Source organism: Notamacropus eugenii, chromosome 3 (assembly GCF_028372415.1).
Source record: "Notamacropus eugenii isolate mMacEug1 chromosome 3, mMacEug1.pri_v2, whole genome shotgun sequence".
Classification (NCBI taxonomy): domain Eukaryota; kingdom Metazoa; phylum Chordata; class Mammalia; order Diprotodontia; family Macropodidae; genus Notamacropus; species Notamacropus eugenii.
Window position 1 is genome coordinate 221,593,849 of NC_092874.1, and position 276,718 is coordinate 221,870,566.

The 276,718-nt window shown below is 42.2% G+C and overlaps 6 protein-coding genes across 30 annotated transcripts; 2 read left to right on the forward strand and 4 right to left on the reverse strand.

The window, feature by feature from the left end:
- Nucleotides 1–9,933: 9,933 nt before the first annotated feature.
- Nucleotides 9,934–30,957, reverse strand: FAM186B (family with sequence similarity 186 member B). 5 transcript variants are annotated; one of them, XM_072654604.1, is made up of 8 exons: nucleotides 29,891–30,320; nucleotides 29,410–29,595; nucleotides 27,151–28,855; nucleotides 26,223–26,415; nucleotides 19,189–19,373; nucleotides 18,271–18,456; nucleotides 16,785–16,842; nucleotides 16,522–16,545 (listed from the first exon to the last, which is right to left on the reverse strand). In XM_072654604.1, exons 1-7 carry the CDS (start codon nucleotides 30,318–30,320, stop codon nucleotides 16,803–16,805), a joined length of 2,925 nt encoding a protein of 974 aa, XP_072510705.1. In that variant the 3' UTR covers nucleotides 16,522–16,545; nucleotides 16,785–16,802. The 5 variants fall into 5 exon arrangements, with proteins under 5 accessions (XP_072510706.1, XP_072510707.1, XP_072510705.1 ...); XM_072654607.1 differs by lacking the exon at nucleotides 16,522–16,545 and adding an exon at nucleotides 30,841–30,957 and having other exon boundaries at nucleotides 16,786–16,842; nucleotides 29,891–30,116; XM_072654605.1 differs by lacking the exons at nucleotides 16,522–16,545; nucleotides 16,785–16,842 and adding an exon at nucleotides 9,934–10,540.
- Nucleotides 30,958–40,138: 9,181 nt separating this feature from the next.
- Nucleotides 40,139–56,964, forward strand: PRPF40B (pre-mRNA processing factor 40 homolog B). 17 transcript variants are annotated; one of them, XM_072654618.1, is made up of 27 exons: nucleotides 40,139–40,260; nucleotides 44,389–44,451; nucleotides 45,703–45,783; nucleotides 46,666–46,809; nucleotides 47,320–47,385; nucleotides 48,076–48,103; nucleotides 48,341–48,366; nucleotides 48,471–48,581; nucleotides 48,944–49,064; nucleotides 49,177–49,201; nucleotides 49,431–49,586; nucleotides 49,815–49,929; nucleotides 50,025–50,089; nucleotides 50,571–50,735; nucleotides 50,859–50,967; nucleotides 51,355–51,505; nucleotides 52,331–52,482; nucleotides 52,982–53,096; nucleotides 53,247–53,338; nucleotides 53,618–53,734; nucleotides 54,169–54,306; nucleotides 54,505–54,591; nucleotides 54,802–54,888; nucleotides 55,040–55,214; nucleotides 55,747–55,808; nucleotides 55,978–56,157; nucleotides 56,294–56,964. In XM_072654618.1, exons 1-27 carry the CDS (start codon nucleotides 40,258–40,260, stop codon nucleotides 56,384–56,386), a joined length of 2,727 nt encoding a protein of 908 aa, XP_072510719.1. In that variant the 5' UTR covers nucleotides 40,139–40,257; the 3' UTR covers nucleotides 56,387–56,964. The 17 variants fall into 17 exon arrangements, with proteins under 17 accessions (XP_072510719.1, XP_072510729.1, XP_072510725.1 ...); XM_072654628.1 differs by having other exon boundaries at nucleotides 40,143–40,260; nucleotides 48,944–49,016; nucleotides 52,349–52,482; nucleotides 56,011–56,157; XM_072654632.1 differs by lacking the exon at nucleotides 40,139–40,260 and adding an exon at nucleotides 40,590–41,112.
- Nucleotides 56,965–57,294: 330 nt separating this feature from the next.
- Nucleotides 57,295–137,970, reverse strand: FMNL3 (formin like 3). Of its 2 annotated transcripts, XM_072654614.1 has the most exons (27): nucleotides 137,479–137,970; nucleotides 86,525–86,608; nucleotides 84,779–84,859; nucleotides 84,439–84,515; nucleotides 77,187–77,270; nucleotides 74,992–75,147; nucleotides 73,072–73,180; nucleotides 72,653–72,729; nucleotides 72,291–72,384; nucleotides 71,694–71,768; nucleotides 70,590–70,700; nucleotides 68,243–68,392; nucleotides 67,594–67,695; nucleotides 66,623–66,899; nucleotides 66,092–66,160; nucleotides 65,590–65,714; nucleotides 65,165–65,367; nucleotides 64,527–64,761; nucleotides 64,311–64,379; nucleotides 64,116–64,196; nucleotides 63,888–64,017; nucleotides 61,361–61,521; nucleotides 60,610–60,711; nucleotides 60,204–60,296; nucleotides 59,612–59,735; nucleotides 59,311–59,428; nucleotides 57,295–58,606 (listed from the first exon to the last, which is right to left on the reverse strand). In XM_072654614.1, exons 1-26 carry the CDS (start codon nucleotides 137,602–137,604, stop codon nucleotides 59,337–59,339), a joined length of 3,087 nt encoding a protein of 1,028 aa, XP_072510715.1. In that variant the 5' UTR covers nucleotides 137,605–137,970; the 3' UTR covers nucleotides 57,295–58,606; nucleotides 59,311–59,336. The 2 variants fall into 2 exon arrangements, with proteins under 2 accessions (XP_072510715.1, XP_072510716.1); XM_072654615.1 differs by lacking the exon at nucleotides 74,992–75,147.
- A 23,046-nt stretch (nucleotides 137,971–161,016) lies between these two features.
- TMBIM6 (transmembrane BAX inhibitor motif containing 6) lies at nucleotides 161,017–177,601 on the forward strand. 4 transcript variants are annotated; one of them, XM_072654635.1, is made up of 10 exons: nucleotides 161,017–161,186; nucleotides 170,109–170,196; nucleotides 170,670–170,778; nucleotides 171,898–172,018; nucleotides 172,744–172,792; nucleotides 172,880–172,977; nucleotides 173,213–173,292; nucleotides 173,954–174,054; nucleotides 174,468–174,543; nucleotides 175,539–177,601. In XM_072654635.1, the coding sequence occupies exons 2-10, from the start codon at nucleotides 170,141–170,143 to the stop codon at nucleotides 175,560–175,562; spliced, it is 714 nt and encodes a 237-aa protein (XP_072510736.1). In that variant the 5' UTR covers nucleotides 161,017–161,186; nucleotides 170,109–170,140; the 3' UTR covers nucleotides 175,563–177,601. The 4 variants fall into 4 exon arrangements, with proteins under 4 accessions (XP_072510736.1, XP_072510739.1, XP_072510738.1 ...); XM_072654638.1 differs by lacking the exon at nucleotides 161,017–161,186 and adding an exon at nucleotides 161,379–161,582; XM_072654637.1 differs by lacking the exon at nucleotides 161,017–161,186 and adding an exon at nucleotides 161,819–162,014.
- A 16,434-nt stretch (nucleotides 177,602–194,035) lies between these two features.
- Nucleotides 194,036–251,776, reverse strand: NCKAP5L (NCK associated protein 5 like). Its single transcript, XM_072654639.1, has 13 exons — nucleotides 251,654–251,776; nucleotides 238,093–238,168; nucleotides 231,994–232,116; nucleotides 230,614–230,682; nucleotides 218,160–218,198; nucleotides 216,968–217,087; nucleotides 202,882–202,995; nucleotides 199,321–201,998; nucleotides 196,942–197,098; nucleotides 196,520–196,601; nucleotides 195,453–195,758; nucleotides 195,007–195,149; nucleotides 194,036–194,893 (listed from the first exon to the last, which is right to left on the reverse strand). The coding sequence occupies exons 3-13, from the start codon at nucleotides 232,108–232,110 to the stop codon at nucleotides 194,681–194,683; spliced, it is 4,038 nt and encodes a 1,345-aa protein (XP_072510740.1). The 5' UTR covers nucleotides 232,111–232,116; nucleotides 238,093–238,168; nucleotides 251,654–251,776; the 3' UTR covers nucleotides 194,036–194,680.
- A 12,000-nt stretch (nucleotides 251,777–263,776) lies between these two features.
- Nucleotides 263,777–269,491, reverse strand: BCDIN3D (BCDIN3 domain containing RNA methyltransferase). The gene is made up of 2 exons (XM_072654640.1): nucleotides 269,167–269,491; nucleotides 263,777–265,072 (listed from the first exon to the last, which is right to left on the reverse strand). Exons 1-2 carry the CDS (start codon nucleotides 269,404–269,406, stop codon nucleotides 264,482–264,484), a joined length of 831 nt encoding a protein of 276 aa, XP_072510741.1. The 5' UTR covers nucleotides 269,407–269,491; the 3' UTR covers nucleotides 263,777–264,481.
- Between the last annotated feature and the right edge of the window lie 7,227 nt (nucleotides 269,492–276,718).

Consider the following 276,718-nt stretch of genomic DNA (forward strand, 5'->3'; position numbering starts at 1 on the left):
TTGCCAAAATAGTCTTCTTAAGGCAAAGTCTGAACATGTAACTTTTCTGCTCAAAATCCTTCCATGGCTCCCTTTTGCCAAGAGGATAAAATACAGTCTCTTTGACCTAGCACTTAATGCCCTCCACAAGCAGTCTGCTTTGGCTAGAATGTAGATTGTGTACGAGTAAGTTATAAAGGGCTGGAGCCACAACGTGAAGGGATTTAAGCACCCCAAAGGGGGTTTGTATGTTATCCTAGAGACAATAGGGAGTCACTGAAGCTTTCCGAGGGAGGGAGTGACATGGTCAGAGCTATGTTTTTAGAACATTTGGCAGATGTACAGAGGATGGATTAGAGCGGGGAGAGAATGGAAATCAAGGAGACAATAAGGAAGCTATTGTAATAGTCCAGGTAAGAAATTTTGAGGGTCTGAACAGAGAGATATTGTGAAGGTAGAATTGACAAGATTTGGGAGCTAACTCTGGTGGATAAAGAATGAAGAGTTGAGGAGGGACTCTGGGCTTGCTAAACTGGGTACCTAGAAAGGTGATTGGTCTTTGAAATCAAACTCCTAGAAAGTCATCTACTTTGCCTCAGCTTCCTCATCTACTACTCACTTCTTAAATCCTTTTCAATCTTTTCCCCATCACTCAGTTGAAATTGTTCTCTCCCAGATTAGCAAGGATCTCTTCAGTGCTCAATGTTCTCAGTCATTATCCTAGGCAGATTCTCTGCACCCTTGAGGAACACCTGTGTTTATGGGGCAGGAGATGGATAATGAACTAGAAAAAGAGACTGAAAAAGAGTGATCAAACAGGAGATGAACCAGGAGAGAACAGAATAATGGTATGGAACCCAAGGGGAGAAAATATCCTGGAAGGTGGGAGCGATCAACAGTACTAAAAGCTCCAGAGAACTCAAGCAAGCATACAGCATTGATTTACTTAAACATAGCTTTTCTGCCTCTGTGTTGGGCAAGCCTGAGACAAGCCTGAGGGAAAAGAACCCTTGCCTCCTCTTAGGCTTGCCAGGAAGCTACCTTACTAGTCCCCTGAGCCAATTAAATCTGGAAGACAGTTTTAATAATGTTTAAGGAAAAGCTAGCTGTAATGTTCATTATGTTAAGGAGAGTTAAAGATCTTCCCCACCCATTAATGGGCCTGGCCATTAAGGGAAGCTTCATTAGGGGAGATTTGTTTTGTAGGAAGGCCCACACTTTTTGTTAATTTCTAATTTCTGGTTCTCAAGGGTTGTAATGCCCTCTGGCTCTGAAAAGTATATATATACTCTGAAGTGAGGTTTTGTTTTGAGGCTTACTCATTGCAATGTTTGTTTGGCCAGATGAGATTCTGAGTAGCCACTAAGGAGCCCCCCCCAGTTTTGAAAACCTAGATGTTAGTGCTTATCTCTCTGGTAACTATGTATTTATGTTAATGCTCAGACCGTGGGATCTGTCTGTTGATCTGTGATATATGTATTGCTTATGGTCAGACAGTTGGAAGCCCTGTCTGTTGGTCTTTATTTCTCTGTTTGTATTTTCTCTGAAGTTCAGGGTGCTCACTTTTCCCCCAGAACTAAATGAATGATATATGTGCTTGATTAAAGTGACTGTTGACCCCTCAAAAGTTACTTTCCTTTTATTTTTTATTTTTTTTTTTTATTTAGCTTTTAACATTCATTTTCACAAAATTTTGGGTTACAAATTTTCTCCCCTTTTCTCCCCTCCCCCCCCAAACGCCAAGCATTCTAATTGCCCCTATGACCAATCTGCTCTCTCTTCTATCATCCCTCTCTGCCCTTGTCTCTGTCTTCTCTTTTGTCCTGTAGGGCCAGATAGCTTTCTATACCCCTTTACCTGTATTTCTTATTTCCTAGTGGTAAGAACATTACAGTTGATCCTAACACTTTGAGTTCCAACTTCTTTAGCTCCCTCCCTCTCCACCCCTTCCCTTTGGAAGGCAAGCAATTCAACATAGGCCAAATCTGTGTAGTTTTGCAAATGACTTCCATAATAGTTGTGTTGTATGGGACTAACTATATTTCCCTCCATCCTATCCTGTCCCCCATTACTTCTATTCTCTTTTGATCCTATCCCTCCCCATGAGTGTTGACCTTAAATTGCACTCTCCTCCCCATGCCCTCCCTTCTATCATCCTCCCCCACTCTGCTTATCCCCTTATCCTCCACTTTCCTGTATTGTAAGATAGGTTTTCATACCAAAATGAGTAGGCATTTTATTCTTTCCTTTAGTGGAATGTGATGAGAGTAGACTTCATGTTTTTCTCTCACCTCCCCTCTTTATCCCTCCACTAATGAGTCTTTTGCTTGCCTCTTTTATGAGAGATAATTTGCCCCATTCAATTCTCCCTTTCTCCTCCCAATATCTTTCTCTCTCACTGCTTGATTTCATTTTTTTTTAAGATATGATCCCATCCTCTTCAATTCACTCTGTGCACTCTGTCTCTATGTGTGTGTGCGTGTGTGCATGTGTGTGTGTGAAATCCCACCCAGTACCCAGATACTGAAATGTTTCAAGAGTTACAAATATTGTCTTTCCATGTAGGAATGTAAACAGTTCAACTTTAGTAAGTCCCTTATGACTTCTCTTTGCTGTTCACCTTTTCATGGTTCTCTTCATTCTTGTGTTTGGAAGTCAAATTTTCTTTTCAGCTCTGGTCTTTTCATCAAGAATGCTTGAAAATCCTCTATTTCATTGAAAGACCAATTTTTCCCCTGAAGTATTATACTCAGTTTTGCTGGGTAGGTGATTCTTGGTTTTAGTCCTAGTTCCTTTGACTTCTGGAATATCCTATTCCATGCCCTTCGATCCCTTAATGTAGAAGCTGCTAGATCTTGTGTTATCCTGATTGTATTTCCACAATACTTGAATTGTTTCTTTCTAGCTGCTTGCAATATTTTCTCTTTCACCTGGGAGTTCTGGAATTTGGCCACAATGTTCCTAGGAGTTTCTCTTTTTGGATCTCTTTCAGGCAGTGTTCTGTGGATTCCTTGAATATTTATTTTGCCCTCTGGTTCTAGAATCTCAGGGCAGTTTTCATTGATAATTTCATGAAAGATGATGTCTAGGCTCTTCTTTTGATCATGGCTTTCAGGTAGTCCCATAATTTTTAAATTGTCTCTCCTGGATCTATTTTCAAGGTCAGTTGTTTTTCCAATGAGATATTTCACATTATCTTCCATTTTTCCATTCCTCTGGCTTTGTTCTGTGATTTCTTGCTTTCTCATAAAGTCCTTAGCCTCCATCTGTGCCATTCTAATTTTGAAAGAACTATTTTCTTCAGTGAGCTTTTGAATCTCCTTTTCCATTTGGCTAATTCTGCTTTTGAAAGCATTCTTCTCCTCATTGGCTTTTTGAACCTCTTTTGCCAATTGAGTTAGGCTAGTTTTCAAGGTCTTATTTTCTTCAACATTTTTTTGGGTCTCCTTTAGCAGGGAGCTGATTTGCTGTTCATGCTTTGACTTCATGTCTCTCATTTCTCTTCCCAGCTTTTCCTCCACCTCTCTAACTTGATTTTCAAAATTCTTTTTGAGCTCTTCCATGGCCTGAGCCCATTGAGTGGGCTGGGACACAGAAGCCTTGATTTCTGTGTCTTTGCCTGATGGTAAGCATTGTTCTTCCTCATCAGAAAGGAAGGGAGGAAATGCCTGTTCACCAAGAAAGTAACCTTTTATAGTCTTATTTCTTTTCCTCACCTCCTGATCCTCCCAGCCAGTGTTTGGGGTCTGAGATTCAAATGCTGCTTCCAGCCTCAGGGCTTTGGGCGGGGGCAGGGCTGCTATTCAGTGTGAGATTAAATTCAGATGCTCAGGTGAGGGCAGGGCTGCCTCTCAGGCTCAGTTCCCTCAGGGAGTTTATGCACAGACCTTCAACAATGGATCCAGGCTCCTGCCTGCTTGGAGAGCCCTGGTCTGCCGCTGCCCCTCAGCTTCTGTCTCCCGAGGGGGCCCAAGCCATGGGGGCACCCCACTCCCCCCTCGACCCGCCAAAGGGACTCTCTCACCGACCCCCGTCACCTGTGGGTGGAGGTACTTGTGCGGCCGCTGGAGATCCCGTCCCTGAAGCCCGCTCGGATCTGTTCCTCTCGGTGCCGCGGCCACGGCAGGGCTGTACTCAGCTCCCAGTCCCGGCGCCCAGTCTGCAGCACGAAGGACCTTTTACGAGAGGTTTGCAGGTCTCTCTGGAACAGAAATCTCCCTCGCTCCAATGTTCTGTGGCCTCTGGGTGCAGAATTCGCCGTGAGTTACTTCTTTGTAGTTGTTCTATGGGTTGTCTACTTTCCTTTTAGAAAAGCAGATTTAAGAACTTATACAGAAGGCCCTCCTGTGTATGCCTGGGTCCTTGCCGTTACACTCCCCTCATCCACATGGCAGATACTGCCCCTACCTAACTCTGAATCATGGTGCCTCCCCAAAAGCTGAATTCATTGCTGCTCCTGTACCTGGGTTTATGGGATGGTTTTCTTCAGCAACGAAGGATGAATGCACCTGGGTTTATGCTATCTATCCTATTAGGAATACCCACTCCTTTTCTATCTAAATCCTCTCCAGTCTTCCAGATCTAATCTTCCATAAATGAGAAGCTTTCTTACATTATAGCTAGAAGTGATAGCTACTTCCTATTGATTCACACTTCATGGTTATAGGCCTACTTGCAAATACTATATAACTTTAGCTAAACAGCAAACTCTCTGCAGCAGGAACACCTTCTTATATTTCCCATAATGCTGAATACATTAGGGTGGGGAACCAGTGATTTCTTCAGTATGGAGAACTCCCAATGTAGAAATTCATTCTACCATGCAGATCAACAACACACCTAGTAATTTATGGTCTTAGGCAAATTGACTGTGATCAAGCTATCATATTTCAGAGATGGGTGTCATCTCTAACCTTTAGTAGTAGGTATTTAGTAAACCTTGGGCAAGTCCCTTCACCTCAGTGAGTTTGATTTAAAGTCCTAAAAAACAAAGTCCTTGGTGCTATCAAATTGTTCAACACCTGAAACTGATATGTTCTTATCAGTGGAAATCATATTAAAGAAGAGGCATGAACATCTGCTTTACAGCTGTACCCTAAGGACCATGGGACTTTTCCATCTGATTTGCTACTGAAACCTTCCCTATTATGTCTATTAGGCTGTGAGTTCCCTGAGAACAATGACTGTCTTACTTTTCTGTGTGTATCCCAAGCCCTTAGCACAGTGCTTTGCACAAATGCTTACTAAATGCTTTAGTCATTTATTCATTTCCCCATCCATGGAAAGAGTGGATTAGTCAAGACTCCTTCTAAAGACCTTTCCAATTCTTGATCTGTCATCCTATAACTTGTCTTCCATTGATTCTGTGCATTTTCATTGTTTAAAGTCCTCTCCTAGATACTTTCTGTCTCCTTAGCTTCCTTGATATTGCTTTCTCCTGCGTTTCCTTTTGTGCCATTTTTTATGTACTCCTTAAGTATGGGTTTCCAAAGTTCTGTCCTGTTCTCTCCCTAAACTCTGTTCCTTTGTGATCTCATGGTTTCAGTTATCACTTTATACAGATGACTCCTAAATCCAACACAACATCTCTCCTGAGTTCCAATACTGCATTTCCAACTGCCTGCTATGTATGCCATGTATTCCTGCATAGATATCCCAGCCAGGATCTCAAATGTAACATGGTCAAAGTTAAATTCGTCATTGTTCATTTGAAATCTTCCCTATCTATCAAACTTCTTTATTTTGTTGAGGGCCCACCATCCTCCTAGTCACCTAATTTTGAAATCAGAGTCATCTTTAAGTCTTTCTTCCTTTCATTCAACTCCCATATTTAATTATTTGCCTAATTCTGTCAATTTATACCTCTCTAATATGTCTCATATCCTTTTCCTTCCTTCTCATCACAAGGACACCACCATAATTCAAGCCTTTCACTTAGACTGTTGCAGTAGTCTACTGGTGTCCTTGGTTTCAGTTTCTCTCCTTGCCAATCCGTCCTTCACACAGCTGCCAAAATAATCTTCTTAGTACACAAATCTGATCATATATCACTGACCACCCTCCTCAAAAACCTTTAGGATAAAAATAAAGAATTTTCATTCTGGCATTTAAGACCTTTGTTTTCCCTCCCTCCAATCAGGCTCCAGTTGACCTTTCAAGTTACATTATCCCCCACTTCACATAGTCTGATTCTAGCCAAATTGGACCATTGATCTGGCCCTGCAGTCTTCTACTTCCTTCTATTTACTCAAGCTGGTCCCCTCTGCCTAGAATGTAGTTTCTCCTCAATTCCACAAATAGAAGGATTTAAGATCTACCTCAATTGTCACCTTCACCATGAAAACTTCCCTGATTTCCTTGGTTGAAAATGATCTCTTCATCCTGTTGAATTTTTCCTAGAGTATTTCATTTGGCTTCTTACACTGGAGTAGTGGAAAGAACATTGGACATCTGAGTAGGGAGAAGTCCAAGTTTCAATCCCACATTAGTTGTGTGAACACAAGCCAATCATTCAAGTTCCCTGGGCTTCTGTTTCCTCATCGACAAAATATAAACAATGATAGTAATTCCTGTAGTACTTACCTCACAGGGTTGTTATGAGGATCAAATGAGATAATGTATGTAAAACCCTTACAAAATGAAAGCACTGTGTAATAACGTCAGTTCTGTCAGTGCCTTGTATTATGTGTTTCTGTTTTCTTCTTTGTAACTTTGACTGTAACACAGAAACCTCCTACAAGCTTCCTTATTAGTTCTTAATTGACCCTTAATAAATATTCTTTGAATTGAATTGAGTTGGATACCTAGAGATCACTTAATCCAACATCCCCAACAAACGGTCATTAGACAACTTGTTCTGATTTGGGACAGCTGGTCTTCTGTAATGAACTGAAATCGCCAGCCCTGTAACTCAGAATTAGTCCCTTATTCTTTCAGGGACCAAGCAGAATAAATCAAATCCCTTTTCCACATAAGATCCCTTCATACACTTAATGATGACTGTTATGCTTTCTCTCCTCCTAAGCCTTTTCCTTAAATGTTCCCAAAACACACCACCTCTGGAAGGTAAAGTGCTATTACCAGTTTTGCAAATAAGGAAACTGGGATCCCATTCGAGCGACTTACCTACAGCCACACAATCACCCAATCAGTAGCATCTGAGGCAAGATTTGAATCCAGATCTTCTGAATTCTCAGGTCCTGAGTTATGTATGCCATGCTGCTTCTAGCAGGGGCTCTTAACCCGAGGTCTGCAAATTTATTTTTGTCATTATTTTGAAACATGCATTTCCCAGTAGAACTCATTTTCTTTGTAATACTTTGTATTTTACCTTGTGCATTTAAAAACGTGATTTGGAGTAGGTGTCTGTAGACTTTACCAGACTATCAGTGGTGACTGTGACACCAAAAAAAGTCAAGAATTCCCCAGTGCTGTAACGTGAGGTAGCTGTGGTCCAGGAGAAAAAACAGTGGAGACAACAGACCAGGGTTAGGAAACTCAGTTCTGATACTTTCTAGCTTTGTGCCTTTGGAAAATCCACCTAACCTTTTTATGCCCTGAAAACGATATTATTACCTGCCTCACAGAGTTGTGCAGCTTCAATAAGATACTGGGGGCAGAGTAGCATCTCAATGTCTGATATCTCTTAGCTGGAAGTGATCCTTCCCTCATTTTGGCTCATGTTACTTTGTACTAGGCTTATCATATCCTGATGTTCGTATAGTTATTTGTGTCCAACAGAAACTGATTATGATTTTATCCGTGGAAATGACTTTTGAAAAGCAACATTTACATTTGCTTTGTCACTGCACCCTACGGACTGTACGACTTTTCCCTCTAACTTGAAACTGAGACCTTTCCAATATGTTATCTCCCCCTTAGAATGTGAGCTCCTTGAGAACAGGAACTATCTGACTTTTCTATTTGTTATCCCCAGTGCTCAGTTCAGCGCTTTGTACATTCTTCCTGGGGGGTCAAATCCTTGAGAGCAGGGTGTATACCACCATGTCACCCCCAGAGCCTAGTATTTGAGCTGGTAGTCAACATTTGTTGAATGAATGTTGAATAGAACAGGTAAGAGAAATCTTTGACCAAGGTCTGCAGGGTCCAAATTCCTACAAGATGACCTGACACATCTCTCTCCCTTCAGGGAACCATTAAGTGACTAAGCATTTATTATATTTATTATTTATATTATAGTTATATTATATCTCGTATAATATATAAATACATATTACATTACGTTATGTTACGTTATATTACATTACACTATGCTATATTATATTACATACCAGGCACTATGCTCAGTTCTAGGGATGCAAAGAAAGACAAAAATGGGGCTCACATGCTAATGGAAAAAGACATTCAAACAACTGTGTGTGTGTGTGTGTGTGTGTATAATGACATTTGTGTATAAATGTAAGATAATCTCCAAAAGAAGATGCTGGGGGGAGAGCTTGGAAAGGGAGGGGCTTGGGAAAGGCTTCCTATAGAAGGCTGTGTTTGAGCTGAGTCTTAAAGGAATCGAGGAAGACCAAGAGGCAGAGGTGAGGGGGCAGAACATTCCAGACATTCAGGACAGCCATCATAAAGATAGAGTGTCCCACGTGAGGGTGATGTTACTGGATTAAAGAGTGTGAGGAGAGGACGACATGCACTGTAGGGAGATCACTTTGGTATCCAAATGGAGCATGATGGAATCTGGAGAGACTGGAGGTAGGAGGGCCAATTAGAAGGTTGTTTAGTGCAATAATCTAGGTGAAAGATGAAGAGAGTCTATACTGGGGGGATGGGTAGCTGTGTGAATGGAAAGAGGGGGGAAGTACACAAGGATGTGCAGGTAGAAATTATAAGATCTCACGAAAGACTGGATGAGTGCAAGTGAGAAGTCAAGAATGCCAGGGTTTTGAGCCTGAATGACTGACGATGACAGTTGGTGCCCAGGATAGTAATAGAAAAGTTGAGAAGAGAAGAAAGATAATGAGTTCTATTCTGGACATGTTCAATTTGAGATGCCCATGGAATGTCTTGTTTGAGATGCCTCAAAGGCAGTTGGTAATGAAGAGGAGAGATTAAGTATGGAAGTCATGGAAGAGACTAAGAATCGAATACATGGGAGCTGATGAAATTACCAAGTGATGTAATCTAGAGGAAGAAGAGGACAGGGTCTGGGGGGATGATGGTTAGGAGATTCAAATCAGAGAATGCAGAAAGTTTTTTTTTAAAAAAAAAAAAAAAGGAAGAGGATTGAAAAAAGGCCACTATATCTTCCCAGGCTAACCCCCACCACCCTAAATTATGGTCATCTTTCCAGTAATCGAAGCTTTGAAGATACTGATAAACTTAGTTCATGCCTAATTCTCTGAGTCTCTACCTCTGACCAGTTTTTCTTTAGCTTAATGTGACACTTGAACAAGCACTTTGCTGCCCCTGTGTGGCTCTTTGTGGAAAAGGCAGACCTTCTCTCCTGCTCACAAGGCTAGGTCTAAGAATAAATCCCTATAGGTCAGAGTTGTGGGGATTATTGTATTTAGGCTAGGAAGGGTCCTTAGATATCATCTACTCCATGTCCACCATTTTACGGATGAGTAAACTGAGGTGAAGCCACTTGGCTGAGATGTCACACATAATAGTGGAGCGGGGTCCTTTGGTTGTTTAATCAAGTGTTCTTTCCACTCAACCATGCAATAACTTAGAGGTGATCGAGGGTTCACCTAGGGCAAGGGATTTTCTATGGACACTTTAGTTCATTTGTGGTGGTGGTTGCATTGTCTTAGCCTAGTCAAAGAGGACAAGCCGGAAACCTGAGGCATATTGAGCAAGTCTATTCTTTGGGAAGGGGCTGCTGTTACAGAACTAGGGTTCAAAACACTCAGAAAGAAATATAAATGCTAATGGTATTTTGTTGATAAAAAGTTATTTATTTAATTTAATTTATTATTTATTTAATTGCTCACATTAAGGAGAACTCATTGTAGGTTTTACAAAGGTTTTCGACACAGTAACCCCATGAGGTGCGTAGTGAGAATATCATTATCCCCAAGAGTAAGCTGAGATTCAAAGAAGTTAGGTCACTCAGCTAGTATGTGTCTAGAACTAGAAATTAATCCTAGGATACTGGATCATAAGAATTAGGAGGTAGGAGGAACTTTAACAAATAACCTGGTCAGATCTCCTTATTTTATAGACCAGGAAGCTGAGACCTAGAGATGGAGTAGGTTACATAGGTGAAAGAGCTGGGATTTCCAACAGATTCTCTTGGCTTCAAATCTAGTGCTCCTTCCAGATTTTCTAAGTACACAACTCTCAAATATATCATACTGCATCTCCAGGAAAAAATTGCACTAAAGATATATATATATATTTACTTCAGCATGGGGATCCATAGCCTCCTTCTTTGCCACCATCACCCCTCCTCCCCACGAGGGACAGTTGCTTTGTCTTGTGGCTATGACCTTGGTGATGTGTCCCCACCCACTTCCCCACAACCATATCTTCATGTAGCAGTCTTCATGTGACATGAAGCATCCTCTCAGACTAGTTTTGTGGAATACAGCAAAACCTGTAGATGATGAGAATATGTGAGAATACGCACTCTATGTAGATAAGTCCAACCTAGGAGACAAAGTCTGTCTCAGGCCAGCTGGTTGCCAGTCCAGGTTCTTCCTTCCATCACCTCCCTTCTCTTTCTTCTTTATAGAATCCTCGATTTAGAGCTAGAAGGGACCTTCAAGATCACCAGGTCCTACCTTATTTTACAGATGAAGACACGGAAGTCTAGAGGAGTTAAATTAATTACCCCAAGGTCACACACATATTAAAACAGCAGAGCAGATCCAGGTCTTCTATTGCTATGTTCCTGTCTCAATTTTAAAAGCACGTCCATACCTCTGCCAATCACAGCAGCCCTTGTTCCTCATGTTGCCAACAGTTCATTTGCCTGTAGGATATATTACAATTTCTCTATTTTGTATCTTATGTTTCTGCTTTTCCTGATCCAGGTTGAGTTCCTTTTCCTACTTACCTGAGCAGTACATCTTTGTGATATGTCAAAAAGAGGACCTGGGGACTGGGGTCTGGGGTCTGGTACCGACTAACTGTGTGACAGGCGACAAGTCATTTGATCTCGCTGAGGCTCAGGTTTCTGCCTTGGGAGGGAGTGCATCCAGGGATGAGAAAGTGGAATTTTCTAAGGTTCCTTCTAACCATAATTTATAATTCTATACTTTCTGTCTATAATTTCTATCCTTTACTTACTCCATCTCTAAGATGAATTATGGTCTTCAGGTACCTCTAGCTACCAGTGAAGCAACCCTTTCCTAGTACCCAAACTCAAATATTTTCTCTTTACCATCTGTTCTTTCCTTATCTTTTCTTCTCTCTACCAGCAGAGTTTCCCTTTGATCTGTGGTTTGCTGGGACCCAGGGCCATTCTTTCTCTCCTGGAGGAGCCAGATAAGTATCTCATCCACCACTAACAATCAAAACTTACTAATAATTATCTAGAGTAATTTAGCATGTATATAATAATGATAGCTCATTTATTTAAGAATGGTAATATTCTGTGGGTCCTATAAACAGTGAAGTTCCTGGGAATAGGGCAGCTAGGTGGTTCAGTGGATAGAGCACCAGTGCAGGAGTCAGGAGGACCTGAGTTCAAATCTCACCTCAGACACTTGGCACTCACTAGCTGTGTGACCTTGGGCAAGTCACTTAACCCCAGTTGCCTCATCCTGGGTCATCTCCAGTCATCCTGATGAATATCTGGTCACTGGATTCAGATGGCTCTGGAGAAGTGAGGCTGGTGACCTGCACAGCCCTCCCTCACTCAAAACATAGTCAGGTGCAAGTCATGTCATCATTTCTCTGATGGCCCGGTCTTCTTCGACAACGAAGGACAAACACACACACATCAGAAGATCCTGGGAGTATGGACAGCTATCAATCAACCGGCACATTGTCCCCACTATTATTTTATCACTGGGCCCTCATCTAGGAATAGTATATATCAGCTCATCTCTGGCTCACCTACCACCTCTTGGGAGCCCTTCCCCTTCCTTTTTTCTTCATGTTCCTTCATTCACTAACCTTCACTAAAGGTCATAATATAAATATACAGTTTATAATTACATTAACAAATGTATAATAAAAACAAAAGCATTAATTATTATAGGAAACAAACAACACAGTCCGCTGGATCCCTGGGTCTAGTCCCTCCTAAGGCAGAAACCCCTTTCAAGCTGAAATCTTTTCAGTCTCCAAAGCGTGGAAGCAGGAGATCAACTTAAAAGTTTAGTGTCTTATGATAGACTTCTCTCCTCCCTGTGCATGTAACAGGAGCTATCCACAGTTCATGACTGACTTAGAATACTTTGGAAACTGGTGATTCTTGTGGTCACAGCTGCATGGGTCAACAGGAATGAGAGGATCAGTCTTTCACGGTTCTGGGAACTCTGCTGCAGCATCTGGTTTAGGCCCTTTCTCTGGTCCTGTAATCCAGCACTGAGAAAAGGCACTACTCAAGTGCCCCAGGGCTGCCCATCACAAAACAGCATCAACAGGCAGGGGAACAGGCATGCCTCTCTGTCAGGTCCATTTGCCATTCTCTATTTTACCTTCAACATTTCTGTGTACACTACTTTCCATTCACATGACATCTACACGATCATGGTTGCCTCTAAGCCCGTGCTGAGGCAGCTGCCTAGCTCTGCCTATGAATCTCCAGCTAAGAAGTATATCCAAACCTTTCCCATATTTATATAGTGCTTCAGAATCACTTTCTTTACAATAACCCACTTGGACAGGTATTATCACTGTCTTACAGACTTAGAAATTGGGGTAATGAGAGGTTAAATTATTTACCTATGATCACATATGTCAAGATACTAGGAGACACCCTGTTTTCCCAGCAAGCAAGCTGTGCCCAGAGCTTGGCATAACAACAATTCTTTGGGTTCCACTAGCAACAAAATGACATAATTATCATACTGCTTTGACCAGCACCAGGTGTTCTCTGAGCCGGGACAAGTACAGGACAAGCTTAGACAAGTTCTGGTCATGAAACCCTGCTATGAATCAAACTCATCACATTGATGCTATTATCCCTCATCGTCAGGCCTACAGCTCACTGCGCAACCATTGGTATAAGTACTGAGATCCCCCCACACGTGTCTAATCTGCCTCCTTACTTGCAAGCTGTTTCCTTCACTTTAAAATTAAACTTCTCTTTGATTCCCGACTCTCTGTTCAGCTCCAGCCATCCACAGGTTAGAGGTCGGTTTGGTCCAATTGACACATAGCTGATAAAGGAGAAACCAGGACTTGAGCACTAACCAAGTTTGGAGCTCTTTCCACCCTCACTTCTCTTGTAACCAAATAAGATGTCAGCATGATTGCACACCACTGATCCCATACATTGGCACTGGCCATGGTAGGCTATATGGTTACACTAGGAACACTGGAGTCTAAAGTGCAGATGGGTTTGTAGGGACCATGGTAAGCCAGGTGACAAATATTGGGTGACAAAGATTCCTTGCGATAATACTGGAAAGGTAAGTGTGAATGATGATAGAGCAGGAATGAGGAAAGGTGAGAAGAGTGAAAGAAGGGTTGCTCTAAGGTAGAAATAGAGAGAGGAGGAGAAAAAGATGGGTATGGAATGAAAAAGGGAAGGAAAGAGGTCAGCTAGTCAATACATAAGTATTTAATTTGATTCAACAAGCATTTTTTTAAAAATAAGTTTTATTGATATCTTTTATTTTTACAGAACAATCCATTCTGAAAATATCCCCCCTTCCTCATGCCCACTAGATTGAGTCCTCCCTTTTAACAAAGAAAAACATGCAAAAAATATCCATCCCAATGACCATGTTTGGCAATAGCTACAACCTATACAAAACAATTCACAATTGCCCCAACACCCCATCCCCCAATACTTTGCCTTCCTCATTTCCCCAGTTCACAATTTTGGCATCATCCTCAACTCGTCACTCTCAGTCCTCTTCATATCAGTGGCCAAATCCTGTCAAGTCCTACCCCTACAGTTTGTCTCATGTCCAAACCCTTCTTTCCATCCATACTGCTACCACCCTCACTCAGATCCTCCGGCCTAAAACTTCAGTAGCTTCTTGATTGGTCTTTCTACTTTTAGGAAGACCAGCACTCCCCTATACAAGCCATCTTCCACAGAGCTTCCCTGCACAGGGAGCTCTGATGGCTACTGTAAGAAGCGTCTTTTCTCTACCACTATCTGGTATAAATGCATTTTTTTCCAGGCTGATTACACACTGTTCTCCTTCCTGCATTCTGTGCTCCAGCCAAGTCGGTCTGTTTGCTATCCCTTCACCCCCACCCTCTTGCATCTTTCATCTCTGCACAGGCTGTCTCCACATGCCTCTCTGCCAAACAAAATGCCTTGCTCTTTTCAAAACTCAAACTTTGTTGTTGTTGTTCAGTCACGTCCTACTCTTGGGGTTTTCTTGGCAAAGAGACTACAGTGATTTGCCATTTCCTTCTCCAGTTCATTTTACAGATGAGGAAACTGAGACAAACAGGCCTAAGTGACTTGCCCAGGGTCATACAACTAGTAAGTGTCTGAGGCTGGATTTGAACTCAGGTCTTCCTGAGTACAGGCCTGCTATCTTATCTACTGCACCACTTAGCTGCCCCAAGTACCTACAGAAATCCTATCCTGAGCTCCCCATTTCCTAGCACTCCCTCACATGTACTTATTTTGTATTTACTTTTTCACACTGATGTTGTTTCTCCTGAATAGAATATAAGTTCGTTGAGATCCAGGACTGGTTCCTTTTTTTTTTCTTTTAATTCCCAGCACTTTGCATAGTTCTCAATAAACACATTAACAGGTGCCTTAATAAATGCTTGTTGAATGAATGAATGAGTAAACATTCTGCCCTAGTACTTACCTGCCTCCCTGCCAAGAGGACCATTATTGATTTTTCCCTTACTCAGGATTCAGCCTTTTTTTAGTGATCTTTTTTCGTTTATATTTTGATCAGCATTTATTAAGCACCTGTCCCATGAAATGCCCTGCAATGTGTTGGGGAGACTCAAAGATAAAGGGGTTCCTAGAAGAGCTTACTAATAGGGTAGGACATGTACGTATTTGTTTACAGAGCACTATAAGTAGGCACTGACATTTTCAGGAAAGAAGTAGGCAGAAGGAACCCTGAAAAGTGGTACAATGTGTTTATTGTGAAGAGTCCTAGATTTGGAATGAGAAGAGCTGGGTTTTGAATCCCTTTTCTGGATCTACTTCTCTCACTTTCCTTCCAGCTCTAAATTTTATGAGCTTATGAGTCCATGGGCACATTTTAAATCAAATATATGATAAAATATACAAAGCTACACACTAAAACAAGGCTGGGGGCGCGAGAAGGGAAGTACCCATCAGAATTAGTAGGGCCGGGCTTACTCATGGAAGACATGGTGGAGGAATTTGAGCTAGATATTGCAGAGGGTAGGGGCAGAAAGATAAGGATATCCAGAACCAGAGAAAAGAAGTCACCTCTAGGAAACCTTGTCTGATCAGATTACTGTTGCTGATACCCTCTCCCTGACCCAATATTATTTGGACCTGGAAGCCACAACCTCTTGCATATCTCATGCTCTCTATCCTAATGATGGACTTACCCTTAAACCTCCACCTCATTATACTTCATCTGATATGGAATTGCTATTGATATTTCACTATGTATTGGTGGGCTGCTACCTTTAAATGTTTGATTCATTCACTCATCGATTTTTTAAAACAAATATTTATTAAAGCACATTAGGCAGTAATACACCATGAAAGGTACTACGCTTATATCCTCTCCTTATATAATTGCCCATGCCTTAGAACATATCAGTCATAATAGTTTGAATTCTCAGAAGATGGAATTATCACTTGGGTACTTCTTAGATAATTCCTAGCCCAGTATCACTTGTAGACATTTACTTAAAGGCTTTGTATTGGTCTCGAGGCAGTTCTAATAGCCACAACTTTTGTTTTTTAAATTTATATCAGTGAAGAGATGAAGAAAATAACAGAAGTCTATTTTATTCATTAAGCATATACAAGGTGAGGTTTGAGTAGGCTAGAGGATCAGAGTGATGGGGTGGAGGTGGAGAAGGAAAAAGCGCCTCTCAGATATCGTCCAATATCTCTATCCATATTCCTTTCTTAGCTCAGAGTTCAGCCACTGATTCAGGTGACTCCCCATGAATGAGTTCATTGTCTCTGTCAGTGGTGGATTTTCTTTTGAAAATGCTTGGTGATCTGAAAGAGTTAAATACAACTTCCACAAAGACTTGGAGAGGTCTGTGCAGAGAGAGCGTGGTGTGTTTAAAAAAAAAAAAAGAAGCTCTCTGTTGCCCACCTGACTGAGCAACCTCCCTGGGAGACAAGTTCACAGCTTTGGTCCCATTTGGCCAAGACATGAAACTTAACCTGCCTTCCTGCCAAATGTCATGAGTGCAGCTTCTCTGTCTTGTTGTTGATAACAGCCTCCTGTGGGTTACTCTGCTGACAAGTGACTCCCCAAGAATCAAAAGTAGGTGGGGAACCTGAAGAAAAGGAGTGCAGCAAAGTTGGATAAATGAGAGAAAGGAGTGCATGGGTAGGGGTGAACAAGGCAACAGACCCTCTCCTATTCAGCTTTACCTTCTTACTCTTGCTTATTTATTCAACCAATCTCTTTCCCACACTTCCCATCCGGTTTCCTACCTACCAGAATTTTTTAATCTATAAATTTGTTTGTTGGTGACTATTTGTGCACAAGTTCATGTGTAAAACTGTAACTCACCCTCTGATTTATCAGTCTTCAGACATGGTACACCACTTGCCCCTGTCGATGGCTCTGTCTATACGGGTGTGGCAGCACAGCAAGAAATAAAGCATAACCTGTCATATGTGGAATGATCTGAGGAGCACCAAAAGGTTTCCCTACCCTAAAAGACCTCCATTGCTTTGCCCCTGCCAGGCATTCTTTCATCAGTAGGCATCACACTCCTTTGACCAGTAGCATTCCTTCCCTGTTAAATTATAACTGGTGTGTAGGAGCAACATTAACTCAGTAGCAGCCATTGACTTGGATTAGTTTATCAGATCAACTAAGTGAGAACCCAGTACAGGGTTAGGTCTAGAGGAAATGAGACACAGCAGGTTTTGATAGGAAAGTTGGGATAGCTTATTACCCTTTCCCTCCAATGGTTAACCAAGGTGGGATACAAGCCAAGTGCTTTACTGGGGCTAAGGAGGTAGTGAGGAAAGGTTGTTGAGCAATTAGGGATGTAGCTCTGAGGGTGGAGAAAGAGAGTCAACAGGAGAGGAGGGAAACATTACCTACCTATTGTACAATTTTTTTTAATGGCCTAATGATTATATGAGTATATGTATATCTAAGATCACTGATTTATGACACATATGATTGAGGTATGTGATGCTAGACTGGGACTCAATAAATGGAGATGTGATGACATGTTTAAACAGCTTGGAGTTCTCAAAAAAAAAAAGTGACACAGACAGTTGGGATTGACAGAAGACCAATTTTTCCATTGGGAAAACCAAATGACTTTGCAGAACCCAGGCTAGGAAGAGAGATGCCATTGACCAACCTATTTCCCAGCAGTACCTGCAAGAAGCAGCAAGGAGACCAAAGCACTAGAGATAGCAGATCCCACTCCTCATATGTATGTCTGGGAAAGCAATCTGACAGAGTGGATAGAGGGTCAGCCTGGGAGTCAGATATAGCTGGGCCCACGTTCTGTCTCTGACACATACTAGCTGTGTGATCCTGGGCATCCCTTAACTTCTCACTGCCCAAGACAACTCTATAAGACAATAAGTGACATATGAGTTGCCAATGAGCTCTGGTGGAGGCAATTTCTACATCGTGATGAAATCACAGATCCAGAATAGCTCTAGGCCTGTATCATCCTCCTTTGCCCAATACACCCCTTCTCTCTACCCAAGCTCTCTCTATCAGGTATAATTAAACATAAGAATAAAAAATTATATTGTGACTTGTATAAATGCTGAAGCCAGAAGTTACATTTATGCCATTCGAAAGGCCTAAAATATGCACAGAGAAGATCTATTTCACTTTCAAATGAATAACTGGCTGGCAAATGCGAACCAGTGTCAACTCTGTTCACTAAAATTGAATGAGTTATTAAAGTTTTAAAGAAAGAAAGAAAACTATTTTGGATTTTTTAATGGAATTTCTTCATTCTGGTTCTTGTCCTTGGTCAAGCTGATCACTCTTAGCCCTCAAAACCTTTGAGTCTCACCTTGTTTTTAGGGATTTCAGGCATTTGTGGCAGGAGGAATGGACATCAAATTCCATCATCCGAGGAAAATCTGGGTGCCCACCAATCTGGGACCAGATGACACCTGCAGGGGTCTTCTTCTTTACAGGATAACTGGAGGTAGACAGATCAGTCTTCCAGATAGCTTCTATCTCACTCCCTCTTTCTCTAAGATAATAAGAAAGATGAAGTTAGATGCAACACTCTCTTCTATCCTGGATCTTATTTTTCCTTCCAACCAAAGAGAATCAGCCCTATGTGCCCTATGTGCTCTATTCTTCCCTAGCTTTACGTCTATGATCAGAGGGGAAGAGATGCGTTCAATTTTCCCCAGGATGGGTCTTGCTTAGTTCTCTGGGAAGGTTCAAGAAACAAGGACAGAATAGGAAGTAGGATGTGAACCTAGATATTATGTTCCTGACCATATGGGAGCTGACAGATCCTGAGATGGTCACACAATGGCCCAACACTGTGTGACAGTCTGGGGACCAATTTTCTATACTTAAGGGCTTACTTATAAAAGCCTCTTTTGGCACGTCTGCTTCCTAAGTGGGGAGAATTGGATCATTTACATAAATGAATGAAAGGTAGATGCTAGGTGTTTGGACAGAAATATTTGCAAATTTGTCAACTGCTGATTATAAAATGGAGTGGAATCTGACATCCAAAGCACACTCATACATACTCCCTTTTCAGCCCTGATAGAAACTTGGAGCCATTCTCAGCAGTGGAGGTGAGGATAAGGCACTCACACCTCTCAATGAGGGTTAACTTTTAGCCTCTGTCTCCTGCGTGGCTACTTGTAGGAACAGAGAAAATCTTTGTTGGTCCCCAAAGCTTATGTCATCCCAATGTCTCCATCCTCCAGCCTCACTGTCCTCGCAACAGTGGTTTACCTACCGAGCAAGCTTCAGGACTTCAGGACACTCTCGATGCTTAGAAACAGGGGACTGTTTGGGTTGCATTCCAGCCCTGGTGAAATGGGGGTAGCTCTTCAACCCTTCCACTGTTGCTGCTTGTCTCTGCTTGTCTGGGTTGGCTATGAGAACTGGAATGCTCAGGTTCAGGTCCCATTCCCTCTGGAGCTGAAGGAACAAGGCAGAGACAGACTTTCAGGAGAGGGGAAGGGCAGGAAATGTAGCAGGTTTCTCCTCAAAGGCATTGACATTAGTTGATGTCTAGACATAAAAAGAATGGATATTAGGGAAATAAGATATAAGTGCAGTCATAGACATGGAAGCATAAGAATCAATAAATAATTGACAAGTATTGAGGACTTTCTCTATGTCCAGCAATGAGCTAGATTTTTGGATAAAAGGTATGATGGGGGACCCTTAAGAGAACCATTCATGAGTCCCTCTCCTCTAAACCAAGTCCCTGGTTAATAACGTTGATGTCAGAGTATTAAGGCTTGTACTTAGAGGTATGTTTCCATACCATGACATAATGTGATGTCACCACTTTTAAAGCAGAAAGTAAATTACTTAGAATTCAATTTAACAATTTAACCTTTCTGAGTTCCGATAATGTGTGATCAGTCCTGAGTTAGGTGCTGTGAGAGATATAGTATTATGCAATAGAATAAGCAAAGAGTTAAAAAAATCTTGGGTTTGAGTCCTACTTCTATCACTAGCTGGGTAACTTTGAACAAATTTCTCTTTTGAAGGCTCATTTTCATCAATTATAAACTAGAGATGATAGAATTTGTCCTTCCTACCTCATAAGATAGTTGTGAGAATCAAGTAAATTAATTGATATAAAGGGCTTTGTTTCCATAAAGCAGTATGCAAATACAAGCTATTATAATAGCAGGATTATACTACCTATATATCTATCTACAGTCATATGAAAAATGCTCTAAATCATCACTGACTAGAGAAATGCAAATTAAGACAACTTTGTGGTACCACCTCACACCTATCAGATTGGCTAATATGACAGAAAAGGAAAATGATAAATGTTGGAAGGAATGTGGGAAAAGTGGAACACTAATGTACTGTTGGTGGAGTTTTGGAGAGCAATTTGGAATTATACCCAAAGGGCAATCAAACTGTGAATACCCTTTGATCCAGAAATACCACTACTAGGTCTGTATCCCAAAGAGATTTGTTTTTAAAAAAGGAAAAAGGACCTATATGTACAAAAATATTTATAGCGGCTCTTTTTCTGGTGGCAAAGAATTGGAAATTGAAGGGATACCCATCAACTGGGGAATGGCTGAAACACGTTATGGTATATGAATGTAATGAAATATTATTGTTCTATAAGAAATGACAAGCAGGTAGATTTCAGAAAAACCCAGAGACTTACATGAACTGATGCAAAATGGAGTGAGCAGAACTTTAACGGTAATGTTGTACGATGATCACCTATGAATGACTAAGCTATTCTCAGCACACAATGATCCACTACAATTGCAGAGAATTCATGATGAAAAATGTTATCCACCTCTAGAGAAAGAACTGATGGAGTCTGAATGCATATCAAACCAGACTATCTTTGCCTTTTTTAGTGGGTTTTTTTTGGCCTGTTTCTTCTTCAACAATATGACTGATACAGACATACGTTATACGTGAGTTCACATATATAACACGTATCAAATTGCTTACTATCTTAGAGAGGAGGGAGGTGAGGGCAAAAAGGAGAAAATTTGGAACTCAAACATTTTTTTAAATGAATGCTAAAATTTGTCTCAATCTACCTATAATCTTGGCACAAGCCCAGTAACTGCCAATGAAGCAGGAATGATCTTTCAATAAGGCATCACTGGGCATGTCCACCCTCTGTATGGGGAGCTAGTGATCAGATACCCCAAAAGATTATCCCCATGGGAAGTTTATCCAGTTGATTTATTGAAGGTCTCCCCTGATCACCATCCATACATAAATAATTATAATGCAATCAAGCAGTTCAATAAGTACCCCAATGGGAATGCAGAATTCCCCTGGTCCCATTCTAGCCTTATACTCACTGGCCTCCAGGTTCCCCTTATCTGACAAAGGCATGATAATAACTTAATCAGGAGCACAATGACTAAATGAATTTATGTCTGGACTTTCTGGGGTTCTAATCCCATATGATATGTGTGTGTGTGTGTGTGTATACACATATATATATACACACACACATATATACATATATGTATGAATGTATAGCTAGATATCTCTACACACACACACACACACACACACACACACACACACACACACACACACATATGTTTAGTAAATCAAGCAGCACTGGCTCTATCCACTCAACCTAAGAGTTTTTACAGACTAGGAATAGCTTCCCTATAAATTTAGAAGAAGCTGCCCCTAAAAAAAGAACCTCAGGACCATACTCTCCTCATGCACCACCTCAGTCTCTGAAGGAGTAGGCTTACAATTTAGCTCAGTTCCTATATAGCATTGGTCCTGTCAAACATGTCCAGATGTGGCACACCTGCTGAATGAGCCCACATTTCAGCTATCACTGTTTGAATCATTTGAAGGGACCATAGAATGCAGGAATTCAAGTAATGTATAATAAGACTGGAAAAGTAGGATGGAGTCTGGTTGTAAAGGTCATTAAATTCCAACAGAAGTCTTCTTATTTTATCTGAGGAGTAATAGGGAGCCACTGTGTTTATTGAGGTGGAAGGGGGGTGACATGAGAACTCTGAAGCACCTGGGAAATTCAGATCCAAATATCTATCACTAGAACAAGCAGGCTAACTTGAAAAAGAAAGCAAATTCTGAAAGGCTCCAAAGAGATGCAGGGTTTCCACACATGGGGTCAAATACTCCTGGCTTTTAAGACATCAGAAAAACTTTATCCTGTGGCTCTGTAGTCCATAGACCATCTCAGATAAGCTTTCAGACATAAGACACTCATACATAAGATACATCATACTGAAGGCAGTTTAGGTCTGCTTTAATTTTTTTTAGTTTACCTGGATGAGCTCCCATAATACGCTCTAGGTAAATTGCCAGTCACTAGTGTTCTAGTATAAAAATCCATTCTTGTCATATTAACTTCCATACTCATGAGTACAGAAATACAACAGATATTATTAAGTTAAACATTCAACCATGTAAGTTATTTCAGAGGAACTAGTCTGACCTATAAAGGAGAAAATGCCAGAAAATTATTCAATTACAATCTAAATAAAAGATGAAAATGCTAGTTTTCCTCTTCAGAGAATCTTGGATAACTAGTATCTCCAGTGGATTCCTATGGGGACATGGGAGACCCAAATACATCCCAGAAGATGCCACCACAGTGTGTCACCCTCTCTGAGTGACTCTTCCAAGTTACATTCCCAACTTAACATTCACAGTTTGATTCTCCAGAGAGTGGCTGCTACCTCAGGTTGTAGGGATAACTCTTTGGTTCTATCCTCCTAATACTATAGCTTATGAGCCCCTATCAATGTGATTCCTCTTAATAGCCAGTCAGTAGACACAATTAGCTATAAGCAACTCATTTACTAAGACAGCAGAGTAAGGAAAGTCGGTACAAAATATTTCCCTCCCCATAAAGTGGAGTGCATTCACAAATATGCATAGCATCCACATCCATGGGAATCATAGGTTCAAACTGCAGTGATAGTTAAGAAGTTATACAGTTAAGATGGTTAAGAATTTATATAGGAAGCATATGTGGCAAAAGCAACTCACAACTCCTGGTACTGCAGAGCCTAGAAACCCTTTCTCTCTTCCTGAAGTCTTTATTAAATGTTCCCAGGGTTTGCTCTTCTCTATAGTCCAACTTTGAATTGCCAGGGGTCAGACTACTTGAAATTGCTTCCTTTTTGAGTGACTCTCTTTATCTGTGTTTCTCTGGGATATGTGTCTCTGCTCGCTGCTGGAGGCAGAGTTCCCTACTGATCCCATGGCTTCCCTTCAAAGCTATATGATTAACTGGGGAGGGAGGGGATATCTCGCTCCACAACTACTGTTAAGTTCTGATGCCTAGACTGACTTGAGCTCCTCAAGACCTATTTAAAGCCCTAAGAGACATGGCTAATTTGCTTTCTCAGACAATTGTGTTCTTCCTCTCAACTCAGTCAGAGAAGTGGCTTGGACCCACATGGACTTCTGGAAGCTTGAATGTTTGCTCATCCCCGGAGTCAGGAAATATCCCATGGTTTTAGTACTGGGGTAAAACTTTGGAAGACCAGAAAAAGAAAAAAGAAAAGAGGCCAAGAAAGAGAGTAGAAGGGAGGGGTATGTCCCAGCCCGGGAGCGATTTTGATAGGAGCAGCACTAAGGCCTGAGCTGGTAAGAAGTCCTTTTGCTTCGGAGGATGCCTACAGAGAGAGGCATGAAGTCTACTCCATATCATTGCACTGTATAGTGCAGGAAGTTCTAGTCAGGGCAGATGCATTGCAGGGAGTGTCAAAGAACTGCAATATCTCCATCCAACTCCCTTCCCCTTCCACTTATGTATTCATTAGCAAGCATTTGTTTGCAGTTGGTACGTGCTAAGCTGTCCCTGTTACTGACTTTTGTTCTTTCTTTAAATAAAAGCATGATCACTCAGATGTGTGTATTTCCTTATCCAGCTCTGGTGGTTTTAGTCACATAGAACTGAGAAAATCAGACTGATTCTATTCTGTAATTGATTTCATTTTGTAAAACTACCTAAGTCACATTTCATTTGTTTCTCAGTTCATTTAGAAGTTCAGTTTTCCTACCAATCACTGTTCTTTTCTTGTTTCAAGGAAAGCTGTTATCCTCGAAGGATGCCAGAGAGTCCGGGTCTGTTATCTCTGCAACACTGACTGTCCTTCAAAAACAATCTGATGTTACTGCTGGGCCACTAGCTAGCTGTGCAGGTAGACACTACCAATGAGCTCTCCATCGTGACAAGATGGAGGAAAGGGTTGTCGTAGTGCCACATTCTAACCTTCCAACCGATCATATTGTCCCCTGCGTCTATGATTCTGCCTTCTAGGCTTTGGACACTCCTCTTTTTGTTCATAAAAAATCATTTATAAGCCCTCATTTGGGGTCTTTTGGCTTGCTGAGGAGCTAAAGATCCCTTTTATTGATAACCGCTAGCCTTACTTATAAATTATATGTGCTTAGAATGTGCTTTGTTGCCTCAGTAATTTAATTTCAGTACCAACAGAATTTTTGGTACTGGGAGATTTGTAACTGGAAGGTTTCTTCCTGGCTCTGGTCTGGAAACTCAGATCCACTGTTAAGGAATCTCAAATTCAGGGCATAGATTATGGTTCTTTTGGTTATAGTAATGCCCAGAGTATAATTATGTGCTAGACCCTCTGTAGCTGCATCAGCTGAGGTAAGGGGAGAGGATTCACATCTCCCTTCCCTTATAATAGGCTATCAGAGTAGTCCAAGTCCCTGAACTAAGAATGTAAGCAGAGAGAAGGGGCTGGATATGAGAAATGTTGTGGAGATAGAAATAGCAAGATTTGGCAGCTGACTGCATGTGTGAGGTGAGGAAACAAGGATAATGGCAACATTGAAAACCCATGAAGCTAGAAGAATGGTAGGGCCTTTGATAGAAATAGGGAAGTTTGGAAGAGAGGTGGGGAATGATGAGTTGCGTACTGGACACATGAAACATCACTCTCTTTGTGAGCTGGGACTGTTCTTTGCCCTTCTTTGTATCCCCAGCTATTAGAATGGTGCATGGCACAAAGAAGTGTTTGAGAAATGCTAGTTTACCAACTGACATGTTGAGCCTGAGATGCCCATCAGTTTGAAACATTCAATAGACAATTGGTAATGAAGGACCAGAGCTCATCAGAGAGACTAGGACTGGAAATAGAGATATGAGAGTCATCTGTATAATTAATCTAGGAGTCATTTGCATAATTTAACCCATGGGAGATGATAAGGTTACCACGTGAGAGAATATAGAAACAGAAGAGGGCTCAGGACAAAAGTCTGGTGGAACATCTTCATTTATTGGGCCTGACGTGAATGATGAATCAGTAAAGGAAGTTGAGACAGAGTGATCGTACAAGGAGAGAGGATAACAGTCATGAAAACCCCCCCAAAAAACAGAATATCCATGAAGGGAAGGTGTTCAGCTATGTTAAACCCTTGAGAGAGGTCAAGAAGGATAAACAACAAGAAAAGGTTGGTCCGATTCGACAATTAAGAGATTAATGCTAACTTGGGGAAAAAAATTCTGGTTTTAGTAATGAGATCAGAAGACGGATTGCAAAGGGTTGAAAGTGAGAGTATGACAGAGTTTTTCAAATGTCCTTCTGAAGTCTGGGTAAACTACATCTACAGCTTTCCCCTCAACTTTCATTTTAATAATCCTCTCAAAAAAGGAAATGGAGTTAGTCTGACATGATCTGTTATCGATGAAACTATGCCAGCTTCTAAAATCATTCTTTTTCTAAATGTTTTCTAGCCATCTCCTTAGTGAGACATTGTGGAATTTTGTTTAGAATTGTTAAACTCTCTAAAATTTGTGGACTTCATTTCCTTCTCTTTTTTTGAAAATTCAGATGATAACATTTGTTCTTTAATGGTTTTTCCCTGCCCTCATTCTCCTTTCAAAGATCATGGTGGCTCACCATTAATCTTCCAGTTCTTTATGGAATGTAATTTGGATGGGCCTGGCGACCTGAACTCATCAGTGACAGTGAGGTGTTATCTTTTATTTCCTTACTTAGCTTGGACTTCAATTCTCTATTAGTCATTGGTTTTTTTTGTCCTATACAATTCTATTCAGAGAGATGGTCTTTGGTCCTCTCAACATTCTGGTCACCCTCTTCTGAATGTGACCCAATTTGTCAGCATCCTCCTTCCCCTATAACTTCCTTCAAGAACAGGTGGCTCTAACATCCCTCCTTATCCGCCAGTTCTAGACTTTCCTCATTTTCCCAGCTCAGTGTTTTCCTGGACTCGGCATTGTCATTTCTTGCTCCTGAAGCTCAGGGAAGGTAACAGGAAATCAGAACCCACCTGGGAGAATAAGGACATCATTTGTTCCAGACAATCTCCTCGGTCCTGCTCCAGAACTTTCTGCTTTTCTGTCCAGGTCTGCAGCCTGCGGTTCTGGTACTTATCTATTTTTCCTAGAAGGACGTAAAAGTTTTGGGCCTCATCGATATTCCCAGTTTTTCTGCTGGCTTCTATATGGTTGATTACATCCTGCCTGGAAGAGAAAACAGGGAGTTCGATGGATAGAAGGGCTTCTCCAGGTTTCTTATAAGACTCAGCTCAAATTCCACCTTCTGCAACCAGGGGCCTTTCCCACTGTTTTTTTGGGGTGTGCGGGTACAGAATGGAATGACAGAAAGAGTAGGAAAGGCTGGGACAGTTTCCTAGGATTTCCTTGTAATTATTTTTAAAGTACTGTTTGTTTTTTCAAAGAAAAGAATTATAGAAAAGAAAGACACTCCAGAAAGATGAACCCCACTCCCACCCCTAGATCTAACGCAAAGTTTCCCTGGCAAAGTTCTGAGGAGGAACTTATGATTCCCCTAGGAAGGGGCAGGAACCCAGAGTAAAAGGGGTCTCCTCTAAAGTCTACTTGGATGTTTTGCATGACCTCAAAAGTACAACTGCTATTATATTGCTTGCCTTCTCAATGGGTAGGCGAGGAGTCAGAGGGAGGAGAGAATTTGAAACCTAAAATTTCCAAAGAATGAATGAATGAATGAATGCATTCTACTTGGGAACCTTTCTCCAAGTCACACTCACTGTCTTCTTTCAAGGAAGGCTTTTTACTGATGGCATGGTCTTCTTCAGCAAGGAAGGACGAACACACACTTTTACAAAGCCCTAGAATTTTCTCTTATCTAACTGGCTCCTTTGCCTGACTTCTCTCTCCCTTTCTCTGCAGAATCCTCTCCCAGCTCAGCTCAGGGAGCTGAATGAGTCCACCTACCTTATGCACTGGAACGTCCTATAGGTGCTGTATTTCTGGACCAGGTACCCAAGCCCCATGACATCTGTGTGGAGCATTTCGATGATCAGGTTCCTGGCCAGGCTGTGCAGGTGAGCAGGAAGGCCCAAGGTCTCAGCAGCCTCATTCAACAGCAACAAGTTCATTCTCTGGCCCTGCACATCCACCCTGTACTTCTTCTCCTTCAGTAGAGAGATCAGTCCTCCAGGAGTGCCAGATTTATTGTGGAAGGGACAGGGAAAGGGTTTAGTTGACATTCCAATGCAGGGAAAGTGTTCCAGTTTCATGGATCCTTGATGGACGCCCTGGGATCCGAAGGCACTGATGGAGAGCAGTTGGGGTTCACAGGTCACAGGTGTTGGGAACCTCCCCCATGCTGATTGGCTCTGATAGACCCTGTTCACAAGGTTTGCTGTTTCCTCCGGCTCCTTCCTTGCAGATGGTGACAAGGACATATAAGTCTCTTTGCTCTGCTCCAACGGCTGTTCATCCAGCTCCCTCCTCTGCCTCATTAGGCACTTGTGCTTCATATATTCTTGCCTTTTCTTGTATAGCTCCTCCTCCTCCACTTTCCATTGTCGCTGTCTCTGCTTGTGTTCCCTTTCCAGTTGTTCCCACTTTTTCTGCTGCTCTTGCCACCGTTTTTCCTCCGCCTGCCATTGCTTCCTTCTTTCCTGCCAACGCTTCTCTTCCTCTGCTGGCTCTTCTTGTGTGAGGTCTGTGTTCTCTTCAAGAGGCATTTCAGCTGGCAAATTTCCCTGGGTTTCTCTGGGTAAGTCTGAATCTTGCTCTTCATCCATCCAGACAGCACTTTTAGCTACCACTTCTCTTTCTTCAGGAACTACATAATCTTTGTAGACCGCAGGTTTCAAGGCAGGGATTTTGTACTTGGAGTCTATGGCATTTTCAGCATGGACGCCCATGTCCTTAGAGTCTTTGGGGTAGGAGCTTGTGTTTGGAAATGGCTGCTTCAAGAAGGGTGTGCAGTCACCCTCCATATTGACATCCATGCCTTCTGTCTTGGTGCTTGGAAAGAGCTGAACTGCTTCCTCCTCTTCCTCTTTCTCCTCCCCCTCCTTGAGCAATGAATGCTCTTTCATTTCCTCAGACTTTTGCTCCATTTCTGCCTCTAATAGTTTTTCAGTCATGGGGAGGCTGATCTTTTTAGACGCCTGAGATTTCAGAGGTCTAGAAACATACTTGGTGAAGTCTCTTCTGCCCCTGTCCCCTCCACCCATCTGCAACTGGTGTTTCATGGGTTCTTCTTCTAGAAGTTGTTGGTATTTCTGCTCTGATGCTCGGACCTGTATCTCTAGGGCATTCTTCTTGTCCTTAAGGACTTGCACCTCCTTCTGGAAGAGGAGTTTTTGGTTGTTTATCTCTTCTGACATCTCTCCTTCTAGGGCTTGATACTGGGTTTCCAGCTTGTGGTTTTCTTGAAACTGAAGGATCAAGGCCTGATTAAGGTTCTCTACCATGGTAGCTATGTACTTAATAGCTTTGATTTCTCCCTTGTTGAATATGGTAGAGTCCAAGAGTTCCCAAAGCATGGCCTGAATCTCACCTACCTTTGCATTTGTGGCATTTTTATCTTTAAGCATCTGCTCTGGGCTCAGAGCCTGAAGTGGGGAGGAAGACTTATGTAGAATCTTCTCCCTCCAGGCTTTCCAAAAATTGCCCTTAGGCCCTAAGAAGAACAGAAAAATAAAAGAAAATTAGTTCTTGCTATGTCCTAGAGTTGGCATAATTCCCTGGTATTTGTTCAAGCCCAATCCCCTTCTAACTCTGTTGGGACTTTAGTCTCAATGGGAGTTGGGGCAAAATGAGGACTGCTGTAGACTGTCAGGAAGAAAACTCTGGTAAGCCTGGAGGCTTACAACTAGGAAGAGCTTCCATTGGCACTGATGTACATTCACTTCCTCTTACCTCCCCCTCCTCCACTCAACATTATCAATCCATCTTCTCTTTCCCTTCTTTTTCTTCTCCCTGCTCCCTTATCTCCAGGGATAGCAATTGCATCTCCCAGGAATGCCCCACCCTGAAACCTTGGACTCTTTTCTAACTTTGATAGCCCTCTATACTGCAGAAAGAACACCAGTTGGCCATTCATGGTCTTGTGGCCTGTCATTCACCACCAATTCAAACCAAAGCAGGGAGTCTTTAGCCTCCATCAGGATCAATGCCCCCTACCTGTCCCCTCTCTACCCCATTCCATCCAGTCCCAGTGCATGTGGGACTCACTTAGCGTTCTTTTCTTTTGCTCTTCAATCAGATTAGAACAAAGGGAAATCAAAGACTCGATGCCACCCTCCGTGGCAATGAGAGAAAGTGGCAGCACCCTCTCCATGACTTCTACCCATTCATCTTGTTCATCACATGCCTTTTCATCATTTTCCTTAGTTTTGGTCTCATAGGACAAACTGTCACCTGAAAAAGAGGCAAAGGGTGAGGGACATCCAGGCTCAGAATGGTCTGTCCTGTTAACAGAGTCAAGAGATGGACAGTGGCAGCAATAGTCCTATCTACTGGTGGTGGTGAGACTGTGGGATTTAGGGAGCCCAGAATTCCATAGGACCCCCAATAAGTGGGTCCCACTTATTGATTTGTTTCTGTAAAACTTGGACTCAGTCAAAAGGTCACATCCAAGGACCTAGAAGGCCACATGTGGCCTTGAGGTCACAGGTTCCCCACCCTTGCAGACCCACCTATACCAGCACCTTACCCCATTCACTCATCCAGTTGAGAATTTCATAGAGGTTCCTCTCCTTTGTCTCAGCAGCCTTTGAGAAGGAGGCTATTTTCTCTAGCAAGATGAACCTCTTGTTGCCCTTGTCTTGTTCCACTTGACTGTTTTTCCTTTCTTTCAGATCTGATCCTGAATCTTCTTGGAAGCGACTGATGACACCATTGACATTGCCCAAGATGTCAGAGAGCTGGATAGAAATGTCCTGTAGGCCAGGGCAGGAAGGAAGAAGATTCACACTGGGACTCACAACAACCACTTCGTCAGCACTTGGGGTTGGTGTGGGCCTCTGGATGCCTCTCCTCCCAGGATCTCTGAGGGAATGAATAATTAGAAACTCATTTCCCTTTGGGGAAAATGAGGCCCTAGGAGCACCCACACACACACCCACACACACACCCACACACATATTCTGATCAATCCTGTCAGAAAAGATTTATGTTTTGCTCTGATCTGAATCAGCTTAGGGAACCCTGTGCAGAAAGCTGAAATAGACATAATACATCATCAGGATTCTATGTCCTTCCTGCCCTCCATGAAAATCATGCATTAAAATCATTTTGTAGTCCTGGATCTTTTCCTCAGTTTCTCAACCCCTTGCTCAGTATTTATTCCCCTTTCTCAGTCCTCTTCCTAAGAATATCTCAAACCTTGTCCCACACCTACATGACACCTCCTGACCCAGGAGGCCAATTTAGTTCCACCTTATCCTCTGCAAGATAAATCTGGGAAAGGTATCTACTCCGGCTGGACCTTCTTACGTCATACCTAGGTGTTTAGGTCATACCCAAGACTTCTCTGAAGTTTTCAGATCTAAAATCTCTGGATCCACCCCAGCAAACAGCCGTCAGCCCACATGTCAGACTCTGGGGTATGTCATATGATGGAATCAGTAGCTTCTTTCCATTTTTCTACTTCATTCCCCTTACCTCTTGGGCTCGCTTCAGCTGGGCTGCTTCGATATTTGAGATGACTGCCTTCACAGTGGAAGGGGTCACTAGCTGAGGACATCTAGTCTGGTCTCTTCCAAAGGGACTTTCTGTCATGGTAAAGCTTTAGATCTCAGGGAGGAAGAATTGGGAAGACTTGTTTATGTAAATGAGTAAAACAAACAAACCAAAAAAAATACTACCATTGGCAGGTTCTGTAGGAACATTCATAAAAATGCTCCCTACTCTACTGCAGTTTCTCCTGTAACTGCCGGATAGAGGGTTCCAGTTATCTCAGGATTCTCAGAACTGACCCTCAGACCCAGGGTAATGTCAGTTTTGCAGCATGCTGACTCCAGCTAGTTAGCTGTTTCTCTCTGACCCTCATGGGCTTCACTTTGAGAAACATAGGATGAGTGCTTTACTTATTAACTGAACTAGGGAAAGGGCTGAGAAGCTCACCAAGTCACAGCCTAGTTTGTTCTGTCTCTAATATTCCTTCCCTTAATCAGTCAGTCAATTTTATTAAAATTTATTAAGCACCTAGTATGTGCAGGCACTGTGCTTACTGCTGAGGATACAAATATGATAAAAGATAGTTCATACCTTTAAGTATCTTACAATTTAATGGGGGAAGACAAAATATCAGAGTTGAAAGGAGGGATGGGGGGGAAGATACCCTCAAAGGGACATGATGGAGTCTAAAGAGTGCAGTCAGGTAGGAAATTAAGAGATAGCTAGCCTGGGAACACTCTTTAAATGGGGGCTTTGGAAAGGATTCCTGTAGAAGTTGAGATTTGAAGGAAGCCAAGAAACAGAGATAAGGCAGAGGAGAAAATTCAAGGCATGGAAGACAGCCAGTGAAAATGTGCAGTCAGGACATGGAGTGTCTTGTGCAAAGAACAGCAGGGAGGCTGGTGTCACTGAGTCATGGAGTAGGTGGGAGGAAATAAAGTATAACAAACCTAGAAAGACAGAAAGGGACCAGGTTATGAAGGGCTTTAAAAGACAAACAGAATTTTATATCTATTCCTGCAAGTGGTAAGGAGTTGCTGAAGTTTATTAAATAAGGGGACAATATGGTCAGACCTGCCATTTAGGAGGATAAATTTGACAAATGAATGGGAGATAGATTGGAATGGGGAAATGTGGCAGCTGAAGATGAAATGACTGAAGAAATAAAGGTTCGAACTTTCAAGCATATTGATTTATTAAGCAGTGCATGCCAATTGCCTAACAAATTAGAACCAGTTGCCTTCCTCAAAAGGCAAAATACAGGGGGAGACAGACTTCTATGCATTAAAAAACAATCAAATAAGACCAATTAATTAAAAGAAAACAATTAATGAGCATACAAAAGTAGGTAATCTGATTTCTTGGAAAGATACAAAGACTTTTACACAATTCTACATCTCAAACAGCTCATATATCTTGTCTGAAAACTGACCCAATAGGTCAATCAGTTATTGTTTTCATGTTCCTTTGATTATTTACAGACACTTGTGGGGATGGGACACCTCTTTTTCTGATTTCAGGGAATTGTACTTCTTCACTCTTCTTCTGCTTAATTTTGTATCCTGGTTAATTATTTTCTTTTAATTAATTGGTTTTATTTGATTAATTATTAATTATTCATTTTAATTTTAATTTATATATTACATATAAGTAATAAATATAAATATACGTATTACATATAAATTAATAATTAATTTAATTATTGATTTTAATTGTTTTTCATGTACAAAAGTCTGACTCCTCCTATATTAGAAATCCAGTGCTAAAGTTGAGGAAGGGCAATTTATAGGACAGTTGGCATGCATTGCTTAATAAATAGATATGCTCAGAAGCTCAAACCTTTGTTTCCTCAGTCATTTTATCTTTCATCTGCCACAGTGAGACTTGAATCAGGGAGAGTGACCAACAAGCTTTTACAATAGTCCAGATATGAGGTAATGAAGACCCACACTAGAGTGGCAGCAGTTTCGGAGACGAGGAGGGGGCATATAGGAGAGATGTTATAAGGTAAAGTCAATAAGAAAAAGCAACTGATTGAGTGACAGAGAATGAGGAATCATAGATGACAGGTGTCAATGACAATAGAGACTGAGAGGGTAACTGGGAAGATGTCAGCGCCCTCAAGAGTAAATAAGACATGATCTTGACTGTGGTAGTTTGATTTTTAGACTTGGTTTCTGACAGCTGGCAGTGTTGTAATCATCTTAATTTGACCTGGAAGCTCTGGATTTTGACTATGATATTTCTGGGAGTTTTTCCCTTTTTTTTTCTCAAGAGGTAACTAATGGACTCCTACTTTCACTTTGCTCTCTGATTCTAGTAAATTTGAACAATTTGCATTTGTGATTTTTTGAAGTCTGGCATCCAGGCTTTTTATTTCTTTGTTTCTTTCTTTCTTTCTTCCTCTCTCTCTCTCTTTCTTTCTTTGTCCTATTTTTCAACTAGAGGAGACATGTCCAGACAGCATTTCATCCAATAAAACAATCTGGAACTTTTACAGATCTGCAAACTAAATATGAATCAATAGCATGACATAGCCACCAAAAAAAAAATTGACTGTGATCTTAGGCCACATTAAGATAATAGCTAGCATTTATATAGCACTTATGATGTGCAAGCCACTGTGTTAAGTACAATGATAACAATATTAATTGTTAATTATAACATTTTAAATAATAATAACTTTTATATAGTACTTTCTATGTACCAGACACTGTGCTAATTGCTTTATTTTTTTTAATCTCTTTTTATCTTTTTTATCTCTTTTTTTCCCCCACAAGAGAAGTTTTATTTTCCTCACTTCATTGAAGAGGTAGAAGACTATGGGCATTTAACATTGCATATGCAGTCTAACATGGTTCCTCCATCCGTTGGCTTTGCTGAACTGATTTTGTTGTTTCATCTGTGTTACAAGAAAAAGGCCATGATGTAACAAAACTCATTAAAAACATCATAAAAGTAGTTAAGAATATTCACTGTCATGCATTTCCCTGTTAGAGGCAATGTTCTATTTCAGTCAAAAAGTCCCTTCTCCTACTTTGGAGGAATTCTTGTGGTCTATCATGCAGATGACACCAAATAAGTTTAACTGCTTTGTTGTTGTTGTTCCAGATCTATACTGAATCCTTGAACTGTATACGTTGTATTCATTGTGGGCCAGGGCTATAATCCATCTATAACCAGTAGCAGCCAGCTTAGAACTCATTAGAATATAGGGCAATGGATTATTTCTATGCATATCTAGAACTATGCTCTGCACATCATTTCAGTCCTTTTTTAGGTGACAACATTTTGACTCCAATCTGTGAAGAGTGAAGTCTCACTCTTAAAGAATTCTTAACTGATAAATGATTATCTCCTTCAATCCTCACAATAACCCTGAGAGGTAGGTGCTATTATCTTCTTCATTTTATAGATGGGGAAAACTGAGGTTTAGGTGCTTTGCTTATGATCAAATAGTATCTGAAGCTGGATTTGAATGCAAGTCTTCAGAACTCCAGGCCCAGAACTCTAGCCATTGCACCATCTAGCTGCTTACTATCAAGAGAAGTGTCCACAACTAGGGAGTCTTTGATAGTCCTGTTGTCTGTTATACTTTGCCCTGTTCAGACCTCATCTGGAACATGTTTAGTTTTAGGTGCTTCATCTTACTTTGGGAGTATTCAGTAAACTAAAGGGCACCCATAACATTGATCTTCAGATCATGCTGTCTGAGAATCCATTGAAAGAATTGAGAATTTTAGCCTGAATGAAATGAATCTTTAGGGATAGCTGTTACCAATTAATTGAAGGGTTGACATATGGAAAGTAGTCCTTAGTATTGTTCTAGACCCAGAGGGCAGAACCATACAAATCTATGCCAAATACGGATTCAAGGCAGGTTTAAGCTGGATAGAAGGATTTTTTTTTCTAATAATTAAAAGTAAAGTAAAGTAGGCTCCACTGGGAGGATTATTCCTCAATGGAGGTAATTAAGCCCAGGCTGGATAGCCACTTATTCAGTCCCCCTCTCACCTTCCTTTGGGGTTTACTGGCTAGATGTCCGTCCGTCCGTCCGTCCGTCCGTCCGTCCGTCCTTCCTTCCTCCCTTCCTTCCCTCCCTCCCTTCCTCTGTTCTCATTCCCAAAACCTTAAATCCAGTGCACTCTGAAGCCCATAGGTTGGACAACAATAGTACCCTGCCTAAGCTCCACTTAATGACTGCCTTAGAGTGGTTATCAATAGTAACAGTTTCTCCTTCCCTCCCAGTGTGATTTAGCTATTTTTTCTCTTTTGCTCATTAAAAGGGCCATTCCCTGACTACTTCTTAAAGAGGTCTATTCTCTCAATGGGTGTTACCTCTCTCTGAGTACCTGAAAAGGCCAAGGTCTCCCATTGCATCCTGGGCCATCCCCAGTCATCCTGATGAATATCTGGTCACTGGATCCAGATGGCTCAGAAGGAGAAAGTGAGGCTGGTGACCTTGCACGGCCCTTCCTCACTCAAATCAAAGTCAAGTGCAAGTCATATCATCATTTCTCTGATGTCATGGTCTTCTTAGAAAACGAAGGATGTACACACAACAACGTTATGGAGAAGATTCCTTTAAAAAATTATAATGGGATAATTTGTTGGAATTGAGTTAGAGAAAACAAATCAGAACAGTACATGTACAAAATGCAGCATATAATAAAAATGAAAGAAATTTAAAACTTGTTTAAAGCAAAATATTTGAGGGGAAAAATTAAAATGAAGAGGCATAAAATGGCAAAAAAAAAAAAAACCCTTCACTATTTCATGATTATAGCTTGTACTTTGTACCTAAATAAAACAAGTTACTGAACTTCTAATGAAATATAGATTCATGTTAATAGATTCCTATAAAGTAAATTTAGGGGACTGGATATATCTTCTAAAAATCTTGCACTGGAAATTGAGTGATTAATCCCTGAAAGCAGACTAAGAAAAGGAAGTGGGGATGAAAAATTAACTATGAAAGTTTTTTATATGTAAAAAAGATTCTCAGTACAATTTGCTTTCCAGTTGCATTCAGCTCTGGAAATCTGGGATTCTGAGAGTGAGAAAAAGAGGTCCAACATGTAGAGGAGTTTGCTAAGCATCGAAATAGTGGTGTAGGGGTGGGAGGTGGGGTTCCAGAGGAAACAGTACAGTAGGAAGACAAAAAAAGATAGAGTCTGGGGAGAACCAAGGATGAGGTCCATGGGACTAGGCCTTTCCCTTTCTTCTCACCTCACTTTATTTACCTCTAATTTTATTTTGTACTATTACAAAGTACCTATCAGGTATTATTTTGTAATTATTTGTTTACATAACAAAGCCCCTTCTGGATTATCATTTCCATAAGAGTAGGGACCATGTCTGATTACAAACTCTGTATCTCCCTCAGAGTTTATCACAGGTGCTGCACACAGTAGGAACTTAGTAAATGATTGTTGAATTGAGCTCCTAGCATAGCTATTTTTAGTTTCTCACGTTCTTGTTACCTGGGGCTAATTTGCCCAGGTACTACCACTGACTACTAAACATAGTAGTTAGTTTTCTCCTTTCTTTTATTATAGGGAAAAACTTCTGATTCTCTTGACCATACTACCCCTTGGCCTCCATAAGCCAAAGACTAAGTTTGTGAGTGTTTTATCTAACACTTTGCAGGGGAAAGGGAGTCCTAATCCTGAGCAATGTTACTCAAAAATACTTTTAAAGTGGTGAAGTTTTGTGAAGCTGCAGAGATTGATGGAAATAGTCCTTAAAGGTCCTTTTGCTTGGATCCTCTGTTCACCACAGAACGTTGTGATTTCATAAGTCTTGAATAGGCAGTCATCCTGGCCAGAAGACTGAGACTGACATTCTTGGACTGGTTTTACCTCTGTAAGTCTCTGCCATGGAGTTCTTCTCCGTGGGAGGGTGAGGTATCCTGTCAGCAGGCTACTGAAAGTGGGAATTAACTGGAGGGAGCTCAAGACAGGAATAAAGCATCAAGAGAAGTTGAGAAATGGCTGAGATTTTGCAGGTACAAATGCCTGTGCCCAAACCAGTTTCTTTCCCATTGAATTGTTTATTGGCTTCCCCTTGGGAACATTTACCAGGCTGAAGTTCTTCCTATTTGAACTTATGCTATCTTATGTTATCCCTTGTAGAGAAGCAGATATTGAGAGAATTTGGTGGGGCTATTTACGGTGTTGTGAAACTGCACAATGAAGGTTAAGTTAAGGCAGACACCAGAGAACTGAGGTGGTTGGGGGGGGGTGGCAGTGGGGGTGGGGGGTAAGAAACAAAGCCAACACTTTACGGTGACAAGACAGATCAGTCACCAGAAACAGAAGTGGCGCAAGGCTGGGCTGGCAGCTGTGGTGAAACCCTAGCTTCTGGTGAAACTGGACTAGGAGACTGATCCTACCCCACAGTAATTCCCCTCCCATTCTGCACCCTGCCCCAATCTTTCTCTGTTTGTTGAGCTGTTCCTAGGGGATTCCAAACAATTTCTTCTCCAGTCCTTTGTTTCCAGAATAGGGGTGATCAGGAGGACCTGGAGTGGAAGTGGGAGGGAAGCAATGGGAACACTTCTAACTCATAGGCAGGATGAATAACTGGATAGAGAACTGCCCTACCAGTGAGAAAAATCTCTGACATCTATTGGTTATAGACCCCTAAGCAAGTAATTTAATCTCTCAATGCCACCTCCCCCACACACACACACAAGGAAACTAAGGCTACAAATTACACAGTAGATGGAGAGAAGTTTTTCATTAGAAGCTACCTATGCCAATGAAATCACAGGTCTGGTTTAAAAAAAAAGTTCATTTTCATTTCACAGTAAACTTTGTGTAGCCACAATGTAGTTTGCCTATATGTGTGAGTATAATGCAGCTAAATGGTGCAGAGGGTAGACTGCCAGGTCTGGATTCAGGAAGACACCTTCCAGAGTTCAGATCTGACCTTTGATACTTACTGTATAACCCTGTGCAAGTCATTTAACCTTGTTTGCCTCAGTTCCTCATCTGTAAAATGAGCTGGAGAAGGAAATGGCAAACCACTCTGGCATCTTTGCCAAGAAAACCCTAAATGGTTTCACAGAGAGCTGGACACGATTGAACAGTAACAAAAAAATGGGCACCTCCTTCCCAGGGTTGTTGGTTTTTCTTTTTTTGTAAATTTTTTAAATTTTACACTTAAATACAAAATGAGGAAAGAAAAAAAAATTGCCACATACACAGCAGACCATAAAAGGGGATTCAATATAAAACCATAAATTTCCATTTCAAGAAAATCTATGTAATAAATACTACACACTGTTTTCACACCTAGCTTTTCTTTGCTTCCTTGTTGGTTTTCTTTTCTTCTCTGCTGTGTACCTTTTTTTTTTCTCCTCTCCCCTCTCCCTCCTCCCCTCTCTCCTCCTCCAATTAAATGTGGAGATATATATAGATACATATAGATATCTACAAACATAGACATATGTACACAAATAGACTCATACACATATATGTATGACTGTAGTATGCTTATTTTCCTCCTACCATCTGCTTCTCTGAAGGTAGATAGCATCTCCCTTCCTAAGTCCAAGTCTTTCCATGTTTTTCTACATCAGCCAGCTGATCATTTCCTACACTGCTGCAACATTCCTTTCTGGATTCAAACAGCATCTTCCTTCCCAGGACTTTTGAGGTTAGTTTGGGTATTTTAAACCAAGTCAGAAACTTGGTTGTTCTTGAAACAATCCTGCTGTTACTGTATGCAGTGTTCTCTCAGCTTTGCATCATTGTATGGAGGTCTTTCGATGCTTTTCTAAAATCACTGAGCTCATCTTTTCTTATAGCAGAGTAATATTCCATCATGAACATATATATATATACCACAGTTTGTTTAGCCATTCCCCAATTGCCAGGCATCCCTGCAATTTCCAGTTCTTTGCCACTACAAAGAGAGCTGTTATAAATATTTTACAATATGTAGGCTGTTTTCCATTTTCCCTAATCTCTCGGGAAACAAATCTGATGGGGTATGACTGAGTCAAAGGGTATACAGGCAGTTTAATAACTCTTAGGGCATAATTCCAAATCTCTCTCCAAAATGGTGGGATCAGCTCACAGATCCACCAACAACGAATGAAGGTCCTCATTTTTCCACACCCAGGGTTGCTGGGAGGATAAAATAACTGCTTTGCAAACCTGAAAGCAATGTGGAAATGTTAGCTGCTACTAGTACAGTCATGAGCCATCACTAACCTATCCATTCTAAACACCCACTTACATAGAGCCCTGTTCTGGACCTTTGGGAAAAGTCGGAGGATAAGCCTAGATGTCAAGTGTGGTTTGGGGGAATTCAATTCGACGTACATCCATGTGCCCACCACGCGCACGACACCGGGGACAGGAACATCAGAACAACCGCTGTGCCCCGAGACTCTCTACTCCCCTGGTTTAACACAAAAGCATTAGCCCGGGGAGTCTGGACTGCGGGGGGTCCGATCCCCCACTAACTTACTGCGTGAATGGGGGCCCGTCGTCAGATAAGGTCAGAGGGACCTCCGGACCGTCTCCCCTCCGGCCCCAGGGTGCAGACTGGGGGTGGCCAGGGCGAGGGGCCGGCCCCCACGTGGCCCAGGTAACCACACCGAGGCGTCAGGTGCGGTCAGAGCGCACAGCTGCGGCGCCCCCTGCCGTCGGGCGCCGCTGAGGCCTCCCAGCACCCGGCGCTTCTCACACCGGGAGGCGGGGCCGCAATTCAAACCCGGCTCCTCGGGGAGCAAATCGCACGTGTCTCCCGTGGCTGGAGGGGCAGGAGCCGGCGCGCCCAGCCTCCGGCCCAGCTCTGCTCCCGAGGGGCCCATCCCGGAAGGGCTTCCAGCTGAGCCTGGAGGCAGTAAGCCGAGCAGGGACTTCGCTCCCGGGGGCGCTGCGGGGGCGGGATCCAGGGTGCTCCGGGCCAGGCAGGGTGCCAACTTTAAACTGCCCAAAGTGGAACGGATAGTCTGGAGAGGCGCCGAGCACCCCGTCACGGACGGGCTTCCAGCGGAGGCTGGAGGCTGGAAAAGGAATAGACGACTTACGTCCCCGGACCGGCGGAGGGAGGGAGGAGCCCCGCGCCGGGCCCGGCCCGGAGGGCCGCCCAGGCGGCTGCGCGGCCGGAGGCGGTGGGCGTGGCCCCGGCCCGGCGGCCAGTCCGTCCTTCCGGAGCTCGGTTCGCGCGCTTCCCGCACGAGCCGGAGTCCTGGGCGGGGGCGGGGGCGGGGCTGAGAGGGAGAGGGGGGAGGAGTGGAGGCGTGACTCGGTGAAGCGGCCTCTGCTCCGGCACTGAAAGGGTGCTCCCCCCGCCGGTCCCACCCTCCTGCCCACGGCCCGGCCAATCAGAGAGGCTTTTACTGGCGAGTGGGCCGGGCCGGCCCAGCTGCTCGGAGGCTCTGGCATGGTAACGTCCCCGTGCGGGGGTGGGGGCTGGGGGGGGTTGGGCCGGTCCCACAGCGCCCCCTGCGGCCCGGGTCGGCGGTGGGGGCTGGGGGAGAACGACCGGGGGGCGGCGAGGTCCCGGCGGCCTACCCGAGGGGAGAGGCCGGGCCGGGGACTAGGAGACGTCGGGGTGGGACGGGGGAGGGGCGGCAGCGGGGCTCCGGGGAAAGGGAGGAGAGGAGAGAGAGTAGGGGTGGGGGCAGCCTGGGGGGAGGGGAGGGGAAGAGGGGTCATCCAGAGTGGGAGAGAGGCCGAGAAAGTGGGGGTGGGGGTGCGTGAGGCAAAAGCGGAGGAAATACAGGGAGGCGCAGGTTATTTCCCCCTCCCCTCCCCCATTCTTTCCCCCTCTCTCCTCTATTCTTCTCCCGTTTCTCCCTCCACTCCTCCCCTCTCCCCCCTTTCCTTCTCCCCTCCCCCCTTCCCAGCCCCTCAGGGGCGAGGGGTCCCCTTAGGATCCCCCCCACCCTTCCCCAGTCTTTGCCCGCTTTTCTGATGTACCTTCCCTGGGGGAGGGGTGAAAGGTCAAGAGAATGGGAGAGAGCAGGGGCAGGGAAGTCCAGGAGAAAGGGACCCAACCCAGGGAAGAGGGATGAGGGTGCAAAGCCTTGAGGAGTCACTGGAGGCCCAAGAGGGAGAGAGGATGCTTAGAGGTGGGGGGCGTCAGTCAGGAAGTCTCCTCTGTGTTAGGTACTGTGCTGGACTGGGGGATACACAGAGGCCTCGGGGAACCCCCAGTCTAACGGGACGAACTACTAGGTGCAGACTAGATACATAGAAGTCGATCAGATCAATTGAAGATAATCTCAGGGGGAAGGTACTGTTATTAAGAGAGACCTGAAAAAACTGCTTATTTTATCTGGGACTTGGAGGAAGCCAGGAGGCAGAGATGAGGAGGGAGAGAACTCCAGGCTTGAGGCTCAGCTTGTAAAATGCAGTGTCTTAGGCACAGAACATCAAGGAGGCCGGGGTAGCTGGATCACAGATATACGGAGGGGGAAAAGTGTAAAATAGTGGGCAGGTAGGAAGGCCAGGTTATGAAAGGCTTTAAAAGTCAAACAAGACTTTATTTGATCCTGGAGGTGATCAGGATCCACTGGAGTTTATTAAGTTGGGGGAAGGGGGTAATGGGATCAGACTTGGTCTTTAGGAAGATCACCTTGATAGCTGTGTGAGATAACAGCCTAGAATGGAAAGAGACTTGGAAATAGGTCAAAGTGGAGAGCCTCAGTGCAGTTGACTTTGGAGTCCTACAGCCTTCATTCTGCCTCCTTTTGAAGCAGCTATTTATTTGGGAAACTTTGAATCCCTCAAATCTCCATCTTCTACTGTCAGCCCCAAAAGATGGCAGAGTAGGACCACAAGGACCTGGAAACCTTCTAGTTTGGCCCTCATTACCTCTCTACCTACCTACTTGAATAAGACTCTTGAGTTCTTCTTAGATCCATTGGGATTTCAAGATTGGCTTTTCCCAGGGGTTATGGAAGTAAGATGTAGAGGATGGGCAGGTATGGGGGGATTTAGTCTTGTTGTAAGAAGTACCATCTGTGGCACAACTCTATTGGAGTTCCCTCCATCAATTTACTTTCTCTCCTGTTCTTCTCTTTTTGGAATCCCCAGCCTTAGCAAAGGGTTTTTAATGAGTTTGTTGTTTTGAGAGCTTTCCTGACAGCTTCTCCTATAAACACATTATTGGAGATGGGTATTGCTCAATTGTCCTTTCTCCTCACCCTTACCCAAGATATATTTCGTGGAAACCCTAACATCTTTTATTCTAGCTCAATAACTGTCTCACCTGGTATGATTCAACATAACTTCCTATCAGGTTGCCATTCATAAGTGTAACTTCTACATTACTTAGAAATTAGAAAGTAGAAGGGACATGTAGGATATATGGTTTGGGAGAATGTGAGATGGAAAATTTTGCTGGAATTTGCTGTATTTGGGGAGGTGTCCAAAACAAGCCTTAGGCAACTGTCAACCCCTGGCTCTTAGTAGGCACTTCACAAATGCTTGTTGAATGCCCTGTGCAAAAGTTTTTATCTTGATTGCTCAAGACTATATGCCATATTTGATCTCAAAATAACTTTTCCCAACCAACGATATTTATTTTACTGTCTCTTACTACCCTGCCCAGTCAGTGTGCTCAGATAATTTGAACAAATATAAATATGTCTGTGCATGTTTTTATGAAGTGTGTCTAAGAAAACAACTTTTGAAAGTTTAATTTTATGAAACAGCTGAATTAGGGTTTTTTCTTCACCTTACAAAAGAATTCACTTAGATAATGGCTTTTCCTGGTGCATTTAAAGGTATGCCTTGATTTTTTTTTTAAATTGTTTTAGGAAAAACTTAAGGACACATCCTTTGTATAAAGTGTGTGTATATATATATACAGATAGATATACACACACATGTATATATATATTTGCCATCCTTTGTATAAAATGATAACTGTTGATGGTGGTTAGTGTTTGTGAGCACATCATTAAACAGATTAATTTGACATACACCCCACACACACCCAGACCACACCCCTTCCCTCTCTAATCCCATTAATGAATGGTTATGTTTCAACACCTCTTCTGAATTACCCATCCCCCGGGTGGCACTGCTGCAACCACATACCCTTGGCCATGAAAGATAATTAGGAAAGCAAAGTTGCCACATTAGACATATGTGTATGTGTGTTATTTTATTGTTTGTGTACATATATAGTTCACACTGTATTCCTTAATCAAATGGAAATACTTAAGAATTATTCCTTTTGTTAACATGTGCCTCTGCTGTCTTCCATTAGTCCAGAGAATTGAATGTTGACCATGGATACAACAGTGCTAATAAGGCTTATCTGTGTTTATTTCCCAGGGAGTCCTCATTTTGGCAGCCTGGAATGAGGTCTCTGGATAATGGAAATCTATAAGTAATCCATCTTTCTCACCAAATATATTGCTTTCCCCTCTTTCTCCAGTCCTGCCTCTCCTTAGAGCTATTTGCAAGAAGCCATGTGGACAGGAGTAACTGCCCCTTTTCTCCTAGCCCTCTTCTCAATGATGAGGGAAGAATGGAAAATGGATGGAAATAAATGGAGCTGAAAATTTTCCGTATTGGTGCTCCAGCCCCATGGATAGTGGAGAGTGGGGCCATATCATTCTAGGTCCTCCATCAAAGACGGAATTGTTCAGACCCTGAAGGAACTTGCTATCCAACAGAGAAGGGGCAGAACTTAAGTATTTGTTGAGCACCTATCTATAGAGTGTTGTAATAGGCCCTATTTGTGGGATTTAAAAGAATCTAAGAGTTTGTGTCTTCTAGAAGTTCTAGAAATTTTTCTGTTGGAAGAGACATACGTGCAAAATTACTAGTGATCAATTACAAAGCAACATATAAAGTACAGTATAGTGTGTACTAAGTAAATATGTGCTGAATGGCACATTATAAAGAAATTATAGGAATGGGGATGAAGTGGAATTAATGAAAAAAGAAGGCTTGGAAAAGGTAAGTTTTAATTGGGGTTTCAAAGGAAGTGATGGAGCTGTAAGGAGCAATAATACAAAGGGAGGATTTGAAGAGTTATAGGAGATCCATGGATGTATGTTGCCATCCGATATAAAAAGGAAATACATATATTTATACACGTATTTATGATTTCCTTGGTGTAGGGAGATCTTGGTGAGAAAGTGCCTCTACTAATTCAAATCAACACTTTCTCTTCAATTTACAGTCTAAAGAGTTACCTGGGACACAGAGAATTTAAGTGACTAGCCCAAGTTCACACAGCCAATGAGTATCAGAGGCATTACTTGAACCAAGGTCTTCCTCACTCCGAGGACCACACTCCTGTGTGTCTCTTGTGGAAGGCATTAGGCTAGTCACTACAATTTTAAGCTGGGAAGTTATTGGGTTCTTTCTAACAATTGGAACTGTCCAAAAGTCATCGATTTCCTGTCACTGAATACCTTCATGTGGACGTTGAATGACCCATTATTAGAAAAGATTCTTGTTGGAATTGGTAGAATTTTCTACCACTTCTTTTGGTAGAAAAGATTCCTGTTCTATTATGGATGACTTTTGTGATTCTGTTTTATCACAGACGGATAGCCCTTCCATCTGCAGCCCCCAACTCTGTGTTCCCCTGGCCATTGCTGCCCCGTGGGTATGGTCTTCCTATGACACCATCCTGCCCCTTATGGATAGGAAGGGGGATACCAGTGTATTTATAGCAAGTGGGGTAGGGTGGAGCTGGTAACTAGCACTATATCTAAAGTTTATGATTTTCCTCTTACCATTGTTGCTTTGGGAGGAAGAAAGGTGATGAGGAAATCTAGTTATTTAATAAGGGGACAAAGTTAGGACATGGGGATAAGCTGGGTCAAGGACACAGGATAAAGGTAGCTAAGCTTTCCTTTTCTAGTCTTATCTCCCACTTTAGATTTCAGGGGTAAGGCTGGCATAACATCTGAATTAGTTGGGGATAGGGGAGCAGATGGCATGCTAGAGTGAAAAATAGAGCACTATTTCCCATTGGCTGGGTACTTGGGGGAGGAGTATTGAAGACTTACCTCAAAGAGGACATCTGAATGTCTTGTTGAGTTAATTAGAAGTGCCCTAACACCCTCCTAAATTATGAGAGGACTGCTAAGATCCAGCGTTCGAAAGGAAGAATTGGCAGGTGCTAGGGTTAAGGAGAAGGACCTGGGTATATTCAGAAGAGATTACATAGCAGTATAACAGGAAAGGCTAAAGTGGAGAATTTTCAGGTCTCTCCACAATTTGGTAGGTCCTTGCCAGAGCCCCAACGTGATGAGGAATCTTGAAAAATGGAAGTCAGGCTTTAGACAAAGGTAGACTAAAGGATGAGACTGAAGTGAAGGTATTTTTAGTCTGGGCACTGTAGCTCCCCTAGGAAATGGGTCAGAGGAAAGCAGTAAATTTAGTGGGAGGGTCTGCATTTTGATATCAGGAAACATTTTCTGATACCAAGTGATCAGATTATGAAAATGGGAACTTGAGTATCAGGTGCTTCGTGGGCTGTCTGGAACTAAGTCAGCCCCTGACCTCAACTTCTTTCCCCCTCCTCCCATAAATAGGTCCTTAGGTAGGGGTGCAAGGCCTTGAAGCTATGTTCCCTTAGTTTATTAACCCCCTGTGACTTTTGATGTGGTGGAAACTTGGTTTGAAAGTGGTATTAGAATAGCACTTTCAATATGGCTCTGTGAGAAATGAGGCTAGTTTGAGAGGAAAGTATCACTGGAGATCAGCTTGGGGTAGGGAAGGATGTTTGATTTGGAGTCCATCCTCCCCAAATTGTTATGCTCCTCCATCTTCACCCCCTCTTTGCCTAATTGCTAAACTCCCTCTCTGTACCTATCCTAGGTCCTATGACCATTTTTTTCTCCCTCAACAGTCGGTTCCCGATTCTGGCCCCAGGCCCTTGGCAACACCTGCCCCTTTCCCACCGGGGCCTCCCATGATGCCACCACCCTTCGTAAGTTTAATGTCTTTCCCTGTGGATGGCCCTTCCAATCTTCAGCCCCCTTCTGTGTTCCCCTGGCCATTGCTGCCTCCTGAGCATGGTCTTTCTGTAGCATCATTTTGCCCCTTGGCCCAGGGACAAGAAGGGGAGGGTCCTGGTGTGTTTCTGGGAGATGGGACTGGTGACAAGTTCTGTATCTAAAATATGTGTGAGCTTTTCCCTTTTAAGTGAGGCACTGTAGCTTGGGGAGAAGGGAAAGGTGAAGAGGTCCTCATTCTAAATAGTACTCGATATGGGGACGTGGTTGGGGTGTAAAGGTGAACAGGGCCAAGGGCGTTCAGGAGAAAGAAGGGAGCTGAACTTTCCTGTCTGTTCTTTTCTCTTGTTTATATTTTGGCATAACATCTGAATTGTCATGAATCAGACAAGGGAGATGGGAGGTAGGCAGATGATTAGGTACCAGTTCTTACTTTTCTCCATTTCTCAGGGGGACTGTTTGGGGAAGAGAATCTTAGAAAGTAGACCACCCCTGTGACTTAGTTTTCTCCATTCAGATTCATTTTACTTCCCCCTGCTTCCTAAGAGGTTTCAGTGTTTATTAGGTAAGGGTTTTGGAATCCTAGGCTTAGTCCCAGAGCATGATTTAGAGCCTTTTACTCCAGCAAGATCTCATGTTAATCTCATAGTTCCCCCTTATAGGTCACAGTCATTGCTGGTGACCTTTCAGGCCAAGAAAAGGGAGGGTACTACCTACTATGTGTCATCCACAAGTATTCTGAGTTTGGGGTTGGCATCCAGGCTCCTACCTGCCTCACCTGACTCTAGAGGTGGGAGCAGGTGGTCATGTCCAGGGCAATACCTCCTCAGCTCAGTGCCCCTTCCCCTCATTTCCAGATGCCCCCTCCAGGGATCCCTCCACCCTTCCCCCCAATGGGGCTGCCTCCCATGAACCAGAGACCACCTGCCATCCCTCCCATCCCCCCTGGCATGATGCCCCCGATGCTCCCACCAATGGGGGGGCCACCACCAATTACACAGGTAATACTCATCTCCATTCATCCTAAGGAGCTACAGAAACATGTTCTTAGGTCCACAGTTTACTTGAGGGTGGGGATGAGAATGGGGGGAAAGGCAGAATGAACCTTAGTTGAAATTATGTAGGCTTGGCCTAAATCTAATGGAAATTAGACATTGAGTCTAATGGAAATTGAACATTACCAGTCTCTCAGAACTTTCTCTGTGGGGTTTTTTGGGGGCTCTTTCTGGGAATAACTCTTAGAATACAGAAAGCAGACACTGGTATTCTCTAGGGAACATGGGAAGACAAAAGCATCTTAGGAATTGGGAAGGGGTGGGATACAACTGTGCAGTTTGGACTGTTGGATGATTGATTAGAACTGCCAGCTTGGACTGAGAGTCCAAAGACCAAGACTTCCTGTGCCAAATGTTCTAAGTGATGGTCTGTCTCCCTGCCCCCCTCCCTCATTTGGGACCCAGTCCATGTTCACCCTGACATCTGTGGCTAGTTCTTACCTTGTTTGTGCTCAGATACCAGGGATGGTGCCACCCATGATGCCAGGGATGCTGATGCCCGCGGTGCCTGTCACTGCAGCGGTAAGCGTTGGGGGGCCCCCTAGGCATCTGAGCTTTGTCCTGCAGCCTTGTGGGTCTGACTCAAAGCAGGGGGTAATTCCCCTCACCCTCTCACTTCACTTTGCCTCTCTTACCTTCTATATTCACATCCTAATCCATCAACTTTCCCTTTCAATCACCTCATATATACCTCTGAGCTGCAAATTTAGTTCCATAAATTCCTCATCACACTGAAGTCACATACATTTTCTTCTGCTCTTCTGTTTCGCTAAGATGTGCATACATACTTAATACACATTGTTTTTCACATTCACAAACACCCAGTTGGATACACGTTAATGCCATTGAAGGAGGCGGCATTGTCAAACTGCATTCTACTCATTCTTTTGGTGCCTGTCAGTGCTTATGGGAAGTCAAGCTGCCAGGGCAGGAAGTAGGTTTTGTGTCTGCCAGTGAGGGAAATGAGACATGGGATTTGATTGTTCAAAGCATTTCCACCCAAGGAAAGAGAAGAAAGAAGCATCTGTGGGATTTGCCCCTGGTATCCCAAGGTTCCAGCTATTGAGGGTGGAGGGAACCGGTTAAGAAGCACAAACACTTAAAAGCCAAGACACCTGGGTCCTGGCCCGGCCTGCTTCCCCTTCCCCCAGGACCTAGGGTCCTGGGGACCACTGGGCTTGGCGCCGACCCTTCCCCCTCTTTCTTCGGCAGACGGCCCCAGGTGTGGACACCGCCAGCTGTGAGTCTTCTGGGGGCTTGGCCCCCCCAGGCTCGGAGGTTGGGGGCTTAGGGGGAGGGGGACGGTGGTCTGGAACCTGCCGTGGATCATGCCTGTTGGGGTGCCAGGGAATTTGGGGTGTTGACTGGGCCAGGGTGGGCATTGGTAGGGTTGGGATGATGGGGGACCAGGTATCTGGGGGGTATTGGGCCAGGGTCGGAACTTGGCCTTAGGTATTTTTTTCAATTTCTTTTCCAGCTGTTGTGACTGGAGCAGACCCTACGGTGAGTGTACCAGAAAGGATTGAAGGACAGAAGCCTGAAAGCAAAGGACTGGGGAGAGGTGGGCATTGGGAGTAGAGCCTGAAAAAAATTTCTCTGCTTCCTAGAGAGTTTTGTGGAGTGAACATGTGGCTCCTGATGGGCGAATCTACTACTACAATGCAGATGACAAGCAGTCTGTATGGGAGAAGCCCAGCATCCTCAAGTCCAAAGCTGAGGTGAAGGATCCTTGAATCCTTGGCTGCCACCACAGCCCTGACCTCTCTGCATCTCTGATCTCCATGCTTGTCCCAACTTCTGTGTTTTAATCGCCTTGACCCATTCCAATGTGTGACATGCCTTTATGACTCCTTATCCTTAGCTTTCTGAACACATATTCCTGCTTTTCTTTGAGCATGCATATTATGGACCCAAGCTTTCAGGGTGGTCACTGATTGGGTAGGAAGTCTTCTCTCTGAACCCGGCCTCCTTTTTGATCATCACTTCATGATTCCACTCTGCTGGTTCCCTTAATGTCCTTTAAAGAGTAACGCCCCGGTTTCCTGATGCACACTTTGCCCCTTGTACCATACTCTTACAGTTGCTGTTGTCTCAGTGCCCCTGGAAAGAGTACAAGTCAGACACTGGCAAACCCTACTACTACAACAACCAGAGTAAGGAGTCCCGGTGGACCCGGCCTAAGGACCTGGATGAACTGGAGGGTGAGGGGTCTGAGGGGCAGGGTGGGAGCTGGGTTGGGGGCTCCGGTGTGGGGGGCACCAGGAGCCCCTGCCCTCTCTGTGCTCTGACCCACACTCTCTTCCCTAATTGCAGCTTTGGTCAAACAGGAGGCTGCAGGGTGAGTGAGGCCACCTATCCTCAGGGCCAGTGGGCTTGGTGGGAGCCTTGGGTAGGAAGTATTGAACGAGCCCCCCACCTCTTGTTACATATGTGGAGAGAGCTCCCTGTATCACTTCAGGATAGTCTGTTTTCAGCCCTTGGTCTTGCCCATGGCAGAAGGACCACCCCATCCCTTACCTCATGCCTATCTTGTACCCCTGCTCTACTCTCTGCTGGGGTCATTGCAGGAAACAGCAGCCACAGCCACAGCCTGAGCCACCTCCTGCTACTCCTGGACCAGCCCCAGACCCCATGGGCCTCATCGAACCTGAGCCAGGTGGGCATGAAGACTGTGAACTGTCAGAACCTACCCAGCCTCTGGATCAGGAGGAAAGCACTAGCAGGTAAAGGCTGAAGCACTCCAGTATCTAAGTCAGCTATATCTAGTCCCTTGAGGCCATCCTCTGCCTTTTTCTGTGTGTCCAGCATCCTCATCCCTGGTGCTTCTGCTGGGGATCTAGAACAAAACCTGCATCCCAGGGTATGCCCTGGAAGAGGGGAGCAGGACACCCAGAGGCTGGAGGGTAGGGGTATGATGAGGGCACTTTGGCTGAATCCTATCTGGCTCCCAGTGCTGCTAGGCGGCAGGAGGAGGAAGAGCCAAAGCTCGAGCCAGAGAGGTCAAGCTTCAGCTGGAGCAACCGAGAAAAGGCAAAGCAGGCATTCAAGGAATTGCTAAGGGACAAGGTACTACAGTTATGGATGAGATGATTTCTCAGCTAAGGGCTAGGGGGAATTTGTGGAAGCTTGCAACCCTTAATCACCCATCTGCTCAATTTCAGGCTGTCCCTTCCAATGCTTCATGGGAACAAGCCATGAAGATGGTGGTCACTGACCCCCGCTACAGGTAGGGCTGGGGAGGGGGAGCCAAGATGTCCCCTAAACCCTATCTGTGGGAACAATAGGGCTGGGGAAACTTGCAGTGATCATAGTTTCCCTCAGGGATCAGGATGGGCAAAAGCCAGGAAGGTATTAGCCTGGGATGAGTGGGAACGGGGATAAAAGTAAAAGACTGAGACACCCAGAAGATGACAGTGATAAAAAGGAAATATTCAAAGATGGGAAGTAGGATTATGGGGACTGAGGGGGAACTGGACCTGGCAAAGGCTTATCAGTGATTTAGACACCACTGAATGAATGGGCATCCCTATCCTCAGTACCTCAGCTCTTTCCTTGTCCCCGTCCCCTTATGGCCACTGCTGTGCTCATACCTACTGCTGGTTGATTTCATACCTACTATTGGGCTGATTGCCAGTGCTTTCTGAATTGCAAGTTGTAATGCAGGTGGCTTGGGCTGATTTACCCTGACCCTGTCTTCTCTATCCCAGTGCTCTGCCAAAACTAAGTGAGAAAAAGCAGGCATTCAATGCCTACAAAGCACAGCGGGAGAAAGAAGAAAAGGAAGAGGCTCGTTTGAGGGCCAAAGAGGCCAAGCAGACCCTTCAGCACTTTCTGGAACAGCATGACCGTATGACCTCTACCACCCGATACCGGTGAGGGTCTAGGGGTGGAATGCTGGGATACTCCCAGGGAATGAACTATATCTACAACGTACTGTTTCAGGGGGACAGTGCCTTCTATCCATCTTACTTCATAGTCTACCTGTATAACTTTAGGCGAGCTGAGCAGACGTTTGGGGAACTAGAAGTTTGGGCTGTGGTACCTGAGCGGGACCGTAAGGAAATATATGATGATGTCCTCTTCTTCCTTGCCAAGAAGGAGAAGGTAACATGTACCAGCTGAGATCCTTCCAACACCTTTTCATTCTAGTTTTTGTGGTCCTATTCCAATCCTCTTGTTACTCATTCAGTTCCCTAGGTCTTGACCCAGAAGTAGTGGCTGCTCATTTGTGTTATATTTTGCATAGTCCACAAGTGTGCTTTGGACAGTCTTCAGCCCATGTTTTTCTCATGGTATCCATCAAATCCTTTTTAGTTTCCATCCTTTCCAGTCCCAAGCACGGCCTGCTATCCATCTTGGGAAAATAAATTGTTGGTCTGGATCCCTGTCTCCTGGCCCCCAACCCAGACCTTCATCTCTCCATCTAGGGTTCCCCATTTCTTGTCTCCTAGACACATTCTCTAACTGTTCCCTCCTCTTTCACCATCTCAGGAACAGGCTAAACAACTGCGTCGCCGCAATATCCAGGCTCTAAAGAGCATCCTGGATGGAATGAGCAGTGTCAGCTTCCAAACTACTTGGTCCCAAGCTCAGCAGCACCTCATGGACAACCCCAGCTTTGCCCAGGACCACCAGCTGCAGAGTGAGCCCAGGGCCTGGACACCCCTACATACCCCATCCCCTTCCCCAAGGACCTCCTGGGACCCCTGGAACCCACCTGGCCCTCTTTCCCTTGAGCCTCTTATATTTATCTTGGACTTCTCAGGAGCCCCTAATGTCCTGAACTTCCTGGGACTCCCAGCACCCTCCATGTCCCTAGTGCCCACAGACCCTCTGAGATTCCCCTGTATTTGCCTGGACTCTAGGGCTCCCAAATTCTTTCCAAGACACCTTGGGACATCCCTCTCCCTTCCACTGAGATTCACTATGGCCCTGAAGCCAGTGTGGCCTCGTAGGAAGAGCTTTAGGCTGGGACATTCAAGAAGAATTGAATGATGATGATGATGATGATGATTTTTGTAGCTCAGATGAATATAATTTTAACTTGGCTTAACAATATGGACCCTATTGGCCACACATAATACAAACTGCTCTTGGCACATCTCCTGATGATATGAGAAGTACCACATTCTGGAGTGGCAAAGCCTTATTAAAACCAGTTCCATAAAAATGTCCTACTAATTTATGTGAAGCCCCTTCAGTCACTGCTCTTACTGTTTTGCTCTAGCCCCTCTTATAGGGTCAAATACCTGGACTTTATTTTTCATGTATTAACAGTTCCTCCCCAAATCCTCCATCCCAATGGCCTTTCCCACCAGACCCTTCCCTGTTGCCACTACCACCTCTTGGGGTCTCACTTTTCCCTACCCTGGGTGCCCTTGGGAGACAGTGGGGAAAGCATCCTTGTAGTGCTGGGGGTGCTGGGTTCTAAGAGGGTGCCCTCTACCTCCCTGCAATGTCTGCTGAGCCTGCTCCCTGCGGGCAGACATGGACAAGGAGGATGCGCTGATCTGCTTTGAGGAGCATATCCGAGCACTGGAGCGAGAGGAAGAGGAAGAGCGTGAACGAGCACGACTTCGGGAGAGGCGCCAGCACCGCAAGAATCGAGAAGCCTTCCAGGTAGCTCTGGGCCTCATGATGGGCATAGGCCCTAGATCGAACCCTGGGAACCTTCAAGCTACGGCTCTGCTTCCTGCTGTGCTCCCTTTCCTGCTCTTTGGCTCCCACTGTACCCCCAACTTTGTTCTTGCTGTTTTAGCTTCTCTAGAAGTAGAGAGCACCACATAAGCACCAAAGACCATGGGCTTGGAACAAGGGGAGCATTTTATAGGCAGCAGGAGTCTTTGATGGACTGTTTCTAATCTCTGGGGTGGCAAGGTGGGGGATGTGCTTACAGGGAGCTGGTGGGGGGGGGGTGAGGTTCAGACAGGATTCTATATCTGTTCCCTTGTTTGTTTCAGATTTCCTTCCCTCTCTTTCTCCCCCTGCATTTTACCATCTAGGTATCCTCTCTCTGTTTTCCCATCTTTCTCTCCTTATCTCTGTCTCTATCTCTCTCAATCTCCTCATCTCTCTCTCTCTCTGTCCCTGTCCCCATAACTGGCCTTTCCCCGCTCAGACCTTCCTGGACGAGCTGCACGAGACAGGGCAGCTGCACTCCATGTCTACCTGGATGGAGCTGTACCCAGCGGTCAGCACCGATGCCCGCTTTGCCAACATGCTGGGCCAGCCGGGTAAGGCAGCCGGGCTTTCCCTCCCCGGCTCCCGGCCCCTGACCGGTTCTCTGCATCACCTCTCCCTTTCCCTGCCCTTAACTTCATTCCCTAGACCTCAGGAAGGTGCCACCAGCTGGGCCCCCTCCCCCCTCCCTGCCTCCTCTGCAGGCTCCACCCCTCTGGATCTCTTCAAGTTTTATGTAGAGGATCTGAAGGCCAGATTCCATGATGAGAAGAAAATCATTAAGGACATCCTTAAGGTAAGAGGGACCTGGGAGTGTGTTAGAGCTGACCCAATTCTAACTTCTCAAATAAACTGTAAACTAATAGTGCTTTAAGGGTTCCTTCTTGGGGGTATTTTTTAAAGGGGTACAAAGCCTTTAGACAAAGGAATAAAGCTCTTAATTGTGGAATTTTAGGAACTGGGCAGAGGAGGTATTTTGAAGGGGTGAGGGCCCTTCTCAGTGGCCTTTCGCTGACCTTGGACTAGCATATTAGCCTAGTTTTTAATATCATAGCCTCTTCTGCTTAATCCATAGGACCGGGGTTTCAGTGTGGAAGTGAACACAGCCTTTGAGGACTTTGCACATGTCATCAGCTTTGACAAGAGGGCTGCTGCACTGGACGCTGGCAATATCAAGCTGACCTTCAACAGCGTGAGGGGGCAGGGTTGGGGTAGGGGCAGAATGGGGGCCCAGGAGAGGACAGTTGAAGTGAATTAGGATGTGAAAGATGAAATGAGGAAGAGTCGTTTTCTCAGGGGAAGACTGGGGCAAAATTAAATACCTTTTAGGCCTCTTCCTATTGCCCATTCTCATATACTCATCTTTGAGGCAGCTGCATTTCAGGGCTTGTAGTACCCAGTACCTTGAGCGAGTGGGAGGAGCCCAGATTCCCAGAGTTGAGCCCAGGCCCCTCAGTTTGCCCCTCTTGAGTTGTGATATATAGGAAAGGAGACCTTGCCTTAAACTCATTACACCTTTTCCCACTCCCTACCTTGTTACCCCTCATGAGGCTTCTGCCTGCCTCTTCAGACTTCCCCTGGCTGGGAATCTGAAGTGACCCTACTGGGTATCTTTTATCCTTTCAGCTACTAGAGAAAGCAGAGGCACGAGAGCGGGAGAGGGAAAAGGAGGAAGCACGGAGACTTCGACGTAGGGAAGCTGCCTTTCGGAGTATGCTGAGGCAAGCTGCCCCTGCCCTAGAGCCTGGCACTGGCTGGGAGGAGGTGAGGAAACTAACTGGACACCACATTTTCCAGGAATTTACATTACATGACTTCTAACACTCCTTCTTGCTCCAAAGCTATTGTTTGATTTGGTCCTCAGACCCCTTATTGCTGGTTTCTGCCTCCACCAAGCTTTGCTAGATCTTGAATTTCTGCGTTATCATCTACATTCCTGGCTTTGTTGTTTCCCCCAACAAGGTCCGAGAGCGCTTTGTGTGCGACTCTGCCTTTGAACAGATCACCCTGGAGTCTGAGCGGATACGCCTCTTCCGAGAGTTCTTACAGGTGAGGGAAATGAAAAGCATTGCCTCTGTGTTACCTTTCGCTGATTTTCTGGTTCTGCCCCTACTTCTGACCTTACCTAGCCTGACCTGAGTAAAGGAGCTAGACAGGAAGATGGGTGGGTAGGTGCTGTAAGTGAATGAGGGAACATATCCTAAGGCTGAAAGGTCATTGTGAGGCAGAGCTTCTCTGTTCTTCCTCCTTCTCCATCAGAGTGAATGCCAGCACTTTCACATCAAAGGCAGAAAACACGGCAAAAAGGGCAAGAAACATCATCGAAAGCGATCCCATTCACCCTCGGTAAGTTATTAGAAAATGTGTGTGAGATAAGGTAAAGACCCTGCGGGTGGGAGAGGGATGGTTGAGAAAGTTGGACCAATACTCTTTTTCTCCACCTTCTCTCCTGCTTCAGGCTTTCTGAGGGCTTTTTCCTTCCTGTATCTCTCTCCAGGGCTCTGAATCTGAGGAGGATGAGCAACCACCCCTTCTTCGGCCCTCCAAACGAAGAAAATGGAATCCATCTGAGTCAGGCTCTGAGCCCTCATCTTCACTCGATTCAGCTGAGAGTGGGGGTGGCCCTCTTGGGGGCCGGGGCTCTCCCTCCAGCCGCCCCCCTCTTGGAGCAGGCAAAGTCACTTAATAGAGCCTACTGTGGGGGAGTAGAGAACCCTAGGAATAGCTGTGTGAAATAAAAGGGGGAATAAAAAAAGATGTTTGTCAGTGGAAGAGAAAGTTGAAGGAGGGAATCGATGACAGGCTTCCATGCTGTGGAATTCATTCAGGGGAGAAGGCTCACTGTTTTTTTAGTTCCCTCAAGGGTAGACCATTTTGTAAACCTTAAAACACTATACAAATGTGAGTTTGTTATTATTGAGGGTTGGAAAGGGAGGATGGGCCAAAAACTGCATAGGATAATCTGAAGTTAGAAGGCATATGGGTGAAACAAATGGAGAAATGGGACCGAGAGGCTGAAGGTTCTAGACATCACTAAAGACATCTTAGAATTCCAAGGACCATCTCTGGAAGAGCTGTAGGAACATTCTTCTTGGAGGCAGGGAGAAGGACGAGATGGCCTGGGGCTAGATTAATTAAGTGTCTAGACTTCCTCTCTTCTCTAAGAGAGGTTGGGGATACTGAGCCACCCTCTTCTAAATCTAGATCATGGCTTCCGGAAGTCTAAGAAGCCCAAGAAGAAAGGCAAGAAGAAGAGGCACAAGTCGGTAAATGGGGAAGGGGTATGGCAGGCTCAGGGGCAGTGGTCTCAGTTCATTTACGAGGGAGCAATAGTAATTCTTCTATGCCTCTGGCTCCTCCCCTTCCTGCCCTAGACTCAGTTTCTGTATCTTCTCTTTGAGCCTCTGGCTTCCCTTCATTCCTGCCCTTCACTAGGAACTGAGCAGTTCATGTGGTGTGGTCTTACAGAACAGCCCTGAGAGTGAAATAGAGCGAGAGAAAGAGAAAGGAAGCAAGGAAATGGAAGAGAAAGAACGAGAGCGGGACAAAGAGAGGGAAGCCCGGAGGCCAGAGCCCCGGAATCGGTCCCCTGGCCTTGGACTTAAGAAAGAGAAGGTGAGGGGGGCAGGGATCCCCCAGCAGGGCTCTCTGCATTTTTGCCATCGTACCATGCAGTGCTTTCTCTGCTTGTGGTCAACTTGTACCCTAACAGCCTAGGATCACCAGTCAGTCAGTGCCTTTGCCCTTACAGACAGGCTGGGACACATCAGAGAGTGAGCTGAGTGAAGGGGAACTGGAACGGCGCCGCCGGACACTTCTGCAGCAGCTGGATGATCAGCAGTGACCCTGACACTCACTCTCCCCTTGTGGGACTGTGTGAAAAGTCTGTGTTCCTAGTACCACCCTTGTTAGCCAAGCTCCCCAGCCCAGGACTCCTTCCTCAGTCTGGTCAATGCCCATTGCCCCTAAAGCACCCTGTCCCTGTTTGGCAAAACCCCTCCAAAGGCCAACATCAGCACTATAAGGTTGCTCCAGCTGCTCTTCAGAGGCCCCCCTCCCTTATCATCTTGGACATCCAGTATAGTCCCTGACATCACCCCTACTCCCTTATCCAGGCCTGATGGGGTTAGGCAGCGCCAATGTGAGAGTGAGGAGGTATGGCAGGGGGGAGTTGTGCCACTACTATTTGTCATTACCTCTTTCCCTAGGAAGGGTCATTGTATGAGAGAATTGCAGTCTGCCAATGGGCACTGAGCCAGTTGGGAAGGGGGCAGGGAAGAGGGAGACATTCTAGGCCATTCAAAGTAGCTCTCTACCCTTTACCCCTCCTACCCTGGCCCAATGGCGCTACCTCTTCCTCTCTCCAACCTGGGAACTCAGTGTTTTTTTTTAATGATTAATAATGATAATATTTATAACATGGCTACAGACTCCTGTCTTTAAATGGTTAAGGCGGGGTGGCAGGGGAGAGGAAGAGAGGGTTTGGTCAGTAAATCTAGAATGAGACCTATAGACTCAATGGATGCTATGCCCTCGAAAGCCAGCAGGGGGGAGAATTGCATCATGGACCAACCTAATATGTGCTACTTGGCATCTCAAATCCTATGGCCAGTCCAAGGCACCATTTGGAGTCTACCATCCATAGCGAGCAGAAAGATGTTTGTGCTCCAAGAAATCTAGGGGTATGGCCCCTAACACCACATCTCTGGGCCAACCCACCACCCTGAGGGTAAAGAACTCTGACACACACAATGATGCTCTAAGCTTTTGTTGGCATTTGGGGAGCATATAGAGATATATACAGACACATGACGAGTAGGGATGGGATGCTTTCCATATACAAACAGGATGGATAACCTACATTCCCTTTCAGGGAATAGAAGAAGGGAGGGAGCTAGAAGGACAAGTAGGTGATATTTGGCTCAAATAGAAAGCCCTAACCTGGCAAAGCAGTGCATAGGCTTTTCTGTTGTTTTCTTCCCTTAATACTTAGCTTTACAGAGATAGTGAGGCAAGTCCTTTGTCTGACTGTTCTTTACTGGTTGTGTGACTGTGTTAAGTCATTTACCTTCCCAAGGCCTCCGGCTGCTCAAGACTTTTAAGTTGCAAAACAGGTGCTGATTTTAATTAGCAATTTCCTCACTAGAAAATCACAGGTCTGGTCCATTCCAATGCTTAGCCTGCTGTTGTGGAGGCCCCCCTCTTTACCTTCAATAGGTCAGGCAATCCCAATTATTTCCTTTATCCCCAGCGTCCTTGGTCTCCACTAGGAGGCTAGCCAATGACCAGATTTGGACAAGTAGAAAAGCTCCACCATCAATACAGATGAGCCCAGAAGTTGGCCTAATAACCTACCCTACTTATTTAGCAGGGTAGGGCCCCAGGCACTGGAGGAATATTATTCTCAGCCCCCAGTGTTCTGGCAGCCATCTGAACCCAAGGTGTAGAAGAAAATAATTCTAGGACTTTCTCCCCACCAGCTCATACTCTGGGCTTTGTCTCTGCCCTTCCTCCAGTCAGGAACTAGCTACTACCACTTGTTCCTTCTCTCTTTCATGCCCTTGGGTTGAGGGTTAGGGCTCTGGGCCTAAACTCTCAGGAAGTGCTAAAGCTGACATCTCCACCCTGATCCTGCTAGGGGCTGTGCCCACTCCTAACAAGGGGCTGAGCTGCCTTGAAGGGATTAAGATTGCCCTAGCAGGGAAGGTGGTTAGAGGCCTTAAGAGCAAAGTGCAGTAAAAGACAATGCATAGTTCCTGGGTCCTGGGCAGAGACTTAGCCTGGGGAATCTGATTCCCACAGGGAAGATGACTGCTGTCTCCCTTTCTGGACCAGAAGCCAATGGGAAGCCAGTCTCAAGGCCTGGGATGGGAACAGGAAGTGAGGGGATAAATGTGGCAGTCCCAGCTTGGGAGCCACTGCCAGTTCCAAGGCTCCGGATCAAACCCCTTCAACTTGCAGAGACGAGCTTGAGGGCCTGAAGTGCTTCCTTCTCCGTGACTGATGCCTCAGTGGGGACCTGGGGCTCGGGCCGGGGCATAGCTCCAGGCCCAGTGGTGCAGGCCTGTGGATGGAGAGAAGCATCTTACCAAGGAGGCCATGGCCAAGGTGTGCCATCATCAGAAGCATACACTTGGTCCCCACTCCCCTGCCAACAAGTCTCACTAGAAGTAGACCAACAGGCCAGGATGAACCAGTGTTAGATGGAGAAAGTAGTATAAAGACTGAGGAATTTTTATGGTTAAAAGAGTGGAACTAGGGAGAATCGTTCTTGCCACTGGACAGAAACACGACAGCAATTAAGAGACAGAATCAGCAAAGAAATCCCAGGCACAGAATAGGTTGCCAGGGACCATGACAGCAAGAAGGCATCTGTTCTTCCAGCTGGAAGCTATTGTATTATGTTAAACCATGGGTCACTAATGCCCTCACTCACCCAATACAGCGCTTGCCTTTGGCCATTAGGCCCCTCTGCCTCACCAGTCACAAGAAACTTCCTGGTGCTGTTCCCTGTGCCCTTGAGTTGAAGACCCTTTTTCCTCAGAATTTCAAAGAAGCCACCACAGCACTGGTAGAAGAGGTGCTGTTCTCCCCATGGGGCTCAATCATAAGGAAGCATGCAGGGGAAAGTAGTGCCCATAGCAGAGGGACATGCAGGGACAGAGAGGGGCTTAACAGCTGGCTACGAACGGGAAATGGAGGTGAGTCATGCAGCAGACATCTCCAGGGGATGGTCATGCAGAGTCGGGCAGCTTACATGCCCAGTACCTGTCAGGGGCTCCCAGCCTTGGGGGCTAACAGTTTGATTCATCATGATGGGCTGCATCGCAGAAGAAGCGTGAGCCCCGCTTCGCAGTGCGGGCGGTGAAGGGGACACTCTTCAGCACTGCACCCAGCAGGAGAGAAAGACACTCATCAGACTCCATGTGAATGGGGATGGAGATGGGTGAAGGAAGGGCTGACCTCTGGGCAACTCAGCACAGCACAGCAAAGTTTAGTGCTGGCTCAGGGAGTGCTGGGCTCTCTGTAGAGCCCTGGGCACATGATCTACAAAGGAAAGGAGTCTCACCTGTGATGATATCCTCGATGGTGCCATCCTTGCCTTCATAGACAGGCCGGTGCTCCTTGGCCTGGCGCCGCCGAAGCTCTGCAATCAATTCTTGCTGCTGCCATTTGTTCCGCTGGGATGGGGTCTGGGAGAAGAAATTAAAGGAGATGTATCATAACCATCATCTGACCTGGCCTGAGGCCTCTGTCCAAAACTCGGTCTGAGAAGTTACCAGGGCTCTTTTTTTCCACAGCAAGGGTCAGGAATCTCTTTAGCCCCTTCCCTTTTACCTAGCTCCTGCATGACCCGAGGCACGTTACTTAAACCCTCTTTGGGCCTCATTTTTTCACCTGAAGAATATGAGAAGGTTGGATGAGATGACCTGCAGGTTGGCTGATGTAGCTCTAAGCTCTATGCTCCCTTTCCCTCACTAGACTTTCATCCCCTGGACAATGGGGCCCCACTATACCAGCCCGGTCTTAGCCATTCACCTTTCCTTCCCCCTGGCTTTCAGTCCCACACTGTTTCTGATGTTATTCCTCCCTTCTTCCCTTAAATGAACACACCCCCCCCCCCCCCCCCACACACACACACACTTCTCTGCCTCGCCCACCTTGGCATCCAGTTTCTTAGCCTCCTGAGCCAGCAATTTCTCCCGCATTACTTCTTCCTGCTTTTTCCGTGCCTCATTTTCCTGCTCTGCTTCCTGGGAACCAATGGGATTGAGGTATGGGCGTGAGGGGAGCCGAAGTGGGGAGGGATGGGGTGGAGGCTGCTGGTGATGCTGGCTGGACCACGTTAACCCCAGGTGGCCACCCACTAAGGGGCATTTCCTGCCCCAAACAATTACAGGAAGGGCTTGGGTCCCCACCCTGCCCACCACTCCCTAGCCAAGGGGCCTTTCAACAGTATGAAATTCCCACCTCCAACCCCACTGATGAAGGAGGAGCTAGAGCTGAAGCATCCCTGCCCCTCAAACTGGGGCTTCCCTCTCATTCATGAGCCCTCTTCCTCCATACCTTGTAAGAGTGGATAAACCGAACAAATACTGGGAAGAACACAGAAGGAGGAGTTGTCTTGGGGCTTTCACCAAAGTAACGCACAACTGCACTGTAAGCCTCCTGGAGAACGGAAGAAAACAAAAGGGGTCAGCACAGAGTGGGCAGCAAGGACAACTCAAGTACAGGAGAACCAAAATCTAAGGACGTGGAGAGCAATACGTTGTGAGCCACCAAGAGTCAAAACAGAATAGAGGAATCCTATGAGGGCAGTGAGGTGGCCAAGTGGAGAGAGGGCTAGACTGGAGTCAGGAAGCCTAAGTGCAAATCTAGCCTCAGACACTCACTAGCTCAGTGACTCTGGCCAAGTCACTTGGCCTGTTTGATTCAGTTTCCTCATCTGTAAAATGGGGATAATAATAGCAGCCACCTCTTGTGAGCATCCAATAAGAGAAGCGCTCAGCACAGGGCCCAGCACATACTAAGTGCTACATAAATGTTAGCTATTATATTATTATCGTCCTTACTTTGTATTTTTGTGTCTGCTCTGCACAAATGGGCCCTGTATCCGGACAGCACATTTGTAGAGTTCTTACCCCTCCACCCCCAGTTCTAGCCCCGCTCCCAACAAAACGAAAGAAAAAAACTGCACACAAGTATTTGATAAATGCTTTTCGATGCTGCTGCTGCTGCTAAAAACTCATCAGGAACCAAGTTGAGAAATAAGTGCTTCTCTCCTCCGCCATCTTGTTTTCCCTGCCCAAGGCCCCACCTCTGCCGTCCTGGCATCTTGCTGGAGCTTGTCCAATTTGCCCTCATTGGCGTTGAGGAAGTTGCGGAGGACACTGTTGTCATGAAGGCTACATTCCTGCCGGATCAGCTTCATTCCTTGGCCCAGCTCCTTTACATCCAGCAACACGTTCTCTAAGGACACTGTGGACACCAGAGCCCCAGGCTGAGCACTTACCTAAGTGCTAACCAGCATGCCCATCTCCCAGCCCAGACCATTTCACCTTGAGGGGAAAAGCTATCTTTAAACAAAGTTTGCTGCCTTCCCTTTCGTCACCTAAGTCCTCTGGACCTGAAACTGCTCTTTCCAAAGCTACCTTAACTGCCACACTGAATGGCCTTTTCTCAGTCCTCAGCCTTCCTGACTTCTCTGCAGCCTTGTACACGGCTCACCCACCACCCTGTCTTCCTCAGCACTCTCTCTTTTCTGAGTTTTCATGACACTGCTCCTTCTGGGTTCTCCTTATACCTGTCTAACCCCCCTCTCAAGTGTGAATATGACCCCAGACTCTGTCCCAGGCCCTCTTCCCTTCTCTCTCTATGTCTCTCACTCAGTGACTTCATTAGTTCCTGTGGGTTTAATCATCATCTACATGCAAATGGGAATATCAGATGGCTCAGGAGAAGAAAGTGAGGTTGGTGACCTTGCCCAGCCCTCCCTCACTCAAGTCAAAGCCAACTGCAAGTCATGTCATCATCTTGATGTCACAGTCCTTTTTGAGAATGAAGGACAAATACAACATGCAAATGACCCCACAGTCTCCCTCCTGATTTCTAGCATCTAGTCCTTTCATCTAAACTATCACAATAGTCTCCTACTCAGTGCCCCTTCCTCGAAGACAGAGGAAGAGACACTTTGGTAGATTTAGAACTGATTCCATTAGTAGGTCCCTCTTCTGTAACATTTTCAATAATGCTTTGGATAAAGACAAGGATGACATGCTTACATGCAGATGACACTGAGCTAGAAAGGACAAGTAACATATGAGAAAGTCAGGACCCAAAAAGATCCCAGTGACCTAGAACACTGGACCAAAACAAACAAGGTAAAATATAATAGCCATAAATTAGGGCAAAATCTTACAGTTGGGTTTTAAAAAATCAAATTCTAAAAAACAAGGAGGGAAAAGGTTTTTAAATGGATTGACTATAAAACTCAAAATGAATCAACAGATATAAAACAGTCCCCAAAAAAAGTCCCCATGCTCAGGCTACATTAAAAGAAGGGTGTCCAGAACAAGGAAAGAGAGCAGCCTACTGTACTCTAACTACATCTGGAGTGTCTGGGCACTATATTTTATTTAAAAAGGATGCCAGAAAATTAGAGAGCATCCCAAAGTGTCAAATGAGCTTGATGATGGGTCATGAGATAATGCCCTGTAAAGATCTACTGATCTAAAGATCAATAACTACAGGACTGTTTTCTGACTGCACACACACACACACACGTGCACACCCACACATGCATACGCACACATACACAAACCCCTTTTATTTTGCACATATTTAGATATACGTACACAATGTCTCCTCAATAGAATGTAAGCTCTTTGAGGACAAGGAATGTTTTATTTGTCTTTGTCCACCCAACTTCCAGTAGAGGGCCTGTCACACAGCAGGTATTAATAAAAGCTTTGTTTGACTAACTGAAGGATCTGGTCAGAGGAAGCAGTGAGGCATGAATCCTGGGCTTTCTAGGCTTCCATTCATTCTGGACATTGGCCTCCGCAGCCAAATCTGGGAACCACCATTCACCGATCACCCAGAGAGTCAAGCCCCCAGGCTCTACCTGGGCACAAAGCCAACCTAATAAGCAAGAAATCATATGGGGCAGTGACCTCATGCCCTGGTCTCTCCTGAGGAGGGAACAGGATCATATCCCCAGACATTTAGGTCTACTTTCCAAAAAGGGAAGTGAGGCCAAGAGGTAAAATGACTTGTTCAGGGTCATGGAGATGAGAAGTGGAAAAGGTAGGATGTGGACCACACCCTCAGACTCCAAACCTAGAGCCCCTTCCAGGAGGTTCTGAGAAAATTGCCTCTAAGTGCAGCCCTGCCTATTCTTCTGTCGAAGTCCATCTGAACAGCCGGCAAGGAAAGACAGTTTTTAAAAATACCTTCCATTTGGAACAGCACCTGAAACCTTTCTAAAGCACTTTCACACACGTCATTAGATAAACAAACCCTGAATCTGCCAAGTCTAAAGGAGCCAAGAGTAAAAGGGCAGTTCTCTTCTCTGCCCCCACTCCACAAAGCTAGGAAGGGCTGGGCCAGGGCCTTGTTCCTGGAGGAAGGGCTCCCCTCGGGCAGCCCCAGCCACAGCCCCCTACAAAAACTTTGAAGTACTCCAAAGGAAAAGAAAAAAGAAAGAGAACAAAGGAGCTCCAAGTGCCCTCTGCTCCCCCTCCTCTTCACTTCCTGGGATTGTCCTGAGGCTGAGACAGAGGGGGAGGCGTCCCAGAGCTCTCCACGGCTCAGGAGCCCTGGGCTCAGGGAAGCCTGCTTCTCACCTGCCGCAGCCTTCTCCACGTAGTGCAGCTCATGCCAGAAGCTGGCCAATTCCGGGTACTTCTCTTTCACAGTCAATGCAATGAAGTGTAACAAGGTCAGCTTCCGGTCAGTAGATTTGGTGTCCAATAGCTACAGGTAGAGAGGAGGCAGTGCTGACTCCCCGGGAGCACAGCCCTGGCCTCCTCCCATCATGCACTGCCCTGAGCCTGCTCCAGCCCTGTCCTTACCAGGTCCAGGCTCTGCAGCTTGAAGCCGTACACTGCACCCCTCTTGCTGCTGTTCATGTAGTTCCCCAGAGCAAGGATTATCTGCCAAGAAGCCACAGAGGAGACAGGAAGCCCGGCTCAGGTAGGGCTGCTTCACCCACAGCTGCCCCGCTGCCCCACTGCCCCCTGGCTGTCAGCCTCTGGGCCTCCACTTACCTCAAGCATCTGCTTCAGCCTCTGAGAAGACTTGACAGAGGCAGACGCCGCGATGATGGCATTGAGTTGCTAGAAGGAAGGACAGAGCAGCTGAGTTAATGGCAGGGTTAGAGGAAGGGGGCTGGGTGGAATGACTGAGTGGACAGGCAACACAGGGTACTCTGGGATGGCAACTGTAATGGGGGAGGACAGCAGAAGCTGGGAAGTAGGCGGTACCGGGGTAAGCATCTGCAGGTTGTCCTGGAAGTTGCCCAGGAAGGCCATGATGGCCATGCGCTGTGTCAGCCGCTCCACCTTGCTAAAGAGCAGCATGAAACGGTCTTCAGCAGCCAGCTCTTCCAGGGGCTGCCGTTCCCGCTCATACTGCCGCAAGAGCTTCACCTCAGCCTCCGTTGGCAGGAAGCGCATGAGACACTCCACGAAGTCCACCGGCAGCGTCTGCAGGTCAAACCTGATGCCAAAGAAGAGGCAGTGGTCTCAGGCCCCTTGGATCCATCCACCATTTTTGCTGCTTCTCAGGAGAAACTTCCATCTGTCTCACCCCTTGCTCCCATCACACTTTACTCTGCCCCACCCTGCCCTGTTCCCCCAGCCCATGGGGAGAGATCAGAGAACCCTAACCTGGGGAGGACTAGGTCCGGATCAGTCCCACTGGGACCCGGGCAAGGCAGAGTTGTAGGATCATTAAGAGGATCAGGGGGAGGGTCTTCTGGCATCCTAGGCTTGCTCTAACCTGCTCCACCTCACTTAGCTCGGATGGAATGTGGAGGAGAATCCCTCACAAGTCCCAAGGGACTTAAGAAGTAGAGTGGGGAGAGGGAAAGGAGAAGAGACAAGGCAAGGTGGCGGCCTACGTGTGGATGGCTCTGCAGATTTCCTCGGCTGAGCGGCCCGCCTTTCGCAGAGTTATTGCCAGATTCTTGGCTCGATTGGCCTCCAGCAAGGTGACCTTGCTGGCTGCCTTCTGTGAGGTTTTGCTCTTGGAGCAGACAAGATCAAGGGCAGGACCCTGTGCCTTTGTCTTGAACAGTTCCTCAAACTTGTCAAGGTCCAGATCCTGGGGGAAACAAGGGACATGCTATTTCCCCAAGATATCTGGCTGTTCTGGATCCACCGCTGCCCTCCCAGGTTCAACACAGCTTTGGACTATCAGGCACCCCTCCAAAGTGATGATCATCTCCCAGCCCAGTGGACTGGATGGATGGATGGGATTAGCTGAGGCAAGGTTAGTATTTTGGGGCCCTAAAAGCCTTCTCTCTGAACCCAAGCACCGTCTCACTTCTAAGATCTTCTCATCATCAAGTTCACTGAAGACAGTGCCGCTGATCTGGTTGGGCTTCAGTGCTGTCCAATTAAATACAGGCAGACGAAACTTGGTCTTGATGGGTTTCTTGATACGGATAGCTGGGATGGATGAGAAGCAGGGCAAGTCATTGAAGATATCTGAAGTCATTTTTAGGGGCAACTAGATGGTTCAATGGTTGGTGTGCTGCATCTGGTGTCAGGACAACCTGAGTCCAAATCTAGCCTCAGACACTTAGCAGCTGTGTGACCTTGGACAAGTCACTTAACCTCTGTTTGCCTTTATCCATTGGAGAAGGAAATGGCAGACCACTCTAGTATCTTTGCCAAGAAACCCCATGGGCAGTATGGTTCCTGGGGTCAGAAAGAATTGGGCATGAATGAACAACAAAGCCATTTTTCCTGGTGCCCCCAATTCTAGCCAATGAAGAATCTATCTCCTTTCCTCTCCCACCACCAGGAGTCTTGATGGTTCATACCTGACAGGCCCACAGTCAAGACCACAGAAGGAGCAGCTCCAGGGAGAGGTGGGGCAGGAGGACATTTTCCTAAGGGAAAAATAGGAAGAATAGAAAAATGTGGAAAATGTCTTCCAGTCTCTCCCTCCTCCATAGCTCCTAACTCAGTCATACCAAGGAGGGCCTTTTACTATTCTCTGAGATTTCTAGATAAACAGACTCGATAGCAACCCTCAGTTAACCCACATTCTATTGATTCCCTCTAGGATAATGCAGAAGGTTTACCCTTGTCTCTAGGCTAAATTCTCCTTTCCCCCTTTTTCTGTCCATGGAGACAAGGTAACAAGCCAATCTCTTTGATGACCTCAACGACAATTCTAGTTCTTCCCCCTTTCCTCAGAGCTCTGTTATCTAACCTATTTACCATTTTTGCCATGTCTACTTTGTTTATTTTAAAAAGTTATGAATAATAGATCCTCCTTACTGACTTGGCTCTTGCCTTAGGTACCTTCCTAAACAATAGAACTCACCGCATCTCAAGGACATGGATACCTGGCAGTGGGGGTGCTGGAGGTGGAAGTGGTGGAGCTGGTGGTGGGGGCAGGGGCAGTGTCTCTTCCGGGGGTGGAGGTGGGGCCACGAGGTCGAGGTCTGATGGGAACACACTCTCACTGAGTTCAGTAGGGCCCACTCTGGTGAGATCACTGCCCACTGATTCCAAGGCCTGAGTATGTGGATCTAGGTGGCACCTATGCTGAAAGGCTTCCTCCTTCTCTTTGATAAGCCTCCTAAGAGTGTGTACCTGATGATTCGTATTTTCGTAGGTCTCCTGCATAGCAGACAGAGTTAATGAGGTGAAGAGAGATAGAGCAGAGGGAGTAGAAGTTGCCCCTAGGACCTACATTAGGGCAAGGGATGGCCCAGTTCAAGGATTTTCTACTGAGAGGTTCTTAACAACCTCCATCAGGGTGCTCAGAGGAGCAAAGCTACTTAAAAGGGAATAGGAAAGACCTAGTGCAAAGTTGAGGGAGCTATAGAGAACAACCATTACACTCTAAAAGAATCGACTTGACTTCATAGCTCTATGAAAATTAATACAAACTGAATCAGCATAAACACAGGTGGAAAAACAGAAGAGGCACACTTTGAAATGGAATGACAAGGCTGTCTCCATCTGTGACACCTGGGCTCAGTGGCATCTATCAGCCCAGCTCATCAAACAGCTCGAGGTGGTGCTCAGAGAAAATGAGGCAACAGTGTGGCCTCCTGGAAAGATTCCTAGGCTGGGAAAGAGACAACTTGATAACTGAGTTTCACCCTGCTTCCATGCCTGACTCATCATGTGAAAGAGTCACACAGTGTCCCACTCTGGGCCTTGACTTTCAACTGGAGGGTGGTTTTATTTTGCATGGGGAAAAAAGAGAAATACAAGGATTCAAAAGCTCCTTGGAAGTAAAAGAGATACCAACATGCCAAAGGATTCCTGGGTCCTTCTGACTACTCCCTACACTAACTCCCTATACCTTGATATTCTCGAGCTCCTTCTCCCGCTGCAGCAGCTGCTTCTCTAGCTCTGCCACACGCATCATATTTTCATTTTCGAGATCCAGCAACTTTTCAGATAACTAAAAAAGAAAAAAACAGGAGACTCAACTGACTCCTGTAGAACTGTGGATTCAAAAGAACTTGAATTGAAAAACACTACCCATATCTTCTGTCATCCCCAAGATAAAATTGAGCTCCAATCCTGAATCTGTCACTCGGTGCCAAGTGCTGTTCACTCCCCCAAAACACATGTGAGAAAAGTCTCCACAGGACTGAAGTCCTTGAGCTTCCCTGAAGATCTCCCTCCATGGCCAACAACCCTGACACAACTGTATGGGTGATCTTGGCATGACTGGTTATCTACTTGCTGGAATTGAGTACCCTAACAACCCTCATTTCCATCACTGAGGCCATCTGTTGTGGTCCAAGATAGCTACAGAAGGTTAATTCTGGTCTCAGTTTTTTCAAGTGTAGAGGATGTTTGAGAGTAACCAGACTATTCCTGGAGCTACCCCCAGGACTCTGTTTACAATCTAAGATGGCTGTGAGACATAGTTTACTTCAAAACTACTGAAATCCAAACCTTCCTCCACTTTGTCTCAGGCAGCCAGAGGAGATGGCACTTACTTGGGAAATGTGCTCCTCTAGCTCCTCCACCTTCTCCAGGGCCACATTCTTGGTTTCAGCATCCTCCAGCAGTCCACCAACATCAAATACATTATCTAGGTATGCCTGAATCTGCACTTGCAACTTCTCGCTCTCTGTATGCCTTGACTTCTGGGGAAGAAACAGGAAATGTGGGAGGCAGAGTTAGGCACAGAGTTGAAGAACGACAAGAAAAGTCTGGAAGCTGTCCTAAATAGAATAATAGATATTTGGAATATAGAGATGAGTGGGGAAGGACTACGAGTCCTGGCTGAATGTCAGGGAATCCTGATCAAGAGGGATCAGGATTTAGAAAAGGCCATAAGATTTGGCAACTGAGTGATAACACCTGGTAACTTTAGAGAGTTTCAGTTGAGGGATGAAATTGGAAGTCAAATTTCAGAGGATCTGGAAGAAAATGAGAGGAAAGGAAATGGAAGCAATGAGTACAGATACCCTTTTCAAGGAGTCTGGCTGAGAAAAAAAGGAGATGCAGGACAACAACTTGTAGAGATGATAGGGTCTAGTAATGTTTTTTTAAGGATGGGGGAGCGAAACTAGTCGATACAGAGAAAATGAAGATTATAGCGAGGGGGCGCTAATTGTGGAAGCTATCTGCTGGAAAAGATGGGAGAGGATGGAGGGCACACATAGAAGGATTTATCTTGTTGAAGAGAAGTCCCACCTATTAATCAGAAACTGGAGTAAAGAAAATAGTTCAGGATGATGTCAAGGAGTTGTGAGGTGTGTTCATGGCAAATCGCTTCAATTTTTTCTATAAAGTATGAGGCAAGATCTTTACTTGACAAGAGTTGGAGAAGGGGAGGTGTGGGAAGTTTGTGCCTTCAATCCAATACTCCATCTCCTTTCTCCATACCTGGAAGGCTCTGCCCCATACACTCCACTTCTAACTGCCCTTGACTTCCTTCCAGACCCAGCTCCAAGGCTACTTCTGCAGACCTTTACTGGTCTACCCAGTTATAGTGTCTTCCTCTCTCTCTGATTTCCTCCTATCTACTCTGAATACCTCTAGTCTATACCTAGTTATTTACAAATTGTCTCCCTTGTTGGTACCTGAGCTCCTTGAGGGCAGAGACTGTCCGTTTTTGCCCCTTACGTGCTAAGCACTGTGGACTGCTTTTTGACTGACTGAGAGAGGACAAAGTTTACAACAGTAAGTGATACAAGGAATCCATGAAGGAGAAATAAGAGAAGTGGAAACGGCACAGTTGAGATTAGAAGACAAATTATAAGTGGGCTCAGTCAGCATCACTGAATGACTTTTAGTAGCACATGAGAAGAAACACAGGGAGGTGTGCTAAAGCATAAGCATCAACAGGGGAAAGGAACAACAAATCTGAGAGTACAGAGTGGAGCAGAAATGAACTGGCTCAAGGGTCAAGGATGGGGGCAAGAGTTTGTCTAAGAGCACAGAAGATGGCCTGGTAAAGTCCTGAGGGGTGGAGGGAGCAGAGGCAGAAGAGGAATGATGTGGCTATGACTGAATAGGGGTATTTCAGATCATGCAACTGGAACATTTGTAGATGATGGCAAGAGGCCAAGGGAGAGATCATGGGAGTTGAGTAGACTGAGGTACTCAAGGAAACATTAACATTTATGTTGAAGTCCCTTAGGAGAGAGAGTAGAGGAAGACTATAAGCCAGACACTGAACTGAGAAAGAAATGGAAAGGTTTTAGGGGGGTGGTAAATAACTACTGGGATCTGTGATGGGTGATTAATTTGGATAGAGTGAACTTCAAAGGAGGAGAGGTTGGTGAGGGATGGCAACAGAAAAGCAATCATCAAGTATTATAACTCCTCCTCTGGGGCCTTCGAGTCAGGGACCATGAGAGAAGATGTGACCAATACTGAAAAAAAAGAGTCAGGTAGGCTGTATCACAGAGGGTAACCAAGTCTCTGTGAGTGCTGGAAGATGGAAGGAATATGAGAGGAAGTGAGGGAAGAATGCATTCATGATGAAAGGCCTCATAAAATCTGCTTGTGAAGAACTCACTCCCAGGGTCGTGGCAAAGACCAAAAGAGAGAATATTCATAAAGCACTTTGCCCAGTGCCTGGCACAGAGCACTCACTTAAGAAATGCTTCTTTCTTTCCTTCCCCACCCCTAAAAACTTAGGTCAGACTGAAGAACTATTTGAGTGGAGAACCTTCTGTAGCAAATTGCTGCAAAGTCTCAAGCTATGTACAACAGCGTCAGTCAAAGAACTGGAGTAGATGGACCCCTCAAGACTGAGTATCTTGTGAGAGAAGCAATGAGAAGAAGGCTGGGGGAGCAGGGTGGGTTCAGAGGAGGCTCCACAAGGCTCACCTGCAGGAACTCCTCCAGCCCAAGCTTGGTGAACTCATATTGCAGGTGGACTCGGAAATTCATATCTTCCACTGAATGTACCACAATGTTGATGAACTGCATGCAGGCCACCTGGAGAAGGGGGAAAAGAGACCAAATGAAGGAAAAAAACAGAGAAATAAAGCAAAGAGGAGAGAATCCAAGAGGGAGAGGAGAAGGTACACAACCATTTTATGGTTCATATTAATTTAATTTTAATATGTTCATGTTTTAACAGAGTCCATTTTTCCTCATCTGTAGAACAGGAATGGCACCCTTCTCCCAGGGTGTCTAACAAGATAATGTTTGTAAAGCACTTTACAAAAGCTCAGAGAACTGAAAACATGCCAGCTGTCATCATCACCATCAGAGGGGAAAGAAATTCCCTGGATATGTGACAGATGTTCACTAAGGGCAGATGCACTGTTTTTTTCGAGGAAGATCTCAGTATGGCTGAGAATCCAGTCTCTCCTTATTCCTCTTTCATCAAGAAAAATTTTCAGAAGACAGAGGCAGAAAGAGAGGGTCAGAGGATGGGGAGGGGTCATAGAGAAGAAGAGATTCATTTGATTTAAATAAACTGATGAGGGAGGTCTAGAGATATGAAGACAAAAATACTGATGGGATTAGGTCTAAAAAATTAAAGAAAGGATGTGCTGAGGATAGATGGTCAAAGCAGTGGGAAAGAAGGAAAAATACCAAAGACATTTAAAGCTGGTCAGAAAGTGATATGTAAAATGGGGTCCAAATGTCCTCAACTCTGTATTTCACTATGTATTATGGGAATTTTGGTCAGTGAATATAAATGAGTGAGAAGGAATGAAGTGAAAATTATTCCAATGAGACCAGCACCACCAAAGACAAGGCTGCAGAAACAGAGGAAGAGACAGAGCTGGGAGAGTTCAGCCATGTTCTCCTTAGGTTTCTGAAAGCACCCATTGAGGTCACAACGTGTTGAATGCTACACTAAGTGCTACAAGAGGAATTTATAAAATTATAAGACAGCCTCAACCCTTCCAAATGTTTATGGACCTATAGGAATAGGCTATGTGCACAGATTGGACTTCCCCAGGCTCAGGTCCTCACCATAAAGTCAATATTGCTGTCCTCATTCCGGAAGTACTCCATCAGCTTCTCAAAACGATAGAGCTCTTTGCACACCTGCGTGGAACCAACACAGCCTCATTGCAAGGATCCAACCACTGTGACACTCAAACATTAGTTACCAGGCTCAAGGGAAGCTGGCCCCAGAAACAGACTGAAAGGGATTCTCTCTGAAAAGGGAGATTCTGAGGGGAAACAGTTTAGGTGACATAAAAGAAAACTCTAGATCAGGAAACCTGAGGTCAAAATGGTTGCTCTTACTTAATCTTCCCTGGACATACATGCTTTGATCTAGCTTTCCCAGGGCAGCTCACAACATCTAGTCATCAGCTTCTCTGGCAAGGCCTGTGAAAGGCTGGTTTACAAAATCCTTGGTACAAAAGAGGCAAGACCCAAGATTACTCCTCTGCCCTACTCAAGGGAAAGGCCCATTTTCTAGGTGGCAGCTGATGCCTATACAAGAACTCCAACAGCCAAATGACCCCCATCCTATAAAGAGTGATGCCCACCAACTGTTCTCTGTCCCTTTCACCATCCCAGTTACCATCCTTCACCCACAGGCAGAAGCAGTAAACTGACCTCTTTGAAGTTGTCAAAGGCAGCAAGAATGATTTCATGACCCCCCCTCACTAAGCACACAGCAGCTAGCAGCTCCAGAACAAGGGCTTTGGTCCTGGGGGCAAGAAACAGACACTCACAAGTCCTAACTCCCCATCAAAGGCTCATTTTAACCACTGGCAATTCAGAGCAGGGAACCCAGAGGTAGTGAGTTGTTGGAAAGCAGTAGGCCAGGAAGGCCATCTTTCTCACACTAAGCTACTGAGAGCAAGGGAGAATGGGGATCCCATTTTTCCCAAGCTCATTGGTTTTTGATAAGAGTTCCTCGTTAGGGATAGGCAGGCACACTGGGCTCACAGCTCTGGAAGGGTTAGGACTCTCACCTGGGGTTCTTGTTGTTCAGGCTCAGGGCAATCTCATTGACAGCGTGGGGGTGGGACATGACCAGGTTGAATCCATACTGCAGGGAAAAGAACAGATGGATGAGGAGACCAAGAAGGGAATGCTGAGTCAGGAGCAAGGTGGAATATGATCTCTGCTACTTTCCCTCCATTCTACAGGAGGAAGGATATAAAACTATAGCCAAATGTAGAGTTTTATCAGGTAGGAACAGGCTGGTTCACTGAGGGTGTTCACAGAGCAGGTCATACCTCTTGGTACCTATCCAGACCTTTCCAAATGACTAAGGAAAGAAGGAGATTCAAAGGAGAATTTTGGTTTGATAAATACCACCCATTAAGGTAAAGCAGGCTCTGGCCCCTTGCCTCAAGAGGTAACCCAACGCCAAGCAGCTTCTTTGTACCTGGTAGTTCATAATAGCCCTGAGGCAGAGGATACAGACATGGACATCATCCTTCTGGCTCACGAGGCGGGAGTTCTTCAGGGCCCTTCTCCCAGGAAGTGTGCTGTACCTGGGGAGGAGAGGAGGCTTTACAAAATAACAAAACTGGAAAATTGGAAGGGACCTCAGCTGTCATCCAGCAGTTCAACTCATACACAAAAGGAAACCCTGCTATAATAGACCTGATCAATAAGTGGTTGTCCAGTCTCTTCCAGAGGACCACTAAGGACATACAGGAATTCCCTTCCCTCCCCCAATATCAGCCCATTCCACGTTTTGATAGCTTTAATTGTTAGGAAATGCTTCCTGTCATCAAACCTATCTCTGCTTCTTTGCAACTTATACCCAGTGACCCTGACAGTACCTTCTGGAGCCAAACAGAGTAAGCCAAGTCTTTAAACCTTTAGTGTTGAAGCTGACATCGGTGGCAGGTGATGCTCCAGGAACCTCAAACTACATCAGTGACAGCAGGCTAATCCTCCAGGCCATTTGTGAATAAGAACCTGAGGCAACTAACCCTTCTTCACCTTCTTCAGCTCCCTAGCAGCTGAATATCCCAATTTCCCAACCTAGAGTCTAGGCCCAGCTACCAGTACATAGGACATCTCAATTCCTAAAGCCTTCTTAGCCAGCAGTCTCTGAAGGATTAAGAGTGCTGGAGTCTTGAGACAGCTTCCGGGGTTGTAAGGTGTTCTTCAATCTACAGAATAATACTGTTTTTCAGTTTACTACCTTCTCACTCCCAGTGACTAATATGCTTAACCTAGCAAGATTAGTTTCCCAGAACTTAATCTATAGGGAAACCCACTATTTCCACACAATCTACACAGCCTTTAGGGTTTGAATGTCCTGCCTACCACCCCAGTTCTGACATCCCAGGAAAGACAGAACCGAGCACTAACTCGAGGTACCAGTGGTTACACATCTGGACCTTTATTTTCTAGGTATTCATATCCTTAGCAAGTCCTCAGCCTCGGGGCCAGAAACCCAATATCTTAAAAGGTATTCTATTTTAAAAAAAACTGACAGCATATATAGCATCTTTCAGGGAAAGACTCAGGAAGTCTGGATGCATAGTTGGAATTAATTGAACATGGAAAGCAATCTCCCAAAAACATAGGACAGCTGTATGGCACAAGATAGGTGGAGCCTATGGAAAGAAGAAACAAGAAACCAAGGCAAAGAATCACGGAGCTAAAAGGGACTTTGAGTTGTTATTTATGCCATTCTGTCTCTAGATGTGATAGCCCTTCAAAATATTCCAGACATATGAGTATATATTGTACTTTGGGGAGAAAAGTCCCCCAAAGAGGAAAGAGAAATCAGTGAGAAGGGGAGAAGTTACAGGAAGGTTGGTTGGTCTTATAGAAGCTTGTGGAGTATAAAAATACCCAGAGAAGCCAACAGAGAACAGAAGGAAGGACATATTCCAGCCAGCAGAAGAAAAATGCCAAAAAGAAAAGGGGCCCTGAACTCACAAGTATATTTGAAAAAGAACAAGGATGGAAGATGGATTCCTTCCCAGGTAAGATGGCTATGAAAAGATTTTTAAAAAAAGAGTTTGAGGAAAGAAACAGCTTCCGAGGGATGAAGTAAGAGGGGAGAAGAACTTCAGAAAAGGGTGGGCACAGCCATAGGAACAAGTACTTACCCAAGACAAAACTGCTAGGCAGAGCCAGGGGGACAGAGAGAGCACAAACCAGAGGACAGACTGTCAGGCAGAGGGAAAGAGAGTCGAGCCCTGGAAGCAGAGAGATGGAGAGAGAAAAGGGAAGGCCATGAGTGCTCACTGCCACCACCTAGGCTCTGGGCTCACAGGGGAGAGGAGGAGGAGGACGAAGAGGAAAGCAGGCTGGAACACACAGCGAGACCTATACATACCGTAGCACAGATTGGCGTACAGAGCGAGCGAGGCTGTTGGCAAAAGGAGCTGACAGGGCACTGGGCGGCTGCTGCAGATCCTCAATAGACCTGCTCCAGGATCGCAGCTTCTCAAAAGCACCTTCGTCACTGCTTTCCAGACCCTCAAAATCAAACCTGGAGCATGGAAAGACACACAACAGATACACACAGGCACGCACACAGAAAAGAGACTCAGACAAGGCTCCTGGAGACAGTCTCAACGATTCACATCTCCCTAGCAACAAGGAGCAAAGGCCAGGAGAGCAGAGAGCAACATACAGGCTGAGGGGAGCAAAGATGAGTAAGATGGGAAGAGAGCATCAAGGTATACAAACAGTGGAGGCCAAACCTTGGCTCTGCTCCTCATTACCTGTGGAAACTTAGCAAGTCACCCTCCCTTTCAGAACCTCAGTTTCCTCATCTGTAAAATGAGAGGGATGGACTAGACAGCCTCTGATATCCAATTCTGTTCTAATCAAAAGCTATGACCTTATGGTGAAATTAACCACCTTGGGCGGAGAGTGGGAACAACAGGTATGGCCATGGGAGTAGACCACGGGCCCACAGTTCTGGGGGGGATCGAGAATCTACCTCTTCTAGCTGTTTCTGACCTATGGGCATGGCAGGTTGATGTATCCAGAGGGCCACAGCTCATGGTTGCTGTTCATACTTCTAGAGGCTAGAAATCCTCAGGGCCATCATGACTGATATGGTTGAACCTCTATGTGAGAGAGAGGACTTTACCTGGTAATACAGTGACAATAGGGCAGCTAGGTGGTGCAGTGGATAGAGGGCCAACCTGGAATTAGGAAGATCTGAGGTCAAATCTGGCCTCAGACACTATCTGTGTAACCCTGGGTAAGTCTCTTAACCCTGTTTGCCTCAGTTTCTCATCTGTAAAATGAGCTGGAAAGGAAATGGCAAACCAGTCCAGTATCTCTGCCAAGAAAACCCCAAATGGGGTCATGAAGAATCAGACATGACTGAAAAATAACTGAATAACAACAAATAGTCACAATATGGTCAGCTATAAGGGAATTCTTTCCTTTCCCTCAAGGAACTTAAAATCTAGTCGGGCAAATGCCAATGTCAAAACAAAAGTTAGATACTTCAGGGACTGGGAATGCATAAGACGTAGCAGTCTGGGTCTCTCAGAATAGTAGCCTAGAACTGCTGACAAGGGTTTTGTTAAACAGATTAGGTTTTTGGTTTGGTTTGGTTTGGTTTTTTTAGACTGAGTAGGAAAAGGATAGATTGAAGGGATGACACAGGAGAAACATTGGAATATACACCCCTAACAATGATCAGACTTTTGGGGGTGGGTTGCATACAAAGGAAAGGACTATGCCAAAAGGTAAAGGCCTAGGATTAAGGTGGCAAATGAAGAACTTTAGAAGTCCCAAACTCTCTTGGTCTCAGGTTCCTCATTGGTAAAATAGGGGTATTAATAGTATGTATCTCACAGGGTTATTGCGGGATCAAATGAGATAACATATATAGCACTGTGCAAACTTTAAAGTACTATTAAAAATCCAGTTATCATCATTTTTATTAGTGTTCTCTCAGTTACCAGGTAGGTTTTCATTTCTTAGGTAGGATTGTCAATGTATATTCAACACTGTCTTCCAATCAGACTATCAGATTAAGGCCTTTCTCTACCTCCGAGAGGACTACAGAGAGGAGGGAAACAAGCCGCTTTCCTCCCATGGTCACAATGTACCTCCAGCCAGCTTTAAAGGAAGGATTCCTAATGTCAGCTGTAATTAATTACAAACTTCCTTCTCATTTCAATCAGAGGTACTTTTAACCCCCTCTAAAGATTGTTCCAATGATATCTGAAGTCCAAGTAACAAGTTGTACACTCAATCGCTTCAAGAGAAACAAAGGTCACTTACCTGTAGATAGGTTTAGTTCTCCAAATGTGTATTCTATATTCTAATTTCCAAAAGGATTTTTAGGATCTGAATGGCTAGGAGAGAGTTTCTCCAGTAACACCATTCCTTCTCCCACTAAAAAAACCCCGAAACTTAACCACAAAAGCATTTCTCCATTCAGTCTATCTCTAGGCCCAAAGTTCACCTCCTGTTTAAGTCCAAGAGGGAAAACTGAGAGGCCAGGTTGTGATCACTTACTCCCTCTACTTTTCTCAACCCTAACTTCAATACTGTACTCACATGACAGAACATTGTGCAAAAGACAGGTAATCGACCAGCACATCCAGCCCTTTGTTCTCATCACTCAGAAACTCTCGGACCCACCTGCAGACAGGAAATGTAGACACTCAGCATTGTTCTTCTTCATAAAGCTGGTACACTGTGAGGGTGGAGTAGGGAATATCAGTGACAACAGTCAAGACCCTCTCAAAGGTATCCCTGGAGTCATGACACTGGTCTGAAGAAACCAGTGAAGGAAATAGCCCACTTCCCAGAAGCCTTCTAGATGGTGATGTCAAACTCCAAAAGAAATAGGGGCTACTGAAAGGATGCCTGCTGCCTACATACCCAGTTAGAAAACCACATATCTACATTATCAATGTTCTATTGTATTTTAATTTATTTTGTTAAATATTTCCCAATGATACTTTAATTTGGTTCAGGTCATACTTGGACACCTATGCTCTACACTGCTTCTTTCTCTTGGCCAGGGATGGACAAAAACACAGAAACCAAATTAAGGACACTTGCTGGTCACAATAACCCAGAGCGATCAGCCATGGGGAAAGGGTGGTTTGTGATATGATGGTTTCTAATAGTCAAGGCCTTAAGAGGTTGCCCTTTCCTACCAGCCTTTAGACCTGCTTAATGTCTGGGAAATGGGAGAATCTATTCTCCCTATCTCTGGGCTTAGGACATAATACCTTAAATGCCTCATCATGGCCACAAAGTAACAACTCTATAATAATTTGATGATATCAATGTCAGGGCCACCTTGGCCAACCCACTTTTTTCAATCCTAAAATATGCCACTAAGGGGCATTACCTTAAAAGCTAGGAGCCTTGGATACACCTAAGTTGTGTGACAGAATCACTCCTACACAGTGGACATGTTAAGCTTCCTAATCTCTGGGGTTTTCTGTTCATTCAGGATGTGTGTAACTTTCTGTCGAATCTGGCAGGACAATCCCTATCAAACTTCCTCTCTGGTGGGAAGGCTGGGGTGGGGGAGACAGGTTAGACACCAGGCACCATGACGGTAGGCCACACCCTTCGAGCTACAAAAAGCAGGCTCTGGTCCAGAAAGCCAGGCCTGGTGGAGATTTGGCAGCAGTCTCAGGCTGAAGCTGACACCGGAGCTGCCTCAAGTTAGCTTCCTCTCCCGGGGGCTGACAGGCCTCCCATTTCCTGTCTGTCTGCTCTCCAGCTCCCCACCCCCATCTCATTTCCTGTCTGAATCTACAGTGCTATTTTCAGACCCTTGACACGTTGAGAAGAGGTTAAAGGGCACCCAAGCAAGGCAGAGAAACTAACGCACACAGTAAGGAAGAAACAAAGTAAGAGCAGCTCAGAAATGCCATTTTCTGTCCCTTGTGGTCCTCTCCACAAGGCATGAAGTGCTCTCTCGTAGTCCAGCTCATATGCTCCTCCTGTCATGCCTTTGATTCACTAGGTACTGACAACCAGGTTTCTCCTCTAACCATCTCTGAGTTTTGTTCTCTTGTCCTCGGTACCACCTCACACTTTCCTAGCCCAAGACACATGGAGGATGAGATGAAGACACAGGTCAGACTCCTGAAATGCTAGTCAGGGAGCCAAAAGCTTGTCCTTGGATTACCACTTCTCTGGGCACAAACCATCCCAGGTCCTGTCCTTCTGCATATAACTGGGTTTTCAAATCGGTTCTTTCAGCAGCTTTAATTTTAATCCTAAAATGTTCTAATGCTTGAATTTCATTTTGCAAGTTTTTCTTAACTTCTAAGAACATTTCTTGGATTTCATCTTGAGAATGGTTAATGAAAAGATCAACAATTTGACATGGTATCATTAAAGAATCATTCTGGGGACTTCAACACAATATACTGACTCTCAAACACTTAGCTCTTCAACCTATTCACTTTGCAGGAGCTACTCCTCCTTTCCACCTCCGCTACACACAAAGATGGTCATATCCTTGATCTTGTCATCACCCATAAATCTACTACCTCCACATTCAAGAATTCTGAAATACCCTTATCCAGCAATAACCTTTCCCTCTGTCTCCCCTCATAAAACCCTATACTTTTTTTCTGAACTTCAGTCCCTTGACCCCTCAATTCTCTCCTGGGTCATCTCCCCTGCACTAGTTGCTTTCTCCTCTGTTCCCCATCTTGACCTCTTGGAGAACCAATTCTACTCTATGCCCCCTTAACATTTCACTGATTATACCCAGCCAAGCCTCAGCCCTGGATTACTCTCACTATTTGTTACCTTTGCTCCTAAACATGTTACTGAATGATGGTGAAGAAAATCATATAACCATTCTGACTGGGCCCACTACAAATTTATTTTACATATCCTCAAGTGGGCCCTCACTGCTGCTAGACAATCCTACTAGACCTCCCTTACCAGATCACTATCCCACTCTCCACAGTGGCTCTTCCAAACCTTTTCATCCTTCTTTAAACCTCTCATGGCTCACCCTCCCCTCACTCTCAGCTAAGAACCTTAATTCATATTTTATAGAAAAAAATCAAGACCATTTGCTGTGTATGCCCTCTTCTTCCCCTTTCTCAACCTCTGTCTCTCAGATGTCTTCTGCCACTCTTTCCTCCTTCACCCTTGTCTGATGAGATGTCCTTACTCCTTACCAAAACTAACCCTATCTCCTTCAACAGACTGCCCCCTCTATCACCCACACTATGTCTATCACTTATTTTCAATCTCTTCCCCTCTACTGGCTCATTTCCTACTGCCTACAAACATGCCCATGTCTCCCTCATCTTCAAAAAGCCCTCACTTGATCCTTCTTCCCTCCCTTCCCCTGACCATAACTATCATCCTCTATCTTTTCTGCCCTTTGAGGCTAAATTCCTGGAGAAGGTATGCAATAGGTAGCTCCACTTTCTTTCCAACCTCCTTAGTCTACCAAAATCTCTCTCCAAAGATATCAATGGTTCCTTAGTTGCCAAATCCAATGGCCTTTTCTCAATTCTCATTCTCCTTGACCTCTCTGCCACCTTTACATTTTTGATAACCCTCTCCTCCTTGATCTTCTCTTCTCTCTTAGATTTTCAGGACATTTTCTTCTGGTTCTCCTTTTACTTATCTGACAGCCTCTTCTCCATCTCCTCTTCCTGGATCCTCATCCAAGTCACACCTTCTAACTGAAGTTGTCCTGAAGGACTCTCCTGTTCGGATCCTCTTGTCTTCTCCCTCTATACTACTTCACTTGGAGATCTTGTCAGCTCAATCGATTTAATTACCAACTCTATGCTGATGATTCTCCTATCTCCCTATCCTTCCCCCATTTCTCCAGTGATCCCCTATCTCATATCTCCAAGAGGCAATTTGAACTAAATGTTTAGTAGCCTTCTTAAACTCAGTATGTCAAAAACAGAACTCATTAAGTTTCCCCCTAAGCCCTCCCCACCTCACGCCCCTTTCTCTATTACTGTGGAGGGCAACACCATCCTCCCAGTTCCCCAGACCAAAACCTGGGAGTCAACCTGGATTCCTCTCTATTTCTCACCTGCCATATCCAATCTGTTGCTAATGTCTGTCAACTTCACCTCTGCAACATCTCTTAAATAAGCCTCCTCTTCCTCTAACACTGTCATCACTCCAGTGCAGGCCCACATCACCTCACTCATGAACTATTATGATAGCCAGCTGTGGGTCGGACTGCCTCAAGTCTCTCCTTACCCCAGTCCAACCTCCATTCAGCCACTAAAGTGATTTTCCTAAAGCGCATGTTACCCTAACCCACCTACACAATAAACTCTAGTGGCTACCTATCATCTCTAGGATCAAATACAAAATCCTCTTCTTAGCATTCAAACACTTCATAACTTTGCCCCCTTCTACCTTTCCAGTCTTTTTATACCTCACTCTCCACCAAATACTCTTCCACTCAGTGACCCTGACCTCCTAGCTGTTCCATGAACAAGGCACTCATCTCTTGGCATTTTCTCTGGCTGTCTCCCATGCCTGGAAAGCTCTCTTTCCTCCACTCTGACTACTGACTTCCCTGGCTTCCTTTAAATCCCAACTAAAATCCCATCTTTTATAAAAAGCCTTCCCCAACTCCTCTTAATTCTAATGCCTTCCCTCAGTTAATTATTTCCTATTTATCCTATATATAACTTGCTTTGTATATATTTGTTTGTATGTTGTCTCCCTGCATCAGACTGTAAACTCCTTAAGACAGGGATTATCTTTTACAGCTTTCTGGATCCCCAGCCCTTTGCACAGTGTCTGGCACACAGTAGGAACTCAACAAATGTTTACTAATTGACTGATTAATCTATAATCACAAGCATTGTCCACATTTTGAGGCTGTTTCTTTTTAACTTCAATTTTTTCCTTCAGTTCTATGAATCATCCCTGGCAGAGGGAGGACCAGCATATCAAGTGTCTCTATGCTCAGCCTCTTTCTGAGAGGCCTTGTCTTGCCAGAAAATGTCTCCCTCTCCTATCTTTCTTCCTCTTTCCCCTTCTCTTAACCCCTCCCCCTCCCAAGGCTGTAAATACAGATAATCATCAGCATAGAGGTGATAATTAAACCCATGTGAGTGAATGAGGTCATCAAGAGAAAGAGGAGAAAAGGGGCCAAGACAGAGCATTGGGGGACTTACAGTCAGGGGGCTTGTTGTGGATGATCATCCAGTAAAAGAGACTGAGAAAGAATAGTCAGAACAGGTAGGAAGAAAATCAGGAGAGAACAATATCCTGGAAAGGAGAAATATTTACTGTGTGCTGGGCTAAATACTGAGAATACAAAAAGAAACAAAATAATCCTGGACCTCAAGTTGCTTATTTATATTCTAAAAGAGGAAGATAATACATAAAGGAGAGCTGGGTTAGAAAGGAGGGAAGGGAGTTTAAGAGTACACACACAACTGCAGTTTGTGAATGTCTAAAAAATGGGGTGACAGTCTGGTTCTGAGCTAAATCAGATGAAAAGTTAGCCTACAGAAGCCCAGAATCCTAAAAGCAGTCTATATTCCAGTGGTAGGAGAAGAAACAGGGCCACGGTTTGGAAAAAGGTAAGGAGAAGGCTCAAATATCAGTGCCCCAGAGGCTATAATCCTATAGATTGTATGGTCCCTTCCACCAATTCCCAGCAAGTCCTGAGTCCAGAAGAAAAGCAGAGGATTCACAAGGAAAGCCATATACTGCTACAGCCATAGCTCCTTTCTAGCCAGGAAGGTTATTCATCGGGGGAGGAGAAAAGGGAGAAGGCCACTTATTACTCTATGCCCTTTACTTCTTGGGCATTTGACAATAATAGGAATTTAAAAGAACTACCAGTGAAGCCCTGGACAGGGAAGAGCTCTTTGAAATAATGCAGGCAGTGACAAACTACTTCATTCTCTGAGGATCTGAAAGGAGGAGCATGGGACGATCTGTGAAAGTCGTCTGCATCTCTTCCAGTAATTAGGCCCCATCAGAAAAATCAACATCAAACCCCTTTTCATTTCATTGCCTGGGTCCTTCCTCCTACCTAACATTAAAAAAACTCATCAAATTAAGATCCCCAATTTCCCAAAAGCTGTTTTCAATATTTGGTTTGATAGTGTAAGTGGGAAATCACATAGGTAGGACAGCAGCTACCAAGGACAGGAATGTCTCTGGTGGTCAGCTGCAGCTGACTCTCTCCAGGTGTCCTGCCTGCTTCCCATCCTCTCTTGTCAAGAACTGTGGCAAAGTTAGCCACCCAGACATATATGTAGTGTGGATAAATGAGAGTGGCTACCTGCCAACATTTAGCTTGCACAAGAGGCAAAAAGGCATCTGACATCACTGGGTTTTCTCTGCTCTTTCCATTGCTACTCACAGGAAGTCAGAGAATTCAGAACTGGCAATAGTCCTACTCTAGTCTCCCCTTAGGCCCCTAGTATGCCCCTTTTCCCCACATGTTTGAAAAAAAGCCTAGAATGATCTGAGGCTTGTTACAAATGCTAAGGATAATGGAAATGATTTTTAGCTTTGTTGGAGGGCAAAGAAAATGAGCATTCAAAGAAGGAGTGGGATGGATGATAATGTATAAAACTGACAAGCAGGGAAATGTCCAAAGGAGGTGACCAGGACGATGGAGGTTCTCATATGTGAGGATCTGGTGAAAGAACTGGGCAAGATTAGTCCAGGGAAGACAAGGTTTGGGAAATGTGGAACATTTTACCTGTCTTCAGCATTTTAAGAGCTATCCTACAGAATAAGGCTTAGACTTGTTGGACTTGTCCCCAGAGGGAAGAACTGGGAGTTAAAACAGGCAGAAGTTGCAGAGAGGCAAATTTCAGCTTCATAAAACAGAAAACTTCCTAATGATGAAGAGTTGCCCAAAAAATGGAGCCATGGGAAATAATGAGCTCCCCCTCTACTGAAGGTCATCAAGCAGGAGGCCCAACGATCTCTTATTAAGGATGTTACAGAGGGATTCTATTCAGGTCGATGGCCTTAGATCAAATGGCCTTTCTAGTCTAAGGCTATTAGCTAAGTGAGACTAAGAGTTTGCTCTTGGTCTCTATTTAATCTCCTTATCTTCAGCTCTACCCCAGGAGTAATTGCTATACATCCTTCCCAGTCCAGCCTCTCACTAGTTCTGACTCAGTATAGCTGTGCACTTTTCCATCTCACCCTTACCTAAAACAATCACTCTATGCATTCTCATTATTTCCAGGCTCCCTTGCCTACTTCTTGTGGGCTTGAGAAACCCAAACTTGGCTCAGTGCCCATGTACCACTTCAATGAGTCTGGAAGCCAGACCCTCTCCCTGCTCTGTAGGAAGAGTCTTCCTGGGCCTGAAACATAACCTCTCTTTAGGAGGGTTAGCTCTGTCAAATAGGGGGTCTTCTTTCTCAGAATCCTCCTGGAGCATATGCAGCAAAGAGCCAGGCCACAGTTTCTAGCCCAAGTGAAATGAACTTTCCCTGAGGCTTTTCTGGATTTCCCTTGACTCAAGCTTTGCCTCCACCCCACAGGAAAAACTTCAGCCTCTGTTGCTGTGGGAATATTTTAAACACAAAGCTACAGGATGAAGACCCCAAGAAAGGCCTCAGCTTGCCAGTATTATCTAGTCATCAGCTGGCAGAGCTGATGGGGAATGAAGCCAGAAAATGAACAGCGTGTAACCATAAGGAGTCCAGAGCAAAAAGCCATGACAGGAACAGGCCAATTCCTCCATGCAGAGGTTGGAAGAGAGATCAATGAGCCAGTTCTAAGTGAACAATAACATTCATCCACCTGTAACAGCCAGCCCCATTTGCAGACACTAAGGACCAATCCAACTTACCCAATGTAATTAGTCCGAAGAGAGATCTCTAGCTCCCTCAGCACTTTGGTCGACTCTTGGACTCTCCTCCTGAACTTCTACAAACATCAAATTCTCAGTCATTCCCAGAGGACCTCACCCCAATTTTGTAGAACAAAAGCCATGCAGGAAGCACAGCATTCCAGGACCACACTCAAGGTGATTCTTAAAGTATAATAGCATTTCAATTCCTCTCCCTGAGAGGCAGATCAATCCCCCCCAAATTCACCCTTATTTCCAAATGAAAATGTTCTTTTAACTGCACAAGATCACTAGGGGCACAAAAACTAAAACGCAAAATTCCACATAAAAGGTACATCACCTTCCGAGTCACACTGGGATCCAAGAAGCTCTGTAGTTCGTGGATATAAGTGTGGGGAGGATTCTTCACCTGAAATCGCTCCTGCAGGGGCAGTGCACAACACAGCAGTCACAGCACTCATTCTAAGATTCACTCCTCCCAACAGCACACATATTCTCCATTTTCTAGTCTTCTTCCCCTCCCCTTCTCCTACCATATTTGCCCAAAAATGCTATTTCCCCTTCCCCGTCTATATGTTCCTTTATGCAAACTGTTCATGCTATTCTAGGAGAAAAACCTTTGAAAGTCTTACTCTCTAACACAGAGGTGCCAAACCAAAAACATTAAGACACTCGTCTTATTGCTTCAAGTGTCTAGTACAATTCTGTACACACATGGGAGTTCAATCAATACTGCTGCAGAGTTTGTATGAATTCCTAACACTTTCAAGGCCAGCCTATAACTGAAGGATAGATTAAAAGGAGACTTAGTTTACCAAGATCTCATCTCCTAAACCAGCCTTCCAGGCTCTGAAACTTGAGGGAGGTGCCTGGTCTTCTTATTTTGAGGATCTAAAGAGGATTATACCTGCCAGTACATCTCCTCTTTGCTGAGATTCATATGATCGATTGATCAGTCTATCTATCTCACTTTATGTAGTACTTCAAGGTTTAGAAAGTGCTTTCCATATCACATTCCTGTTCAGTAGGTTATGGAGTATTCTTATCCCCTTTCTACAAGTCACTTATAAAGTCATCTGTTCCAAGTCACCCACAGGTAGTAAATATCAGAATCAGAATTTGGACCCAGGTCTCCTGATTCTAAGTGTTCTGCTTAGAATACAGTGCTTCCTCATGTACATGTCAAAGTAATCCCAGATGATCATGGAGAAATAAAACCTCCTAGAAGGCAATTGCAAAGATCATCTCACACTATTCAGTACTAGTCAAATCCTTAACAATCTTGGATAAGTTTGGGTTCCTTCACTACAAAACGTGAAGAATTGGGAAAGAACAATAAAGATCATTAGCATTAGACAAAAAGGACTTATAACTATGAGAAATGTTGGACATAATAGCATTGAGGGATAGCCATCTTTAGTAATGGAGGGAATCATGACCAGGTCATCTCCATATTTTCTCAGAGCAGAGGAGAAGAAATGGATTTTTAACCAAAGCAGAGTGTTGGATGTAATAAAGAATTTCTGGACCTGGAAGGTGCTAAGACACAGGGGTAGGAAACTGACAGGGCATAAAGACTATATCCCATATGGAAGAGGTTGACAATCAGACCTAGCACAAGTCATAGATAATACTGCCTGGAGGCAGAAGGGAAGGCCCTGTCCATTCCAAGGAGTCAGTATGAGCCTAAACCCCTGTTCCTCTACCTTGGGAAAGACTCAGGAACTGGCTCTGACCCAGGAATTCCCTGCGTTACAGACCCGAGAGCCGTGTTATTTTAGCTGAAAAAAATCCAATCTATCTAGGGCTGAACGTACTCCCTGCCTCCGAGAAATTGCTTCCTAGGTCACTGCTTTTCTAGAGGAAAAGAGAAGTCACCATGGAAACTAAAAAGCAAATTTTCCACTTGGCTAGAATCCTATGCTAAGTGTCCTACTGGAAGATGAATGATAAGCCTCAGAAGCTAGGTCAAGTGATGTTTGATGTCTCAGGAGTGGATCCTTCCAAGGACTAGAGCAGCAAACCTGCCTGGCTGGCCTATGTGATGCCCCTTTCCTCTCTCTGATGTTTTAGCAGACCCCAGTACCTGATCACAGATGAGGTCCCACTTCTTCTCATTGTCATACTGTCTCAAGAGACGGGCCTTGTCTGGAGGCAGATTCATGGAGCTCTGAAAAAAAAAGGAGTCCATGATTGTTAGGAAATGGCGACTGGACGGAAAACAGACCATGGGCCCCTTGACTTTGCCTCAGTGTACTCTGGGGATCTGAGGGGAGCAAGTGGAAGAAGAAGGTCTGTGAATCTCTCATTTTTCACTGATACAGACAACTAATGGTAAGGAAACCCTCTCTACCAATGTAGCCTGACAGCTATTCTCCAAGTCTTGGAAAGCTGCCTGAGAGGGTTAGTGACTTGTCCCAGGTCACACAACCAGAATGTAGCAGATAAGAGATTTATGACTCTAAGGCAGCCTTCTCTTCCACACCATGCTGTCCACAAAGACATTTCACTAACAAAAAAAGAGAGGCTCAAATCATCTAAGCTTCAAAGGCTGGAAAGGTGTGATGCATTGCCATCTACTCTCCCCCTCTTTGTGTCAGGTCTTCTGGGTATGCTTGAGGGGAGAACAGGGGAAGGAGGCACATGGAGTAAGGCAATTTGGCCAGTTATGTCCTGGGCTTCCAGAAATCACACTTAGACCTAAGGATTTCTGTAAACTAACCTTCTCTATCCCGGAATTAACTCCAATCCCCTACTTCACTTTTCTCTATATTCCCCTGCTGTAGCCCATTTTGGGCCATTTCTGTTTCACATCAGACCCCCTCTGCTGGGAAGTCTTCCATGGCACTAGATATGCCTCAAGGAGCCCTAACAGTTCAATTATCCTTCAGTTACCAGGAACTCCTGAATGCTGTTTTGCTCAAATAGGGGTTTCCTGTATCAATGAAATCATGGGTTCAGTCCCTACCCCATACAAACAGAAAGTATAATTTTATTAACTTGGCATCCACATTTCCCCTTGTATTTGGCCCCAGCTTTGTCTTTATCTATGTTATGCTCGTCATTATTCTTTCAGTTCTCCTTTATTCATCCCCTTTACTTCTTACAAGTCTTTCCATGTTTCTCTGATTTCTTTATACTCATTCATCCTTACAGACTATTACAATCATTTGTACAATCTGTTCAGCCTTTCCCTAATGGTTGGACGTACATTGTTACCACAAATAATGTTTGCTGCTCTTGTGCATTTGGTGTTTTTTCCTGTCATTGACCTCCCTGGAATCATATCTTTCTTTTCCCTATATATTCATATTTAGGAAGTTCCCAATTTTACAACCATTCCCACTACTTCCAACCGAGCCTCTAAATTAGTTCGTGCCTCGCTAATCAATTATACCCTGTTGCTGGATTAACCTTCGTAAAATAAAACTCCAATTATGTCACACTCATACTCAAAAAACTTCAACAGCTCCCCATTGCCTATCCAAGCCAGAGTCAAAGCCCTCTTAAAATATACCTCTAACCTATTTTTACCTTCCCTCCCAGTTTGATTTACTTATTTTTTTTCTTTTGCTCATTAAAGGGGTCATTCCCTGATTACTTCTTAGAGAGGCTGATTCACTGAATGGCCTTACTTCACTCTAAGGGAGCACCTGAATAGGGCAAGGTCTCCCAGTCATCCTGATAAATATCTGGTCACTGGATCCAGATGACTCAGAAGGGGAAGTGAGGCTGGTTTCCTTGCACAGCCCTCCCTCACTCAGAACAAGGTCAGGTGCAAGTCACGTCATCATTTCTCCAATTTCGTGGTCTTCTTTGGCAATGAAGGACGAACACATTCATTCACCATTCTCCCACTACATCCCTGTGAATGGCTGATCTAACAGTCAAACAATGCTCTTTGCTATTCCCAAGCAAGCCTAATGCTTTCTCTCTACAGTTCTATCACACTTTTCCTTCTCCCTCATCCTTCCAGGTTCATCTTCAATGATTTCTCCTTCTTCATGAATGTGGCCATCCTCCAAACAAAATGTAGCTTTTTCCTCTGAGCTCCTGTAACACATCTGTACTTCTCATGACACTTATCACCGATGTCTTACATTGTATTTACGGTATGTACCTGATAATACCAAGAGACTGTGAACTAATCAAGGGCAAACCTCCTTATCTTAGTATAACACAGTACCTGGTAGAAGACCCTTAACATAGCAGGCACTCAAGTGCCCACACACACAATATACTCACATTCACTAAACTGAAAAGTTTATCTATATGTCAGTTGTTCGGAACTTAGAAAACACAAGAACAGTATTCTATGTGATGATTAGGATATCAGAACAACACATAAAATTCTTTTTATTATAACCTACAGTATAACTATGTAGAAGCATATTTTGAGAACCTTTTTAATTCAATGGATAATATTAGGAAAAAATTTTTCTCCAGCTTAACCTTTCCTAGACTTTTCCTTTCTAGAAAAAGAATAGAAGGTCAAAAATCAAAGGTCAAATCAAAACAAAACTAATGCTTCAGGAAAATGGATTAAAGGTGATAAAATGTAAAACAAAAAGTACTTTTTGTCTAATTAAGGTCACTGCATTCGCCATCTCATGAAATCAGTGGGGACAGGATATTGGTCATAGGGGAAGACCTTTGAATCCTTAAGAACAGTAGTCTGGCAGAGAACTGAGTAGTCTATCAGATGCAGTAGAATGTTACCAGCAAAACTGTATTCTAACCTATGCTTGACTTTTTCTTTATTCAAGATTTCTATAAATGTTACTTCAAATTGTCTTGTCATAGAAAGATGTCTAAAAGCATGGGGGACTGTGTCAGTTTGAACCTTTCTCTCTCTACGTTAGAGATGCTTCAATTTACAGTAATGTTAAATTAGTAAAACTGATTCTAGCAGACTAAACCCATAACACTGAAAACAGTATTAATATTTTTTCTCCAACACCTGAAATACATATTGTACTAATAGTTCTCTATAATACCTATAGTTTAGAAAAGGAAAAATTTTTATATCTGGAGAATAGCATCCTTCCCTCTTACCAGTCTGCCTCCCCCCTTGCTAAGTGAAAAGGATTAACAGTTCTCTCCCCATTTTATGACTTATGGAGCCTGAATAGTTAAATAACATTTCCAACTGAGTGAAACTGGGGAGTAGCTGGAAAATGGAAACAGAATGGGCAACTACCTACAAACTAATAATTCTTCAAATTAAGAACCAATGATCGAAAGATATGGTTGGATAATAGAACTGATAGGATAGAGAAAGAAGCCTGAAATAATATGGGACCTTATCATACGAAACCCCCAAGCCCCCAAATTAAAGCACAGTCCTTCAAGAATTGTTTCCATTCCAACATAGGTAGCAACTGATTTGATGCCAATAGAACCAAACAAATCAACACTAAAAACAGAAGTTCTGACCCAGGCTTCTGCATGATGCCAGAGTCATAGTTTCTAGAACTGAAAAGACCTACATGGAGATGGGTGAGGCATTTCTTCTCCCCAACACATTACCAAAGCAATAGAAGGGAGCAGCTGACTGAGGCATGATAAAGTCTGGAATGGGGATTACATGGGCAGAATGAGTAAAAAATAAAAGCATTTTATTGAATTTATTTATTTTTTGCTATATTTTATTTAAGTGAAATACTAGGTATACAAATACAAAAGTACAGATAGTCTCTGCCCTCTAGGAGCTTATATTTGATCACATCCCATAGGGAAATACCAGACAGGGAGGGGCATTTTGATCAGGAAAGTTGCAAAGATGATGACTGGGGACACAGACAGGAAACGAAATGACACGCCTCATCCAGGAAAAAATTGGCAGGGTTGATTTGATAATGGTTCATTGCTCTAGACTTAGAGCAACCTGGGAAGGGAAGAATAAAAGCTGGAGAAGAGGGAGTGAAGCATGATCAGCCAATCAAGTATTTAAGTGCTTAATATGTACTAAGAGCTCAGAGATGTAAAGGAAAGAAAAACTTGGTCCCTGACCTCAAGAACCTCACATTCTTATAAGAGAGGCAACAAACAAGCAACCAGGTGCACACAAGACAGAGCAGATAGAAGGAGTAATGCACTAGCAGTAGGGAAGGCTGAGAAAGCTTTGTAGAAGGTACAACATTAACTGAATTGTGAAGAAAGTCAGGGAAACTAAGAGGCTGAGATAAAAAGGGAGAACATTTCAGGCAAAAGGAACAACCAATGTGGCTGTGTCGTGGGCATGTGTGTGCATGTGTGTGTGTGTGTGAGTGCGCACGTGTGTGTGTGTGTGTGTGTGTGTGTGTGTGTGTGTAAGGGATAAAGAAGAAGAAAGCTGGAAAGATAGGAAGGGAACAGGTTATGAAGGGCTTTAAATGCTAAACAGAGCATTTTCTATTTTATCCTGAAGGGTAATAAGGAGCTATTGGAGTTTACTGAATGAGGGCAGAAAAGAGGAGTGAATTGTGGAGTGACATGGTCAGACCCGAGCTTCAGGAAAATCATTTTGGCAACTAAGTGGAGGATGGACAGCAGTGGAGAGATTTGAGGTGGGGGGACCAACCAGAAGGCTATTATAACAGTGCAAAGAAAAGGTGACAAGGACTTGAACTAGGGTGGTAGCTGCTATGAGCAAAGAGAAGGGAATATGGGAGATACTATGAAATTAGTAATGATAAGATTTAGCAAAAGACTAAAATTGTGAGATGAGTCAGTGAGGAGTCAAAGATGACACTGAGTTGGCAACGATGGACAACTGGCTGGGAAAATGATGGTCCCCTTGCAGTAATAGGGAAATTTTGGAGAGGGAAATGTTTGGGTGAAAGGTAATGAATTCTGATTTTGGTTGTATTGAGTATGAGATGTTAACGCCTCTGGAAAAGAGCAAGCTGATTTCTTAGGTTTAGGAAATTATATTGGCCACATCTTAGTGGTGAGGTGGGGTGTGTCACTCTGGAGGAAGAGTATTCTTAAGCCAAAGGGAGGGAATGTTAGAACTATAATTAGAGAAGTTCCATGGAAACATAGGGACCAAGTACAATATATTATGAACAACTACTCCTGGCCTGGCAACTGTATTAGCTGGGATACTTGAGAAGGATGGGTAGAAGGGTGGGCGGCTACTGCTGTCAGACTAGCTTAGAATTTTTAGATGGATCTGACAGAGAACTGTGGCATAATGTTTTAGTTTACTTTCTGCCCTGGTTAAAATTGATTTGCATGCTAAACCAGAAAATATCTTTAAAATATCTAATTCTTATAAAGAAAAAGTGTTAAAAAAGAAAAGGCGACCTTAGCTGAAAGGCATTCTGCTTAGGTTTTGTAAGCTGAGTGTAATGGCTATGACTAAACAGCTTTCAACCCTGATCAGAAAGAAGTTATCCACTACCAGACGACTAGACCAAAGAGAGCCACATGGTCCTGAAGCTGGCAGAAGGAACAGCCCCCAAAGAGATGATGTGCATGCAATACCGATACACACACACAACATATATTTTATATATTTACATCATTGATATGAATAATATGGCACCTATAACATAATATTAAACTATGGATACAAATCTCAACACAGTACAATATATGATATAAAAGTCACATTTGTGATGAAGTACACGTATGTAGAAATACATGCACTTATACATATATATGTGTATTGTTGTTGTTCAGTTATTTTCACTTATGTCTGACTCTTCATGACCCCATCTGGAATTTTCTTGGCAAAGATACTGGAGTGGTTTGCCATTTCCCTTTCCAGCTCATTTTAGATATGAGCAAACTGAGGCAAACATGATTAAGTGACGTGCCCAAACTCACACAGTTAGTAAGTGTCAGAGGCCAGATTTGAAATCAAGAAGATGAGTCTTCCTGACTCTACTGACTGTGCCACTCAGCTGCCCATGTATGTATGTGTGTATCTTACATATAAAAACATACAGCATGCACCAGAGCAATAATACATGCAAATGTTGTATATTAGCATAGGAAGCAAAGAGTTTAACAGCAATAAAAGTATGCTGCATAACAAACATAATCTGTACACAGCTAAGTAGGAGCAGAGCTGAGACCAGGCTCCATGTTTCCTGACTCTCCATCTAGTAGTGCTCCTCCAACCAACCTATGAACCTCAGCAGGTCTTGAGTTTATCACAGCTTCTAGCTATTACCCCTAAGGCTAAACTATGAAAATAGGTTTCTACTGACTTCACCAGGGAGAATGAGGTTGGTAAGAGGAGGAGGAGTGTATCTGCACCCTCCCGGTGGTCATCACTTCCTGGCTACACCAGGAAGACATCTTCCCTCAGACCACCACGACACCAGCTGGGTCACCTCATACCTTCTGGAACATCAGGCCACTTTACAACTCAGGTGAGAAGGTAAGGACGTGTGTTCTACCTCAACTTGTTTTATTCATGTAGCAAAGCCAGTCTCTATGGAAGCCCTAGGTCTAAGTGTATGGAAGAAGCGAAGCCTGTGATTCCATCAAGCTTTGGTTCCTCGGGAATTAAGATAACACAGAATGGGGGAAATGTGTGATGCAAGTCAGCCAGGGCCATACGTTGTCCTGTTCTCAGTCTTTCCTCTGGGTTCTTGCCAAACTAAAGATTTACATTTAGAAAGGTGTGGAAGCAGATACCTGCCCTATCTGCTGTTTCTTCAGAGCTGATATATGATAGGGAAGGAAGCAAAACCTCCCTCCCCCATACACACACACACGGGGTAGCAAAAAGGACATCAAATTTGGGATCACAGGACTTGAGTGGAAATTCTAACTCTCTGTGATTTCTGGGAAGTTACAAACTTTGAGTATCAATTTCCTCATCTGTTACATGGAGATAATATACTTACACCACACCAATCTCACAGTATGGCTGTGTAGTAAGCACTTCATAAATCACAAAGCACTAAATAAATGTGAGGCGGTGCTCTTAATCTCGAAGGAACTGAGTCAGTGACTGGGGCATCTACCTAAAGGAATCAGCCTCTAAGGTACAACCTCTACAACAATCACGTCTCAACCTTTGATCAAGAATTAGGCCGCCTGATGTTCTGCTAGTCATTTTTGTGTGGTCACGTGTATTGAGTGTGACCCTAGGCAAGCCACTTAACTTCTGTCTGCCTCAGTTTCATCACCTGTGAAATGGGGGTAGCAGTAGCACCTTTCTCCCAGGGTTGTTGTGAAGATTCAATGAGATAACATCTACAAAACACTTAGCCAAACTTAAAGCACTATTTTGTTGCTAGTTGCTAGTTATTAATATATTTTTAATTATTTTGTTTTCAGTGTCCTACAATCACTTCCATATATCTTAGATTTTTTTCCCCTCCCTTTCTCCCTTCCCTCCCCTCCTCTCTCCCCCTCCCCGAGTCAGCATACAATTTTATATAGGTTCTACACATACATTTCCTACTAAATGCATTTTCACCTTAGTTATGTTGCATAGAAGAATTAAAATGAATGGGAGAAATCATAAAACAAAACAAAACACAATACAAAAGAAAATGCTTCATTCCATGATCCAATTCCATGGTTCTTTCTCTGGATGTGGAAGGCATTTTGCCTTAAGAGACCATTGGGAATTTTTTTTAAGTCCTTGCATTGCAGTGAAGTACTAAGTCGACCAGAAAAATTCCTCTCACACTGGGGTTGTTGCTGTGTACAAAGTTCTCCTGGTTCTGCTCCTTTCACTCAGCATCAGTTCATATATGTCTTTCTGAGCCTCTCTGAAGTTCTCCTGTTTATCATTTCTTATAGCACAACAGTATTCCATTACATTCATATACAACAATTTACTCAGTCATTCCCCAACTGATGGGCATTCCCTTGATTTCCAGTTTTTGGCCACCACAAAGAGAGCTGCTATTAATATTGTTGTACATGTGGGACCCTTTTCCATTTTTATGATCTCTTGGGAATACAGTTCTAGAAGCGCTATTGCTGGGTCAAAGGATATGCACATTTCTGTAGCCCTTTGGGCATAGTTCCAAATTGCTCTCCAGAATGGTTGGATCAGCTCACAGCTCCACCAACAATGAATTAGTGTTCCAACTCTCCCACATCTCCTCTAACATTTATCATCTTCCTGTTTTGTCATGTTAGCCAATCTGATAGGTGTGATGTGGTACCTCAGAGTGGTTTTGAAGTGCATCTCTCTAATCAATAGTGATTTAGAGCATTTTTTTCATACGATTATAGATTAATTTCTTCCTCTGAAAACTGCCTGTTCATATCCTTTGACCATTTATCAATTGGGGAATGACTTGTATTCTTGAACATTTGATTCAGTGCTCTGTATATTTTAGAAATGAGGCCTTTATCAGACACTAGTTGCAAAAATTCTTTCCCAGTTTTCTGCTTCCCTCCTAATGTTGGTTGCATTGGGTTTGGTTGTGAAAAAACTTTTCAATTTAATGTAATCAAAATTATTCATTTTACACTTCATGATGTTTACTATCTCTTGTTTAGTCAAAAATTTTTCCATTCTCCATAAATCTGATAAATACACTATTCCTTGCTCCACTAATTTGTTTATAGTATCAATCTTTGTACCTAGATCATGTACCCATTTAGACTTTATTCTTGCGTACGGTGTCAGGCATTGGTCTATGCCCAGTTGTGCCACACTGTTATCTAGTTTTCCCAGCAATTTTTATCAAACAGTGAGTTCTTATCCCAGAAGCTGGGGTCCTTGGGTTTATCAAACAGTAGAATGCTATATTCATTAACTACTGTGTCTTGAGTACCTAACCTACCCCACTGGTCTACCCCTCTGTTTCTTAGCCAGTACCAAGTAGTTTTGATAATTGCTGCTTTATAATACAATTTGAGATCTGGTAGGGCTAGGCCACCTTCCCTAGCATTTTTTTGTATTAGTTCCCTTGATATTCTGGACCTTTTGCTTTTCCAGATGAATTCTGATATTATTTTTTCTAGCTCTAGAAAATAATTATCTGATAGTTTGATTGGTATGGCACTAAATAAGTAAATTCATTTAGGCAGAATTGTCATTTTTATTATATTGGCTAGGCCTACCCACAAACAACTGATGTTTTTCCACTTACTTAGATCTGACTTTACTTGTGTGAAAAGTATTTTGTAATTGTGTTCGTATAGTCCCTGGGTTTGTTTTGGCAGGTAGACTCCCAAATATTTTATAGTATCTACCCTAGCTTTAAATGAGATTTCTCTTTCTATCTCTTGCTGTTGGGCTTTGTTAGTAATATACAGAAATGCAGAAAATTTGTGTGGGTTTATTTTTTAACCTGCAACTTGGCCAAAGTTGTTTATTATTTCAACTAGTTTTTCACTTGATTCTCTGGGATTCTCTAAGTATATCATCACATCATCTGCAAAGAGTGATAACTTAGTTTCTTCTTTGCCTATTCTAATTCCTTCAATTTATTTTTCTTCTCTTATTGCAACAGCTAACATTTCTAGTACCATATTGAATAATAGTGGTGATAATGGACATCCTTCTTTCACCCCTGATCTTACTGGAAATCCATTTAGCTTATCCCCATTGCATATAATGCTTGCTGAAGGTTTTAGGTAGATATTGCTTATTATTTTATGGAAAGTTCCATTTATTCCTATGCTTTCCAGTGTTTTCAATAGGAATGGGTCTGTATTTTGTCAAAAGCTTTTTCTGCATCTACTAAGATAATCATGTGGTTTCTGTTAGTTTTGTTGTTGATATGATCAATAATGCCAATAGTTTTTCTAATATTAAACCAGTCCTGCATTCCTGGTATAAATCCTGCCTGATCATAATGTATTATTCTCATGATAAGTTGCTGTATTCTTTTTTGCTAAAATCTTATTTAAAATTTTTGTATCTATATTCATTAGAGAAATTGGTCTATAATTTTTTTTCTCTGTTTTGGCTCTTTCTGCTTTAGATATCAAAATCATATTTGCATCATAAAAAGAATTTGGGAGGAATCCTTCTTCCCCAATTTTCCCAAATAGTCTATATAGTACTGGAATTAACTGTTCTTTAAATGTTTGATAGAATTCACTTGTAAATCCATCCAGCCCTGGAGATTTTTTCCTAGGGAGTTCACTGATGGCTTGTTCAATTTCTTTTTCTGAGATGGGGTTATTTAAGTATTCAGCTTCCTCTTCTGTTAATCTGTACAATTTATATTTTTTAAAATAATTATACATCTCATTTAGATTGTCGACTTTATGGGCATACAGTTGAGCAAAGTAATTTCTTATTATTGTTTTAATTTCCTCCTCACTGGAGGTGAGTTTACCCTTTTGATTTTTGATATTGGTAATTTGGTTTTCTTCTTTCTTTTTTTTAATCAACTTGACCAAAGGTTTATCAATTTTATTGGTTTTTTCATAAAACCAACTCAGTTTTATTTATTAGTTCAATAGTTTTCTTAATTTCAATTTTATTAATCTCTCCTTTGGCTTTTAGTACTTCTAATTTGGTATTTACTTGAGGATTTTAAATTTGTTTTTTTTCTAGCTTTTTCAGCTGCATGCCCAATTCATTGAACTCCTCTTTCTCTATTTTATTCATGAAGGCATTCAAAGATATAAACTTCCCCTAAGAACTGCTTTTGCAGTATCCCATAAGATTTGGTAGGTGGTCTCATTATTGTCATTCTCTTGAAAGAAGTTGTTGATTGTTTCTATGAATTGTTGTTTAACCCACTCATTCTTTAGGATTAGATTATTTAGTTTCCAATTAAGTTTTGGTCTATGTTTCCATGGCCTTTTATTACATATAAGTTTTATTGCATTGTGATCTGAGAAGGATGTATTCACTATCTCTGCCTTTCTGCAGTGGATTGTGAGGTTTTTATGCCCTGGTACATGGTCAGTTTTTGTATATTTGCCATGTACCGTTGAGAAAAAGGTATATTCCTTTCTATCCCCATTCCATTTTCTCCCTAGATTTATTCATATCTACTTTATCACTAACTTTTCTTGTTTATTTTGAGGTTAGATTTATCGAGTTCAGAGAGGGGGAGGTTGAGGTCTCCCACTAGTATAGTTTTGCTGTCTATTTCTTCTCCTCTAAGAATCTGGATGCTATACCACCTGGAGGATATATGTTTAGTAATGATATTGCTTCGTTGTCTACGGTGCCTTTTAGCAGAATATAGTTTCCTTCTTTATCTCTTTTGATTAGATCTATTTATGCTTTTGCTTTGTCTGAGATTAGGATTGCTACCCCTGCATTTTTTACATCAGATGAAGCACAATATATTCTGCTCCAACCTTTTACCTTTACCCTGTGTGTATCCCCTTATTTCAAATTGTTATTATTAATATTAAGCCCTGCAGAGCTACCCATACCAACTGTTTGCTCGCTGTCTTCCTAGGCTTTGATCAAAACATTTAGTTAAACTGAGTGCCATGGTGTTGAAGAAGATGAAACTCTAGTGAGATAGTACAGGAGAAAAGTAATAGACAAAATGGTCAGAACAGAAAAATGGGAAGGGAAAGAAAAGCAAATTGGAAACAGAATGGATAAAAAAATTGGGGGGGAAATGTCTAATGCTACTTCTACACATACACAGTCTATAATAAGGAAGAAGCAGAAATGGCACTGATGATTGTCGATTAAGGTCTAAAATTTGCTATACCACCTCAGTCACAGATCAGTCCAGAACAAATACTAGCTTAATTTAAGGAAAGCCCCTTAAGCCCTGGGCTTAGAGTCAGAGTTTTGGGGTTTGAGTCCCTAGTTTTGCACCATTTGAAATCAGAGGTCCCCATTTCAGATCCCAACTCTGCTTCTTTTCTGTCTGTGTGACTTTGGACAAGACACCTCACCTCTCATTTATAAAATGGACAGTTATCCTATAAAGCTCTAAAGCTCCCCCCAAACTCTTTATCTGTGATCTTATATGATTTGTGGTCAGAAGATCCTAGCCTCATTGCCATCACAAAATAAGGGCTTGAGATTTCTCCAAGGATTTAGTGTCTGCTTTTGACTTTATCTACTCCCTTGAGTTAGGACAAGAAAAATCCAAACAGAAAATAGAAACAAGAATTTGTTTTTTTAAAGGGCTTCTGGTTTAGGTTTGCACCAATCACAGCAATCCCAGAAATGGAGGCAAAAATGGCAAAGCTTAAAAGGAAAGAAGAAAAATGTTCAAAAACTTTCCCAGTCAGACAGTTTGGGAGGCTTCGAAAAAGGCCCAGGAAGTGGGCTTATTTTGAGCAAATCATTAGATCATACATTTAGCAGAAGTCATCTAACGCAACCTCTTTATTTTAGAGATGGCAGAACTAAGGCCCAGAGAAAGGAACTGATTTACCAAAGTTACATATGTAGTAAGTGGCAGAGCCAGGATTGAAATCCAGGTGCTCTGATCCCAAATCCAGCACTTTGAGGCCAATCTTAAGATAAAGGCCTGAGTATAAAATGCTGTTTTGCTGTAGGTAACCACTTCTTTAGCTCCCTCCTCACCCATTCAAATATTCCTGTCTCTGAAATTTCCCACCAGTATTGCTGTAGTCCCCCTGTAGCCTGGTTTAGCCTTCCATTCAAGGGAACTAAGCCTAGAACTCCCCAGGAGATGAAATAGACATTTTTCTGAGCACCACATGCTTTTATTAATGCTATTGAGCCATTGACAAAATGCTACTACAATATAAATCAATCATATCTTCTGTGACCATACAGAACTGGCCATGTCCCTGGAAGAACCAGGCAAACCCTATAACCCAGGCCAGTGGCTGCCTGGTGCCACCAAATGGGTAATGCCACACACCAGGGCCCACTCCCAAATTCCAGTGGAAGAGGTGGGAGAGTCTCAACTATCCTTAATGGATCTTTACTTATAGTAAGGCTGGGCCCATCTAGCCATTGTTCTCAATGACTTAAGTCCCTCCCTGAACCAACTTAGGGATGGCAGGATGCTCAATTCATGTTGCCTTGCTTCCCCTCTGAGCCACAGCCAGTCCTGATGCAGTAGCAGCTCCCAGACAATGAGAGTTATTTTCAGCCAGTGACTTTAACACAAGCCAGCTGGCTTGTATGCTGGACGGGAGTCCTCCTCCACCCAGCCCTCCCAGAGGGCTCACAGCCCACACTACTGCCTTCACTGTTTGTTTATCTTGTTTCTGCTTAGCTCCTCCTCACTCCTAAATAAAATGTAATTCTGTGAGATAAAGAAGTCTGATCAAAGGTAAAGAGCCAAAATTTTACATCCAAACATTAAAGCACGTTTCCTCCCAAAACACCCACATTTTTCTCCAGCCTACAGGCAGTAACTGCCGATAGTGGGAGTGTGGGGAGGACTGAGCTTACTGACTGGGTGATCTCCAGGCAGTCTGGCTCTGTGGTGAACTATGACGAGAAAGCACACCAAAGCTGCTTTTTCTGCCTTCCTCCCTACTACCCAACCCCCACCTCTGGAGTTTGAATTTAGAGAAGAGAATTGTAGACAGACAGTCCTGGAATGAGACTGAGTCAATTACTAAAAGCCTTTGGGAGAACTATATCCTGTGGCAGAAAGGAAATAGCAGGAACAGCTAATGACACTTGGCCAGAGGTAGATCCAGCCCCTGGCTTACTGCGGAGAGGATGGAAGCAGGGCACTGTGACTCTCATCAACCAGCCTTTCCCAGACCAAAAGGCTTTAGAAAATGAAGAAATAGCAAGCAGCAGTTTCAAAAAGGGTTTGACACTCAGGACAGACACTCTTTGTGGCTTTCTCAAGCTGCCACCAACTCCATAGGTACACATATGCCCAACACATTCACAAAACCTAAGGAAGGAGCCACACTGGGGCCCCTTTGTGGAAGGGAGAGGCCACAGTTTCTCTGTCAGCCAGACTCCCAAACTTATAGGAAAATACCTAATGCATCCTCTCATCAAAGTTATTTTAAAAATAGATGACTCTTTAACTTGAACACTGATAGTTAATCAACACAACCCTAGATCATGGCTTTCTAGAGTGGGACCTCAGCATCTGGGTCCTAAATGTTAACCAACAACTGCCTCCAGTGGGATCAAAGCCCATATCAATGTGGTCACTATTGGATTTGTGACCCAAATATTTCTCTTGTTGAGCAGTTATTGTACAAGTCACCAAGAGATCTGAGAGAGAAAAAAATGGATGTATTTGTGTGACTGCTCCATTATCAGGATCTTCCATTAGTATCTAAAAAAGACAAGGGAAACGCAGATGCAGCTGACAGGAAAAAGTACTAGACCAGAAGGCCAAAGACTTCCCCAGAAAACTGGTTTTTTCTTAGGACTGTAGGCAAATGAAAACCATCTTGAGCCTTAGACTATTTATTCTTGCCTCCTTGTTTTATCAATGCTCTCTCAGCTCTAACATTCGATTGGTCTGTGATTTCTCTATGGCAAGCTAGGAGCAAAGCAATGTGGTTCTGCTCCTTTCTATGATCTCATACTCTGTTCTGATAGAGCTTAGCTTCCTCTGTCCCTCTCAGGAGGACTAAGCAGGAAGAAAAAAAAGGGACACTTCTGGGCTACACAAAGAAACACAGCATGGGGAAATGGCGTTGGCCAGTGCTACAAAGTAAATATAATATCCAAGCAAAAACAAGACAGAATACTTTAGATCCTTGCACTTTCAGCTATTTTTTCATTAAGTCCAACCTCAGGTGAGTGATGCCTGACTGATCATCCGTATGGGATTCTGATTTTCCCCAATAACACACTATCAGAACAGCCAGCAGAATCAGCCCTGCTTGTGACTGTCAACAACCAACAATGTCAGTTATGGAAAAAGCTTGTTAATTCTTCCAAACTCACAGGGCTCAGCAGACCAGCCACTGCAGGAACGTAGTCTGCTTGCTGGTTTCTCAATCCCAGTGATGCCTCAGACTGGTGGTTAACCAGACCAAGACACACTTCTAGTTACTCACAATGGAAACAAATCATCTGAGGAGAACTAAACTCTCAAAGCCTTTGTGGCAAGAACCTTAGATTTCCACTTTCTAAAATATATTGATCCGTGGAAATATGTTTAACACGATTGCGCATGTATAACCTATATCAGAGTGCTTGCCGTCTTGAGGAGCAAAAGGGGAGCGAGAGAACAACTCAAAATCTTATAAAAAATGAATGTTGAAAACTATCTTTACATGTAATTGAAAAAAATAAAATACTATTTACCAAAAAAAGTACTGATCCAAGAACAGTCAAATGAAACCCCTATAGTTACCCAAAAACAATTAAGTAAATTACCTAATGTGATTGTGTTGGGAGTAAAAATTATATCATTTCCCAATTTTGTAGTTTACTAATTGTTATGAAAAAGAAAGGCTGTATGCTTTAAATTAGAAAGAATGGTACTGACGTTACCTGCTGCTGCCTCTTAGTGTTAAACGTTATTTACGTTGCTGTTCTGTAGGCTCTGTGCTCAAGACTCCATGTTATCTCATAAAAGTTTTCCCATCTATCTCTGAATTCTTCATATTTGCCATTCCCCGGTGTAGGAATTTTCCATCGCATTTCTATACTAGTTTATATGGCCGTTCCCTGTGAACCTCACATTCCCCTCACTGGCCAGCCAGTTTTCTCACCTTTCCAGAGGAGTTGCAGCTTGTCCTATGTGGGAGACCCTAACAAGGAGAAAGGCCACTTAGAGGATGCACTGGCTCTGGTGTTGCATTATTAAAGTGTTTGGTCATTGGCAACAGCTGATTGGACATTTAGTTACTTTTGATTCCTTCCTTTTATTCATTCACTTATTCAATTTTTCATTCATTTAATACATTAATGATCTGTGATTTTATCCTTATGAGGCCTTTCTCCAAAAACATGAAGAATAACTCCTCTACACCTTATTAGATGGTCTTTGGGAGATTCTGTGGCTGAAAAACATTTATCACTCCATTGCCAATCTAGTGACGAGGCCTAGTTATTCTAAAATGCTACTACTGCCAGGATCAATTCCTTTTCTTAAAACCTCCCCAATAAATGCATACTCCTCTTTCTGGACTTCAAATGTAATATTTGGTTCATCCCATAAATCCTAGTCTTTTTTGTTTCCTATTAAGTCTCTTGCCTACTTCCTTCACTTGCTTTTTTTTTTTAAATAAGTTTTCTTTATGTCTTTTGATTTTACACCTGTCATGTCTGGATACAGGCCCCATTCGCCCTAGCGTAACAGAACTGAACCCTCCCTAATAATGACAATAGAAAAACCCCAGCAAGCACAGCTGATAACGTATGCACCGCTCTGCCCACCATGGTCCCCCACTTCTCTATCAAGAGGAGGGAACCATTGTTCTTCATCGTTTCTCTGAGGTAGTTACTGGTTTTTTAATATAAGAGTTTCGTTTCCTTTTAGCAAGCTCTTCATCTGCTCTGTTGTCATCACATATATATATATACATATACATACATATATATATATATTTCTTTTGGTATTGCTTATTTCATTCTGTATCAGGTCATACAAATCTGTCATGTTTCTCTGAATTCCTCAAATTTCTCATTTCTTACCATACAAACAGCGCTCCATTACATGGACATAGTATGATGTGTTCAAACATTCTCTAATCAGGGCTTCTTAAATTTTTCCCACTCATGACCTCTTTTCACATTTTGGCTGTGATGGCACGTGTGGTGCAAAGGATGCATGCCGTGTGCTCAGAACCAAGGCTACAGTGAAGCCGTGCAATGCAACGCAGGCAAGCACTGCCAGGAACACCTTGGATTCATTACGCATTTGATTTTTCATTAATTTTTGGTCATTGCATATTCAGAAACCTCTTACTGTTGCCATCTTCCATTTGGACCCTGCATAGAACAATCTTCCACAACAGTTTATGCCTCACTTGACATTAGTAATCAAAGAGTAACTGAAGATCAGAATTATTTCTATGGTTTCATTTACCAAGGAATCTTATGCTACCTCAGTACCAACACTACTGACTCTTTCGATGGGCAGAAGTATTGAAGCTGGTTGCATTTTGCCTCAACAAACAAGGGCCAGAAAGAATTCTTGTGATCTCTGAACCTTCCAGTCAGGTGAATCACTAAGGAGGTGACCTGCCTTTTCCAATAAGAACTGCTGGAAAAACTGACAAGTAGTTTTGGGAAAAAATTTGTTTTAGATTAATATCTTATACCACATACCCTAATAAATTCAAGATGGCTATATACCCTGAATACAAAAAGTTATAAGAAAAATTAGAAGAGAGATGAATCAGGTTTTTTTCAAAACTATGAGTCATAGGAAATTTTTTTGAACCAAGCTATAGATAGGAAATGACAAAAGATAAAGGAGATAATTTTAATTCAATGACTCTGAAAAGCTTCTGATGGAACACATTCATGGAAGCAAAGATAAGAAAAAAATTCTTAACTGGGTAAAAATCGTTGCATCAAATATCTCTAATATTGATCTTATCCAACATATGTAGGGAATTAATGCAAATATGAGACTAAAAACAAACAATTCTCAAAAGAAGAATGACAAACTATCAACAATCATACAAATCACTAAAAATTGCTCCAAATCACAAGTCAAAGCAGTCCTGAGGTTTAACTTCAAATCCAGAAAACTGGGGAAAATGACCAAAGAAAGAAAAGTCAATCCCATACTATTCGAACCAGAGACTCCAATATTAGGCCCCAAGAAAGCCACTGATAAAAAGAAAGTCCCCATATACTCTAAAATATTTAAAGCAGCACTTTTTGTGACAGTTAAGAATAGGAAACAAAGTAGATGCCCACCAACTGGGGTGTTTCCTAACAAATTATGGTACATGAATGTAATGGAATATTCTGTTACTATAAGAAATGATGAATATAGAGAAGCATGGAAAGACCTATATGAACTGATACAGAATGAAGTAAGCAGAGTCAAGAACACAATATACAGAGTATGACAACAATGTAAAACAAAAGAACTATACACACCTAAAAAAATCAAGTAAATGTAAAAAAATTTATAAAGATCAACCAGGACTCAAATAAAGAAATATGACAAGAAAACCCCAATCTATCCCTTTGTGAATATGATAGATTTGCAGGTATTAAATACTGCATATGTTTTTGGACTTCTGCAACATATCAATCTATGTGTTGATATATTTTCCTTTATAAAAAATACTATTTGTCATACAGGTTAGCCCTCTGGGAGCAGAAAGGCTACTTGAGATAACTATGGTGAGGTAACAAAGACAAAATATCAATAAAAACTTATTTTTTTAAAAGTCATTGTAGAAACAGCTGCAAAAAGACAGGTAGGTAAACATTAATACACTGTTGGCAGAGCTGTGAAATAGTCTATCTGTTCTGTAAAACAATTTATAATGACACTAAGAAAATGACTAAAATGTAAATAGATCCAGAGAGCCTACTGTAAGTCATACTGTTGAGTTTGCCCTTTGTTCACAGAGAGGACCATGACATCAAGATGATGACATGACTTGCAGTTGACTTTGATTGGAGTGAGGGAGGGCTGTGCAAGTTTACCAGCCTCTCTTTCTTCTTCTGAGCCACCTGGATCCAGTGCTCTGATATTCATCAGGACAACTGGAGATAACCCAAGATGCAATGAGTGACCCTGGCCCTTTTAGGTACATTCTCACTTTGACTGCTAACACAGAGTGAATGTAAATACTGAACATTAACTTTTACCCCGGAACCCCGAGGGTCTTCCCCTCCCAGACTGATTTTTTTTTTAATTAAAGAGGCCTCCCTTGAGTAACTACTTAAGTCTATTCATTGAATGGGTATATCTCACTCAAAGTAAGGCATATAACTCAAAGACCAAATACAGAAGAAAAAAAAATGGTCCTAAGAACACTAAATTATTCACGGTAATATCTATTAAGGAAGCAAAAAACTAGAAACAAAGAGAATGACTAACTCAATCAGGGCATATGAATGCAACAGAATATTACAGCACTATAAGAAATAATACGAAGAACTTGGAGAAATATGGAAAGACTTCTATGAACTACTACAGAGGGCAAAGCAAGCAGGTGGAAACAACATACATTCAGTTGTGGCCAACTCTGTGATCCCATTTGGGGTTTTCTTGAGAAGGAGACTGGTTTGCCATTTACTTCTCCAGCTCAATTTACAGATGAGGAAACTGAGGCAAACAGGTTAAGGGACTTGCCCAGAATCACCCAGCTAGTGAGTGTCTAAGGCCAGGTTTGAACTCTGGAAGAGGAAGCTTCCTGACTCTGGGCCTGGTGCTCTATCCACTGCACCACCTACCTGCCCAATATCCATGGAACCTATGATAAACAATAATGAAAAATAAACTGAAACTCCCTCCCTTTATTGCAAGGTGCAAGACCATGGATACATGACATTGCATATGCTGTTAGAGTCATAGTTGATATGTTGGTTAGATACTTTTTCTCTCTCTTTTTGGATTTCTGTTATAAGAGAGGAGAAGTCAGGGATATATTCATAAATGAAAGTCATGTAAAAACATATATATCAAAAATAAGATGTTGTTTAAAAACCTGCCTATTTCATATTTACTACTTTGTGGAAGCATATTAAAAACCACAGTTGAAAATATTAAGAAGCAATTATTTCTCCGGTATTTTTTCCAGACCTTTTTCTCTTCTCTTAAACTCAAACCAATTCTCTTGGGAAAGTATAAATGGTCAAGAACAAAAAAGCTAAAGCCAGGAAAAATGGATTAAAGTATGGGAACTAAACTCAGGACAAGAAATACCCCAAAATCACAGCCTTTCTCATCCCCTAAAGCAGTGATGCCGTACTCAAATAGGAGCAGGGCATACATTAAGGATCCTTGGTGGGCTACATACTGACTTAGAAAATCACATATTAATATTATGTTCTATTATGTATTTATTTATTTTGTTCGATATTTACCAATTACATTTTAACTGGGTACAGGCCATACTGAGTAGTGTGTTATGAGACCTCTACACTAAAGGAATCAGAGTTATGACACAAGTAAGGACAGTACCCTTTTTTCCCCCATTCTGAAGAGTTTAGAATGATGATTATGGAGAAGAAGTACTCTAGAACCCTTAAGAAGAAAGGTCAAAGAAAGAAATGAGTGTTTTGGATGAGATTAAACATCTAACATTCTAGTCCAATAGACAGAATAGAATGTTAACACAAAATTATATTTTAACATATTGTTTAAGATTTCTTTTTCCTCCAACTGTCTTGTGGTAGAGAAATGTCAGAGGGCATCAGGGGACTCTGTCAGTCTCAGTATTTCTCTCTTTTTGTTAGACATGCCCAGATTTAGGATATTAAATTTTAAAAATGCTTCTGATAGACTTGCGTCTAAATACCAGACTACAGTATTAATATTTTTCAACATTTTCATGAAGAATACCTCTGAGATCTATGTAGATTACTCTCATAAAGATTATGTAAATATAAGAAATTAGGCATGTGGGCCTAGTTATTAATGTGTTCTAGATTGGCTTTCTTAGGTTCTGCTGTCATCTGGAATTTTTCCATTCTTTAAAGCATCTTCCCTTCCCTGAGGGAATACCAACATTTCTTTAAAAAAAAAAAAAAAGTCATAGCTCCCAATCACAATTCCAGAGGAACTGAAGGTGAAAGATTCAATTTGCAGAATGAGATATAACATTTTCATATATTTCCAGTATAAGAATGCTTTGCTCAATTATGCATATTATTACAAAGATTTTGTTTTTCTTTTTTCTCAAAGGGAGGGGAGAGAAAAGAATAGGGCCTTCCAAGAAATGGGTGAGGGGAGAAAGACTATTAAAACATGTTTTTGAAATGCACAAAAGAAAAGGCTAAAGGAATCACAAGCAAGTCAGCTTGAATTTATTATATTCTTAAAAAGAAAAGCAATTTCATGTACAACCCTCTCTTTGTTCTATTATTTATATGAAAGTACTCATTTTAATTGACGCTTTTAAATTCAGAATTTTTAAATGGCAAAAAAATGTGTTACAGATTCATCTCTCAATGCTTTCAAGATATAGCCAGCTCCAGCATGGATTTCTTTAGTGTTTTCTTGGTCTAGTCTGGCTACTCTTCTCACTTGGATTTAAGTGTCCTTTCAACTTCCTTGTCAGGGACTGAGATTTTAGGATCAAATTAAGTCTATTAAATAAGCATTTATTAAGCACCCTACTATAACCAAGGCACTGCGCTAAGCCCTGGGAATACTAACATAAGCAGAAAGAAAAGCAATCCCTACACCCAAGGGGTTTAATTCTAGTAGAAGGGGAAACAGAGGAAGAAGGTCCCTATACAAGAAGAATGAAGAGAAAGTCAGTCAACAAGCATTTATTAAGCACCTATTATTTGCTAAGCACCAGGATACAAAGGCAAAAAAATAGTCCCTGCTCTCAAGAAGCTCTGTCTAATAGGGAAGAAAACATGCAAACAGCTATGTACCAACAGTACATATACAAGGTAAATCAGAGATAACCTCAGAGGAAAGGCACAAGGATTAAGGAGGGCTTGTAGAAAGAAGCCATTAGCTGAGATTTGAGGAAGCCATGGGCCTAAGGAATGAGGACAGATGGCAATGAAAGAGCTGAGTCAAAAGATGAAGTGCCTTGTACCAGGAGCAGCAAGGAAGGAGGCCTGGGCCATCGAATCCAGATTATGTGAAGAAGTGTAAAAAGAATAAAAAGTTTAGAAAGAGTCACGTTTAAAACCTGTTAAAAGCCAGCCAAAAGAGGATTTAATATCTGATCCAGGAGGCAATAAGGAGGTGACATGGTCAAACCTGTGCTTTAAGAAGATCAGTTTACAGATCACATCACCCAGTCTCTGTTTCTTCCTCCAACAGTGTTTGGACAAAACCGTTCCAAAGCCCCTGGAAAGCTGTTACCTGGGAGAGGAGATGCTGCTGCTGAAGCATCTGGGTGACCACTTGATTATCTTGTGCAACCTGCAACTAGGCCCTTAGGCTAGGCTGGGTTAGTACCTGTTCTGAGAAGCTAAGCCTGAAAAATGACTAGAAGAAGCTGGGCCTTCCTGCCTGCCTGACCTGTGCTCATTCTGATCCAATGGTCCACCCCAACCCTCAAACTGAGTGTCAACAAAAAAAATTTCTTGCAATACAATTACAAAAAATTAGTTTGACAGCTAAGTAGAGGATGAACAGAAATGTTACCAAGACAGAAGTAACAGGACTTAGCAACTGATTAGATATGAGAGGGGGTGAGAAAGTGGGGATGATACCTAGGTTGTAAGCCTGGGAGGATGGTGGTACTCTTGACAGTAATGAGGAGCAGAGGAAGAAAAAGGACTTGTTGTGTAGCAGTTGTTCAGCCGTTTCAGTCCTGTCTGACTTTTTGTGACCCCTTTTGGGTTTTTCTTGGCAGAGATACTGGAATGGTTTGCCATTTCCTTCTCCAGCTCATTTTACAGATGAGAAAACTGAGGCAAAGGGAGTTATGTGACTTGCCCAGGGTCATACAGCTAGGAACTATCTGAGGGCAGACTTGAACTCTGGAAGAGGAATCTTCCTGATTCAAGGCCCATAACTCTATCTGCTGTACCACTTAGCTTCCCCAAAGGGTTTGTGGAGAAAGTTGAGTTCAGTTTTGGACATACTGAATTTAAGATGTCTATAAGACATGCAGTTCAAGATATCCAACAACATGGAGATGCAAGTTTGGAGGTTTATTGGAGAGAAGTTACAGGTAGACAAATAGATCTGAATCATCAAGATGACAATTGAATACACAGGAGCTAATGAAATCACCAAAAGAAACAGTATAAAGGAAGAAGAAAAGGGCCTGGGCCAGAACCGTGGAGAAACTCATGTAGCAGGTATGACCTATATTTATGAAGATGTAGCAAAGGAGACTGAGGGGTGGTCAGAGAGGCAGGAGGAAAACCAGGAGAAACAGGATCATGAAAACATGGCACTATGGCTCATCTGAAAGCACTGATTTAGCTTGTATTTTAAGTTAGTTTGCTTTTGAACTTTTACTGTAGTTTACAAAGTCACTCTCAGTGATGGAGCCAAGACGGTGGAATAAAAGCAGGGACTTCCCTGAGCTCTCCCCCAGATTCCTCCAAAAACTGTAAAAAATGACTCTAAACAAATTCTAGAGCTACAGAACCCACAAAATGACAGAGTGAAACAAATCTCCAGCCCAAGACAATCTGGAAGGTCTTCAGAAAGGTATATTTCACTGGGCTAGGCGTGGAACACAGTCCAGTGTGGACTGCACCAGCACAAACAGGGCTAGAGCAGGCCTCAGGGGACTGAATCACTGGCAGCTGTGGTAGTTTCCAGACTTTTCAACCCAGCAATGCCAAAGATAGCATAGAAAGTCAGTGGGAAAACTCTGTAGTACCTGGGTGAAAGAGCAGCTCAGTCCAGCTGGAATCCAGCCCCAGCCCTAGGGCAGGAGAGGTGGTGGCAGCACTAGCGGCAGCAGCAGTAACTGTTCCAGAGCTCTGGGCATACAGACAGTGGGGGATCAAGCAGCTGATACAAAACCCCTGAAGTCTGGGACAATAAACTCATCCCACTACCATCCACACTGGAAGCAGAGTCCTACCTTGACAAAGAGTTAAAAAGTCAAGTATTTGTCTGGGAAGATGAGCACAACAGCATAAAAAAACTCAGACTATAGAATCTTACTTTGGTGACAAAGAAAATCAAAGCATGCAACCAGAAGACAACAAAGTCAAAGCTCCTACATCAAAAGCCTCCAAAAAAACTATGAACTGGTCACAAGTCATGGAAGAGCTCAAAAAGGATTTTGAAAATCAAGTAAGACAGGTAGAGGAAAAACTAGGAAGAGAAATAAGAGTGATGCAAGAAAATCATGAAAAATTAATCAATAGCTTGCTAAGGAGATCCCCAAAAACATTTAAGAAAATAGCAACTTTAAAATTAGACTAACCCAAATGGCAAAAGAGGTCCAAAAAGTCAATGAAGAGAAGAATGCCTTAAAAAGCAGAATTGGCCAAATGGAAAACGAGGTCCAAAAGCTCACTGAAGAAAATAATTCCTTCAAAATTAGAATGGAGCAAATGGAAGCTAATGAATTTGTGAGAAATCAAGAAATTATAGACTGAACTAAAAGAATGAAAAATAGAAGACAATGTGAAATATCTCACTGGAATAACCACTGACCTGAAAAATAGATCCAGGAGAGATAATATAAAAATTATTGGACTCTCTGAAACATCAAAAAAAAGAAAAAAAAGCCTAGACATCATCGTTCAAAACATTATCAAGGAAAACTGCCCTGATAATTCTAGAACCAGAAGGTAAAATAGAAACTGAAAGAATCCACTGATCACCTCTTGAAAGTGATCCCAAAAGGAAAACTTCTTGGAATATTATAGCCAAATTCCAGAGTTCCCAGTTCAAGGAGAAAATATTACAAGTAGCCAGAAAGAAACAATTCTAGTATTGTGGAAATACAATCAGGATAACACAAGACCTAGCAGCTTCAACATTAAAGGACCGAAGTACTTGATATTCAGAGGTCAGAGGATCGAGGATTAAAACCAAGAATCATCTACCCAGCAAAAATGAATATAATACTTCAGGGGAAAAAAGGACATTCAATGAGAACTTTCAAGCATTCTTGATGAAAAGACCAGAGCTAAATAGACAATCTGACTTTCAAATACAAGAATCAAGAGGAGCATGAAAAGGTAAACAGGAAAGAGAAATCATAAGGGCCTTATTAAAGCTGAACTATTTACATTCCTACATGGAAAGATGATATTTGTAATTTATGAGACATTTCTCAGTATTAGGGTAGTTGGAGGAAAGATAGACAGACAGATAGATAGATAGATGGAGGCATAGGGTGAGTTGAATACAAAGGGATGATATCTAAAAAATATAATTAAAGGGTGAGAGAGGAATACGTTAGGAACAGAAAGGGAGAGATAGAATGGGGTAAATTATCTCACATAAAAGAGGAAAGAAAAAGGTTTCACAATGGAGGGGAAGAGGGGAGAGGTAAGAGGGAATGAGTGAACTTTACTCTCATCGAATTTGGCTTAAGAAAAAAATAGCATACACAACTCAACTGGGTATCTTACCATACAGGAAAGTAAGGGAGAAGGGGATGGGGGGAAGATTATAGAAGAGAAGACAGACTGGGGGAGGGGTAGTCAGAAGCAAACATTTTTGAAAAGGGACAAGGTCAAAGGAGAAAATAGAATAATGGGGGGGGCAAGATAGGATGGAGGAAAATATAGTCTTTCACAACATGCCTATTATGGAAGTGTTTTGCATAATCACACATGTATAACCTATGTTGAATTGCTTGCCTTCTCAATGAGGGTGGGTGGGGAAGGAAGAAGGGAGAGAATTTGGAACTCAGTTTTAAAAACAAATGTTAAAAAACTGTTTTTACATGTAACTGGGAAATAAGATATACAGGCAATAGGATACAGAAATCTATCTTGCCCTACAAGAAAGTAAAGGGAATGGGAATGGGGGGGGGGGCAGTGATAGAACAGTGGGCAGACTGGGGGAAGGGGTAATCAGAATGCATGCCATCTAGGGATGGGGGGAGGGGAGAGATGGGAAGAAAATTTGAAACTCAAAATCTTGTGGAAATGAATGTTGAAAATTAAAAGTAAATTAATAAAAAAGAAAAGAAAATGGAACAAAAAGGTCACTCTCAGCCTATGTACACTGTAGCCTGGGAATGGCATACATATAGAGCTGCTAATATATACTCCAGTTCCCAGAGTCCTTTATATGTCATGTGGTCTAACAACTGTTCAGGCCACAGAAACCATGCTTGGTGCTGATCAAGTTTGTATTAAGTCCTTCAGGAGCTCCCCCATCCCCATTCCACCTGACTAAGGTTCTATTATTCCCTTGCCCCTAAATTTCCTGCTGCCCAGTGTGCCTAAAAACTGCCATCTTTGTTCAGGGCACAGGGGCAGAGAGTCTGTCCATCTATCACCTAATAAAGTCTTCTATTTTTTTTTTTAACAAAAATTTTTGAGGACAGTATAGTTTGGATGAAACCAGGTGAAATTTCACAGTCAAGTAATAGAGCAGCGCCTAGAGTAGTGCCTGGCACGTGGTAAACACATAATAGATGTTTGTTGGATTTAACTGAATATGTTAAAGGCTTGAAATAGCTTAGGTTTCCACCTTAAAATAAGAAGCCACAACCCTGTGCAGACCAAACAAGAAACTCATTCCTTTCCAATAATAATTAATACTTTATATTTGTATAGCACTTTAAACCCTTGAAAGTGCTTTCACATCAACTATTTTATTTGAAAAGTTAAGTACCCTGGCTAAGGTGATACACAACATCTATCTTTGAATCTGCAATCAAAATAACCGGGTTCCAGACCTAACTGCTCCCTGATTAGCTATATAAAATGAAAGGATTCAACTAGAGCGGCTTTAAAATTCCAGCTCTAAAACTTTTAGTCTCCTGACTCTTTAATCCAGGCTCTTTCTACTAGGCCAAGACCCTTTGTTTCTGGAAAGTAAAGCCTAATGATTAATCTTGGAGGCTGAAAACCTAGTCTTTGAGTTCTACAAGTGATATGTGACAATGTTCCAGATCAGGTACCACTTTCCTTTGGAGAGGGTCTCTACTACCTCCTAGTAAAGGACCAGAAAAGCAAGGATCTCTTGTCACAACTACAGAGAGATCCTAATGGTCTGGCCTCAAATCTCACTATTCATTCTGCCACAGAGATCAGGTACTGGTTTTGCATTTCTGGTGACCTTCTTCAAATATCATGTTTCTTTTCTTGCCCAGACAAGACCACACTTCCCAAAAATGAGACCTTAAAATTTGGGGGAGGGAAGGAGGAGAATCTCAGAACCTTCACAAAGTGTTGAGATGAATTTGCACTCCTTTTTCCCTGGAAATAAGTGTCAGATCTCCTTCACTATCTTTTCCTCCCTTGACTTCATAATAAGCACAAGCAGCTTATATTGCTTTAATAATTTTATGGTACTTGATGTTTCTCAAACATCTGTAGCCAGCCTGTACTGAATGGTTTTCTTTTTGATCCTTAAGGGAAATCCACTGAGAAAAACATGCTATCAAATATTTCTTTGTTGTATGACTCTCAATTCCTTGAGATTGAGTTGACAATTCTTAAAAGATTCTGGGGAAATGGTAATGAAATGCTTTGGGATACCACCAGGACCTATTATTCTGTGATTCACAAGCAAGGGCTAATTCCAGTCACCTAATTCTTTAAACACAACGATGACAGGAATTATCTAAGCACAGAGGAAGCATTTAATAGCTGGCAAAGACAATCACTGGGCCACATTTTGATGCCAGATGTATCAGAAAATCAATCTACAAACCTGAGCACTTCAAAAGGAAACCGGATTTCACCCAATGCTCAGTCTTACAAGGAGGTAAGCATAATTAGGATGCTAATTTTGCTAAACAATGATTAAAACTCCTCAAATCCCAGAAGAACATAAAAGGAAGGGCCCAGACATACTCTGGCCACAGTAGGTACAAAGACACTTTTTAGGTTCCTTTTCTTCATTACTTTTCATCAATCTCTTCCAAACTGAAAGGAGACTTTGTCAAATGATAATAGCGCCACACTGAGATAAAATTACATAGGCCCACAATATTCTTCTCTGCTTCTATCCTCAAGTCTCAGAATCCCCAGGTCAATCTAAAAGGCCAAGGTTATCAACCTGGATTAGGATACCCCTTCTGTTCTCTAGTTCAGAAGACTACCAGAAGTCATGGGATTTCAATGACTATAACAAAGGTTCTCCATGGTATGGAAAAATCAGTTGTACCCAGGATTAAACCAGGCCCAAATACCTATGCCAGTGTAGACATAAATCTTTCAGATACACAAGAAATGGGATCAACTTCAAGGGAGAGGACAACAAGTCAGACACCATCTGGGCATCCATTCCAGTGTTTTTACTACCATATTGGCTTGCAGAAAAGTTCATATTTTCTGAACTGTATTCTGCCCTTGTTGAGCTAACAGCCTTGGAATTTCTGGTTTATCCAATATTCTCTAACCTCACTGCTGTTGATCTACTCCTGGACTCCCAACTCCTTTGGATTCCTCCCCTGGCAGAAAATAAGCAGAGTGACTTCAGGAAATCTTGAGATAATGAGCAGAGGGACTTCCAGTTAAGATGACAACATGAAAGGTGATAGGAACCCAGCACTGCACAAAAACACCCAAAAGCCTATAAATGCTAACTGAGGGGTCCCAAAAGGGAAACCAATGAGAATGCAGGTAAACAGGCCAAAACCTGCAATTGTTCCAACAGAGGATGTTTCAAGAGGCCCTGAAACCTGCAGCATTATGCCTGGGAATACTCTGGAGGACTAGAAGTCCACAGCACTTCAAACAATAATTCCCTAGGAGACCAAAAGTTCACAGTTCTAACTAGAGACAATCTAAAGGGAGTCTGAAGCCTGCCAGGGCTCTGATCCCAGACATGCCAGGGGCAGTGGAAGCCAGAAGAAGGAACACTGGAAATCACAGACAGGGTTTGAAAGGGCTTGAGTGTAGACCCAGCATAGTCTCAAGCCAGGAACTGAGAGGTTAGAGATGTAAGTAAATAGAAGAAAAGTCCCAACATAATGAAGAAATATTCTAGGGGAGGAGACACTCAAGAGAAAAACTCAGAAAAGAATAACTCCAGAATAATCACAAATAAGCCTTCTGAGAAAAAAAAAACAGCTTGGTCACAAGGATGACAAGAGTACCTAAAAGAAAAGATGCAAAGGGAAAAAAAGAAAAGAAAAGAAATATTAGAAGGAAAATAAATAGCTTAGAACTAAAGGTAGACAATCTTGCCCAAGTAAGGGTACTTTCTATAAAATATAATGCAGCAAACAAAATAGTGATAGAATGTCAGTTCAAATCCAGCCTCAGCCACTTCCTCACTGTGTGGCTCTGGGCAAGTCATTTAATCCTGTTTGCCTCAGTTTCCTTATCTGTAAAAGGAATTAAAGAAGGCAATGGCAAACCACTCCCAGTTTCTTTGCAAGAAACCCCTGGAATGGGATCACAAAGAGTCAGGCATGACTGGGGCAACTGAACAATAACAAAAAAAAATAGTGACTGTGAGACAAGAAGAAATATTAGAACAAAATGAAAAAAGTTGAAAAATAAAATAGAAAGAATCCACCAGTCAACTCCAGGAAGAAATCCCAAACTGAAAATGTCCAGTAATGTCATAGTCAAAATCCAGAGCTTCTAAGTCAAGGAAATACCCCTATGAGAAGTCAGAAAATTCAAATATCAAGAAACCACAGTCAAGATCAGAAAAATTCTTGGGATCCAAAAGGCAAAAAACAAAGACTTAATATCAAGAGTAACTTGTCCCACAAGTCCTGCGTATAATCCTACAGAGGGAAAATGAACCTTCAAATAGAATAGATTGAGACTTCCAAATTTTTCTAATGAAAACATTGGAGCTGAGCAGAAATATTGAAATGTAAATTGAGGAGACCAGAGAAACCTAGAAAGGTAAATACAGTTGAGGAATCAGAAAGAATTAAATATGATGAACTGCTTACACTCTAATGGAGGAGAAGAGACAAGCATCCCTTAAGAAGCTCCCCCTCTTCAAGGGTTACATGGCGAGTTAATAGGCAACAAGGTAGAGTAGGGGATAAACGCAGGACTTGGAGTCAAGAAAATAAGGTCAAATCTTGCCTCCGATGCTGATTAGCTGTGTGACCCCAGGAAAGTCACTTAACTTGTCTGAGACTCAGTTTCTTTATGTGTAAAACTGTAACAATAATAATAGCACCTACCTCCCTGGGATGCTTTAAGGATCAGTTAAGGGAATATGTAAAGTGCTTTACAAACTTGAATTCAATATGTAAATGCTATTCTTATTCTTATTCTAAGTATTAAGAAAAACAAGCACAGGGCCTGGGAATGGTTTTGTTCTATTTTTATGGTTGTAGGGAAATAAAAAGAAAAGGTAGAGGGAAAAGAATACACTAAGAAGGGGGAGCAACTTGCTATTTCTTATAACTGTGACACACAAGAAACATACAAACATGGAGAGTGGCACAGAGACAGTGGGCACCTCGTGAAGCCCACTTTTATCTGAACCATAAAGAGGAGTAAGCACACATACACATGCACACACGTTTGGTGTAGAAAGACGCTAAGCTCAACAGTAAGATAGATGTGGTAAAGGGGAGAGAGAGAGAGGTTTAGATATAGAGTCAAAGATAGATTCAAGGGGGAAACAGACACAAGGACAGCAAACTTTAACTCTGAAGAGTAGGTTATAATGGGGGACTAAAAAGAAAGAAAATTATGGACCAATATGCTTGATGAATATCAATATTAAAATACTAAATGGAATACAGCAAAGGAACAACATATTAAAAGAATTATTCACAATGACTAGGATGGATTTAGCATCAGGAATGTGGAGCTGGCTCAATATTATCATAATGGATGACGTTAATAAAAAAAAGCAAAACTCACAAGGTTATGTCAATCTATGAGGAAAAATTTTTTGAGAAAATGCAACACCCACTAAGTAAAAATATTAAAAAGTAGAGCAATAAATGAGTTTATTCTTAATATGCTACACAGTATCTATCTAAAACAAAGAGCTAACATTATCAATAATGGAGAAATACCAGGAACTTTTCCAATAAGATCAAGGATAAAGCACCAAGTTCCACTATTTCCACTATTATTTTATATAGTTCCAGAAAACCTAGCTACAGTAATTAGAAAAAGAAATTGAGAGAAAAAATATAGACAAAGAAGAAACCAAATTATTGCTTTTTGCAGATAAAGATGGTTGACTTAGAGAACAATATCATTCAATTAAAAATTAATTGAAACAATAAGCAAAAGAATAGGATAGAAAATAAACCAACAAAAATATTCAGTCTTTTTATACTAACAAAACCCATCAAAAAGCAATGGACAAAAGGAATTTCATTCAAAATAACTAAAGAATATGTAAAACATCTGGAAGTCCACCTATTAAGACACACAAAGTGTGTCTTTTTTACCGAAATAAAATAAAATAAGACATGTTTCTGGAGAGTTTGTGGTTGCGTAGTGGCAATATGATAAAAATGATCATCGTATTTAAACTAATTTACAAATTCAGAAACACACCAATTACCAAAGGGTTACTTTATAGCATTAGAAAAAAATAACAAAATTCATCTGGAGGAATAAAAGTTCAAGAATCTCATGGGAATTAACAATAGGAGGAAGACAAGGGGTCTAGCAGTACCAGATCTAAAACCACACTGTGTAAATCAGAAATCATCAAAGCTATTTGTTACTGGTTAAAAAGCAGAAAAGTTGACCAGTGGAACAGATTAGGTACACAAGATCCAGAAATAAAAGAACATAGAGACATAATGTTGGATAAGCCCAACTGCCAAGTTAGAAACTTACTTTTTCAAATGAGATCATCAAATGAGATAATCCAGGCAAAGTGCTTAGCATAGCGCTTGGCACTGCCCTTTATTCAACAAAACTGCCGGGAAAATCAGAAAACAGTCTGGCAGAAATTACATTTAAATTAGATAAACATCTCATCTCATATACCACAAAAAGTTCCAAATGGAAGTATGACCTGGGCATATGAAAAGGTCATATCATAAACAAATCAGAGGTGCAGAAGAGATACTTTTCCCAACTATTGATAGGAGAAGAGTTCTTGACCAAAGAATGGGATGGAGAGAATTACAAGAATAAAAATTATACCTCAAAAAGGCATTATGCATATCCTTTGACCCAGCAATATCACTAACACGCATATACCCCAAAGAGATCTTTTTTTTAAAGGGTAAAAGGATCCACATGTATAAAAATGTTTACAGCAGCATTTTTTATTATAGTAATGAACTGGAAATAAAATGGGTGTTCTATATATCATAAATACTGATAACATATATTTACCTATATATTATCAAAGTATCAATTGGGTAAAGACTGAACAAATTATGGTATATATATATATATATATATATATATATATATACATATATATATATATATATATATATATATATGTATGTGCAAATATAGTGGAAAGTAATGGAAATTTCCATGCTATAAGAAATGACAAAAGGATTTAAAGAAATTCGGGTACATTTTTATGAACTGAGGCAGAATAACTGAACAGAAACAAGAGAAGGATCTAAACAAAGACTGTAACACTAAAAAAAAAAAAATACCACTCTGAAATACTTAAGAATTCTGATTAATATTTAAAGTACATTATCTCTTTAAGGCCTTTTTCATTTGTGTGAGGCAGAAAATATAAGGAGGCAGAAAAATATCTTATTTTTTTTAGAAACTAGAGAAATGCGAATGTGAAGAAAGAAACAGTTTCAAGAGACAAACAGCATTGTGGAGACTTGAGAGGAGACATAAAGGGTAGGGACCTCATCTGATTTGCATGCAACTAACCGTTCTTTGATTAATGGAGTATAAAAGTTAAAAATGTGAGAAATCATATAAACATTTGGAGACAGGTATAATTGAAAAGATTGTCAATTAGCTAGAAGAAATTTAAGGAGTTGTGACTCTAAAAAGTAAACTGCTGAGAGGCAGAAGGGTCTTAATGAAGTCACTGAACTATAATTACCACAGCAAGACAGAGTCAGAAGAGCAAGAGGGGAACAGCCTGAGGGGAACCTAGTGAGAAGTGAAGGCAGCAGGGGGGCTCAAGAACTACCCTGGTAAACAGGGGAAGTATTTACCCTTCAAAAGGGTAACCACTAGAAGCCTAAACGTAACCATGTGGTGATAGTCTCTCTGAGAGCTTAGAGCAATTGGAGGACTGAGCCCAAATCCAGAGATTTGGGGTGTTTCACACACCTGAGATGAGGCCCCACATCTAGCACAGTGTGATGTTGACCATAGCTCACTGTAGCATCCCATTGGAAGAGAACACAGACTTCCCCATAACTGTCATTACCTTACAAATGATATGACCAACTATGACAACTAGATAAGCATGCTTCCCCATCTCCTGACAGAGCAGCGATGGTCCACTCTTGTGCCATACATTTTTAGACATGGTCAATGTATGGCATTTGTCTTCCTTGATTATGCTTATCTCTAACAAGGTAGCATTCAGGGTTTTTTTATAGGGGGAAGTAAAAGTATTAGTGATAATGATACTTAAAAGAATATCAAAGGGTATAATATTTTTTTAAATTCAGGGAAAAGAAGGAAGTTTAGAGGGGAGTGAAGAGAAGTAAGAGCCTTAAAACTAATGTGCTGAATTTGTTAGAATCTTTTAAAAAAATAACGTACTACATGCATAGTTTCATATATAATCACCTTTTCTGGTTTTTTTTTAATATGGAAAAGTTTTGTGTATTGAATCTTTTTAAAAAAGAAATAATTAGTCTTAACAAACCTTTGAAAAACTGGTACCTGTTTGCAGCTAATCAACATCCTACAAACATTATTGGCAACTGAAAATCATCAGCCTGGGAACTGACAACAAAGGGCCCAGATGACATACGGAAACAAGGCCTAAGCCCAAGCAAGGTGCTTTTGCTAATGCGACCCACCACACAGTTCTGAAGGACTGCCATGTTAAGCTCCTTCAAATAGTATTGCCCATGTGGTATTTAGGATCCACAAACCATGCAACCCTCTCTAGTACTTCTTCTTTCTCTTTTTCTCATCTTGATCATCAAAGCTCCCATGAAAATCTCCAGCATGGGCTCCTCAATCTGGAGACCAAATGGTATTTAAGCTGAGGGCATCAAGTTCTTTCTGTGACACCCAGTCTGACCTATCTATGCAGGTCTGGTAATTTCCCAAAATCTCTTTCCTGACTCCCTCAATCCTCCTCCTGACAAACCAACTGGTGTTGGCTCTCCCCAGGGCCCTAACCAGGTATGAGAAAGAAAATAGAAGCAGTCACTTTGCCTAGAGAGAAGACACGTTTTCCATCCAGTTAAATACAGCCCTAAACTTCTGCAAATTAAAAGCTCCCTCTCAGCTGAACCCACTCTACTTTAGTTACAGGTTGCACTTTTTATTTTTGTAACCAGCCAAACCACAAAATTATAGGGTAAGGCTGGGGAGCCGGAATGGCAAATCCTGGAGCCAGGCTAGTTTCTGCTCTGCCCTTTGAGTAGCAGAAGCAGAAGCAGAAGCATGAGCAGCTCAGCACAAAGCTGAACCTCCTGAGGCCCAGGAAGCAGTTACCCAAAACTGGGTCCAGTGAGAACCAGTGTAGAATCTCCACAGCACCACGCATGGGAAGACAATCATTCTGAGACCACTGGCAAAACCTTCATCCCAATTGCAACATCACTCAAATTTTTCCATGAAAGGCAATACAATATGATGGAAAAAGCAATGGACTTGGCAAGACTTCAAGCCCCAGCTCTGACAAGAACAGTATTACCTTTAGTAATTTAACTCTGGGCCTCAGTTTTCTCATTTATAAAATGGGAATAATAATGTTTGTCCTACCCACCTCATAGTGTTGTTGTAAGGCAGTACTTTCTAAAGCACAGGGCATTCTCTTAGTCATAGGACCTAATCATAACACTACTTCAAATTTCAGCACTTTTTGCCAACTAAATCTTGTGCCCTTGGAAAATTTGGACAGGGATTAGTTTAAGTACTTGCTGTAGCTACCTGCTGCCACCATTTAGGTCAAGTAAAACCTTAGTAAAACACTGTAATTTTCATATCTGACCAACCTCATCTCACTGAAGATGCTTATGCTCCAACCAAGCTAGCACTCTGTCTTCTTCATGCACCTTGTTTATTCCCACCACTGCTCTGCTCATGCAGCATCTCAAGCTAAAAGGACTGGTCATCCCTCTTCTCTCTGACAATCCATGTCCTTTGTCCTTCAGAAGGCCTCCCTGACACATTCCTTCTTTTATTTTGTCTTTCCTCTGCACATGACAGGACCATACATTGTACAATGTACAATATCACACAGTGGTTTTGGTTCTCCAGTCATATACAATGTATACATTTTTGTCTAACTAGATTTAAAGTTCCTTCAGTCCAGGGATCATATCTCCTACTTCTCTGCTTCAGTAGTACACAAGAAGTGTTTAACATGTATTGAAGGAATGGAGTCAAACTGACATGGTAAGATTTGGAAACTATCTTTCTCCAAGTTCTCTATGGATGTATCCCTTTCTGCTTTGGGACAAAGAGAAATTTGTAACCTGTTCCTTCTATTCCAAACATTTGGTTCCAAGTCAAAAAGCAAAGTCAGTAGAAAGGAACAAATAGGTAATTGGACATTGTTCCACTCCTTGACCTACACAAGAGAAAGAATACTGAGATATGATGCTCTACCATAACATTACATTTTAATTATTTAAATTTGGGTATGACTGTCTGCAAAACTAAGACTAATTTTTAGGTACATTTTGTTTCTAGACCAGGAAGCACTCCAGACAAACAATCTTGGCAGAACTATAATATGTAAAAGTTAACAAAAGCAAGATAAATTTGATCTGTGTCTCAATTTTCTCCATCAAGTATGTCAAGACGGACTAGACCCTTTCTGGTGACGTCAGAATCCTCTGGATTGTTGTCTCCCAATGAGTACTGAAAAACATATTATTTCCTTTTTGGTTTTCTGCATTTTTATCCCTGGTTTTGAGGGACGGTTAGAAGTGATTCTTGGACACAGGCGAGTTGCTCAATGGCTACTTCTCTCCCCTTAAAAGGGAAAGTCACCATATGAACTAGTTCAGAATGTAATGAGCAGAACCAGTATTAAAATACCTCAAAAATCTGATCAACTTAATGACCAATCACTCTTCTAGAATACAAATGATGAAGCATGCTACTCGCCTTCCAACATGGAAATGAGGTACTGTAAATATAGACTAAGAGAGAAAATGCATTTTTAGACATGGCCAATGTGCTTGACTTCGCTTATTTGTCACAAGATTTCATTTTTCTCCCTCCTTCCCCTACCCCCCTGACAAACAGGAAGGAGAGAAAACAAATACTTATTAATTTTTTTAAGTTCTTAAAAATTGGAGGGTGGAGGGTCTGTCAAGGGTCTCAACTATTTGGAGCAGTGACATTCTTTCCCAAAAGAGATGAAATCTGTGAATTTCACTCAGTATGAAGTGAAATTGTTCTAAAGCGTATAAACATGAGATTCAGACAAGTAAGGCTCAAAGAGAAACCACCCCACAGTCATTTTCATGATGAGTGAAGCAGGAATGGATTTTTTAAAACAGAAGAAGAAAAGACCAAAAGACCAAAATGGATTCAAAGGCTAAAAAGACTGCTTCTTTGTAGTTTCCATGAGAATCAAGCTAGGTTTTTCTTAAGGGTTCTATATCTCCTATAGGGAATACCTACTGTAGCATGTCGGAAACTGGGTCAGGTCACTACAGAAACACAGCTCAAATTAACAAGCAACTCTTCAGGTAGATGCCCCAGGACACAGGTGTGGCTATGGTAAGCAATCACCTAACAGGGAGAGGCATCCCTCAAGGACTACCCTACCTACTCTATCTGCAGTGACAGTGAGGAACATGGGACCCTCTTGAATAAGTGTGGTCTCTCCTGTTTTTGTGGTCCTTTAGTGTCTTTGTAGAGAAGAAAACCCTGGGGAGCTATACTCTATAGATATCTTCCTGTAACTACAACCATATCTACTGCAGATAAAGATGATTTCCCAGAATAAAATTCCGTCTCACAGCAGATTGTTATCCCTGAGAAGGTCCTGGTACAATGGCCTCATGGTTCTAGAGGGGCAGCAACAGGAAGAAACACCTTCAAGTGCTGAGATGGTCTGCCATGGGTCTCTGCTATCCAGGTACCCAAAAATTATGGACCATAAGAGATAAATCCCATGAGTGAGACTAAGAAGCATGGCTCATCAAGTCTACAAACAAAACCTGGAAGGAAAAGTCCTAGGAAGAGATACAGCACCACCAACTCCAGAGGAGTTGGAGGCAAAAGGTTAGCCACACTTACCGACAGACCTATCCACTACATCACTTACCCGCCTCTGATGGGGGAGACAACAAGCAAGCAAATATGTACAAACAAGCTGAATAAATAAGTAAATAAGAGAGGGAAAGCACTAGAATTAAGAAGGGTTAGGAAAAGCTTCCTGCAGAAAATGCGATTTTAGTTGGAACTTAAAGGAAGCAGGAAGCAGTAATGAGGTGGGAGAGCATTGCAAGAGACAGGAGGTAGTCAGAGAAAATGTCAAAAGATGGAATGTCTTTATCATGGGACAGCATGAGGGCCACTATCACTGGACGAAAGAGTATAAGGCAGGGAATAAAGTGTAAGATGCCTGGAAGGGTATGAGAGAGCTAGGTTGTAAAGGACTTTGAAGAAGCCTTCCCAGTCAATAGTACCAAGTAATTGATTGAGTTGGAAAGGCACCAAGCCAGGGAGGGAGGGAGAGTGATGGCAGAGTACCCCGCCACCAGAGAATGGGACCAACTGCAAAGTGAATTACAACACAATCCAGTAAAGAGATTTCTCTACTGATCCCAACAACATTAGTACAAGTCATGTTAAACTGGAGAATTTAAATACACGAGCATGCTAATATTCTGTGGTGCCTCTTCAAATTGAGCACACCAAATTAATACAGCCTCAACAGATGATCCAGTCAATAAACAGTTATCAAGTAGTTACTCTGTGTCAGGCACTATGCTAAGAACTCAGGATACAAAGACAGTCTCTGCCTGGAGGAGCTCACAATCTAATGGGAGAGACAACATGCAAACAATTATATACAAAGCAAGCTATCTACCGGATAAATAGGAAATCAATATAAGAGGAATTAAGAGGGGTTAGGGAAGGCTTCCTGTAAAAGGTGGGATTTTAGTGGGGACTTAAAGGAAGCCAAGGTGGTCAACAGTCTGAGCAGAGAAAGGAAAGCATTCCAGGTATGGGGAAAAGACAGAGAAAATGTCAAAAGATGAGATGACGTGTATTTCATGGAACAGCAAAGACAACATACAAACAACTAGGTACAAACAAGCTATATGTACATCCTGACCTTGTTCCAATACTCAGAGGTATCACTAGTAATTCAATGGCTCAAAAAGGGAGATTTTTCTCCCTGAAATTAGATTAGTTCCATTAAAAAAAACAGCTTTCCTTTAGAAATTAGAATAGTGGGGCTAGATTTATGAAAATTCCCAGATATGACTGTAAATCCCAACCTTCACCATGGGGTTGAAAAGATCCAGGGCCTCCTGGCAAGAGTTATGCTACCTAAGGCCTCATTTGTTTCTAAAGGACACCCCTGGGGTTCAGGACATGGTGGAATACTGAACAGCATATCATGATGGTGAAGGCAACCTGGCCAAAGAAACCCCAGAACAAATTTCTAGTAATGCAATAAAAGAAAAAGAGATGTTGTCCCAAGGGGAGTTCTGGGCAATAAAAACACCATGTCCATGCAATAAAAACACCATGTCCATGCAATAAAAACACCATGCCCATGATGCCTCCGTGTCGAGAGCTAAAAAGCTACAAAGAAAGCTAGAGCAGGAGCTGGTACTCGAGTTCAATCAGGTCTAGGCCTTAGCATGTTAGAGAACAGGAAGTCTTACCCTAGGGGAACCTGTGGGTTAGGAGACAAGAGGAAGGGCAAATGGCCCCTGATTACTGGCTCTGAGACTAACAATTATAATTATCTGGGAGAGCCCCATATAAGTAGAAGGGAAGGATTGTATAATCACTCACAAAACCAGCTCACAGGTCATCCCCATGAGGGCCCTCTGAAATGCCTCAAAAAGAGTCCCTGGGATGAGGTGGTGGAGAAGAGATCGTTAGCACACATTTTACCTCATGGACTAACCTATTTTTCATCTCCAGGCCAGCCAGCATTAGCTGAACCTAACTTGAGAATTGTCCTTCCTGAAAGCCAAACTAAAGACCTCCTGAACAGAACCTTAGGTTTCAATTCTCTTCCCACTCGTACTGCAACACCCAACTTTGGTTTGAGCAGATCCAGACTCACTTCAGTCTAGCCCTGCAAAGGGTCGACAAAATCGTTGACTTTCGCAGGGAAAGAAGAGTACTGTTACCCTACTTGGCAAGAAAGACTACATGAAGGAAGAAGAGGAAAGGATGGCCCAGTTACTTGTCTTCCTTACCCTCTAATCTGTGTGACTGGACAAGAGGCAAAAGAAGTCTGGGTCAAAGGATCCTGAGAGACAGCCTATGAGTCTAGAGAACACTAAGTCGGTAGCCTTGAGAGTGCATCCTAAATGCCAATCAGTTCTCTAGAACTGGCCACAAACAACAGGCATTTTATATAAGGATGTCAAGCCATATCAAGCCTGTGACTGACATTTCCAGTGGCCATTTCTATCTCAGTCAATGACTTCATAGTCTATTGGACTTATATTTTGACATATTTTGGCATTCACTCATGCATATATAGGATTTAATAATACTTGACAATTCTTGAAACCCCATCAATATCTGCCAGAATTACTGATCCTACCCACCTAGATGCTGAGATCCAAAGGTAAGGAGGTAAAGACTGTGGTAGAATGCAAATTGGGTCAGGCTACACTCAGACAGATATGCAGCTTAATAGAGAAGCTCACCTCAGGAAAATAACCCAGGCCAGCAAGCACCCATAGGATGAGGCCTTTGCAGAGCAATATATAACAATACCTTACGCACATACCTTTGGAAGGAGGAAGAATTTAGAAAGCTGTGCTATATATCCTCTAAGTTTGTGAAATTTGTGGCTGAGCATCTCACTGTACCAGAGAAAATCAACTGAAATTCCTACCTGTAACACCTACCCATGAGAGAAAAATGTGTCCCACCCCAAAAAGGGAGTCACACCAAATTCTACCTACTTATCAATACTACCTCAGCTCCTTTCTCTAACTAAGTGATGCCTTTGGACCACTTAGGATAAAGATAGCACCTAAGATGTCTAGTTAGTCAATGTTAAGTCATAAGGTTCAAAAGATATGAATTCATACCCATCACATTGGCAAAGATAACAAAAAAAGAAAATGACAATTATTGGAAGGCTGTGTGAACATGGGCACCCTAGTGCACTACAAGTAGAACTTAAAGTGGTTGAAACATTCTGGCAAGCAATCTGAAACTATAGCCCAAAAGTCAGCCCTTAAAAGATCAAACGAAGAATAAAAGGATACATGTATACAAAAATGTTTATAGAATTTCTTGTTATTGTTGCAGCAAAGAATTGAAAACAAGGGAATTGGAAACTTCGCAATCAACTGGTAATGGCTGAACAAATACGATCATAATGGAGTATTACTGCATTGTGAAAAAAATGACAAAAGGGATGGATTCAGAGAAACATAGGAAGCTGTATATGAACTGATTCAAAATGAAGGAAGAAGAATAATTTCTATAATGGCTGCAAAAATGTAAAAAAAAAACTGTGAAAGAATTAAGAATTCTGATTAATCACGATTCCAGAAGATTGATAAAGCGTGCTTGACGAAGATATGATAGACTAGAGATGCAGAATGAGACATACATTTTCAGCTACAGCCAATGTATGGATTTGTTTTCTCTGATTATGCTTTTTTTGTTATGAAGAAGGACTTTTATTTGGAGAGAAAAGAGATAGTAATAGTGATGCAGGAAAAAAAGAAGGAAAGAATGTCAATGAAACATTTTAAAAATAGAAAAGAGCAGAAGTTCAGAAAGGGACTCAGATAAACAAAGCAATATGGGTACTACTGTGTGTGTGTATACTTTTTAAAAACAAGTTATATGTAATAAAGATTCAGTTTTTTCTTTTTCTTTTCTTCTTTGTGCTATGTACACTGAGAAGTTCACATTTGTTTGTACCATCAGCATTTTATGTACTATAAAGATCCTACAATCATATTAGAGTTTAAGCTATCCCTTTCACCTAGCCTCCCTCACACGGCTCTGATTCTCAGTTCCTTCAGTCCAGTGAGGTAAAATTCAAATAGAAACAGATTCCCTGCAGGCCACATATTGACTTAGAAAACCACAAACTAACATCATCTATGTTATACTATATTTTTATTTATTTTGTTAAACATTTCCCAATTTACATTTTAACCTGGTTTGGGCCACACTCCAGACACAGGCTGTAATTTTGACACCTCTAATCTATAGGATTAGTCTGGAATCCATAAGTTTAATTTTTACAAATAAATTCTGATAACTGTATTTCATTGTAATTGATTTTCTTTGTCACCCTATGTATTTTATTATGCATTTAAAAACATAATTCTGAGAAGGAATCCATAGGCTTTCCCCTGACAGACACTGACAAAGGGATCCAGGATGCAAGGAGACCAAGAACCTTGACCTAGTCTATCTAAAGTCACTGGATTTCTCCAACAATTTCCTCCAGAAAAACAGAATAACCTTTTTTTTCTTTATTACAAATAAGAAACAACTCCTACCAAGTATGTAGTATTTTTGCTGGAAGCATTGTGGCATTGTGGAAAGAGGAGCAGAGTAAGACTAAAGAGATTTTATGTTCTAGTGCAAGGCTTCTTAAACGTTTTTCACTCATTACCCCTTCAGCACTTCTTAAACTATGGGGTTGCAACACACAGTTTAAGAAGTGCTGTAGTGCACGCTATTAATCCATTGTGTGATCTTGGACAAGTCACTCAGTTTCTGAGTGTCTGTTGCCTCATCTGTAACATTAGGAGAGTTGGAAAAGATGATTTCTAAGATTCCCTTATGACTCTAAAATTATCACTGTCAATGGCAAACCAAGTCAACACAAGTGTGTGTGTTCATCCGTTGCCAAAGAAGACCATGCCATCAGAGAAATAATGACATGACTTGCACTTGACTTTGTTTTGAGTGAGGGTGGGCTGTGCAGGTCACCAGCCTCACTTCTCCTCCAGAGCCATCTGAATCCAGTGACCAGATATTCATCAGGATGACTGGAGATGACCCAGGATGAGACAATTGGGGTTAAATGACTTGCCCAAGGTCACACAGCTAGGGAATGTCAAGTGTCTGAGATGAGATTTGAACTCAGGTCCTCCTGACCCACTGCACCACCTTCTTCTAGCTGCTCCCAACACAAGTAATAGGGATAGGAAGAGGGGAGGAAAGAGAATAAGAGAATAATACAGTGCCTACTGTGCTCTAAGCACTATACAATTATCATCTCATATGATCCTCACAACAACCCTTCGAGGTAGATTTTGTTATTAGCCCCATTTTACAGTTGAGGAAACTGAGACAAACAGAGGTTAAGTGACTTGCCCAAAGTCACACAGGCGTGTGTGTGTGTGTGCGCATGCGTGAACACATATGCACACATGTGACAGGCTGGATCTGAACTCAAATTTGAAATTTGAATTCAGGTCTTCCTGACCCCCAGGCTCAGCACTCTATCCGCTGAACCAGCAAGCTATCTAGCTTACCCTTACATCTTCCCCTTGATTGAGAAGTCTGGAACCTAACATACAAGCCAAACCTGAAGTTAAGGACCATGAACATGTGAGGATAAAGGTGTATTGGTGAACTGGGAAAATACAAAGAAACAAGGATGCAAGTATTGTACCTATCCTTTCTTCATTTTCAAGCAGGGCAGGGTGTAAAGAAGAGGTTTTTTTAAGTCTCCAGAAATACAGAATCTGGGAGTACTGAGTTGGGAAAGGCAGGCCCAAACAAAGCTAGGAAAGGGAGCTTATCAGGCCAATGAAAAGCTCTAAAGCAGCTGCCACAAACAAGTTTCATTTCTTTCTAGAGCAGATTTTTGATTGCATGACAAACACACACAAACACACATACACACATACACACATACACACACACCCCCAAAACAAAACAAACCTGTAAACCTCTGGGCTTAAGGATGTGAACCATCACTGAGTCACCTCAGTCTGACTCCTTCTCCCAGCTGCAGAATCAATATAAATATCTCTCCCTAGAGTATCACCTCACAAATACATACCTTTTTAAGGATCTCAGAGCGCTTTGTATATGCTAATAAATTTTCCCCAGGATCTGAAGCAGGGGAAGTGAAACAGGAAGGAACTGCAAAGAACATCTTTCCTCCAAAACCATAATAATTTACATTACCCTCTTTCCCCTAACCTATCCTTCACTGATTGAGTAAAGGATATTTTATATACTCACACAAAAATATCTTATGTAGTTATACACTGTTCCTTTTGATTAACTGTTCTTTTGCACTTTTTAAATCCTTGCTATAAGGGATAACTCACAGTGATGAGCATCTACTCATATGCTACTGATCTGAAATGAAGGAATCTTGTTGACTGGGTCCACTTCAAATGCATGTCATCTAAGCTCAACTAAGTCTCCACTACAACAAGGTTATTCTTTCACTACTCCTGAACTGATTCTCTAAACCACTCCTTACATGGTTTTTTCAAACATTCTTTTTTCTCCTCAAACTTCCATGCACCCTACCCACCCACCCAAGAATTCTTTGAGCCAATGACCTTCTTGCTGTTTCTTGTGCAAGAAACTTTATCTGTCCACTTTTGCATTTTCACTGGCTGAACCCCATGTCTGCAATGCTCTCCCTCTTCATCTCTTCCTCTTGGTTTCCTGAGTTTCCTTCAAGTGTCAGCTAAAATCTCACCTTCTACAGGAAGCCTTTCTCGACTCCTCTTAATACTAGCGGCCTCCGTCTACTGATGGTTTCCAGCTTATCCTGTTTATACTGTGTTTGTACATAGTTATTTCCACATTGTCTCCCCCATTAGACTGTGAGCTCCTTCAGGGCAGAAACTAACTGTTACCATTCTTTAGACCCCTAGAATTTAACCCAGTTCATGGCACATAGTAGGTGGTTAATAAATGTTACTAACCTCTCACATCTCCACCTACTCTCTCAGATAGGATACTGCCTCACTCTTTACCAACATTTTTTAAATAATATATTCTAATAAAAACCATTCACCCAGAGTTCCTATTCTCCCCTTCTCTTTCCTCTTGAATGAAGGTGATGTAAAAACAAAACATATCAAGAAGATAAAAATAAAATGAAAATGTAAGACCTGAATCAAAGCAGTCACCACCCCCTCCCTTCAAGCTATTCTGCACCTCAATCACAGCAAGCAAGCAAAGTGGGCCGTTCAGAAATGGCTTGTCTGAGGGAACCAAAAAAAGAACTGAAAATAATCCTCTGAAATTCTGATTCCCTCTGACTGGCTTTATTCCCAAATCCGTATCTCCTCTCCATAGGCCACAGCTTCAAAAATCCTTAACATCACCCCTCATTTGGTACGCAGGCGATAGGCAGAAAGACAGAACATGGCAAAGGGGCAGCAATAGAATAGTTGGATCACGGACTGGGTCTAGAGTCAGGAAGACACAGATTTCACTTTATGATCCAGGCCAAATCACTCTATGACTCAGTTTCTTCATGTGGAAAACTGGGTAACAGTAGATGCAGTACCTCCCTCTGTAGAGTTATGAAGGTGTGTGAAATATGATGCAAATGTCAGTTTTATTATATTATCACAGGGAAGTTGTACAGACACAGTCCTCTTTCATCCCAGAAGACAAGGATTCTCCCTTTTCTCACTTCCAAACTGGAATGATGCTCTTGTTTTCCTCTGACCCTGATTCATTTGATTTTGGATACAAAGTTTCTGGAAAACTAAAAGTAATAACCAAGAAATGCTAAGCTTTGCCCAATACAGTAAAACTCACAATTAATCAGATTCCAATTCCTGTCCCTAGGTCTGTTACTTCCATTGTCATTCTGGAGGGTGACAGTTGACTCTGCCTTTCCAAAAGCAGAGTCCTCTCCTGGCAACTCTATGGAACAGAGGAAGATATCTGCAATCTAATTTCCTCTCCACCTCAGCTTCCTTTGTCACTACACTGAAAGGATTAGGTCTTTCTGCCAAGATAAGTTCCTTTTCCCACCAGCTGTGGTGTTTTTTTTTTTTCCTGAGGGGGAAGGGGGGCTATGAAACTGCAGCTCACCTGGACAGCCTGGGCTAGAGTCCAGTATACTCACCCCAAGTGTTCAGAGGCTAAAACAAATTTTTTCTTCACAAGGAAAAGCAAAGACAAGATGTATGATGGAAATTTCCATGGATTTAGAAAAGGCTTTGTTGGAGATGGGGGGGAGGGGGAGGGCAGGGAAGAATAACTTTGGATAGTTCCTACTGGACAGAAACCCCTCTACCTCAGTCAAAAATACAATACTGAGCAAAAAAATTTGCAAATAACAGGAAGATGTCTACCTCTATTAATACCATTCCATTGCACTGCATGATCTAAAAACTCTTGACTAAAGCCTAAAGTTGTATCAGACTTGTAAATTAAAGGAATAGGAGGACTTTCTCTGAAGTCTAAGGTACTTCCTTGTGAGGTCTGTGGCCAGAAAGGGGATCCTTTATAATAAGATGTTGTCAAAGTCCTTCTCTCACTATGCATTATCTCAATCAACCATAGGAAATTTTCAAAATGCAGATTTGGAAACTGATCCTTATCCCAGGTTCTTTCTAGCTGAGTAGAGGTTTTTGTTCTCCAGCCCTTATGACTCCCACTCTGGCCAACCAAAAGGTAGTAGTATGCATAGTGCATGAGAAAGAACACTGGACCGGGAATCTGGAGACCTCTCTTCTACTCCCATCTCTACCATTAAATGGATCATCCAAGGAAGAGTTAGAATATCTTTTTGTCTCAGTGTCCTCATCCATAAAATGAGAAAATTGAACTAGATGATGTGTAAGGTCTCCTTCAGTACTAAAAGTTATACGAACATAGTAGTAACAGCCGCATTGCTTTCTTTTCTTTTGAGAGGTCATCTGATCTCAACCAACAAAGACCTTGCTAGGGTCTTGGCAAGTCTACTCCCCAATTCTGTCTCATGAATCTTCCTGATAGCAACAGTGCTAGGTCTTTATCTGGTTTCAGGGTTTTCAGATTCAAGTTCAAGTCTGAAATGCATTTAGTAAAAGTGGAAAACGCTCCAAAGTGATTTGTACTTTGTACTAATATTCTTTGTACTAATATTATAGAATCCTCAATGATGAACAAAATCTGGACTAGGACAGTGTCAGATTGTTCCAGCTGGAATCAAGACTCTTAAACTTGGGAGCCCAGAATGGCTCTCCTTCTGGGACAAGAAAAGGCTCAGAAAGGGCCAAAAAACCACACCCATACCCTGTTATACAATGTTCAATGACTGAACATTCAACAGATCAGTACACACAATGGGGAGGTGTTGTTCAAAATGCGAGTAAGGAGGTTGTGTGATATCAGACTATTAAGATAGGTTAACCCTTAAAAATAGTTCTTCCTATATCAGTTTCTCCTACTTAACTCTCCTTACTGACTCACAGGGTCAGTCAGAATCATCTATCTGAGCTAGAAAGAATTACAAAACCAAAGATTTAGATTTGGAGAGGAACCTCAAAGGTCATCAAGTACAACCTTATTTTCAGATGAGAAAAATTTAGATCCAGAAAAGCTAAGTGACTAGCCAATGATTACATAGCTAATGAGGATCTGAGATAGAATCTGAACCCAGATTTTACTGACCCCAAGTCCAGCATTCAGCTATTATGTCACATTCTTTCCTACCACCCCTAAACCTTTACAGAAGGGATACTTTGGTTTAGAACCTGCGCTGGTTCTTGCTTCCCACCACAAGGATATTTTTAATAGTCTAGTCTAGGACCTAGGATGGCAGATACCTCAAACCAAACAGCTCCATTTCCCCAGCAAAGGGAAGAGACTGGGACAGGAAGCAGGGGTTGACATTAAGTAATAAGTTAAGTGGTTTCACTTAGATTTCTGAGTAAAAAAAGCTTCCTTTTAGGGAACATAAGTGACCTCAGAGATACCACAGAAAACAACTCCCCCTATCCACCAAAAACCCTCTTCTCAAGTCAAATGATTCCCAAAGAAACTGACCAAATAAAGAAGCAAGGTTGAGACACCTTTTCTCAGTACTCTTTAGAAGCCTGTTAGTGAATGTTAATGGACGAAGAGGTTCTTGATCAAACAAGCAATAGAAAGGATCAAAGTAGATAAAATGAAAGATTCTGATTACATAAAAATGAAAAGATTCTGCACAAGCAAAAGCAATAAGTTAAAATTAGATGAAAAATAATTGACAAAACATCTTTAAAGCAAGTTTCTCTGATAAAAAGTTTGACTGCTATCCAAAATAGAATTGATTCCCTGATAGACAAATATGAATAGGAATTCTCAAAAGAAAATTGGCAAGCTATCAAAAATAAGAGGAAAAATATGCTCCAAATTATCTCTAAGAAGACAAATATAAATTAAAACAACTATGAAGTTCCACTTCACATCAGATTGGCAAAGATGACTAAAAAAGGGAAGATGGCACTAATGCATTCACTGCTGATGGAGCTATGTCCATTATGAATAGCAATTTGAAACTATACCCAAAAAGTTACTGACCCTCTGACCCTGTGATATTACTACTAGACTTATACCTCAGTGAGATCAAGAAAAGAAGACTCATCTGTATCAAATTTATAGCAATACTTTTTGTTATAAGAAAGAACTGGAAAGTAAGGGGATGCCCATCAAAGGGGCAGTTTCAGAAATGCCTGGGAAAACTCATGAATAAACTGATAGAGAATCAAGTGAGCATGAACAAGAAAACAATTTATAAAAGAACAATACTGTAAAGAAAAACTTTGATAGATTTAACTCTAATCAATACATTGATCAATCCCAAGGAAAGATGATGAGCATGATACTTCTTGATGGAGGTGATGAACTCAAGTTTGGAATAAGACATGTTTTTTGACACAGTCTATGTTTGATCATACTTATTTGCTAAAAGGGCTTTTTTTTTCCCTTTTTCCAAAAAAAGAGGGCTAATGAAACATTTTTTAGTGATCAGATGATAACAGAAAGAAGTTCAAAAAGAAACCCAGGGCAGCTTCAAAAATAAAAGTCGAATACATACATTTTTTAAAAGCAAGATGTATGCAATACTTGTGGCTTCACAGGAAATCCTCTCCGTTCTACTTTATATATGGGAATTGACAGGTTTTTTAATGCTTAAGTTTAGAATAAAAAATATACTTTAAAAAAGACTAAGGAGGATGTATCTACAGAGATTCCAGAGCCAACAACCACAAACAACTAACTCTCACTCAGCAATGTCTGTTAAGGATTAGAGTGAGGTGGCACACCAGGACTCCTGAGAATGGATTCCAGCTCTGTTCTACAGGTTCTATCACCTAATGACTTACCACTTTACATCTTAATTTTCCTATTTTAGAACAATTATTAAAGCTCTCTACCGCCAGCCCCCAAGAGGGAACCTCTGAGAACTCCAGTTGAAAGGAGAATCCAAAACCCCAGGAAATTACTATTTTTCTGGTCTAGTAAGGTTGAGAAAAATGCCATACTCTTCTCAGGCAAATGACTATCCCTTGACAACAACCACTCCTTTCCCTAGGTTAAAGAACTAAGGAATTTTAGAGGACATCTATAGAATTACAGCAATACATAGTACTCAAGAGAAAATCTAATCCAAGAATTTTTATTTGAGTTATGGACCCCTCTGGCAATCTAGTGAAGTCTACAGTCCCCTTCCCAGAATAATGTTTTTAAATGTATAAAATAAAATACACAGGATTCCAAAGGAAACCAATTATATCATTATAAAAAAAAATTTCTAAGTTCCAGGACCCCAGGTAAGGAACCCCTGATCTAGTCCAATACTAACAATTTGTACAAAGCAGTTAGTTACAGACTAAATCTTGATTCTCCTGTCTTTTTCACAGTCAATCCAGCATCCTATCTAATACAGAAATCCCTACAACAGCCCTGACAAGTGGACATCTATTAGCTGAACACTTAAAGAGTTACAGGGAACTCACTATACTATATAACTCACTATACTATACACTCACTATCCGATTTTTAGACAGTTCTATTAGGAAGTTATATTGAACCAGGAGTCTGACTCTAAAATCTTCCCTCTGGAACTATAGAGAATAATTATAATCTCCATATCCCAATGTCCACATGACAAATTTTTAAAATATTTAGATACAGCTATCCTATTTGCCCCAAATCTTCTCCTGGCTAAATAACCCTATTTCCTTCCATTGTTCTTTACATGACATAAGTTTCAAGTCCTTTAACAATTTTGGTTGCTCTTCTCTAATTTGACTGTATAGAGTCCCTCCAAGATGAGATACATTTATCAATACGACCTTGGATAATGCTGCTCAAATCTGCTATGAATTCAACTAACTAAATATCATGCAACCTGCATTTCTCTCTTTTGTCCACAGACATATCAAAATTTTGACAAAAGCCTTGCTGAAATCTGTATATGCCGAGCAGAAGAATATATTACAAAGAACACTGGAATGTAATTTTAAAACTTGAGTTTTGGTTCTAGCTCTTCCATAAAGTAGCTGGAGATTATGGGTAACAGTGGACCACTCAGTTTCCTCACATGTAAAAATGAAGAGGTTGAATCAGATGGTCACTTTCTTAACAGCATTGTCCTAATCTAGTAAAGTCCATCCTTCTCCCCCAGTTTTTAAAGTTATGTATTGGGTTCCTTGAATTTCAATTTCCCTGCTCTGGGTAGTACCCTATTTCAGCATAGTAGGGGTTTCCAGGCATCCAACAGCTCAAATTCCCTCCCATTCTTTCCCCCAACAGTTGGGCTCTTGTTCTCAGGGTATGAAGTCTGTCTCTCCTTCTCTGAGATGGCCACAGGACATTAGTAATTACTTAGTCATCCCACTGGCTTATGGAAACAGGGGTTGTGGAAGAGGGTTGAAGGGGGGGAGGAATAAGGAGTATCAGCGAGTATAGCAAGGTAGTGCCAGTACTCTCACGCCACTTTTTTAATGTAAAAGATAGGGAGATGAAGTAGTTCAATTCTACATATATTGTTTCCCCACAGGAATGGGCTGGGCCTTCTTTGGTCTGGCTCCGGTACCAAATAGACTGATGTTATATTTTCATCCAAGTCAAGCTAACCCAATTCTTCTGAACAACTGGATGCTCCACTGTAAATCACCAGATTTAACGTCCCTATTTCAAGCCAGATGGTATTCAAGAAGGCTGCTAACTCAACAGTTTGTCACTCATGGTCAAGGTCTGCCCAGAAGGACCATCAAAAACATGATTTAGTGCTGCCCCGGAGCTAGGACCCCAGGGGAACTAGAACCTACTTCCCCTTCAACCTATCTCCTGCTTCCATTAGTAACTGCTCCATCATCCAGTTCACTTTTCAAACATTTTCACTGCTCCATGTTGAACCTGAATCTAGCTTCCAGTCCCTTCCTAATGGCCTTCTAATTCAGAGAGCCTTCAGGAACTGGAGCAACCACTAGGGTAGAATCCCAATTTCTGCTCTGTCTATTCTGTTCATTTGTATCTCTACAATAGTACTGAAAATAAATACAGAAGAAAAAAAAAACTGGCCTAAGAGAAGAAAGAAAAAGAGGAATGTATGTTGGAGCTGTTTCGATTGGAAAAGTCTAAGTCTGTCCACATGCACAGTCTTTTGGGCACAAAACTGCTAAAAAGTTAGAACGATTGTAGGCAGAATGGCATCTTTCCTCATTCCACTCTCCCACATGCCCAAGCAATACCATCCATTCTATTTCCTCCCTCAAATTGGGAGAAAACCTCCATGTTACCATCCAGCGGACCGACCCAAATCATCCAGAAAAGTGGACTGGGGACTGGGCTTCTCCATACCCCAACCCAAATTGGGGGGTAGGGGAAGGAAGCTTCTTGGGTCCAAGGGAATCTAGCTTTTCTATTTTTTTCTTTTCTTTGCATCTGCCTGGAGCAGGGAGACTCTCACAAAATGGGTGAATAATAAAAGTTGGTTGAACTTAACTGAGTAAAAGCCTAAGGATGTGATGGAAGGAGCGTGGGGGCGGCAAAGGGAGGCGGGGGAGAAGAAAAGATCGAGGCTGCTGAAGGGGAGGCTATCTGGGGAGCCCGGGGTGGGGAGGGAGAGGTGCCCCCACTTCTCCCTTGGGTCCCCAGCAGTCAGGGATGGAGGAGGACCCTCAGGGCTCGGGCGGAGGTTGGAAGCCAAGGGCCGCAAGCGGGACCCCCCTCCCGGGCGCCCCGGGAAGCGGGATGAGGGCGGGAGGTGCAGGGATACTGCAGGACGGGGACTCTCCTCGGAGGGCCGGAGCCGGGGGGTTTGTGGGTCTCACCAGCACCAGGGTGAACCTCTCCTCCAGCTCGCACGGCTCCGGCATCGGCATCTTGCCCGGGGGCAGCAGCAGCGGCACCGCGGTCGGCTCTCCCGGCCCGGCCTCGGCGCTCCCCATGTTGCCCATCCCGGCGGAGCCCCCGGCTCCCGGCACTCGACCGCGGATCCTCAGCCCCGGGCGCTCGGGTGCCCCGCGTCCCACGCCGTCGCCGCCGTCTCCTCAGCCCGGTCCCGCGCGGGGTGGACGCGAGGGGGGCGGCTTCGCTCCCTTCAGGTTGAGGAGCCCGGGCGGGGCACCGAGAGGCTCCCGGCGGGCTGGGGGAGGAGGAGAAGCGGGGGCGCGAGGGGGCAGGCGGAGGAGGGGCGCGAGCGGCTCGAGGCTCCGGGCTCGCGCTCAGACGCGCAGCCTCCCGGGGCTCCCCGCCGGAGCCCAGCACCGCATCCGTCCGCGCGAGGCCCCGCCACCCTTCCTACGCCTTCCCTGCCCTCCCCTTCCTCTCTCCCACCCACTTCAGTCTAGACTCAGTCTCCCTACCGCTCTACTCTAAGCCTGGCTCCGCTCACCACCCATTCATACGAGATCCACCTCCCTCCCTCGGTCATTGGACAGATCGTCCCACCTCTCGTAGCTGATTGACTAGAGTTTTAGCCAATCGCAGGACAAAAGGCCTTTCCAGCTCGTCTTACCCCACCCCCGTCTCCTCCCACCAGGGGACGGGGAGCGCCCCCTGGCGGCGCCTGTGGGAAAGCCACTGCAGGCAGCCCGTTATATCTGAAAAAATGCCTGTCCTTCCAGGCCCACACCACCTCTAAGTTAATCTCACCCCCAGATTTCGCCATGTTACACTTCTTAAGTATCTCCCCAGATTTTGAGCAGTGAGAGAACTTAAAGCTGAGGCCAGGGAAGATGCAGAAGGCTGGGGATCCCGAACCCAGTCCTCCGGGACGTTCCAGCACTCCCCAGGGGTCCCTGTCCTGCCTGCCTCCATCTCCTCGGAGAAGCCGGGCCATGGGAGCTCTTCCGGTTCAGACTCTGTGCGGTGCTCAGGGCTGTCCGCAGCCTGCCCTCCATCACCTCTCCGGAGCTGCCTCCACCACCCTCCGGGCAGCGTCTGCTCCTTCTCGCACTTCCTTGACTTCAGGATTACCGTCTGTCCCCAGCCCGCCAAGCCGCCCGACGGAGCCCACCAAGGACACGAGGAGCAGCCGGCTTTGTTGTGTTGTCCGTCCACGCGCTGCTCCTGCGTGGGGGGGGGGGGCCTCACGAGAGAAGTGGGAGGAAGGCGGCCGGTGACAGCAAGCGCCGGACCCTGGCTCGTGCCCACCCCCAGGCACCCGGGCACGCACACACACACACACGTACATACGTGTACACACGCACACGCGCACACATACACACGTACATACGTGTACACACGCACACATACACACACGTACATACGTGTACACACGCACACATATACACACACGTACATACGTGTACACACGCACACGCGCACACATACACACACGTACATACGTGTACACACGCACACATACACACACGTACATACGTGTACACACGCACACATACACACACGTACATACGTGTACACACGCGCACACGCACACATACACACACGTACATACGTGTACACACGCACACGCGCACACATACACACACGTACATACGTGTACACACGCACACATATACACACACGTACATACGTGTACACACGCACACGCGCACACATACACACACGTACGCACACACACCCCATCATCTTGACAAAGATCTAGAGCAAGCTCAAATAAAAACTGATCCAGTCTTCATACTGACTTAGAAAACCACATGTTCACATTATCAAGGTTTTATTGGGTTTGAAAATTCATTTTGTTAATCATTTCCCAATTACCTTTTAATCTGGTCAGGCCGCTCATAAGTTTTGTGGGTCAGCTTTGACATCTCTAACCAGAGAATGAGAGGGACGGAATTCTGATCAGAAAAGCTAAGACAAAGTCACGATGAATCACTATTTCCAGACCAGGGAGGCTTAGGGAAAAGTGTAGGGAAGTCTACAGGTAAGTCCTGGGAATGTGGTTGGCCAGAAGTGCACTTGGTGTTAGCAGAGGGATCCTAGACAGGGTACCAGTGCAGAAAGCCCTGGGGCAAAACCAAAAGATCCCAGGGAATCCCTGAGCAATCACTAAGGAGAGCAAAGGCACCATCTGGCAGCTCTGCCACCCACTACTCATGTCCAGGCCACAGATCCAGAGTGGAAAGGAATGGTTGTCCCTAGCTGCATAAAGAGCATGAAACCAGTTTCAGGAAGAAACAGTACCTGTGTGGATGTCTCCAATCCCAGTACATGGAAGGCGAGGGAGAGAAGAAAAAATCGAGGCTGCTGAAGGGGAGTGCAGAGCCCCGGACCAAAAAGAAACCAACAGATCAGAGCCTCCTAATAGGCCAATAGTAGCTGAGGCTATCTGAAGTCTACTGAAACTCTCAACTAGAATCAAGTCAACAGCCCCAAATCTGGGTCAGGAACTTGCACAACTCAGACCAGGAGGACAATGAACAGACCTCCCCCCAAAACACACCACTTTAGAGACACTGAAAACCTGCAAGTCCTTAGCCCTAGGGCTATGAAAATAGCAGAAGGACATGAGGACAGGCACTCAGGCTGGTGAGGGAATTGAGGGAATTAGGATAGCAAGTGATTAATTATGGGAATTAAGTAAACCACACTGACTCCATCTCATAACTCAATTCTGAAGCTAACTCAGTTCCCTTTCTATTCAATGATGGATCTAGTCCAAATTCTGTCCTGTGAGAAAATTTTATTTATTTGTGGGAATTGGGAGAAAACCTTATTGCCTTGTTTGAACCTAGTTCTAAATGGCTGAGAAATGACCCCCTTCACCTGTTGTTTAGAGACCCTTAATCAAAATCTAAGTTATGCTTACTAGAAACTCAGTCAAATCCAAAGACTGATGCAAGGGGTTCTCTCAAAATTGTACATCTCAAGCAAGCCATGTCTTATGTGAAAACTGGCACATACTGATCAATTAGATATTGTTTCCATGTTCCTTTGATTGTTTACAGACATCTGGAGGAAACGGGATACCTCTTTTTCTGAATTCAGAGAATAGTCTTTCTTCGCTCTGGTCCTCACAACTTGGAAAGTCCTAATTTTTCATCCAATTAGAAATTAGTTTACCTAAAGTTGCATTGTTTCCTTTTAACTATTAAAAGTCTGTCTCCCTCTGTATTCAGGGTCCAGCCCTAAGCGATGGAAGGGATCTGGTCCCAATTTGTTATTCATTTGGCATGCATTGCTTTAATAAATTGATATGCTTGGAAAATTGAACCTTTGTTTTACTCAGTCATTTCATCTTTTACCCACCACTCTGAGTAGTGTCATGTCAGTCTAAGTGGAAAGGACCCAAAAAGCTAGTTAGAACAGTGATTAATTCCTTTGGGGACTAGAATGGCCTTTGTCTCTATTTCCCAATGCTGATCTGGTAAACTTGTCTTCAGAAAAAACAATGCCAATCTTCCTCTCTAAGACAGCTAATTCATGAGACATACTGTTACCTATTGTTTTATCCAAATACCACCTGGCTTCTTTGCCTGCACTCTCTTAGTGTTTTTCCAGAATGGTCAACCTCAAACTTTTGTCCTGAACCTCCTTGCCTCTATGGTTGGTTGTTGTCCTTTGTTTTCGAAGAGGACCAAAATGACATCACCACGATAAAGTGAAATTTTAGTGTGTCCAACTGTGGCTGATCAAGCCAATACAAGCTCAGAATGATCTCCCACAGGTTGGGCCTCTACAGAAGCAATGACTGGAGCCACTTTCCAGCAGACTCAAGCATCTTCATTGAAGCCTGATTGATTTGTAGAAGATAGTGCTGCTTTTATATGGAAACAAATTAGTTGCAGAAAGGTGCTAGAAAAGAATATTTGCTTAAGGAAAATTCACTCATAAATTCACTAATAAAAATTCACTTATACATAAATACAGTGTCTCAGATAAAATGCTGAGGAGAAACAAAAATTGTCCTGAGGATCTGTTCTGAGAGAACTGCCCTTTAGATGAATTTCCTAAAAGCATCTGTTTAAAAGCAAAATAATGATTTAATGATGGCTTCAGGGAATTGTGGTCCATCAGCTAATTGGTATTTAGAGTTTTAGAAGTTATAACTGAAAAAGTTGTAAATCAACTATCTGTTTGGAAATCATGGGAAGATTATGTGGGATAATATCTGACAAAAAGATGGATTTCTTAAGAAAAAGATGAGTCACTGACTACCAGGAGGTTCTGATTTGGGGCATTAAAAAGACAGTAAGAGACAGTCAAACATTTGTGAAGCACCTTCTATATGTCAGACACTGTGCTAAGTGCTAAGGATACAAAGAAAGGTAAAAGACAATCCCTACTCTTAAAGAGCTCATAGTGTAATAGGAAGAGATAACATGAAAGCATCAATATTCAAAGGAAGGGGATATTCATGTCCTTTTGACATTTTATCCATTGGGAAATAGTTCTTGTTCTTATGTAATTATATCAGTTCTCTATATAGCTTAGAGATCAGGCCTTTATCAGAGAAGCTTTTTGCAAAGACATTTCACTTCCCAAGTAACTATTTCCTTTCTGATTTTAGCTTTTTTTGTTGTTGTTAAAAAACTTTTCAGTCTTACGTATTCAAAATCTTTCATTTTGTCTCCTGTAACATTCTCTTTCCTTTGTTTGGTCAAGAATTTTTCCCTTTAGCAGGAGCTGTGAATGTTGTCTTCTTACCTGCTCTTCTAAGTTGTTTCTGATCTGATCTTTTACGTGTAGGCTATGTATCTATTTGAATCTTCCCACTTTATTTATAATTTTCCCAGTATTTTTTGTGAAATAGTAATCTCTTACCCTAGCGATTCCTTGGGTTTATTGACTACTATTACTTTATTTTTTGGGTTATTTACTACTGTTTCACTGCTTCTAGGTCTTGTATAGTTTGTGCAAATGATCATTTTTTTCACCAGTACCAAATAGTTTTGATGATTTCTGTTTTGTAGTAAATTTTGTGATTTGTTACTTTTAGTTTCATTTCCTTCCAACTTTTATTTCCTTTGGCATTCTATAACTTTTTTCCTCCAGAAAAATTCTGCCTTTATTTTTTTCCAATTCTATAAAATAAACTTTTGATTGTTTAATTAGCATGCCACTAAATCTGTAAGCTAACTTCGATAGCATTGTCATTTTTATGATATTGTTACAGTTTAATCATGAACAATTAATGTTTCTCCAATTATTTACATTTTCCTTTATTTATGAAATGAATGTCTTGTAGTTATAGTTATATAAGTCATGTGTGTATCTTGGTAGGCTACCATCCCAGATACTTCCTACATTCTGTAGTTATTGTGAATGGAATTTTTGTTTCTCTCTCTTTCTGCTGAGTATTGTTGATAATATACTGAAAATCTGATGGTTTGTGAGTTTATTTTACATCCTGCTACTTTGTTGAAGCTATTACTCCATTTATTTTGGTTTAAACTCTAGGGTTCTCTAAGTAAACCATCATATCATCTTCAAAAAGCAATGACTGTATTTCTTCTTTGCCTGTGCTTATTTTCTTAATTTTTTTCTTGCCTTATTGCTTTAGAACTTTCTAGAACTATATCAAACAATAGTGGTGACAATGGACATCTTTACTTTATCCCTGAACTTATTTGACAAGGTTTTAGCATTTCTCCCTGACTGATAATAGTAACTCTTGGTTTTAGATAAATAATATTTACCATATTAAAGAAAAAATTTATTCCTGTGTTTCTAAAAAAATTTTAAAACATAAAGGAATGTTGTATTTTATGAAGTGTTTTTTCTTGTATCTATTGGTATTACATTTTATTGTTTTTTTATAAATATTGATAATTTTCCTCATCTTGAACCAACCCTGCATTTCTATTATAAATCCAACCTGGTCATCTGTTGCTATATCCACTTGCTAATATTTTATTAAATATCTTTGCATCAAATATTCACTAGCAAGATTTGTTAATAGCTTTCTTTCTTTGCTTATCTCTTCCAAGTTCAGTCATTAAGAGCATATTAAGCATAGCCTATATCAGATTGCATGCCATCTTGGGGAGGGGAAAAAAATTGAAACTCAAAATCTATAAAAGTGAATGTTGAAAAATAAAAATAAACATACCATATTAATCTTTGGAGGAGGGAAGACAATTGGAGTTAAGTGATTTGCTCAGGGTCACACAGCTAGCAATTGTCTGAACTCAGATTTGAACTCAGGTTCTCCTGACTCCAGGGCTGGTGCTCTAGTTGCTGTGCCACCTATCTGCCCCTAGACCATATTAATCTCATAGAAGGAGTTTGGTAGAATCCTTTCCCTACTTTTGCAAATAATTTATGTAACTTGGTATTAATTATTCTTTGAACGTTTAATAGAATTCACTTTCAATCCATCTGGTCCTGTTTTTTCTTTTTCTTTGGGAGTCCTTTCAAGGCTTGTTCAATTTTTTTTCTGATATCATGTTATTTAAATTCTCTGTTAAAATATCCTATTAATCTGAATATTTCAATATTTACATAAATGAACATCCATTTTGTTACCATTCTTGTTGACAAGCAAGTTGGGCAAAATAGTTTCTAACAATTACTTTTATTCACTCTTCATTGACTATGATTTTTTTTTCATCTTTGATCCTAACTGGTTCTCTTTTTAAACATAAGATTATCTAACAGTTTATATATTTCATTAATTTCCTTTTTTAAAAAACAGCTCTTAGCAGCCCTGAGAAGGGCTTCACAAGCCCTTACACCAGAGGTGCTAGTCCTCCTTGAATACCCCATACACTAGTTTACTTGCTATCAGACAGTGAGCTTGACTTCAATTCCAGCCAAAAATTGAGAATGCATTCTTAAAAGGATGGTAGTGAGTATTATGGAAAGGAAAACATGAATAACTACCACAGTCATTCTCTTCCCTTCGCCAAAAACATATCAGACCAGGAGAACTTCCTTTTCTGATTTGTTTTCAACTACATCATCAAGGAAATGGTACAGATACAGATTAGGTATACTTGAGCAAAGGATCTATTCAAAGCACTCTTGCTATTCTTAGGCATGAGACAGAAATATAGTTATTATACAATAGTACACAGGTGAACTCTTAACTGTCTGAAGAGTTGTAGGAAAAGAATAGTAATTGTTGATTCAATGCTGACTTGAAAACAGGAATCTGGAGAATTATCTCAGGGATCTATGACTGGCCCTATTACTATTTAACACTGCTATTATTTGGATTTAGGCATACTTTTGTTTGGATAAAGGTATAAATTTCCAATCTGCATATGACTCAAAACTGAGAGAAATGATTAACACTTTACAGTAGAGAATTCAAAAAGAACTTGACAGACTAGACTTTCAGGCTGAATCTAAGGGGATAACATTTAATGAGGATCACTGTAAATTCATATATTTGGTTTCAAAAAGTCAGCTTTGCAAACATAAAGTAAGGGAAGTGTGTCTACTTGACAGTTTACCAAATCAGTGTTTCAGTTTCTTAATAGAACATCCGCCAAGGGAAAGGTAAATAGATTTTGATGAGGGTAATAGGGAAGGAAATAAGTAAAAGGTCTGAAACATTGGGCTTTGTGAATCTCTGGGTATTTGGGAGTTTAACGTGTTCACTAGGTGTCAGGAAGTAAATGAAAGAATTGAAAGGTATTAGGGGGTGGAGCATGGGGTTTGGCATGTGAAAAAGAAAAAGTTTTTGAATTCCCAATTTTATTCAAAGCCAGATTTGTTGACAAGGAATTACATGAAGGGTGGATCAAGTATTGAGAGCTAGGAGGAATGTTACCACCCAGTCTAGAGCCCTCATCTTACAGACGGAAAAATTCAGACTAAGAGTCATAAGATTACTTTTCTAAAGTTACTTAGGCAGTCAGTCACAGAGTTGGAAACCAAACCCATGCTTTTTTATTCCAAACCTAATGCTTTTCACACTATCTGGTGCTACCTCTAAGACCATGAAGCATTAGTTTGGAAAATTGTTTTCTTTTAAATGAGCTTTGACATTGAGGTTATGTTAATATTACATAAAATAAGCTTTTTATTGAAAAAAACAAGTCTTAGTTTTATTTATCAACTGAGTGGGTTTTTGTGAGTGTTTTTAATTGTGTTTATCTCTGTTTTTTCAGAATTTCTGTTTTTGTGGTTAGAATTTTTTCATTTGTTACTTTTCTGGGTTTTGTTAGTTGTATGCCCAGTTCATCACTCTGTTTTTTGTTGATTTTCTTCATCAAAATGTTTAGACTTCTAAATTATTCCCTAACCTGACCATCAATTTAATCTCCACTTTCCTGCTTGACAATACCAACTCAGCTCTCAGTACTCACACAGGATTACACGCAATGTAACATTTCATCATAGAGCATCCCCTTGATCACTTGGGCCACTGCCTCTTTGATTACTATTCTTAAAAGCATCCTTTTCAAACTTAGTTAAATGTCAGTGTCCTTTTCTCCCTCCTGTTGGGAGGTGGTTAAGAACTTTACCTTGTTATTCTCTATAATCGCAGTGTCATCAAATTGTCTACCCAGTATCCACAAACATTAGATTCCTCTTTCTTCATAACATTTTATCTTTAGGGTACATAGGGTGTCAAAGGTGTGTTCCCCATGGCTCCATAATAGCATCCTACATTTCTTTGCCTTCATCCTCTGCCTCATCTCTGTGGCATGCTTGGCCTCCAAGGCAAGCAGCAGAAAAGATCTTCCCAAATTACATTTTTAAGAAAAATTCATTTAAATGAACAGAAGAGGATGGATCCTGGGGAGAAACTTCAGATCTCAGGACACGAGAACTTGTGACAAGAAACATCCTAGGGGTATCTAGGTGGTGCAGTGAGTAGAGCAGGATGGGAGTCATCCTGGGAGTCAGGATGACCTGAGTTCAAATGCAGCCCCAGACACTGGACACACTTACTAGCTGTGTGATCTTGGGCAAGTCACTTAGCCCCAATTGCCTTGCCTTTTCCCTGCTAAAAAAAAAAAGAGAGAGAGAGAGAGAGAGAGATGTCCTAGAACATCACTCTGTTGTGAGGAGGCAGAGTCTCTACCAACAAAGTTGCTACCATGGAAAGGAGTAAGGCATGGCCCAATCTGGAAAGGATTTTATTTAGGGTGCAGTCACTGGGGAGAGTGTTTTCCTATTTTAATTAATTATTTCATATGGCTAGATACTAAGCTCAGTTGTTTTTGCCTACACATGTTGGTAATGATGAAGGCTGAAAGGGGGAGGGAAGGGAGTGAGATTCCCCACAAAGACTGGAGTACCAAGGTCAGGTCACCTGGAATGAATTTGCAGACTCAAGTATTGTTGGGGTCAAGGTAAACATTTTATTAAACTTTTCAGCAGGCAAGAGTTCTTAGGGAAACCACAACCTTAGAAGGGTACAGGTAATGTTTATATAGGATATTCTATAGTGAAGTATGTACCAAAAATGCTAACTAGGTGATTCAGGGTGGGATTAGGGAGTGGTTAGTTCTTAAAGGAACATGCAGTTTTAGTATCTACTGCTTAGGTATTTTACCCAAAGTTCATCGGGAAATAGCGCAAGGAGGTGCTACATAGAGGTGTGATTCTAGACCTGAAATGTCATTAAATCAACTAGGGGTCAGGACTGACTCAGGAAAACCAGGCTGCTCCCATCAACGTCTTGTTAGACAAGATAAATGTAAGGGAGTGCACGTATGTCTAATAGGACACATATGATTGGTCAGTGAGTAGTAAATGTCTTTATGACCCAGTGCACAGCCAGTTTAGCCAGTACAGAACTGGTTCAGACCAATAAGTTCTATAGATGCAGCTGGCTACTGTATCAGGAAGGAAGGGAGATAAGGTTGTTGCTGGGACAGGCTGTGTCCTCGGGCTGGGGAGAAACTGCCTGGGATGGTATTTTGAGGCTAGGGAGAAAAGTGATTTTAGAATTGGGGACCAAGCACCCAAACACCCCATCAGTAATATCCTCTAAATGTTGGTGGGTTTGGGAAAAGTCTTAGTCAACCAACCCTATCTTTAGCTTTGCATGTTTTAGCCAGGGCTCAGTATTATTCTGCAAGCAAGCAAGTATGTCCCCCTGGCCCCACCAAACTGCTGTCACTTTTCACAGTTATCCTCCTTTTAGTGTATTGGTTGACGAACAGCTTGGCCCATAGGCCTAAGTTATTGCCTTTGTTGGAATTGAGTCACCGAACAACTAACTGCTGAGAACATTTTTCCCTAGAGGAGGCCTTCTACACTATCCCCAATCTATCCTGGCAATGCCACAAAACATCTAAGCTCTCTCAGCAATTTATAAGCTCATAGTTTTAAGACATTTTACAGAAAAAGAAACACAGGTGTGGTGGGTGACTGGTTTAAGATCACCCAGGCTGTAAGTAATACAGGATTCAAATTCAGGTCCCCTACTTCCATAGCCAACATTCTTCCCAACTTTTTTCTCTTATTTAGTGACTAATACCCAAGAACCTCCTTGTTCTGGGCTAGGACTGATTCAAGTCAGTTCAGTGTTCATGCTTGCAGTTGAAACAAAATGAAACTGTAGACTATAGACCACAGCTCCCCTCATATATACATGTCTTATTTTTATGCCTATTTCTTTTGCGTATGTATGTATTATTGATTACTATCTTTGTTACAATATTGTCCGAGAAGCAGACTGCAATTGTAGATAGAGAGATGGCCTAGAAGCCAGGAAAACCTGAGTTCAAATACCACTTCTGTCACATACTAGCTGCGTGACCCTGGGCAAATCACTTAACTTCTCAATGTTTAAATCTCTAAGACTATACGCTGGCCACATTGCTAGATGGAGTTTCTTCATCCAGGAGTTCCCTATGCCAATGAAATCACAGGTTCAGTCTTTATCCTACTATGTGATCTATAAAGAATATATTTAGAATTTCTGCTTTTTTGTTTATTTATAATTTCTCTGAGCCTTTGCAGTCTATTTTTGTAAAGGCACAATTTAGTTCAGAGAAATTTGTATATTCTTTAGTGTTTCCAATCAGGAGATACGATAAGCATTTTAAATCTAACTTCTCCAATTTTTTTTTTAGCACCCTATTTACTGTTATGTTTATCTTTCTGTTAGATGTATCCAGTTCTGAGAGGGGGATGTTGAAGTTTTCTATAAGTACATATTATGTGGCTAGATGTCTTTTTGTAATTCTATTAATGTTTCCTTTATGAACTTAGGTGCTATGTCATTTAGTTTGTGTATGTGTAGAAAAGGAGTAGATTAGAGTGGAAAGATAGCCAGCCTCAGCACTAAGAAGGCCTGAGTTCAAATTGAGCCTTTGACATATTATGGCCATTTGTGGTACTTATGGTCACTTAAGTTCTTCGTGTCCCAGTAAACTCTTGAAGCTCATTAAGTTACAGATTGGGTACTGCTCTGTACTAGTAAAAAGGAGCTTCCTCATTTAACATTAAATAATTTTCCTGTTTATCTTTCTTGACCATATCTTTGCCTAGTCTGATAGCATAACTGTAGCTCCTGCTTTTTTGGAATCTTCTGTTTCCAGTTACTCATTTTCATTTCATATGTATTTTTTAGATGTGTTTCTTATATGCAGCACATTACTAGGTTTTTTCTTATTTAAATAATTTTATCCCCTTTATCTTTTAAGCAGCACTTTGTCACTGTGATTGGTTTAGATTATACTACAGCACACTGATGTCCTTTCCACAAGCTCTCTCCCTTGTCTTTTGCTCCTGTGTGGAAACAAAGCTTCCTTTGTAGTTCAGCCGAAAATATTAAGAAATAAATATTTCTCTAGCCTAAAACCCTTTTCCCTTTAGGAAAAGGCTAAGATCCTGGGAATATGAATGAAAGGTGGTAACCAAATGGAGGAGAAATATCTCATGTCTCCTTAACATTGCTTTCCCTACCCCTCAGGTGACTGGGTCTATTGGTCCATATGTGGGTGTTTCCCTCCTCTCCCATCTCTGAAGGAATTAGAGTATGATTAGATGGAGGAGGTCCTCTTGGTTAGGTCAGCTCACTTGTGACCAAGTAAGGAGAGTGGTCAAAGCGGGAGAATCGTTCAGCAGGGGTGGTCCAAAAGATTAAGTGACTATCGTTTCTTTAGATGAAGCAGAATATTAACCCCAAACTGGGTTTTAACATTCTATGATATTTTACTTATTCAAGATTACTATAAATGTGACTTCAAATTGTCTTGGGGAAAAAAGATGTCTGAGAGAATAGGGGCACTATGTCAGTTTGGACATTTCTCTTTCTAAAACTAGAAATACTCAGATTTAGAATAACATTACTAATAATAGCCAGAATCTACATAGCACATCAAAGTTTGCAAAACATTTAAGTGCATCATCTCATTACATACCCATAACAACCCTGTGAGATAGCTGGTATTATTATCCCCATTTTACTAATGAGCCAGGTTCACACCATCAGTGTCTGAGGTAGGATTTGAACTTTCACCTTCCAGACTCCAAGTCCAACACTGTCCAATGCACTCCTTGTTTCTAACAAATTTGTGCCTAAAATACAGAATTAATTCTGTGAATTAATTAAAACAATTAATATTATTTCTTCAATATTTATATCAAGTTCTTTCACTTTATTTAAACTAAATCTTCTTTCCCTCTACGTATTTGTCCATTTCGCCCCCTGTTTTGATTCTACTTTCCTTGCCGAGCTAAGTATGTGGTTCAAAATCTCTATCCTCACACACCCTAGTTTCACAAACATCCCCTTTCTAAGTTTTCCTTTGTTTCACCCTTATTTTTCTTCTCTCTTGTGTATTCTAAATTCTGTTCTCCAAATTCATAAGCTATATATCCTCTTGGTTATGGGAACAATAAGTTAACATCCCCACTGGCATCCCATCTAAGTAAGATAACATCCATAAAAGAAATTGAAACTCTTCTTGAGACCAGATAGACTCAGGGGACTAAAGTCTCTGGATGGACATTTTTCCTGGATTCCTGAACAGTTCGAAATAGACAGAGTTGTAGGTGTACTCTGAGGTTTGTCTGGCAGATCGCATCGGGCAACTCAAAGGCAGGGTAGCTTTACTCAACTGAATAATCTCAGTGCATATCCCTGTTAAATATCTTTCTCCTGTTAGGATTATATGAATCTTTTGGGGTTTTTAAATTGAATTTTATTTTATTTTGTTAGAAAAAATCCTGCTCTCCCTCTCATCCCTTGTCCAGTAATTGAGAAAGAAACAAAATTAAAAACTCTGTTGCAAATGGGTAGTCAAGCAAGACAAATTTTCTTATTGGACATATCCAAAAAATGATGTGTTATTCTGTACTCTAAATCCTTCACCTCTTTATCAGGAGGGAGTATCATGTTTCAATAAGAAACCTCTAGAATTGAGATTGGTCATTGCCCTATCAGAGTTCCAGAGTCTTTCAAAGTTATGTGTCTTTACAATAGGGAAGTGAAAGGAAAGGAAAGGAATGAATATGCATAAAACATCTACAATGTGCCAGGTACTGTGCTAACAGTACAAACTTACAAATATTATCTCATTTAATTCTCCCCAACAACCCTGGGAGGTCAATGCTATTATTATTCCCCATCTTACAGTTGAGTAAATTAGGGCAAACAGAGGTTAAGTGACTTGCTCAGGGTAACACAGCTGGTGTCTGAGGCTGGATTTGAGCTCAGGTTTCCCTGGCTCTGAGCCACTTAGGTACTTTTTGTGGTCATTGCATAAATTTTTCTGATTCTGCTCCCTTCATTCTGCATCAGTTCATAGAAATCTTCCCAAATTTCTTGAAATCATATCCTCATTATTTCTTATAGTACCATAATATTTCATCACATTTATATAACATAATTTATTACCCATTCCCCAAGTGATGAGCATTCCTTCAGTTTCCAATTTTTGTCACTCCAAAAAAGAGGTGCTATAAATATTTCTTTACATCTTTAGAATTTGTTTTGCTCATGATCCAGCCATTCTGGAGAGCAATTTGGAACTATGCCCAAAGGGCTACAAAAATGTGCATACCCTTTGACCCAGCAATACCCCTTCTAGGACTGTATCCCAAAGAGATCATAAAAATGGGAAAGGGTCCCCCATGTACAAAAATATTTACAGCAGCTCTCTTTGTGGTGGCCAAAAACTGGAAATCAAGGGGATGCCCATCAATTGGGGAATGGCTGAAAAAGTTGTGGTATATGAATGTAATGGAATATTACTGTGCTATAAGAAATGATGAACAGGAAGACTTCAGAGAGGCCTGGAAGGACTTATATGATGAACTGATGCTGAGTGAAAGGAACAGAACCAGGAGAACTTTGTACACAGCAACAACCATAGTATGTGAGGAATTTTTTTGGTAGACTTAGTCCTTCACAGCAATGCAAGAACCTAAAAAATTTCCAATGGACACTTGAGACAAAATGCCTTCCACATCCAGAGAAATAACTATGGAATTGGATTACAGAATGAAGCAGACCATTTTCTCTTGTATTGTGTTTTGTTTTGTTTTGTTTTATGGTTTTTCCCATTCATTTTAGTTTTTCTATGCAACATAACTTAGGTGAAAATGTATCTAAAGGAATGTATGTGTAGAACCTATATAAGATTGTATGCCATCTCAGGGAGAGAGTGGGAAAGGAGGGGGAAAGGAGGAATAGGGAGGGGGAAAAAATCTAAGATATATGGAAGTGATTGTAGAACACTGAAAACAAATAAAATAATTTTTTTAAAAATGAAAAAAAAAGAATTTGTTTTGCTTAGTACCACCCTCCCACTTATTTCCCCCTTTTCTTTTTGCTTCTCTCCTGTTTCCTTTGTTAAATATATTTCTGGAACCAGTATATGCATACACACACACACACACACACACACACACATACACATATATGTATGTATACACACAACAACCTCACTTTCTTCTCCTGAGCCATTTGTGTCTGGCCCAGGATGTGAGACCCTGGCTCTTTCAGGCTGAGATCTTATTACATTCTCACTTTGGGTGAGATACACCCTTTCAATGAATAGGCTTCTTTAAGTTACTCAAAGGAGGGCCCCTTTAATCCAAAAAAAAAAAAATCAAACTGGAAGGCAAAGACCCTCAGAGTTCCTGGGTAAAAGAGAAACAATTACTATTTAGTTATTACATCCACTCTGTGCTAGGTGAATTGGGTTTAAGGCTTGATCTTTGAGCAAAAAATGTAGTCAATAAACCCAAAGGAAAAAAGACAGCTTTTGGCCATGGAGTTTATCTTCCCTTGAGCAGAGCACCAGAGGAAAGGAGGGGAGGGGAGGGGAGGGAAAGGAAAGGGAGGGGAAGACAGGAAGGGAGGGGAAAAGAGGAAGGGAGGGGAAAAGAAGGGAGGAGAGGGGAGAAGAAAGTGAGCTTGGTGACCTTGCCCAACCCTCCCTCACTCAAATCAAAGTCAACTGCAAGTCATGTCATCATCTTGATGCCATGGTCCTCTTGGAAAACAAAGGACAAACACAACGACGATATGTATATGTATGTATGTATTCTCTCCTTTGATCAGTTCAGATGAGAGAGTCAGATTCAAGTGTCTAGGAGTTCTCTGCTTCTTTATGGTGGATTGGCTGTTCAATCGTGTAATTCTGACTAGGACTCCTCTGTACTTCAAATCTTTCTTTCTGGTCACATGTAGCATTTTTCTTTTGACCTGGAAGCCCTGGATTTTGGCTATATTTCTGGGAGTTTTCATTTTGGGATTTATTTCAAATGACTGGTGGATTCTTTCTATTTCCACTTTGCCCTCTGATTCTAAAAGTTTTGGATAATTTTCTTTTGTAATTTCTTGAGATATCATATCCAAGTTCTTTTTCAGTTCATGGTTTTCAGGTCATTCACTGATTCTTTTACATTTTTTTTCTTCTTGACCTGTTTTTCAGGTCAGCTTCTTTTTCCTATGAGTATACCTTAACTTCTTTCAATGTTTATAGTCTTTTGATTTAATTTTAATATATATGTTTTTGTCTCATGGAGTCATTACCTTCTATTTGGCCTATTCTAATTTTCAGGGAACTCATTGCTTGGGCAAGGTTTTATACATCTTATGCCAAGCTATTAATTCTCTTTCTAATTCTTTCTTCCACAGCTCTCATTTCTTTTCCATTTTTTCTCCAGAACTCTCATTTCATTTATAAAAAAATGTAAGCTCTTTTTAAGAACTCTTGCTTCATTTCTTTCAGGAATTCTTGTTGAATTTATGTGCAAACTGTGTTTTTCTTTGCTTATAGATTTAAATTTCTTATGGACTTCAATCTTGAGTATTCCTATTACCATAATAGCTTTTTATGATGGGATTTTTGTTTGTTCATTTGTTTGCTCATTATTCAGTGCTGCAGTCTGTGAGTTTCTGGAGGGAATGTCTAGGCTGATCCTGTTGCTGGGTTTGTTTGGTTTTTTTTTTTTTTGAAGTATTGAGTATTGTGTTGTTCTAGGATCCTAGGGAAAGTTCAGCCTTGGGATCTGGACATTTTCAGTGTTCCCAAAGTGGTCTGATCCAGAGCAAAGCCTGATTTTAGCCCTCTCCCACCTCTCCACCCAGTATGAGCTCTGCAAGGTCTTGACCTAGGTTTAGACCTGAACAACAGGTTTATGGGCTTGCCCTATTCGGAGTTCCAGGAGACTGCTACTGTAATCATTTACAATTAGCCACCTGGAATGCTCTGCTGGTTCAGAGTGCTAGAGTTTCAGACCTTTTTTGATCTGGAATTCCTGCCCTGGTTATCCTACAGGTGAAAAATAAACCTGTAACAAAATCAATTCTCTCATATTTATAGGCTTTTAAAAAAAGAAAGTAAACTAAGGAGTAAAAGAAGAAATAAAGAGGTACCATCAAAAGATAAAAATGATCTAAGGTACTAAAAATTTATGGTGGATTTAAGTCAGAAGAAAGGAAGGAGGAATAGCTTAATTAATATTTCATGTGCTATTAAATCCCATGAACCTTGATAAGGAAATCAAACTTTTGGTGGGAAAGGAATATCATCAGAGGAAGATGCTCAAACAGGGAAAGGGAAGAAGATGGATAGAGAGAAACTAACGTATCCCAATCTAGTCCATAGGAAAACAAAGAAGGAATACTAATTTCAACAGAAGTGAAGATGGTGAGAAAATAAGATAAAACCAGTGGATGGGAGGGACTGGGTTGAGGGGAATAGAAAGAAGGACTTCACCACAGAAGGGAAAAGCAATCTCAGCTAATTAAATGGAAGCAATTGGTATAATTGTCCATATCTCTAATTCCAGAAATCCCTCTGGACTGCTGGGAAGAATTTGGCATGGTCCTTTCAAGTGCTTCCGGCAATGTCTTGCACCAAAGAATCATAAAATCCACCTGGCAAAATTTTGGTTTATCTCTTAAATTCCAAATTAAAACAATAACAACAAAAATACCCCCAAGAATTTCTTCTGTATAGTTGTTAGACAATCTTAAAATTCCAGGGATGAGCCTCAATTTGCATTCTTTCACCACTGGGGTCCTTCTCTCCTGGTATCTGGCTATTTCCATATACAATTATAGGACTAAAATCAGTTAGTTCATTCAGCCAGGTGGTGTAGTGGACAGAGCACTGCATCTGGAGTAAAGGAAGAGGTAAGTTTAAATCCAGTCTCAGATACTTAATAGGTATATGACCCTGGGCAAGTCACTTAACTTCTGTTTGTTGCAGTTTACTCAACTGTAAAATGGGGATAATAACATCTACCTTCCAGAGTTGTTATGAGAGTCAAACTAGATGTTTACAAAGTGCTCAGCACAGTGCCTGGCACTTAATAAATACTCCCTTCCTATTTTAATTTCTAAAAAGAGATTCAAAACTAGTTTTATACAAATGTAGTTCTCTTAAAGTGGTGAGAGGCCATTTTTCAGGAGGCCTTCCCTGAGGCAATTGGATGATAGGGGCCATTAGCAATATCAAGGCATCAGAACCCCCCAAGGATAGAACATAACTGGCCCTTCTGAATTTGTCCTTTTCTAATGAGGAGAAATTTTCCTTCTCCATTCCAAAAAATTCAGTCACTCCAAGGTGCTCTGAAGCTACACTGAGTTCTGAAGAGATCTCCATATAGAACTTTGAAGAACCTTAAATGCCCAGGTTGAAAGACCCAACAAAGCTGGAGGCCCTAAAATATAGTTTGCTGCAATGATCTTCAAGGTACGCTACTAAAGGACACAGAGCATATCAACATGCCTCTCTTCTTGCTGAATGGTCTTAGGCAGTTTACTCTTTAATTTCCTAGGAGTAAGGGGTGACTCACAGTGAGCAATCACCATTTCTAGAAGCACCATCAGAAACATTAAAGTCAACCTGGGCTCCTTTTCCTCTGACCTTCAATCCTACATTATAATGAGCTCATTCAGTTCCAGTTCTACAAGACTATGTGGATTGTTTTGTCTTGGGCCTGACTCAAGAGAGTCCCTGGTAATTTAGGTTCAATATTGGAATGAAATGGGTCATCCCTAGTTAAGAAAGGGAGATTTACTTATTCATAGCAGGAGAAAGGAAGATTATTAGGTCTTGAATGAAGCTCCTATTATGGTCCACCAACCAAGTATTTGAGCATATCTGGAGTTCTTTGTGGCTTGCATTGTACTCAGGTGATGAGAAAGGGAGTCAACACAACTGAGTCACCCTTAGTTCCCTAAGCCAACCAAGTCTCAAAGAATGTCTAAATACCAAGGAAATATTAGCCTAACTTTTATGGGGGAGGGATTAGGAGTACTATATTCCTTAGAGAACAATCATAGGTTCAAGATATTTTGTGAGACTGAATCTCTTAGAGAGAGAGAGAGAGCGCCCATGAGCTAAAAAAAGTAATAGCTACATAGATTGATCTATGTCTATCTATCTAGACACAAACACACATACACACACATACAGACACACACACACACACACACACACACACACACACACACAAAAGCTCATGAGTCCTCACCTGATGGGGACTTTTAATAATTAATCAGAGGACTCCCTTGGTTCAAAGCAAAGGTGTTTCATGAAATGGCATAAGAAAAGTAGCAATGAAACTGGGTTGATGCAGGGTATATCATCTGGTATTAGGCTAGAAGCAGTACTGTAAGAGCTAAAAAGGTACATCTGTGATTCTACCACCACTCACTGACCATTTCCTCATTAATTTTTTTCTGGATTCAAAGTCCATTTAGAGGGTATATTCTGGCATATACTTAGAAATTACCAAAAAATGCAAACCTCTTGTTTTTAGAAATGTCAGAAACCTTTTCCTGGGATATGCAAAAAGCCTTCAATCGAATTACCCTGGATAGTTGTCTTCAGAATTTTGTTTAGAAATCTCTTATTAGAAAATCCTTAGTCCCAGATGAAGATGCTCTCAGCAGCTAATGAACTCAGACTTAATCTTTTTAGACTCCTGTCCCATTCCTGGACTTTGAATCAATCAATCAGAGACCCCACCCTAATCTATGGTGAACATTCCATGTACCTCCCAATTTTAATCTCTAAAGGTTAGAGTATGAGGCAAATAAAGGGATATTTGCCAAATAACTCTGAGGTTCAAGAATTCCTAACTTTTGAACCCTAAAGGCTCCTTCAGTCTCCCATGTACATAAATGGGTAGGAAAATGGCACACGGACTCATGCCCAAACAAGATGCATAGAGGAACACAGAAGATTAAATAGTTAGTTTTGATTACATAAAAATAAATGTAATGCAATAAACACAACCAATGAAGTTAAAAGGGAGCCAAGTAACTGGGGAAAAAAATCTTTGTAATCAATTTCTCTGATAAAGGTCTTATATCCAAGGTATATAATGAACTGATTTGAATTTATAAGAATAAGAGCCATTCCCCAATAGATAAATGGCCAAGGAATACAAAAAGGCAGATTTCAAAGGAAGGAATCTAAGCAATCAATAGCTAATTTAAAATATTACAAATCACTAATAATTAGAGAAACACAAATTCAATATCTTTGAGGTGCCACTTCATGTCCATCAGATTGACAAAGATGACAAAAGAAGAAAATGACAAATGCCAGAGAGGAAAACAGATATGTTAATGTATTGCTAGTGGAACTAAGAATTGGTCTGGATTGGAAAACAATTTGGAACTATGATCCCCCAGTCACTAAATTGTGCATACTTTCTGACCCAACAATACTATCACTAAACATATACTTCAAAAAGATTAAAGAAAGAGGAAAAGGACTCATATGTATAAAGATATTTAGAGCAGCTCTATTCATAGTTGTAAAAAAAAAAGCAACCCTGAAGGTAATGGGGTGCTCATTGATTGGGAAATGGATAAACAAATTATGACAGAAGAATATATTACTGATCCACAGCAAATTATGAAATGCATAGTTTCAGAGACCTGGATGAACTGATGCAATGTGAAGTAAGCAGAGCCAGGAGTACAGTTTACACAATGAAACCTTATGAAGAAAAACAACTTTGAAAGACTGCAGCACTTTGATCGATGCAATGACAAATCATGAATCCAAAGGACAGAATAAGACTCAAAATGTAGGCTAAAGATTGACATTTTTGGATATGGCCAAAGGAGGAATTTGTTTCATTTAACTATGCATATCTATTATTAAAGTTTTCTTTTTCCTTCATTCTTACTTTTTTGGGTTTAGTTGATAGACTACAAGTAGGAGAGAAAATAATGCTTGTTAATTAAAAAAAAAATTCTTAAAGGAATAAGCATATAGAAAAACAAGGGCCAGGGACAAGGTTTTTATCTCTTTTACTTGCGTAATTGAATTTCTAGTCTGTCATATGCAGATACAGTCAATCTAAAGGCTCACAGCTTTGTGGAACACCCTTATACTTGTAAACATGACAAATATCCTCAACTGTTTGGAAAAATTGAATTTATCCTGCCATTCTTTCAAGCTATTTCTCTACTCTATCTCACAGCCAAAGTCCAAAAAAAAAAAAGCTTCCTCTATTTTCTGACCTAATAATCACTTCCTAATTCTTTGCATTCTGCCTCATAACCTCATCACTCAACTGAAATTTCCACCACCAAGTTTATTAATGATACCCTTCTTTATCTCTCCATAGCATTTGACACTGTTGACCACCCCCTCCTTCTAGACTCTCTCCTTCCTTTGTTCTTCTCAGTCTCCCTGGTGAGATTGTCATTCTCATCTCTCCGCTTATTCATGAATGCAACTCAGAGCTCTATCCTGGACTCTTTCTTTGCTTTTTTTTTTTTTTTTTTAACATTCTCTCAGTAATTTCATCAGTCAGCTCTCTTCAGATAACTCCCAGTCCTGTCTCACTGGAACTCCAGTCCTACGTCACTTACAGTCTCTTAGACATCTCCAAGTCAACGTCTTGGACATATTTCAAAGTCAATATTTTCAAACAGACCTCACCATCTTTCTACTGTACCCTCTCCCTTCCTAAATCCCCAATCTTCCTTTCTGTCACCCAAGTTCTCAACCTTGCAGTCAACCTTTATTCTTTTTCTCTTATTTCTCACATCAAATCCATTGTCAAATCTTGTCAATTCTGCCTCCACAATTTACTTCATATGGGTCTCCTTCTCTCTAGTCGCATAGCCACCATCCTAGTTAAGGTCCTCATTATCTCTTGCTTGTCCTATTAGAATATCGTACGTTAATTTCTCTTTACCCCAAGTCTAATCTATCCTTCACATAGCTGCCAGATCCACACTTCTAAAGTACAGGTCTGACCAGGTCACTCCCCTGCTCAAGGAACTCCACTGGCTGTCTCTTGCTTTTAAATAAAAACTCTTGTGTATGACTTTTACAGTTTGTTCCAATCTACTCTTTTGGATTTATTGCACACTCCTCTCTCTCACGATCTCTTATGTGCCAATCAAACCAGAATACTTGCTGTCCTGTAGCCATCAGTCACCTTTTTTCTCTGTCTCCTACAGGCGATCAGTTCCCTATACCAAGAATGCACTCTCCATCTCTGCCTCATCGGATCCATAGCTTCAATTAAGTACCATTTCTTACAAGCAATCCAGCCTGATCCATCACTCCCTTCCTGCAGTTACTTGAGCCTTCTACTGTGGACATCACTCTTTATTTATTGGAGGTAGCTTCTTTCTCACCTCAAATGAATCATAGAAGGTCTTAGATGTAATCACAATGTATAATGGCAGTCGTAAATAAGAAATATCTTACAACCTCCCTACAAATGTCATTAACTCCTTAATCAATTTGGAAGGATGATACAGTTTTGGCCATTGAACGAAGGCGAGTGGTACCACGCAGGAAAACTCTTGTACTTCGTTGAGAGGCGTACTATTACTTTCAAAGAAATAATTGATTGAGTGGTGGAGGACTCTAGAACGCTTTGTGAAGGCAGGTAAAAACATGAACCAGAGGCTAGAAAGGGATTTTTCTTCTCCTCACCCTCTAACCACATCCCTATCAGCCAAGTCATCAGAGAGACTGAGACAATAGGAAACAAAGCACCTTGCATAGGCTTCAGCAGTCAACTGGACTTTTCCTTGTGGTATTGTTACAAACCCCTCAGCCATGAATGGCCAGAGATCTGGGATATGGTGAAGGGTGCTACCTTCTTCACATGCGGGCTCTTTCCCAGCAGCTTTACCTGAAAAGAATCTGGAAAGGTGAGCCTTTCTCTTGGAGAGGAAAGCCAAGAGATCAAAGACCCAGTTCTGCACTCTCAGGCTGTTTTCATCCCCACCCCTCACGCTGGCTGTGCCTATGATCTCATTTGTTCAGGAGGATCTGCCTTGGAGCCCTACATGCACAGGCTCAGGCGTAGTCCGCCCCTTTCTACATGCCTGTATACCCTCCGTGCGGGGTCCTGTGGCTGCACATAAGGAGACGCTGACTAGGAATGTTGGAGCTGAACTCCGCCCACAGGAGCAGCCTGCTTACTATCCCAGAACCGGGGCTACCGACTTCAGGCTACATACATCACAAGGGTTTTAGGTGGAGTGTCGGAGAGGAAGGGATGGGTAATTTGGAGAGGAAATTTGATTTTGCTTTTTGAAGAGGACTGGCTCTCCTCCAGCAGCTGTTTGCCAGACAGCTGATGGAGAAGGCACCAGGCAAGCGAGAAACGTGAGGCGGAAAACAAAGTGCCGTTTAGACTATTATACACCAGGCTTTGTTCGCTCTCCCGAAAAATGGAGGCACCCACCCGCTTAGGTCTTTCAGGACAAATTTAGTTTCTATTTTTTTTCTATTGCATCCAAATTCCTTTTGTTCTCGGATATCTGATTACAGAGGAGTCCCAGGCACCGTCCCCCAAGGTTAGGTCCCACTAGCTTAGCACGACAGCCAGAACATGCCACTATACATTTGCTCCGGGAGAGGTGGCGTCAGTTGCAGCAGATCAAGCCTACTAAGAGGAAGGGGGGGCCGGAAGGGGTCGGAGGGCGGTAACCGCTTTTGACGACGATGATTGGCCGAAAACCAACGTCTGAGCTATAGGCGCACCAGCCAATGGGCTTTGAGTAGCTACGCCGTGTTTACGAAGGCTCAGCCATTGGATAGGCAGGAGAGAGACTGAGGGCCAATGAGGACTGAGATCTGGCGGGAGCAGGGGCGGTGCTTCTAGAGAATGGGGCGGGGAGCTGGGTAAAGGGGCAGGAGCGGAGCTGAGGAGAGTTAGTGACACATCCGGCGTTGAGAGGAGGAGGTGGTGTGAGTGGCAGGTGAGGAAATGTGTCGTGGATGTGGTTCGAGAGGGAAATAGAGAGACTCTTGGGGAGAGGTGAAGGCGGCCACGGCGCGGTGGTTGTGTTTTGTTTGTTTTTGATCGAAGGGTTGTTGTACCTCACCTGTTCGCCAGGGAGGCCTACTCAGCTGGGAGGTTTCGGGGAGGGCGAAGACGGAGTTGCGCGTGCGCCGTTGCGTGTGGTAGAAATGGGGGAAGGGGAAGAAAGGACGCGCCCCCCACCGCCCGTCGCCTCGGCCAAGCTCGCGGACTCGAGATCCCTTTCTTCCCGCCCCGCTCTTATCCAGCCTCGGGCCCGATTCGGGGGAGGGGGAGTAATTCCTCCAGGGTCCTCCCCGCTTTACCCCCTTTGAGACGGGGTGCAGCCGTCTCGGTTCGTGTTAACTGAAAGCGAAACCAGGGGTCGCCAACTGCCCCTTCGGTGGCGGTGGAGCCCCCTTGGGGAGCGTGTTGGGAGGTTGTGGGGGGAGAGAGAGGCGGGGATGGCTGTGGGAGTGGGCCCAGCAGGCCGGGGCCTGAGCCTCGCCTCGGACGGGCCGGAGCTGCCCCGTCATGGTGGAGGGGCGAGTGGTGATGTCACATCCTCTGTGACGCCCAGGCTCCCGTGGTAACTTGGAAGTCCAACTGCAGAGGCGGGAGGTGGGGAATAAATACAAGACCGGGCCTTTGGCCCAGCGTCCCGGGGCCCAAAGGGCAGCCCCGACCTAGCACAATTGGCTACCTTTGGACAGGTGAGAGGCCCCGACCTTCCCGGGGTTGTGCTCCGGGATCGTGAGGTCATCGTTCAGGAAGGTTTGGATCGAAGGTGGGGCCGTAAAGAGGGTTTGTGGTGTGGGGTTTCTGGACCCATTCCCCTCCTCCTCCCGCCCCTCCCCCCCGAAAAACCCTCTACTTGATATTGTGTCATTGGGACGTTTAATCAAGCGGAAGAGGTGACCGAGTCACGGTCAAGCTTGATTTTAAGATAGAAAATAGTTTTTTCTGGTTATTTATTGATTTTTAAAAACGTATTACTCATAGTTACCCGAATTGTTAACTATCCCATAAGAAGAAACGTGGCTTAAGCAGCCTTTGAAGCTAGAAATAGACTTCTTTTATGGTCACAGTGGAGAACTTAGACTTGGAGTCAGAAGACCTGAATACTGTTTACCACTATTTGTGAAATGATGACATGTATAATAATAATAAAATGATAATTTGTAAAATGATAATGATAGTAACCGTACTTCAGAATTGTGTTGAGGAAATCACTTCATATTAGCTACAAAGAACCATCTCAGTGTAAGCTATTTGAACTTTTTAGTCTCTATTTAGAATATTGGGCCTTTTCGGTCAGAAAGACCTGAGTTCAGAATTAGGTCAAAAGACACAGCTTTGTGACCCTTGTGCAAGTCACTTGACTTCTATTTGCCTTAGTTTTCTCCTCTATAAAATGGGGATAATAACAGCACCTCTTTTCCAGAGTTATTATGAGCGTCAAATGAGATTAATAATTGTATAGTTAAGTACTGTATAAATCCTAGTTAATATTATTATGATTTCATGAATATTTTGAAATTATTTTGCCATTTTCTTTTGTTGCGTACTTTACAGAAGCTCACATTTCCAGCTTACAAGATTCCTTAAATGTTCATTTGATTATATAACGAGTACTTTCTTTACAGCACTGAAGTAGGTAGGATAAGAATTATCTTTATTCTACAGAAGAGAAAGTTGAGTTTGAGAGGTTACTACAGACACATATCCAATTCAGCCCTCGAAATGCAGTTTGTAATACCATTCAGCCATTTTTCATGCTGTGGTGAAAACATTTCTGTGTCCCCTTTTCCTGGCTATTTTTCAATCTTCTCTTAAAAAAAGACTAGAAAAGGTAAGACACCTTGGTATGATAGAAAGAACACCTGACACGCTAACATACTTGTGGTAGAGCTAGTAAACAGTCTAATGCAAGGAACAGTTTTGGAAGTATATTTAAAAATTAACTAAACCAAACCACTCATTTGACTCAGTGAGATCGCAAGTCATGTTCCTCATATATATATAAAAATATAAATAAAAGCACTTTTTATGGGAACATGGCTTTTAAAGCATAGAAGGTAATTCACAATTCAAGAGTGTCTGAACAAATTGTGTCTGAAAATAATGTAATATTGTACATTATTTGATCACAATTTTTTTAAAGAAATTGTGACCAAAGAATTCAGAGAAAGTTGGGAAGAGTTGTATGAATTGATGCAAAGCAAAGTAAGCAGAACCAGGAAAGCAGTTTATGTAATGTCACAGTAAAGTAAATTTAAACAGTACTTGAAAGACTTTAGAACTCTGATCAGTGTATGAATTCGTAAGTGATGGTGAAACATGCTTCTTGTCTTGTGGCAAAGCGAGTGGACATAAAGGGCAAAATGAGGCATACATTTTAGACAGTCGCTATTATTAATTGATTTTGCTTGATTGTACTTTTGTGGCAAGGAAACATTCTTTTAGGGTTGATGGGGTTATTTGGAAATGACAATGTTATAAAACATGTGACTTGGAATCAGAAGAGACCAGGGTTCAAATCCACCTCTGACATTTCCTTGGTGTGTGACCATGAGCAAATCACTTAAACTGCTTAGTCTTAATTTGTTCATCCGTAGAATTGGGACAGTACTTACTGTAATAAATAAGATCATGAATGGAAAGTGCTTAGCAAACTTTAAAATGCCAGAGCTGGAAGGAAGCTAAATGTTAACTATTAAAAGTGAAATGAATTGACATCTAACAGTTCTTGTTAGCACTTAGATTTTCCTGAAATTGCCAACAAGTTTTTTTATGTAGTTTTATTTAGATTCTCATTTATTGATGGGTGTACAATTGAAATGTCAAACAGGAACAAATTTCAAACAAAAATTTTCAAACGAACAACATTGTTTATCAGTTAATGGTTAGCTGATATGACAGTCTATATCCCTACTCTTCCATGGAAGGAACCTGAAGAGTTTCACTTTATTTCGTAAACCACTCAAGGGGATTATTCTACCTCTGGGAGAAGCTGTAAGGTGTAGGAAAATAGAGGATTATTGGGGGGGGCGTGGGATAGCTGCCTCTGCAGCTTAATATAGTGGATAGAGAGCTGGTCAGGGAAACGTGTTCAAGTGCCACCTGTAATACATACTAGCTCATGATTCTGGGTGAATCACTTAACCCTTAGGTGCTCCAGGCAACTCTGAGATTATAAATTGCAGAGAAGGTGTTGATCTGCTTTGGTACCTCCCTACACTGATGAAATCATGGGTCTGTCAGTCAGCAAACATTTATTAAGAACTTCCTATGTGCCAGTCTTATTGTTTATGATGTGTATTTTAAAATTCCATTTTCAGCAGAAATAATTGTTTTCTCTGAAAAATTTTTCTCTTTTGAGAAGAGTTTCACTTTGATAGAGAATATGGTGGAAGTAGGTAAAAGTGAATTTTGTGACAATAATTTAGCCTACTTTCATGGACTCCTCCACCCAGCTTTTCAGTTTATATGTGCAATGTTTTGTTTATAAATTAATGTCTAAATGAAGATGGGGTGAGAGAGGGATTGTTTAATCAATTATTGTAGCACAGCTTCTGAAGGTAGATACCCTGAGTGGTCAGCTTCAATAAAAACAGCCATGGGTCTCCTAAGGCCATATACAGAATGTATCCGTTTGCAGCTACCGTTTGTCGTTGCTTCTCAAAGAGGCCCATGACATCAGGGAGGTGAAGCATGACATGCAAGTGAATTGGATTTAAGTGAGGGAGGGGTATGCAAAGTCACCAGCCTCACTTTCTCCCCCAGAGCTGGGTCCAGTGGCCAGATATGGATCAGGACAACTGGAGATGGCCCAGGATTCAATGGGGGACCTTGGCCTTTTCAGTCGAAGGTCTTTAATAGGTCTTAGTTTGGCTGATTCATTGATTAAGGCTTAATAAAATGAGGCAAAGAATGGCCTCTTAAAAAAAAAAAGCAGATGCAGGGTGAACTTCTCCCTCCTCCCCCATTCCCCTAAGTCCTTGGCTAAATTAATCTTTAGAGCCATTCTAGTGTAAACCAGAACCTTGACTATCCTAAATTGGCTTTCATGAGTGGGAACGGAGGTGTGGGTGTGGATGAGTGGGTGTGGTGCCTGGACCAGTTATATTACTGGTCATGGAATCCTCAGAGTACTGTTCTGGCTCTCTGCTTAAAGAAATTTTGAATTTAGTTTTCTGTTCTTTGGTGATGCAGTGATTATTGTGGTTGTTATTTGGAAAATTCCTTTTTTATTATTATGTACTTTGATGAACATCTTTTGATGTTTACATTACATTACAAACATTAACATTTCTCCTATATAAGAAAGAACAGAAAAAGATCATATGGCATATGAAACTGAATTTATCGTTGTAGCTATTGTTAATGGGAATTGGGTTAGTGACTGGAATTGAAATTGAAATTGAAAGAATTTATTGAGAAAGATGCCTATTCAATTTAGGTTCATTTCCCAGAGGCTGTTGGTTTTGGGTCAGCCTTGTGCCTTTGACCATATATAAGCCTAAGGAAACTTGGAACAGTTCCAGCTTGTCCTTGGTCTGAGAATACCAGCAAAGAACACATTTGTTCTTGACTGATTCAGGGACTTAAGAGTTTATCCAGATAGCTAACCTGTAATGACCAAGGCCTAGACTGTAATGAATTCCGTAGTCTAAAGCAGAACTCCACTAGGGTTGTCCTAGGAAGCTGAACTCTTTAGAGATAACAGGGTAGTATTAGGTTCTCAACTCTCAGATTCATAGTCAACCTCATTCACACTTTGGTACCTAAAGAATATTATGTGTGGTACAGTTGTTAAAATAAATAGCCTGAATGAAAAATAGGTATGAAAGGGACCTCAGAAGTTATCTAGTCCTACACTCTCATTTTACAATTGAGGAAACTATTGTTAATCTCTTTTATAAGAATGTAATGTTGAATATGCAAATGAGTTCTACAATATTCCTAAAACCAGGCCTTTAAAAGGGTCATTATTGGAAACATTTTCAATAAATATGCAAGTGTCTTCATAAGAAATATATACAAGATTTAATTATTAATACTAATTCACTAATAAGAAATTGTGAAAAAACAAAACTCCAAACCAATTTTTTTCACCATGAATTCTGTTCTTTGTAATTTGAGGACATAACTCTTACAGTTGTCAATTTATTCTCTTAGTGATTGATTGTAACAGGGTTTAAGGTGACTGGACTGTCACCTTATCTTTACTTCCCAATTTTATCTTTAATGAAAGTATTTATTCAGTTGGTTTTGAGTATCACTAAATGTGCATATTCCAGGGTGGCTCCTGCTTTCTTTTTTTTTTACTCTGTATCATCAAAAGAAATATTTCTTTAAAAAAAAACCACACAATTTGATCTATATAGGTAGCACTGTCAATTTACTCTTCACCACTGAATATTATTTGAGTCCCTACTATAAAATGAATGATTTGTTTTTTATGGCACCTAGCACCTCTTAGATTCCTCCTATCATTGTATTTGGCATCTGGGATAAGACTATAAATATAAATTCATTTTTAAAAAAAATCCTATTCATAAAGTAATACAGTATACCTAATCTCACCGATCTTATTATGAGAGAAGTACTTTATAAATCTTAGACAATGTGCATGTGAGTAATTATCAAGGTTTTACGTTGCAAGACAAATGAGTAGGGAAGACACGCGGAACAGCATAACGAAGGTTTTAACAAGTCACAGACTGTACTGAGGAAAACATTTTTCTCCCAAAGCAAAAAACAGACCACATCAATACTTCACTTAAAATCATGAATTCCTTTCACTTAATCTCTTAACTTTTTCATCTGGATTTTGCCAGTAGAAACAAACCACATAATTCACAAAATGCTCCAGTAGAACTTTAGGAGAGTTTATATATTTGGAATAGTCCCCAACAAATTTCAGGGTTCCCATATCTCATAAGGATGAAGGTTATAAACATGAGAAATTTGGAAGAATATTTCACTTGAGTCTGGAACCATGCTTTGTTAAATACAAGGTATGTAGGTTTCCTAATTGGTGAAATCGTAAAACCAAATCTAATTGTTTTTACCAGTGGAAAGACTGCATAGATGTTATGTTGTTGGGTCTTTTACAATATTCTTTGCCTTGTGCTCCTTTCACTGTAGATTTTTCTTTTACAAAAAAAAAAATCTAGAGTTTCAGAGTTTTTGAGATTAATGGTAGATTACTCTTGAGTGCTAGCCTCTCTAAGAGTTCAGTTGTACCTGAGGCAAGAACTGATAGCATTAAGTGTGAAGGGTGAAAGGTTTGGATTTGAAGAACTCTTAGCTTGATGAATTATGACTGACTGGTAATGAACTTGATAAAATAGTTCTTACTTATTTAAAATCACGCCACAGTGAGTTCCTTTACTGTTTCTTCATCTTGAATGTTATGTGGTTACTTGTTTTTGAATAATTGTGGTCTTTTGGTCACAAGGCTAAAATTAATCCTTTTTATTTAGGAGCTTCCCTCTCCCTTCGATCCCCCTTTTCAGGCCCCTTTTGAGGTATGGAATAATTTAGTCTTGTTCAACTGAGTTTACATGTCCATGACCATTAAACATAGAGTCCAGTATGTTCATTCCATCTGACAGAGCTTTTAAGAAGATTTGATCTTAAGAGGTATAGTGTTATACTGGATAGACAGCTGGCCTGGAAACTAGGAAGACCTGATTATTCAAGGCCCACCTCTGACACGTACTGGTTGTCTGACCCTGGGTAAGTCACTAGTGCTCAAGAATTCTCTAAGACTTAAAGGTCACTGACTGGGTACTTGCATTGGTACCATGATGTCCCTCACCTGAGAATTCCCAATACCAATTAAATCATAGGTCCAGTCCCTGTTGGAACAGATTAGGTAACATATTCCACTGAAATTTTAGAGGGAGTCTAGGTGTCATGGTTATTTATAAGAAGGTTAGGCTGAGTTGAAAGTTGTGTAAATCTTACACCAGAAATTGTTTCTGGCTCAAGAAGAAATTCCTGCTGACCTTGGCTCTTGTTTCTGATGACACTTAGTGTTACAGGTCTAAGGGATACCCCACAGAAAAGAGCCTGTCAAATACTCCTGGGAAGCTCCAAAGAATGAACTGGAAAGAGAGTTGTTTCCATTATTCCTGCCTTCCCTTACAGATTTCCCTGGATGATGGGATCCAGTTATATCAGTTTATTAGAATTTTGATTTTTTCCACTTTTAGAAAGTATACCTTGAAGCAAAAATAATATCCAATAAATTAGGAATTTGCATTGAAACTGTAATATGTGACTTTGAAAGCTGCTTCAGAATCCTTCTAAGTTCTGTCTAGGGATATCATTAGGAGTGTTAATGACACTTTCCAGATGCTGGATTATGCCATCCTGTAAGAAAACTCCTCAGGGGACTTTGCTCATCATGGTTATGGAAGGTTAGGGTTAGCTTGCAATAGCCTGCAATAATTGCACCATCTAGATCAAGAAAACCCAGAGTCCCATGACTTAGAGGTGAGAGCAGCAGCATTAGTGGACTCAGCAGCTGGCAGTGTATTCAGCTCTCAAGGATTTTGATCAAACAAAACAAAAACATTAAGGTGGGTAGGGATAAAATTAGCAGAAAAAGGGGGATGGAGAATGGGAAATAAAGTGCTTACTATGTGCCGCGCACAAAACAATGTTGACTTGTACAGTGGAGTCCTAGGAAGAACTAATGTGGTGGATGTTTGATGAGTGCCATCTTTTCTTGCTTCAAAAGTCATTTATTAAAGGAAACATTGGCCCAAATCTTGGGTTAGTGTTTGCAGTTTTTCAACACTAGTTGCCTTAAATTTGGTTGTTGTCTTAGGTGTTGATCAGAATCTGTATGAAGTATATAATATTTGTGCCTTAAAAACAACATGTCTGTGAATGTTTTTTTTACTTAGTAGACATTGACTTTAAAACTGTAAGGAGCCTTAGAGGTCATCTGTATTAATGCTCTTATCTTACAGAAGAGGAAGTCGGGGCCTGTAGAGTTTAAAAGACTTGTTGAAGGTCACATAGGCAGAAAGGGTTGGAGTTGGAGCTGGGGTTTGAACCCAAGCCTTATGACTCCAAACCAGTACTTTTTCCACTGCCTTAGATTGTGTGTATTGTGAGGCTGAAGTAAATTTGGGAGACTGAGGTTTAATATGAGGAGATTATTATGATATAGATTCTGTAATGTATATTCTACTCTTTTGCTGGTTACTATGCATAGATTGTGTAGGGAAAGTAAAGTATCTTTAAAGCCAAAAAGCCATCATGGAATTAAAGACCCTAAGGTGTGTTAGTCCTGATGTCCTGGAAATATTCCAGTTACTTATTATGTTTTCTTCCTAAGTGTCTTACATAGTTTCATTTTGGAAGAGGGACTTGTGGATTTCATACTTCCTGTGATATTTTTTGTAATTTTTCATATTGGAGTTGGGAAATAGTTGCACCTGGTGACTGAGTTTATTTGAAGTCTTTTATATATAAATGCTAAAAATGTATATGTTACATGCTACAATGCTGAAAATGTGTAAGTACATACTAAATACTATTTCATTGCCCAACTCTATCATTGGCACTCTTTTGAGTTCTTCAGGTTCACTGTATTCTTCACTTTTAATGAATCTCAAATTTTCCAGCACCTCGAAATTAAATGGCAGAAACACTTTATGTTCCAGGAATTAACTCTGGACCCCTTTAACTAGATCACTAACAGAATTTCCTGGAACAATTTATTGATCTTTTGGAAAGGCAGTAGACTGTTGTCCTTCTTTGAGAAAACATTAAGTGATTCTTCTGTGATTTATGTGTCTTCATATTCTTTAAACTTAACATTTTGTCTTTTGCTACCTGTCTCTTGGACCTACAGAGTGAAGGCTGTGTCCCACAGACTCCGGCACCATGAACATGTTTGATCGGAAGATCAACTTTGATGCGCTTTTAAAATTTTCCCACATGTAAGTGTTTTGACCTTGATGCTTTTTTTTTTTGACCTAGTTCATTAACTGCCATATGCATAGCTAACAGACAAACTAATAAATCTTTTCAGGAATCAAAGAACCCAGACTCCTAGCATTGTTGCATAATCATTAGAAAGTCTTTTAACTATTTTAACTTTGAGTGCCCCCATTTTTTGTATATCATGGATACCAAATTTTCAGGTGTTTTATGGTTTGGCCTTTCCCAACTCTTTTCTCTTTGCTATTTTCCATTTTTAAGAACATTATCTTGAAATGTCTTAAAGAATACATTGTGTTTTCCTTATAGCAGCTCAAAATACTTGGCGTTATAACTTTTACAACATGGGGACGTTTTACATGTAGGGGAAATGGACTGATTTTTCAAGGCTTTTCCTCTGTTTTGATTTGTTAATTCAAGAATGGCCTTAGTTCTTTCTGGAGTGACAACTGTTATTTTCATTATCATTTAGCTCACCTTCTACGCAGCAGCACCTGAAGAAGGTCTATGCCAGTTTTGCCCTCTGCATGTTTGTGGCAGCCGCAGGGGCCTATGTCCATGTGGTCACCCATTTCATTCAGGTAAGAACAGTTGACTCACTTGATTGCTATAGAATTTAAGGACCTTGCTCAATGCAGTGGCTGAAGCTAATGTCCAGCCTTCATCCTTATCAGTAGCTGGGATTATGAACTTCACCAGCCATCAAATACAGGGCAATTAAAGGATAGTATGGCAGCTGTTTGGAGAGTATGCCAAAACCAGAATGCCTTAACTCTTTAGCAGAGAATGGTCTGCTGCTGATATCTTAAGATAGCTACTTGCTAGTATAGATATATAGATATAGATATGTGTATATATATATATATATATATATATATATGTTATTACATATACTATATAATATCATATGCCATGATTTTCCTTAACATGTTGCCTTTTTGTTTTGTCCCTTCTTTCTCCCATCTGTACTTTGTCTGCCCAAGACATCATGTGGTGAAATAATAGAACATTTGAGTTGTAGACAGTGATTCAGATGATTTCATGGCTTAAATATACCTTGGTTCTCAGAATCATGGTATTCAGCAGATCTGTGTAGGGAATTTCAGGAAATTCATTTTTCCCTACTAGAGGAGAGTTGTAGGATGAAGAAGCACTGAAAATAGTGTCTGGAGAAAATCACATAGGGTAAAAATTAGGTGGTGCAGTGGAAAGAATACAGGATTTAGAATTAGGAGACCTTAGAATGCAGCATCTGTAAAATGACGATAATTTTCTATCTAACTTAACACTTGCGAGGATTATAGAAATGACATAAAATTTCTATATGTGAATTATAATTAATAATGAACCTACTGTAGCTTAACTCTGTCTTTGTTAGGAATATGCAAGTAACAAGATATCTTGCCACAAGTGAGCAAGAATTCCCAGGTTTAAGTGTCCCATAAATGCTTTTTTGTGTTCCAGGAATAGGACAGGTTTTCAGGGCAAGGTTCTTGATTAGTCTCACCATGGGGAGAGCCAGTGGAGGCTGGGAACAGAGAGAAGGACAGCTACTATAGGCACTTCCTGCTTGAGCATTTTATTACAAGAAAATCATGAATATCTTATCTTTGGGAGCATTTGGACTCAATAGAGTCTCTTGTAAAGAAATTCTTCTTGTACTTCAAGTACTTAATTGTTTGCTTGTTTGACTCTGACAGGCTGGCTTGCTTTCAGCCTTGGGTTCTTTGGGATTGATGATATGGCTGATGGCCACACCACACAGTCATGAAACCGAGCAGAAGAGACTGGGCCTTCTGACTGGATTCGCTTTCCTTACAGGTAAGTAAAGTGACTGAATTCATTCTAAGAGGATATATTTTTGATATCCCTTTAAAATGTAAAAGTGCTCTGGCCTGTGTTTATTCTGTTCCTATTTCCTTCACCCGAAGAGAAACCTGGAGTTGAAAAAGCACCGATTTGAATTAGTCCTGAGTTCTACTCCTTGCTTCTACCACTTAATAGTATGTGATTGCAGGCAAATTATTTAACTTTTCTGAGGTAGTGTACTTAATCACAAAATGGAACCAGTTATATCTACTTCATAGGGTTTTCTCAAAGATCAAATGAAATAAGAGAAAGCCTTTTTAACTGTAAAATTATATATGAATAAGAGCTATCATGTCTGACAGTCCACCTTGTTATGAGCCCTGTCCAGACTTTTAAAGGCTTATAATTAGATTTTTAAAATCCTCCCACCTGTTAATATTTTCTGCTGCCTCTCTGCCATTGTTGTACATTGTAGTTCCCAGTTGTTTGGAGGCAAATCTGTGTCTAGTCAAATCACCCCCCAAATACGGTATTAACATAAAAACCTAACCAAGAGAGTGGGAAGAAAAAGAGGTAGACTTAATTATATTTATTTAGTCAGCTGTCTGATTTCTTTAAAGAACCATATATATGTTTATTTGCACATATCCTACTGGGAGTTGGCCCTGTGGGCTAGAGGCACCTTTTCAATAATTGAAGGTTAATAATGGATTATGGGATGTTTTTTATTTTTTTAGGAGTTGGTTTGGGCCCTGCCCTGGACTTATGCATTGCCATCAACCCCAGGTAAATGACCTTAGAGTTTTTAATCTGTTAGCCTTTATATGCTCACATCAATCTGGCCACCCTCAACCTTATCCTTTTCTTTTGTAGCATCATTCCCACCTCCTTCCTTGGCACAGCAATGATTTTCAGCTGCTTCACTTTGAGTGCACTCTATGCTAGGCGTCGAAGTTACCTATTCCTAGGAGGTAAGGAAGCCCTAAAAAATGGTAGGGTTTCCCTTGGCCTGTATTGAGGCCTCACTAAGACACACCCTCTTCCCCCTACTTCCCTACCACCCACCCCCTTCACTTGTTGAGGATCTTCAATTAGGTTTGATTCAGTCTGTCTTGTGCCTTCACCACTCTTGGAAAAGGAAGGGATAATAGGATCTCACAGGATGTTCAGACTTTTCTCAAAGTAGCTTTTCATCTCCTGTTGTAGGTATCTTGATGTCAGCCATGAGCCTGATGCTGTTTTCCTCCCTTGGGAACCTGTTTTTTGGATCTTTTTGGCTTTTCCAGGTATGAAATAATTGAATATTATCATTTAGGCATTGAACCAAAAGGCTTTAGGACTAACAGTGTTGTTTATTCTTTTATTCTCCAGTAAGCCAGAATAATACTTTTTTCAGGTGTAATCCCTACTAGATTGTAAACTCTTTTAGAGGAGGGAGCGCTGTTTTTTATTTCTGTCTTCTTCTTAGGGCCTAACATAGTGCCCGGGATATTGCTGTAGGCATTGAAGTATTGAAATTTAATTGAACTGATTCTTTTTGAGGTGACCCTGTTTATATCACCAATGTAATTCCCTCTAAGTTAAATATCTTTGGAGAGTCAAAGATTTGAATGCTAGCTGTAGGTAAGCTGTTCTTTTATTCCAGTGATCCAATTAAGTTTACAGAATTATGTCCCCAAAAAATCATAATCTTTTTTGCAGTTTTCAGTGCCCCCTGATGTTGTAATTAGTTAGAAATATTAGCATTTATTAGTTACTGTTGAGACCTTCAAAAGGTCTAAAACCATAAATAAATAAGTCCACTGTGCTCTGGGGAAAGCTTCAATAGCACATACTACCAGGTAAAAAGTCTCTTGAATTCTCTTGCCTTTCACTCTTTTTAAGGTGTCTTCCATTCAGCACATGTTGATTGCATGGTAACCATGTTCCCATTTCCTTTTCCATTAGGCAAATCTGTATGTGGGACTGGTGGTCATGTGTGGCTTTGTCCTTTTTGATACTCAACTCATAATTGAAAAAGCTGAGAATGGAGATAAGGATTACATCTGGTAAGTATGAGGATATTAGGTTGGATTGTCCTTTTAGTTAGTATGAAGGTGGGAAGGGTATGATTGACATTCAATTCTTGTATCCTTTCCCTTCCACTGAGAAGATCCTAGACCCTTTGGGTAACCTTAAATCTAATTTTTAAACCTAAATCTAACCTAGCTTTTCGGTGCTAACTTAGATCTGAAAGTACAGGAGAAGGGATAATTAGCATGGAGCAAGCCTTATGTATTCGTGACATATTACCACAGCTTTCAGTCATTCCTTGGATATGTTAGAATATTGGCTGACTAGTAGAGCATCTTAGAAACTGAGGCCTAGGTTTGGAAAAAGGATTCCAGATTGTTTTGCTGTGTGGCCTTTAGGGCTGAGCAGAATAGCTTATTGACTTCTTGGCCTGGTTTCTCTCTCCCAGGCACTGTGTTGACCTCTTCCTGGATTTTGTCACCCTCTTCCGGAAACTCATGATGATCCTAGCAATGAATGAAAAGGTAAGTGAACTCTTTTGTCCAGCTCTGAAGACAGAATGTCTTTTTAAGGCATCAACCTACTTACATCTTGAAAATCTTAATTTGAAAGCATTCATTATGGGCCAGTGGGTAATGCTGGAGAGATATACTATATTATATCTAGTATGGGGGATGAACCAGATGATATAAAGGAGACATTTTTTATAAATGATGACCAAAAGTCTGAGCAGAAAGTGCACATTTCAGTAGTAGATAGTGAAAGTTCAGACATGGAAAAGTGTAATGTTTGTGAAAATAGGTATTCCTCAGAAAATGGATCAGCAGAATATTTGCTAGTGACTAGGAATAATTATAGGACAGATCTATACAAACTTGATATCAGAACCGTTTTTATAACAGATATATTATGAAAAATATGACAGTGGAATGGATGAGGCAAACGAAGGAATGAGATGACTTCTTAATTGCCTTTTCTGTCCAGCATTCTGGTTAATGAGACACAATTGAACAAGACTGAGGTAGCGCTGGGAGGCTGAAGGCCTTGTTCTACAGCTGAGCTCTTTCAGAGTTCTGTATAGAAGGAGCATGACCAAGAAGCTCCGATTTTTATCAGTAATCAGTGCTGCTTTGATGGCATTGTGCTCAGCAAGACACACTGTCCTCCCTGGAGGAGTTTATGTCCTTTGCTTTGGATTGAGTCATTTTCACTGAACTAAAACACTGCCCACACCTGTGTTAGAAAATCAGATATGTACTAGAGTGTGAGCTCTTGAACTCTTTAATATTCTGACCTTTAAAATAAAGTTTAAGCTAGAATTAAGGTTATTGAGGGGTTTTTTCTGAACAAACACTTGGAGCACTTGTTACCTCTTCATCTGGTGGTCTTTAACCTCCCTGAGTTTACTTTCAGGAGCATGTCTGAGTTAGGTGCAGTCAGAGGGGGTTGGTAGCCTAAGTAGTTGTGTGTAAGGACTGGGAGTGTAGTTTGGTTTGACTCTGTGATTTTCTCCTTTTAGGACAAGAAGAAAGAGAAGAAGTAAAACAGCTGTTCAGCCTTTCCCTCTTTGGCTCCCTTCCCTCATCCTCTCATTTCCTCTTTGCACACATTACAGGTGGCGTGTTCTGTGATAATGAAAAGCATCAGAAAAGCTTTTGTACTTTGTGGTTTTCTCTGTTTTGAGTTTTTTTAATCAGAAAACTGATTAGCAGATTCTAATTTGGAGTTTGGCTTCATGTTCCCTGGGATTCCACATCTCTCCTTTGTCCTTCGGCAGTCAGTCCCTGGTACGTGAAGAGTAACTGCAGCCAAGCAGAAGGAGCAAGTTCCAGGAGTCTTCTTGATGGCAGTACTTTATTGGTGGATTTGAAATTTTTCCTTGCAAAGCCTCCTCTTCTCATTTAACATTATTTGGGCTTAATAACCATTCTTGTGGGTAGGAGATAAAGTCAGTGTATATTTTAGCAAGTTGAATAGAAACTTCCTTGGAGAATAGAGATTTGTGAAATCCATAACTCCAGTGTTCAGTTCTGTTTGGACTTGAGCTTCTGCCAGTTCCTTAAGAGATTTGCGAACAAAGTGAACTGGTCTTTCTACTTAAGAAGCAGCTTTGTGGAAGGCAGTTGTACCACCTCTGAGCCTTGTTGAGTCACTACCAATCTGGCAGACAAAAACATCTTGCCCCTTATTCTCAAGAAGTCCTGGTTGATGGATGTCCCCTAACTCCTTGCCTGGCCCTAATTCAGGGAACCTGTCCACTCAGATCCTTAAGAGTAGGAGAGTTTTCATTCAGCATGTATATAAATATTAGTTTCATACAACTCCTAACAGAAACGTTATGCATGTTAAATGGGATAATGTTGAATTCTCTAAACTTCCCCTAGATTCTTCCTCTCAGAAGTGTAACTCAATCTTAGTTGCCAAGTAGCCTCTCTGCGTTGATTGTCATTAGAATGCCCAAAGAATCTTGGAGTTGGGCCCCAGAAAGGGCTGGCATATCCATGGTGAGCTTTATGGAATTGTTTCTAACAGAACCTGCCAGCACACCTCCGAGCAGCTCTGTGGGACAGAGGATGGTAGAACCACCCTTCCATTCAGAGGCCCTTTGTCTGACTCACCGCAGTTCTTAGTTCCACACTGTCTGGTTCATTCCTCAGCTGTGCTGAGGCGATGTCTTGAGTCAGCAAATCATTTTCTGTTAGATGATTCCTAACTCTTGCTGTGTTGTCCATTTGACAGAAATTCAGCTCTGGGACAGTAGCCTTTTCTCATGCAGGCATTGCTCACTTGACCAAACATAAAAATGGCCCTTTTCCCTGTGCCACCTCACCCTGGTTGCAAGTATGTGGAGGATAGTAATAGACCATCCTGCCAGTGTCCACATTTTCAACCAGAGTGAGCAGGCATACAAATGAAGGTGGCATCCCAAATGACCACAGCTCTAAGAATAGTTGTGAAGCTGTACAGCAGGAGGGATGGAATTACTTTAAAGCTTATTGCCAGTAGCCTTCTGTTTTTTGGCTCTCCCTTCCCCTTGACAGCACTGCCACTGGTGTTAGGAGCTAGGTCTCCTGCAGTATACTACTGCTTTGTTTTGGGGGAAGCTCCTAGACCCTGTGGCTTTTAGGATAGCTCTCTCTACTGTAGGTAGTTGACCCTTGATTGAGTGGTTGCCTCTGATCCCAGGGTACCAGACCTAAGTAGGACTGTTTCTCCTTGTATCCCCCAGCAGCCTTTTGTCAGTGTATTTGATGTTGCTCTACCCTTGCTAAGAATTTGACTGTGTTAATGTCTCCTGAAGCCAAATTCCACCTTTTGTGCTTTTTGCTTGGGATAAAAGTTTTTCTTTAGAAACAGTGCCAAGAATGACAAGAAAAAAAAATTCTACTTTTAAAGAGAATGCCTAACAGGTTTTTAATACAGTAATCACTGTAACTATCACTTTCTTTTCTAGTTTCTTGGTTTTCAGCTCAGGCTGCATTCTATAACTCATACTGTGAAGACAAAGGTGTTTTTGATTCAGAAATATATAAAATCTACAAAGTCTTAATTTGTAAAAAATAAAGAAAAAAATCCTCAGTCTTTCTTGGTGCTTTGTGTATATGTATATTTGAGATTCGAGGTATTGCTTAACAACAGACTTCCCCGTCTTTCCTAGCAAGGTGCATAGACTCTTGTGTCCTGTTGGCCTGCTAGCCTATGGGCATGTGCAGTCAAGGAGGACTTTGTCCCTCTGGGAGAAATTTGTCACTTCGCTTGGTCAGGAAACCAAGTTTATCCCAGCACACAAGAGCGTAGCGACAGTTCCCTCAGAAGACTGCCAGCTTTCATAGGCAGGTTTCTCATTCTTTTTTGATGGATTGCAGATGAATTCTTCATTGTTATCAGTTGACATTTTAATTTTTATGCTAGAACTCTAATAGGTCATTGGTGTAGGAAACTGCCATTGCCTAATGCATCTGCTCTGCAACTTGGAGAGCCATATCTTAGGCAACTAGTGTGTGCCCAGTGACTCCTGACATAAAGCCCTTTACACATAGTAACTTCTTTTGAGCCTTACAGCAATCCTATGAGGTATGTGCTTATGGGGCCACCACCCACAAATAAAAAGGGAGCAGGTGTCTGAGCTTTCCATGTTTTCCTCCATCCCTGCCTTCCTACGTTACCTTTTTTCTCTTGTAGCTTATCACATAGCTAGTTCCAGAAAGGTGTCTCTCTTAGATGTTAGTATCACACAACATTACCTGATTAATGCAACCAGAGAGAACTCGTTAATGTCTCTAATCAAGTAAAGCAAGGCAGAAAACAAGAAGGTGAATTCTTGCTGTCCTCCAGCCGCTCCATTGTAAATGACATTGACTGGATTGCATCAAATCTTAGAATATCGCAGAGGCTTCTTTACAAGAGTCAGAATTACTCAAGAGTTTGGCTTAACCACATGAGAAAACTAAATAGATTTTTAAAAATTCTTTTCTGCTATACTGATAATTATACACATTATCAAACATACAAAAGTAAAAATTTAAGAAAGACATTTGATTTTAGAGTTGATAGGGAGCCACTGAAGTTTGAATAGGGGAGTGATTGAACATCAGGTCCTACACTTCAGGAAAATAATTCTGGCATCTTTGTGGGAATGCATAGAAAATGCTAGGGAAAATGTAGGTGTGCAAGTAGAAATGGCAGCATGTGGTAAGTTACTGGATATGTGGGATTAGGTAAAATAGTTGAAGACACTACAGTTAGAAGCTTCTGTGACTGGAGTTAGGAATTTGAGAGTTGGAAGAGATCACAGCCATCTGTCTATCGTGTGCATGTCCAACCCATGCACAAGAGGATTCCCCATTATAGCATTCCTGACAAGTGGTCTAGTCTCAGCCTGAAGGCCTTCAAGAAGGAAGAACCCACAATATCTGAAAATAATGGCATTCCATTTTTGGATAGCTCTAATTGTTAGTTTTTGCTGACCCTGAGCTTAAGTGTGCCATTGCAGCCTCTATGCATGGTTTCATTAGGGCCCCTAAGAGGACGAGCTCCAGTGTAGTGGAATAAGAGCCCCACACCCATCCTCCTCTTTGTGTAGGACAGAATGAGGCTCACAGCAGGCATGAGGGTTCTAGAATTCATTATATCCTTCATCCCCAAACCACCTCTTCAAAACTACTATAAAGAACACCACCATCCTTCCAGTCACCCCGGTTTTTAACCTCATTGCTCTCATCCACTACTTCCCTTGGCCTCACACACCTAATCATTTGCCAAATCTTGTTTCCATTTCCAAAACCACGTTTTGTCTTCTCTCTATTCACATTGTCCCTAATTCAAGTTCTTGTCATCTCCTGAGTTATTGCAGTAATCTCCAAAGAGTCTCCTTGCCAAAGTGCTTTTCCTAAAGTGGAGCTCTAGCCATGGTGCTCTCCTACTCGGTAAAATCTAGCGGCTTCCTCTTAGAGGATCAAGTATTCACCTCATTCCATGTTTATCTCTTAAAATGTACATAATTATTAGTACAGGAGCATGTAATTTATAAATAAGACAATATTGGGGGTACATGCTGAAAAATGTTTTAGTGATAGGATTGTGTAATCAAAAGATTGGAGACCATTGGTCTATACTTCTGCACTTGGCTTATAGAACTGCTTTGTCAGTACATGGACGTTGAACTAGTCCCAGAAATGAATAGCAGGAAAAGAGGAGGCTGGATTGTATTTCAGAAATCATCTAGCATTTTGCTACCTCAGGCTTCTCCCTGAAACTAAATACCTCTTCTGACATTAGCTATGTGACCATAGGCATAAAGCTGGACTGTTAGTTCTACTTCAAGGGTCTCCTAGTGTGTGCACATAAGGTACACACAGGCCACAGGTGTCAAATTGTAATTACATTGTAGTATTCTCATTACCTACCACCAGGAAATAGTACTTAAGGTACTAAAGAAATAGGAAGCTCATCTTTCATTTTCTCACACCCAGTTGTGTCATTTTTCAGTCATGTCCAACCCTTCGTGACCCCATTTAGGGTTTTCTTGACAAAGATACTGGAGTGGTGTTATTTCCTTCATCAGCTCATTTCACAGACGAGGGAAAGGAGGCAAACAGGGTTAAGTGACTTGCCCAGGGTCACACAGCTAGTTAGTTTCTGAGGCACTATTTGAACTCATGAATATGAGTCTTCCTGACTCTAGGCTGGCACTCTATCCACTGCACTGCCTAGCTTCTCTTCTCATACTCTACAAAACGATAAAATTCTCTAGAGCAAAGATATTTTTTATCTTTAGGTTTCCATCCCTTAAACATAAAAGACACATGATAAATATACTTCCATTTTAAATGGTTTTAATAAGGCTTTCCCACCCCCATTTTTGTACCTTGGTAGTTGTCCCACTAACCTCTTAAACAAGAAAAAAACTGATGATAATGTAAACATGAAAGCACCTCATATCTCTATGCCTGCTCCCCTTAACATCAGAGTTAGATAATGTGGGAACACTTGGAGGACAGTTTGGACTGAAATGGACGGACCAAGACAAGCACAGGCAAGAGTTAATTGAGAATTTGGGGGCGGCTGTCCACAAAGGAAGCAGCCCCGAACAAAGGTGTGTGTGCCTTTTAAGCATCTTAGCACCTCCCGGTACAGCCTTGTGGTTCCAATAGCACACATTTTTCACAGAACAGTTTTGACAGGGGTTCCTAGGTATTGCTAGGCAAGGGGGCACAACAGAGATGGGGGCCCAGGCAGCTGTCAGTCAAAGGGGTACAACAGAGATGGGGGCCCAGGCAGCTGCTAGGCAAAGGGGTACAACAGAGAGGGGGGCCCAGGCAGCTGCTAGGCAAAGGGGTACAACAGAAAGTGTAGCCACTAACAGTAAGTGGCTACTAGGCCCAACCCTGCCTAGAAACTCAACAGACATTTCTCAACCCAGGGGCTCTGGGGGGGAGGGGAAATAACGTCCACTTCAGGACACATTAGAAGATCGTTCTATGCAGGAGTGAGGGAATATGCTTCCTTTTCTCAAATCCAGAAAGAATTGAGTAACTTAGTTGGGTGGAGAAATGATACATAGAGATCTGCAGCCATCTCTAATCATGTTTGCATAATCTCCACAAGTTGGGTTTGCTCTCTGAGTTTTTATAATGGGAAAGACTTGCTACGATGCCAGCCTTAAGGATTAGGGATGGGAGGAAGCAGTCACAGACACGTGGGGCAGAAGGAAATAAGTTCTGGCAGGAGTGAAAAAAGATTTTATTAGACTAAACCCTTCCCTGGCCTCTTGGCCTCTGAATGCCCTATCCTTTGATTGACTCAACGACCCCTATTTTCCAAGAATACATATTTTTCCCTTTAAATTATACCTACCTATAACACCCTGCTTTTGAGTGTTCCCCCAAAGCTCAGTGTCACTGTATACTTGTGAAGGAAAATTGATCCTGACTGAGAGATTTCTGACTGATAATGCTGACCAGAGGAGAGGAGAGAAGGATTTTGAATGACAGTTACAAGGACGTCATTCCTTTCTAAGCTTTGTTCTGGATTCTCCAGACTTCTTTCTCCACCATGCTTTGGCAACCTTCTCAACCTGGAACATCCTTCTGCCCCTGAAGCCCCTTGATCTGGCTGGCCAGTTCCTTTCACTTTAAGGAAGGACCCAGCCATATTCACTACTTCATTCTTCTCCAGGCTCTTCTCTTGACTCTGGACTTGTCGCTGTGCCAAGATTCTTCCATATCTCACCAAGACCTCCTCCATCCCCTTGCTTTTCTGCTTCCTTTTATATATTCTTTCTATATTCCATTATAAGCTCCTTGAAGGCAAGGGCTGTTTTGCTTTTATTTGTATTCCTAGTGCCTGGCACATAGAAGATGTTGAATAAAATGTTGGTACTACCCACTTCCCAATAGGGATGTGATAGACTCAAGAATGCAGACTGAGAAATTTTTTTGGACATAGCCGGCTTGGGAATTTATTTTGTTCAACTACATATATTTATAACAGAGTTTTTATTTTGTTCTCACAATGGGGTGGAGAAGAAAGAGGAAGGAGGGAAAGAGAGAAGGTAGATTTTTATTAACTGAAAATAAACACGTTGATTAATTACAGATATATAGGGAAATATGTCACTACAACTTGTCCCTTGATTCCCAGTGTCTATACCTCCAGAAATTGCTAAGAGCTAGCTTCTCAGGTGAGATCATTCTATCTGTGTTTGACCTGAGATTTCATCTCACTCCTGAGGAGCAGTACCCCTTCGTTCTTGTGGATTGTGTTGCCTAAACTAATCTGTGTGGCTTCCCAATTTCTGTTTTACTCCTTGCTCTGATAGATATGCTTGTTCTCTATTTGTGATCATGGTTTGTATAATAATCATTTGGTGACAGAGGGGCTAAGATGGCAGACCTTGATAAACTAGTGTGGGGCAAGACTACTTTCTACCTGGAATGATTAGAGAAAGTGACTTTAATCCCAAATCCCTAAAGTACATGACACTCCTAGACTGGAAATATCTGATATATAATAGATTTAATTCTAGCTCAATACCACTCTTAAAGATAGTGCAACAGAGTAATCACTCCAACTCCTGCCAGTCAGTCAGTATTTATTAAGCACCTACTATATGCTAGGTACAGTGCTTAGCTCTGAGGAGTCAAAGAGAGGCAAAACATAATCCTTGCTCTCAAGGATTCCTGGAGAAGGTGGGATTTAAGATTGGACTTCAGGGAAGCCAGGAGACAGAGATGAGGAGGGAGAGAATTCCAGGCATGGGGGACAGCCAATGAAAATGCCTGGAGTGAGTGGATGGAGTATGATGTCATTGGATTGTAGAATTAGGGGAGCTATAGGGTGTAAGAAGGGGGAAGAGAAGGCAGGTTATGAAAAATTTTGAAGACCAAACAATTTTATATTTGATCCTGAAGGTGATAGAGTTTATTAATTGTGTGTGTGTGTATAACATGTTCAGACCTATGCTTCAGGAAGATCACTTTGACAGCTGAAGAGAGGACAGACTGGGGGGGAGTTGTTATAAGAACAACCAGCAGGCTATTATAAGGGTTCAGGTATGAGATGACGAAGGCTTCCACACTGGGGTGATAGTAGTGTGAGCGGAGAGAAGGGGACATATACAAGAGGTACTGCTAAGGTAAAATCAACAGATCTTGGCAACAGATTAGATATGGGGGATGAGAAAGTGATGAGCCAAGGATGACACCCTAGATTGCAAGCCTCAGTGATTGGGAGGATGGTGGTGCCTTTGACAGTCGCAGAAAAGTTAGGAAGAGGGGAGAGATGATTGGATGGGAAAGATGAGCTCAGTTTGGGATAGGTTTAGTTTAAGATATGTCTGCAAGACATCTAGTTTGAGAAGTACAAAAGAAAATTGCAAACCTGGAAGTCAGCAGAGAGGTTAGGGCAGGATAGCTAAGATATAGGAATTATCAGCATAGAGATAGCAATTGAATCCATGGAATCTGATGAGATCACCAAGTGAAAATAGTATAGAGAGCGAGAAGAGAGACTAGGGTGGGAGACCCAAGGTTATCAGGCATGACCTGAATAAAGATCCTGGCTAATAAGGGGCAACAGGAGGACTGGAAGGAGAAACAGAAGAGAATCACATACCAAAAACCCAGAGAGAAGAGATAATCAAGAATAAGAGGGTAACCAATAATACTGAAGGCTATGGAGAGGTCAGGAGAATGACGATTGAGAAAGGTGCATCAGTTTGACAATGTAGAGATCACAGGTAAATTTAGAGAGAGCTCCCCACAAAGGTGGTAATCACATTCTCTTTGGAGACTTCGGGTGAGGCTCTCCATATCTATTAATGCATATATTCTGAGTCTCCATGTCCTGGTTCAATCTGCTAAAAACCTTTAATTAGACTTTTTTTCCAATGAACATCCCTTTATCATGCTATGTATACTGATTTATGATTACAAGTTTATCGGTGAAGGAGGCTTTGCCCCAGAGGGAAGATATAGTGGGAGCTACAGAACTTCATCTTTTAGGTCGCGCCATACATCATGGCCTTCCACCAACCCCTCAGTGTATCAGGGTCCTGATTCAGTATTCTTCCCTATCCCAGGATGGGTTGTAAGGGTTGAACTTTGGTGGACAGGCTCCATCCTCTCCAAAAATGACTTTTCCTTGGGTTGGACTATCTTCTTTCAACTGTACTGTCAGTTCTGGCTCCGTGTTTGACCACCCTTCCTCTCTGGTGTGTCAAGGCCAGCAGCACCACTAAGAGTCATACGTGGTGGGCTCTGCCTTTCCTGGCTATGTCACAAGGTGGCAGTGCTAAAATAAAGCCTTCTGCACATAGTTTGACTGTGTTCTCCAGGTATATGTAGATTCCCTGTCCACTTCAGTCCTTAAGTCGCCAGCTTTTCAAGATTAAGCAGAACATCTCAGAAATAAACACTAAAGGAGATGGGCAAAAAAAAGTATTCGTAACAAAAGTAATGATGTAGCTAGGCCTTTAAAATGAGGTAATACGAACTGACCCAAATGTATAATCATACAAGTCATTCCCCAATTGATAAATGGTCAAAGGATATGAACAGGCAATTTTCAGAGGAAGAAATTAAAGCTATCTATAATCATATGAAAAAATGCTCTAAATCACTATTGGTTAGAGAGATGCAAATCAAAACAACTCTGAGGTACCACATCACACCTATAAGATTGGCAAACATGACAGAACAAGAAAATGATAAATGCTGGAGAGGATGTGGGAGAGTTGGAACACTAATTCATTGTTGGTGGAGCTGTGAGCGCATCCAACCATTCTGGAGAGCAATTTGGAACTATGCCCAAAGGGCTACAAAAATGTGCATACCCTTTGACCCAGCAATATCGCTACTAGGACTATATCCCCAAGAGATCATAAAAATGGGAAAGGGTCCCACATGTACAAAAATATTTATAGCAGCACTCTATGTAGTTGCCAAAAACTGGAAGTCAAGGGGATGTCCATCAATTGGGGAATGGCTGAATAAATTATGGAATATGAATGTAATGGAGTACTATTGTGCCATAAGAAATGATGAACAAGAAGACTTCAGAGAGGCCTGGAAGGACTTATATGACCTGATGCTGAGTGAAAGGAGCAGAACCAGGAGAACTTTATGCACAGCAACAACCACAGTGTGTGAGAGTTTTTTCTGGTAGACTTAGATTTTTGTAATAACACAAGAACTTCTGAAAAAAAAAAAAAATCCCAATGGTGGACCTCAAGGCAAAATGCCTTCCACACTCAGAGAGAGAAATATGGAAGTCACTCACATAATGTAGCAGATCATGTTTGTGTATGTGTATCTGTTTGTGTATCATGTTCTGATTTGTTATACGGATTCTTTCATATATCTTAGTCTGACTACATAGCATGACTATAGTGAAAATATACTCAATAGGAAAGTATATGTAGAATCTATACAGAATTGTATGCAGTCGTGGGGAGGGAGGGAGGTAGTGGGGGGTGGGTGGGGAGGGATAAAATCGCAATTGTATGGCAGTGATTGTTAAACATTAAAAAAATAAAAAAATTAAAAATAAAAAATAAAAAAAAAAAATAAATAAAATGAGGTAATACAAGCACAAATAGATTCATTTCTCCCTGAGTGACTCAAATCTACATTTCCAGCTGTAACCTATGCCTCTCACCTCTATGTCTCACACAGACTAGAGTTATACAGGCTCCATAAGACTATGTCTATAAGACAAGTCTACCTGCAAATTCTCCTTATCATTGCCATAAAATGGAATAATTATTCAGATATAGAAGTTTTACACATTATCCCTCAAAGTGGATATGATGATTTGCTAGGGTATCTCCTGAAACAGTGTTAGTTTCAGTTTCATTTGGTTTCTCTAAACCAATATAAATTCAGTTTAATTAGCATTGTTAAAATACTGTGTTTCCATGACAGATAAGTTGTCAAATGATGTGAACAGTTTTCAAAAAGGATTGCAAATTATTAATAAATGTATGATAGAATGTTCCAGATCACTAATAATAAAAGGTAAACCAAAACAACCTTGATCTTTCACTTCATAGTCAGCAAATAGAGATTTTAAAAAAGATGAGAATAGAGTACATTTGAGGGATTGTAGAAAGGCAGGCATACTAATGCATTGTTGGTGGAGCATGGTACAACCATTGTGTAAAGAGTTTGAAATTATGCAAATAAATGGCCATACCCTTTGTCCCAGAGATTCCACTGCTCTATATGTACTAAAAAGAAGGTCAATAACAAAAATAAACGTTCTACATGTTCCAGAATATTTATAGCAGGGGGAAATATAGGCGATGCAAAATGAAAATGTAGCAGTAAAACTCATTTAATATATATATGCTGTGTGCAAGAAAATAAGCTGGGTACTAAGAATTTGATGATGAAAGAACAATGTAGTCCTTCCTCGCAAGGTATAGAGGGAAGGACAGATGTGGCATGAATTCAAGGGAAATGCAGATAAAATATGATAAGAATGAAAGAGACATCTAGGCAAGTCTCTAGGAGAAGATAAGGAGAAAGAGTGCACTTTCAGCTGAGGAAAGATCTGAGAAGGCTTCATGGAGAAAATGGAACTGAACTAAAAACTGAAAATGCATGAAAATAAAAAAGTAAGTACTGGGTGAAACCAGGGAGGTTGGCAGATAAGCTGTCTGGTCAGCCAAACTTATTGAGAAGACTGGTACAACTCTGTCCCACTCCTTTTCTATTTCCCTATGAATTTACTGTGCCACCCTTTTTGGAGATTGTCCCATCCTTGGCTCCGAACTGTGCCTCCCATTTGTAATAGCCTCTGTACCTTCTTTCTATATGCTCACCTCTCTCTCATCTTTCTCCATCTTCTATCCATAAACCCTTCTTTCCAAAGATGAGGGAGGTCAAATTTGGGAGTCAAGGTCAGCCTTGACATCAACACCAGTAAGTACCTTCTCCCAAGTACCTTAAATCACTGTCCCCTCTACATGTGGCCAAAAGTCCTGTAACCTTCCTCCCTAAAGGCAGCAAGAGTATGTCTTTTTGGTGACCAAGAAATTTTGCAGTCTCTTGAAAAATTATCCCAGTATACTTGTCATTTGCAAATATGTAATGATAAGGAATATTATATATGACATATATATAATATATAGAATGTAATAAGAAGCAAAGCATCAATGCTTAAAATAACAATGATAATTATTCTAGCATCCCAGGTAATTATCTCAGGGTACCCTCTGCAGGAAAGAAATAAGCCTTAATAGTATGTGTAATAGATAGGGCACAGCACAAAGCATCACTTGACAGCGTGCAAGATGTGTTACATGCATATATCATAGCAGTACATTCAAAACTATAAAACACAAGCAAATAAGCTCAACAAAACTGCTTTCTAACAATACAGTATCAACTATAAAATATATACCATATTTATACTATAAAATGACAACATGCTTAAACACTAAGATATATGGAAATAAAGACAGCAACACAATTCATGACTAACAAAAGTGTAGCTTTGGTATGTGCAATATATCAGTGCACAATCAAATAAATGTAACTGCCTCCAACTAAGCCTGGAGTCTTTTGCATGCTGCCTCATACACAAAAGGAGATGTGACTCTGGATTGGTGGAGAGAATGCTGAGGCAGCACTGCATACTTGTGTAAGGGATAGAGTTGGTGTCTGTTTCTTGTGTGGTTCTCAGAAGATTTTTTTGACAGACACAAGTGGAGAGAGAAGCTGCAGACCCATAGGGGAAATCAGCTCTTTCTATATATTCCTGATTTCCAGTTTGGCTTTCTGGAGACTGGAGAATTTCCCATTAGATGAGATCAAGGCTTCTAACTCTTGGTTTGAGCTGAGATCTTATCTTGCTCCCAGCAGAAGAGCTCAGTCACTCTTACGTATTTTCTGTCATGTGCCAATCTGAAGAACTTCAATTATTTGTTTGTTATGTTGCTTGGATAAAAGGGTTTGCCAACTCTTTACCATTTGTGATGGTGACTTGTATAATCAGCATTTAGAAGAAAGGAACAATGTAGCTGAGGAATTGAGTGAAGGGTTATGTTTGTCCTTAAGAGTGACAAGGGAGACAAATTTCCTTCTGAGCCCTTACACTTCTACCCCTAGACCAAAAATATTTGAAGAGGATAGATAAATAGAATTCTATGTAATTCCATCCAGATGCCACTCTTGGAGAAAGGTGGGGGAAAGATCAAGCGTCCAGCCACAGCTTCTTTCCTCAACTCAGAAATCACAATCTCCCTTGGAGAGGGGGGGACCAGATTCCAGAGATAATTATCCATGCCACCTATGAACTGCATTTACAGACTAAATTCATACTTGCTTTGGAGTGGACCTGTTTCAGGCCAGTTTCCTGGTAGTTTATGTTTGATACTGGAATTAAAATGAGACACTTATAGGTCATTCAATAGTTAGCAAAAGGAGGTCACTTCACCATAACAAGAGAAAGTTTTGAAACTAGGACATGCATTGAGGATATCCTGAGTTGATTTAGCTGAGTGAAGAGCCTTTTCTTGAGCTGCTCATTATGGTCTACCAGCCAGGGACCAGAGAATTCCTGGATATCTTTGTAATTGTTTTATACCCAGGAAACTAGGTAGTGATACCAGTAGTTTGCACCTTTAGTCCTCTGAGCCAACCAAGTCTTGAGAATGGTTTCTAAACATTTCAAGGAAAAACTAGTCTAACTTGCACGGGGAATGGAGGTTATTGCTCCCACACATTTCACCCTTTGGTGGTAAGGTCCTTAAGACCTTCCACCACCTCAGTCAGTCAGCAAGTATTTAATAAACACTTATTATGTGCCCCACTTAAATGATTTTAGGACTGTTACAGGTCAGCCCTGACCTCTGAGATTCAATAAACCTAAAATTGATAACACCAAAGGAGAAAAGTAAAAATGATAATAGGAACATAGCAGCAACTGCGCCCCCCCCAAAACCTCTCAACCAAATAAAGAAAAACAAATAATTTAACGGCCTAGGAATAATATACTGCTTTGCTTTGTATCTTTCCCTGAGCACGGTTAAGTAACCGTCCTGAGCTAGATATCCTTAGCCTTGCTGGTAGTGTTGTTTGAGATATCAGGTACTTCTGGGTCCCTTGATGAGGGAATTTCCTGCAACAAAAAGACCACTGACAAGAAGGGGGACATAAGCCCTGGCATGATTAGCCAGAATTCTTGGGATTATCTAAACTGTCTCATGTGACAGTTCTTGATTAACTATGGTGGACCCGCCAGGGAGTGACTTCTGGCCTGAAGTACCGGCCTCAGCAGTCAAGCCCATAAGCAGGACCCTCAGTGCTCCTGTTGGGTATGGCAATATTCTACATAGGGGTGATGGGAGGAGTCAGGCCTGGGCATAAGGGAGCAGTTGTCTAACACAAAAGGACACAATCAGGCGTGGCCTGGTGGGGTGGAGTCAAACCCCAGCAGCACTAGTATAAAAGCGTTCAGGTCATACAGCAACACACCACTTCAGTGTAGGTGGACAATACTCTACCCAACACAGAGTAACAAGATCTCAGATCCCAGGAGTGGCAACTGTCCTTCCCCAGCAGGAAAAAAGGCAATAGCATTGGGCATTTGACAATGGCAGTGTTCAGGACGGTGCTCAAGTACTGGCACAGGGGGCTGGCAGTGAGCAGAGATGGAGCCTTAGCAGGAGTGGTCAGTGGGAAGCTGACAGAGACACAGGCCCCAATGGCAGCATCCAGCAGGTTGAGTGATGGGCCCTTCTTTTTGAGAAAGGCCTTTTACACAGGTGCCTCTACTTCCTTTTCCTCGTACTTTCCTTATCTCTACAATTTGACTTCTGACTTCATCATTCACCTGAAACTGCTCCCTTGAGAGTTACCAGCAATATTTTAACTGAAAAATCAAACAGCCTTTTCTCAATCTTCATCTTTCCTGACCTCTCCGCAGCATCAGACACTCTTGCTCACCCTCCTCTCTAGGTTTCTGGGATTCTCTCGGTTTGCCTCTTATTCGCCTAATCACATCTCAATGTCTTTTTTCCATCTTCATACAAATCATGCCCATAAACCATGACTGTCCCTTAAGGCTTGGTCCTTGGCCCTCTTCCCTTTGCTCTCTATCCTATTTTGCTTAGTGATCTCATTGGTTCCCATGGATTCAATGATTGTTGCATTTTCAGCGACTGTCCCTTGTGTCTGGAATTCTCTCCCTCCTCCTCATCACCTCATGGATTTCTTTAACTCTGTTAAAATCTCACCTGCTACAAGGAGTCTTTCCTGATTGCTTTTAATGCTAATCTCTCTGCTGATTCAATTCTGTACTGTGTATGTTTTTTGTACAACTGTCTATGTCATCTCCATTAAAATTCAAACTCTTTGACAGCAGGGGCCATCTTTTACTTTTTTATCTCCAGAACTTACTTAGCACAGTGCATGGCACATAGTAGGTACTTAATGTTTGTTGATGATATGTAGTATCTGCTTTAAAGATAAATTGAGTTCTTAGGAAATCCTCTAGTAAAACTTGGAGATTTAAATTACTTGACCGACCATTCTAATCTGTAAAACTTCTCTAATTTATGCTTGCTATTTTGCTTAGGCAAATGGGTTTACTAGCTGTCACTATTCTTGATGGTCTTTTGTATGACTAATTTCAGTACTCCATGAAGGACAGGGCTCTTGGCTTGATGGGACATGCAAATGGGGGCAAAGTAACATCAGGTGGGCCCTGCTGACTTCAGGATGAACAGTGGAGATGATCAGATTGGGAGCAGAGCTGAGATGATGACGAGGTGAGAGTAAGATGAGAGCAGACATGAGAGTCAGGGAGAGAACGGAGAGCAGGCATGTGGTTAAGGCCAGCAGTATCCTATCTGCAGCCGCTTTCCTAGTTGGAGTGCTGCCTAAGGAAACTGCCTAAATGAGGAGGTAGGACGTAAAGAAGGTTAAACCTTGGTTGCAGCCATTGTAGCCTGTGAATGAAAGCATAATTCTTCTCTGTGTTTTCTATGCTATTTACATTGCTAATATGTTATATGGCTATTAATTAGTGATTTTTTTGTCTTAGTAATGGCTCAAGATTGAGAGCAGGGAGATTTCTCCAGTTTTTATTTGAACTGGAAATGAGCTGATTAGGGGGAGTCTGCCTTTTTGATAATTTCTAGAGCATATCCATACCTGTTATGATGCCTTTTGAACCCAGACAGTTAGGAGGGAAGTGAGCCTATGAGCAGAGAGGGGTGGGGTATTGTGCCCAATACGCCAAGCCTTGTCTGGCATTAGGTGATTACCTACACTCAGATGGTCCAATTACGGACAAGGTTTATGCTAACCGATAGGTAAAGATCTCCATCTTTCTTGCTTTCAGACATTGGTGGGGTTGGAGGACACAGCTACCAGCATACTTGAACAACCAGAGAGATTTTCTAAAACCCACCCATAAGAGAAGATGGAGACAGTGTAGCAGGTTGCTAAGTGGAGATTCTGAGGGCAGGAAGTAGGATGGTCTATTGACAATCAAGATGGCTTTCAACCCAGACTCTTCTGATAGACAGCTTAACAAGTTACTGAGGGTGCAATAAGGCAGTTGTAGAAGCATGTGACACTGCGGTCTCAGTTGTGCCATAAAATATTAAGAAATATTATTATGACAGTAAACATTTGCCAAGTGTTTCCTGTGTGCTAGGCGCTAGGCTAAGAGGATACAAAAAAATTGGGGGGATACAAAGATAGTCCCTTTAGGAACTCAAAATCTATCTGGGGAGATAGCATGAAAACAATGAATTAACAACAAAATCTAGAAAACAAAGCACCAACAATGGGGTAAATTGGAGGAAAATCTCGACTCAAAAGAATGTCAAACGGATATTGACAATAGCAGCTCCTATTGTCCATTTCTTCTGGGAGGAACTGATGAGCTGAATGCTTTCTGCACCTTCTCATAGGCTCCCCTAAGTTCTTTTCTATTGGTAGGGTGAAGTAAAAACTGTCCTGTGCCAGATAACCTATACGTTAGTATGTCTATAGGGGAGCTGAGGTCCCTATAAATCATGTCTGGGGAACCTGGATATGAATTGTCTCTTGAAAATATTTTTTTTGAAGTCCAGGTGGGGATAATGAGCCCATGAGAATGCCTCCTATAGGGAGGAGTCAGGTCAGCTTTTTAAGCTCAGAACCTCCTTGATGTGAGCAGAGTTGTGGGGAGGATTCTTGGCAAACATGATCCCTTGCACTTATGTGGCTTGGTGGGTAGAGCACTGAGTCCGGTGTCAAGAAGACCTGAGAGGCAGGATAATGTTTATTCTTTTCTCTGCAACTTCCCATGGCTTGGTGGGTAGAGCACTGAATCCAGTGTCAAGAAGACCTGAGAGGCAGGATAATGTTTATTCTTTTCTCTGCAACTTTCCACCCCAAGCTCCATAGTGCTACCAATTAGTCGACCCATTTCTCAGACAAGGCTCATCTTTCTGTGCCTTCCAATTCTGCTGAATTCTCTCCTTCCCAGGGGCTGCCCCTCTTTGTTTGCAGGTCTTTCTTTCCTTCCAACTCCTCCAGTTGTCAAACCAAGCATGCAGTGGGACAGACACCGTTTATTTTCCCCATTTATTCAAAAAGATGACATTTCAACCTTCATTTCACTACTAATTAGAGAGGCTCTAAAATAGAATAAGTTGCCTGGTGAAGCAGTGAGCTCCCTGTCACTGGGCATATTCAAGGAGAAACTAAACAGCCACTCGTCAGGGATGCTATAAAAAGGATTCTTGTTTTTAGGTCAGTTTTGGGGCTAGGTGATAACTGGGATTGAAGAGACTTGTAAGAAAATGGGTGAAGATGTCTGTTGCCCAGATTTCCACACGCATCTAAACAGATATCTTATAGAGTGTATCCAATAGGAGGGCCTCCAGCACTTTGGGTGGACCCTCTGGGATGAATTCTTGGGAGAGAGATGGATGAGAGCTACACTTGATGAGCAGGTATGGATGAACTGCAATCTGTACCACTGGATAGAAGTCCTGAATTGATGCGATCACAGATCTAGCTCTTAGTTTTTGACGACTGTCCCTTCTCATTCTGAGGCATTATGAATCTATTATACAAGAAACTAGGAAATAATTAACAGGACTTAGGTAGAACATAGATTTACCTGGCTAGCAGGGAATGTGAGAAATACAGTCTACCCCTCTCCCCCTTTTATTTTTAAAGAGGAGGAGGCCTAGCAAGGTGAGATGAGCTTGCCCAGAAAGGGGAGGACCTGGGATTAGTTCAGGCCTCCATCTTTTCAACCTCACTCTACTCCCATCATGTGTCTCCCCCACCCCCAAGTCCTCCCAGGTCCAATCCCTTTGATTCTAGAAGCCAGGGGCAGAGAAGAGGGTTCAGGCTGAATGCTACCAAATAGGAAAACGAAGACATTGGCACATTGGCTCCATTCTGTCTTGTGGTTCATTCATTGGCACTGTTGTCAATGTGGCATTGTTGGTGCACAGGCTGCCTGTTATTGGTGCTGTTCAGCCCCCCTGCATAGGCACAGAGCCTCCATGAGATGTCGCCAGTATATGTAGGGGATCCCCAAAGCTATAAATGACAAGTGGTGCCTGCTCAGGGTAGGGTGGGGATGGGAACCAGTTTCCCTTTCCTGTCATCTCTAGCTCATTCCTAGTCATCCTCCATCAAAGATGCCAGCATTTCTCCTACCCCAGATGTTTGCACTATGTCATCTCCCTAGTGGGCAGAGAGCCCTAGGAGCTTCAGGTCAGAAGAAGGGTGCCTAAGTTCCCCCAGGACACCTTACTCCATGTTCCTTTACCTTGTTCTCAGCCCCCATTCCTTCTACTTTACCACAAGCCCCTTCCTCTCCTCTCCCAACTAGCCCTCAGTGAGCTCCCTGTCCCCAGGCAGTAGGCTGGGTCAGGGGTGGGGGTGGCAGCCAGGGAATTCTACTTCATGTTTTATTAGGGACTTGACAGCAGTGGGGATCAGAAGTGCAGCCACATTCACAAAGACAGATAAATTAACCCAAGGCAAGGGGGAAAACAGGAGGGGAAATGGTTTTAATATAAACAAAACAGAACAACTCTCCTCCCATACAGAACCCCAGAGATATGGGGTAGGGGTCAGGACAGCACCATCCAAAGAGCAAGGAGGCCCACAGAGGGGCAGTGGAGATGGGGGAGAGAGGGCAGACTCCGCTACCCCCTTTCTCTGGCTTCCTTCCAACTCCACCAAGAGTTTTCTGGCCCCTATCCAGGGTGGGTGTTAGGAGACAGCAAAGTAGCCAGATTGGACTGGAGGCCTAGTAGCAAGAGATGGTACAGCCAGTGAGAGAGTGGGGGGAGGCCCAGCACCACAATACAGCACCCTTGGGTTTCCAGATGGGGCACAAAGTCAGGGTCCTGTTCTGATCAAGAGAAAGGATAAGGTGGGGTCTCTAAGTTGAGACCAGTTATCTCATTATCTCATCCTTCCAACGGGTGATTAAGGGTAGAAGTGGGGGTGAACTGTAATTTTTTCTTCTCCACTTATTTCTCCCCTGGGGATGTGCTTCAAACTGGGTCCCAAGGCAGAGCAATCCTTTTCCTGGTCCACAGAAAACAGGCAAGTTTTAAGTCCAATTTGTTGTCTCCGTCTCTGGTTTAGGGTGGTGAGCCAAGAGTACTTCCAGCATTTGGTGCCCACCTCAGCCTTGGCTCCCACAAGAGGATAGGGAGTCATACAGGGAATCACTGAGAGATTCTGACGTTTCCAGTCCAGGAGGGCCCCCACCAGAGGCACGTCCATCCTCTCCCATGTCAGAAGTGCTGGGGGTACGACTTCCGCTAAAAGCTGGGCCAGAAGATGTTGGAGGTGGGGGGCCTCCCTCTAAACACTGCTTCCTCTCAACTGGGGGGACCTAGTGGAAGAAAGTCATAGGTCAAGGTCGGAAGAGGGGGTATTTTTCAATTTCAGGACCCCTGCTACCCAGTCATTCCAGCCCCTATTTCTTTTCCTCCTGAGGATTCTTACCAGAGGGGTCCTGGGAAGCCCTTCCAGTTGATGGGGTGGACAAAGGAAGGGATCAGAAGGGTTGCCACCTGCTCGTGTGTTAGGGAAAGTCCAGTTTTTGGAGAGTTGGATTGGGGGTGGCCGTCCAGGGTGTCCACTGGAATCTGTCTCGGGAACAGATGAGAGGGGTTCTTACAGGTGGCATAAAATTCTAAGACCTCCTAAATCCAGAAAAACATCCTGTGCCCCGAGGGGCCTGGATAACCCCATTTCTCCCCCATCATGACTCTGGAAATGATATAGACTCCCCACTTTTCCTTAATACAAACAGGACTGTCTCACACACTCACACACACACTTTAGGGAGTACTCAAGCAGAGGAGATTTTGGATGAATAACAGGAGGTGCCTACAGTTATAGCGAGGCTCTTCACTCCTCTACCCATCTCCCTCTTATGGGGTACCTACCATCTGTGCAGGCCTTGTGCCCATGGTGCCGAGTGGGAGAAAGCAGGGCATGGAAGGCAGGGACACTTGGGTGCCGCCCGCCCACCAGGAGCTCTTCCACAGCAGGCACCTCCCGATCCAGTGTTCTGGCACGTCGGGGAACCTTAGTGAGGGGGTTAGGGCGGGCCAAATGCTCTGCTGGGGATGGGTCTAGTCGGGAAGGCTTTGGCTTGGGAGGGTTTTTGCTGGGGGCTCCAGTGCTGCTGTGGTCTGGTGGGGGGAAGGTACCAATGCCACTGTCCAGAGTTCGGGTCAGGGAGCCACAGGCTGAGGATCAAGGCAAAAGCAGGGAAATGAATCAGAGATTTTAGGCTGAGGGACCTTCTCCTAATCACTTTGTAAGAGACCTTTACTGAGACTCCCACTGTTGGTGCCACCCCTCCAACCTCATCAATGTTTTTTTTAATTTCATAGGATCATAGACTTAGAATTCAGAGATCTTCAAGTCCATTCTGTCTTTAGGATCAAATAAGAGAACATCTACACACACTCTGCAAACCTGAAAGCATTATATAAATGCTAGCTGTTAATATCAAGATAACTTTACAGATGAAAAAACCAAGGCCCAGAGAGGTCATCTCTTCTGGTTTCTTCTCTGAGAACATGTTGCTCTCCCCTGGGGTATAAGGTATGCTCTTTAAATTCAACAACTATCTTGATTTTTCTGTTTTTGACCCCAGCACCTGGAATCCCACCTGGCACACAATGAATATTTACTAAATACGTTCTGACTGGTTAACTCTCTTCATTCCCACTCCACAGTCACTTATTTACTCAGTGGTTACTACATGTCAGGCACTGTGCTGGGGATACACAGACAGTGAAGCAGCCTCTTCTGGTCAGGGACTTAGTCATGAAGGGAGGGAAGGGTCAGCATTAGGAGGAAAAGGAGCTGAGCAGAGTGATGGAGGGAAGACAGAGGCAGGTTAAGCTGGGACTGAGACTCAGGAACCTGGGAATGGGGGGGCATAGGGTGGAAAGGAGAAGCAGTAAGACCTAACCCCCCTACATCATGTCATCCTACTGACCTGTGAAATTCGGGGTGGGGATGGGTTCAGCGAGGCCGTCCTCGGTGGGGGCCGCTTCCCTCTGTGCCAGTTCACTGCTCTTCTGTGCATTTAGAGGACGCGCTCAGGGCCTGTGGGGCTCCCTCTCCTCCCCAGCCCCTCCAACATTTCAATTCTTGGCACTGCCCAGGCCCTCTTTCATGAGAGCCCTCAGACTGGGGGGCTAATCCCGCAGAGTACCCCGTAATGCTTCGGCAAGGTTCGGAGACAGTGGAGCAGCAGGTAGCTTTGCAGGTTATTTCTACTGGACTTAGGAAGCTTGAATGGTTTAACTTGGAGGGAAGAATTAGTGGAGGGACCAAATTTTCCAAAAGGCAAGGTCCAGGACCCTGGAACTCCTGAAGCAGGGTCCCAGCTACCCCTTCCCCTTTCCCCCAGCTCACCTTTCCAGATGACTTGTTGGCACTCTGGCCAACTAGGCCATTCCGGGGGCTCCGGAGTGGCTGGGAGCCCTTGGTTTCTGGGAGAGATGACTGGAAATCTCCAAACTCTGGCTTGGGCTCCTGCCAGCTGTCAGGGGGCAGTTCCTTCCCATCTACCCTAGGTAGGGTGAAGAAGGAATATCACAAAAGTTAATATGTATCTATGAGGAGTGTGTGTCTGTGTGTGTGTGTTGGGTGGGGGATTGCCAGAGTACCTGGCTCTCTAGTCTACTCTTGACCTTCTCCCTGGCTTCTGGAGGAAACAACCCATCTCTATCTCCCTAGGGATATGTCTGTTCCATAGGTGAGGGGGCTGGTGCTCTTGGGGAAAGCCCAAGAACAACTACCACAGATGAGAAGTCTTGGGAAAATAGCTCAGGAGAGGGAGAGGGAAGACAGTGCTAAATCTGGGTGAGGGATGGGGAAGAAGGGTTCATAAGCAGCTGGACAAATTGAAGACAGGCCCTGAGGAAGCCCCAAGTACAGAAAAAAGAATGGCAGCCCTGAAATATCTCATTGGAAAAACTGACCTGGAAAATAGATCCAGGAGAGACAATTTAAAATTATGGGACTACATGAAAGCCATGATCAAGAAAAGAACTTAGATATCATCTTTCATGAAATTATCAAGGAAAATTGCCCTGATATTCTAGAACCACAGGATAAAATAAATGTTGAAAGAATCTACCAATCACCTCCCAAAAGAGATCCGAAAAGAAAAACTCCTAGGAACATTGTGGCCAAATTCCAGAGTTCCCAGGTCAAGGAGAAAATGCAGCTAAAAAGAAACAATTCAAGTATTGTGGAAATACAATCAGAATAACACAAGATCTAACAGCTTCTACATTAAGGGATTGAAGACCTTGGAATACAATATTCTAGAAGTCAAAAGAGCTAGGATTAAAGCCAAGAATCACCTACCCAGCAAGACTGAGTATAATACTTAGGGGAAAAAAATGATCATTCAGTGAAATAGAGGACTTTCAAGTAAGCATTTTTGATGAAAAGACCAGAGTAGAATAGAAAATTTGACTTCCCAAGACAAGAATCAAGAGAAGCATGAAAAGGTAAACAGGAAAGAGAAATCATAAGGGACCTACTGTTTACATTCCTACATGGAAAAATAATATTTGTAACTCTTGAAACTTTTCTCAATATTTCGGTAGTTGGAAGGATTATATACATAGAGACAGAGGACACAGTGAGTTGAATAGGAAGGGCTGATATCTAAAAAAGTGAAATTAAGGGGTTAGAGAGGAATATATTGGGAAGAGAAAGGGAGAAACAGAATGGGGCAAATTATCTCTCACAAAAGAGGCAAGGAAAAGCTTTCTTAATGGAGGAGAAAAGGGGAGACGTGAGAGGGGAAAAGTGAAGCTTACTCTCATCACATTTGGCTTAAGGAGGGAATAACATGCAATTTGGTATGAAAATCTATCTTACACTACAGGAAAGCAGGGGAGAAGGGGATAAGTGGGGTGTGAAGGTATGACAGAAGGGAGGGCAAATGTGAGGAGGGGGTAATTAGACGTAAACACTTTTGGGGAGGAACAAGATCAAAAGAGAGAAGAGAATAAATGAAGAGCAGGATAGGATGCAAGGAAATATAGTTAGTGTTACACAACATGACTATTACAGAAGTGTTTTGCATAACTACACATGTATAGCCTGTATTGAATTGTTTGCCTTCTCACTGGGGATGCGTGGAGAGGGAGGAGGGGAGAGAAGTTGGAACTCAAAGTTTTAAAAACAAATGTTAAAAATTGTTTTTACACGCAACTGGGAAATAAGAAATACAGGTAATGGGGTACAGAAATCTATCTTGCCTTACAAGGAAAGAGAGAAGATAGGGATAAGGGAAGTGACGGGTATGATAGAATGGAGGGCCGATAGGGGGAATGGGGAATGAGAATGCATGGTGTCTTAGGGTGGGGAGAAAATTTGGAACTCCAAATCTTGTGGAAATGAATGCTGAAAACTAAAAACAAAAAAAAAAATTTAAAATTAAAAAAAAAAAAAGAATGGCAGCCTTGGAAAGCTAGGACTAGAGAGTGCCTGGTGCCAGAGAGGCTGAGGGAAGGGACTTCAGACATAGGCCCCAGCTCCTTCAGGCCCTGTGAGCCCACTGAGGCAAAGGGGCCCCTTAGAGGGAGGGGCAGGGCCCTTTGCTCTCCATACACCACCAGGCAGGGTTCTCTCTTCTCTGGGAACAGTACTAGAGAACATGACCTGGGGAAGGGCAGGAGTCAGGGAGAAGTCTCCAATGACAGACAGCTGGGGTGCTGGTGCTGGGCTTCTTGGCTGAGTAGGGTCTCCCACACCCCTTTTGGCTCCACTTACCGATTAAGTAACTGCTGCATGAAGGTGTCGGCACCTTGGTACATGATGGTGAGCTGGCTTTGTGCTTGGCCCAGCATGACCTCACTGCTGCTGGTGCTTCGAGCTGGGCCTCCTGATCGCCCTCGGCCCTGCCTGCTAAGGTAGGCCTTTTCTTCTTCCAGCGCCTTCCGCAGGTCCTCTGCCTTGGCCATGAGCTTGGAGATGTTGAGACTCTCCGTTTCTAGCTTCCGGGCCTCCTGCTTGCCCCCTTTGCCCAGGGGGGTGCTCCCTAGGCTTTCCTTGTTCTTTCCAGGATCAGCCCGGCGGCTCAGGGCTGGTAGCTTACTCTTCTTTAGTCCAAACCAGCTAACAATGCTGCTTGAGTTTCGGTGCTTGGCTTCTGCGCTTGGTGCCCGATCCTGGCCCTGTAGCCGCAGTACATTCTCCTCAATGCCCTTCATGACCTTCTCCTCTATGGCTGAATGAAGCGCTGGCCCCTCAGAACCATGGCCTTGGCCCCCTGGGCCTACTGCTTTGGGCACTGGCTGGGAGGGGGCACAGTCTGCCCAAGGAGGACCCTTGCCTTTCTCAGGCTTTACCAGGTCCTTGGGCACTTGGGGAGATCCACCCCGGGGTACCACCTTGGTGGGCGACTTTGAGGGCAGCTTGGTGGGGCTGCCATGGGGGCTTTTGTTGGGCTTGCCTGGGCTGGGCACTGTGGTCGGCAGCTTGACTGGGGTCCGTGGGGTCTGAGGGCACAGTGCTCCTGCCAGCCGGCTTTTTGCCAGCTCCACTTTGGTGAGGCAGCCACGAGGTGAAACAGGGTCCAGGTCAAGACGAGCACCCATAGAGTGAGACGAATAGCAGCGGGGACCTGGTTCCCCAGGAGGCCCATGGTCCTGTTGCTTCAGGCTGCTAGTCCCCAAGGGTCCCGGTCCTCGAGGGGACTCAGGGGGCCTGAAGGAGCTGGGGGCTGTGTCCGTAGTCCCTTCCCTCAGCCTTCCTGGCAGCCGGGCCCTCTCTAGTCCTGGCTTTCCAGGGCTGCCATTCTTGTCAGTGCTTGGGGTTCCCTCGGAGGCTGTCTTCAGTTTACCCAGCGCTGTCAGTCTGTCTCGGAGAGGTGTGAAGCCTGGCTCCCCGGGCCGTCTCCCCACCCCATTGCCTGGCTTTTTGGAGGAGCCACCTGTGCCCTTCCAGCCAGCCTGTGGAGACTCTGGTCCTGCCTTCTCACTACCTTTCCCCTGAGGACCACCATAGGGGCAGGGGCTGGGTGGGCCCCTAGGACCCTGGTCCAATGTCTCTGGGACCAGCTGTGGGTAACTGGATGACTGAAGGGAGGCAAGGGGTGGCTCTGGAGATGACCCCCCAAAGGAGCCAGTTGAAAGGTCCAGGACATCTTCATACCGGGGTGTGGTTGAACAAGTGGGAGGCTCAGGTGAAACAACAGAAGATGGGGCTGGATGTGTGGCTCGAAGCTGGATGGAGTCCACAATGATAGTAGGTGGGGAGCTGGTGGATTGGCGCTGGACAACTATCTCAGGGGACAGTTCACCCCCAAGGCCTCGGTGGGTAAGCATGGGGGAAGGACTCCCATCTGGACCACCATTCCAGCAAGGGATCCGGGAGCTTCGGGGCAACTGGGGACTGAGATGGGGGGTACTAGGATTAGGGGCCTTATCTGGGGCCAGAGACAACTTCAAGAAATTGAGACTCTTGGGTGGGGAGGAGAAGGTGAGTTCCTGGGTCTCAACGGGGGAAGAGGGGCTAATTTGGAGCTCGCTTTTCACCTGAGATGAGGAATGGGGGTAGCTGGGCCAGGGCCCTGGAGAGGTGTCTCCCCCATCCACAAACACACTGAGGAAGGGGAGGGCCCCACTGCCCTCTGAGGTAGTGCTTAAGCCTGGCTTGAGAGATTCAGATCCTCCTGCACCCCACGCTGTTTTGGGGAGGCCTTTGGGTCTTAGAGACTGGGGAAGCCCTTCACTGGGCAAGGGTGGTTGTCCTGAGCCTGGACCGTAGGCAGGGGGTGTGTCTCCGCTGTTGGGCCCTCCAGCCCCTGATAGAAAGGCCTGTAGATAAGACTCTGTATCCTCCAGCAGCTGGCCCAGGTTCAGTTGCTTCCGAGCCAAGGCATTGAGAAGGGCAGCTGGTGTCAATGCCTCCCCTGGTTCCCCAGCCTCATCTGAGGAGGAGCTGCTGCTGCTGCCTGGTCCACTGTGGAGGCCGGCTTGTGGTGCTGGGGACCTCTGCGGTTCCCGGCCCACGCCCCAGAGCCTCCCCAGCTTCTCCTCGCCCCGTGGGCTCCCCAGGATGGGCTCCCATCGGAGCAGTCCCCCCAGGCCACTAGGGCCCAGGAGTAGGCACGATGCCCAGGGTGCAGGCTCTGGCAGGGGTGGGGTAGACACCTCACCATTGACTGGTTCTGGGGAGCCCAGCCTCTCCCCTGGGCTCCATTTTTCACCTGCCTTGCCCTTCAAGGCATAATCAGGGTGGATGCCAGGCTCCCCTTGGGGGCATTGCCCTGCTGCCCTCCACGAAGCTGTGGTGGGGTGCAGTAATAGGGGATCAGTTTCTTCCAGACTTCTCAACACCTCGAGTATCTGAGCCTTTTTCTTCAGAAATGGGGAAAGGGCATCCAATGGGGGCCCCAGGCTACCCAAGGCCTGCTGCTGCTGCTGCTGCTGCTGCTCACAGCCTACCTAAAGGGAACAGAAATTTTAGGCTTGGGGATGGGATCTGTGCCCCTTCTTAGAGTCATTACTAGAACCAGGACCTCAGCAATACAAATGAACCCAAGTGAATGGGCACTGCTTATGAGGGCAGTCTTCAGGAATCCCGTAACTAGCCCCTGGCCACCTCCTTTCCCCTCCTCACTTTGGCAGGTGAACAAAGATGGGACAGAGAAACTGGTAGGCCAGGAATGGAATCAACTTCCCTCTCCCAATGACTTCAGGCTCTAGGGCCTTCACATGGACTGCCTGTGTTGCATTTGACCCTGCACTCTTTTTTCCTAAGACATCACTCATTCTTTAGAAAGAATCTTTAGTCAGAAATGATAAGCAGTGGAGAATAGGGGGAACCCTGTGGCCAAGTTCCAGCTTAGCTTTTAGCAAACCTGAGTTAGCCCTCCCCTCCCTTCTGGTGATGGAAGTGTAAGGACCCAGAGAGACGGAAGGTACTTTCCATAAGGCCACAAATGCCAAGGAAAAATATTGTTTGTCTTATCACAATTCTGATTCACTTTCAGCAGCAAAGCTGCTGTACTTAGAGAAAGTATGCATACTTACTTCAGCTGTCTACAGCAAGTGCTGAGCAGGTCCTAGTCTACTTTTTGTAACCAAGGGCTGAGGTTAGAAATGCACTCAATACACACTGATAATGCCTGCACCCTGGTCTTTGAAAGCATGTAACAGGGAAAACCCATAGGCTTATCACAGTAAGAGCCTGGGAAAAGCAACCAGGTAGGGAGCCTGGCCAGTGGTCATAAGCAAGGGGAGATAAATTGAGTCAGCGGTCTCTAGGCTCATCCTTTGTATCTTGGGTTTCTCATCTCTTTCTTCACTTGATCCTTCTCCCTAGTACCTCTTTTTGTCCAGTACAAGGCCCCATTGGCAGTAAAGCTGCTGGTCCCTCTTCAGCACTCAAGAGTGTGGTGGCTAGTGGCTCTGACATCGGCTGTAGTGGATGTAATGGGAGCTGGAAAGGAAGAGGGAGAGTCAGTAAGAATCCCCTACAGGAAGCTCTGTGCTTGTCCTGCACCAAATACATGGAAATGTTCACCTTCCCCAACCCTCAACAAGAAACAATAATAAGGCCTTTTCTATTCCCAAAGTCTGGGATACCCTTCAGAAACTGGGTAGGAAAGCTTGCCTCTTAGCACCAAGGCCTGATCCCATGTAACCTTAAGATGACAATACCTCTGAAGGACTTATTCTGAGGCTAGTGGCTCCTTGGAGCAGCACCAAGCAGTAGGAAGTCCATTCTATCCCTAATATAATTAACCTTGACTTCTGAATCTTCAAGGTGAGATCCCAAACTTCCCAGAGCAGAGTGCATCTCTGGGTGGCAGTACTGGCTGTTGGCACCAATAAGCTCAGGTCCTCCTCCCTCCCTAGTTGAAGCCTAATTCATCTTGGACAAACTGCTTAACCGGTCTGGGTCTCAGTTTCCCTACCCAAAATCACAAGACAAAGAATGACAGAATTTCAAGAGTTGTAAAAAGGTCTCCAAATCACCTGGTCCAACACCTGCCCAAGGGATAACTATAACATCATTGACAAACACTCGGTGTCTGCTAAACACTTACACATACAGAGGCCGAGTCCACTTTGCAATAGCTCTCATTATTCGGAAATTTTCCTTATGTTGAGCCAAAACTCCCTCCTATTGGTCCTAGTTCTGCTATCTGGAGTCAAATGAAACCTAATCCCCCTTTCTCTATGAAAACCATTCAGTTTAATCCCATTTCAAGTATCAGAAGTTCACAATTCCTCCCACATCACTTGTCTTCTCTTCTCCAGGCTACACAGACCTAGTTCTTTTCAATTGGTCCCTAAGTAGCACAGTTTCCAGAGACCTGACCATCCCTGTCCACCTTCTTTTGGACACACTCCATTCAGCTTGGCCCTTCTAAAATGTGGCACCCAGAACTGAACCCAGCACTTCAGATACAGCCTGACAAAGGCAGATTCTATTTTAGACATTTTGTCAACTCATATCACATAAGCTTTCAGATACATTGAATTTTCAGTCCCTAAAATCATCACATCTACTTCACATGAATTATTTCTTAGCCATTTCCCATAGGAAAACACAGATTTAGAGTTAGAAGGGACCTGGTCCAGGAGTGTAACTTCCTGTTTTTACTGGCCCAAGGTGAACCAGTTAATAAATGTTGGAGGGGGGATTTGAACCCTGTTTTCCTAATTCCAACCCGAGTGTTCTACTAGTAGCACCCCAACATGGTGCTATACAAAATTCAGTCTTGTTATCTTCAGCCTATTGAGATAATTTTAGAGCTTGATTCTGTAATCCAGTCTACTGGCTACTTTTCCTGGCTTCAGTAATCTGCAAATGATCTAAGAATGACATGTATGCCTTCCTCCAAAGCACTGATTAAATGTTAGCACAGGAGCAAGAAGAATTTGAAAGTGGTCTACCATAGTCTTCTTTCCATGCTGACATCAATATATTAACCAAAAGTGTTTCATCGATCAACCCATTCCATGAAAGGAAATGGTACTTTAGCATTGGATTATAAGTCCGAAGACCTGGGTTCCAATCCCAGCCCTGCCACTTGGACAAATATTTTGGCCTCCTGGATCTCCATTTCTTCATTTATAAATCCACAGCGTTAGACTAGAAGATCTCAGGTACTTTCTAACGCTACGAGTCTGTCGTTCAGAATTCAGATTATAGACATCAGAGGAATATTTAAAGCAAAAGTGAGAAGGCATTTTGAAAGAACTTGGGAAACTGGTTGGAAGGGGGTCCAGTGTTGATAAATCTAATCAGTTCTTAAGATTTGATAAGCCATGGCAAAATTTAGTCCCAGGCTTCTGAGGAACTAGCTCAGACAGTGGAGTCAGGGAGACCTGAATTTAAATCCAGCCTCAGACACTAGTTGTATGACCCTGAGCAAGTCACTTAAGCTCTGAATGTCTGAGTTTCTTCAACTGCAAAATGGGGATCATAACAGCACACATCTCCCAGAGCTGTGAGGATGAAATGAGAAAATATTTGTGAAGGGTGCTCAGCACAGTTCCTGGCACACAGTAGGTGCAACATAAATGCTTATTACTTTCTCTTCCCTTAATTATGGAGAACATCCTCACTACCAGATTGGTCAACAGATGATGAATTCTTTGGCCATGGCAATCCACAAAAGGAAAAAATTCAAAACGGTCTTCAGTCCTACGAGTCCTCTCCCAGTTTTGCAGTGGCAGATTGGTGGAAAATGGGGCCGACGACTCTTAAGCCTCAGTTTTTTGATTTTCCATAAAAATTTATTTAACTGTTAGTACTGTACTATAAACCAATCATTCAACATTTATTAAGTACCTGCTCTGTTTGCACTGTGGCTAACAAAAAGAGGCAAAAGCATCTCTGCCCTGAAGCAGCTTACAATCTAACGGAGATCTGTATGTGAGACTTTCATCCAGTTAATAATAAATGGAGTGGGTTACATCAATTATGCCAATTATATCCATATTATCTTCTTGTTATAAATGAAACCAAAGACAAAAGGCAGCTGCAGCTAAACCGAAGGATGACTCACAAGGTACAAATAAAGAAGAGGCAGTTGGTTTCATGTAGTGCTCAGGAGATAAAAAAGACAACAAACAGATATTTCACCAGCCACTTTATCTCTTTTCACAAATGGGGAACTGCAGAAATGAATGAAAAACATTTATTTAGTGATCACTGTGTGCAAAGCACTTGTGGGTACAAATAGAAAAATAAGATTGTCCCAAGGCTCATGTTTTAATGGTGGAGACAACAGTATATATAGGAAAGGCTTCCCTTTTTCTCTTAAAAAACATATTAAAAATAACAATAAAAAGACATTACTCCCATGAAGACCTTTCCAGAGTACTTAGTCAAACTTCTGGAGAAACAATACCCTGGTACTAAAATCCTTTCCTCCCTTTAATCACTGAGAGGAAACTGGGTCAGAGTTCAAGAAGACACTCTAAGCTCCCAGAAAATGAATGAGATTGTAAGGACACTTACAGCTGAATAATTTATCTATCTTCACCCTCAATTGGACTGAACTTAATTCAAGAAAATGACTCTCCAGGATGCACATTTTAAGTTACTATTGTTCTGTTCAATTAGTAAAAGTCTGTTAACTAAACTCTGAACCCTTACTTAATCCTGACTGTGGAATATTCTCTTTGTTTCCAAATACTATATAATGTACGAAGACCTTGGGGGAAGGGAAGGTTTTTAATAGGAAGATCACTGTTATTTTGACACTTCACCTTAAGCAACAATGCTTATAAATATAAAATAGTACGAATAAATTTATTTATGACAGACTTCTTTCTTTTCTGCACAATGTTCGAGATACATATATTTGTAAAATGATGGCCATGAAGAGAACTTGCAACTTGTGCACCAATGTCTGTGGCAAAAAGGAAGGGAGGCAGAGAAATTCTGCATGATAAGGGTTTCCCAATAAACATTTTAAACACTAATATTTGGTGACTTCAGTGTAAAGATGGACATAGGTGAAGACCCTGAAAAACATGGCTCATGCCTAAGAAAGGAAGGTAGTCAAAAGTTTATAAACTGTATAGAGACCTCACACCTATGTAACATAGATACCTTCCTAAAGAAAAGAGATGGGGGCTGACGGATACCTAAATGTACTGGATAACACCCCTCAAAGTAAAATCATTATATTCTAATGGACAAGATATAGTTAGTGACTCACTTCTGAGTCAGTGGCAGAACACGGATTTATTAAGAGCAAAGGTCAAAACCAATAGCAAAGCAGACAAAAGAATATTAATTAAGAAGACATGGCTTGCCACTAAAACAGCTTTGATCAGACCCACTTAAAAGCTATAGATCTGTAGTCTGGTTCCATGGAAAAGTCCTTTAACTTTCTCAGTCACAATTTTCTCATCCAAAAAACTGAGTGGGTGAGATTACATGGCCTGTAAGGTCCCTTCTACATCCAAATTTCTAATCTATATAATCAAACTACCGATGCTAGTGAGAAGCAACAGGGAGAAAGACAAGCTTGGCACTGGATCCAATTAAGTGAAATCACTCCATGATCTAGTAAAGAAGGAACTAGGAGAAAGGTAACACACAAGTGAGAAATACGTTAAGAGATCCATCAAGGTTACTGTAACAAACTAATCTATCAATGACAGTGATGCTTCCATATTTGGGCTCCAACATCACAGTCTAGGATGTGATGTAAGGAGGAAGTAGAAACAGTACCAAAGACACAAAGATAGGAAGAGCAAGCTGGAGGACACACAGAAGAGCTCTCCATTCAGTGTGACCCTGGGCAAATCTAGGAGTATTAAAGGGACCCACTCACAAAGGTAAGGTTATTTAAGAGGAAAGATAAACGTTTGGGGAAAAAAAAGTCACAGTTGTTGTTACCACCCAAAAAAGTGAACCAAGAAAACATCATTAACTGCTGATCCCTAGGCCTACTTTACCCTCACCATAAAATCTTCAGAAGAACAGCCTACCGACATATGGAAGACATGAGAAAGGAACAGGCAAGATCGCAAAAACGTACATCAGCCCATATGATTACCTGCACAATCTGCACACTATTTGCTGATTATTAAAAAATCATTTGATTTGGCAGAGCGAAAAAAGTTCTCCAACAAGGTATCTCCCATGCATATGTTAAAGTCATACAGAACTTAGCCTGCCCTTTGGCAAAGCCCTGAAATAAATAAATAAATAAATACCACGCAGGGCGAAGAAGGCGGAGATATAAGTTCAGCAAAAGTGTTTGCCACTGTCACAGAAGGCCAGTTCAGAGTCCAAATGGAAGAGGAATTTCCTAGAGTTGGCAGAGTTCTCCAGAAGCAACTGTTTATAAATGACATTATGTTTACGCTGAGCTCTGAAATACTGCAGAATACTCCATCTTCTAAATGAGAACATTAATCTCTCAAGAGGTTGGTTTAATTCTCCAATGTAGGGAAAACAAAACGAATGCATGAAGAAGGACCATTTTCCAGATGTTTATAGCCTGCTACTGAGCTGACAACCCATAGAGCTCCCTCAGTATTCTTGGACAGACACTGCATATAGTGAACTGGTCCCATAACTGAAAAAGTAGCAGACAGCGGGCTGGACTGACCTGAGAAATTTCAGTACTTCATCCTGAGCCAGAGGCCATTTCTCTTAATGCCAATATTCCTCCAGTGATGCTACAGGGCTCTACCTGTAGCAATACCAATCACCAAAGATTTAGTCACGTAAAAGACAGTGGGTATGGGCCAGCAAATTGCCAATGAAAAATTACACATGGGAAATGGTGCAAAAGATACTATTAAAAAAAAAACCCAACGCTGACTAGAAAGGGAAAAAATAAAAGGAGAGTGAGAGATAACTGATGGACAGAGCACATGATGTCAACAGATCTAAAGGCAGGCTTCCCCACAGTGCAGAGAGGACAGTGGTTGAGAGGAGCAAAGCCTTAGAGTGCATGAAGAAGGTTTGATCCGCAATCCCAGGAGGGTTATTCACATTAGTGAGATACTACTGTTTCATAATTATCCACCATTTCCTGTCCATAACATGGTAGCTTCCTCATTCTCACTCACCTTAGGAACAAGCCAAGAGGGAATTCTGCCTAAAAACAAGAGGTGAATGACCATTCTGTCCCAGGTGACAGCCCCTGCTGTGCGTATGTATACTGTGTTTATCCTTAGTTTTTGGAGAGGACCATGATATCAGGAAAATGATGACATGACTTGCACTTGACTTTGTTTCGAGTGAGGGAGGGCTGTGCAGGTCACCAACCTCACTTTCTCCTTCAGAGCCATCTGGATCCAGTGACCTGATATTCATCAGGATTACTAGAGATGGCTCAGGATGCAATGGGAGACCCTGGCCCTTTTAGGCTAAGATTTTTTCAGGTACTCATTTAGAGTGAAGTAATGCCCATTCAGTAAATAGGCCTTTTTAAGGAGTAGTCAAGGTATGGCCCCTTTAACTAGAAAAAGAAAAAAAGTTAAGCTAGGAGAACAAGGCCTTCAGGGTTGCTGTTCCAAAGAGAAACAGTTACCACTGAGATTCACTTTCAGCCAGGAGGGTCCAAAAAGTGGCCATTAAGTGGAGATTTGGCAGGGACCTATTGTGGTCCAATCAATGGGCTTCAGACTGAAAAAGAAAGAAAAAAAAGAAAAAAAAGAAAGGAAAAAAAGAAAAGAAAGAAAGAAAAGAAGGAAATCTAGCCAGTAAACCCCAAGTTAAATGGGCAGCTTCTGGCCACCAAACCATGTTTGCATTCTAAACCCAAATACAAATGATTTAAAAAAAATATTCTATTGGGGGGGCAGAGCCAAGATGGTGGACTAGAAAGACACATATACGCTAGCTCCGAACCCACAGCCCATAAAATATTTGTAAAAAAGAACTCCCAACAAATTCTGGAGCAGCAGAAGCCACAGAACAACGGAGCAGACGAGATTTCTGTTCCAGAGAACCCTGAAAACCTGACCCGGAGCCAAGCCTAGCCCTGCCTTGGCCGCGCGGCACCGAGAGGAGCTGATACGAGCAGGCTTCAGGGACGGAATCTCCAGCGGCTGTGCGGGTCCCTCCACTCACGGGCCCCAAAGGTTGGTGAGAGGGTCTTCTCGGCTTGCCAAGAGGGGAGTGGGGTGCCCCCATAACTCAGGCCCCCTCAGGAGGCAGCAACTGAGGCGGGAGCAGACCAGGGCTCCCAGAGCAGGCAGGAGCTCGGATCCATTGTTGAAGGTCTCTGCATAAACCCCCTGAGGGAACTGAGCCCCGTGTGGTGGCCCTGCCCCCACCTGAGCACCTGAACTTTATCTCACACTGAATAGCAGCCCCACCCCCACGGAAGCCCTGAGGCTGGGAAGTAGCATTTGAATCTCAGACCCCAAGTGCTGGCTGGGCGGATCTGGAGGCATGGTGGGGGTGGAAAGAAAACTCAGAAGTCAAGTCACTGGCTGGGAAAATGCCCAGAAAAGGGAAAAAAAATAAGACTATAGAAGGTTACTTTCTTGGTGAACAGGTATTTCCTCCCTTTCTTTCTGATGAGGAGAAACAATGCTTACCATCAGGGAAAGACACAGAAGTCAAGGCTTCTGTATCCCACACATCCAAAATAAATATACCATGGGCTCAGGCCATGGAAGAGTTCAGAAAGGATTTTGAAAATCAAGTTAGAGAGGTGGAGGAAAAACTGGGAAGAGAAATGAGAGACATGCAAGTAAAGCATGAAAAGCAGGTAAACACCCTGCTAAAGGAGACCCAAAAAAATGCTAAAGAAAATAACACCTTGAAAAATAGGCTAACTCAATTGGCAAAAGAGGTTCAAAAAGCCAATGAGGAGAAGAATGTTTTCAAAAGCAGAATTAGCCAAATGGAAAAGGAGGTTCAAAAGCTCACTGAAGAAAATAGTTCTTTCAAAATTAGAATGGAACAGATGGAGGCCAATGACTTCATGAGAAACCAAGAAATCACAAAACAAAACCAAAAGAATGAAAAAATGGAAGATAATGTGAAATATCTCACTGGAAAAACAAGTGACCTGGAAAACAGATCCAGGAGAGACAATTTAAAAATTATGGGACTACCTGAAAGCCATGATCAAAAAAAGAGCCTAGACATCATCTTTCATGAAATTATCAAGGAAAACTGCCCTGAGATTCTAGAGCCAGAGGGCAAAATAAGTATTCAAGGAATTCACAGATCACCGCCTGAAAGAGATCCAAAAAGAGAAACTCCTAGGAACATTGTGGCCAAATTCCAGAGTTCCCAGGTCAAGGAGAAAATATTGCAAGCAGCTAGAAAGAAACAATTCAAGTATTATGGAAATACAATCAGGATAACACAAGATCTAGCAGCTTCTACATTAAGGGATCAAAGGGCATGGAATAGGATATTCCAGAAGTCAAAGGAACTAGGACTAAAACCAAGAATCACCTACCCAGCAAAACCGAGTATAATACTTCAGGGGAAAAATTGGTCTTTCAATGAAATAGAGGACTTTCAAGCATTCTTGATGAAAAGACCAGAGCTGAAAAGAAAATTTGACTTTCAAACACAAGAATGAAGAGAAGCATGAAAAAGTAAATAGCAAAGAGAAGTCATAAGGGACTTATAAAAGTTGAACTGTTTACATTCCTACATGGAAAGACAATATTTGTAACTCTTGAAACTTTTCAGTATCTGGGTACTGGGTGGGATTACACACACACACATGCACATGCACATGCACACACACATAGAGACAGAGTGCACAGAGTGAATTGAAGAGGATGGGATCATATCTTAAAAAAAAAATGAAATCAAGCAGTGAGAGAGAAATATACTGGGAGGAGAAAGGGAGAAATGGAATGGGGCAAATTATCTCTCAAAAGAAGCAAGCAAAAGACTTATTAGTGGAGGGAAAAAGAGGGGAGGTGAGAGAAAAGCATGAAGTTTACTCTCATCACATTCAACTAAAGGAAGGAATAAAATGCACACTCATTTTGGTATGAAAATCTATCTTACAATACAGGAAAGTGGGGGATAAGGGGATAAGCAGGGTGGGGAGGATGATGGAAGGGAGGGCATGGGGAGGAGACAGCAATTTGAGGTCAACACTCATGGGGAAGGACAGGATCAAAAGACAGAATAGAAGTAATGGGGGACAGGATAGGATGGAGAGAAATATAGTTAGTCTTATACAACACGACTATTATGGAAGTCATTTGCAAAACTACACAGATTTGGCCTATATTGAATTGCTTGCCTTCCAAAGGGAAGGGGTGGGGAGGGAGGGAGGAAGAAAAGTTGGAACTCAAAGTTTTAGGAACAACTGTCGAGTACTGTTCTTGCTACTAGGAAATAAGAAATACAGGTAAACGGGTATAGAAAGTTATTTGGCCCTACAGGACAAAAGATAAGATGGAGACAAGGGCAGAGAGAGATGATAGAAGAGACAGCATATTGGTGATAGGGGCAATTAGAATGCTTGGTGCTTTGGGGTGGGGGGAGGGGACAAAAGGGGAGAAAATTTGGAACCTAAAATTTTGTGAAAATGAATGTTAAAAGTTAAATAAATAAAAAAAAAAGAAAAAATATTGTATTCCCTTCTCACTAGCAAACAGGAAAAGTTGACTAATAATGAAGACATAGTGGAAATTAGAATATTGTGCTTTAGACAAATCACCTAATTCAATTCAACTAGCATTTATTAAGCACTACTGTATACATAACACTGCTCTGGGTGCCACATGCCATTGAGATACCCAATCCCCAAATGGATCTGTGACTTCAACTATATTGAATACTCTCCAGGAATACAGATTGCAGCCCATCTATGTCCACCCATCCTGGTAACTCCTGTCTATGTCCTCTCAAAAGTTATCCATAGACGGTCCACACGTACTAGGGGCACTCCTTACTTTCTCCTGACATTATCAGGGGCTGTCCACCTGGCTCCTTATAGAGGGTGGCGGAAATGGCCACAGAGGCAGCTAGGTAGGAGCATTGTGGATAGAGTGTTGGACATGGAGTCAGTAAAACCTGAGTTCAAATTCTAGTTCGGACACTTACCAGTTGTATGATTCTGGGCAAGTCAATCTCTGTCTGCTTCAGTTTCCTTATCTATAAGATGGGGATAATAACAGCACCTACCACCCAGGCTGCTATGAGATCAAATGAGATATTATTAGTGCAAGGCCTAGCACAGTGCCTGGCACATAGGAGCTGGCTACACCAGTTATTATGATGAAGATGACTATTACCCCTTGCCTTCACCAGATGACCAGCCCACTTTCTCTTCCTATCATTAGTTTCCCTGATAATCTTTTACTCCTGTTCTTTGCTTTTCTTTATTTGTTGATGTTCTCAAAACCTGCTCAGAACTATCATGAGCCTCTTTCTCACCTATTTCATGATATTAGCTTTAATTCTTTTTTTTTTTTTTTTTTTAGCTTTAATTCTTTAGAGACAGTGTTTGCTGACAGCTCACCACACAGAAACACTAGCAGCATGGTGGTATTCAAAAGATGAGTTCCTTTCCATAAGAAACCTGGGGCTGTTAAAGAGCTTTGTAGTTTCCTGAAGGCAAATCAGCCTGATCTCTTGCTCAACTCGGGCCTAAACTTGCTGTCCATTCATACTGTCTATCCCAGATATACAGGTTCTCTGCCCAAGGGTGTCATATTTTGGGCAACAGCGATTTGCCATTCAGCAAGTGGTCCTTCCTGCATAAAAAGTCAGACCAAACTTGGGCAGTTACAGATTTTTTTTCATTTGTAAAAGCCAGCTTGTTCCCTGACCTCACAGAAGCTACTTTCAACTGGTGTAGGGATGAGAATATGTATTTAGGTGGCAGCTGTTGATATTCTCAGTTGCTGTTTGGGGGTTTTATAGAGTCAGACTCTGAGAGTTCTGAGGGACCTCAGAAAGCATTTAATGTAACCCACAGAGAAAAGGAATCCCCACTCTACCAACCTGACAAGTGGTTGTCCAAACTCTGTTTGAAGATTTCGAAGGAAGGGCACCTGCCAGCTGTTAGGGCACCCCATGCCACTTTTGAATACCTCTGATTAGTGGCACCAGGTTTGTTCCTGCCTTTGGTTTCTTTCCTTCCTTCAGACACTTCATAAACAGACTCCTCATCACGCTCACCATGGCATTTCCTCCAATGCGAATCTCCTTTATGTGTACTTGGCTCTGATTCAGTGGCTTTTCCTCTCTTTGTTCTCTTTAGTGCTATTTCAACGTCCCCAAGGGCAAAGCTAGGACATGGTATTAGTGGTAACTCCATTTGCCCTTCATGCTGAAAATGGGTTTCTGTCCATAATTGCTTTTTAAAAGATCATTCCCATTTTTCTTCTGTTTATTGTGCTCCTTTCATTTTAGTACTTAAATATCCTAGGGTTCTAGGGTTGATTATTGGTTCTAATTATTATCCATATTTTACAGTTGAGGAAACTGAGGCAGGCAGAGGTTAAGTTCCCAGAGTCACAGTGACACAAAATGTCTGAGGCAAGATTTGAACTCCAGGGCCCACCTCTTCACTGAACTACCTGCCGATGTCTATTATCCATTTTTAATTACTAGTTCAAATAGTTCAGGACTCAACTCTTTCAACTGTATGCCACATCCTTTTTTCATTCTAATTTCTCCTCATTGTTTATTAATTTTGATCTTTGCTATGACAAGTCAAACATAAGCTGCCTGTACCCAGACAGCTGATTCAAAGATGACTTCTACGTTGATAATTGGTTTTTTCCAGTCTGTTTAAAAAGACTCTTTCATTTTTTTGTGATGTTATTTGGTGTTGGCCAATCAATTCTTTTCTGAAAGAATGCCCATGACGTAAAGGCAGGAAGCTCCTATGCTGTCTCTAAGTGTTGGGTTTTATTCTTTTCCTGATTCATGATTTTCAAGATATTTATCACCATCCTCAGTTTTTCCTACTTTTGCATCAAAGTTGTGGAATATCAAAGTAATAATGAATTAATTTGATATCAGAGGGTTCTATATAGCTCTCTATAGAATTTCTCTAATTTTCATATTTCATATTATTTTCATTATTTGCAAACACTTATGAGTACAGCAATTCTGGATGATCAAATAACCCATGAAATAATGTTTCTTGTATGTTTCGACATAAGATAAAACCAATCTTTCCTAGTCCTTCCTCTGCTTCTCCTGGGCACCTGCAATTCCTCCATCTATTTGGCTACTGTTCCTTCTTCCGGTTTTGTTTTTATAGCAAAAATGTCAAGATTTATATCTCTGCCCTTCCCCGCTTTTTGACACTCTTAACATCATTATGGAAGGAAAAGGGATCCCACAAAGAACTAAGGACCGTTTTACATTTTTCTTTGTTTCATGGGTTGCTGTGGCCAAAGAAGTCAGTACCGTAATTGTGAGCTAACAAAGGAAAACATCCCCTTCCTGGCTTCCCTGCTGACTTTCTTGCTACTATGGCTCAGCTGCCCCCTCATTCTGGAATTTTCTTCAGATCCCATCAGCCTCTGTGGTGTTCTCACCCTGGAACATCCTTCTGCCATGCTGGCACCCTGTATCCTGTTGCCAAGTTCCTCCTGGGGAGCAGCCTAGGCTAGTCAAGATCACGGCTTTGCTTCTGATTTTTTAGACGTTGATACCATGATCCCACATGGGTCCTATCCTCTCTCTCCCCCCAGTTTTCTTTTTGTGTGTTGTTTTTTTCCAATAGGATATAAGTTCTTTCATGGCAGAAATTGCCTTTTGTTTTACTTGTATTTGTATCCTCAGTATGTATCACAGTGTCTAGTATAATTTAAGCATTTAATAAATGCTTATTGCCTAGCACTGCCTAAATGTGATCCTTGGGTCTGTCATCTAGCTCTATCTAAAGAGATATAAATTTTAAATGAGATACAGTGCCTCTCTTACTCTAGGCCTTGATTTCTGAAATAAGAGGGGATGGACTAGATTAGATCTAAGGTCCTTTCCAATTCTAACTAATCAAAAAAAAAAAAAAAAAGGAAGAACTTTCCTTTGATCCTGATTCATCCTAAAGCTATGCTCTCTTCCCCTTTATTGCTAAATTTCCAGAGCGTTCCCATGAACTGATACAAAGTGAAATAAGAACCACAAAAACAACATACACATGCCATTCGCAAATGTTCACTCCCCCAATTTCCTTTTCTAGTCTGACTGCTATAGCCAGCATTTCCACAATTACATCAAATGAAAGTGCTGACAATGGACATCCTTGCCTTACCCTTAATCTTACTGGAAAAGTCTCTATTTCTGCGTTACATACAATGCAGTTCATTGTTCTAGATATATCACTTACCAAATTAAGAAAAATCATATTATTCTTATACTCTTTAATACTCTTAACATAAAGGGATGCACTTTGCCAAAAGCCTTTTTGGCACCTGTTTATATGATCATGATCTTTACTGTTTTTGTTATTGATATAACCTATTATGTTTACAGTTTTCCTAATGCTGAACCAGTCTGCATTCCTGCTCAAAATCCAACTTGGTTTTACTGTTTAATCAACAATTTATGTAATACTGGACTTATTCTTTGAACTGCCTGGCCTTCAGTTTTGTTATTCTTTCCATTCACGCTGCTGTGATGACGGTATATGATGTTGTTTTCTGGTTCTACTTACTTTATAATGTTTCCTATAAATCTTCCCAAAGTTGCTCTGGATTCATTCTATTCATTGTTTCTGACAGAGTAATAATTTTCCATTACACTCCTCGTATCTTGTACCACTTAGCCATGACCAATCCCATGTGCCTCTGACTTGTTTCTTCTTCTTCTTTATTATTACTACAAAAAGTGCTGCTTTAAGTCTGTTGGTGCATTGTGCAGGTGTTTCTTTTTATCATTTACCTTTTCGGGATAGATAGCTAACAAATCTCGAGGTACAGATATTTCATTCACAAATTGGATCGGGGTTGGAACTATGCATAGCTTCACTAGTATCCTAGAATGCCTGTCTCTTCATAAAGGCTTATTCAGCTGAATCAAGCATTTGATGGGTTCCAAAGTTCTCTCCAATTCTCCCTGCCACATTAAGGGATCATGTTTCCTTTTCAGACACTGTGAAGAGGCCAGATCCCTGGCAGCAGCAGAGCCTCTTCTCGGAGCCTGAGGTAGCTGCTTTTCCAGGATCCAGGAGGGAATGAGCACTTCTTTCCTACTGATAAGAAGTCAAGCCTTTTTAGATGAGGGAAGATAAGGCCAGTGAGTTGAGGCTCTCCCAGGTAAGTCTTAGATCCTCTAATCTACTAGGGCTGCAGTGAGCTCTTCCAAACCTCAACTTTTTCCATATTCTTTGTTGTTTCATAGATCCTGGGAATAAGGATGTAGACAGTTTCTATCTCTGATGTTCATGGAAAAGGCAATCATTATGGGCATGTGGGTGGGCAGGAAGCCAGATTTTTGTTTTTTTTTAAAGGGAAGGAAAGACAGCCAACCTTACCTGTGGAAGAGAACCTGCTGAAAGCTGTAACTTCTGCTGAAAGAGAGCGCTCAATGTCTGGTTCTGCCGTTCCAAATCAAACACCCTCCTCTTCAATTTGATGCATTCTTCCCGTAAGTCCTTTGGTATCCAAGGGCAGACGTTAGAGTGGGAGGACAAAGGGGATAGGATTAGCATATAAGCACATTTTTTTCTTCTTTTGAACCTAAGAAGAGACTCCTGAATAAACCCACTGGCTGGTTCAGCCATGGATTACCTCTGAAAGGGACAAGGGCAGGTTGCCCTCTCTTACGTTTGCTCTCAGGTTGAAGGTATCCCCAGATTTCCATTATTTAAAAATTAATCTAAACTCTTTTAAAATCTATTTATATTTTCAGCAATAGTAACAGGGAGTAATAGGGAATAAGTATTAAGTTCCACAAAGTTTACTATACGTTGAAGGAAATTAAGTTCACTTCAGGAACTTTCTTCTCCCCTTGAAAAAGCTTCCCTTTCTTCTTTAAAGTTTTTGGATCCCAGGTTAGTGACCCATGGGCTCAAGCTCAGCAAAATTACAAAACTTTTCTACTTCTATGGGACAGATTCAGGATCCTAGCCATCTATAAGCTATAATCTATAAGTCATCTGTAATCACTAAGCTTTTTAAAAGTATTTTTCTATTTATTATCTTGCACACTCAGTATCAGCTTTGTCCTTAAGAGTCTCACCAATGACACTAGGGACCCCATGTTTAAATACAAGAAACAAGAGATCAGATGGGACTAAGCAGAGGGATACAGTCAAGATCTATGCAAAGGAATCTAGGGTTGCAAGATACTTAGAATTATCTACTATAGCTCTACTAAGGGCCAGAGAGCTAGAGTTCATACACCTAAGAATGAGAATGGATTGATTTAGGGGCCAGTGGAAAGGACATCTATTTCATATTCTTAAGAAGCTATCACAGTCCTATTTCATTTAGAGTGGAAGGAGTCATGGTGTCTGGTGTCTAGTGTGGTGAAATCACACAGGTAAGTCAGGAAGATTCTGTGACACTAAGTTTCCCAGGAGCTCCGGGCTGGAGGCAGATAAGTCCAGTTTAAGGGTGTCCAGCCTCTCCAAGCATCTTGTTCACAGGGCTCCATGGCTAAGGAAGTGATGTAGGGAAGAGGCAGAACCAGCCTCTAAGTCCAGGGCCAAGACTACCCCTTACCTTCTGATTCAGAAGAGCCTGTACCACATGGTTGGCAACCTAAGAAATGAAAAGATAGAAATGCCAAACATTATAAACTCATTTCATTTTTTAAAATAAATTTTTATTGATAATTTTTTTAACATCCCCTATATTTCCCACTGTATCTCTTCCCAACTCCCATCTCCTCCAACATCTTTGGCAAACCCCAACACACTGAAATGAAGCTATCTGCAGTTTCCACATCCATAGTGCTAAACCTCTGCTAAGAAATGGGGCATCATCTACTATCTCTTCGGGTCAAGCTTGGTCTTGACAATTTAACCATATTCAGATTTGTCTGTTTTGTTGTTCTTTCCATTTACATGATTACTATCACTGTGTCTAACAGGCAGCTGTAGATGTGAGTCTGGAAATCAGGAGGGAGACTGGGCCTAGAGAAGTAGATCAGAAAATCAGCAGAGAGACAATCATTCAATCGATGAAAGCTGATGAGATAACGAAGTGAAACAGTATGGGGGAAGAAAAGAGGGCTTAGGACAGAGCCCTAGGGAACACCCGCCTCTAGTGGGCGTGACTTGGATGAACAGTGTCACCATTATTATTTGATATAGTTCTAAACAAATACTGGTATATAAGAAAAAGAAAGTGGAATAAGCCGAAGAGGAAACTAACATTCAGGTTTACAGATGACATGACGGTTTACTTAGACAACTAAAAATGAACAGAAATGATTAATAAGTTTAGTAAAGTAGCAGGACATAAAATAAACTCAAAAACATATTTTCTGTATATTAACAACAAACTCCAGCAAGAAGAGAATACTAACTTTTTGTGTCTGGGCAGTGAAATAAAAATCACAACGCTTCCTAAATTAATTTACAGATTCACCGTCATACCAGGTATTAAACTATTAAAGGATTACTTTACAGAACTAGAAAAAAAATTCATCTGGAGGTTAAATAACTGGGAAAGCAATGGAAGAGGAGGGGCTAGCAGTATGAGATCTCAAACTATACTATAAAACAATAGTCATCAAAACCATTTGGTATTAATTTTTTAAAGTTGCAATGGAATAATTATATAGACAAAGCAAATGAACAAAGCAGTAAAGTGTTCGGCAAATCTAAGGACTAATGGGGTAAGAACTATTTGATAAAAAAATGATAGAACTGGAAGATGAACTGAATAGATTTAGACTAACCAGCTCATACCATAGTCCACAATAAATGCCAGAGGAACAGAACACCAAGACATAAAAGGTCATACTGTAAACAAAATCAAAGGAACAGGAAAATAGACACCTTTTTTTACAACTACACAAGAGGGACGAGTTCTTGACAAAATGAGAAATAAAGTGGACAATTCTGAGCACACAAAATGGAAGTTGTTGCACAAACAAAACCAATTCAGTTAGAAACCGAAGGAAAACAGTGAACTAAGAAAAGAATCTTGTAGAAAATTTCTGTGATAAGACCCAAAAGCCATGACATTTAATATACACAAATACACAAACATGACAAGATGTGTTTTCAGGTCTGTTTGCTCCTGGTGTCTCTGGCCTGGGCCCTTCCTAGCCAGCCTGTCTATCCGCTAGATTTGGCTCCTCTCCCAGCTTCTGTTTAGTTTACCAGAGTTTGCCTTAGCTTCCCTGTGCCTCCCCCTGCCTCCAGAAGCTATATATTTCCCTGTACTAGAGTTCGCTTTCCTGGTGAACTCTTATTTTTCCAGTTTGGGGTCATATTTTCTTGTAGTTTTGGACTGGATGGAGTTGATTTCTGGTTCTTTTTGTTTTTTTATATCATTAGATTTCTGAGATCATGTTCTGATATTTTGGGGGGGTTCTAGGTAGAAGAGCTAGCCTTTAATATCACCTTTCCCACTGCCATCTTAAGTAGAAGTCCTCAGCATTGTTTTAATCTCCATTTTACAATTATTTGGAACATTCACACTTTCATATAATTAACAGTTACAATTCTTTTTGAGACTTATTCACATTCTTTGACCATTCTTTACACATTAGGGAGTTAAGTGTCACTTATTTTGGCTGTCTGATAACTTGGACTGATGTTAGACCCTGATCAGCAAGACTGATAGAAAGATCTTCCCTTTGGCAACTGCTTCACTTCTTTTTCTAATTGTGTTAACATTGTTCATGCCAAACATTCCTTCCTCCTGTCTGGTTCAGATCTCACCCCCTACCCATAGCTAGGAAAGGTACTGATCAGCTCTTTTTCACTTTTCTTATGACGCAATCTTTAATATTCAGGTCTTCATCCATTTTGAATTTACTATGGTCACTGCTGCCCAATGTTGGTATAAATTCATTTTCTGTCAGACTGCCTTCCGGTCTTCCGGGCCATTCTTGTTAAAAAGGAAGTTGTCTGTGAGGTAATTTTGTTTTGTTTTGTTTTGTTTTTTGATTCATCAAAACCATAAGTTACTGAGTTGAATTATTTCCTATTTTTCCTGGTCTGGTTGATCGACTCTTCTCTTTTTTACCAGTACCATATGATTGCTGCTTTTAAATAGTTTGAGTTCTGGAAGCATCATTACTCCTCCATTCCAAAATGTTTTTTGTTACTTGCCTTGGTATTCTAGATCTTTTATTCCTCTAAATAAATTCTGTTAACATTTAGTCTAGCTGGCTAGATTAGATGAGACGTAATACTTGTAAAGTGCTTAGCACAACGCTCAACACATATAGTTGTCACAAAATAAATGTTTCTCTACCCCACCCATAACATTTCCTTTCGGCAATCTGAATAGTATAACCATCTGTAAATTAATTTCAGTAGCGCAGTCATTTTTATTATACTAGCACTCAACCATGAGTAGTGAACATCCTTCCAATTATTTATGTTGTTTTTTAAGAAGCCTTTAGTAATTAAACAGGCATTGAGTTTGCTTTTATAGACTGATTCCCAAATACTTTGCACATTTCAGTAGTTTCTGTTTTTGTTACTCAGTTGTGACTGACTCTGTGGCCCCATTTAGGGCTTCCTTGGCAAAACGACTGGAGTGGTTTTTTCCTCCAGTTCATTTCACAGATGAGGAAATTGATTCAAACAGGGTTAAGCAACTTGCTTAGGACTTGGTCACAGAACTAGTGTGTGTCTGAGGCCGGATTTGAACTCAGGTATTTCTAACTCAAGGCCTGGTGCTCTACCCACTGTGCCACCTAGCTGCTAACGTTATTTAGAATGGGACTTTTCTTTCTATTATCAACTTCTGAATTTGGTTAACAGTATATAGAAATACTGTTGATGCTTGTGGCTTCTTTTGTAACCTCCAATTTTAATGAAGCTATTACCTCACTTATTTTATTTGCTAATTCCCTAGGACTTGTAAGTAACCATCATGTCACGAGTCAATAGGTATAATTTTTCTCCTCTCTGTCTCACTTTATACCTTTAATTTTCTTCTTGTCTTAATTTTATTATTTCTAGAATTATAGTAGAGTATTTATTAGAAAGGCTTCTGGTATTTCTTCACTGAATGTGAAAGTTATTAGTTTTGGGAAAAAATATTTTGTTACTTAAGAAATATTTTTATTGTTACCCTGTTCTACATTTCTCTTTACATCCTTTCCTTTATCTCCTCCCAAAGACTCATTCCTTACACCAAATAATTTATTTTTGAAGAGGAAAAAGAAGATAAAATCATCAAAACCAGTCAAACATTTAAAAAAAAAATCTACTGTTATATTCAGTGTTCCACATCTGTGGAACCTCAACTGTGCAAGAGAATCTGGGGAGGTGTTTTCTTATCTCTTCTTTGGGGCCAAACTTATTCTTTGATGAGAAGGGGAAGAGAAAAAGCATTTATTAAATGCTTATTATGTTATGCTAATCACTTTGCAAATATTATCTCCTTTGATCCTCACAACTACCCTGGGAGTTAGGTGCTATTATTACCCTCACTTTATAGTTCAGGAAACCTCAGTGTAGACTGAGGTTAAATGACTTTCCCAGCATCATACAGCTAAGAGATTTGAGCTCAGGCCCAGAGCTCTATCCACTGTACCATCTAGCTGCCTCTTTGTACTTTTTGCAACAATTAGTTTCCAACTGTTTTTTAGTTGCTCTCCCCATTTAACTTCCTGCGGTTATCCTGTCTCCCTCATTCGGCTTACTTCACTTCCATCGGTCCGTTCCAGTTTTTTCAGGCTTCTCTGTACTCACCATGTTCGCTGTTTTCATATTACACAGTAATATTCCATCTCATTCATGCCCCATAATTTGCTCAGCTAATCTGCAGTATGGTCAAATTGATGAATGTCCACTTTGTTTCCAGTTTCCGACTGACATGGAAAGTGTTGCTATGAATATTCTGGTATATATATGGAGCCCTTTACTTTGTTGATGACCTTTCGGGGGTGGATGTCTAGCAGTGGAGTATTTGAGTCAAAAGGTATGGACGTATTTTCTCATTTTATCTGCACAATTTCAAACTGTTTCCCAGAATGGTCATATGATCTCATACTGCCATCAAAAATTGCTCTGGTGTTTATTTTATTTATTTATTTTCCAACGATGATGATTTCCATTTTCTGTCATCGTTGCCCATTTGTTGGGTGTGAGATGAAATCTCAGGGTTGCTTTGATTTGCATTTGTCTCATTTTTAGTGACTTGGAGCATCTGTTCACATGGTTAATTGTTTACAATTGTTTTAAGAACTTTGTTCATACCCTTTGACCACTTCTGTTGGGAAATGGATTTTGGCAAACTCATTATTTGTTAGCTGACTGTATATCTTGGACAAAAAGCCCTCATCAGTGATAGGTCACACAAAGATTTTTCCTCAGTAAACTTCTTCCCTTCTTAAACCTAAGTGTATAATTTTATTTATAATAAAGCCTTTTCAATTTCACATAATCAAAATTATCTCTTTCATTTATTATAATTGCCTCTAACCCCTTGTTTGGTTAATTCTTGCCTTACTCATTGCAGTGAAAGGTAGACGATCATGGGGTGCGGGGAGGGGAGAGATGGGGAGAAAAATTGGAACTCAAAATTTTGTGGAAATCTAAAAATAAATAAATAAAACTATATATAAAAAAAAGGTAGATGATCTGCTTCCCTTCTATTTTTTAATGAAGTGGTTTATTATGTTGGTCTAAGCCTTATTTCTGCCAAACTGCTTTACAGTTTTCCCAGCAAATACGGAGTTTATGTTTACAGATTTGTCAAATACAGGGTAACTCAGTTTAATTATTTCCGATTCTTCCTTGTCTAGTATGTTCTATTAATCTACTTTTTTTTTAACCAGTACCAAGTGGTTTTGAGACTATTGCTTTATAATATAACTTGAGCTCTGTCTTAACACTGATTTAGGGAGGTCTGGAATAACAAAGTCCATACAGGAAAAATCTGCCACTTATGTTGTCAGGGGAAAATCCAATGGGCCCATGGTCTGGGGCCCTTAATTACAGCACTGATGTCCAGGAAGCCCTGCCAATCAGACGCATTGCTCTTAATTCAGCCCATCCTCTGTATATTCCCTAAATCAGAACAGAATTATGCATGGCTACCAAAATGATGCCTCGGGGAACAGCTCATGCTTCTTAGAAAAGAACTAGCATGGCTGGCAGCGCCTCCTCCTTCCCCCAACCAGGACCCAAAGCAGCATGAGAATGCAATAAAGTATTTTAAGAAAGCTTTATGGAGAGAAGATTCTCATGTAGTACAGGAATGGAGGGTGAGTCTATAGAGGTCCTGGATGGAATTATGTACTCAAGGTGGATGAAGTGGGGTGGGTTTTTATATGGTTCTTCTCTGAATCAATTAGAACCAGGAATTAAGGGAAGGAGCACCAGAGGAGCTTGCACCTGGGGTTTGGGTCAAGGGTTAGGACTAGGATTAACTCATATTCAAACTCTCTGCAGGCAGGAAAACAAATGCTGGGCTGTTCACTGAACAATTGGTCTTATTCTGACAGGGTGAAAAAAGTAGAGTTTTTAAAGCCTCTAGGGGAGGCTTCTTCCTCTTGCTGGTCAGAGAGGTTACTGTGTTCCTTACAAGTGCTATTCCCCTTTATTCCTTCCTTATTAAGTGATTTTCCTGGATACTGTCAACCTTTTGTTTCTGCAAATGAATTGTTATTTTAACTAAAGTATCCCTTTGGTAGTTCAATTGGTACAGCATTAAACCTGTAAACTAATTTTAGTAGTATAATTTTTATCAAATTAGTAGGGTTCATCCATTAGTACTGAATATTCTTCCAGTTACTTAAGTTGGTTGATTTCCTTCAGGGACGCAGATACTGAGTGTTTTGGGGCAAAATAACTCAAATATTTGATTCATTTTGTAGTTATTTTGGATGACACTTCCCTTTCTATTATTGTCTCCAGTGTTGCATTATCATACAGAAACGCAACTGATTTGTAAGAGTTTATTTTGTAGCCTGCACTCAGCTAAAGTTACTGTTTCAATGTCTTTTTCTGCTGACTCTAGGATTTTCATCAGTAAAAAGGGATGGTTTTGTTTCCTCGTCTTTCTTTATGCCTCTGATTGAATTATCTCATCTTACTTGCATTATCATCAAAGGACAACAAAAAGGGGGCACACTTGCTTCACTCTGTTTATCAGGAAAGTTCTGTTGCGTAATGCTTTTGGTTTTAGACGGATATTTCTTATCAAGTTAAAAAAGGACCATTCTATGCTGATATTGGGTTTTGTAGCATAAAAGAATGCTGTGCTTCATCAAAGGATTTTTCTGTATCTACTCAAATAATCGTATAGCTTGGGAGGTTTTTAATATTGTGAATTATATGGATTTCCTCATCCTTGTTATCTGTAATATGAATCAAACCAACCTGCTCATAATGATGCTGGGGTTTTTTTAATTGCTGCAGTCTTTTAAAATTGCTTTTGTAAAAAAAAAAACTGAATCAATACCTATCAGCGATATTGCTTTACAATCCTCTTTCTTTACTCCTTCCTGGTTTACAGAGAAAAGCTGTACTTGTTTCATCAGTATGGTAGACTGCTTTCTCAATTTCTGGGACTAACGTGTGTTTTATAGGTACGAATTATTTAAAGTCTGATAGAATTCTTCTGTAATTCCACATAGGACAAGGCTGGATTTTCTTCTACTTTTGCAGTTTCTTTGTAGCCAGTTGTTTCCTTTTCTGAGCTTGGGTTGAGTGTTCTATTTGGGGCTATTGTTTTTAAGATAATGAACTCAATTCTTTTAGCATCTAACTGTACAGCATATCCTGATAATTCCTTTTTTTTTTTGGTTAATGTGGTTTTAATCAGGGCGGCTCTAGATCTATTAAATTTGTTAGCTTTTTCAGACTCAGCTTTTCGTTTTATCAGTTTTACAGTCTGTTTTCAACACATCTATTTCTCTTCCAGGTTTCAATATTTCCTCTTTTGTTTACTTGCTGGTTTTCTAATTCTTTAAATTGCATATTTACCTAATTAATTCTCTTTTGCTATTTGTTAATGCATATTTTGGGGGGAAATCCTCTGAGAATTACATTAGCTGTCACCTTACACAAATTTTGGTATGCTGTCTTCCTCATTAACACTGTCTTAATTCTTTGATTCATTCAGAATTTGATTTAAATTTACTTCAGGTCTGCATCTTGTACTTGTACTGTCTCACATGATGGTCTGTAAAGAATATGCTTAGTTTGTTTTTTTACACTTAGACTCAATTTCTCTGTATACTAATACATGGTCTATAAAGAGACCATATGGTATTTGACTTTTACTGGACTGTTCAATCCATTCATGTGTAAAGTTATGAGAGAGAGGTTTGCGTTTGTCTTCATTTGTTTGGGTACTTTTAAGAAATCCTTTTGCTCTGTTAAAGAGATTCAAGTCCCATTCTGACACATACTGGCTACGTGACCCAGGACAAGTCGCAAACTCTCAGTGGTCTAGACAGCTATCTAAGACTGGAAGTTACAGAGAAAAGTGACAATCTGCATTGGCAGAGAGAATTTCCTCCTCTGGGAGTTCTTTGCCCCAATGAAACCAAAGGTCTAGTCTCTATTTTCACTTTGTCCTTAGAATTACCGGTTTTGATTAAATTGCTCTAACACAACCTAATTTCCACTCTTACCTCCCAGAACCCCCTGCTCCTGTTTGTCAACCCTCTCCCTAGTGTTTAGAGATTTATTCATTCTTTCTTTTATTCATCTGTTCCTTCATTTCTTCCCCTGGTTCCTCTTCTTTCAGCTAAATGGTTAGCTCACTATCTCCCCTCTAACTTTTCATGTTAGTTAGCTTTTTCTACATCTTTTTCTAAAAATCTCTGCTTTGTACTCAGTATTCTCTTCCAGTCCAATATGAAGTTTCATTCTGATTCAGTCTATGCCCTTATTTTCTTCTTCTCTCATTTCCCTGTCTTACTCAGGGTTAAAATTTTTGAAGTATTGGGTTTGATCTACCTCGCCTAACCAATTTCTATGTTACTGCCTTTGTAGATTTTTCCCTACTGTTCTTTTTTCCTATTGTGCCTCACTATTAGAAGTATTAATTCGCAAAGGAAACAATGTTGACTATTTTCAATATAAGACTGTCATTTGATAGAATTTATCCTGAACCCCAAATCATGCAGTCCACTTCTACCCTCTGCCTTCCTTCCAACTGGCTGGGAACTCTTCTCATGTGCTCTTTATAACCACACCTCCCACCCCATCCCATCCCATCCCCTACCCTCTCTCTGAGTTCCAGATGTCCCCAGGAGCTCACATGTCCTTTCTCCTAGGTCAAGATGTTGTACATGGAAGTATAATACTATTAGAGAAAGTATTCTCCCAATGTACTAACTCTTCTCCCAGATTAAACCCCATTATGAGGTACCTCACATCCACTGAAGGAACATGCCTTTTCCCCATGAGTATTCTCCAATGAGATACCCCCTACTCCTGCCTTCATTTCCTTCAGATTCAATCCCTCTTTACTGCTCTTTCATTTTCCTGTAGCACCTGTCGAGAGACTTAATCATCCCTTCACTGTTCATTCACCTGTGGACTTAAGGCTACACCAACCATTTCCTTCTATCTTCCTTCTCCACTATCTCCTCTCTCCCTTGTACCCCTCCTATTCTGCAGTTTTCTCCCTCAAAATACATTGATTTAGGTGTGCAGCATTCCATCTGTAGTGCTTTAGTTTTGCTCCTTCACTTTTTCCTCTATTTCAGTCATTTTGTGTTCCAAAGCTTCAAGTTCCAAAGTTCCTTCTTCCTCATCCTCTTCTTAATCATCTCTTTCTTTCACTCTTTTCTTGGTGGTGATGGTGGTGGGGAATGGGTCTCCCTATCTTGCCTAGGCTGGAAATAGTGGCCACTGATAGGTGCAAGTTCACCCCACCACACAGAAGCTAAGACCTACCACAGTCAGCCCCTTCTTAGGCAGTCTAGGTGCCACACTGCCTGCCTGGGCTCACAATAGTGACTATGTTAATATGGAGACACATTTGGTTTTAGTCCTACTGCAATTCATAACTCTTAAAACTCAAGTAATCCACCTGTCCCAACATCCCTTGGAGGAGGGACTATAGGCATGCACTACCATATGCCTGGCCCTCTTCAACCTTCTTAGAGAAACTCTACCCAGGACTCAATTTTTCCTAATCTGCTAATCAGTATTTTTTAAAATTTCTGCTTTGAGAGCTCTATTCTGACTTACAGTTATTCCTAATTTCTTTTTAATGCATTGCATTTCTCTTGAACCATTCTGGAATCTCTTGTTATTTTATGCTTTCTTGAGAGTCTACAACATTCTCTAGATTATCGGGTACTGGCTTTTTTGAGGGAAGAAGGGTAATATTTGCTAGGAAAGCTTGTTGGTTGCTTTGATGATTTAGTATGTTTTCTTCCTTCTAATTTCAAGATCCTGTCTGTTGATTTATCTGTTTGTGCTCTGGGTTTTTAGTTTTCTTCATCTTGAAATCTCTGGTGTTTTAGCCTTTTTTCCCTTATATTTCCCAATCCCTCTTTTCCAAACTCCTTTGCTGGTGTGTGTGTATCTCCCAACCTGGGCTGCACAGTGCTTTAGACTACACCTGCACTGGTGGATTTAGGCTTCATTGGCCTGGGTCCTTACCCTGAGTAATCTCTGAAGGGCACAAGACTGTTCCTCAATAGGTTTCAGTCTCCTTTCCTTTAGGTCCAGCGCAGTCACACATCCTGGGCCCCTAGTTCCTCTCTTGTCTCTCCACCACTCTTCCTTCTTTGTGAGGCAAAATTAGCATCTGCTGCTTTTGGCAGGGTAAAGGGACAGTATTGTGGGCAGAGTCTGTATCCTCATAGACTATCTGTGGGGCACTGCTAGGAAGAAGGTTCCCCACCCTTCTCCTTCCCACCTGAGTGTGCAGAGAAAGCTGTTGAAGGTGGAGGGGGTAGGAGAGGAAGAATGCAGGAGTAGGTCAGTAATCTCTGTGGTGGGAGATCCAAACATGTGGGCCTTGGACACAAGGCCATAGTTCAGTGTAGGTGTCCGTGCTAGGAGTGTAGAGATTAATAGGTGCTAAGTGAACATTTTAGGGATGAAAGTTTCCCAGTGTTATTTCAGAAGATTTTTACCTTGTGCCAAGATTCTTTTTTTATGTACTTTAGATTCAGTTGTACTTGTTCTCTATCAAGTACATAATTACTCTTCTAGGTTGTTTTTTTTTTTTCAGAGCATTAACCGGTTCTGGAGAAAGTATTTCTTTTGGTCTGTTTCTTCTACACATGATTAATATGGAAATACGTTTTACATGATTGCACATATATAACTTACATCAAACTGCTTACTGTCTTAGGGATGGGGGAGGTGAGAAAGAAAATTTTGAACTCACAATGTTAAAAAAGAATGCTATAAAAACTATCTTCACATATAATTGCAAAAAATATTTTAAAAAGGAAGAAAGTATCTAATCTACTATCCTAGGACCTAAAAGTTCCTTAATCTTGTTTCTTTTTTGATTTTATTAAATTTTCATTTTTTTTAAAGTTTACCTTCTTTTTCCTATCTTGTCCTACCCTTTTCCCCACCAACTGAAAAAGAAAAAAAAAACACAATGCCTGTTACAAAAACATACAGTCAAACAAAATAAATTCTACCGTAAGCCATGTCCAAAACAAAGTCTCAGCCCTCATTCTAAATCTGTCATTTCTCTATTAGGTTAGTAGCCTGTTTCATCAAGAGTCCTTTAGAATCATGGTTAGTCACTGTGTTGATCAGAATTTTAAAGTCTTTCAAAGTTGTTGTTATATAAACTATTCTCCTGGCTCTGTTCACTTTACTCTCCATCAGTTCATACAAGTCTTCCTTGATTTCTCTGAAACTGTTCCACCTTCATCATTTTTATATCATAAGAGTATTCCATTATATTCATATTGTTCAGTCATTCCCCAATTCGTAGGTACCCCCATCTTAACATTGGTACTACTGGGTTGGAGGGTATGAACAATTTAATAACTTTTTGTGTATAGTTACAAATTGCTTTCTGGAATAGAAACTAATAGTGAATTAATGTACCATTTTTCTGGCATCTGTCATTTTCTTTTCTTGTCAACTTTACCAGTCTGATAGGTGTAAGGCAAAAAAGTTGTTTTAATTTGCATCCAGTTAGTAGAGCACTTTTTTCATATACCTACTTTAATGACAGCTTAGATTTTTTATTGTGAAAAGTTTCCATTCATATCCTTCAACTATTTAACAACTGGGGAGTAGATCTTATTCCTAATTTAAATCAGTTCCCTTTATAGCTTAGAAATTAGACCTTTGCCAGAGATAAATTTGCTACAAAGATTTTTTCCTCATATTCTTGCTTTTCTTCTAATTTTAACTCCATTAGTTTTATTTGTGCAAAAAAAGTCATAATTTTATATAATCAAAATTATGCATTTTGTTTCCTATTATCCTTTCTATCTCTCATTTGGTCAAGAACTCTTCCCATCCACAGACGTAACAGGCAATTTCTTACTTGCTCCTCTAATTTGCTTCCCATTATGTATATATCATGTACCCATTTTGAGCTTAGTTTGGTATATGGTATGAGTTGCTGGTCTACGCCAGTTTCCACCAGACTACTTTACAATTTTCCCAATAGTTTTTGCTGAACAGCAAGTTCTTGCCCCAATAGCTGGGATGATTGAGTTCATCAAACATTAGGTTATTGTGCTTATTCGATTCTAGATCTTCTGTTCCTCCAGATAAATTTTATTTTTTCTAGTTTTATAAAGTAGCCCTTTGATTGGCACTGAATATGTAAATTAATTTAAGCTGTGTTGTCTTTTTTATTATATTGGTTCAGACTATGCATGAACAATTAATATTTCTCCAATTATTTAGACCTGTATTAGTATAAAGGATGTTTTGTAATTGTATTCATATAGTTCCTTTATCTTCGTAAACAGTTCCCTTAACCCCGTTTCAAAGTTGAGATTCAGATGCCAGAACTGACTCTTTAAAACCTGCTCCCTGATTTTCCCACCCACCCAGCGGACCAGAATCCTCCTGCCACTGACCTCATCCAGGCAGCGCTCATAGGTTTCTCGCTGGTTCTCATTGGCCTGGGCCAGTGCTGAATTCTCTGCCTAAACAGAAGAAAAGAAAGGACAACAAATTTATGGTTTTACCTAGTCCTCTAACCTATTCCTACATTTTACAGGAAACCACTAAGCTATAGGGGGTCAAGGGGTGGGATTTTAGGGCAAGAGGCTCTTTTCATATAATGATCTTACATTGCATGGGGACAGGAACTGTGTCTTATTCCAAACTCTAGCTCTCCAGTGTCAAGCATAGGTCTCTGAGCCAAGTAGGTGACTTTAGGAAAGTTTGTTTGCTATAACAGAACCCTGTCTCTGACCCCAGGAAAAGTCCATTTTTCTCTAAACTCTAAGCTTCAGCTTAGTGATGGAGGAGTGGGGTGTTCAAGACTTTAGGCTGGAAGGTGGGATATGCAGAAAAAGAAAAAAATTACTCCCTTAAGGAGTCCTTAGAGGGGAGAGAATGTAAGACAGGAAGGAGCTTCCGCAGAGAGAGGGATAGTTAGGGTACAGTGAGACACTCGGCTTAGTTCTGGCTTTGGATGATGGGAGAAAAAGAGCAGAGAGAGAGAGAAAGGAGTGACTCATCCCAGATACTCCTTATTCCAACCATGCAGGCCATGGAATAAAGTAAAAGAAAGGACAGTACTAAAATGGCTTCTCTGAGGCAATATCACTAGGAGTGAGAGTGAGTAGAGGAATCGAGGGGAGAGATCCACTCTTCAGACCCAAGGCGCTAAAACAGAGCGTTAAAGAAGATCACAGATTTAAAGATAAAAGGGTCCTTAGAGTCCATCTAGTCCAACCCCCTCATTTACAGATGAGTAAACTGAGGCAGAGCGGTATACATACAGATATAGTTATTAAGTGGCAGAGTTGGGATTCAAACTCAGGTCCTCCAATTCCAAACCTAGTACCAGTTAGTTCTTTCTCCCGAGAAATATAAAGCCTGGACATTCTGCTTTATCTGGGGGTGTGGGTGGATGTGGAGGTGTGTGCGTGTGTGACTTAGCATTTACATAGCACCTACTGTATGCCGGACACTGAGTTAAGTGCTTTTTACAAATATTATTTAATCTTCATGACAGCCTTGCAAGGTAGGTGCTATTATTATTCACATTTTACAGTTGAGGAAGACTGCCCAAGTCACACAGTTAGCATCTGAGGCTGGATTTGAACTCAGGTTGTCTTCCTGATTCCAGGCCTAGCACTATACTCACTGACTCATGTAGCATGGTGCACCTACACCCAATCCTAGGGATTAAGTTATAGGAAAAACACCAAAGTTCTCCTGCCCTACCCACTGCCAGCTGCCCAAATCTGTGGAGCAGCAAATCTCCCCCACCCTGATTATCTTACCTCCAGTTCCCGAAGTCGATGCAAAAGCTCTTGGCAAGTCCCTAGCTCCATGTTACTGCTGCCTCCTGGCTTTGGGACTCCAGGGTCCCCAGCCGGTTCCTCTACTGCATGAGACATCAAGCTCTGGGAACAATAAAAAACCAGAAGAACCTGAACAGGAATTATGGAAGAGATTACGGCTCTCTATATTACTTTTCTCATATATTCTATATATTACTTATTCTCATGGTTCATATTAACTTAGTCTTATCATCATTTATCAAGTCCTATAAACCAAGTATACAGTAAGAGAGTGGCAGAATGGAATAGATGGAAGGATCACAGATCTGTGGTCAGAAAATTGGGTTCTAATCTAGGCTCGGCCACCAGTTCAGTTCTTAGAGTCTCAAGTTTCTTCATCTGTAAAATGAAGGAGTTTGCAGTTGAGGGGTCAGAATACTATTTCCATGGGCTAAATGAGCTAAGAATGGTTTATATCTGTGAAAATAAAGTTTTATTATATTTAAAAATGCAAAAGCCATTATTAGCTTGTAGGCCTCAGGTTGTAGTTTGCTGACCCCTGGCACAGACACATGGTCTCCAAACTTTTTTTGATTATAACCTTTAGGAGAAAAAATTTTTTGAGCATGCCCCCCTAATTTGTGTATTATTTATTTGTAAATTATATAGTTCTACTATAATGTGCATTAAAAACTTACACAAAAATAGAAATTTAAAGATGAAATAGTATTTGATTCTAGAAGGGAACTATTAGAGTTTAATGAGAAGAGTGACATGGTCAGACCCATGACTTACAAAAACAATTTCTGTAGCTGTGTGAAAGGCAGACTGGGAAGGGAGAGACGACGCAGAGGTCAGAGAGGAAGGAGGCTACAGCAATAATTCAAGTGAGAGGGGAGGAGGGCCTGAAAAAGGGGAGTTAGTATAATTAGAATGAAGATATCATGGAGGTAGAAATCACAAAATTTTGAGACTGTATAGGATGTCAAAGGTGACATAAAAGCTGTGAACCTCATGGCTGGAAGAATGACAGTGCCCTGTACAGAAGCAGTTCTCTAACTCTGGCCTCATGACCTCACTGCTATAGGGCAGTCATATCTGACTCTACGTGACCCCATGGACTTTGTGCAAGGGGTTTTCTTAGCAAAGACACTGAAGTGATTTGCCATTTCCTTTTCCACCATGTCCCCAGACAAGAAATTGAAATAAATAGTGGTTAAGTGACTTGCCCAGGGTCACACAGCTACTAAGTGTCTGAGACCACATTTGAACTCAGATCTTCCTGACCATAGGCCTGGTGCTCAATCTACTGTACCATCTACATGCCCCAAGACCTCTTTATACTCTTAAAAATTAATCAGGACCCCAAAGAGCTCTTTTATGTCAATTATATGTATTTATATTTGCCATATTAGAAATTAAAACATCTTACTATTATTACAAAAAGTTTTAACCTAGTAGACCACCTGAAGGGATGAGAGGGACCTTCAGGGGTCCCTGGACCATACATTATAGTAATGGAGAAGTTCATTAGAGGGGTGACTTTTTGGGGAAAGGCAATGTAATGCATCTGCTATGCAGATCAAAACCTATCTATGACTATCCTGCACAACAATCTCTGTCCCATCCTAAATAGAAAGAGAGAAGATGAAGTTTTTACTCACCAGTCACTGCCTCAGAATACAGTGGACAACCTCTGAGAGATGCTGACAACAGGCACAAGGAGATCTTGGGGTACATATGCTAGGAGGCCTGGGGATGGAACCTGCACAGCTGCTGGGCATGTAGGTAATGTTTGGTTATAGCTGCCCTTACAGGCAAATGCCCAGCTCAAGTGTGGAGGCAAGTGTGGGGGAGTAATGAGGGATGAAGATAGTACTGGAAGCATTCTCACAAACTGGTTATTGCTTAGAGTATGTGACCTATCTTTCCATTCTCCAATTGACTGATCATCCCTTGAGGTGAGGCCAAAGCCTCTACATTAGAGATCATCTAGACTAGGGGTCGGCAAACTCTTGCCTGTGTATGTGAGCTAAGAATGGTTTTCACATCGTAAAATAAAGTTTTACTATATCAGTTCACGGGGAGCTGGCAGATTTGGTCCTCAGGTGTAGTTTGCCCTCCCCCAGATCTAGACCAGTAGTATCTCTCCAATGTCTTTTCCAACCCTAAATTCAATGCACTTATGAACTCACTGATGAGACAGGGTTAGGGTTATGTGTCAGGGAAAGAGCAGTCCCCACCTTGGGAACTGATACCAACATCTAAATGAATCCCCATTTCTTTAAATTTTCCAACTGTAGGTTAAATCTTCCTACAAAACCAGGCCAACAGTCAGAAGAGCTGGACTCTTGTCTTGACAGTACTACTAACTTGTGCAAAGACTCTGGTTCTTGACCTGTTAAATTCAAGTAATGATGCTTTTCCACAGGTCTCATACATACCAATAATAAGCGTTCTATAACATGATAAAAAAAATTTTTTTGCTTTAAAAAGTATTTTATTTTTCCCCAAAATCAGGTGGAGAGTCAGGAAATTGAGTTCTAAGTCAATACAGCTTGTGCTGGGGTCTTTCACATGCAGACTGAGGTGTCTCCAAATAACCTAATACCCCAATTCCTCAATCTATTGGTTTCCCACAATCTTTTCCTCCACTGTACCTCACTTTCACAGAGATGATATCCTTGATCTTGTCCTTGCCCACAAGTGTTCTATTTCATGTTTATGAGCTTGGAAATTCCGTTATCTGATCATAATCTTTCAACTTTTTAGCTTTCCCTATGCTTTACAACCCCTAATCCTGTTTTTCATCCTTATTGTAACCACTAATCCCTCAACCCTTCAGCTGCTTTCCAGGCTTTCAACCCTGCAATGGCTACACTGCCCTCCCTTCCCTATCTCAACATCTGGTGAACAATTCAGCTCTACACTCCCATAAATCTTTTGGCCCCTTGTTCTCTCACCAATCATACACTGCCAAACTTCCACCATCTACCTCATTTGCACCTATGCAAATGAAAGGAGCCTGAGGATGACATGAAACCATGCTGACCGGTCTACTACAAATGTATGTTATGTAATCTTAAATGGGTCCTTCCCTCAGCAAGGAAATCCTCTCACATCTCCCTCATCACTTATTCCACTAACCACAGCGATTGTTCTAAACTTGCTCATTTCTTCCCAAGCTCCCCAAAACCTCCCCTCCCCTACTCTTTCAGCTAAGGACTTTCCTCCTACTTCACCTCCCTCTTCATCTCATATCTCTCAAGATATCATCCCCCCACCATCTCCTCCTTCATCCATCTCCAAGAAGTACCCTTTCCAAAGCAAACTTCTCAATATCTACCTCTCCAATAATTTTCAGCAAATTGCTCCCTCTTTCATCCTCATTTTTCTCTAACATTTAACTTCTCCCTAATTACTTGCTCTTTCCCTGTTGCCTATAAACCTGTCTGTGTCTCCCCATACTAAACAACAAAACAAAAAAACCCTCACATGAGCCCATGCTAGCTCTGTTGTTATTATTATTCATGTACTCTCAATTCCACGAAAAAGCCTGGGTGCCTCCACCTCTTTCTTCTCTCTCTATCTAACACTGCTTTCTCCAATGTTACCAGTAATCTCTTAAATGCTAAATCTAACAGCCTTTTCTCAACCCTTCTTGACCTGTCTGCAGCATTTGACATTACTGATCACCATCTTTTCTCTTAACTCTGTTCTCTTCTGATTCTCCTACTTCAGTCTCCTTCACTGCATCATCATCCATTTAATCACTAACCATGGGTACCCACCTCCCCAGGGTCTGTCCTGAACCTTCTTCTTTTCTCCCTCCATATTATCTCAATTGGCAATCTCATCATTGGCAATCTTATGATGACTGCCAATAGTTTGATGATCATTTCTGTGCAGATGACATCCAGACCTTTATACAGCCTTAGTCTCTCCCTTGGTTCCAGTACCATATCACCATTTGCCTCTTGGACATCTCAAACTGGATATCCATAGGCATCTCAAACTCAAGACATCCAAAACTTAAACACGACATATTCCAAACTCCCCAAATCCTTCCGTCTTTCCAACTTCCTTGTAACTGTCAAGGTCACTACCATGCTCCTAGGCACCCAGGCTCACAACCTTGTTGTCATTTTTGATGCCTTACCTGAAATCACCCCCATATCCAACCTTCATGACATACCTATCCCTTTTTCTCCACTCCTGTAGCCACCATCTTGGTGCAGGTTTTATCACTTCAGGCCTATGTTACTGCAATAGCTTTCTGACTGCTTTTCCTGCCTCAAGTTTCTCCCTATTCTAATCCATCCAATAAGCTGCCAAAGTGATTTTCCTAAAATGCAGATCTGTCCATGTTACTCCCTACTCAAACTCCAGCAGCTCCCCATTACCTTCAGGATCACATATAAAATTCCATTTGATATTTAAAGCTCTTCACAACCTGGTCCCTTCATATATGCTATGATCCAGTAACATTGGTCTGCTTCATGTTCTTCAAACATGACATTCAATCTCTGACTTCATGCCTTTTCACTGGTTATCCCCCATGCCTGGAAAACTCTTCCTCCTTACTTCTGTCTTCCTTTTAAGACTCAGCTCAAATTTGGAATTATGGCCAAAGGGCTATAAAGTTGTGCATATCCTTTGATCCAATATACCATCACTAGGTCTATATCCCAAATAGATCACCAAAGTGGGAAAAGGACCCACATGTACAAAAATATTTAGAGCAGCTTTTTTTGTGGTAGCCAAGATTGGAAATTGAGGGGATGCTCATCAGTTGGGGAATGACTGAACAAGTTATAGTATATGAATGCAATGGAATACTATTGCGCATAAGAAATGATGGGTAGGCAGACTTCAAAAAAACCTGGAAAGACTTATACGAACTGATGCAGAGTAAAATGAGCAGAACCAGGAGAACACTGTACATAGTAACAGCCATACAGTTCAATGACTGACCTTGACAGACTTAACCCATCAGTAATCTAAGATAACTCCAAAAGACTCATGATGGGAAATGCCATCCACATCCAGAGAAAGAACTCTGGAAAGAATGCAGATGGAAGCAGACTATTTGCTCTCCTTTTCTTTTGTTGTTTCATTTCTTCTTTCTCATGGTTCCTCCCATTAGTTCTAACTCTTCTATATAATATTCTATTCTAATATGAAAATGTGTTTAATATGAATGTCTATGTAGAGCCTGTATCAGACTGCAAGCCATCTTGGGGAGGGGGGAGAAAATTCAAAACTCAAAATCTTATGGAAGTGAATGCTAAAAACTAAAAATAAATCAATTATTTTTTAAAAAAAGACTCAGCTCAAATCCCATCTTCAGTAAGAGGACTTTCCCAGTTCCCTCCACTGTTAGCACCTTCCTTCTGAAATTATCTTCCTTTTACATTGTATATATCTTGTATTACATGGCTGCTTGCATGATGAGCTCCTTGAGGACAGGGACCTTGTTTTATTGTTTCTTTGAATCTCCAGTGGTTACGGCATTACATGACACATCAATGCTTCTTGATTGACTTGGATTTCACTTGGCAATGTCACTAAGTGTATGATTTCTGGGTCTTAGTTCCTTTATTTGTTCAATGAGGAAGATAAAGATGATCTCCTGGGTCCCTTCCAGTTCTGACATTCTACGAATTCATGGTCCTGGGTTATGGAAGTGCTTCCTCCTTTTTACCTGAATTATGAACCTGAACTCCACTCCCAATTGTGGAGAGGACAACTGGCTTTATTTTACTATTCTTTCATCTCTATATCTACATCAGATTCTCTGCAACAGTCAGTTATAGCTTCTCTATAGCAGTTCTGGAGAGAATTTTTCCTACTAAGTGGAAACATCCACTTACTCCATGATGAGTAGAAAAAAGACTGGGTATAAGGACAGGAGCTCTGGAAGTATAAAGATTATGCATTACCTTCCCATTATTATACCGCATTAGACATTAAAGACTTCATCTTCACTATACTACCTTCCCTTTCCATATTTTTAATTCTTCAGGACAACTTCCCCCACCAATCAACATTCCAAACCTAGTCCCAACCCCCATACACATGGGAGACTGAAGCCCTTACCTCTCTCTCAGCTCAGCAATTTGGAGATATCACAGCTACAACAGCTACAATGGTCACCTTGTGTCAGTCACCAGGCCTGGAATGGGAAAGCACAGAGTCATGGAGACAGAGATATAAAATCAACTTCTCTGGGGCAAACCAATCAAAACATTGGAAAAATGTGAAAATATATGCAATGTACCACCCTATATACCTCATCTCTCTGCAAAGGCATGGGAGAGGAAGATTCTTCGTAACTGTGCGACATTCATTTTTGATTACTTTGTGGCTGTTCTTTCCAATTCTGATTCCAATTCTTATACCCCCATCTACTTTCTTTGGACTTCAGTTAATCTGAAGTGGAGGGTGTTGGGGTGGGGTGGAGGTGATTAACTAGTGCTTTCACCCAGGAGTTTCCACTTCATCAGTTAAGAAAGGTCAGCCATACAGTCAGTGCATCGCAGGAGCCAACTCTCCAACAGAGCCTCCAAAATTCCCTAAAGCAAGATGCTTGCTTTTACCTCATTTTCCTGCCAAGATCCTTACTTTACCTTCATTCTTTTCAACTAACCTCTCAACCTCAACACTACTAATAACCCAGCCCAGCCAGCATGCTACAGGCCAGACTGTTGGCCAGAGTTATGTCCTGACTCACCCATCCCCAGCTTATCTCTGGGGTCTTCATGGCTTCCCTTTCCCCTACAGAAATACAGTATTTAAAAAAAAAAACAACTTTCTGAAGTCACGGAGCAGAGGAATGTTTTATTACACAATCTCAGAGTAGTAAGGAACCTTAAAGGTCATCTAATCTGACTTATATCTGAGCAGTTATTTAAAAAAATAAAAATAGGATTGCAGTAAAAAAAAAAAAGTGAACCCTGCTAACACGACCATATTGTTTGAAAACAAAGGAATCTACTTCAAAGGCAACTTTGCCATTTACTATTTATGTGACTTTAGGCAAGTCAGTTAACCTCTCTGGGCCAATTTCTTAATTTGTAAGATAAGGGAATTGGACTAAATGACCTCTAAGGTCCCCTATGACATCTCCTCCCAAGTGATCATTTGTGGGGAGCAAAATGGAAATTTCAGGTAAAAGGGGAGCACACAATTTAAAAACACCCTTTAGAAAGTCAGTTTGTTATTTTAGAGACAAAAAAAGTGTTACATATTACTTGGTTTGTTTATAAAATCATCAAATTATGTATTTAGAAATGTAAAGGCCCTCAAAATAGAACCTTTGAAAATTTTAGGAAGATGAGGGGATTTGTTTCTTCTGATTTGGTTGGGGGGAAAAAACCAACCAATAGAATCTGGGTTTTCTTCTCAGATTTTTTCCATCTCCTTTCTCTATCCTACTAAGTCTTCATATTTACAAGAAGGCAAAAAGGTGAACAACTGGATTTGGAGTCACAAAGAGTGGGCTTAAAGCCTTTTTCATTCACTCACCCAACAAATATTAATAAAAGCTCACTATTTAACAACTTTCCTTTTAAGTTCTGCAAGACATATGAAGATGTGTAAGACACAAACAAGCCCTGCTCTCCAAAAGGCACAGAAATAAGCACACTAAAATGGAGGTAGGTGTCCTTGGGGAGGGATGAGACCTGTCTCAACTGACTCCAAGTAACTGTTGCTATATAGCCAACTTCATTCAGATCTCTGACCCTGAGAAAGGATGATGGTGGGCAAGGATCCTACAGGAACCAATGTGACTACACAGCTCCTGGTGTAGAAAGAGGGAGCAGGACCAGCACCTCTTCGAGTAATACCTCCCAACTTCCTTTAAAACAACTTGAGGACCAGGACATTTACATCTTTGTACTAGTGCCTAACACGTCATTGATATGAATGGATGCACCTCTCTTTTAGAAGAAAACATTTTCCCTCTGGACAATCAGGGGATGTCCTCTTTCCTGGCATGTGGACCCCACTAGTCCTAGCCCAAGGGTGTGGAACCTGTGGCCCTCTAGGTCCTCAAGTGCAGCCCTTTAATCAAATTTAAATTTCACAGAACGAATCCTTTTTTAAGGAAGTTGGGAGTCAGTCAGAGGACCTAGAGGGACAAATGTGGCCTCGAGGCCACAGGGTCCCCACCACTGTTAGCCTAGCAGACCCACAGATCTGGTGGCAAAGCTGGGGAAATAAGTGACAGCTGACATTTCTATAGCACCTTAAGGTCTGCAAAGTGCTTTATATAAACTGTCACTTGATCCTCACAACAATCCTGCACAGGGCCATATAGCTAGTCAGTCTCTCAGATGTGATTGGAACCCAGTTCCTCCTGAGTCCACTCTCCATTATGTCATGCTGCAACAACTCCAAAAAGGGAAGCAGATGGGAGTTCTGTCTCTCAGACTCTAGCACCCAACCTCCAGTGATCTGGAACCAGTCTCCCCTTCCCTCACCACTCAAGATTCCTAGGTAGATAACTCTCATTCCAAAAATCTCCCTCCAGGGTGATTGAGTTTCTTTAAAACTATCCACATAATGGAGTAGAAATGGGTGCCTATTTTTCTCTACCTCTCAAATGTCCCTCATTCTCCCCTTGTCCAGCTGGTCTTTCAGACTAAGGCTATAAATGGACATTGCCTTTCCTCCTTCCCCTTTTTCTCCTTCCCTCACCCCCCGCTCATAACAGCTGGTATCCAACACTTGGGAGTATATATACAGGGGATGCTCCAGTATGGGAAAGGGGAAAGGACTGTGACTAGTTCCAGACATTAACCAAGGTCTTGATCAATGAGAAGGCGCCTCCTGGGACTTCATGCTATTTCTCTCAGAGCCTCTGGGGGATCAAGGCTAGGGACCAGGAGACATGTGGGAGGAAGTGGCAGTAGTAGTGGAGGTATAAAGCTAGGATCTCTGCAGTCAGGAGAGGGTAAAAAGTTTTAGATAAGAGCAAAGTGATCCCTCTGATAAGAGAAATATCTCTTAACCAAACTGCAAAAACAGCTGCTTTTCTCACTCTCCTTGCCCCACCCCAGTGTATGGAACCTGTAAACATGGCTTGGGAAGTCACACTGAGCTCCTCCACTTTCCTTTCCCAGCTCATAAGGAGCTTGAGGATTCTACAGACTAAAGGTAATACTAAGGCCTCATTCCTGAAGGTGTATCCTGAGTCTAGAGCCACATACCTTGGGAATTTCACCTTAAATTCAAACCCTGGAGAAGGGAGGAGGGATCCAGACAATTTAGTTCCCCCTCCCCCTTCCTGACAACTGGTACCACCAGACACAATAGCTCTTTTCTCCTGACTCTGAGAAGACACATCTGCTCTGGAGGGCTGGAGGACTGGCTACACTCCCCTCTGAATCTCCTTTCCACATGCTTGTGCACATGCGCACACACATCCCACCCTCCCTGGGAACTTGCAGAGTTTGTACACTGGTGATCTTGCCTAGATCTCTGAGGTGGATCCAGTGTACACAGACAGTAAAGGGAGGGTACTTTTCCCACAGCTCCACTAGATGTATGCTTCCCTGAGGCTCCAGGATATCAGATAAATACCTCCTTCCCCCAAACATACAGGGTTCCCCAGCTTTAGCACAACCTAAGCAACAAAAATAGCAGCTGCAGTGGGGGAGGGAATGGAACACCAACACAATGGGTTTATTTATAGGGTCACACGCTAGGGGTTCTGCAGACTCGGCCCCATCCCTGTAAGTCCAGGGCTCTTGCCACCTTTTATCCAGACTTCAGGGGGTGAGCTAACGGGAAGAATGGGCCAGGCCTTTCACGCTGTGGCCTGCACAGGTCATGCTCACTCTGCTCTTATATCGGTCCTCGCTCTACGGAATGCCATCTTTCACCTCTGCATTTCTCTATCCAGCTTCAAGGTTCTCCTCCTCCAACAAGTCCTCCTTGACTACCCTAACCCAGAGGGATCTCTCTGCTCTTTGTGCTCCTATTGCACTGATAAGATAATTGTTTCATGATGGGTGGGTGGGGTTAGTTTTGATTCCTCCCCAGAGGTCTGGAACAATATTTTTTTGTACATTCCACCACAGTGCCCAAAGTAGGGGTACATAGTAGGTCCTCTGTAAACACAGGCTAATAGGGAACTCAGTATGTTCACTTCTACCGTCCAGTTTCATCTTAAGGGCTGGAAGCCTCTCTCAATTTCACCTGGAGAAAAGATTGGGAGGTAAGAATTGGGAAGAAGGGGTAAAAATATAAAATAGGCTTGGATGAACAGAGGGTTAACATCTGTCTCTTAAAGGTCCTGCCAGTGAGGATGAAGAGGCCAGAAGTCCTACTACTAAAGCTCTCTTCTCCCCAACTTTACCAGTTCTAATGTTCAAACTGATCAGGGTGAAGGGGGGTGAAGACGTCATATCCCACTGTGTTTTTCCAGACTTGTCCCTGACACTGGCTATGGCCTTGAGGAGATTTTCAACAGCTGCAGGATTTAGTGTTCTCCTCTCACAAAGGCAGCTAATCCAACTTTACCTAGAAATGCTCTCCCCTCCCTGACGCGTTAAAGTTCCAAATCCACCAATCTTCCTGTCCTGAGCCCCTTCCTTTGTCCTATCCCCATGCTACCCCCAACCCCAAAAGAACAGGGAAGTCAACACCTTTTGGACCTTCTGGGCATAAGTCAAGATTCACTACAGATCCTTTAGGAACAGAGTCTGCATATAAGACAGTGGTAGATCTGACAGCAGATTGACCCCTAACTGCACTAAGATGCAGGAGAGAAAAATGCTACAGGTTACCAAGTTGCATCTGAAGGACCAAGAAAAACAGAGCAAAAAAAAGGAAAGCAGCTTCTCTCTATCAACATCAGGCATGTGACATAGTCAGTCTGGGACTCACAACAGGCAGGTACCGTGCTACCTACTTGCCTGACTCCCATACATCTCCCAAGCTTCCATAAATTCAGAGCTCCAAGGTGACCCATGGATGCCAAGGGAACAAAGGAACAGGCTCTGGCACGCAGGGCATCCATCTGTGCCTGAGCAGCTCCAACCCTGACCTAGCTGACTCCTCAGAGACCAGCTGGCAGGGTGTGGTATGGAACAGAATGCTGAGGATCTGCCCATGTGGTCCACTTTGCCCAAAAGAGGAAGGAGAGAAAGGGAAGGGTACAAGAAGAGCCATGGTACTCCTTCAGGCTCAGCTCTGCTCACCAGCCAGGATCTAGGATCCTTAAATCCTTATTCTGGATCAAGTATGTAACCCTAGGCAATACCTTAACCTCTCTGGGGTCATAGTTCCCCCATCAGGCCATGGTGAAGATGAATGAGGTCATGTCTGGATTGAAACAATAACTGCAGCAAAGTAGCAGGATATAAGATAAACCCACACAAATCATCAGCCTTTCTGCATATTACCAACAAAACCCAGCAGGAGGAGTCTGAAAAATTCCACTCAAAATAGAATACAGAATTATATATAGGGAATTTATAAAATAGTTAGGAATCCACCTACCAAGGTACACATGGGAATTATATGGATACAACTACAGAACTCTATGAAATAGAAACCTAAATAATTGGAGAAGTCTTAATTGTCCATGGTTGGGCCATGCTGATATAATAAAAAGTATAATACTTCCTAAATTAACTTGCTTTTTTTAATGCTAAAACAAACAAACTACTTTATAGAACTAGGAAAAAATAACAAAATTTATTTGGGGGAAAATCTCAAAGGAAATAATGGGAAAAAGTAAAAGGAAGGCATTCTGGCTGTATCAGATCTCAAATCATACTACAAAGCAGTAATCATGAAAACTACTTGGTACTTGGTCAAAAAACCGAAAAGGTATCAGCTGAACAGATAAGGCATATAAGATTCAAAAGCAAGTAACACATAAAGTAAAGAATTTGATAAATTCAGAGACTCCCAACTACTAGACTCACTCACTATTCAACAAAAACTACTGGGAAAACTAGAAAGCACTTTGGTATAAATTAGGTTTAGACCAGATCATTCAATACTTAATAATTAATTCAGAAGAATCAGAAAGATCTGAGTTCCAATCCAGCCTCAGACACTTCCTAGGCATGTGATCTTGGGCTTAACCTTTGATTGCCTGAATTCATTGCCAAAGGATATGGCAAACTACATCAGTATCTTTGCCAAGAAAACCCCATGGATAGTATGGTCTATGAAGAGTCAAACATGACTGAATGACTGAACAACAACAAAATTCACTGGAAGGTCAAATACTGAAGTTGAAGCTTGAAATACTTTGGCCACAGAACGAGAAGATGGGACTCACTGGAAACGACCTGGATGTTTAGAAAGACTGAAGGCAAAAGGAAAAGGGTACAGCAGAGGATGAGCTGGATAGATGGGTCATGGAAACAACAAACATGAACTAAGACTCTGAGAGATGGTGGAAGACAGAGAGGCCTGGTGTACTATGGTCCATGGGGTCGCAAAGAGCTGGACATGACTGAACTGAATAACAACAAATACCTCATACCATTTGCCAAGATAAGCTCCAAGTAGACATGACTTAAGATATAAAATGTCACAACACAAAAAGAGTAGGAGCAAGGAAGGAAACATCTTTTGCAGCCCTGAACAGAGGAATTAATGACCAAGCATGAAGAGAAGACCACGTAACATAAGTAGACAATTTTGATTGTGTTTCATGAAAACTGAAAAGTGATACACAAAATCAATGCGAGTAAGATGAGAAGAGACCATAATCTGGGAAGGTTCTGCAGTTCCAACAAAGGCAGGACTCCGGAATTAGAATCACTTCACTGGGAAGTATTTGGGGTTGAAGAATAGGTTGGCAGTCTGTTCAAATGGTCCGGGGTCTTAGAGACAGCATGGTATAGCAGAGAGAGAACTGCAGTCTGGAAGCCCTGGGGCTTCCTATTTAAATCCTACCTCAGACACTCATTAGCTGCATGGCCCTGATCAAGTCCAAGGCTCAAAGATTTAGAATCTCAGAGACCATCAAGTCTCAGTTGGTTCAGTAACCCCCTCGTTTTACAGGTGAGAAAACTGAAGTTCAGAGAGCACAAGTGATCTGCCCAATCATACATCCAGGAAGTGGGTGAGGTGGGATCTGAACCTAGGTCTTCCTGACTCCAAGTCTAGCATTGTTTATTATGCCACATTACACATCACCTTTCTCGAAGAGGTTCCTCATTAGTAAAACAAGAAGGATAATAACACCAATCTCACTGGACTGTTCTCAGGACTTCGCAAACCTTAAGGTACATAAATGCTAGCTATTAGGGGATGGGTCCTCTCTTCTCCATGCCCCTTCCCCACTTGTCCCACAACCTTCCCAAGAAAATGACAAAAAACAGAAGAGTAAGGGTCAGCAAAGCCAAGCCTTCTTATTACCTCTCATTCTGGGGACAGGAAGTGAGGTGCCCTCTACAAAGGAAACGAAGGACAGCTCTAGTTCACAATGGAAGCACAAATTCAGGCTTTGGGAAATAGAGTAGGGGCCAGGGTGGTGTGTCGTCTGGCAGAGAGGGTCTTCTTTTTTGCAAATATTAAGCTCCCCAGTTATTAGCAGTCAGAATAAGGGGCCCAGAAGACACCCTGAGATTGAATGGGGGAAGAAGCTACCTCTGCCCAAATATAGACATTAGCTCCCACATCCTTCAAGCAATGTCAACAAGGGGTTTAGTGCGGTATTACACACCTGGGGCCCAGGCAGCGCCATGGGGTAATAGTGCTTATGGCCTCCCAAGACTTGTTTCAGTGCAGTATTACATTCCAAGGTTAAGGGAAAAGTGGGGATGTATCCTAAACCACCTGAAGGGCTTGGGAGCTCTATTCTTAAGGTCACTCATTGGAGCATACCTCTTTGAGTTTCTCTTTCCCCATCATCTAGGGCCCAGTTTTTGGTCCTTGGCACACACACCACTCCCAAAGCCAAGAAGCACTTGTAGAATCCTTCCATCAAGTGACAGAGGCTTCCAAAGATAATTGTGTCCTTTTAAGTTTTCCCTTCTATACAACCTTGGACTTTCAAACTAGTTCAGGGATACTGAACCAATCCTGTATGTTCTCCCAGGAAAGAAGGGCCTAAGGCCAGTCCAAATCTACTAGAATTTCTGTAGATGAAAACAGCCACCCCTACATCCTCAGGTGAACCCAGCCCAGTTTAGATGTCTGAGGGAGGTGGCTGGGCAAGAGGTCCATGGCTGGCTTGCACTGATTCTCCTATTCCATGTGAGCAGTATGTGGTTCAATAGCTGAGTTACAGGCACTTAAAGGGGAATATGAGCAGCTGTTGACCATGAGATCCCAGCAGGGAGAAGTAGTAGAAGATATGAGGGTGAGTCAGCCCAGTAGAGGTTAAAGCATTTCCTTCCCTTCGAACTGGAGATGACCCTCTCTGTTGGGAGGGGACAGGTTATCCTATACAGAGGGAGAAGGATGAGATTTATCTTTAGAGGGCTAGGCTAACCAATAATCCGTTTAAGAAATGGTCAAGACAACTTCTGTCTCTGAGTTGGGTACCTCGCCCATGGGAAAAGATTCTGAAATAGAAGTAGAAGGCTGGAAAAATGGCAATAGAGGCTGAAAATGGTATTGTGTAGACTAGGGAGTGGAGGTGGGGAAAATAGTTGGAAGAGCACTGGCTCCAAGAGGTGCCCGGGGCTATTGCAGTCAGGTCCGGAGGGTGTCTCAACAGATCCCCATACCAAAGGGCCAATTATATCCCCCACATCAAGCCCAGCCTAGAGCTATGGTGAATCAGGCCCTGGGAACCTCCACCACTAAGTAACTCCAGAGCCACACCCTAAGAGTTGGAGGGGGCACCCCACCTAATCCCGAAAAGTCCTATTGTACTTTTTCCCATTCCCCACCACCTGCTTCTAGAATCCAGAATGTGAGCCATTTAACAATTCTAGATTGGGCATCAAGGAGTAGGGGAACTGTGAGAGAAGTTGGAATGACAGGCAGAACTGTGAGAAATAAAGAGCCGCTGGTTAAACACCTAATGAGCAGGGCTAGTAACAACCCAACAAGATTTTTTTTTTTTAAATGTGTGCGTCTGTGGGGGGGAATATGAATTCAGGTCTGGTATGGCTTTTTTCACTGTTGCTGCAGCATGGTTTTTCAGAAATTGTAATAACATCAATGATAATTCCCCTTAATAACAACTTGGTCTTCACAGATCCTTTCATCTATACAACTCCCAGGGATGGGCAAATGGTAATTAGTGGATGCAGTTACACCCTGATGATGGCATGCTATTAACTCACTGGTACATGCAGGGAAACTGAGGCACAAAGAAAAGATCATCTTCCTTTACTGAACTCAGGACCCCCAAAATGTCTTTTGAATCTCACATCACTTGGGGACTGAAGGCAGAATGATCAAATTGTCCTGCAAGTCTCAGGCAAATATTAGGTGTAAGGGAAGGGATGTGGGGGGGGGGGGGGGGTGTCCTTCCAGAGACATCAAGCACAAGGTTGGAAGTCAGAGGTGGCGTGCTAGCTAAATAAAGGAAGCACAAACCAGCATCCTATCTCATTCACTTTTGAGGATGGCAGCTAGTAGGTTCTTTTTCCTGCCCTGGCTAAGGAGCCAGGGTTATATAAAATGGTAAAATGAGGGTCTGACTTCTGGGTACCCCCTCAAAACTCATGCAATCTTGTCTTTTGATCAGCTTAGCCACTGGACAGTAAAATCCCTGAAATAACTCAGGAAGCACTCTATCAATGCCAACTACCATGTACCAATTCATTCAAGCCTGCTACTGCCCTGCTGCCAATTCCAGACGTGTCAGGATAGGGAGAAAAAAATGAATGCACCAAAGAACAGAAGTTTCTTGGTGTCTCTCCTCCTTCTCTTTACCATGGTGGACAAGGGAAGCATAAGGGCAATCCAATTCAGTCCCACAGATAGAAAAGAGTAGACAAAGACAATGTACTGGGAGACTAGAAATGATGGGAACAAGAAAATGAAAAGGGTTGGAGATAACCTGCAAAGGTCAGCTTTCACCAGTTCTCTAAGAAAAGACTTGGATTCAAGATTCCCCCGTCTTAAGGCTTCCAAGTGCTTTTTCTAGACATATCACAGATCTGACTAGAGGCTCCAGAACAAAGTCCTTCCTCATTCTCAGAGTACACTAACTGTATAGAGAGCCCAGCACCACCTTTCAGAAACCCGAGACCCAAGATCACCGGCTATGTAATGTCCTCTCTCCCAATTCCATCTCCTACAGTTAGCTGAACCCACTCATGAGAACTAATCAGTGTGGTACAGTGGAAAAAACACTGGGCTGGGAACTGGGAAATCCAGGGCCAGCACTGGGTCAACTACTAACCAGTTATGTGATCTTAGGCCATAGCACGTAATAGTAAAAATACACATTCATATGCTATTTTAAGATTCACAAAGCCCCTTCTGCTTTGTGAGGTAAGTAGTGGTTATTCATATTCCCATTTTACAGATGAACAAACTGAGGCCTGATAAGGCCCAGCATCATGATGGTCTAGGAAGGAACTGGGATGTGACTTCTTTCTACTACGCCCAGATGCTTCTCTGGGACTCAGTTTCCTCATTTGTGACATGGAGGGGACTAATTTTTGAGGTCTCCTCCAGTTTTTACATTCCATGATTCTGTTATTTTGCATTCAGAGGTATGGGTTCTTTGAATAAATTTGCAAGTCACCGTTTCAAAACCAATCCTAAATATCAAAGAAATCTAATCCAATCAATTCATCTTGGTGGTGGGAAGGTAAACTGCTGTAGAAGAGGACACTCCGAAATACTGGGCAGTTGGGATCAACAGGACTACCACAGGGATATCAGGTGGCCTTCCTTTAAAATAAAGATTCCTGACATTTTTTTTGTATCATAGACCCCTTTGGCAATCTGGTTGACCCCTATGAGTCATTCCCTCAGAATAATGTTTTTAAATGTGTAAAGCAAAAAAAAAAAATGTGTAGGACTACAAAGGAGACCAATTACATGGAACTAAAGATGTAATTTTTTTTCCAATCAAGTTCCTGGATCCACTAAAATCTATTCATAGACCCCTTGGGAAGGGGAGGAGGATGTATGAAGACTCCAGGTTAACATCCCCTGGTTTAGAGGATCATTTCATGCCTCTCCCATCTCTCAGGCAGGGTCACCCCTAACCTTATGCTGAAACTGGACCTACCCTGGAAAAGTGGCTGTTACTGTCTAACCTTTAGTGGATAATTCAACTTTGGGGAGAGGATGTATGTCAATGGGAATGCTTTCTGACAAGGTGCTTTTATTTTGGGAGGTGACACAATCCATACAGAAGCTCAGGATAGCCATCAAGATATTTTCCTTCATATCCACCATCAACACTTCCTACTAGAAGTTTAACCCCAGTGGGCAAATGTGCTGAAACTCAAGATTTCCACCATGTCAAGTAAAGTGGGCAGAGAGAAAGTGACAATACACACAAACACTGACATTTCCTAGTACTTCCAACCTGAATTCTTCCCTCCAATGTTCCCTGTAGCATCTGGGAAACCAAGGATAAAAAGAAATAAAAGGGACAGAGGGGCCTCTAGCTCCAAGGCAGAACATGTTCCAACCTGGAGAGCCAGACTCCAGGAAAAGCCCTGCACCTAGAGGGTGGGGGGGAAAGGTGGGGGGAGTTCAGGAGCAATGAGGTAGGGGCTGCTTCATCCTGCTGCCAGAATGGTAAGGCAAGCCAGGTAGGAAGAGGGGAAGCTGGGGGGAAGGATTAGGGAGGGAGGGGAAAAAACTTCTGCCAGAGGTCCTGAGTGTAGGGCAGCACAGCCCTTCCTCCACCTTACCCTCTCCCTGTGAGGGAATGGATGAGCTTTCTCCCTGGCCCAGATCCTACAACAAGTCCAAACAGCTGAGCTACAAACTGTCTCCTGGGAATCTGCTTGCCTCACTGCCCTCCTCCTCCCTCCTTAACCCCCACTCAAAGGACCAACTCAAATATTACAAGAGCCAAGGTACCTCAGCAGGGGCCATACTTCTGCAAGCTTTACCAGTCCTGTTGCAAAAGAATAATGCAAAGGTATCAGCCATCACCTCATCTTTGACCTCCCCTCTCTAATTTCTGAGCCTAAAACTCTGCTGTTTAAAACCAAGCCACATAAGTAAATTTAGACATCCAAACCAAGCTACTGGCTGAAGTCCGCCGATGCCTCTCAAGTCTCAGTCACAGGTTTCCTTCCTTTCCATACTGCCACCAGCTTTATCCCACTACACTCTGAGACTGCTACCTTTCAGGGACAGTAACTTTATTCCCTTGAAGTCCAGTTGCTTTTCCTGGTCCTCTCTCTCTGCTACCTTTTGTGTGTAGAGTAGATAGGGATGCTTAAAGGACCAAGGTCACCTCACCCTTGGACCATCTGTTTTGAAGACAAGGCCCAGCTGCAGAGGAACATCTGCTGGGGTAAGGACATGTGTAGTTCCTCTGGGTCTGGAAACCCATGGGCTCAGGGTGATGAGTCTAATCAGAGGCAAATTTTTTCACTTCCCTCCTTGACAGATATCTCAAAGCACTAGGGGTATCTCCAATTGGCTGCCACAGCATGAGCACGGGAGGGACTGCAGCATAGGCTGTGGGACCTAGTTAATTTTCCTCAAGGTTACAGATTATAGAAAGATCATCCCCATTTCCATTCTTCAAATCAGAAGGTTTTTGAGGTGTCTTGTTTGGAGAGAATGGGAGAAGAGAGATTGTCATATAAGGTCTCCCTCTAAAACCCATTAACCTCAACTCCCAGTCTCGATCTTGAGGGGCAGAAATGTCTTAAGTTAGCCCCTGGAGAACACTCATTCAGCTTATCCTTGGATGGAACCCAGGACCGTGGGGGCAGGTAGAGAGGGTCTAGGGAAGGGGGTCAGCGAGGGTTTCAGGGTGTGACCCAGGGAAGGGGTCAGCGAGGGTCTCAGGGTGTGACCCAGGGAGGGGTCAACGAGGGTCTCAGGGTGTGACCCAGGGAAGGGGACAGCAGGGATCTCGGAGAAGGAAGGGAGGGTTGGACCTTGGAACTTAAAGGAAGGGGCCGGAGGGTCGTCCCGAGCGCCGCACTCCGAGTAGGGTGGGGGCAGTGGCGGGCACTGTCGCATTCCCCGCATTCTTCTGGCACTGAGGCCAAGAGCCCGGGCCCACTTCGGTGAAGGGGCTGCCTAGGCCCCACTTCCTGCGCAGCCCACCCCCATTCAGCCTTTCCTCATCCTCCATCCTCCCCTCACTCCACCCCACCCGCAGGGGATTCTGAGCACTGGGAGGGTTCTGGTCCCTCACCGAGGGGATGGAGATGGGGTGGGGGGCAGGACCCCACGCCTGCAATGCTGGGGGAGGGGGAGCTGGGCGAGCTGGACAAGGTCAGAGACTCTGGAGCTGGGAGGGGGCCGGCCCCGGAACACCCCTCTGCCCCTCCAGTTTTCCTTCCGGGGACACGGAGCGTGCGCGGAGATGGCGGGGGGGGGGGGGGGCGCCAAATGGACCGAGCCGCGGGCGGGAGGGCCCCCAGGGAGGAAGAAGGCTGGGGTGGGGTGGGGTGGGGTGGGGATGGGGGGGTCGGGGCGGAAGGCCGGGCTGCCACGAAAGCGTTAACCTTCCTGGGCCAGGACTCCCGCCCGCCTTCCCCAGCAACATCTGTGCGCAGTCGAGACTCACCGAGGACTCTGGCCGGGGCCGGGCCGGGCCGGATCCACTGGGTCCATGGCGGCTGCGGCTGCGGCTGCGGCAGCGGCCCGGGAACGGGGGGCGGAGGAAGGCAGGGCTCGGGCCGCCGCCTGATGTCAGGGCTTTAAAGGGGCCCTCTGGCCCCGCCCCCTCCCCTCTAGGCCCCGCCCCCATCCTCCAGCACAGCCAATCCGCGTCCCCCTGGGACTCGGGCCCCGCCCCTCGCCTCTGCCAGATGTTCCCGGCCGGAGTTCTGCTCTCCCCCCAACCCCCACCCCCTAGTCGCGCGAGCCGCTTCCGCCCAGTCACCGAGACACTGCCCGCTATCCCAACCGGCCTGATCCACCTTCTCTGTGCCGGGCTCGGGGGCCCTGGGCAGGGCGGCGGGTGGGGCTGGGGGCGCCTCCAAACCGAGGCTGGGCTCGTGGGGACGGATGTGCACATCTGTGTGCACACCTGCGTGCACGTGTCTTTGTCAAGTGTTTGTACCTGCAGCATGACTCGGTGCGAACATGGGCGTGATGTAGACGCCGGGAGGAGAGCGCCTCCTGGGCCCGGACGCCTCCCGCGCTCCCTGCTGGAGCTCCTCGCTCCGATTTGGTGTTCTTCGGAACCCCGCAAATACCAGGCAGCCTGTGCGTGTGCTAAGAACGGTGAGGGAAATGATGGGAGATGCTGGTCCGGGAAGCATGTTCAGAGTCTCACTCCCCTGCCAAGATCTGAACGTATTTATTTTTTGTTATTCTGCGCTCGGAAGATAATTACAAACATTCTCATGTACGTGTAAAAAAAGGATTTTATATGAGACGTAGACCAAGGAGACAGGAAGTGGACTAAATGATTCTGAAACTGCTTCTGGCCTAACGTTATTATTGTCTCCACTCCCCTCCACGGGATGTTAATTTTTTTGTATTTCTAAAGTTAAAATAACAACAAACACTTCCACGTACTAAGAATAGAAAAGAGGATTTCTATCATGTCTTAACTTTATGATGTGGTGACCGTGACCCCATTTGGGGCTCCCTTGACCAAGGTACTGACGTCGTTTGCCATTTCCTTCTCTAGCTCATTTTACATAAAAGGAGACTGAGGAAAATAGGGTTAAATGACTTTCCTGAGGGTCACTTAGCTAGTAAGTGTCTAAGGCCTGTTTTGTACTTAGGTCTTCTTAACTCCAGGCCCAACTCCATCCATCAGTCACCTATCCCTCCCCTCCAAAAAAGGTTCCTTGATTCTTTTTTTTTTTTTGGTGGTAGGGGAGTTGGGGAGGAGAGAAGGAGCTACTGACAGTGATTCCAAAAAAAGAAAGGAGGGAAATAAAAAAGAATGAAGGAAACATTTTTTTAATTTAAATTCAACAGTTACAAAGCTGTCCTACTTGTCCATTTTCCCTCTGAACTTTGTTCTCTCTGTCTCTCTGTGTATATACATATATATATATATACTGACTGCTGACTAGGCCACAGGGGCGAGGGTACTGAGTCACCCTATTTTCTGTAACCAGGCATGAAGTTCTGACCAGTTTTAGTCCTATGGAGTATGACTGAAAGGGGCTGAAGTTTCCTGTTTTCTCTCTTTAGCTCACTAAAACTCCTGCCCCAATGCAATAGGGGTGATTCTATTTATATCTATGGCTCACATCTAAGTTTTGCCAAAATCAGGGAATAAGGGGATGCCCAGAATTGGATAGGTAATTTATTCCTACATATTCAAGAATTGCTAAACATGAATGAATTAAACAGGATTCAGTAACTTAGTTCTGCCCGTTGTTATTTAGGTGGCACAGTCAGAGAACATTGGCTTAGAGTTGGGAAAATCTGAGTTGAAATTCGGCCTCTAACACTAACTGTGTGACTTTGGACAAGTCCGATCCTCATTTGCAAAATGAGGAAAAGTAAATGGCAAACCAAAACAAACTGTTACCAATCTGTTGCAATTTACAAGACTGCTAATTAGGAATTTTACATTTCACCTTGTACTGCATTGTCTTTTAAATCCCTTCTGGGACATGTCTGCTGATAAATGGCCAGGCCTGAGCCAATCCCCTTGCTAATGTTCATCATTTCTGAAGAACAAACAAACAAACCAAAAACTGCCCTTGCCAACAAGTCAGTTTCATTCAAACTCACAAGAGGAGGGTAGGTACAATCCTGGTCACATTCATCTTTAGAACTGTATTCAAACACCCACTTAGAGCCTCTGAAGCAAACATTAATATAATAAAGACAGTCATGGCCTCAGATAAAAACTCATCTATTTCATTTAATACTCCATGTAGAAATAGCTTTTTCTTCTTATATATTTGAGTAAATTCCCAAAGTCTTGGATACCAGACTTTTATCAGATAAATTTTCTGCAAAGATTTTTTTCCCCAGCTAAACTTCCCACCCAATTTAAACTGCATTGATTTAGTTTGTGCAGGCTTTTCAATTCCATACAATCACAATTGTCCATTTAATCCTGTGATCTTTTCTATCTCCTCTTTGGTCAAGAACTGGTCCTCTATCCATAATTGTGAAAGGTATCTCCTTTCCTGCTTTTCAAATTTATGATTTTACTTTTATATCTAAATCTTTCATTCAGTTGGAGTTTATTGTGGTACATAATGTACAATGTTGGCCTGAACTAATTTCTTCCAGACAGCATTCAAGTTTTCCTAGCAATTTTTGTTAAATAGTCTTTACCTTAGTTTTGGAATTTGGGAGTTTATCAAACGCTATGCTACTATGTTCAATTGCCTTTGGTTCTTGTGAACCTAATCTGTTCCACTGATCAACTTCTCTGTTTTTTTAACCATTATCTGATAGTTTTGGGATGTTTTCTTTTTTGGATGACTTCTTTTTTGTAGTAAAGTTTGAGAATATGAAAGAAAAGCCTAGAAGTTTAGCTCTAAATGACGGGTAACAAGGAGTGTCTGTAGGAAAACAGCGATGAAAACATTCAAGGACTGTTATTATAGTTGCTATGTATAGGGATAAATTGAAGGCCATGAGATTCTATCTCTGTCAACTTTCTCACATTTCTTCAAGACTGAACAACAGTGGCAGGTTTGAAACTTTTGGCCTTTATTTGGTGCTGTGTACATCTACAATGAAAATCTGTTAGATACTTTTTCATAATATTTGGATGTTTCCAAATAACTACAAACTTCCAGCACATTGACAACATTTCCATATCTGAATTTTTACTTCTTATAAGGATGTTTGTTATTTGTACACAGAGTACTGTAATTGATAGGCTGCTAGAATTGGAGTCTAGAAGACATGGGTTCAAATTCTGCCTCTGATACTTACTAGATTTATGGCCATGAGCAAATCACTTAATTTTTTTGAAACTCAGTTTTTTCTCATCTATAAAAAAGACTATCATGAGATCCAAATGAGGTAACATATGTGAGTTATCGTTCAGTCACTTTAGTAACGTTGGACTATTTGTGACTCCATTTGGGGTTTTCTAGGCAAAGATACTGGAGTGTTTTACCATTTCCTTCAACAGTTCATTTTACAGATGAGGAATCTAAGGCAAACAGAATTCAGTGACTTGCCCAGGGTCACAGGGCTAGCAATTGTTTGAGGCTAGATTCGAACTCAGGAAGATGAGTGTTTTTGACTCCAGGTCTGAACTCTATCTACTTTATCACCTAATTGGTAAAGCCCATTGCAAAATGCAAATGTCACTTATTATTATTAAAATTTAATATCTCCCTTTTTTCCTTAAAAATTTCAATAGTTATGACATTAGGTTCTACCATAGAAGTTCTTTTAAAATAACTTGATTTTTTTTATTGTTTTGAATCCTTATACTTCCCAATGCTTTCCTTCCTTTCCCATCCAAGGGGCTGAAAGATGTTAATAACAGACAAGTCTGGTGGCATTACTTAAATGAGGGCATTGTGTCCATGATTGTTTGGTAGATGACATCTCAAGAAGCTACCCACTCACTTCTGTAAATTGTACAGATAGGGTTTCCTGATTCCATAGAACTACTTGCAACTCATTGTCTAGACAAGAGTTCTTAATCTGGGGCCTGTGAAGTTATTTTTATTTTTTAAATATTTTTCCTAACTGTATTTCAGTATGATCGAATATCTTTGTATGTATTTTAAGTATTTAACATTATTCTGAGTGAGGTGTCCATAAGTTTCACCAGGCTGTCAAAGAAGGCCTAGGACACAGAAAAAGAATTAGGACCCCTGTGTAGGAGCTTGACATTTTGACCATGTAGATGGTGTGGATACCATGTGACACCGTTTGCTCACGAGAGTATCTCAGGTGGAAAGACAGCATTAGGAAACAGAAAAACATGAGATTAGGAGTCCTGAGACTTGGGCTTAAGTCTCATCTCTTTCACCACCACCTTGTGATATGATCTTGAAAACAAACTCATCTTTGAAGGAAGCTCTTTCCTCTCTGAAAAAAAGAGGGGGAGGAAGCATGAAGCATGAAGTATGAATTGTAAGTGTTATTATCCCATTTTGTAAATGACCAAACTGAGGCTTAGGTCCACTGCCAAATGATAGAGGTGGTTCATCTTAGCCCAATTAAGCATAAGGGAATTCTTGATGTCTTTCTCCTTCAGTAAAAAACATGCTATTCGCTGCTTTTGACAGATATTATCTTTTCTTTAGACTGTTAAAAATAACCTTTTTGAGGCTTAAGATTCTTCTGTATGTGCTAAACACACATGGACTTTGAAATGCAATTTCAAGCTAATCCTACATCATTTATTCCAGTTGTACACATAACTGTGGTTGGAATGAGGTATGGCCATTATTCCAGAGGTCCATGACATAGGTAGCATGTGATGGTACTGCTGTCACTTCACATGTCAAGCCCGGAAGGTCTAGCATGCAAAATGTTATCTTGGTTGCTTTGCCTAGAATTTGGGTCAATTGCCTAAGTGGAAAGAGTGATTCCCTCACAAACTCACAACAGTTATGTATCATGCTATGAAAAAGGATATTATACTGGCTATTTACCGTCCCTCCAGGAAACTTCAGAGTCATTTAAGAACCTGGAAATGCTGTGGAGTTCACAGACTGTTTATCCAATGGTGACTCTAGCATTATGGTAGGCTTTCAGATGGGACATATTCTGAAATGAAAATTGCTCTTTGTCCTGTACCTAGAAACACAAAGTGGAATGCTCTGGATATTTAAGGAAGAAATATATTTTGTTGTGTAGACCACAACCTGCCCCATGGGGAAAATAGAGTGCAATACAGATGGCATAGTTGGTAGGACTGGACTAAAATAACCTTGTGACTAGAGTGGGGAAAAGGCAATGCCAAGGAAGGGAGAGCCATGGGAATGTTGATTTTGGTATTGTCTAAGAACGACTCTTTGTGTAGGACTTAGGAGGTCATTAAGAACCATGACATGTAAACTTTGTTGAGACTCTTTAGTGCTAGGCACAGTGGGAAACAGTTGAGAGGACAACGCTTAACCTCAACACCTTTAGTGAACTGAATGGAATTGTGGATAAGGATGGGTGCGCCAAATGTACCCCGTGGATTTGCTGAGGGGAGAGGGTTATACTGCATTTGTTGGAAAGGAAAGATAGCTTCCATTCTCACTGCAGGACAGGTGGCATATGACTCTCTCTCTCTCTCTCTCTCTTTTTCTCTCTCAGAGTTCCCAGTGATGAACGGGAGAAGGAATCCATTGGCATAGCACAGGGGTGGGGAACCTGTGGCCTTGAGGCCACATATGGCACTCTAGGTCCTCAAGTGCAGCTCTTTTACTGAATCCAAACTTGTTTGTTCTGTGAAGTTTGGATTCCATCAAAGGGCCATACTTGAGGACCTAGAGGGTCACGTGTAGTCTCAAGACTGCAGGTTTCCCACACCTGGGCACCTGCCCCAAACCCCAGCAGAAATTGCAACACATCCTCAGGCTTCAACAAGCTTGTTTCTCCTTTTTACTACTTTTGGCATTCCCTTTGTAGTCATACATCTTTCTTGTCTAAAAAACAAAACCAACCTTCATCTGACCCATTTCTCCTGAGTTTCATCTATTTTTCCTTCTTTTTTAGCCAGATTCTTCAAATATTTCCTCCATTTCCTCATTATTCCCACCTTCCTTAAGTTCCTAGAAAGTTTTCTACTCCTCCATCCAATTAAAATTGGAGTCTCTCAGAGGACCAATGATTTCTTTCTCTCTAAATACAATGATCTTTTCTTAATAAATTATTACTTTCTCTGCTACACTTGACCCTGTGGACCAGTTTGCAGTGATTTCATATTTAGTACTAAGATGCATCTCATAGCACTCCTCTGAAGTGATGAGATGTTCTCCCTGTAAACCTTTACTCTACTACAGCTGATCCTGAAGAAAGAGGGAGGGAAAATCTAGGGTACCAAGTCTGGCTAGCCACCTTACATTTGCTTGGTACTTTACATGAAATTCTCTCCCCTGGTTTCCATGACATTGTCTTATGAGTCTATTCCTATCTCTCTGACCAGTAACTCTCAGCTTTAAAAATTCCCCTCCCTATTGTATTTCTGATACTCGTGGACTCTGCCACCATGACTCTGGAGCTTTCTCACTCTGGAACATCCCTGTGCCATGTCAGCCCCCCTTCTCCTATTGGTGAGTCCCTTCTGAAGGCCTCCATTGTGGGGACAGGCCCAGACCAGCCATTCTTTGTTCCCAGTTGTGTCTCTGACTCTCTAGTCTTTGTCACCCCATGTGGATGCTTTTTCTACTTCCTTTTTCCTTTTATGTATTGTCTTCCCCCATTAGAATGTAAGTTCCTTGAAAACAGATTTATCTTCTTGCTTTTATTTTTATCTTTAGGGCTAAGCACAGTGTCTAGTATACAGTAAGCACTAAATAAATGCTTACTGCCTGTGTACCTGCCTAATGGATGTTCTTCAGTTTCAGGTCTTAGTGCACTGCTGTTCTGTCTCTACCCTCAGCCCTTTAGGAGTTCACCTACTTTCTGAACTTTCACTACTACCATTTTGTGGTTGACTTCCACATTGATATCTCCAGACACAACTTATCACCTAGTACTTCTGCTGTCTCCTTGGCTCTCTATGTCAATGAGCCACTTGATCCTGCTGAGTCCTCCTTCTTAATGTCTTTTGGATTTCCCACACTGTTTCCACATTAGCTCAGGTGCTGGTCCCTTCATACCTGGATGACTCTTCTCTAGTTCATCACTTTTTCATGTCTATCAACTACTTAAGAACTTGCAATCCTTCAATTCAAGCTGTTCAACCTGTCATTCTGAGCCAGGCCTAGCTCAGGCCAATACAGGGATTCAGGGTCTGCCTTAGAATGCAATGAGACCTTTGTGGACCATAAAGTGTGATATAAACAAAATTACTTAAGTTTAAAAAGGATACAATTCTGATGGAATGTTACCTTTCTGCATCTGTATTCACCACAACAATGGCCATAGGAAATCAGAAAATTGTGTCCCTACAAGATGGTGAATATTCTGCTAAACCTTAGCACTAACTCCCTACAACTCCTTATAGGATGGGCCTTTATAGGTGGCAAGGAAGCCAAACCAATGATAATCCCTAAAAGTAGACCAGCCCTGCTTCCAATAAACAAAAGCCACTCCTACCATACTACAGCTCTTGGTAACAAAGTCCCAATAATTTTCTAGAGAACTTTTCCCCACTAAAATAATCTTTAAAAAATTCTGACTTCAGGAAGAAACCTAGGAGGACAACCATTAAAATACAAAACCCAATCTTCTAAAAGGGATCATTCATACAGTAGGGTTAATGGTAGGGGCAGTGCAGAGTTTGATATGAAATTTATGACCACTCGGAATATTAGGCCTACAGTGCAGATGCTTGTTTCCTCCAATGACATCGATGGTTCAGGTCCAGGCCATTTTTAGCAAGGTAGCTAAGTGATCATAAGCCTCTTCCTTGAAAACTGTCCTGGGTCCCATAATGCCACCCACTCAGCGTTCTCTGGCCTGGCAGCCAAAACCTCTGCTTGTTTGGATGATGTAAAATTCTGGCCCCTTTAGAGACTTCTAATTCCCTTATTCTGCGAGTGTGTGTGTGTGTGTGTGGTGGTGGTGGTGGTGGTGGTGGAGTGCTGGATGAAAACTCACCCTTACCTTTATCCAGGGACTCCGGATTACCATTAAATCAGCTAAAGCAGAGGTGCCAAACAAAGAAACTTCTGGTAGTACTGCCCAAACCAGATTTAAATGTAATTGGTATATATTTAACAAACTAAATAAAAACATATTAGAACATAAGTAATATTAATATGTAATTTTCTAGGTCAACATGAGAAGCCCATAGGGACCCTCCTTTTTTTCATGTTTCTATTTAAGTTTGACACCACTGACCTAAAGGATCACCTTTCTTCTGAGTGAATTCCCAAGGACATAGCATTAAAAAGCAAAGCACCTCCCAATAATTCCAAACCCTATTAAAAAAGGAATTGTCTGAACCATCACAAAGGAAAGGGTTAAATAAAGTACCTTTCCAAGGGGCACTGAGTAGTTTGTTTTGGGTTTTTTTGCAAAGGCTAAATAGGATTGGGAACCTCTGATCTAAAAGAGGATTTGCTTAGCCATAGCAGGGGAAGGACATTCAGCTCGGGGAAGGATGTTCAATGAGCATATGGGGGGTTTGGTGGGTGATGATTTCCTGGGCAACTGTTCATCATGTTACTGGTCAGTAGTCCAAACACTGAGGGAGGAGACCCAACCCCTCAAGTCCTGGCTGTTTTTGAAATCAGGTGACCAGGAAACTGTCAAAGGGGACAGCTTCTCCATGAACTGTGCAGTGCAGCCATACTGGTCTTCTTGGTTTTCCTCACACACAAACCCTTTATTTCTAATCCATCCACCACACAACTGCCACAGTGCTCTAGCTAAAGCACTCTACATCTAATGCCACCCCTCTGCTCAAAAATCTCCTCCCTCTAGGATAAGATACAAATCCCTCTTAGGCATTTGCAGCACTTCACAATCTGCCTCCTGCCTTTCTAGACTTCAAATACACACTTTATATTCTGCTAAAATGACCTACTCACTGTTCCTCCTTGCACTGCATTCCACTCTCACCACCTTTGCCTTTGTACTATTCTTGTACCACTCATGCTTGTAATGTTCTGCTGCTCATTGCCACCTTCAGGTGGCATTCCTTCAGGACTCAGCTCAAATGCCACCTTTGCAGCAAGCCTTCTCTTAAAAGTATCTTCTATCTTCTTTGTGTGTACGTACAGGTTGTCTCTCTTATTAGAAGGTGAGCTCCATGAGAAAAGGGGTTGTTTCTGCTTTTTCTTCATATTCTCAGTGCCTGGCACAGAAGAAACACTCAATGAAGGCTTGTTTATTGACTGATAAGTGCTACTATAAATATTTGTGTATATAAGCGACATTTGCTCCTATCATCAAAACTCCACCAATTGTGCAATTAGCGTGCCTCTCTTCTCATACTCCCCTCCTATAGATAGATCTGATACTGTTCCTGTCTGCATTAATTTACTTGAGAGGAGGCAGGGGATTTATGGAAGACTTTATACAGATAGGGTGTGTAAAGGATGTTCCTTGGTCCCAACTATAGTTGTGACCACTGTCTAACCCTGACCACTGCAACTATAAATACCATCTGCTGTGCCAAGTCATAACATTAATCTGACAAGCCAACAAGTAGTGACTCTCTAGGCTGCATACCTAGGAGTGGTCTGAATGGAAAGGACTACCTTAATTAGGCTCTTTGAAGCCTCTATCTGCATCAATCCCTTGATTGCACAAGGTTCCCCTAGGGGCAGTCATTTTTCAGGAGTCTTAAGTGGGGCTTCCACCTGCTGCTGGAAGATAGCTTATCCTCATTCAGTAAAATGCTGCCATGTTATGGATCTCTCTGTCCTGGTCCTGTCAAGCTCTCCTTTATCTACTTTCACTCTTAAAATTTCAATTAGTTGTGAATGACTGTAATTTTCATATCTAATACTGATCATCTACTTTCCCTCTAGTCAAGTGTTTCCTGTTGACTGAGACATCTCCTCTTTTAAAGAGCGTTTCCCTCATTTTTATCAGAACCTTTTCTTTCTAGTTCATATTCATTTCCAAAGGTATTCCTCCCCCTCCCTTGCACAATGAGTCAACCCTTGTTAACAAAGATTTAAAAAGAGAAAAAAAGCAATTCAGCAAAACGAACAAACACCAGGACTGATGGGCTTCTCTTTGATGAAGATGAGGTGCATTTTTTCAACTCTTCTCTGAGGCTTTGTTAATTATAAATGAACACAGTGTTTGTTCCATTTATATTGTAGCCAATGCGCATATTGTTTTCCTGATTCTGCTTTTTCCCCTCTGAATCAACTCATTTAAGTCTTTCCATGTTTCTCTAAATTCTTCATATTCATCACTTCTTATATCATATATCCACTTTTAAGTTCTGACATCATAGCTTAAATTTAACATAACTCTTCCTCTAAGTATTTTAAGTCCAGGTGTTGGCCACCTTCTGCACGCATCTCCTTCCTGGTGTTGCTGTTTCTTCCTACTTTATGCTACACATAGTAGCAAGAATCATTTCCTAACATTATTTTGATCAGTTTCCCCCTGGTACTCAGAGATTTGCAATAGCTTTCTAATATTCCATGCATAGATTTAAAATTCCTTACCACAACTTACTATTAAGGCCTCCACATATATTCTCCCTGTCCCATAAGTGAATCTCTTGGTTCAATCTCTCCTTTCAAATAAATGTCTCCCTTCTCCTCCTCCATTATGCGCTTCAGTCTTCCTGCCTTCATGCTCTCAGTTTCTGCCAATTTTTCCAAGTGGAATTCTTGTTCTCAAACAGGACCCTCACTATTCAGTGCAGGAAAGACTACCTTGTATATACGTAGTTGTTTGTACGTTGTCTCATTAGAATGAGAACTCTTTGCGATCAGGGACCATGCATTTGTCTTTCTTTGTATCCCTAGCACTTATCACAGTGCCTGGCATTAAGTAAGCATTTAATAAATGCATGTTGACTGAAATTAAGACTTAGAACTGGAAGGAATCTTAAAGAGCTAATCTGACTCCATTTATTTACAAAAAGTTTCACTGATGTCTTTGTTCACATCACAGTCATTTCTGGATACGCACCCTATTCCACTTAGGATGCCTTTCTAAGTTATAAAGAAAAACAGTTAAATAAAACCAACTCAAAAAGTGACCCAGGCTGATAATGTATGCATACATCATTTGGCATAGTTTCCCTGCTTCTCCAAGGAAAGGAAGGAAGTGTACTTCCTCCTTTCTTCTCTGGGGTTGAATGGTCATTCTAAATACACAGTGTATAGTTTCAAGTTAGTGGTCTTTTCCTTTATATTACTGGATATGGAGCTTTTTGGATTCTATTTATTTCAGTTTCTATGTCCATACCAGGCCTCTCATGTTCCTCATGTTTTACAGTCATCATTTCTTACTGTACAATAATTCTGTACTACATTCATATAACACTTGTTTGACCATTTCTTGATGGACACACTTTTATTTTTACAGGTTTTAGCAACCACACAAAAAATGCTACTATGAATACTTTCATAAATACTTTCTTTACGTCTATGACCTCCCTGGGATATATATCCAACAGTGAAATCTCTGGGTCAAATGTAAGAATTTCAACCCCCTCATTTAATAGAGAAGGAAATTAGATGTCTGGAGAGATGAAATAATATATCCAAGATTACCTGGGTAAAAAGTGGCAGAAACAGATTATTCAAAGGCCATTATACCATGGTTATCCATTCTTTCCATCACCCAAACTCGTTGAGACTCAGCTCCTCCATGAAGGCTTTCTCATCTGAAAATCTCTGGCTCTAGTCATCCTAATCCTTGCTATTTTACATCTGTATTTCTGTGTAACTGTTAAGTCTGCATTTATGTACATACTTTACCTTTATATATCCTTTAGACTCTCGTACTTATGTGTTTTGGAAGTGACCATTAAACTGGGAGAGCCCCAGTGAAAGAGTATAACTGATTAGAGCTAACCCTTCTCTATAACTCACAGATACACTGTCCTGGACTGAGTCAACCTTGTTGATATTCTCTAGCTGAGAAAGTTGGGTATTCCCTTAGATATCTCAGGATCTCTTTTCACTCTTACCCATTTAAAAAAAAATCCACATTTTAAAACAAAGCAAAATACATTATTTTTATTGATTTACATGCTGATTTTGTAATCTGTGTTTATTGGTTCTGTCAGGGCATGCACGTCCAACTGAGTGCATTTGTGTGACCTACCCTAAGTCTTTGAATATTTTAGACCTGGCCTTTTTGATAGAGATAAGATGGCTTTTCCATAAACCTTTATTTTAGCCAGATCAGTAAGTCTTCATTCCAGATTATATGGTTTCAGCACGATACCTAGGAATACAATGTGAAAACTGCTAGTCTTTTTTCAGTCCAGAGGACCTCCCACCCTCCTGCCAAGAAACTAGACCAAAACCAAATATGATCAATTCATTTTTGGGTAGGCCAGGTTCTAGCTCATCCTCCTTTGAAGAAGCCTCCCCACCCCCCCCCCGCCCCAAACAGCCTTTGCACCATGTCCAAACTTATAATGGACATTCCCGTATTCTACTTTAAAAATCACAGGGCTTTGCTGATTTGGGTTTCTCCTATTTGTGATCCAATCCCCAAGCAACGGGGAACAAGTAACATTTATCTTGACCATTCATCCAATAACTTCTATTGGGTTTTAAAGCTAACTTGTTAAAATTCAAGGAGAGAATAAACCCAGAAATCTCTACAATTTCGTTTTCTCTTAATCTGTTTCTCCATCCTTGCTTTGAGGATATCAATCTACTCTGTTCATTATGTTTCTTCCTGGTTACAGGGATGGTGTAGGCTCTGATGATTGGTTTGCCCTGAAGAGCAAGAGACTTCGGTCCCAACTAGTGCTGCCAAAGCAGCACACCAGCTCCATGCCATGGTCATTGGTAAGAATCTGAATGATACGGTCAGCCATGTCACCACGAATGGTGAGAGAACGAAAGTGGTCAAAGTTATGGCAGCCTAGCTTTCGAAGGCGCCTGGCAGCTGCCCGGTAACACTTCCAAGGCTGTGGTTCAACCAGGAGGTAGCGGCAGAGAGAGGCAAGACGGGCCAGGAATGCAAGTAGGCCATTGTCGCCATGGTTCAGATGGATCCACATGGTGATGGACATACAGAAGACTATATCAAAGGTGGAGCGGCCAAACTGGTTCAGAAAGGAACTCAAAAGGGGCTCCCGGGTCTGGGGATCCATGATGTCCAAGGTAACAAAGGACATAGTTGCAGGGAAGGGACAGTCTTTCTCAGCTCGATCCACCAGGACAGGGTCAATGTCACAGCAAAGGAAGCGGAGGTCTCTAGAAGAAACTGGACAGATCCCTCCCTCTTCAAGTGAGAGGAAGTGTCTGTATAGAGCAATACTCAGCTCCTGTGGAAATCCAAAAGAGCATGGTCATTTTTCAGCCTCTCTCCAGTGAGTGGGACCAGAAGAAAACAGCTCTCCTTTCCCAAGGGCACACCAACCTAGTTACCATTGCATTTCATTGGAAAGGAGAGTAAGATTTGTAGCCCCAGAGGGCAGAATTAGCAGCAATAGAGGAAAGTTGCAGACAGGCAGATATTGGTTAAATATAAGGAAAGAATTCTTAACAAGCAGAGCTATCCCAAAGCACAAAGAACTGTCTCGAGAAGTTAGGTATTCTCTTTCACTAGAGGTCTTCGAGTGAAGGCTGGATGACCATTCCTTTAGGGTGTGTGAGAGGGGTTACATATTCAAGTACTGGTTGGATTAGATGGCCCTTCCAACTCTGAGATTCTGTGAAATGATTCTAGTGTTAACCAATTTATCTGATCTTGGGGTATTACTAAAATATTTACCACACTTGCGAATAAGAAGTTGACTTTGTTCAGCAAGCCATGGATACTTCAGAAGTGACTTACTGGTCACTAACCTGAACTAGAACTAACCCTAAGCTAAAACTTGAGAACAGGCATCAGTGCCCTCCAGTGGACACAGGGTGTCATGAACTGCGTATTTTCTGCAACTGGAGTTTTAAGTTCTTTAGGGAGAGACCCAACTAGGCTCCACCCAAGGGGTGGAAGGAGACGCTAAAAATAGCCATTCATGTTTACATAATGCTTCAAGTTTACAAAAACATTTTCCTCCAGCTAAGGAGGTAGATAGTGCAACATCATTGTTGTTGTTCAGTATTGTCTGACTCTTCCTGATCCCATTCGGGGTTTTCTGGGTAAAGATACTGGAATGGCTTGCCATCTCCTGCTCCAGCTCATTCTACAGAGGAGAAAACCAAGGGAAACATGGTTAAGTGACTTGTGTTGGGTCACACAGCTACAGTAACTGAGTTCAGATGTGAACTCAGTTCCTCTGACTGTGGGCCCAGTCCTCTATCCTCTGTGCCACCTACCTGCCTCAAACAGGCTTAGAAAAGTTAAATGATTCCTTAGTGTTAGCAGGCAGTAAAAGTCAAGTTGGGGACTTTTCTACTACATTTTTTACTACCTCCCCACACCACTACTTGAGACGAGTGTGGCTCCTCATGCAAGTCAGAACTGGAAGGAACTTGGAGCTGACCTCATCCAACCTCCTCCATTCCCAGATGAAGGCACTAACATCCGGAGAAGTGAATGATATGCCAAAGGTCACACCAACAGGAAATAGCAAAGCCAGGATTCAGACCCTAATGAGGACAAATACAACATTCTTTCCATTGCTCTCCCATGGTCATCTCCATTAAATACCTTTACAATCTCCTTCATCCCATCACTTTACCTCCTTCCTAGTGAAATCCAACAACTGGTGGGTTTTAGATATCTTAGTGTTTCTCAGGCCTTGGGAACATGGTCTAGGATACACATACTGATAGCCAATGGCTATCTTCCCCATTAAATCACGGCCCTGTAGAGCACTACTTTGGGCTCAATATTCATGGGACACAACATGAGGGAAGTAGGAAGAGTTGGCCTTGGAGTTGTAGAGGCTTGGGTTCAAGTACCAACTCTGTCATCTTGGCCATGTCTTTTCATCTATCAGGAACTCAATTTTCTCCTCTGTAAGGAAGGGGTAATAACACTTGTACTACTTGCCTCCAAAAGTTATTAGAATTAAACTAGAGAATGTCTATAAAAATGTTTGTAATCATAATGCACCACAAGATTATGATTATGGCCAATTAATTCAAGTGCTGTAACAATACTTTCAACACTAGTCCCTTTCCCTCCAGAAGCTGACATCCTAATGACCAAGCTAATGACAATATAGCCTCTGCACCATTTTTCAAATCTCTTCATTTTCAGTTACTCCACTGGTCCGCAGCAACAAGGTTCTTATTCTCCACTCCAGGAGTCAAATATCACGGGCTCCCCATGAACCAGATTAAAATGTGATCTGGGAAATACTTCACAAAATAAATATACAATACAATGTAGATAACATTACATTTTAAAACTTGGTCAATCTGTGGTCTTTAGGGATCCCTGTATACATATTAGTGGTCTCCCATTTCTGTTTGAGTTTGACACTCATGTTCAGTTCTGTACTATACTCTGTCTGAACCCTGGGCTTCTCAAATACAAACCCTTTAGCCTATGTCCCAAGACCTTTTCATATCACTGTACTCTGGTTCAACCTTTGTGTTTTCATACATATCATTCTTCCTGCATAGAGTTCATTCTCTTCTCCCCACAACACCCTCATTTCCTCCCCCCCACCCCCGCTTCCACCCTACTACAAGTTATATTTCTCTTGCTTTCAAAAGGCAAATGAAGGTTTCATTTTTCTCTTCATGGTCAAGTAATTTGGAGTATGTATTGAGATAAGGAGGTGGCAGAAGAAAATGACTTTTTGGGAATATATGCCTGTGATATCATATGTTCTACTACAATTTTTCCAATGGTAGCAATATGTAGGTTTTTAAAAGGGTCATGAATGTATTAGGGATATGATTAGAATAAAATTATACCCATTTCAAGGCAGCTAAGTAGCATAGTGGATAGAGCTCCAGGCCTGGAGTCTGGAGGACCTGAGTTCAAATCAGGCCTCATACTTATTAGCTGTGTGACCCTGGGCAAGTTACTTAACCCTGTTGGCCTTAGTTTCCTCATCTGTAAAATGAAGAAGGAAATGGCAAACTACTCCAGTATTTTTGCCAGGAAAACCCCAAATGGGAAGATGGAGAGTTAGACATAACTGAAATGACTCAACAACAAATCAGGGCTTCAGGGCTTCCCTAGCAAAATTTACAACCACTCAAGAGTTTGGCCTAACCATATTCTTTATCCAAGTGGACAGTTGGATAGACAATTAGTCCACTGAAATAGTTCATCAATTCATATATCTTGGACAGACACTGCAGAAAGACAAGTCACTGGGCCCAGAACCGAACAGAGGAAGAGAAGGGGTGAACAGGATGAACTGCCTCCGGGAAGTGACACAGCAATGACAACAATCCTAAGCTGCTCCCTGAAACAACCAAGATTACCTTGTCAACATTTGTGTTCTACTAATAACTGCAAACCACGGAATACCACAGCCACTTTGGAATCAAAACTTAAGTGACCCAAAGGCCTGTGAAAACACAAGGAGGTATGGCCAGAAGGGAATGGGAGCCAGTCACAGGGCTGCGGACAGCCACAGGAGACACAAGAACCCAACAGGAAGAGGAACCAAGGGAAGGTTATCTCCTGGCACTCCTGGAGAGACTGCATTGACAACTGAAATGTGGACATCCCTCATCCTCCCTGCTGCTTCTCACAGCTTCACCCCTCCTTCCACCTTCGCTCTGTACTATTCTAATAAAATATCACGCCAGAAAATCACTCGTGCTCTCCAGTTTTCAGCAAAGGTCATGAGCTGTGCAAAAGTCCCATTGTGATACTCAAGATTCCATCCTGGCACTAGACACCCCTTAAGTATTACAGCTGCTTAAGATAAGCAGGGAGGGTGAAGGTCTCTCCCTCCCACTCAGTGGCCAAAATGGTCTCACAGCAGGGGTTCCCCCCTCCTGCCTATTCAAGAAGCCTCCCCAGTCTGATCCCCTCCTCCCCTCCCCAGGTCTGGGACTTTCTCCCTTCTCATCTCCTGCTCCTGAAGACGGTGGAGCTGTTAAGACCACGGTTCAAATCCAGCCTCCGCTGCACACTTAACCCGGTCGCCTCGGTGGCAAAAGGAGGATAATAAGCCTGCTTCCCCCTCCATCAGTAAGCATCTAATGGGCGCCTGCTACGGGCCGGGCGCGCGGCTGAGCGTTCGGGGGCACCTCAAAGACCTCACGATCTCAGGGCGGCTACGGGATGGTTTTTAAGAAATGCTTGCTGACTCGTCTCCAAGGGATTCGTAAAGAAAAAAAAACCTCGGGAACGCGGTGGTCCCCCCCAGAGGCACGGGGCAGCCCCCTTCAAGGACCACTACACGTGGTCCCGGCAGCGCCTTCGGGCGGCTTTCCTGCCCCAGCCCAGGGGAGGGGCCCGAGCCCGAGCATGCGCAGAACGCCCTGGGTGACTCACCCCGGAGTTACAGCCCACGTCGAGCGCCAGCAGCGGCCGAGGGTCGGGGCCTCCGGGGGGAAACAGCCTCCGCAGCAGCGCCGGGGGCAGCAGGCGAAGCCGCAGCTCGGGCGGGTGGAAGCGGGAGTAACTGGGGAAGTTTCCGTACGGGGCGGCTCCGGGCTGCGAGAAGCCTGCTTCGGCGGTCGCCGTTTCCTCGTCGCTCGCAGCCTCCGCGGCCGGCAAGATGGGCGCCGCCATTGGCTTCGGTCCGTCGCGGTCGGCTCCCGGGGAAACCGGAAAGCGCGCCACTCTGGGTCCGGGGCGCTTTCGTTCCGGCTGCGCAGTGCGCAAGCGTGTGTCCTCGTGCGTGCGCTCCTTGCAGCTGGAGCCGGGGGGGGGGTTACATTGTGGAAACAAAGTAACGCGCTGCTCTCCTCTGTTCTAATGCCGGTGCTCTTCCGCGAGCTCCAGGCTGCCTCCTCACGGATGGAGGGAGGGATGGAAGGAGGGATGGCTCGGCTGTGTGCCTCTCCTGATCTCCTGGCCTCTGAGGAAAAGATAGGGGGGGGAACCGTAGTTAATTTGGAAGGTGAATGAACTGTCCATCAGTTTGGGAATTGCAGCACCGTGCTTGGAATCAGGAACACTCCCCTTTCTGAGTACTAGTTGTGTGACTTCAGTCGTTGCCTCAGTTTCCCCATCTGAAAAATGAGCTGGGTAAGGAAATGGCAAACCACCCTGGCATCTCTGCCAAGAAAACGGGGTCAGGGACATGCTGAAAGGCGAGCCAAAGGGGCTCACCAACACACCAAAACGACTTCATGACTAAAACTTCTCCGTGCTGGAGAATTCTGAGTAATCTTAATAGCAAAGTATACAGCGCTTTAAGATCCTCCAAATGTTTTACACGTTATTAGAGTCTGTCAGCTACCTGTTAGGTACGTGTAATTATTCTCTCCATTTTAGAGAGGAAGGAATCTGACTGGTAGTGGTTAAGTGAGTTGAGTAGGGTCACATAGGTCATAAAAAGTGTTGAAGTCGGGGCTATTCTAATTACACACATGCCCTGCCATAAGTTCATCACAGGAGGCCCACCTGGTGATCTGGAAGCCTTTAATATTTGTAGCACAGAGGTGAAGCTTTCTGGCCGTCCACTGGTCATTTCTTGCTTCTTATTATACATTTCCCTGATGACATATTTTACTCCTGTTCTTTCTCTTTAGTTCTATATTGCAACTTGCATACCCACTATCATTCTGTAGTATCTCTATATGATAATAGTTTTTAATTCTTTGGAGACTGTTGTATTCCTTGTCTTCCTACCAGTGAGGAACACCTGTAGAATATTGTTGTATTAAAGATAGGCCTTTGTTTCCAAAGGAAGTTTAGTCATTAGAAAAGTTTTATAATCTTCCAAAGGCAATCCTGCCTGTCCTCCACCTGGAATTATGTCCAACTATAGAAACAACTCGTTGTCCATCTGTACTGTCATGAACATAACAGACTGATGGGCAAGCTATACTATGTAGGTTTTATTCAAATGCTTGTCACAATCCTTCCTGTAACTACAGGAACTCACCAACCACAGAGAAACTCTTTTCATCTTGGAATTTGTTTCAATCTTCATCACAATTGTAAACAATTTTGACAAGTACCACATGATATATGGAATGATCTCCTCTAGTGTTCCAAAATGGAACAAGATAAATAGATTACAGTGGGACCTACAGAAAAAGTGGAGTATGAATCCACAATGTGATACCTGGGGTCTCATACCATATAGAATCTCACACCTCTGGGGTCCCATACCTCAAACATAGGCTGTGAGTTACCTTCAGGCATTCTTTGGGTTTAACTCATTCCTTCAGTGTGCTCTCACACTAGCAAGTCTACATTCTCAGAAATCCACCAGCGCTACCAGCACCATGTTATATTCTGTTGAAAAAAAATATACTTCCCCTATTAATTCCTCCAGCTCTGGAGTGCCCATCCAATGATTTTGATCTATATAATCAGCTCACAAGGCTGTGTGATATTTACATAACTAGCCATCCACAGTAATCACCTAGATCTTAAAGCAAATGTGTAAACAAAATATATCACAATGCATATAAACGCAGATCATGTTCTTCTCCCAGTGCACAGTAGCTATGATGAGGTAGATGCATGTGATTAGAATAACTCATGATTCTAGATCACGTGTCAACATTATCAGTCCATCCACGATCATCTGCGCCACACTAAAAGTGCTTTTCTGCTTTTTGATTGTCACCGTTCTCTACAATTGAAGAAATCCTTTTCTCTGCTAGAACAAAGCATTAGCTCTTCATGTGAGTAGCAGTTCTCTTTAAGCCAGACAACTGCCAAGCTTATCCAACTGGCTATCTCTGGAAGTATATAGACGAGGCCAATCAGTTACCTGCTGCCTAATGAGAACGGAATTCACAGCAACACAATTCAGATTGCCTCTTAAAGCCAGCTCACCTGGATGTCATAGAAATTCCAAAACCTGTCTCCTTTTCCTTATTTTAGGTGTGATAATAGACAAGAAACCCTTCTGAAAAGCCTTAACCTTGTTCTGCCTGTGGGTGGTGCTATAGGGCAACAGCCGACAGAGGAACTCCTGAAATTGATGGAATTGTTGGTTAGGGAAATCATTTCTCCTCTTTCCAGCCAATCAGGAATTGCTCATCCTGAAGCCACCCCTTGGTGACTGTCACAAACAGTAACAGTTCTTAGAACAGCTTTTTGGTATCCTCTGCTGTGTTTGCACCTCTGCATGGGTTTCTCTACTTCCTTTGCTGCAATCCCTTGCCCTATGCTTAGGGGCTTAAATGAGAGCCTCCTGACTCTCAGTGACTCAGTTTTTTACCTAAAAAGTCACAACTCCCAAGTTTTCTCCTATCAAGTCAAGGAGTCCTTTTAATTATAGCTCAATCTTCAGATATTTATAGGTTTTTTAAAAGTTTTACCCTTGTTAGTCTTAAAACATCTAAATGCAAATTAGCCCACATATCCTCATATTTTGCAGTTCTCTGAAGTTCTCAGTATGATCCTATCTCTCTGATGACCTTGAAACTGTATTTCTTTACCTGCACGTTTCTCAGATTTTCAACAAAATATCATTAACTGCCTCATTATGACATTAATTTTCTTCCCATGCAAGAGAGGTACCTTGTTAACCACAAATTCAGCTGATTTTCTCTCCCAAACTGTCCAAATCCTATCTGAAAGTTGTTTCCTCCTATGCCTATGTTAGCAGTGTATACTAAAACAGAGTTCTTTTACCACTCACACATCAAAATGTTCATCTACCACCATGGCAATATCCCATGCCCTCTGATAATTAACATAAATTTCATCATTTACACAAAAATATTTTTCTTCCCTTTTCATCATTAATTGTTCCTTATGAAAAAGGACTTAAAGAGAGGGTATGTTGTACGAGCACACATGTCCCCGTTTTATCCCTCATCAGAGAATGACAAAATCATTGAACAGGAGTTATTTCTGTGTCTGTGTTTTTCAAAGAATCTTAGATTATTTTTATGTATGGATAGGAGACACCTTTTTGGAAATGAGTCTTTGAGGAGGCCTTTTACTCTAGTGAATCAAATGCTTATTCATAATTAACAAATAGTAAACACAATGAGATCTCATATTCTTTCTACCTTTCAGTCAAATCTAAAATGATAAAGATGTGATCCGTTGTTGAATAGCATTCGTGAAAGCCTGCTTGTTCTGCAGTAATGCTTTCATTGAGGATGCCCTCAATTTGTATGTACATTTCATATGAGTGGAAGAGTAGGCATATATTACTTGTAGGTAGTTGTTGGTGTTTTCTCAGTCACTTTTTTGTGGCTCTCAGTAAGGTCAGAGGTTCCCACCTCCCTCCGTCCCAACCCCCCAACTACCTTACCCTTCTTCAGATACCTTGAATATTGAAACTTTTAGTTCTTTCACAATTGTGTCTCCTCCAGCAGGAATGTCTTCTATATTCATTTAGTCCAGTCCAGGTGCTTTCACCATCTTTTTTCCCATCTGATCCTGATCCTTCCTATGGGCATGGGGATTATGCTGAGCTGGATTTGAGTACAGGCAGTTGTACAAACAACTATATGTGAGCATAGTTACCCTGTACTTGTTGTGGATGGATTAATTCAAGTAGATTTGGTTGAAATAATATATAGCCTCTCAGAGTAATCTGTTCAGTACCCAAATTCAAGTTTTTGCAATAGTGATGGGGTGTTTGTGCTTGGCTCCCAGCCCTTAGGACCATATCTCTCCCCAGCCCAAAGACCTTATCTCTGGCAATAACTCATGGGTAGGCCCAGTGAGGCAAACTGTCTCCCTGTTACGAGAATAAGCTGACTTCTCTGTACTAGTAGAATTATCATTTATTCATTCCCACTGTTACAGTATATAATCCAGATGTCAATTCCTAAGGCTATCTTGTCACAGATGTAGATGTACAGACCCCTTAGAAGTGGCCCCATGGGCCTGCCCCATGCCAGTAATGAATGATACCTGTGCCCAAGGTACAGAAACTGTATGTTCACCACCTAAGTAGAATACTTGCCACGTAATTCATTGTACTTTTTCTGTATAAGCTTTGGCATCACTCCTGTTAGGTTGCCAGTTCCCTGAGGAGCTCTTCCTGCTATATTAGCATTACAATAAACTTTTTGCTACTTGACTGGAAGACTGCTTGAGGGTCCTAGAATTCTTTCCAGACAACTCTGACCTGAACCTTGGTATTTTGGGGTCCCTACTCTCCTAAAACCATATCAATAGCAGATCTTCACACAGACTTTTGATGTTCAAGGATGTCAGTAAGAGTGACATTTACTGAAAAATAATGACCTAATGGGTAGTATAGTATAATATAATAGAAAGTAAAGTATAATAGAAAGAATAACAGACCTAAAGTGAGTATCCAGTCTGTATCCAGTACTTCCAGTACTTACTAGCTATATAAACATGGTTTAAATGCTTCCTAACCATGAGATAATACAATTAACCCCTTTGAGCCTCAGTTTCCACCTCTATAAAATGGGGATATCTCTTACCTTTACTACCCCCACAGGATTGTTGGGTGAAAACGGCTTTGTAAACCGTTACGTGTCATATAAACTATGAATTATTAGGAAGAGGAGTATAGAGCTGTTCTAGATTATCATGGTCAACATTAATTGATAGCCACTTTTTTCAAACTGTCCAAATCCTATCTGAAAGTTGTTTCTTCTTAAACATATTTTAGCAGCGTATATTAAAACAAACTAATTTTCTACTCACATAAGACATCAAAATGTTCGTCCACAAGTGGCAACATCCCATTTTGATAATATAATTTATTTATATATATAAATATATATAATATATTTTATAAAACACTTTTTCTTCCCTTTGTTCATTATTAACTACTCTTTATGAAAAAGGCCTTAAAAGACAGTGTTGTACCTTTCTTCTCTCAGCAGATTCTCTGTAGGTACTTGCCCTTGAGTCCGGGTGACCAGAGCTGATCTTTTATTTGATTTGAAGAAATTAATTCAGGCTATTCACTGGAAGGTCGAATACTGAAGCTGAAGCTTAAATACTTTGCCACATAATGAGAAGACGCTACTCATTAGAAAAGACCCTGATGTTGGGAAAGATTGAAGGCTAAGGGAAAAGGGGATGGCAAAGGATGAGATGGACAGATAGTGTCAGGGAAACAATGAACATGAACTTGGACAGACTTCGAGAGATAATGGAAATGGTAACTAAATAGAAGGGCCTGGCCTTCTATGGTTCATGGGGTTATGAAGAGTCAGACACTACTGAACTATAACAAAAGCCTACGCATGGAAAGGTGTCCTGGGGTTAGATTGTTTGAGTTTTCCCAAGTTCCGGTATTCTTTGCAGCTTAGAAATTTCTCAGAAATTGATTTACTGTGTCTAGAAGTGGATCACACTTGGAGTACTTTGGTTTTTCCTTAAGACCAGTTAAGCATGTTTGCAGTTCTTGGGGTGATATCTTAAACCCTGACATTCTTGTTCTAGTTTAGCCACATTTGCTTCCTGAAGTTTTATCATTCTATCAGACTCTGCAATTGATTCTCTATCCACATTGCTGTAGTCTTTCTGAGGGACCACCTCATACATTTGTATCCCCATTGACTGGAACATAACAAGGCTCAATAAATTCTTGTTCATTAAATTCCCTAATGGATAAATGATCAAATGAGAGGAATAACATAGCTTTCAAAAGAATTGAAAATTATTAATAACTATATGAGAGACTGTTCCAAATCACTTAGTACTGACAGAAATGCAAATTAAAATAACTTTGAGGTTTTACTAAATTGTTCAGTGCTCATGGTTCTGAGGAATTCATAGTGGTTTTCAGATTGTAGCTGGAAAGAGCAAGGTCATATTCCATAATCCAACAATCTAGCTTGTTCTGTCTATTTATATCTATTCCTTTAAAATGAACAAACAACAACCACTAAATTTTCACTTTAGGCACTCCATTAATCCATATTTTTTAGGATTTATACTCCTATATTCAAGTCATATGAATTTACACTTGTTAATATGTTCATTTATAAGTGCTTTCATGTTTTATGTATGCATGGATGGTGTTTTCTATTTTCTTTGACTCTTCTCTGTCTTGTACAGTAGGTGCCTAATAAAGGTTGCTGTCTCCCAATCCTTTCCCCTTTTACCATTGTGCCCTGACCACCTGCTGATTTCCCTACCCAAAAACTCCCTTTCTTTTTGTACATTGCCTTACTAGGTAGCTGTGATGTGGTAGAAAAACCACTGAGTTCAGAGTTGTAAGACCTGGGTTCAAATTCTGCCTCTGGCACCAAGCAGCTGTGTGACTGGGGACAAGTCACAACATCTACAAGATTCAGTTTTTCATCTGCAAAATGAGACCATTGCTATTTGCATGACCCAACTCTCCAGACTGCTGCAATCAAATGAGAAAAAAAATTAAAGTGTGATTATTACTACAGAACTTTGAACACAAATATATTCAGAAGTGATGTACATATCATTTTCATGAGGAACGACTGAATTCTAGGATCAGTAGGACCCTGCAGGTGGAGACAGGCCTTTTTCTGTTTCTCATAATAATAGCTGAAAACAAAAATAATGCACTTGCTTACAAAAGTAAGCACTGTTGTGAAGCCAAGAGACTTGAAAGTGAATCATCCTGTGACCCTGCCCTCCCCCCCACCATTATCCAGTACCTGAGGTAGGAGACGGAGAGTATCACAAATCAGCCAAGAGCAAAAGACTTTGGGAACATAACTGCTTTTATTCTTGCCCCAGGGGCATTAACAGCCTATAGGAAAAAATTTAGGCAAGTGAAGGGAACAAGTGTCAGCCACCGGGTAGACATCAGAGGAATTCAGGCAAAAGAGAAACAAACGTACTCAGGCTAGAGGGATTTGTGGCAGAACAGTCCTTATTCCTGATCCCAGGTCCTTCATCCACTTTCCCAGCGGGACCAGTGCCTGTCCTTGTTACCCTCAGGTGCCACATGGGGGCAGCAAAGGCGCCCAAACCCATCCCTTCTAAG

Coding starts and splice junctions, on each gene's coding strand:
- FMNL3 (XM_072654614.1), bottom strand. CDS start 137,604: ATGGGCAACATGGGGAGCGCCGAGGCCGGGCCGGGAGAGCCGACCGCG. Junction 84,516..84,778: donor ATCCCAGTGTGACTCGGAAG/GTGATGTACCTT, acceptor TGATGTTTGTAG/AAGTTCAGGAGGAGAGTCCA. Junction 67,696..68,242: donor TAGAGGAGCACATTTCCCAA/GTAAGTGCCATC, acceptor TTTCTTTTTTAG/TTATCTGAAAAGTTGCTGGA.
- FAM186B (XM_072654604.1), bottom strand. CDS start 30,320: ATGTGTGTGGGTGTGTGTGTGGGTGTGTGTGTGGGTGCTCCTAGGGCC. Junction 29,596..29,890: donor CAACTGGATGAGTGAATGGG/GTAAGGTGCTGG, acceptor CCTCTTTTTCAG/GTGACAGTTTGTCCTATGAG. Junction 19,374..26,222: donor TGATGTCCTTATTCTCCCAG/GTGGGTTCTGAT, acceptor TTGTTCCTTCAG/CTCCAGAGGGAATGGGACCT.
- TMBIM6 (XM_072654635.1), top strand. CDS start 170,141: ATGAACATGTTTGATCGGAAGATCAACTTTGATGCGCTTTTAAAATTT. Junction 172,019..172,743: donor TGGATTCGCTTTCCTTACAG/GTAAGTAAAGTG, acceptor TTATTTTTTTAG/GAGTTGGTTTGGGCCCTGCC. Junction 174,544..175,538: donor TCCTAGCAATGAATGAAAAG/GTAAGTGAACTC, acceptor TTCTCCTTTTAG/GACAAGAAGAAAGAGAAGAA.
- PRPF40B (XM_072654616.1), top strand. CDS start 44,356: ATGGATGACTTTTGTGATTCTGTTTTATCACAGACGGATAGCCCTTCC. Junction 50,090..50,570: donor GTCACTGACCCCCGCTACAG/GTAGGGCTGGGG, acceptor TCTCTATCCCAG/TGCTCTGCCAAAACTAAGTG. Junction 53,735..54,168: donor TCAAGCTGACCTTCAACAGC/GTGAGGGGGCAG, acceptor TTATCCTTTCAG/CTACTAGAGAAAGCAGAGGC.
- BCDIN3D (XM_072654640.1), bottom strand. CDS start 269,406: ATGGCGGCGCCCATCTTGCCGGCCGCGGAGGCTGCGAGCGACGAGGAA. Junction 265,073..269,166: donor ACGTGGGCTGTAACTCCGGG/GTGAGTCACCCA, acceptor GGATTTCCACAG/GAGCTGAGTATTGCTCTATA.
- NCKAP5L (XM_072654639.1), bottom strand. CDS start 232,110: ATGTCTCATGCAGTAGAGGAACCGGCTGGGGACCCTGGAGTCCCAAAG. Junction 230,683..231,993: donor ATCGACTTCGGGAACTGGAG/GTAAGATAATCA, acceptor TCTTCTGTTTAG/GCAGAGAATTCAGCACTGGC. Junction 195,150..195,452: donor GCACAAGGCCTGCACAGATG/GTAGGTACCCCA, acceptor TTCCCGAGACAG/ATTCCAGTGGACACCCTGGA.